The 288,358-nt window shown below is 39.5% G+C and overlaps 4 protein-coding genes across 14 annotated transcripts; 2 read left to right on the top strand and 2 right to left on the bottom strand.

Annotated features, from left to right (window-relative positions):
* Positions 1-49,422: 49,422 nt before the first annotated feature.
* On the top strand, positions 49,423-192,531 carry Lama4 (laminin subunit alpha 4). The gene is made up of 39 exons (XM_042670479.1): positions 49,423-49,509; positions 49,661-50,003; positions 84,284-84,385; positions 93,384-93,508; positions 98,335-98,415; positions 109,985-110,199; positions 112,243-112,338; positions 114,441-114,592; positions 116,447-116,557; positions 123,800-123,911; positions 126,547-126,714; positions 129,078-129,271; positions 135,448-135,564; positions 140,595-140,743; positions 148,544-148,685; positions 149,269-149,365; positions 155,892-156,008; positions 157,816-157,995; positions 158,935-159,074; positions 162,719-162,892; positions 163,528-163,673; positions 164,097-164,259; positions 165,172-165,305; positions 165,931-166,102; positions 167,197-167,328; positions 167,943-168,085; positions 169,747-169,885; positions 170,298-170,435; positions 172,102-172,235; positions 172,767-172,931; positions 173,941-174,076; positions 177,029-177,216; positions 178,741-178,930; positions 179,667-179,822; positions 181,885-182,044; positions 185,158-185,288; positions 186,340-186,433; positions 186,914-187,033; positions 192,078-192,531. Exons 2-39 carry the CDS (start codon positions 49,806-49,808, stop codon positions 192,221-192,223), a joined length of 5,457 nt encoding a protein of 1,818 aa, XP_042526413.1. The 5' UTR covers positions 49,423-49,509; positions 49,661-49,805; the 3' UTR covers positions 192,224-192,531.
* Positions 192,532-197,044: 4,513 nt separating this feature from the next.
* On the bottom strand, positions 197,045-207,344 carry Fam229b (family with sequence similarity 229 member B). Of its 7 annotated transcripts, none has more exons than XM_042699485.1 (5): positions 207,256-207,337; positions 200,886-200,917; positions 199,454-199,612; positions 198,347-198,490; positions 197,045-197,261 (listed from the first exon to the last, which is right to left on the bottom strand). In XM_042699485.1, the coding sequence occupies exons 4-5, from the start codon at positions 198,469-198,471 to the stop codon at positions 197,144-197,146; spliced, it is 243 nt and encodes an 80-aa protein (XP_042555419.1). In that variant the 5' UTR covers positions 198,472-198,490; positions 199,454-199,612; positions 200,886-200,917; positions 207,256-207,337; the 3' UTR covers positions 197,045-197,143. The 7 variants fall into 7 exon arrangements, with proteins under 7 accessions (XP_042555419.1, XP_042555160.1, XP_042555469.1 ...); XM_042699226.1 differs by having other exon boundaries at positions 198,347-198,485; XM_042699535.1 differs by having other exon boundaries at positions 198,347-198,485; positions 199,511-199,612.
* A 97-nt stretch (positions 207,345-207,441) lies between these two features.
* Positions 207,442-223,706, top strand: Tube1 (tubulin epsilon 1). Of its 5 annotated transcripts, XM_042672370.1 has the most exons (12): positions 207,442-207,524; positions 207,626-207,699; positions 208,535-208,587; positions 211,234-211,291; positions 214,680-214,795; positions 215,715-215,836; positions 218,572-218,759; positions 218,973-219,148; positions 220,155-220,295; positions 222,086-222,226; positions 222,835-223,009; positions 223,240-223,706. In XM_042672370.1, exons 1-12 carry the CDS (start codon positions 207,500-207,502, stop codon positions 223,396-223,398), a joined length of 1,428 nt encoding a protein of 475 aa, XP_042528304.1. In that variant the 5' UTR covers positions 207,442-207,499; the 3' UTR covers positions 223,399-223,706. The 5 variants fall into 5 exon arrangements, with proteins under 5 accessions (XP_042528304.1, XP_042528375.1, XP_042528522.1 ...); XM_042672441.1 differs by lacking the exons at positions 208,535-208,587; positions 211,234-211,291; XM_042672588.1 differs by lacking the exons at positions 207,626-207,699; positions 208,535-208,587 and having other exon boundaries at positions 207,480-207,524.
* Positions 223,707-224,798: 1,092 nt separating this feature from the next.
* Ccn6 (cellular communication network factor 6) lies at positions 224,799-236,996 on the bottom strand. Its single transcript, XM_042694031.1, has 6 exons — positions 236,826-236,996; positions 235,201-235,437; positions 231,696-231,990; positions 230,548-230,781; positions 226,512-226,705; positions 224,799-225,316 (listed from the first exon to the last, which is right to left on the bottom strand). Exons 1-6 carry the CDS (start codon positions 236,994-236,996, stop codon positions 225,035-225,037), a joined length of 1,413 nt encoding a protein of 470 aa, XP_042549965.1. The 3' UTR covers positions 224,799-225,034.
* Between the last annotated feature and the right edge of the window lie 51,362 nt (positions 236,997-288,358).

The raw sequence follows: 288,358 nt of genomic DNA, 5'->3' as shown, positions 1-288,358 counted from the left end.
CTTGCTGGACACAGGATGAATACTACGACATGAATCCAACCTTAGTGGACAGAGAAGGACTTCCTTTGAGAAGCTTTACCTACCCCAAGACATTCCACCATCAGCCATGGACAACTGCACTTGAACTAGCTTCCTGTGCCTTCAGAAGGTTGAACTGGAGATCATTTTAGCTAAACATTCATGCCAGGTTACAGAAAAGGCTCTTTACTACTGGCTAAGGTATTTGGTTCATCTGCAAAGAATAAACTAGGATCCTTTGCAAACATTTGTGCTAGAGGTACGTCTTAAATCTTCACTTTACTTAAATCTTCAAACCACTGAATGTCCACGCCATCCTTGGTTTTAATGGAGATAAGAAGGCTTGCCTGTGTGGAGACTATTTGGAGAAAGCTGGTGCAGGGCTCTATTCCAGAGGTCCATAAATGCCATGGGATTAGACAAAGACACTCTAGAGGGAAGTCAAGTGAAGGTGCAATGCATTACTCAGTAAATAAGCATTTATTTACTGAGAGAATGTGTGCTGACCACTGTGAGAAGTTGAACTTTCTTAACATAGCTTCTCCATGAGTCAAAGAAAGCCCTTCTTTCTACTTTATTGAAAGGCAACAGAGAGCTATAGTGAGTGATCTGGTCCATTCATGATGCCTTGTCCTTTGCTGTTATTGTACTGAGCCAGAAAGCTGAGGTCCAAGGCCTTCGTTTCTTTCCAGATGAGAAGTCTGTTTTCCTTTCTTGATCTAATTTATTCTGAGTAGGTACCACCAGGGAAATTCCTGTTTACTTCATTTAACAGAGTTGCCAAGTTCTCAAGTCAGTTCTCAAGTCCGATTTTTTTAAGAAAAGAAGAAAGGAGGGAAGAAGAAGGCTAAGGTTAATTCTAGCCTCTAGCTCTATAGTTTCAACCCATGACTACTTCTTGAAGTGGAAATAACATGCCACTCTCTGGATGCTCAATTATGTAGGAGAAGGAGCCCCAGAGAAATGTTCAAACATTACTGTTAGAAAGCTGCTGGTAAATATGATTGTGGTACAATAATCCATTCTCTCATTTTCATGCATATCCTCTTCCTCTGGAACTGAGGTGATCAGTAAATATGTAATGGATGGATGAAACAATAAATGACCAAAAGCAGTGTAAGAGCTTCATCTCCCTTCCATGAGAACTAATGACCCATGATATCTGGTCAAAGGAAACAAAAGACCCTATGAAGAGGTCTAGGGCACCCAGCAGGGAGGGAGGGTTGTATGTGCTAACCTAGATAAAATGCTGTGGCATTGGAAGACTTGGGGTATTAAAAACATAGCAGAAGCTTCTATTCAAAGAAGGTCTCTCGCATGACACAGAATTATGGAGATTGAACTTTTAATTTTTTTGTTGGTAATGGGGCTTGAACTCGGGGTCTACATGCTGTCCCTGAGTTATTTTGTTCTTCCATTTTGAGCCACAGCTCCATGTCTGTTTCTCAGGTTATTAATTGGAGATAAAAGTCTCACAGACTTCCTGCCCAGGGTTGGCTTTGAACATCAATGCTCAGGTCTCAGCCTCCTGAATAGCTAGGATTACAGGTGTGAGTCGCCAGCACCCAATTGAACTAACTTTTTTTTTTTGGTGGAATCTGCTGGGTGCTATTTGCCAAAGAAATCAAGTCATAAGTTGTCTTGCATTCTCATTTTTTAAATAACAATCAGGAAATAAGGAAGAGAAAGCAAGTAGTAGAGAAAGAAAAATTGAGAGAGAAAGAGCAAGAGAGAATAACTTTTTACTTTGGAGTCAACCTAGGACTGACATGAAATAAAGGCTATGCCTCTGGGAGAGATGGTATTATACACAAACAAATGTCACATATGAAAAGTCAATTTTCCTACTAATGCCAATGAGAAAAGATGAAGAACTTCCAGTGGTTTGAGGCAGCGTGGTTAGACTCAGAGCTTGTAGTCTTTTGGCCAAGTTTATTTCAGAAATGGAAAAAGTATGAAGTGCAACAACAAAATTTATGTTCCCCCTTAGTCCACAGCTGCAACAAGCTCTGGTGTGAGAGATTAATGGGATATCATCCCCTCAAGTGTTTTGTTTTCAAATCTGTGCTTGCCTGCCCCAGAGAACTGATATTGTAGGCAGCGTGACTGGGTATAATCCAACACATGGGCGTTGTTATGATATCTGGGTTTTGCTTTAAAATATTTTGGCATGGTATTGTACTAGTTTAAGTGGAGCCTTTATTATTTTCTGTCATACTAAGCAGGCATTCTCACAATATGGGTGGTTACTCAGCTAGTTAATTGGGAAGCCCATGCACCAAAGGCTGGCACAAGTCTTTAGTTATACCAGATGGTTGAGAAGGAAATTGAGCTGGGATAATTAGCATAGGGAAATTAGTAACATTCTGAATATATAAACAAATTAGTAAATTTGGATTCAGGATACCCCTAGCTCTAGAGAATGAATGTGATAAGGCCTACATCCTATATTTAAAGCTATAAGATCAGAGATTTCTGACCATCTGATACCAGCTTCTCAAGGTAACTAGATTCTTTCTTCAGGAAATCAGTCTGTCTCCAGTAAACAGAACTTTAGTGCAAGAGTAACTGAAGCATCTACAAATGAGGAGAGCCAGAGGCTGTGACAGAATTCAATGGTAGAACACTTGCTTAGTGTATGCAAGGCTCTGAGTTTGATTCCCCCATACTCAAAGAGCGAGAGAGAAACAGAGCAGAGAGAGAGAAAGAGGAAGAGGGGGAGAGAGAGAGAGAGAGAGAGAGCATGAAATATTTCCAGAGTAGGTAATTCACTTCAGTATAAAAATCACTTTGATAGGCATTCACATCCCATAACATCATTTTGTAAACCTAAAATAGATGCAATAAGAATTTTGAAACTTAGGGCTGGGAAGGTGGCTCAAGTGGTAGAGCGCTAGCCTTGAGCTGAAGAGCTGGGGGACAGCGCCCAGGCCCAGAGTTCAAGCCCCACGACCAGATTCCCCCCCCCAAAAAAAAGAATTTTGCAACTTTTACCTAAGCACCTGACATCATGATAACATGATATCAAAATGATAAAAGAGGAGCTAAATTAGACCTATATCAAAACAATTGAAATATTCTATTCACAATTAAAAATAACTCAAGAATTATACCTTTCCAAAGGAGCTTGGGTCAGTTGACAAAACCTAAATGCATACTTTAAACAGGCAGAGGGTTGCTGCTTTCCAACTAGCCTTTTGAGTGCTGAAAAATGCAGCTCAAAGGAGGGTTTTCCATGTCTGTGGCAGCATGGAAAGGAGGGCTGTCTGTGAAGGGTTTGAGTTGGGCTCCTAGTATGGAGGGGAAGTATTTCTGGATAAGAGGAGGCCCAACCTGGGAGATATTGGGGTGAAAGCATCATTTTACCTGACAACTTCAAAACAAGAACAATAGGCCTGAAGTCCTGTGTGGAGAAATCAAGCAAGCCTGGGGAGGACCCCATATGGTTATTGAGTCCTGTGAGCAGCAGATTCACCATGCCTACTACAGTACCATCAGACAAGGCTGCAAGGTGGTAGCACAAATCTGAACCTGGTCACTGACCTTATAGGACATGCCGTGGCTTTAGTGTCTCTTGCACTCATTGTTCAGTTGTCTGGGAGGCTCAACCTTCCTTCGTTCCAGTCTTATTTACACACCTCACTGACAGACTCCACCTCGACCAGATCAAATTCCAAACCAGCCAGGCAGTCGGAAGAAAATTGGTTTGGTGGCTGTTAGAATGAAGAACACAGAGGTCTGACATTGATTGTTAAGGGGTCCTGGTCATCTTTATTTAGACCTCAGGCTATTTGTGGCAGTAAATTTCCTCGCTCCAATTTATGTATCTGGCATTGTCCCAGTGATCCAATATGTCCACATTCTATACATCCTAAATTTACAACTTTAAATAATGAATCTTTACTATTTTAACCAATTTCAATGATAAATCCTTTTCCCTACATATATCATTTTTGTTCTATTAAACAGAGCAGTGTGAATGTAACTTAAAGTGTCTCTTGAACATCAGCTTCCAGAAGTCTGAACACTAAGTGACAGCTCTTGTTGCTGATTGCTGGGACTGTCATTGCTTTGGTCTATGACTGTGACCCATGAGGCTGCCTCACGTGACACTGGCCAGTAGGTTCCCAGCTGTGAACCTAGCTTTAACATTTCAACATCTGCTTTGGTTTCCTATCTTTCAGGGTTTATATGCCATATAATGCCACTGTACCAGTGTTCCAAAATATTAATGTAGAAGGTTAGTAAAATAAGGGAGATGAGTGTCTATTTTAGATAGAAAGGATTCCAGGGAAGTGAGTATTGACTTCTAGGTATGTCAACTATATAAGCTATGTTAAACACAAGTCATCAGTGCAGCTGTGTTCAGCAAACACACTTTCAACTGAGCCTGCATTGTAGTTTCAGAAGAAAAGTAACTTAAAGTCAAGAGCTGGAAGCTCACACTTGTAATCCTGGCTACTCAGGAGGCTGAGATCTGAGAATCATGGTTTGAAGCCAGCCCAACAGGAAAAGTCTGTGAGACTCTAATCTGCAATTAATCACAGTTTGACTCAGGGACAGTGCCCAGGCCCAGAGTTCAATCTCAGGACTGGCGAAGAAGAAAGAGGAGAAGGAGGAAGAAGAGGAGGAGGAGGAGGAAGTGGAGGAGGAGGAGGAGAAGGAGGAACTTAGACAAAGATATTTCAAAGCTTAAGAAATTTGATGATAGCAAAGTTGACTCATCGTAACTAATATATTAGAGCACTTTCATTAGAAATCTCAACATTTTTTACCAACCATTTTGTTTGTTCATTTTTATCACTCTGTTTTTTTTTGTCCAGTGGTGGGGCTTGAACCCAGGGCCTTGTACTCTTGCATGACTTTGTGCCTTTAGGCTGGCACTCTACCACTTGAGTCACATCTCCACACCTTGTATCTTCATTTCTAAAGCGTTTCTGTGCTCACTTGGCAGATAAGGAAACTGAAGAATCACAATCCTTGTGCCCATTCCTATAGTTGAATATGAAAAGGACACAGGTCAAGTGAAAATAGTGACTTGGTACATTATTTTATGAGAGGGTCTTGCTTCATAGGCCAGGGTAGCCTCAAACTTGCAATCATCTTGCCTGAGCCTCCTGAATGCTGGGATTACAGATATGTGCCACCACACTTGGCCTAAACCATACCTTTTTTCTGTAATCTTGACAATATTAAAGTACATATCTTTAAAAAATAAATGGTCTTAAAGGATTACAAAGAATAGCAGTGATGCATGAGCTCGGTGGGCTCTTGTTTTCTGGTAGCATACAAATAAACCCAGCAACAACAAACACAGTGTTTAAGGGTTTATTTAGTGAAGAGAAAGTCCACTCAGGTGAGTGGACAGCAGTACAGAAACCGGTTGCCCACTACCTGGTCAGGGACCAATTATGTTATATTGTCCCTCCCCCCTCCATCTTTTTCTCCTCCCTCTTGGCAATTTGTCAGTGGGTGACTGATTTATTTGAAGCAATCAAACACACCCCTGGGCGGTACCTTATAAGAGGGTTGGCCTGGGTTATGGCAAGACCCAAGACCCGCCCCTGGGGCGTGGCCATTGGTTGGGGGAGGAAGAGGAGAGCAAGCTGGCCTGAACCGATTGGCTGATGCTTTCCTCATCACCTCATCACATCAGTAATCTGCCCCGCTGTTGCCCTGCTCTCCAGTAGCACTACTTTTTTATTCTTTCAATTATTTCTCCTAATATTCATCTTCATGTTTTTAAACATTACACATTTTTAAACATTGCACACATGTTGCTATTCTTTGTTTATGAAACTTACACAGTAATCTATCCGTTTATAATAGTAGCGAGGAAACCATCTGGCCAATGTAACATGAAGCAGCCTCTTTCAGTGATCATGGGGATTTGGCTAAAAGTCAACAACACATAAAGTCCTTGTGTGACGGAAGTTGAGGATTCTCTTCATGAGTTCACAGACAAGATCAAGCTTACACACAATGTCAGAATGTGAAGAGAACAGAAGATTTGAGAAAAATACTTTGGAGGATTGATATTGTGACCCAGTATTATTTTCACTCCCTAAACATGGATGCAATGTCACTTTCTACTTCTTATGCCTCAAACCCTAGGTCAAATAAGGTTTATTATTTCCCCCAAGAGGGAGCAGGCACTTCTATATTTTAAAATGTGGCTTCTGGGATGATTTACTTTACAAGAATCACATAAGCAGGGATCAAAGAGGTACTGGAACCTAGTGATAAGAGATCTCCCCCTCCCCCACAACCCCTAACAAACTCAAAAAGTGATCTAAAAGTCCAGAAAACTATTTTCCTGGGCTGGAGGGTTCAAAGCCACCAAAGCTCTGGGAGAATTTCCTCTTCCCTGCGCAGTAGTATGTTAAGTAATATCTCTTTCAAAGGGTTAAAGTCTTAAGATGTTGGCCAATCTCAGTGTGTATTTACACCCACAATGACTGATTGATTTCAAGCTTCCAGTGGTATAAAAACTAGTCGATGGCAATTCTGGTATATAGCAATTGGATCTGGAGAGCTAGCACTCAACCGGGTACTGCAATCTCCACTTCCTTCACCCTGGAGAAATCAGTCAGCCCAAGGTGGGAGTGGGGGAGGAGGGAGACCACAGAATCCTGATCCTTCAGCTGGTCTTCCGTAGGAGGGAAATAAGAAAAGACTTCATTTCAAATGGAATTTGAAAAACTTAAGTGAGACAGCTTGGAATATTTCCATGTTTACGCTAAGGAAATGATATAAAACTTACTATTATACAAGACTGAGTGAGTGTCCAGATTCACACATGCACACTATCAATCTAATGATGAATTAACACTCTCTTCAGGTTTTTTTGTTTGTTTTCTACTACCTTTTGTTGTTGTTGGTGGTGGTAGTGATGGTGGTGATGCTTGTTTTGTGCCAATCCTGGAGCCTGAACTCAGAGCTTAAGTACTCTTTGTACTAGGTAGAAGTACTAGGTGCTAGAAGTACTAGGCACTTCTTTACTCAAGGCTAGTGCTCTACCAATTGAGCCATAGCCCCACGTCTGGCTTTTTAGTGGTTAATTGGAGATGAGTCCCATGGACTTTCCTATCTGGGCTGACTTCAAATAGCAATCCTTATATCTCAGCCTACTGAGTAGCCACTATCTTTTGGCTGATTTTTAACACTCCCCTTCTTTCTTATCGACTTCATGAGTGAGGTGTTTTGTATATTCTGAAGTTCTAAGCAGAAGCATGAACAGTTACCTAACTGGCTGAGGAAAGTCATTTTCTTAATGTAATTTTTTTTTTAGCATCAAAGTTCTGCCCTATGCCTCCCAAAGCCCCCATGTCAAGCAGCTTCTCCAAGGGGTCTGCAAGGAGGTGCACTGCTGTAAGTGATACCAGGGACAAGCCAGAGGGAAAGTATGAAACTCTAAAGCAGTGACAACATAGTGCCTTCACAGATCGAAATGGACCTGACAGCTAAGTGGGAAGAGACATGGGAGCTAAAGAGGAATCATTGCTTCAGGACTCTCACAGAGGAGAGAAATTTAAACCCTGTGTGAAGTTAGACCTCTGGGGTCAAGATGAATCTGTCTCATTCTTTCCACTCAGATGTTCTCAGTGAGTCATCTGAGAGCAGTTTGTGTGTTTGCTGTGCGTTACCCTCCTTTCAAGAACATTCTTCAAGGAATCAGGCCCTGAAATTTCCCTCTGTATGCTGAGTTTGGGCGTATCATTTAATTATCTGTTAAACAGCTATGTGAGTAGTATGTGCAGTTTTTCTTGGCCCATGTGATTACAGCACTTCTCAAACTGGTCTTGCCTCTTGATTCTGCACAAGTGAAACTCCAGCAAACAAACACTGTTTATAAAAGGGACTTTCAAAGTAGTAAGTCTTTGGAGTACTTATACTGTCCTAAAAATTTTGCATTATCCTGTTCTTCGATATCAGCCTTTAATTTTCCCTTCCATGAGAGAAGAGAAGCCATTAGAAGAAAACTTGCACAAGCTTCTACCAAAATATATATCATATTGATACCTCTTCCATACATAAAATTTCCATTTTCCTATCAGCTTTATCTATATATGCTAGACGATAAATTTTGTGCCTAATCTAAGATAATGTAATTCTCTCCTCTGTCTAATATTTTGCATTTGTCTGTTGGATTGTTCTATCAAATATGTTTCCATTCCTGACAAAGTCGTCAGTAATTTCCATTGCTACTGAAAGCAATGGTCAGTTCTCATTGGTTTTCTTAGTTGATCTGTCAGCTCTTCATGTGACAAGGTTAATCACTCACTCGTCCTTAATCCAATTTTTTATGTGCTTCCAAAGACAACACACTTGGCTTTTCCTTCCTATTCCCAGATCACTCCCTTATTTGGTTCTTCTTCTCCAAGACAACTTAATGTTGGAAAGCCCTAAGGTCCAGTCCTTGGCTACTTTTCTAACTCTAGTGATCTCATCAAGTCCCATAATCTTCTCTTTGTGTGTGTTTTTTAAATTTTTGTTGTTACTATTTTTACAGTGTTGAGGATTGAACTCAAGGCCTCCTGCTCACAAGGCAGGCAGTCTACCCCTGGAGCCATCCATCCGCTTTGTGCATTGGTTATTTTTATGGTAGAGTCTTGCTTTATGACTACATAGACCTGGGCTGCAGTCCTACTTGTCCTTCCCTGTGTTACTGGGGATAGCAGGTACCTGCCCCATGCTCAGCCATTGGTTGAGTCGAGTCTCAGGAACTTCCTTTTGCCTGGGCTGGTCTCTAACTCCAATTCTTTGACCTCCAACCTCTCTATAGGCTTGAGCTACCATACCTGGCCCTTACTCATCATTCACACACACACACACACACACACACACACACACACACACACACACACACGACTTCTAAATGTGTATCTTTGATGTAGACCTCTCCAGGCTCATATAGTCAACCACCTCCTCATTTGGATGCCTAGCCTTTCAACAGGTCAAAAACTGATCTTCTGATCTTTTCCCCAAACCACCTTAACCTATAACCTTCTTCACCTCAGCTGAGAGCAGCTTCATCATTCGAGTTGCTCAGATCAATAATTCCAATAGCCTTGGAGTTATCTGTTCTCCCTCTCTTTCCCATATAACCCACTCATCACCAATCAGGAGAAGTCCTTGGCTTTTCTCTCAAATACTACCTCACCTCCCTTCTCCCAGCATAGTTGCAGTCACTGCCCTCTCCCACTGGAGTTGCTATGGTAATAGCCTTCCATTCTTCTATTCTTGAGTTATCCCCTAGTGTCTTTCACAACACAGCAACAAGAATAATCCATACAAAACACTGGTCAGCTATTTCAGTTTAAAATCCTAAAGTATTCCAAATTCCCTGCTAGACAATTTCCTCAGAGGAAACCATTGTAGGTACTTCTGGCTAAGGGAGACTAGCTTCCCAGTTAGAAAAGAAAACTGTGCCTCCTGACAAAGTCAGTGGACTTGAGGCCTCAGTTTCTTCACCTACATTAGAGTTCACCTTTATATCCCCATTCCAATTTCCAGAGTCCAGTTCTTTCTAAGCAATAACATCAACAGAAGCGATCTTAAGATGTTCCAGGTTGTTGATATCAAGTAAGTTCCAATATGCAGTCGTTTTATCATCATTAGTTTTTCCATAGTTTGTAACTTTGACATCCTTGCTAAACCAAGAAATATTTGGAAGACTGCTTGAAATTTTTTAATGTGTATATATTTCTAAACGTTTTTATTCTTGTTGGTGTGGTATCCACTTTTGTTGAATTTTTAGTGTGTGTGGGGGGAGGAGGGGTGTTGTCCCTGAGCTTCTTTGGATCAAGGCCATGTGAGCCATAGTGCTACTTCTGGCCTTTTCTGAGTAATCTATAGGAGATGAGTCTCAAAGACTTTCCTGCCCAGGCTGGCTTTGAACCGAAATCCTCAGATCTCATACAGGTGTGAGCTACCGGTGTCCAGCTGGATATTAAATTTTGATGGAAGGAAAAGTTGACAAACTGATATTCTTTTTTTTTTTTTTTTTTTTTTTGGTTCCGGTCGTGGGGCCTAAACTCTGGTCCTGGGCGCTGTCCCTCAGCTCTTCAGCTCAAGGCTAGCGCTCTACCACTTGAGCCACAGTGCCACTTCTGGCTTTTTTCTTTTTGCTTATGTGGTGCTGAGGAATCAAACCCAGGGCCTCGAGCATGCAAGGCAAGCGCTCTACCACTGAGCCACCTTCCCAGCCCGACAAACTGATATTCTAAGATGGAATAGGTGCATCACAGTGATACCATTTGCCAGAGTCCTTATAGAACACAATCAAAAGCCAGACTTTTGGGACACAAGGATGGTTTAATTTTTGAAGCACTTCAACTCTTCCAGATGGAGCAGTTTCACAGTCAGTTGGAAGTTTATTCATATAACAGGATCAAGGCAGACAATATAGAGGAAAACATTGGAACTGACACCAAGAGGTTAGTTAAGATCACTCAGGGAGATTTGCAAAGCTGAAGAAAAGAGCATCAAATGCAGCTATAAATTTAGATAACATTTAAGATTTGACTGGAAAAAAAAGGCCAAGAAAAAAGACAGGAGAGGTAAAATATTCCTAGAGCTAAGAAGAGAACCAGATGTGAGTAATGTTTAGAAAGTGAATCTAGTAGAGTCCAAAGAATGTACTGCATTGATGCTATAGTCATAAAAGATGAAGATATTCTCAAGAACCAAAAGAGACAAGAGGTGACAAGACAAAAATGGTGACAAAGGTCACCTCTGCTCTTAAGAACGTGAAAATGGACAAAACCAAGAAATAAAATGTGATATCTTGAGGAGGTATTAGGAAAAACTACAAGTAATATTTTCTTGACTTCTGGCCTTATTAGCGTCAGGAAGAATGACAAGTGAAAGGTTTAGAGGTGGGAAATCTCACAGAAGTCTGATGGGTAGGCAAGGTCTCTGGCTCTTCAAGTTACCTTTATAACCACAAACACAAGAAGAGATAGTGTTGATAGTGAAAAAAATTGAAATTCTGATGAGTGATAGTGGAAAAAATGGAAATTCTGACTATGGGTAAAGTGAAGGAAGAGCTATCCAAAAGTCCTGAGACAGACTTCACAGACTACACATAGGCAAGTTTGCTTATGCAACACATTTAGTATTTGGGGTAACTATTGTCATAGACTATGAAAGCTACAGCTTTTTTTCGAGTCTGGGATTACTTTAGAAAGAAACCACAATAACAGAACTTTGTGCTTTTAATCCATGATATAATTTTCTCAGGCAACTTATAATTCTCCTAGGGTTTGAGAATATGCATACATTGTGTTTCCATGGGTTGTAGATATACAATAACCTTAAACAAGGATAGAATCCCACTCACACTATAAACATCTCAGCATCAAAAGAAAAAGCCACATTTCATGCCTTGTGGGAGAAATATTTTAGACTCGTCTAAACAAACATCTTCAACATATTTATTTATGCTATGTTATGTAGAAGAATGTATTGAAAACACAAACAATTCTGAACTGAAACATGGGCTGCTTGTTTATGAAATAGTTCTTTTAAAACATAATAACATCAGTCACAAAAGTTTGCTATTCCCTTTTGTAGCACAATCTGGAATTTCTTTTGATGTGGACAAAACATAATTGTAAGTAACACCAAAATTTTCTTTAAAAGTATTAAGAATAGTGGCTTAGATCAAATATTAGCTGAATCTAGATAGAAATTATACTATATGCTTTTTATTTTCTGTACTATACTATATTACATTGTCCTCCATGCTCATTATGATGTAAGCATATTCTGAAGAGAAGCTTCCATGAGATAGAATCTTGACTCCCAATCCTAGTTGTATTTCTAGGTGGCACATCTTTTTCCTTCTCTAGATTTTGGGTGGAATATACTTTACAGAGTTTTAATTTTTCAAACTCCTACATTTAAAACATATAGTTCTCCTCATCTCTGAGAAATAGAGATAAAAAAATTTTGGAGGAGCAAAAAAGAAGTTGTTGACTTGATGAAGAAAAAAAGCACACAGACATCTTGAAGAAACGAGCTGAAGCAGCAGCTCTTGGTTCATACCAGCCTACTACAGAGGTAAAGGCAGAAGCCCTGGAGTTAGACCGGTAAGTTCAAATCCAGCTTTTGTCACTTATTGCTGGAAACCTGGAATAAGTTATTTATCTTCAGTACCTTTATCCAAAAAAGTGGGTCTACAATAGATCTTCCTGCTCAGAGTTGTGAGATGGCATACATTAACATAAAGAAAACTCTTCTGACATGTAAAGACTCAAAACTATGTTAACTTTCTATATAATGTGCATCACTTTTCTAGAGCTTTGAATTTCTTATAGTTAAGAATAGATCAGTCAAATATGGCACTGAACTACTACTCAAAAAGTAACCTGAAGCCAGGCACTGGTGGCTCAGCACCAGCTTCAAGTAATGCCAGCTCTGCTCAGGAGCAGCTAGGAAAAGTCCATGAAACTTTTTTCCCAACTAACCAGCAAAATTTAGGAAGTGGAGCTATGGTTCAAGTGATACAGTGTCAGCGTTGAGTGAAAAGGCTCAGGGACAGTGCCTAGGCCCTGAGTTCAAACATCTGTATGAAAAAGAAAAAAAAAAGCCAGTGCCATGGCTCACACCTGTAATCCTAGCTACTCAGGAGGCTGAGATCTGAGGATCCAGGTTCAAAGTCAGTCTGGGCATGAATAAACCACCGGAAAGCTGGAAGTATGCTGAGGCTCAAGTGATAGAGCGCAAGCCTTGAGCTGAAGAGCTGTGGGACAGCGCCCATGCCCAGAGTTCAAGCCCCACGACTGACAAAAAAAAGAAAAAAAAATAAAGAAGGAAAAGTCAGTTGACCAGGAACATCCAGGTTTTAAATTATCTGAAAATTATACAATTTGGGAGGCCATTTTTAAGAACAAAAACATATGTATGCCTCAAGGGACCAAACCTGCCAAAACCCACGCTTGTGAAGGAGCTTAAGCATCTTGGAGGGTCCCCCAGCCTCCCTATCACAGTACAAAATGTAGCATGTCCCTGTGACTTGAAAGCTTTCTCCGAATCCTTTTCTGTAAAACCGGACTAATTGTAAGAAATACTCTACAAATTAGCTCAAGTATAATCCAAACTCCACTGAGGAATTCTTGGATCCTCTACGAACTCAGAGCCAAGAGACTCACAGAATGTTTAAAGTTGGAAAAGACCAACTTGGTGGTTTTACTATGAAAGCATGCTTTACGTGCAAGCCCAGAGGCCAGTTCTGTACCTGCTGAGTCCTGAGATCCAGAAGGAGCAGGCAGGAGTTGTGCCGGCTGCCAAAAGAGCAGGGCCCCCATGCAGTTTGCCTGTGGTGTGTGTGTGTGCAGAGAGCCAGCCCTCTGAGACAGTGCTGCAGGAGGGCTCAAGTTACCAAGCCTAAGAGAACTTTAACTGTTATTCATCCCAAAATAATATAGCCAAGGAGGGAAAGCTGAGAGGGGGTTAGGAGAGGGGGAGAGGCAGGGGAGTAAGGAAAGAAAGCAAGTATTTTCCTGTCTATCCTCTTGAAAAGCAATGAGACCTCTTCCCTGATGGCTTCCTTCTGACAGAGAAACACCCCTTGAGAATTTCAGGATTAGGTTATAAATGGAGACCCAGGGCCTGAGAACAGGAGAAATTTTTCCTTTCCCTTTTCTGTTTTCTTTTCCATATTTTTTTCCTTGAAAACCATCCAAACCCCCTGTAGTTGTCTTTATTTATCCACACGAAGCAAAATCTGTAATGTTCATGGAATCTTCTTGCTTTGAGGGGGACTCAGGGAGATTGTGCTGTAGAAGAAAAAGGAATGATAGCATTATCACTATAGCTCATCTGTAAAACTCCTGCTTGGTGATTTACACAGGTTTAGGTGCTGGGCCTGACTCCATCAGCTTTGTCTAGCAACATGCAGACAAAGCGCAAACCTTTCACAACTTCAGTTTCCTTGTATGCAAATGAGGGAGAAAGATGGCGCCCACCTCATTGGAGTGCTAAGAATGTTAAGGAGATAAAACAAAGTTTTAGCAAGGTGCCTAGTGACTATTCAGTGCCCAAAGAGCAGCTATTGCTATACCTCTTATGCATGACATGTGAAGGTCTTAATCCAACATATCGTTTGACTCATCAGAGAAGATACAGCCCAGTGTTTTCTGAAAGTAGCAACTACTAGCCTTTTCTTTTTGTTGTTTCTTATTCCTTATTGTTGATTTTGGTTTGGTTTGGTAAGGATTCATTGAAGTATAATATTATTAGAGAGAATTTTTTTAGACTCCTCCTATAAGATATTGGAGTTAAAGACTAAAAATAGTGCCTCTGAGCTGTATCTTTTATACTTTTTTAAGCTGGGAGAATACATATGGTCCTGTCAGTCTAGCACCTCATAGCCATTAGACCATGGTTTGAGGTAGGTCAGGTGGGTGCTTGAAGATCACACCTGTCATCCTAGCTATTCAGGAGGCTGTAATCTGAGAAACATGATTTGAAGTCAGTAAGAGCAGAAAAGTCCCTAAGACTCTTATCTCTGATTAACTAGCAAAAGGCCAAAGGAGAGCTAAGGCTCAAGTAGTAGAGTGCTAACCTTGAGCTAAAACACTAAGGAGAAGTACCCAGGCCCATAGTTCAAGACCCAGTACCAGCACCAAAAAAAAAAAAAAAAAGATTAGCATCTTTATTAACATCTTATTAAAGGAATACTAAATAATTATATTTCATCCATCTTAAAATCTGCCCTAGGAAGGACATCCAGACTTGTTGCAGAAATAAAAAATGCAATCTCAACCTGAGGCACATTTAATTTAATAGAGCAATTGGCTCAACAGAGAATCACATAATAAATAAATATGACAGAAAGCACATAATAAACATTTATACATAGCTGCGCACAGCTGCATGGGTTTACACAGGTGCAAAATAATACGTGAAGGAAGGAAAATTTAAGCAAGTGAGAGTTGTTACAGTGTTTGGGAACTAGAATACTGAGTAAATTTTAAAAGATTCACTGGTACTAAACAATGTTGAGACCAAAGTAGCCCAGAGATTAAATAGAAGAAAGCAGAAATTCCAAATCATAGGAAGAGCAGAAACAGTGCACTAGAAATGAGTGGCAGTAAACCATTGTTGACCACGAAGACCTGAGCCTTTCCCTGTGCCAAGAATTTAGCATTACAGGAATTACTTCTTTTAATTTTCCCAACGACAAAATGCAATAAGGTTGCATTGTCATTAATACATTTCACAGAAGTGAAAACTAAGGTCTACAAGAGCTAAGGGACTTGGTTAAAATAGGTGTCTACATGTCAACAAATGCTCATTATATGGTGTGTACCTAGGATGGTCTGACCCAAGCTTACCATGTTAAGCAATGGCACTCATTTCTAAGGCATTATTTCTGCTCTTATTATATAGTAACAGGTAAAAAAGTTGAAAGGAACAATTTGAAAAATATCCAGTGAGAAGAATGACTGTTGACTAAGCCCTCTTAGGTTCCAAATAAAAAATCATGAAAGCTCCAAATTGTGTGGAAGAAGCCAAGAGAGCAATGCACCAATGTTGCTCCTAAAGCATCACTGACAAGCTCTTCCTCTATCACTGAGCAAGTTACCTTGACCTAAACACCTTAACTCCCTAACAAACACCACAGAATTGCCACACCACACGAGAATACAGGTCATACAAAAATATGCACATAGTGAACCAGAATAGAGCACTATCCATTTGGTGACCTGGTCAGTTGGGAAATGAACTGTGAAAATGTCTTCTAATAATTGCTTTACTAAGCAAGCCTCTCTCAATGAGATCCAGGTAAAAAGCTTGCTCTCTTTACAATTAGTTTTGGAAGAAAGATGAGCTTGGACTTGAATCCAGGATCTAATATCTACTGACTTTGTGCCCTGGGACAAGCTCTTTAAGTGTTCTCGGCATGGCTTGTAATGTATGCATATTAATGCTATCCTTGCTTTACTAGAGGATAAAGAACTGAGATCACCCTCAAGAAACACTTAGTGCTTACCTCATTTATAAGTGTTCAAAGAGATTAGCTGCTGTTACTTAAAACTTTTTTTTTTAACTGTTTGAGCCACAGCACCACTTCTGGTTTTCTGGTGATTAACTGGAGAGAAGAGTCTCACAGTTTCCTACCTGGGGTGGCTTTGAACCATGATCCTCAGATCTCAGCCTCCTGAGTAGCTAGGATTACAGGCGTGAGCCACGGGTGCCCGGCTTACTTAAAACTTTATAAAGCAAGCAAAGCAACCTATCCGCTCTTCAAAGCAGTCAAAAGCATCACTGAGCTACTGAAATCAGCAATGTGATTCTTATATTGGAAAAACCAAACTCTGCTTAGAGCAGTTGGGTTAGTCAGATTTCTGGTGCCTATTTATGTGAAATGGCTATCGAGTGAAGTACAGGACAGGACACTAGAACTCTAGTAACCATATCTGGTAGCTGACGTTGTATAGGCTACCACCCTGCTCATCTGAACTTTACCCCTCAGGCTTCTTCTTTCTCTGGCTTCCTGGGCTGCTATCTTGGGTTCATTAGCCACCAGGTTTGCAGTGCGATTTAATGTGAGGCACATTGCACGAGGCTTTGTTTGGGTGTTACTCTGTCAAAATGACATGGAATAGGGCAACGAGTTCAATCCACTTCTGTGTTCATCATTACCCAGAGAAACCTCCCAATTAACCTTAGTATGCAATAAAGCCAATCAGTACAGGAAAACAAGAATGTCTCATTTACTGAAATGATAGTTAGCTGGTAATTGCTGTCTGGGAATGTTGAACTAAGAAGAAAACATTAAAGAAATTATTTTCCACCTCCCCACAAATACAAGTTCGTTGGTTACTGAAAAAAACCATGAGTATTATTAAGCAGTCTAGCTACTTTGTTCTGATTACAACATAAGCTTAGAAATCTATGTTGTCTTTCTTTTTTAAATTTTCTTTCCAGTATTAGGGCTTTGAACTCAAAGCCCTGGATCAGCTTTTATGGTCAGGGCTGATGCTCTATAATTTGAGTCACACCTCTGCATTCGGCTTTTTACTAGTTGATCAGAGAAAGTGTCTCAAGGATTTGTCTTCCTGAACTCACTCTGAACCACAAATCTCATATCTCATCTTCTTGAATAGCTAGGATTATAGGCAAGAGCCACCAAAGTGTGGTTCCATGTTGTCTTTTGATGTAAGTAAATATATATATATATATATATATATATATATATATATATATATATATATATATATATATATACTAAAACATAGCATAAAGTCTGAAATAAATTTATAAAGCACATAAATGTTTTCAGCAGTTTGTGTGGCTTAAAACTCTAGACATCAGGAATTAATTTGGAAAATTTATTTTTTGGTCTGTCATAGGGCTTGAACTCACAGCCTGTGCACTGTCCCTGAGCTCTTTTTGCTCAAGGCTAGCACTCTACCACTTTGAACCACATTCCTCTTGCAGCTGTTTTGGGGTTGTTTTTTTTTTGAGTGGTTAATTGGAGATAAGAGTCTCACTTGGAATTTTCTGCTTAGGCTGGCTTTAAACTGAGATCCTCAGACCTCAGCCTCCTGAAATCAGCTAGGATTACAGACATGAACCACTGGCACCAAGCACAAAAAATGTATTTTCTTTATGAACAATCCTGGATCTTTTAAAAGAAAGAAAATGCTGTATATGTATAAATAAAAGATTTACCACAAATCACCATAAAAATAGTAGGAAAATGTGTCAGTCTAACTCTACCATTTTTGAGGTCTTATTATTAACCCTATATCACTGTGCTAGACTGGATGGACAATTCAAGATTAAGGGGGACTAGAGGACCAACTTTTTTTAATTTGTGCCTAGCAAACCTTTAGAAGTTTGCTGAAATGAATTAACTAAATTGACTCCACTTAGGCCAACAATGAAACTTTGTCATGATACTTAAATCTCCAATAAATATATTATGTGTGAAATTTTGAAATTACAACTAATAAATAGCAACATGGAACTGCAATTTTTATCTTGAAATAATTATACATAAACAGGCAGTTGTAAATATACTACACAGAATCCCTAAGACTCTTATCTCCAATTAACCAGCCAAAATCTGGAAGTGGAGCTTTGGCTCAAGTGGTAGAACACCAGCCTTGAGTGGAAAAGCTGAGCAAAGGTGGAGGCCCTGAGTTCAAGTCCCAGTACTGAAATACAATAAAAGAATGTGATATGAATAGAGTCATATAGTATGTAGCCTTTTGAGAATAGTCTTTGCGGTGAGCATATTGGTCTTACAGTCCATCCAAATTATTGCATGAGCCAAACATCTGTTGTTTGTAGCTATTGCTAACTAGTATTCCATGATATATACATACCTGGGTTTGGTTTAACCATTCACTTGTTAAAAGACATTTAGATTGTTTCCAATTGGGGCCTATGAGAATTAAAGCTGTTATGACTACTCTCATATACAAGATTTTGTCATCATAAATTTTCAGTTTTCTGGGATAAATGCCCAGGAATGTAAATGCTGGGTCATATGATAATCATGTGGTTAGTTTCGCAAGAAACTGCTTTCCATTCCCACCAGCTATGTGTATGTGAGATCCCCATAATGTAACCATAAGTTTTTGTTCTATTCTAGGAGATGTGAAACAATATCTCTCTGTAGTTTTAAATTGCTTCTCACCAATACACAACTACAATTTACAAGAAGTCACAAGAGGCAAGCGCAGGTCACTCACACTTGCTATCCTAACTACTCAGGAGGATGAGATCTGAGAATAACAGTTCAAAATTAGCCCAAGCAGGAAAGTCCATGAGACTCTTATCTCCAATTAGCCACCAAAAAAGCTGGAAATGGAACTGTGACTTATGAAGTAGAGCACTAGCCTTGAATGGAAAAACTAAGAGACAGCTCAGGCTCTGAGTTTAAACCTTAGTACTACAGAGAGAGAAAGAGAGAGAGAGGTCTTGAGATGTAACTCATGGAAAAACAACATGAGTAAACTTCCTCTTCTGTTTTGATGCTTTTCAGTCTTTTTAAAAAATGTTTTTATTAAGTAGTTGTACAAAGGAGTTTCAACTCCAGAAGTCAGGCTATAAGTACAATGCATCTTGATCAATGTCACTCCTTTCATCGTTCTCCACCTTTCCTTCTCCCATCCCTATCCTTAAGTTATATAGTTCAATTTTTACATAATATATATTGAATATAATGACTGCATTTGCTCACCCTTCATTCTTGTGACCCCAGTTTTCAATCCTGATGTTACATTAGAATCACCTGTGAAACTTTAAAACCATCCCAAAGCCCAGACCCTATCTTTAGACCAATTAAATCTTGAATCTCTCAACATAGACTCAGGCATCGCTCCTCATTTGTTAAAATGTCTCTGATCATTCTAGCAGGTGGTCAAGGTTGAAGACCAGGGCTGAATGCAATTTCTACATAGACACTAAACATGTGAGCTAACCTAAAGTGCTTGGCTGATTCCCCATAACCTGTTCTGTAGCTAAACCCCAAGCTCATTGGCAGCGTCCACCAGATTGTGTGGCTTCTTTATTCCTTCTTCCTCACCTCCATCCATTTTCTGTCTCACTCGGAGGTAACCAGCTAATCGAAGTGTGCCTCATGTAAAAGTAACACCTGGGAATGTGGATTTTTATCAAAATTCTCCGAAGTGCAGTTAAAACTAGAGGAAATAATATGGCTCAGAGGAGGGTCCTGGAAGACAAGCAAAAGTGTGACAAATAGGTGATTAAGGACAGGGGCTCAGGGAACTCACAGGAGTGGAACTCCACTAAAAGTCGGAAACATGAAGATTGAGAAGAAATTAGCCAGATAAGGACAAGCAAGGGAAAGCATGGAGTTTTCCTAAGAGACAAAGACCGTGTTAAAAACTAGCAAAATGGCTAAAAACTAACATAATGGCTGGGTACGGGTGGCTCACACCTGTAATCCTAGCTACTCAGGAGCCTGAGATCTGAAGATCTCAGTTCAAAACTAGCCCGGGCAGGCAAGTCCATGAGACTCTTATCTCCAATAAACCACCAGAAAACTGGAAGTGGCGCTGTAGCTCAAGTAGTAGAGCACTCCTCTTGAGCTGAAGAGCTGAGAGACAGTGCTCAGGCCTAAAGTTCAAGTGCCTTAGCCAGGCACTGGTGGCTCAAGCCTGTATTCTACTCAGGAAGCTAAGATCTGAGAAGTTCAAAGCCAGCCTGAAAAAGAAAATCCTTGAGACTCTTTTTTTTTTTTTTTTTTAGCCATTGCTGTTTTTGTTTTCTTTTGCTCTTATCTTGTTTGTATTTGGAAGGGTAAGGAAAGGTGCAACAAGGATGAACAAATACAACGCTACTGACTAGACACTGTGGAAAATGAACTGGATATACTGTGGGTAGGGATGGGAGGAAAAGACTAGGAGAGAACAATGGAAGGGGAAATATGGTTCAAAAAGAATTATTGCAGGTAGCTTTAGTATGGTCTTGTTTGTGATCATTTGGGTAAATGCCCAAAAGTGGGATTGCTGGGTCATAGGAACCTCCATACTACTTTCCAAAGTGGTTGAACAAGTATACACTCCGACCAACAATGCAGTAGGGTTCCTTTCTGGCCACATCCCCACCAGCATCTGTTATTATTAGAGTTCTTGATTATAGCCATTCTAACTGGGATGAGGTGGTATCTCAGTGTTGTTCTGATTTGCATTTCTTTTATGGCTAGGGAGGTTCAGCATTTCTTCATGTGTCTATTGGCCATCCTTCTTTCCTCTTCAGAGAAGTTTCTCTTTAAGTCTTTAGCCCACTTCTTTATTGGGCAGTTGTTTCTTTGAGGATTTGTTGTTGGGGGATTTAATTTTTTCAGTTCCAGGTATATTTTAGATATAAGACCCTTGTCCGTTTTATGGCTAGTGAAGATTTTCTCCCAATCTGTGGGCTTTCTATTGATCTTGCTAGCTATATCCTTTGCCATGCAGAAGCTCTGCAACTTCTTTTTTTTTTTTTTTTAATTTAATTTTATTTTATTTGAGAACATATTTGAGAGGGGTTACAATTACATGGGCAGGAAAATGCATACATTTCTTACCAAGCATTGCAGCCTCCTCCTTTGTTTACCCTTCACCTCCCTTCCCAGCCTCCCCCCTCCCCCCCACCCAATCATACCCCCCCCCACCGACATTGTAAAGCTGGTTTTGACATGACAATTTGTACTTCTCATTGTTGCAACAGGTCCACCTGAATCCTTAAACGACTTGTTTGTCCCCATCTCCTCCACATGTTATACTGACATCAAATATAGTGAAAGCAGGGGTTACACTGTGGGGGAGGGACATACAAAGCAACAAAGAAATAATCTTATAAATGCGTTAGAAACACATGCATGAAAGAAACGAAAACATTAAAATACATATTTGAGGGTTCGTTTTCCTAACATCACATTCTCTGACTTTTTCCGCTTGACTCATACCTATACTAGATATTGCAAATAAGGGAAACCATGGGACCTATGTTTCTTTGGGCCTGGCTTACTTCACTTAATATAATTTTTTCCAAGTTTTTCCATTTCCTAACAAATGGGGCAATGTCATTCTTTCTGATGGAGGCATAGAATTCCATTGTGTATATATACCACATTTTCTTGATCCATTCATCTACTGAGGGGCATCTGGGTTGTTTCCATATCTTAGCTATGGTAAATAATGCTGCAATAAACATAGTTGTGCTGGTAGCTTTAGTGTGGCCTTGTTTGTGATCATTTGGGTAAATGCCCAAAAGTGGGATTGCTGGGTCATTGGGGAGCTCTATGTGGAGTCTTTTGAGGAACCTCCATACTGCTTTCCAAAGTGGTTGAACAAGTTTACATTCCCACCAACAATGAAGTAAGGTTCCTTTCTGTCCACATCCCCTCCAGCATCTGTTGTTGTTAGAGTTCTTGAGTTTTGCTGTTCTAACTGGAGTGAGGTGATATCTCAATGTTGTTTTGATTTGCATTTCTTTTATGGCTAGGGATGTTGAACATTTCTTCATGTGTCTATTGGCCATCCTTCTTTCTTCTTCAGAGAAGCTTCTCTTTAAGTCTTTCGCCCACTTACTTATTGGGCAGTTGTTTCTTTGAGGATTTGTTGTTGGGTGGTTTAATTTTTTGAGTTCCAAGTATATTTTAGATATGAGACCCTTGTCCGTTGTATGGCTAGTAAAGATCTTCTCCCAATCCGTGGGCTTTCTATTGATCTTGCTAGCTATGTCATTTGCCCTGCAGAAGCTCTGTAACCTTATACAATCCCATTTGTCCAACCTTTCTTTGATTTGTTGTGTTTCCAGGTCTCTATTCAGAAAATTTCGGCCTGAGCCGAGGAGACCCAGGGTTTCTCCTATTCCATCCTGTAATGTTTTCAGAGTGTCTGCTTTGAGTTCAAGTCTTTGATCCATTTGGAGTTGATTCTGGTGCAGGGTGATATATAAGGATCTAGCTTTAGTTTTCTACATGTAGTTAACCAGTTTTGCCAGCACCATTTACTGAAGAGGCTGTCTGTCTTCCATTCTATTGTTTTAGCTCCCTTATCGAAGATTAGATGGCTATAGGTCTGTAGGTTCATTTCTGGGTTTTCAATTCTATTCCATTGGTCCTGAGGTCTGTTCTTATGCCAGTACCAAGCTGTTTTGATTACTATGGCTTTATAGTAGAGTTTGAAATTTGGTATTGATATTCCTCCAGCAGTGTTCTTTCCGTTGAGGAGCGTTTTTGCTATTCGGGGTCTTTTATTGTTCCATATGAATTTTTGGATTGCCTCTTCTATTTCCTTGAAGAATGAGGGTGGAATTTTGATAGGTATTGCGTTGAATTTGTAGATAGCCTTGGGAAGTATTGCCATTTTCACGATGTTAATCTTTCCAATCCAGGAGCATGGGAGGTTTTGCCATTTTTTAAGTTCTGTGTTGATTTCCTTTTTCAAGATTTTAAAGTTTTCATCATAGAGGTCCTTCACTTCTTTAGTTAAGTTAATTCCTAGGTATTTTATTTTTTGTGGGGCTATCACAAATGGAGTTGCTTTCCTAAGTTCAGCCACACTTTTCTCATTGTTGGCATACAGAAAAGCCATGGATTTTTAGGGGTTAATTTTATAACCTGCTACTTTGCCAAAGTTTTGAATCAGCTTGAGTAATTTGGGAGTGGAGTCTATGGGATTCTTTAAATACAAGATCATGTCATCTGCAAAGAGGGAGAGTTTTATTTCTTCTTTCCCTATTTGGATCCCATTTATGTCTGTGTCTTGTCTTATTGCTGTAGCTAGGCATTCTAATACTAGATTGAAGAGAAGTGGAGAGAGTGGGCATCCTTGTCTTGTTCCTGAGTTAAGAGGAAATGGCTTTAGTTTTTCACCATTGAGTATAATGCTGGCTGTAGGTTTGTCATATACAGCCTTTATTGTATTGAGGAATGTTCCATGGATTCCTAATTTTTCCAAAACCTTCATCAGGAAGGGGTGTTGGATCTTGTCGAATGCTTTTTTTGCGTCTATTGAGATAACCATGTGGTTCTTATTCTTGCTCCTGTTGATGTGATGAATAATATTAATTGATTTGCGTATATTGAACCAGCTTTGCATCCCTGAAATAAATCCTGTTTGATCATGGTGTATGATTTTTTGGATGAATTGTTGAAGTCGGTTGGCCAAAATTTTGTTGAGAAGTTTTGCATCAATGTTCATCAAAGAAATGGGTGGATAGTTCTCTTTCTTTGATGAGTCCCTGCCTGGTTTTGGGATGAGGGTTATGATGGCTTCATAGAATGTGTTCGGTAGTGAGCTTTCTCTTTCAATTTCATTGAAGAGTTGGAGGAGAATTGGTGTGAGCTCTGCTTTGAAGGCCTTGTAAAATTCCGCTGTAAAACCATCTGGTCCTGGACTTTTCTTAGCTGGGAGGTCTCTTATTGCTGTTTCTATTTCAATGCTTGATATGGGCCTGTTAAGATAGTTTAACTCATCTTGGTTTAGTTTTGGCATGTCAATATTTGCTAGGAAGAGGTCCATTTCTGTCAAGTTCTCAAACTTATTAGCATAAAGTTTTGAGAAGTATTCCCTTATAATGTTCTGAATCTTGGTTGTTTCCGTGGTGATGTTTCCATTCTCATCTCTGAGTTTATTAATTTGGGTGTGTTCTCTTCTTTTTCTGATAAGATTTGCTAAGGATCTGTCAATTTTGTTAAGTTTTTCGAAGAACCAACTCTTTGTTTTGTTGATTCTTTCTATAGTTTTTTTGGATTCTAATTCATTTAATTCTGATTTAATTTTGATTATTTCTTTCCGTCTACTGGATTGGGGTTTATCTTGCTGCTCTTTTTCAAGGAGGTTTAGATGTGTCATTAAATTGCTAGTTTCAGATCTCTCCAATTTGTTGATGTAGGAGCTCAGAGCTATAAACTTGCCTCTGAGTACTGCCTTTGCTGTGTCCCAGAGGAGCTGGTATTTTGTGTGTTCATTTTTGTTGAATAGCATGAACATTTGAATTTCCTTTCTAATCTCTTCCATGACCCATTCATGATTCAGCAGTGTGTTGTTCAGCCTCCATGTGATACCGGACTTTCTTTGGTGGCTTTTGGTGTTGAGTTCTAATTTTATTCCCATGTGGTCAGAGAGAATGCAAGGTATAACTTCAATGTTTCTGAATTTAGACAAGTTTGCTTTGTGGCCTAAAATGTGGTCTATTTTAGAAAACATTCCATGTGCTGCTGAGAAAAACGTGTATTCTGATGCTGCTGGGTGAAATGTTCGGTAAATGTCTGTTAAGTCTAGTTGATCTATGCAGCTGTTTAGATCTGCGGTTTCTCTGTTGAGTTTTTGCCGAGTTGATCTATCTAGTGGGGAGAGTGGTGTGTTAAAATCCCCAACAATTAATGTCTTTGGATCTATATGGGATTTGAGGGAAAGTAGTGTTTCTTTGATAAATTTGGGTGCTCCATTGTTTGGTGAATAGATATTTAGAATTGTAATATCCTCCTGAAGGAGAGATCCTTTAATTAGTATGTAGCGACCTTCTTTATCTCTTCTCACGAATTTTAATTTGAAGTCTATTTTATCTGATATTAGGATTGCAACTCCCGCCTGTTTATGCGGTCCGTTTGCTTGGTAGATTTTGTTCCAGCCTTTAACATTGAAAATGTGTTTGTTTTTACGGGCAAGATGTGACTCCTGCAGGCAGCAGATAGAAGGGTCTTGTTTTTTAATCCAACTAGACAGTCTATGTCGCTTAATTGGAGAGTTCAGTCCGTTAACATTAAGAGATAGGACTGAGAGGTATTTGGGAGTTCCTGCCATGTTATCTACCTTCTTGGGGGCTGCGAAAACTGGGTTCTTCCTATGGTTCTTGGATTCTCAGTTTGGGTGCAGTTTCTTGGCCTTTATTGCGGTCTTGTTGGTTTTCTATGTGTAGGACATCTTTAAGAATCTTTTGTAGGGCTGGTTTGGTGGAGATGTATTGTTTCAATTTTTCTTTGCTATGGAAGGTTTTTATTTGGCCTTCAGTTATGAAGGAGAGTTTAGCTGGGTACAGTATTCTTGGTTGATAGTTGTTTGTTTTTAGGGCATGGCATACATCATTCCAGGCTCTTCTTGCTTTGATTGTCTCTGCTGAGAAATCTGAGGTGATTCTAATTGGTTTCCCTTTATAAGTGATTCCCCTTTTCTCTCTGACAGCTTTAAGGATCTTTTCCTTGTTCTGAGTTGATCCTGTGTGGATTATAATGTGGTGGTGAGATGTCCTATTCTGGTCTGGTCTATTTGGGGTTCTAAAGGCTTCTTGTATCTGGACAGGCCTATCTTTTTGCATGTTTGGGAAGTTCTCTGCTAGGATCCTGTTAAACAAATTTCCTAGACCATTAACTTCTGTTTCTAGGTGCTCCTCTATACCCATTATCCTTAGATTAGGCCTTCTGATGGTGTCTTCCAGGTGTTGGATAGATCTATCATATTTCTTGGACTTGTCTTGGATGGTTGTATGTTCTTTCTCTATAATATCTAGGCTGTCTTCAATCCCTGAGATTCGATCTTCTGCATGGTCTAACCTGCTGTCAAGACTCTCTACTTTGTTTTTTATCTCTTTTCCTTCTAGTTGGTCAGCTTTGATGGCTTCAAGTTCTTTGTTGAAGCTCTGTTTTAGGTCTTGTATGAATTTCTTTACTTCCTTAATTTGGTGTTCAGTGTTTGTCCTCAAATCACTTAGTTGATTGGTTATGGTTTCTTTGGGCTCCCATTCCTTCTGTTGGGTTCCATTCAGCATTCCCTTTGTGGTCTCCCTGACTTCCTTCAGCTCTTTGTTAATGGATTCCATGAATGCCTTTAGTGATCTTTGATTGTTCTCTACCTGGTCTCTCAATTCCTGTATTACTCTTTGATTAGCTTCCTCCCGTTCGTGGGATTCCTGCAGATCTCTTTGAGTGTTCTCAGCCTGCTCACGCCATTCCTCCCTTTCTCTTTGAGTATTCTCAAGTTGTTCACGCAAATCCTGTATCAGTTTTTGAGTAGCTTCCTCACGCTTATGATATTCCTGTATAAACTTCTGGGATGCCTCCTCTCTCTCCCTATCACGCTCATACAGAGTCCTTTGTACGTTGTCAAACTTTTCATTTATCATGTTTGCCAGCAGTGTTTGTAGAGCTGTTTGGGAACTCTCCTCTGGATTATTCATTATCTGTTCTAACCCCTGATTATCAGGATTGGGAATTGAGATACCCGAATTTGCCATTTTTCTTGTGTTTTTCCGGCTTACTCTGCCCATTTGAGATGAAGATAGCACCAGTTTTGTGCTAGAACACTATCTTAAGGCAACCATCAACCAAAGTTTGCATTTGTACAGTCAATAGCCTACAGATACAATCTAGTTCAACAGATACATCTATTCGACATCAAACAACTATATGTTAAAGGGCTTCGAACCGCAGAGAAGAATTTGGAAAACCAGAAATTATTAGGGTTAGGGAGAGATGTGGGTAAAAAATAGGAATAGATTGGTGTGGGGAGGCACAGGGAGAGTTAACTATGTCCTAATCACAATGCAGGAAATAGGTTGGGTAGGATGCAAGGAGAGAGAGAGAGAAAAAGAAGAAAGGGAAAGGGGAATGAAAAGAGACCAGAAAAAAAAATAGAAACGTAAAAATTAATGTTATTTTAGAGATTAAAAGACCATCTATTTATAGAGGAATATGAATATGTTGAGAGAAAGGGAGGGACATAGAGGAGATGTGAAAAACTTTAAAAAAATGCTTAAAATATTATATAGGTATAAAGAGGTAGTACTGCTATTAATGAATTTAAGTCTCAGAGGTTTTGAATTGAGTAATAAGTTTGTGGATTAAGTGTGTACACAATGGGGGATAGGGTCTACTGGTTAACTACGGGTTTATCTGAGGATGTGCAGGACAAGAGTTAAGTCACATAAAGAAGAACAAAGAGGAAAAGATGGAGAGGATAGGAAAGTGAGAAGAAAAGATCAGAAGTTCAGTAGAGCTAGACAAGAAACAAAAAGATAATTAAGAATGAAAGAAAAAGAGAAAGAAGACAAGAAAAGAAAGGAAAACACACATTCACGTATTCCTAAAATAAAAATTATAAGAGGAGAAAAGAAAAAAAAAAAGTTAATGAAAAACAATTATTTTTTCAGAAGAGGCAAAAATTAAAGATTAATAAAAGTTTTAGAAAAGCAAAAAAATTTTTTTATATATATAAGGTAACAAAAAATGAAAAAAAAACAAAACAATAAAAAGAAAAAAAGAAAAGAAGAAGAAGAAAAAAAAAGTTCTTTGATTTTTTTTGGCGGGGGAGGGGTGGGAAGAGTCCTGTATCTCCCTTTTGTCTGTAACCAGAGTCTGGTTGGAGTCTCTGGTCAGCTTGAGGTCCTGTGGCTTGATCGGTTTCTTAAGTCAGTTTGTTCGAACAGGCAGAAAAATGCTCTGCTTTACCCAAGATTTTGAGATCCCCCTCCCAGGTTAGTTTACTGGGAGGGTGATCTGCTTTGAGAATCACAAAAGAGGGGGATGCAGTGATGAGGCTAGGTTCTGGGTAGAGTTGAGGCCTTTCAACAAACAGTAGCTTTTCCCTGGGGCTATTTTGTGAAAAAAAACTCACAGCACCTAGCCTGGAGCCATTCTCAGGGTTTCTGTTTTTCAATTGATTGTGGTGGCTGCTAGAGGGAGGGGCAGCCTCTGGCTCTGGTTACCCGGTGAGGAGAGCCACTCCAATGGCTGGCGCCTGAGCTGGGTGACTTTTCCCTGGATGGAACTGAGTCTGTGAGGTCACTTCGCCGTTAAGTTCTTGTGACCTGCTAGATGACTAGTTTTATTCCAAGGCCTGAGCTGGAGCTAGCCGCTCCTCCGAGCTTTGTCGGTATCCAAGATGGAGATCACCGGTGCTGGGTGGGGGGAGGGGTGGCCTTCCCTCCTCTGCTCCCTGGGAAGGAGTGAGGAAGTGGGGCTTCTACTCACGCGGAGTCTTGGATCCCGGGTCGTCTCTGGTCTGCAAAGTGCAGGATGAAGTTGTCCGCTCCTTGTCGGTTCTTGCTGGTGTTGAGTAGAATCCGCTCGTCCACTGCGTCTGGCTCCTTCGTCCCGGACTGTGTCTCAGGTGTGTCCCCACGGCGGTGGTCGCTGCCGCAACCCTGCCGCCTTCGCAGCAGCTGCTGGCAGGAGCTCAGATGTGTCTGCTTGGCTTCCCCTCTCTTGACTAACTCTCTGTCCTGTGATGGCACACTTGGTGTGATTCTCTGGCTTGGGACTGTTCACTGGAACTCTGAAACTGTTTTCTATGCAAGAGCTTGTTCAGATTCCAGCTTCTCCTCCGCCATCTTCCCGGAACTCTCATCCTTGAGACTCTTAACTCCAATTACCCACCCAAAAAACTGGAAGTGGAACTGTGGTTCAAATGGTAGACTGCTAACCTTGAGCAAAAAAGCTAAGGAACAGCACCCAGGCCCTGAGTTCAAGCCTCAGTACCAGCACACTTGCGCCCGCGCGCGCACACACACACACACACACACACACACACACACACACACAGTGACATGGCTTGTCCAAAACATTTTAAGAACTTGAGTATACCTGTAGCAGGAAGGGAAAAGACTAAAAATATACATTCCTGATTTAGCTATATTACTGCAATATATCTAATAATATAATATCAATAAATAAGGATCAATGGCCACGATTGGGTAGTCATTGTTCTTAAACAGACAGAAAATGCTAATAATCTACAGCTTAGAATTGTTTTTGAAGACTCAGCAAGAAATAGCTCTCAGTTTACTAAACTCTATTAATGGCATATTTTTATTTAGCTTCTGATCCTGCCCAGGAGTGGTTTATAACCTCAACTTCAAGGTCAAGAGATTTGTTTCAGGCAAATTCTTAACTCTTATGGGAATTAAGTACTCTGGGCTAACCCGCATTTTCATCTCCAATGGGAGAAATTGCTCTATTCCCTGGATGACTAACACTTTTCAAATACATTCACAGCAGATGTCTTCCTGCTTTAGTTAGTCACTCTGAGAGGCTTCCTTCCGTGTGTGTGTGTGTGTGTGTGTGTGTGTGTGTGTGTGTGTGTGTAGGGGTAGCAGGGAAACAGAGGGGGTTGGCAAGGGATTAAAGTATAGGGTCCAAAGTTTAAAATTGTTCAATTTGCTATAGTATTTCATTGGAACAAAAACAGGTTGAATTTTTCAGACAAAGTGTTGAAATATGTTATCACAAATTTGAAAAGGAAAAGAAAATGAGTAACATTTCATTTTCAAAGATCTAACTGAAAGGAAAAGGCAAGTCTCATCTCACTGGGGAGGTTAGCTGTTCCAGAACAATTCTAAGTTCATTTAGGGATATTTTAGTGAGATTCATGTTTTGGCAAATTTTATGAACTAAAGATCATTTCCTGAAACTAAGACATTTGTACAGTTCCTGCCAGTTTCAGAATGTTTCATTTTGTCTAACAAAACTTTTCAGCATCACAATTTTTTAAAATGTAGTCCCCATAGGCTAGGAATGTGGCTTAGGGGTAGAGAGCTTGCTTAGCATGCATGAAGTCCTGGGTTCGAGTCCTCAGTACCACATAAACAGAAAATGCTGGAAGTGGTGCTGGAAGTGGTCTAGTGGTAGCCTTAAACAAAAAAGCTCAGGGAGGGATACAGGTGGACCCATTGCAACAATGAGATGTACAAGTCCTTATGTCGAAAACCAACTTTACAACTTTGGTGGGGGGGGGGGGGCGGGGAGGAGGGTAGGATGGGAAGGGGAATCAAAGGAGGAGGCTACAATGCTTGATAAGAAATGTACTCATTATCTTGTCCATGTAATTGTAACCCCTCTGTACAGTATTTTCACAATTAAAAAAAAAAAAAAAGCTCAGGGACAGGGCCCAAACCCTGAGTTCAAGCCCCCAGACTGGTAAAAAATAAATAAAATAAAATATAATTCCCAATGCTGTTCTACATTTCTGATTAGGGCTCCACAGAACAGTATGGGAAGATTTGACCAACTTGAGCATTTGGAGCTCCACAGAGCAGGTCCTAGGAAATCATGGATATCTTAAAATTTGTGTATGGTCATTGGACCTATCCTGGACTGACTTACAGCCTAAAGTATTTCTACATAGAAGATGAGGCAAAAATAATAATCCTTGAACATGTAAAAAAAGTTAAGAATATATGTTCTTAAGCTAGGTACCATTGACTCAAGCCTATAATATACTTGAGAGGCTGAGATCAAAAGGATCAAGATTGAAGGCCAGGCCAAGCATAAATTAAGAGATTGTATCTGCTGGTACAGAGAGAAGCTAGACATGTAATCCTAGCAATTACTAGAAGCCTAAAGTAGATGTATTATGGCTCCTGGAAGGAAGCAAGATACTGTCTCAAAAGTAACTGGTAAAAAAGAGAGCTGGAGGTGTGAGTGAAATGGTAGAGCTCCAGCCTAATAAGTCTGAAATCCTGAGTTCTAATCCCTAGTTTTATTTTACTAGTAGCAGTTTGCAAATCCTTTGAAGTCCCTGAACTCTTTAATAAAAGGGAACATTTAAAAAGGCCTGGCTGACTAGCTTCTCAAGTTACTCCCTCCTGCTTGTGAGTCTCTCCCAGAATTGTAACTAGGGAGAAGTAGAGAAATGTGCGTATGAATATGTATGTGCGTGTGTGTGTGTGTGTGTGTGTGTGTGTGTGTGTGTGCGCGCGCGCGCAGGCATTCATAGGGCGAGGTTAGAACTGGAATCAACAGTAGATTCTATCACATCTGGAGAGAGTCATTTCCCCCCCATTTTCCCTATCTGGAAGGTAATTCTGGAGAGCCCTAGAAATATCAATAATCTTGGTATTTCTCTGAAGACAGCTTGGGAGTAACAGGGTCTTTCTGTTGATAATAGACCACATTCACCCAACTTTGACCCTTTGTTTAATGGAGTAGTTGATGTAAGAATAACTAAAAATGCCTTCCAAAGACTACCAACACTTGGGCAACAGATCTTCCCCAAGTATACTGTACCATGTTTCTCCTTCACTCATCTCAAAACTTTATTAGGAAAGGCTAAGGGAGCAAAACATCTCAAACTACCTTTTACCCTCTTATCCACAATTCCTTGAGTGTCATTTGAACAGAAAATGGCTTGTTCTTATTTCCTTGTCATCCGGCAGGCAAAAATAGAGACTGTAATTTGAAGAAATAACAGCATATTATGGAAACACTTTATTGATTAAGAGATGACACCATATGGAATGTACACATTCATTCTCTAGACTGCAATGCCATTTTCAGAGCAAAGAGAGGATTTAGATCTGATTCCTCTGCTATTTTTCAAATTTCATATGTTGTGGAGAAAGACAAACTTGCCATTTTTCATTTTTAACATTTTATGAAGGCTGGGTTGTACTTTACCCTGTAATGTAACATGATTTTTTGAAAATTCTCTGTGAACTCTCACCAAGGTCTTAACATTAGAAAGTCCTCACAATCTCTACAAAGAAAGGCAAAACAGAGCTAATTAACAAGGGGACAGTATAGTACATTTTCAGAGTCTGGCTTGAAAAAGATAAGAAAAGTAATCGATCCTCGGTAATACATCACATTCAAGCCTTTAAACACCCTATCTTTCTGCAAGTGTAAGTTCTCATCCTAGCCAATATAGTAAACCCTAGCAACAATATGATTATTTCTTCACTGCATTTCCCTCCCTGTCCTTCTTACAGACCTACAGAATTAAGTTGCAGGACAGTAAAAGGAAATGATTTCATCAGGGTGGAGAAGGGAAAAGATATAACTTGAGTCCAAATACTGTAAGTCAAATGTGCTGCCTAAGACAAGCAACTAACCCCCCAGGCTGAGTCTCCTAAGTGTCAGAGTTTGCTCCTGGGGCCTCCCGTAAGGGATGGAAGTAGCGTAGGGTGGAGACAGAGAACAGGCCTCTAAGGCACACATCTTGCTTGCCTGTTCTAATTACCACTATTCCTTGGCCTTTTTCCCTTTTTATTTTAGCAGGGACATTTCTTTCTCCTCAGAACTTCTCTCCCTAGACCTTTTATGGATTCAATTATGGATTGAACAAGATGCTGTATTTCCTAGATTCTTACATGGTGTGCTAATTCTGAAAACAAGTCCAGAACGACATTTAAAAAAAAAATTTCTGCTGGGTGCCAGTAGCTCAGGTCTGCAATCCCCAGCTACTCAGGAGGCTGAGATCTGAGGATCGCGGTTCAAAGCCAGCCCGGGAACAAAAGTCTGTGAGACTCTTATTTCCAATTAACTCCCAGAAAACCAGAAGTGGTACTGTGGCTCAAAGTGGTAGAGCACTAGCTTTGAGATCTGAGGATTGATATTCGAAGCCAGCCTCATCAGTAAAGTCAGAGTGGCTCCTATCTTTAATTAACCAGCTAGAGCTATGGCTCTAGTGATAGGGCACTAGTTGTGTGCAAAAAGGCAGCAAGAGTGGGATGTCCTGAGTTCAAGTGCACCCCCATGAACACGGGGGCATGCACCCACACACACACACAGACACAGACACACACACACACACACACAGACACACAGACACACACACACACACACTCTCACACACACACACCACCTGTGTAAAGCCGGAAAACTAGTTAGTCCTCACAAAACAAAAATGTTGCAAGGTGTGTGCTAATGACACCGCCTCTTATGCATCCCATTTTGCTATGTGTTATCTCCAGCTTGCTACGCTGAAGAGGTCTGGAAAAGACATCAGAAGGGACACTGATGGGGAAATGGGCTAGCCAGCCCATCTTTTGGGGAGCTCATATTTGAGATTAACTTGAAGTAACTGATTTACACCACCACTTTCTTTTTCCCTGCTCTCTCCCGGAAGGCATCCCTGTAAGCTCATCTCTGTGTTCTCCTTCAGTGGGATAATAGTTCTCTTTGAAATCAACTTCAGGATACCTCAACTACAATTTACCAAAGTATCTTCCTTCCAAGGGCCTTTAGATGGAAAGAATCATAATCCTTTGTGGAGGGGAAGGGAAAAAACAAATCGTTTAACTAGGGATACAGGTGGATCCATTGCAACAATGAGATGTACAAGTCATTATGTGGAAAAACGAACTTTACAACTTTGGTGGTGGGGGGAGGAGGACTGGATGAGGGGAGTGGGGGAGAATAGGAAGGGATGGGAAGGGGAAACAAAGGAGGAGGCTACAATGCTTGATAAGCAATGTACTCATTATCTTGCCCATGTAATTGTAACCCCTCTGTACAGTATTTTCACAATAAAAAATAAATAACTAAATAAATAGAATCATAATCCTTATTGTTGGTGCATGTAGGCCCTGCTGTTTAACTAGATAACTAAGCTGCATATTTTAAATTATTTACTAAGCAGCAATGACTGCACACTCCCCTTTCCCCCAGCTTAGAAAACTGGAACTTTGGGAGAAACTTACATGTAATCTATATGCTTGCACTTCCATGTCTACCCACCCTACCTCCATAAATTAACAGGATTGTGAAGTCCAATATCATTCACAATCTTGCTTTTTTTTCTCTTGTCTTACTAAATCTATACACATATTACAATGTAATATTTATCTTTTTTGGCCTTAATTTTAAGAGAAAAAGAATACCAGTCTATAGGTATTGTTATAGGGCATTTTGTTTTTAACTTAATATGTTGCTAAAGCTAATCCATTCCTTTAGACTATATTCTTCCTTTGCCTTAGTATTGCAGTCTATTCTCCTTCTTCTATTGGTGGGGCATCTGGACTGTTTTGGCTTGTGTCTTGCAGGACAGTGCTCTTGTACATGTGTCCTGTTATGCAGCAACAGAGTGGTAATATTCATAGGAATCACTAGACCCTTGGTATAACTTGACAAGATGATGTTGAATATTCTTAGGCAAGTGTGATGATTCAAACCTAACCCCACAAGAAAATAGCTCTTCCAGAGAGATGTGGGGTGGGTGGCCAGTGTAGATTCTACTGGCTGTGAAAGAAGCCTGAGATGAGTTTTAGGCCACCCATGGTTCAAGGATTTGCTAATTTTGAAACAGAAAAGCTCAAGGTTAACATCAAAACTATGTGGGGAGAGGTTTGTGTTTTGTGGTATATTTTATGATTGCATCAGAAGTTCAATAAACTGTGTAAAGTTATTTCCAGAGTACAGACTAAGTCATTCTTGATAAACTCTTATTGCTTTATAAATCTCCAAATTAACAAGCTTCTCTGAGGGCTGCTTTGGAAACTTCTTTAACTAAAGAAATGAGATGGAGACAATGATGTACCTAGCAAAATTCTGATTTCTGAAGTGGACTATAAATTACATTATTCTATTTGCAGATAATGTTTTCTAGGCTCAAGTAAAAGCTTCACGAACCACAATTATACTAGCACCCCTCCATGACAGTTAGATAGAGAGAATTGCTTCCATTTTCAGAAAATATTCAAATGCTGTATTTTTAGCCCTTGAATTTAATTCTTAGGTTTTCTCTCTTTTCTTACCAGCTGCTACTTCACTTTCTCTTGACAGTGTGACTACTTTTCCCTTTAGAATACACTTCTAATCTACATTGGGCTTATGACAACACTACTACTTAGGCCAGTTAAATTGTGCATAACAAAAGGGAAAAGGATCCTGGGAGACAGTGGAAAGAGACATTCTTCCAAGAAAGTGGATTTCATGATTCAATTGGCTTTATATTACTTTCAAGAATTAAAGACTTCTTTTGCTTACTGCCTTGTTCTCTGTAATATTTTTAGTTTGTTAAATAGTCAACTTCCAACTGTAAAAATAGTTTAGCAGAAAGTCTAGACCACAATTCATTATTTGATATTTGACTGACATTTGATTGCTAAATGACAAAGTAGCAAAGAGTGTCATCTTTGCAAAGTGAGTCATCAATGTAACCACAATAAAGAAGTCACTTCTCTTTAGGTTCAAAAAATTTGACCAACTATTCTACATGGCTCTCACCAGACTAGCCACCTCTTATTGTTCACTTCTGGATCCATTTAGTGAGTTGATATATCCAAATGCTTAGATTACATAATGACACTTTTTCTGTGCATATACTTGCCAAAAAATATTCTATCACTTTCAGAGAAACTTAAATAGATTTCTTGTATTAAAGCAAGTGTCCTTTAGTCTAATAAGTGGAGAGATTTGCCTAGGAACTTCCTTTATAGAGATTCACAATGCAAAGTTCTGAGAAGTATGCCAGTCTTTAAAAAAAAACTTTAACACATTATTCTGTAAGATGCTGTTTTGTAAAATATTGCTTTACTAAAATCTATTGACTTGAAAATGACTGGGAAGTGAGGCTCAAAATAAATATAAATTATGTGAACAATTGAGGTAGATGACTAGGAAAATCAATAGAGAAAGGAAATATAAAGGAGATTTCATATGGGGAAAATGATACATTCCATTATCAGCACACTGAGAATGATGGAAAGCTCCTCCAAGAGGATGTAAAAGTCCAGCAATTGGAAATTCTTGAATAGAATGGGTTTTAGTAATACATAGAAGCAATAATGAAAGCCAGGACAGTAGGTTAGATCAAGAAGGAAATAATAAAGAGAGAGAAGAATATTACAGGCTCAATGTCTCCCTATATTTAGAGTCATCAGAAAGGAAAGAAAAGAACAAGAGGAGCATGATTTTGTAGAAGCCTGATAAAGAGAATTTGAAAATAAATAAATGCTCTCCAGAGATTAAGTAGACTAAGAGTTTATATAAGACTACTGAATGTAGTATTTTAGAAGCTTTGCACTATTGTGGTAAGGAAATTATGCCTTATGGAAAGGTTTAACAGCTGAGCATATGCAGAGGCAGTAACAGCAAGTCAGAGGTGAAAGAAGGGGAAAAGATCAGGAACTTAGGAGTCCCTTCTGTAGTCAAAGGAAGTGATTACAAATAGAAGTAAAAGGGCAAGGGCTGGCAGGGGCAGGTAGTTAATAAAGTTCCAGAGAGGATGAGGAGGAATGAGGTCAGTAGTCTGGTTGCCGTTGGTAAGAGATGTATTGAAACTACTTTTTAAGAGACTAATATAAAGATATCTATTAAAAATAAATATATTCATATGTATGTATAGATACACCCTTTGGACTGATAATTTTATTAATATGCTTCTGTCCCCCAGAAAACCTTGTATGTAAGAGTACTCATTAGAATACTAGTTGTAACACCATAACCCAGGAACATTAAGTGTCTTCCGTGATTAAATGTTGATACATTCTATAGAATACCATGAAGTATATTCTGAAATAAAATGAAGCTCAAAACATGTTTTTCAATGCATTGTAAATGCTAGAGTTGAATTTTAAATATTCTCCCAAAGATTTTATGTTGGAGGTTTGGTCTCAAGCCTAGAGAGACAGTAAAACATTTAGAAATCTAGGAGGAAGTTAGCTCCCTGGAAGTACATATATCCTTGAAAGAGATATTAGGATCACAGCTCCTTGTTTTTCCCTTTCTCTCTTCCTCCTCCTCCTCTTTTTTTTTTTTTTTTTTTGCCAGTCCTGGGGCTTGCATTCAGGGCATGGGCACTGTCCCTGTGCTTCTTTTGTTGAAGGTTAGCACTCTACCACTTGAGCCACAGCACCATTTCCAGCTGATGAATTGAACCCAGAGCTTCATGCGTGTTAGGCAAGCACTCTACCACTAAGCCACATTCACAGCCCATCCTTTCCTCCTCTTCTTCCTTTTCTTCTTCTTCCTCTTCTTTTCCCCCTCCTACTCCTCTCTTCTTTTTTCCTCTCTGTCTCTCCTTTCCCCCTCAGCCACCATAAGGAGGACACCACACCCTTCATGTCATGGTGTTTTGCCTTGCAAAAAAAAAAAAAAGAAAGAAAGAAAAGGCATCATTAGCCATCCCCAGATAGAAACTTCTGAAACCATGAACTGAAACAAAGCTTTCCTTCTTATCTCAAGTATTTTGTCACAGTGACAGAAAGCCAATGCATTAGCTACCACGGGGACAGGAAACATTCAACTACCTCACCTTAGAATTGTCATGTCCTAGTATAGACATTGAACCGTAATTAGGAAGTACTCAATAAATATTTATTATTGAATGGATAGAATACTGAGTTTTCAAAACAAGTTGCAAAACTAGATTTGTGTTTGTTATTACAATATATATATAGTAAATATACTTATAATGTGTTTTTTAATATTCATTCTGGTAGAAAACCTAGCAGGTTACAGTAGTTATCTTTGAAGGATAGGATTGGATGGAGGTAGAAGAACAGTATATTCCCTTTCATAATAGTTTCTTTGGTATTACTAAATTTTAACAAGTATGGCATTTTTTAATAATTTTTATATTTCAATGTAAGTCATAAATCACTGGAGAAAGAAAGTAACCAGGTTATCTTTTTGTTTGTTTGTTTTTGGTTTTTTTTTTGGGGGGGGGGTCCGGTTGTGGGGCCTGAACTCTGGGCCTGGGTGCTGTCGCTCCGCTCTTCAGCTCAAGGCTAGCGCTCTACCACTTGAGCCACAGTGCTACTTCTGGCTTTTTTCTTTTTGCTTATGTGGTGCTGAGGAATCGAACCCAGGGCCTCAGGCATGCAAGGCAAGCGCTCTACCACTGAGCCACCTTCCCAGCCCTGACCAGGTTATCTTTGACAAAGGTCAAACGCTGACTCCCTGAAAGACAGTAGTGAATGATAGAAAAGTTACAGAAAGGAAAACTAGACAAGGGAACCCAAACAGATGTCTCAACAAATCAGGAGCCATCATCTCTCGTGAGAGTGAGGACAATAAAGGACCAGCATTTCAGAAAGACTAAGCTCCAGAACCATTTCAGAGCTGGGAAGACCTTGAACCCCATTTACTCCATCACTCACTTTTAAATGAGATGTTGTTAAAACACTTCCTAAAGAACACAGAGTTTGTGAGTGACGATGACAGCCTGGAATGACACCCTCTAAAATTATAGAAATAACTCAAAGTAGACGCAGGCACTTTAAGAGAACCCTGATAAGATTTACAACTAATAAATTATGATAGAGCTCACACTTCCTGTGACTGTCTGTGGCAGTACCACACAGTGTGCAAAAGTATGGCAAAATGGGCAAAGAACAGACACAGCGAGATAGCAATGAATCCTAGATAGTGAGATATGCCTCATGGCAGTAAATGACAGAAGGAGAAACTGGAACTTGTTGGTTAATGAGAAAAGTTCTGGGCTTATGAAAATAACAACAAAATGAGAGTTTGGCTATTGCATTGGCTTTAAACTTTCTGACTGACTCCAATGAACAACAGACCACAGAGTTAGTTCACTTTCTCACAAAGTATCACAGCCACACTAATATTGTAAATAACTATCTGTAAAAACAGTATTTACTAGCCTAATAAATGTGAAATGAAAATGTCTGTTGGTTTCCAGAATTCTTGCGTTGGATTCACGGAGGCAGTGGCTGACTAAGAAACCCCAGGCTGGCAGCTGTTTCTGGAATAGTCTCGATCACCACACCAGCCTTTAGCAACCTAGAGGACACATAGTTGGTATTGTGCCTCCTGCCCAGATCCAGCTGGCTTTTGCCAGGCTGTTGCTGACATCCAGCCATGATGCAATAATGGAATTGCCAGGATGGAGAGTTGACCACAGCATATGGTATTATCCAACATTCCAAGAAAGGACCCAAGGCGACTGTTTAAGTTATTAAAAAGTGTGGGAGAGAGGAGACGGAAGGCACAGAGACAATGTTCTTCTGATCTCAGTGTGATTGCTTTGTGCTTCAATGTCCTGGATTTAGGGGGTTTTGTTTATTTTTATAAATTTCTTTGTGTGAATTGTCCCGATGACTATGTCACACACAGACTGGAAGGGTGGGATTTGCCTGTGTCCCACGTTGGCAATATGTGTGGCCCAAGGTTCTTAACAGCCTGGCTCACTTTGGAGGATTAAATAAGGGAGCATTTTCCATGAAAGGTTTAGTTTAAGTTAGTTTAAGTCATAGATTGTATAAAATCTGGACATAACCACAGAGTCCACAGCTAAAATCACTTGTGTACAGATTTCCTTTGTTCCTCAGCATTCTGCATACAGCAAGTGTTTCTGGTCTGCACAACTCAGCCAGGCTTTTGTGTACTCTTCACCTCGTACTTAAGGACCTCATGTACCACTTGTCATAGTCCACCATTAGCTTTTTACCATGTGTAACCACACATTCAGAGTCTTCACAAACAACAACAGTAAGATGATTCACAGCTAAGAAATGTCAAGACTAAACAAAAGACTATAGAATTTAACTACCCAGACATACTGTAACCCAACTCTTTTTGAACCTCATGGAAGATGAGAACAAGTCATCCAATTCTGGAAATTGTCATAACTTCCTGTTGAAGTATCCAGTGTCATTTGCTTTTTTTCCATCTGTACTACAAGATTTGATGGTCTATTGTTCTAGAAAGCGTCATCATAGAACCAGCAACTGGCCGGGTAATAGGTGAATTAGGGACAGGAGATATGCAAATTCTTTTCCTTTTGTGGTCTCATGCAGAGGTGTTTTTTTTCTGGTATACAATTCTGACTCCGTCAGTAGTTAAAGTTATAACTCATATTTCTTAGCTCTTTGTTGCATATATTTTTGTATGAACTGTTCAAAGGCTTATTTTCAGACACCTAAACTATCTGATACAAATGACCAGTCCCTGGGGTTAATTATCCCATAGGAGAGGATCCTAAACTATCTATCTTCTTCTGGTATAGCCAGAACCATACAAAGAGAAGAGATATGTTTTGTCCAGAATGGGACCTCAGGCTTATCTTACCTCACTTTTCATTTTCTAGAGTGGAAAGTAAGGGCCAAGTTGCTTCAGAGAGACTTGCTCAAGGTTATGACTAGGAAGGTTCGTGGTGCAATGAGAACATCAGGCCTCTAGCCCCTAGCTCCACATAAACCACCTCATCATTACTCATCTTAACATCAGCTTAGAAATCAGATCTTCTCCAGACACTATACAGCTGACTGAGACACAAAAGTGCCATGTGTCCATTTTCAAAAGCTGGATGTTAAAAACAAAAAAGCTATTTCAAGATCTTTGCTTTGGGATCTTATTCTTTTTTTTTTTTTGGGTCCGGTCATGGGGCCTGAACTCTGGGCCTGAGCTCTGTCCCTCAGCTCTTCAGCTCAAGGCTAGCGCTCTAACACTTGAGCCACAGCCCCACTTCCGGCTTTTCTTTTCTGCTTATGTAGTGCTGAGGAATCGAACCCAGGGCCTCATGCATGCAAGGCAAGCGCTCTATCACTGAGCCACCTTCCCAGCCCCTTTGGGATCTTATTCATACAAAAGATTTCTTCCCAACAAGACAACCCAAATGGCAAACTCAGTTCTCTGTGTTCAAATACTCCAATTAATAGAGATCAAAATATCTTTCATTTTTATTCCATGAAATGTATTTCCTTTCTAGTCATATATTCATTCTCTCTCAATCTCATCATCAATTTCTTGTCACTGGCATTTTTGTTTTCTAATGGTAATGAGTAGTTTAGCAAAACATAATAGACAAAAATACTGACTATTGTTCTCCATACCCTTGCTACTAAGCTATAACTTCATTTGGGTTGTAACGTTAAAGATGCCCAGTTGAGCACCATTGGCTCATGCCTATAATCCTAGCTAATTGGGAAAGTGAGATCCAGAATACTGAAATCCAAAAAATTAAGATTCAGAATATTGGTGTTTCAAGCCAGCCTGGGGAGAAAAGTTCATGAGACTCCATCCCCAAAATAAACATCAAAAAGCAAAACTGGAGGCATGGCTGAAGTGGTATGGTCTCAGCCATGAGCAATTAATCTAAGTGAGAATGAGGTCCTGAGATCAAACCCAAGAACCATAAAGGCCCAAGGGCTCTGTCTCTCACAGCTACAAGTTATTTGAAGATAATCACTTCATAGAGTTGTCAGTAGAGTAATTTGAGGCAAAGTAGGTGACAGCAGTCTATGTAGTCTAAGTGATGAAAATTTAGAACCAATGTTAAGTTCCACTCTAAAAACTTTTGTGAATTATTCTCTGAAGCTAAGTGCCTGAGAATACCAGACAGGAAACCGTCCCCTATAAAAAGGTCTATTCCCTTAGAAAATCTGTTCACTTCTAAGCATTTATTCCTAAGGAGTTTTACTACCCTAGTCTTCAAATGGACATTAACATTTTTAAATGAGTAAACTAAGGAGATAATTCATAGCAAAATCACTTCAAGTGGAAAGAACCAAGTTATTAAATCATAGTGCTAGAGCTTTGAATTGTCTGGGTGATGCTAAGAATTAAAAGATCCTAAAGGCAAGGGCTAAATATTATCGTAATGTGAAGAAAATCATGTGATAGCCTGATTAGCCTCTGCAAGAAACGTTAGCAAATATCAAATATTACATTGATAAAGCATCTATAATTGTTACATTATAGCTGAACCTTGAGCTTAAGACACTTTCCTGTCCAGGCTGGCTTCAAACCATGGTCCTCAGTTACCAGCCTCCTGAGTAGTTAAAATTACAGGTGTGAATAACTAGTATGACTTACCTGACTTACCTAGGCAATCTTAGTGATCTTTAATTCTGTTACCTTAGTGGTGTAGAAACTGAGGCTTAAGGAAGTGAGATACTGGGATCAACATATTACATAGGGACAGGAAGCCAGGTGTTTGGAATTCCCCTCCTGTGGCCACATTGTTATAACACATCCTGTTAAAAGTCTTTACCTTTCCCAGCCTCTGATCACCACTATTGTGCTTTCTGCTTCTAGGAGATCAACTTCTTTTAAATTCCAGAAATAACTTAGGTTATGTGATGTTTTGTCTTTTTGTGCCTGCACTGTGTCTATGTCTTTCTCTTGAGGTCTGTATTCTAATTTTCCTCAGAAGACGGTATGCATCAAATAACAGTAATAATACTAGTATGATAATGAAAGAAGCTAAAGTTTATGGAATATTCACCATAGAATAGGCATTATCCTGGGTGTTTATACATACTTTATTCTTACAAAACTCTATGAGACTGGTACACTCCAATTTGGAGTAAGTTCCATTTATGCAGACCTTGAGTAAGGCTCTGAAGTACATTAGTAAGGTACTAAAGATAAAGCTCAAGCTTTCAGAAAAAAATAAAGAACAGCTTCCCAAGATCTCATGTCTAATAGGTAGAAGAATGAAGAGCTATAAACACAGACTGTGACCTCATACATGGTGACAAATACATCTGATCTCTCTTAGTAAATGTCTACCATTGGTTCCAGTGGCTCATCCCTCTAATCCTAGCTACTTAAGAGGCTAAGATCTGAGGAGAGCCAGTCCTGGCAGGAAAGTCCAAGAGACTCTGATTAGCAAACAAAACACTGAAAGTGGAGCTGTGGCTCAACTGGTAAAACATCATCCTTGAGCTAAAACAACTAACAGTACCCAGGCTCTGAGTTCCAACCTACCCCTGCTCTCCTCTCTCTCTCTCTCTCTCTCTCTCTCTCTCTCTCTCTCTCTCTCTCTCTCTCTCTCTGTCTTTCTCTCTCTCTCTCTTTTTCTCTGTCTCTCTGTCTCTCTCTGTCTCTGTCTCACTCTCTCTCTCTCACACACACACATGTCTACAAAGTGATAAATTTGTGGAAAAGTCAACAAATATTCACTTGAGTTTTCATTAGCACCATGAGAGTCCCCAGAAACCACATATACAAATACAAATGTAGCTGCATTTAAAAGATTATATAATTATCTCAAAAGCCATGTATAATTGGCCTCACTTACCTGCCTGAATTTCTGACTTGATCTCCAGCCATCCTTCACCTCTATCATTTCATTTTAGCCCCTTTTTCAAAAGGCAAGCCCCCTCCTCCTTTCCAGTGCCTAACTTCTGTTCCTCCTTTCTGATATGCTCTTCTAGGTTGATGGATACCTGTCTGCTTTGCCCTTTCCATCCTTCCAGACTCTGCCCAAATCTTGTCAGTGAGCAGTCCTAATCCAGTTTAAAGTAGCTTTCTCTCACCTTCCTAACTTGTACACCCCATGTATACCCCCTCCCCTCCCCTGCCTTCTTCTCCAAAGTACTACTAAGCACTTGACATTCTAGACAATTCCCCTTATCTGACTCTCTCTCTCCCCCGACTCAATTGTGAGAGATCAAACCTGGATTTTCCTACCCTTGCTTCATCAGAATGGACATTTCATGAATTTTTACCTGACTTCTTTTTTGCTAGGAAAAATGCAGCTTGCAAAGTAGATATTTGAAAAATATTATTTGAATGGGTAGATGGTACAAATCAATCTTATTTAGAGTGTTAAATATCCAGAGATTAGAGATGCAGTAGATAGTGACTTGAAAACCTTTTGCCAAAGGTCTGAACCCGAACTTGCAAAAACAAATTGGTTCATCACTTGTGAGAAGAGCAGTGAAAGTTGACACATTGTTATAATTATGTATTCCTTATTTCTGATTTAGTTTTCTAAAATTGGTTGATTACCTAAAGTGAGCCTGACTGACATATGTGTTCTAGAGGATACACCAAGAGATGCAGAGTTACAAAGTTAAAAATCTCAGACTGGCTTCTCACACTGGACAGATTAGAACCACTTTAACCCTCCATCCTGCTTATACACCCATCATGATGAGAATAGTTCTTCTCTAGGTGGCCAATTCCTTTGTGTCACTAGGGGTGAGGTAAGTATGAGAATACAAAAAGCGTCTCTCAAGCCTCCTAGCTGAATGTTATCTATCTTAAGTCTATCATTTCATTACCAAGTCCCAGGAGCTTCTATTTTGTATTGATCTCATCACTGAGCTAATTGATGTTAACATTTGCCATTCTTCACTGGGTGCTTTACCAAGAGCAAGAATCACTTTCATTTAGCATTAGTGAAGTCATCCTATTCCCTGGAAGGGAAGGCCACCACAGGGGCAGGTCAATGACCTAGTTGGGACCACTCTCTAATATCTTTGTTTCATCCAGTAAGCGTGACTACTTTCTATCATCTTTTCAAAGGCTTTCGAAGTTCCCCTATCCATGTGTTCAATCCCTGCCCTCAGTTCCTTTCTGTATGAGAAGGAAGGGCTGCCTCAGCCTCCTAACTGGTCCCTGGTCTGGTTCTCCAGTGGAAGCTTCCTCCTCACCAGGTATTCAGCTAGAACTGCACATCCAAACATGGTAAGCTAGGCATCCTGTTGACAGGAAGAAAAAGTTTAAAATATTGTGCCTAGTTGGATATCTTTGTGTTCAAGAGTGGATGTGTTATATAAAATGATTATACATAAGATGAATAATATATACTGGAGTATACAAAACATAAAATAGTTCCCTTTTGTCCTCAGATTCAATGGCAGGGACTGTAGGCAGGGACTGCCCCAAGCTCAGAGAGGTATGAAATCACATGACTTCCTTGTTCTTCCCCTTCCTATTTTGTTCTTCCCCTTCCTATTCTGTTCTTCCCCTTCTCCATTAACTTAGCACTGTCTTCTTCTATAACCACCAGTTGTATCTGTGTAAAGGCTACTCTATTTGTTTTATTAGTAGCCTGAACTTCCTCTCTGAACTGCTGTTAATTACTTCACATTCCTCACAGGGTCTACTTCTGTAGGTCCCATCTGACTCCACTTGTCAGGAAGGATCATGCTTTGACCATTTTCCTCAGCATCTAAACCTGGTATACTGAGATGTTCAGTAAATGCTGATGATTTAATGAATACACAGATGGATGAAAGGAAGGATGTAAAAAATACAGAGAATATATGCTCAAAGCCATGACAGAAGGCCATGACAGAAAAAGGTAGATAGACATACTATCTAAAATAAATCTAATATGATCCACCCCCTTGAATAAATGCTGGAAACTAAAGGAAAGAACAACTATTTTTCATTTTCTTATATTGTATAAAAAGGTTTCACTGTGGTAATTTACATGTACGTGTCTTATAATTTAGCCAGATTAATGGCATCTATTACTCTCTCTTTCCCAGGACAACTTTTAAAAGACCTCATCCATCTGCTAGCGCTTTTTCAGACACTCCTCCTCATGTGACATGAATTTTCATTAGGGTTGTCCATGAGAAAAGATGAGTATTAGTAGAAAAAGAGGTATCATCTCACACTTTTTTCCCCTACCACAAGATTATCAGTTAAAGATCTCAACGTGAAGGGAGGGGAGAATTCAGCTCATACTTGGGTCTCTAACCAAAGTTATCATGAAATGATTGTCACTAGTACACAGTTCCCACAACAATCCTCTGTCTAGTTATGTTAAGATTAGCACCTACAAATCCAAAATAGCATCTGACACAACTTTCTATTTACAGAATGGCATATGGGCTATGTTAACAGCACTCTTACATCTTTAAATGCTGAGGACAGGCCCAACAGCTAAGTGCTAAAGAGACAAGCAGCCATGATATTTATCTGCTGATAACTGCACTGGAGTTTGGGGGACAGGGGGAGAAGGGACTTGTAAGGGAATTCCAGAACTTTCTTTGATAAAAATCTTTTAAAATGGCAGACCTGCTGCTGCCAGGACCAAAAATAACTTGGTCTACTTAGGAAAGCAATTGGCCTAGAAGTCGGAAGTTGTGGGGTCCTCATTTTGTACTAACTGATTTGGTGTGCTAAACAAGCTATTTAACCTCTTAGCTTCTCCAGATGCCCATGTTTTCTTCTCTGTCTTGGGCTGATGATCCACCAGGAAGATAGGAGTCCCAAAGAAGACAGTGGTTGCAAACTTTCTTGGTGAATCCTCAGCCCCACCCCCAGCAAAGGGACAGAAGGATGGTCATAATTTGAAAACAGTCATACTGAAAATGCTCCTCAGTTGTACTTTAGCAGGGATATAATCCTTCCATGCTCAGATCTTTGGTGGTCTGGGAGGTAATTGATGCCCTTTGCTCAGTGCTGCCTTCTAACTTGCTATAAAATACCCACCAATGCTCTCTCCTTGCCTGCCTGCCATATCAAACTATGATCTATGACAGCCTCATGCAGTGGTTAGTACAGGGTAGGGCCTAGGAGAAGTAAAAATGGGAATGACTATTTTCACCAAATAGGAGGTTACCCAAGCCACAGAATAAACAAGCATGGCTATTTTTCCTCTTCAGAAATAGTCATTCTTACAGCTACATAACTAAGTAGTATTTGCTGGTCATTTACTATATATGTGGTAATCTATGTTAATATTGTCCTTACCTTATTTTACTTATTACTCAGGCCTCAATGAGAGAAGCAACACTATCTTCATTTTACAGATGAAGAAATTGATGCTTAGAAAGATTCCATTTTCTACCAAGCTCTTGAACTATTAAACACACCCAAGATTCAGACAAAAATCTATGCTTCCACATATTGTGCCATTTGATGGCAAAATGATAATAACAACTGCAGAAAGATTAAAAAAAAGAATAGGAAGAATAGGTTTAATCAAACATAAGTCCATAGATCCTGGGTAAAGACGCTCTCCCCACGGCATAGACCTTCTTCAGACCTCTGCTTGCTGGACAGAGAACACAGCTGTGCAATTATGTGACAGGGAAACAAATATGAATATTTTTAGTGTGTTGCTGAAGTGGTCAATATTTAAGTCTCTCTCTCTACACACACACACACACACACACACACACACATACATATATGTATCTTTTGAAAGAAGAAAGGACAGAAAAAGAATGTCATTCTCCTTCAGAGTCTGATTACCTCATCTGCCAATAGAAATCTCTCGAAAGAATCAATCAAACCAAATGTGTGTGTATGTATGTGTGCATGTGTGTGTGCATTTTACTGGACTTGTGAGAGAGTGTGCAGTGCCTTGCATTCTCCCATGGCTTTTTCACTCAAGGCTGTTGCTCTGCCACTTGAGCCACATCTCCAGTTACTGGTTAATTGGAGATAAAATATTAACTTTTCTGACCATGCTAGCTTTGAACCCTGATCCTGCAGATCTTAGCTTCCTGAGTAGCTAGGATTACATGTGTGAGCCACCAACAATCAGCCCCAAATATATATTTTTAAACTCTTTTACTTTATTTTGTAGATTATGTGGAAGAAGGTGATAGAAATTCAGCTTAACAGTTCCTTACTTCAAATAAATTTTCAAATAAAACATTACAAATACTTTGGCATCTATAGAACCCTTTTACTTCTTCTGGCTTTGGCTCTTTGCATTATAGCATTTATACTTTAAAAGCAAAGACCTTGCTACTGCCAAGCAAAGGCTTGGTGGGCATAGAAGCCCTTACTATTGAATCGATTATTTGCTGAATGCAGACTGACAAGAAAACAGAAGGCATACTCAGGTCCACCTCTTGATCAGCAACCTAGTCTAAGGGGACATAGAAGGAAGAGTGGTAGGATAGTGTATGCTATCACTATGCTAGTGTAAGTGGAAATATAAATCACTGTGGTCCATCCCACAGCTGCTGGTAGCATTCCTCACTTCTCATCAAGGTCTGCCGGGCTCTGTTCTTGGTCCTCAAATTCTGTTTCTTAAAGCCTCGGGCTCTCAAGGTGATTTTAGACCAGGTTTTAGAAATCTGCACCTGTCTGGTGAAAAAATAGCCTTAATCATTTCAAGAAGAGATTTACCTGGGCTACAATAATGGTCACTGGCAAATGTGTATAACAATACTTACTTCCTAGGATGATCCTGTAATGAAATTAAGTGAGATCATCCCTACAAAAATTGGCATATGGGAAGTACCCCCCTCCACCAAAAAAATGAGGAGTATCTGTCTCTCCTACCTCTGAAGTTGTTAGGGTCTTTATTTTTGAGAATTTAGGGTGATATAGGTGTAAAGGGAAGCTTTGGGCTGATAAGACCCAATTCAAACTTCAACTCAGCTTTCTACCAGTTGGGTGGCCTTGAGGCAAATGTCCTGGCCTCTCTGAATTTCTCATTTTTCTCCATAAAGAGAAAATAATAGCCTTACTATGCAGGAATGTTGTGAAGTTTACAAATAACATATGCCAAGTATCTGACACATGATAGCTACACAATAAATGGTTGTTTTGTGTATTCTTTGATTAAAAAAAAAACTTGTTCTGTGGAATATAATCTGAGACTAGGTTTCATAAAGATGTTTTATTGCATGATTGTGATTTCAAACACCTAGAAAGTTACTTGCGTGTCACTTTATGGCTGCCTCATCCAGTAGTTTTTAAGCTACTTTTGAGCCTCCAGGAGCTACTTACATGTGTAAACAAAAGTACCTTCAGCCAGGCACTCATCCACAGGATTCACACTGGCATACTTGTTACCAACTTCTACCAAAGTCTTGGAAAGTTGTATGACTCAGACAGATGGAGTAGGCATGAGATTACAGGCCAACAGGAAGAGGTCGGGGCTGTGGGTGCTATATTTGACAGGCTCATACACTGTAAGCCTTGTTCCTGGTCCCTTACAAAGCACCTCTTTAGGGCGAAAACAAGATGTTCTTTGTAAATCAAAGTTCATGCATTTGAGCAATGCAGTCATTTTCCAATGGCCAGTGAAAGATATTCTTCTCCCCGAGCCCTCTGGGTGAGGACTGTAGGGAGGAAGAGGGTGGGCCATCTAGACTCCAGAGAAGAGCACTCAGTACAGAAGTCTATCTCTAGAAAAGGAGAAGCCTTGCTCCACAACTGGACACTGGATCATCTACCTCTGCTTCCCTCCCGCCCTTGGAATCTCATGTCCACCCACTTTCCTGCAAACTAGTAGGGCCACATGAAAATCTATATAAATAGATAAGACATCCGGCAGGGCATCTTAACTCAATAGATAAAAGAGAAGTGAGCAAGCAATTGCAAGCTCCAAATATTCATCTGGAGCCCCTGGAGGGGCTCCAAACTCGAGAAGGGGAGGGGGAAGGGAGGTGACCAGGAAAGCCTTGAGCAAGCGCCTCCAACTAGGAGTGGGAGGGCCTGGAAGTGGAAGGTGGGAAGGGAGTGGTGGGAGAGCCAGAGCTGGAGCTTGAGGGGAGGAAGCCCTAACAGCTCCGTCCTCAGTCCCTGCAGCTGGCTGGGAGGGCAGAAGAGGTGGCAGGCGCTCGTCCCGGATCCCAGCTGCCGTTGAATGCTGGCTGGATTCTGAACTTCATCTATCTGTAGGTTCCACAGCCTCAGGAGTAGAGGGCGGGGGCAAAGTGAGAGGGGGTGGGAGGAGGGAAGAGGGAGAGAGAAAGGGGAGGGGGAGAAAGAGGGGGAGAGCGCGCGCCTACGCTGCCTCTCCCTCTCCCTTTCCTTTTTTAACAACAGAAGTTAACACCGAGTTTCCTGCCCACATCTGGACACTGCTGACCCAGGAAAGATAACACCGGGCAGCACGGCCACCAGCCCGCGCGATCGGACCAAGACCAGCAGTGTCTGGACGCTCAGAGCCGGGTTGGATGCACGCGCCCAGATGGCTCTGAGCGCAGCCCGGTGGTGCTCCGTCCTGCCCCTGTGGCTCCTCTGGGGAGCTGCCTACTCCAGCGCTGCGTCGGGGGACGACAGCCCGTTCGCTTTTGACGTTGAAGGGAGCTCCCCCGTGGGCAGGCAAGACCTACCTGAGACCGGTGAACCCCACGTGACGTCCAGACGCCCACCGCCTGTGGTCCAGGTACAGACCCCCCTGCCTTTGCCACCCGTGCTGGGGCACCTGCGTCTGCCTGCCCTCTGTGTCTATGCGCCCCCCCTCCCCCCCGCCCCCCTTGGTAGTTAGTCTCATCTAGGCTTAAAGTCAGGTAGAAACTGGAAATAAAGTACTGCTTTGTAGGTTGGGCTTTGGCTACTGGGAGGTGAAAGTTGGGGCTTCAGGTGGTAGCTATTTAAGTTGGTTCAAATGCCTGGGTCTGTGTCTTCTGATCAGCTCACCTGGGAATGCTGAAGCCGGTCAGTGACATCCTGCTGTTTGCAGGGCTCAGTGGGCATCTTGGCAAGCCATGGCTCTTGTGTGTGATGGTCACTCACTGCCTTCCGGTTCCTCTGTGTTTTGGACAGGACCTCATCTTTGACTCCCATTAAACAAAAGATCTTCAGCAATAGGAGGATGAGGGGCTGAGTGGCAGGGAGGAGCCAGGAAATAGGCTCTTTGGAAACCACTGTGGAGATGCCTGAAGTAGGAGCGAAGCATTCTCTTCCAGCGGCAAGATTAAATCAAGGCCCGTCTGCCGTGTAAAAATGATCCCGATATTGATAGTGTGCTTATTCAGACAGCTGCTGGTTGACTGCCTTTCCAAAGCTTAGACGTTGAAAACTCAGTGTCGACATTTGGTGAAATAGGATGGATCCAGAGCAAGTGATTTACGAGTCCCCAGAGCCCAAGCAGACAATATCATGTCCAGTGAGTGGGAGATGCTAAGGAGGAGGAAAATGAAGTCACCTAAGTTCATGGGAAAGGAAAGAGCAACTGGCTCAACACACACACACACACACACACACACACACACACACACACACACACACACACACACACACACACACACACACACACACACACCCTACAGCTACATTTATACACCCATACAACTGAAACAGTTAGGTGGAATGACACCATTTCTAATACCTCTCAAGTATGGATTGTTGCTTTCATTTCTACTACTTATGAGGTTAAGGTAATTACTGTTGATTAAAATAAGGAGCATAAACATGGTCCTGAATCTGAGTGAGCTCCACCCTCCTTCCCCTAAAGAGAGAAGGGTAGGTAGAGCCAGAATGTATCCACTGCCAGTCCTGGTGTGATATATAACCTCTGTGAGAAAGAGTGGGCCTGACTCCCGGTCAACTGCACGTTCAGACACTGGAGACAGGCCAGACCAGGAAAGACTCCATACTACCCGTAGGCATCACTTCTCTGAAGTCTTGGAATGAACCTGAAGGAAGCATTATCTTCACCTGTCCCTTTGAGCGTGGAAAGTCCCCGAATGTAACGTTTGACTTAAGAGCAGGATTGGCAGGCAAAATATAGAGTGCTCGATTAAATTTGAATTACAAACACACCGTAAGTAAATTTTTGGTCGTGTCCCAAATGTTGCCTAAGACATACGTATGTTTAACATTTTTCACAGTTCATCTGAAATTTAAATTTATCTAGACAGCCTTCGTTTTGATCTGGCTCAATCAAGCACATACAACTTGAAGAAAATAATTCAGTATTAAGGAACCTTAAAACTTATTTCTGGGACTGAAACTCATGTTCAGTAAAGCACTAGGAAAGTGGCAGAGCAACGTGTTTTAGATGACAGCCTTTCAGACTGATAATATTACAGTCAAATTGCAAGCTTCTTGACCCAGGAAAAATTTCAGTTATCCAAACTGCAGATAATAAAACTGAGACTTATAAAGGTTATTGATACCTACTTTATATATCAATGGTGGTTAAATTATAGAGAGTGCTTCGCACAGCTTTATAAATGCTAACCATTATTATTGTTGTTGTTGTTGCAATTATTATAAATGGGTGATTAGGTTAAAACAAACCTCACTTTGGCAATAGTTCTCAGAATGTTATTTTTATGGTTCTATTTTACTTATTGTTGTTTACAAACACTATTATGTATCCATCCCTATCATACTCATAGAAAAGAATGTCCTATAGTCATTTAAGTGTGCAACACTGTCAGACTTTAATAGGTTCAAAATTCCATTTGAAGGCTTTAGGAAACAGAAAGAAGATACTAGTCGTTCCAGGAAGGTCAAAGTGTAGGGTGTACACAGGGTGGGATTGAGGTAATTATGTTCCCAGTGCATACTTTCACATAACACCGCAGTGAGCTGCAGTCCCAGGGTGATCCCAACGCCCCATCCTCTGGGCTTCTCATGCTTTTTATAGCAGATCTGAGGCGAAATACATTCCAGAGGTTTTAATAACATGGCATGACCACTTTATTGGACTGGATCAGAAGATTGTGTTTATAGAAAGAGGGAAGGAGGAAGGGAGGGGGAGGGTGTGGATATGTATGGGAGAAGTTGAAAATGTGGATGGGAAGGTATTCTAAAAGTACATTCACTTTGTTTGAACTGGATTTATATGAACAGTTGTTTCTCAAATTCTCTTGAAAGGGAAAGAAAACTACAAAGGCAAGCATAGGATGGTGGGAGGTGATTGGCTGTAGGCCCCTAAGGCCCTGCCCAGCTTCTCCACACCAGACATGTCCTGTCCATCCATCCCTGGGTCCCTGCGCCAAGGCATGAACTCTGTATCCCACTGTGGTATACTCTCTGTGAGATGGCACCAAATACATGAAAAATATCCAGACTGAAGGATTAGAGAATGTTGGACTAAGAAACAAGGAAAGTGGTCCTTCTTCTCTTTTCTTTCTTTTCCTTCTTTCTTTTCTTTCTTTCTTTTCTTTCTGTTTTTCTTTCTTTCTGTCTTTCTTTCCTTCCTTTCTTCCTTCCCTCCTCTTCCTCTTCCTCCTCCACTTCCTCTTCTTCCTCCTCCTTCTTTTCCTTTTTTTTTTTGTGCCTGTCTGGGGCTTGAGATCAGGGTCTGGTTGCTGTCCTTAACTTCCTTTTTTGCTCAAGGCTAGCATTCTACTACTTGAGCCAGAGCTCCACTTCTGGCTTTTTCTGAGTAATAAGAGTCTCATGGACTTTCCTGCCCAGGCTGGCTTCAAACCATGATCCTCAGACCTTAGCCTCCTGAGTAGATAGGATTACAGACATGAGTCACCAGTACCTGGCTTGTTTGTTTGTTTGTTTGTTTCTTTCTTTCTTCATCTTTTTGTTTTTTTTTCTGGTCCTAAGTCTTGAACTTGGCCTGGGTGCTGTCCCTGCATTTTTATGCTTAAACATAGCACATGAGCCACAGCTCCACTTCCAACTTTGTGTGTGTGTGTGTGTGTGTGTGTGTGTGTGATTAATTGTAAATAAGAGTCCCTCAACTCTTCTGCCCAGGCTGGTTTCAAACTGCAATCCTCAAGTCTCAGCCTCCTAAGTAGCTAGGACTAAGCAATTTATCAAGATCATTATTACTGAATATATGGTAGCAGCAGTGATTTTTCTGTTAGTGGGAACAGAAAAGACATCCAACATTCTATTATTTCACAGTTTTAAAAAATGACTATTTATTTCACCATACTGTCACTTGTGAACCTAAGCAAATATCATCTTGACTAAAAGAGGAATGCACTAGGAGCAGAGAGAATGCAGGAGCTGGGAAGGGGGCATCCTCAAGACACATGTGATTCTTGTCTGTGCAAAAGAAGCCAGAGTTAAGTAAGGTCAAGACCACTCGGTTAGAGGTTGCCACTGTCTGTGGGCTGGAAAGAAGCCACCCAGCATGCTGAGTAATACAGGGGCAAGGGCTCTGCTTGGAGGGCCAACTGGGATTGGGCGGAGGGTGCTGTTACTGGTCTTGACACATACATGAGAGAATAAGGGAAATAACTGACAACAATGAGCAAACTTCCCAAAGGAAAAGAGGATTTTACTTCCTAGTAAACCAACTGGGTCTTTTTTTTTTTTTTTTGGACAAAGCAATTCCATTGTTATTTCACCAAAGAAGATACACAATTGGCCAGTAAGCACATGGAAAGAGATTTCAACTTCATTCATTATTAAGGAAATACAAACAAAAACCATAGTGCGATGCCATTTATACCAGTAGGCTGGCTATGCTATTTTTTTTTTAAATAACAAGTTTCAGTGGTGTTTGGAAAATAGAAAATGTTTAGATATTATTGGTGAAAATGCTAGAGAAAACATTTTAGTGTTTTTTTTAGTGCTCACTTTTTTCCATATTTTATTTTATTTTTTTATTGTGAAAATACTGTACAGAGGGGTTACAATTACATGGGTAAGATAATGAGCACATTTCTTATCAAGCATTGTAGCCTCCTCCTTTGTTTCCCCTTCCCATCCCTTCGTATCCTCCCTACTGTCCCCCCCACCAAAGTTGTAAAGTTCGTTTTTGACATAACGACTTGTGCATCTCATTGTTGCAATGGGTCTTCCTGTACCCCTGCCTGTTTTCACGATTTGTTTTTTCCCTTCCCCTTACATATACCAACATCATATATAGTGAAAGCAGGGGTTATACCATGGGGGAGGGACATACAAAGCAACAAAGACATAATCTTATAAATATGATAGAAACAATCACATGAAAGGTCTCTCTCTCGATCTCTCTCTCTTTTTTTTTTGTCAGTCGTGGGGCTTGAGCTCTAGGCCTGGGAGCGGTCCCTGAGCAATTCAGCTCAAGGCTCATGCTCTACCACTTGAGCCACAGCGCCACTTCTAGTTTTCTGGTGTTTTTTTTTTTTTTTTTATTGTGATTAAGTGATTACATAATTTCCCAAATTTCACAGTATTGTGGGATAATGATGCTCATTTAGAGTCACAAACTCATTCTAATTTTCCTGGAGCAAATTCCTATCATTATTTTGTCACTTTTCCTCCAAAAAACATCAGTCTTCCATGAGACTCATGTGTACCATACCCCCTAGCCCAACTGACTTGCTTAATAGAAGCCCTAAAGAAGATTCATTCTGCCAGACTTTCCCTGTAAATTCTTTGCACTGTTGATCAGCAATCTCAGCACTAACACACACTGTTAGACTCCCTGCCATTGAAGGACTGCAGAATGATTATCCAAAGATGGTTATATTTCTTTCCCTAACTGCTTCCTTTCTCTTATCTTGGTCTTATTGCAACAATGAGATTTACAAGACGCTATGTTGAAAAACGAACTTTACAATTTAGGCAGGGGCGTGGAGGTGGGAGGAGGGGGGGGGAGTGTAGTTGAGGAGGTGGGAGGGAAGGGATGGTAGGGAAAAAACAAACGAGGAGGCAACAATGCCTGACAAGAAATGTACTCATTACCTTGCTCATGTAACTGTAACCCCTCTTTACAGTATTTTTACAATTAAAAATTTACTTAAAAAACATTTAAATAAATCAAATCCTTCCATATATATATATATATATAAATATATATATATATGTAAAAGAAATTCCAAAGGACTATAGTAATAGCCCCAGTGCTTGGCCATCATCCTAGACTATCATTCAAGCCATTAAATCAGGTAATTCAAACTCCAGCATGCATTTATTATTTCTCCATCTACTTAATTGCTCATAGAACAAATCAACTGAGAGACATATCCAGGTACAGAACAATTAAAACAGCACTAGGAAGGATGGAGAAGGCAGAGTCTCATTCCTACCCTCAAGGGTGAGCCATCTAAGACAGGAAAAAAAACCATATACATAAGGCTTGCACAAAGCAAAACGTGCTGATATTCTGTAAAGTTGGGTACATGCTAAGTGAAAAAAAAAATAACGTGAAAAAAAAAGAATTAATTGTGAGCTAGAGCAGTAGAACACAATAACCTACTCACCAAACAACTAAGGCATTGTAAAAGTTACTGTGGAAAGACTGCAATATAGCAGTGGTTGTATGAACTCACTGAGTACTTACACATCTTGGATACTCATCGAAACACTTCCTGTGAGTTAGTTCCTTTCACCCTAATGACTAATCAGCGGGCTGTCCAGTTGTCAACTCATTTTACAAACATGAAAACAGAGGCATAAAGCAGACAGCAGGCCCCTTGGATGGTAAGTAGTAGTAGCCCAGTTAGAAAGGAATTTATAAAAGCTGTGTGACTGTCCAGGAATATCTAAGAAGAGGAAGTAAGATAAATAGAAATACCTGCAGGGATCATTTTATCCAAGTTCAGGGAAATTCTTAAAATGGAGATATATAAAATGCCAGTTAATATTCAAAGATTTTATGCCACACTTAAGGGTAGCTTAAGTTGCATAAACTATTTGGACTAACAAAGATTTAAAATAACTTTTCTTTACTGACTTGTCTAATATTTATGGTTTATTTTTGGTACTTTGTAGGTTATGTGGGATTAAATCAAGAACTCATACATGCTAGGCAAGCTCTCTCCTACTGAGCTATACATTAGCCCCTATTTTTCAGTTATTCATATTTAAAAACAAAAAATCATTAATGCTTGTTGATTATTATCAGGTATAATGAAACTACATTTATTATTATCTTACTTAATACTCCAGAGTGGAAACTATACTTTTTGTGCAAGTGAGCAAGTTTATGTCAAAATCACAAGTATCTTGCCCAAGTATCAAGTTCCTATTCTTTGTTTGGATCTCCCTAATAGATTTCCCTTTGATTAACTGTAGCATTTTCTTGTGTTCTACTTTCCTTTTATACACATACTCTAATCTGTTTCCTTCACAACATGCTATGGTCTCCATTAGAAGCTTTTCATTTAGGCTAATAAATAATTCAGAACAGCAATACCTCCAGGAATACATGATCAGTATTATAGAATTTATAATGAAAAAATATACTAGAAGATGAAGACTTCCATTCCCTAACTTGGATCCGAGTTCTCTGACCTAACCAGAAGCCTTATTAATGTGATAAAACATTTATAGCATAAACATTACTATTTCAGCTATTTTATATGTACTATTCACATTCATACTGTTATGTTCACATTGCCACCCTCCATCTCCAGAATTCTTTCATCTTCCCAATTGAAACCCATGAAATAATCATATGCCAACCTAGCCTCTCAGTCCCTGGTAAGTACCATTCTGCTTTCTGCAGAATGTAGGTACTTCACATAAGTGGACACATGGAATATTTGACTTTTGTATTTGATTTATTTCATTTATCATAATGTTTTCAAATTTCATCCATGTTTTCCTATGTCCAAATTTCATTTTTAAAACCTGAGTTATTTATTTAATCTATCATCTTTTTTATATTTTTTGTGATGTACTGGGATTTGAACTTAGAACTTCATGTTTGTTCAGCTGGAATGCTACCACTTAAGCCATGCTTCCATCCCTGCTTTTTGCTGTTTATTTTGGAGATGGATTCTAGCAAACTATTCTTTCTTGGCTAGCTTCAAATCATAATCCTCTAGATCTCAGCCTTCTGATTAGCTACTATTACAGGCTTGAGCCACTATCACTAGCTTATACCATCTTTTGTTATCTATTACAATATCTACTCAACACAGTCAAATGTTTGTGTTACTTCTATCTTTTGGCTGTTATGAATGATGCTTCTTTGAAAACTAATGTACAAGTATGTTTGAGTCTCTGCATTCAGTTCTTCTGAGTATATATCCAAAATTGGAATTGCTGGATCTTGCCCAAAGTAATTTTTTAAGTTCAGATTCTTACAAAGGTCAAGGGAAAACCAAAAACAACAACAAATATCCAAGGACCTAACCTAGGTGGAGCCAAATGAAGGACACAGGGCCTGGCAGTGATAAACTCGGAATCACAGGCAGGCAAAGCATGTCACCCCTCAGTGGTGCCCTGTCTTCTGGGGTTTTCTCTGTTTGTTTTCTTTTTCCTAAATTTTCTGAGAAAACACAAAATTTCTTAAGAGAAATTGCTGACTCGATGTTTGTAATGCCCTGTAGGCTAAGTATATCTGAAGACCAGATTCAGTTGGAGAACTATTTATTTGTAGTCTGCCTTATAATATTTAAAATGACCTTTTATCAAAGGCAGTATGTAGACTTTGGCCAGACAAATAGAGGGTGTAAATCTAGCTCCAGGACTTTCTCACCAGTAGACGTTGAGCATATTCATTTATTTATTTTTAGAGACTCAGTTCTTCTAACTGTAAAATGAATCGAAATGTATTTATTTGCAAATCTGGCATGAAATTTAAGTGAAGTATTACATAGACGCTGGCACAAAGTTAGTCCTCAGTTTCTCATTCTGTTCCTTTTCCCACAATGTTTCTAGCTATACTGTATACAGGGAAAGCTAGGTAGTTCATATCTTAATAAAAGTCTTTTGCTATCTAAATCTTTACTTCTGTAAGTTTGATTACTTTCAACTTTTGCTTACTAATCTGCTGATTTTGCAACACTGGAGAAAAAGACTAATGTTCAGTTTTACAATTTTACTCTCTGTTGTTTTCTTTACGATCTTTCCTTACCAGTAGAACATTTGAGTAGTTCAGAGAAATCAATCTCTTGGTAAGCTAACCAAAAAGTGAAAGGCCTTTAATACAAGAAAAGTAGCTTTTAGTTCTCTGTAGTCTTTAAATCTAACGTTAAGGTTTTATAAAGTAAATAAGACCCCAAACACTCCTATCTTTGAGCAGTTTTCTGATAGCCAGACATAATTTTGAGAGCCTTCATTAGTTAGAAGCCATTCAAATCTCGTGGGCAGTATGTGCTTTGAGTTCTAAAATTGAGTGTTCCCAAACATTTATGTGTTTTTTAAGATAAGTAAACATGTGAGTTTGTTGAGGTATAGTGATCAGATAGCCAAAGATTTTAATATCCATTCTTATATTTGCAGAAGAGCAACATTCTCTTTCCATTTTTTTTTTTTTTGCTCCTGGTGTAGTAAAGTTAAATTCTGGGAAATGGTTTACTAAAGGGAAGTTTAGCCACAGATGTTTGTAATTCCAACTTAAGTTTCCCATCAAAGTCTTAATGAAACTCAGCTGCCAGGAGTTTGCCTCTGAGTCTGAATCTTTTTAAATTGAGAAACATGGGGAAGTAACATTCTGAAGTAAAATGGTAGTGGGAAACTTTCCATACTCAAGCCCAAAGCCTTTATGTAAAGGGGAAAAAAAGACACATAAAGAGATTCTTCATTAAGAACTAGGAAAGAAATAGATAGATGCACTTAGAATACTACGCAAAATAACCCTCTTCTCTTCCAGAACTTTCTTAGGTTTTATGTTGTTTTCTTTTGAATGCTAGAGAATTTGTGTTTATGTAAATGGAGTGAAAGATCTACATTTATGACTCCATGAGAACTAGTAAGTTGGAGAAATTCCATCACAAGCAGCTGCATTATTCCAAGTCTCTTGCAGATCAGAATAGTAATCCATTTGTACACTACAGCTAAAAGGGCCCTGATCATGGTGCAGACTTTGTGTGTTAATATTTTTGGAATTATACTCTCTATTAACTTAATTAGTGTATGATTACATAAAAGAAAATCAGGGACTCCAGGGGTCACCAATATCTTCAGTAAAACTTGCTTTGAGATTGTGATATTACATGAATTAATGCTGTCCAAATGTTACCATTTGCCATCTGGGACACAATATAGAGAACAAAAAAGCAGTTCCATGCCAAATGCCAAATCACTACATAAATAGACACATGCAGGAGGCAAGAGAAATGTCCAGTGGACCCTTAGACACTGGGACCCCAGAGCTATGGAACCACCAAGAATCTGATCATATATGAAACATCAAAATGGCTGCAGAATGGTACAAAAAGCAGAAAAACAGAAATCCTTTTCTAAATGTGTGATTATAGCATACTACAGCACAACTTCCAGGTCTAAAGCTTAAAATATGGCAAGCCTGTTTTATATCAAGTTAGTTGGCAATGCCTTTCAAGTTTCCTGATGTGTGTGCTTCCCCTCAATGAACAGTGATACACTTTGACAAGCCCAGTGTGCCCTAAATGTTACCTCTCTTGCTGCTGAGTCCTGGGAGCTGCAGGCTGTTTCCTGTCAATCCCCAGGTTACAGGAGGAGCGGCACACACGTCTGCTGTTTGAAGACTGAACAGAGGCTGAATATCTGAATATCGGCTGCTGTGTCATTGGAATGCACAAACAATTGCTTTTATTCTGGACTATTGCTGTCTGTCATGATCAATGTCAATAGACACCAAAAATTCCACTTAAAAGAGATGAGCTCTGAAGCCTCAGCAGCACACATAGTAAAAGAGACATGCTTCAAGTGTTTGAGAACCATTTTTGAGTCTATGGGAGGATTTTGTGGATTTTTTTTTTTTTTGGATACAGAACTCTGTTTTACCTTGAACCATAAACTCAAAGAAACCATCAGATGTTAGACCTAGAAAGGAAGTTTAGAGAACCAATTCTTTCATCTTGTGAGGGGAAACTGAATTGGGCCAGAGGAGTAGCTCAGCAGCAGGAGTTCAGAGAACTGTCTTATGACTCTGCCTTAGATTCTTCCCAGTCATTTTAATGGGCCTAAAATGATCATCCTTAACCTTTAAACTAAACATTACATGAATGTACCTTGATAGCCTTTCGTTTCTCGGTAATGGAGATGAACCTCAGGACCTTGTGCATGCTAGACAAGTACCCTACCACCCAGCTCTATCTACCCCAAGCCCTTTTATAGCTGATAAGGGAACATACCTGCTTCTATATTATCACCCACTTTATGCTTTATTATCTCAGTAAGAGATTCTCACAGAACTGAATAGAGCTGGATTGTTAGTCTGGACATATTCAGGTTCTTAGCTCCACCATTAATGGGCAGATTACCTATGCCAGATAAAGGAAACTGAGCAACTCCTTACACATTCTGTGGCCTGAGATTTTTTTAAGTCAAAAGAAAAAAAAGGTTACTTCTAGCAATAAAATTCTAGGTTAAAATATACATCAGTCAAAGAGAGCCAAGCTTAAGGAACAGAATCACACAAGCATAGCTGTTACCCCTTTTGAGCCCCAAGATTTAAGAGTCCAGAATCTATGGGAAATACAGGGATCAGCAGAGAGCATGAGCACAGGTATTTTATTTTATTTTTTATTCTTTTTTTGGGTCCGGTTGTGGGGCCTGAACTCTGGGCCTGGGCGCTGTCCCTCAGCTCTTCAGCTCAAGGCTAGCACTCTACCACTTGAGCCACAGTGCCACTTCTGGCTTTTTTCTTTTTGCTTATGTGGTGCTGAGGAATCGAACCCAGGCCCTCATGCATGCAAGGCAAGCGCTCTACCACTGAGCCACCTTCCCAGCCCCGAGCACAGGTATTTTAATGGAGCACTTTTCCCCTCTTTCTACTAACTATGAGTGTGGAGCTGGGCATGATCTACCAGACAGAACATTGGCCAGCCATTAGACATGAAGCTTTCCAAGGTGACTCACCAATGAGGCTTCCCAGACAGTATTAATGACTACAAAGTTTGTCCTGTGGAGGCCAACAAAACCCATGCCAGGGCTCTTAATATTACCAACTTCCCTATTCACTTTATAATGACTTTAAACATTAAGCTTCACATAAAGAGACAGCAAGTATAATAATGAAAAGGGCCATTGACATAGAGAACTACTAGGAGAGTCCCATGTCAATACCTAAGTGCCAGTTAAATAAATCAGGAACAGAAGTGCAAACTAGCAACAGGTTATTGATGTGTTATAAATACCAAATTACCAACAGTATTGCACATGGTATAGCTAGCTACTCAGTGAGTCCTAATAATACTGGAAAGGAATACTTGGAAGCTTAAATAATACTTGAAAGCTTGCTCAGATTTGATAGAATACAATATTTAAAAACAAATATGTACCAGGAACTTTCTAAAGTCAGAATTATTGGGCGTGAGGGAATGTACCCTTATGTATTCACTCACTGGTTGTTATGGCTAGCTGTGGGAAAGTGGAATTGAAAAGGTTGATAATGTGTGGTCCCAAAATGGTAGCAACAGTGTCACCAGACACGTGTCAGGAACACAGAACCCCAGAACCCCAGACTCTACCCTAGAATCAGAATCTGCCCTTCTCTCCATAAGCACAGTAAAATAACTGAAAGAAAGGAAGAAGGAAGGATTGAAGTCTTACCCAAGAGAAACACAGGATAACTCCTTTCCTAGAGATTGTCAAGCCCTGAATAAAACAAGTTGACTGAGAAGATGGAAAATTTAGGACCCTGAGGAGCAAGAGCCTCATACTCATCCACTGAGACACCAATGATTTGGTCTGACCTGTACCTCTGCAGGTCTTATCAGTCATTTGTGAAGTCTGTAACCTGGAAAGGGAAAACAGATAGGAATACTGGTCCCTAAACTTTTCATGCCCAAGCAATCTCTACTATTTCTCTTCCTCCTCTGATCTCACATTTTTCAATGTTTGTTTGACCTATTGTATTAAGCTCCAAGGTTCACCATAACAAGGCATTCCAGAATGGTGGCTTAAACAACAGTAATTTATTTATTTTTCCATTGTATTAAGGGCTAGAAGTTCAAGATCAAGGGGCTGTCAGGGCTGACTACGTTGGTTGTCTTCCTGGCTTCCTAGTAGGTGGAAACCTTCTCACATAACCTTTCTTTTGTGCATCGATAGAGAGAAAGAGGTCTGTGATGTTTCTTCTTCTTATAAAGACACAAGTTCTATCAGACTAAGACCCAGTCCATATGATCTCTTTGGACATTTATTACTTTTCTATGGATCCTATCTCCAAAATTTAGATTCATGTTTACTCATGAATTTGGAGGACACACAATTCAGCCCAAAACATATACCACACAAAATGTGAAGGAATATCTATCTCACTTACAAGCAAAGCATTTTATAGCTGCAAAAGGTGGTTTTGATAAAGGAAGATGGTATGATTGCTCTACTTATCTTTGGACAAAACTACAACATGGGCATTGCATGTCAGTTGTACATGTATATGGCTATGTCACAATTGGTTTTTTTAATTAGCTACTTTAAATAAGTTATAGGAAATAGTATTTAAATTCTGCATTGTCACCTTGTATTTCTTAGGTGTTCAAGGATACTTGCTCGATCAGCAATAATATCCCTATTCTTTTATTCAACAAAAAGCACCTGTAACTTTCAATTACCATGTACCCTGCAAAGATGAATGCAACATAGTCAAGGAAATGAAACAAGGACCCTAATAATATAATATGGCTCAGTTACTATGTTCTGAAAATTCAGAGAGTTAGCCTTAGTTTCTGATGGGAAAATTCCAAGTAACCACACAAGAGAAGTAGCTTTTCAATTAGCTCTTTAAAGTTGAGGGGGAAAATGGAAGATTAGTAAGTATGAATGTAGTCAGACATGGAGGAAAATCCATGCAGGAACCTTTAACATGGTGTTGCTTACTAGGAAGAAAAATAGACCCAGTTGGTTGGACTAGAAAACAAGGAGTCACTGAAGATTTCAAAGCAAAAGACAGACTCAATGAGAATTGTACTTTATCAACATTAATCTGGGCCAAGATGGATTGATTGAGCAGTATGCAACAGAGAGCCTGGAAGTAGGGAAACTTATGTTGTGCATTAGTAACTGTTTGGAGACGGGTGGTAGGGGCAGGTGATAGAAATGATCTGAATTTGTATGGTGGTGTTGTCTGAAAGGGAAAAGAACAGGTTGTCCAGTTGTTAGCAAGAAGACTTGTCCATGTTTACAGAGCAGAGATGGAGGAGAAGACAAAGGTATTGCTAACATATAAATGAAGGCAATCAATTTTGTGATTTTTTAGGGAGGACAAGAGTGGGTAGAAGATGAATGGAGCAAGGAACGGTGGGCAAATACAGTCATGTTCACTTGTTTTCAACTTTTATGAACTGCATACTTTGAGGATATGGATGGGTTTGGGGATGATAGGGGAAAACTATTGAAGGGGTGACCTTGTTCAAGATGCATTGTACTTATAATCTAACACATTGAATTGAAACCCTTATGTACAACAACTACTGTTCAACTATATATGTTATGTATATATATTATATATAATAAAAAAGGAAAACAAATACAATCACTCATGGAGGCAAATCTGTGCAGGAGCCTTTAAACATAAGACCTACTAAATCAGTGATTTTCAAGTGAGGAAACACAGTGGAAACACACTGGCTACAACTTGGAGTGATGTGGGGAATCTTAGCTTCTTTAACCATATCTGCTTCTTTTTCCTTATAGGATTTTTCCTTATAGGATTTCACTTTTTCAACTTATGAAATTGAGGTTTTTCTGCTCTCAAAAGGTTTAAAAATTCCAATATTGTGGTCTCCCAAAGAGATATTCCAACTCACCTCATCTGAAATGTTACCCAAAACCTCATTCCTAGGCAGATTCCTAAGAGGACACACATCTGCGTCTGGCCAGGATGTGTTGCTGGCTATACAGCATGGCTGATCCTCCAAGCACCGTAATGAGGCCTCCAAACGTGAACTGAGATGTTTAAACAATTGGTCCTCTCCCAAGAGATATTTTTATGCTTCCTGTTCCTTATGATTATTTTTGGCCCTTTCCTAGGAAATTCCACTTTTGTCTCAGTCATTACCTGGGAGCACTGAGGAAAACAACAAAGGAATTTTGGAGAGAGGATGTGGTGGCAGAGGGCAGATCAGTTAGCCACTGTCTTTTGATCCTCACAGGATGGCCAGATGTTTGTTCAGTTTTTATCTTCTTAGCCCAACTATTCCATCATAACTATTACCCTGCAGTAGAAATTCCATCGTGATATAAGACAAGTAATTTCTTACATCTACCCAGGATGTAAAAGTAACTCTCAGGCTTACTTGTTCTTCCTTCAATTTAGTATTATGCTCTATCTGTGATTCACAAGCTATTCCCACAATCTCCAAAGGCCAAAATGCTTCTGTTACAAGTGGAAATTTAAAAAAAGCAAAAACATACATCAAAATAGCTTGATGCCAGTGGCTCACACCTGTAATCCTAGGTTGTGGTAATCAAGGCTGAGGTTTGAGGATTGTGGTTCAAAGCTAGCTTGGGTAAGAAATTCCATGAGATTCTTATCACTAATTTAACCACTAAAATGCTAAAAGTGGAACTTAAGTGATAGAACACTGGCCTTGAGCATCAGAGCTTAAGGACAGTGCCCAGGCCTTGAGTTCAAGCCCCAAAACTGGCATTTAAAAAATCACTCTATTACCATCATTTCATTGTAGAGGGAGGGGATCTCTTTAACAAAAGCTTATTTATGTGTATAATACAATTTATATGTGAATGTATACAATTTATGTGTACATAATCGTCCCTCTACTATTTTTCTTCCTTCCCTTCTCCCAACATCAAAAATTTGAATGAAAAATTTGAATGAAACTTCACAACTACACAAGCATTTCACTATCATGAAAGAAAGCTGCAGCTTTTTAGCTTTATTTTATGATCTATATTCAGAACACCAAGCATGGATTAATCTTCTAATGAGTTGGGTAATCCTTCTGTATCAGTTTGAACTTCTAATTTGAAGAGTTCAGCCTTTAAAAGTTATTGAGATTGGACAAATTGACAACTACATTTCCAATAACTACTAACTCAGTTGAAAATATAATGTCAACAATTATAAAGTTTCCCTGAATTCACCAGGTGTTTTACTACGAATTTTCCCACCTTCAATCTTCACAACCATCTTACAACCCAGTCAAGCCAGGAATTCATGATCTCATTTAGAAAAACCTATAGCAGTGAAGTTATTAATCCAAAGGCTCATAGCATGTAACCTGATTTGAGTCAGCAGGAGGTTTCATGGAATTCTAGACTGTGAATCTGAGAACTGACTAGAAATCATTGTGCTGTTATGATCACTGAAGAGAAAGAAGTGTGTGTGAGAGGGGAAGGGGGAGGGATTTGAATCATTGTTCCCAAGGTCTCACTAAAAGTTCCTAGAACCAGAGCCACAGTTAAGTTTCCTTGCTTGTGGATAGTCTCACCCCACCCCACCCCCAGTGCATCATGGGACATGATGTTACTTCAGGAACAAAGCCTGGAGTGAGGAGAGCTTGTGAGAACAGTAAATTACCTCTGCCAGAGAAGAGCCCGGCCATATTTATCTTCTTATTACATTTTGTGTAGCCATCTGCATCTTATAACTAAATGATTTAATTACCAAACCATTAAAAATCCCCAAAGGCCCAAAGATCTTGGATCATTACATTCATATCAAACTTGAATTTAATTTATCATCCCAGCATTTATCCTTTTCCTTTGTTTGGTCTTTATCGATGTGTGTCCTGGCCTCCTACAGCAATCAACTGTTTAGACTTTGCTCTCTACATCTATACTTAGGAAGTTATTTATTCAAGGGCAATAGGACCTGAAAATTTCTGGCTCAAATGTTTTGGTGGTCACATAAAAATAACCACACTTCCTTGATCTTAAAAAGAAGAAAGATCAATTTCAAAAATGAACAATGGCCCCTTTTGTTTCAAAACTACTGGAGAACTAAGTTTTAAAATTCCCAGACTACCTCATGTCTGGTATTCCCCACATACAGCCATCAGTCAGGTTTCCACAGGACTTCAAGAAACCTTCCCCAGTATGTTGCAAAACAAATGAAACATGAGAAAGGAAAACACAATGCTTCATAGGGCTGAAGTGGTCTCTTCCAACATCTATCCCCCACAGTGACCTTCCTGAGCTGCTTTAGAGCAATTCCAGTTTTATTTAGCATCTCCAGTTTTATTTAGAGAGCTTTACCATTGTTGAATTTGAAGTAAAGTCATGCTAACCTTGTGGTGTGTGTGTGTGTGTGTGTGTGTGTGTGTGTGTGTGTGTGTGTGTGTGTGTGTGTGTGTGTGTGTGTGTGTGTGTGTGTGTGTGTGTGTGTGTGTGTGTATAAGGGCCTGAGCACTGTCCTTGAGCTTTTGCACTCAAGGCTGGCTCTCTACCAGTTGAACTATAGCCCCACTTCCCCCTCTCCCCCACACTCATCTTCTAATAGCAGTGCCAAATACGATGCCTGTTTTGCAAAAGAAAATATGTGACTTAAACAGTGGAAGTTCACAACTTTATGATACAATCCAGAGACTTCACATGTGAACAGCCTCTGATCAGATGTGTTTTGAGCTATGGAAAAGGATTTGAGATGTAGAAGACTTTTTCTGTGGTTTAGGGCAGCCCTGATCTGGTCAACAAATTGAGAAGATATTTGGGAGATAAGTCAGTTCTAATCTGCTGCTTACTCCAGGGTCCACTGCCTTGCTTTGTTCTCTCCCCAGACTTCAAGGCTAGGAAGACCTCAGGAGAGAAGGGTAACTATATTTAAGGTGATTCTGGTATCACAGAAAGGTTAAAGCAACTATTTTCATGAGACAAGGATAATACTCTGTGTAAGGTGCTTAAAACCTCTGGGTTTATTAAAGGGTTGGGCTCTCTCTAATCTAAAAAAAAGGATTTGTAGTTATTTTGGCAGATGAAACACATTTTTTCCTTTGCCTGTGTTCTTGGACATGGAGTATAACAAATATTCAGGGGAAATAACTATTTTGAAGAGTTTCCTCTGTGCCCTGACACCCCCACACACACCAGCATCATTTTATCTCTTCTTCCACTCAGTTATTCTGAAAGCTAAGTATAAGACTGATATTTTAGTTACAAATCCTATATTTCATCTCAGATTATTAAACAAGTTTTGCTTTTGTTTGATTACACTCTTTTTTTAATCTTTTAGGAGTAAGGCCACATTTATCTAGAAAATGTGTTTTTTTTTTTTTTTCTCAAAGGCATGAATCAGCATGTATTTCCTTTGAATTGAGTTCAAGTGATCAAGACATAAACTTCAAAGGAAGGAAAATAAAGAAAGACAAAATATAAATTGTACTCAATGTTTTAAATAAGAACTATTATTTGCTCCATTTCTGCTAGAAAAAGACTAGGTTATTGAAGGTGGTCATAGTGGCTCACACCTGTAATCCTAGCTACATAGGAGGCTAAAATCAGGAGGATTACAGTTCAAGGTCAGCCTAGACAAAAAGTTTCTGAGACTTCATCTCAACAGAGAAAGCTGTACACCATAGAATATACTTGTCATCTCAGCTATATTGCGAAGTGTAAATAGGATGATGATTGTCCAGGCAGGCCCAGACAGAAAACATGACCAAAGCAGCTAGGGCTGGAAACATGACCCAAGTGGTAGGGTACCTGCCTAACAATCCCCTGGCACTGAGTTTAAAACCCAGTACTTCCAAAATATAGAAAGAGTCTGAGTCAGAAAACTGAAAAAAAAAAAAAAAAAAACAGGTGCACCAGTTTCTTTTCTTAGTTCTCTTTTTTCTTAGAAAGGTTTTATGAAGTTTACAAACAATATTACATCCATATTTGCTTAGCTTATTTAAGCTGATCAACTGAAATGCTTCCAGTTACCAAAACTGATGTTTAAGTGAAGAAATGCAATGAATAGGCTTCCTTTTTTAAATTTTATTATTAAGTGGTTGTGCAAAGAGGTTGCAATGCCCTCAGTCAGGTTATGAGTACAAAGCATCCAGTGTTACCTCTTCCACCATTCTCCCCCATTTTTCTTCTCCCACTCCTACCCTCAACTTACATAGCTCATTTTTACATAACTTGCATTTGTTCACCTTTCTTCCCTCCTTTCATGATTACTACTTGATTAGTGAGGTTAATGAAAATAATCTTGTGATTCTCAGAGAACCACAAAACATTTCCCTATGTCTCTTACTCAGCTCAATTTGAACAGAATGAAAGAGGGTAAGAATGTAAACCATCTTATTATATAGTTGAATGTAATTGTCTCTAAGTTATAACTTGAAAACCCTTGTCACTTCTAAGGTTTCTGATTTTCAAGTTGTAAAAGAGTAACTCATGGGACCTAGTGGATACAAAGAATTAAGGAGACACTCGGGTGTGCCTAACAATTATTTCAGGAATTACGGATGCCTCCAAAATTATCTACAATGAGTAGAGAAAGGACAGAATGACCCTGGAAACATAAGCCAGAAAATTGCTTAATGCTTAGAATTAAACTCACTTTTGCAAAAAAAAAAAAATAATAAGTATCAGCAATTAGAAATGAGATTAAATCAATCTTTATTCAGGTAGATTACCAGAAGTGAAACATGTTGGCTTCCAGAACTCAAACAACAGTCAGAATTTAAGTTGGCAGTGAATAATGAAAAATTGCCCTACTAAAACTTGCCATTTTCCAAGAAGCCCTGTGCAAATATGATCTCCCCCAAAGGGGTGTGTGTGTGTGTGTGTGTGTGTGTGTGTGTGTGTGTGTGTGTGTGTGTGTGTGTGTGTGTGTGTGTGTGTGTGTGTGTGTGTGTGTGTGTGTGTGTGTGTGTGTGTGTGTGTGTGTGTGTGTGTGTGTGGTAGCATCAACTCAGGGCCTGGGCATTGTCCTTGAGCTTTTTCACTCAAGCCTGGTGATGAATTAGGAAAACAGTCTCACGAACTTTCCTGCCTGAGCTGGTTTCAAACCAGGATCCTCAGCTCTTAGCTACCTAGGGTTACAGGTGTGAGCCAAAGCACCCAGCCTCCAAAGGAGCTGTTCTTGATTCATGTTGGAACTAATCTCTATTTCCTCTCCACATGCCAGTATTTCTCTGTAGCTCTCAGTGTATTATGATTCTTACTACTTTCTTCCATATGTGCTAATAAGTCAACTCACTGAACTTCTACAGACTGCATGCATGTTACTCATCTTCTGATTCCCTAAATAGCCTGTTCAAGTGCCTTGGGTGCATTTGTTGTTCTCACTTATGCATTCCTTGGTTGCTTCTTGGATATCTGCTTTGTGCCAAGCCTTGAGCTGAGCTTGAGTAAACAATGGTACATGAAGCAGAGACAGCAAATGAATAAATGACCATCCCAAATGCCAAAGACAAAACAGACCCTAATTTTCTGTGGCACATGGACATTCTGATAAAATCCTGTCGTATAACTGAGAAAGAAATCAGCATGCTGCTTGACATCAAGAGTGAATAGTATCATGTCCCCAACTGCAGGCGAGAGAGCATGCCTTTTAAGCTGAAAGCTTTGTCTTTCCCACTGTATATGGAAAAATTGACCATGCACTTCCATGGAGAAGGTCTGCAAAGCAATGTTTATATTGGAACAAGCCCCATCTCTAAATCTGGGCTTGTTACTGAATGGTATTTTGTTTCCTTGGATCAAGGAAGGGGTCTGGAAACATCTGTAACTAAAGTATTGTTTTAAAATCAGCACAAATGTTCCCCTCACATGTCAGATAACAGAATTGCTTTAAATCCAACACTCTCAGCTTTCTCTGTCCATTTCCTCTCATAAACGGCAATGCCATTTGTAGCACTCAGCACTGCCTTTCCCTTCCCAAACTTTCTTCTTTCTTTAGTTTGTGTATTTTGCCTTTAGTTTTCTAAACAAGCTATCATAGAGTGGCTGCCAAAATTGCAACTGTTATTTGGGAGCAAAATTTCAAAGCTACAAGAATGTGATAGACTAGAAAGTGATTCTGAAACTATCCTAAATTTGTACTTTAAAAAAGCACATATTAATTACACCATTTGCAATTGTATCTTAAATGAAATAATAAAATTGTAACTAAATGTTAATTACCAAAAAAACCCTCTAAACCTTTTGATAGAGAAGTTGGCAAGAGGAAATCATAGGAAAAAATTCAAATAACATGAAAAGATGGAAAATCTATCATTTTTAATAGCATTCACTTTTTCAAAATAATAGAGGTAGCTTGATACTAGATACTCATGATATTAGAGTAAAATTTGTGTACATAAAGATTTTTCACTTCTTGAGAAATGTTTCTTTAGTTTTGTTTATCATTAGCTCCCCCAATTAAGGAAGCAGTATATAGGATGGTGACATGTTTTTCTTGCTTTCTGGAAGCAGTTGGTGCCTACTGTATACATTTATTTATAAACTATTTGTAAATGGTCCTATCACCAGAGATTCTAAACAAACAACCTCTGAAATCCTTGGGTCTTGTCCTGAAAATCTATTCCACTGTTCTGAGCTTTTAAAGGAAGTTGACAGATAGCAGATATGTAATATATTGGTTAAATGAATTGTTCTGCTAACATTTTACACATAAGTACACTGGAATGCAATCTCATGGTTACAAGTACCACAAAAATTCACCAATGGTAGACTAAGGGTTCACTCCACAGCCTGAAATTAGAAATCAGTCACAAACCCTCTGTGATATCTAACCTCCCTCAGCCTTGAACGACAAAGGTATTCTGTCAAAATTTCAGTGATGGTATTTTATTAGTGCAATTTATGGGCCATAGTTTTCCTGTTAGGTGCAGCCAGATATATGTCAAGCTGCCATATATTCTGGCTGGCCAGACATCTGCTTCTGATTCATGAGGGGAAACACCTGCACACATGCCGGTGTATGTTACACAAAGGGCATCCTTTCCCAGGACCCATTGTCAGATCCCTCAAACGGAACAAGAGAGGTGTCAGAACACAAGCAAATGTTATACAGACATCTGCCAACACAAAGTGACTTCTCTAATGAGGAATCTACATTATTTGCTTCAGAGTCAATATCAATCTACATACATAAAACAGTTAAAAACTGAAACAGTAGCTATAAAGCATTATATATAAGTTAATATTAAATGCTAAACTAGATGTCGAGTGAACAAGTTTTCCTATCTGGAGTCAGCTAGGAGGAAATTTGCATTTTTCCAAGATTGTTTGAGACACAACTTTTACCCATCACTTCCCCTAACTCAAGATGCTTAGGGAGTGGGTACCAACACCTGTTTATGATGGTGACCCTCCATTTAAAATAAGGAAGAAAGAAGCATAGAATATCATCTGTGAGACTCTTGATAAACATGAGTACATTTGACTTTCTTCCAAATTACCAATTGAGAGGCAGAGACGGGCACCGTAAGGATATTTCCAATCCCAGAGAACACATGAACTTTAGCAGTAGTTCCAATTTTCACTTTCTTCTCCAGTTGTCAAAAAGAAGTATAGCTTTTAATACGTCCTTTATTTCATTAAGTTTCAGTCTTTCCAAATTTAGAGTTAGAGGTTAGATAAGGAATAAGGAATGTCCTTGCCAACGGTGCCATTCGTTGATTCTGTAATGCCGATGCAAGTGATACCTTTGGTAAGTATTTATTAAGCCACTGAGGGTTCAGCCACAAATCTGGCAACTCAAACAAATTAGACTTCACATGCACAACATTAGCTGGTCCTCATCGCCACTCTACAAGGTAATATGGGGATCACTGTCATTTTCCAAAAAGGGAAACTGAGGCTGAGAGTTATATTACCTGGGCAAGGTCATCTAGTGGTAGAGTGGCTCATGATGTCCAGATGGTCTCGTACTTTTCCCCACTCCAGTTATCTCCAAAGGACACAACAACAGAGAATTGTTTCCACTGTAAGGAGGAGGTAGCATCAATACTCAGAGCATGAACTGAAGTATAAAAGCTGGAGATACCTTAAGTGCAAGAATATTTGCAGGGAAAAGTCATTCATTTTAAATTAATGAATGGCTGCCAGGAGCATGGTGGACAAATTGGCACTGGATACATAGGCAAGCATGTCTTAACATGACAAAGAGTGGATTTTCATCATATCCTCGCAGTTTGAGATGTAAGGAAGCATGCTACAGGGGAGAGGAGGGGGAAGGTGGGGGTATAGGAAGCATTTATAGAGTTTTTAGAGGACAAAAACTAAAGTACAAAGGGAAAGCAGTTTTCCTTTTGAACTTCCCTTGATTTATTCCATTTAACATTTAGATACTGTGACTATATTGAAAAAGCAAGCCTGCCAAAACTGATTGGTTGAAATGGAGCCCTTCTTTAAATACAAACAGTGGTCTCTTTTAAGTTTCTGCAACCAAGCAAGGAGAAAATGCTACTTTTCCTAGGTTATTGTAGACTATGATAGAAGCATTCATATATATGAAGTACAATATATATTTTAGACAGTGTAGTTTCAACTCTCAGATGGATAGAATTCAATTTACTACCTCTTTTTAGCCCTTACTAGTTTCTCCAGAAATATGGCTTTTAAGAAACATTTATAACCATGCCATTTCTGATGCCCCGCTGAGAGCACTTCAAGTTCAGATGCTTCAACCAAATTAGTGTTTGGAATAATTACCTTTGAGAATACCTTTCCACATCTACAAAGAACAATTATCTCCCTAGGGTTGATTTAACTTCTTATGAAATGCAAAGTTGAGTTCAGGACATTAAAGAAGATGATCGGGTTATTATGGTTTGGGCTATTCTTCTCAAGAAGACTGAGAAGCAAGTGGTGAAAACATGAAAGAAGCATTGCTATCTGTCAGTTAAAACAGTGAAGAATGGAGCTCTGATGAAGATATGATTAAAAAGAAGCTGGATATAAATTACCTTTCGTATTTGGCCTATTTCTAGGTTGGTCTACACAGCCACGGTGATTTCTGGAGCCATATTTAATAATTTTTCTAGCAAGAGCCTTTGTTTCTGGATTTCAAACCATCTTAGTTAATAAATAAACATTTTAGTAAGTCTTTGAAGTACTGGTAAAAGTAACTTAATACTTGAAAGAGTACTTGTCTGTTTACCTAGAAAGTCAAACAGATGTCACTTCACATATGCCAATTCATTCATTTCTGTCTCTCTTTTGCCTTCTCTCTCTCCCTCCCTCTCTCCCTCCCTCCCCCCCCTCTCTCCTGTCCTGGGGCTTGAACTTAGGGCCTGGATGCTTCCCCTGAGCCTCTTGGTGTTCGAAGAAAGGAAGAAAAAAGAAAGAGAGAAGGAAGGAAGGAAGGAAGGAAGGAAGGAAGGAAGGAAGGGAGGGAGGGAGGGAGGGAGGGAGGGAGGGAGGGAGGGAAGGAGGAAGGGAGGGAGGGAGGGTGGAAGGGGAGAGTGAGGGAGGGAGGGAAGGAGAGGGAAGCAGGGAGGAAGAGAACAGGAAGGAAGGAAAGAAGGAAGGAAGGAAGGAAGGAAGGAAGGAAGGAAGGAAGGAAGGAAGGAAGGAAGGAAGGAAGGAAGGAAGGAAGAAAGAAAGGCAGGAAGGAAGGAAGGAGGGAAGGAGGGAGGGAAGGAAGGAGGGAGGGAGGAAGGGAGGAAGGAAGGAAGGGAGGGAGGGAGGGATGGAGGGAGGGAGGGAAGGATGGAAAAATTAAACAGACTATGACAACATTATCTTAAATTTCCTAATTCATCTGTATTTGGTTCAGATTATTGCACAATGATTTTTGATACTGCTTCAGCTCCAGATCAGCAGTGAGGGCAACCTTTGGCCTAGCTTATGAGTCACTCTTTTTATGTTGTGCCAATCTAATGCCAAAATGTTTAGGGCTCCATTATTAGCTGTCTTGGCTCCTAAGGGAAAAAAGCACTTTCTGAATATGACTCAACACTCCTTTTGGAAAGAAAATTGATTTGTGAGTCCTTTTACTGGATTTTAGTTTTTCTATCAATTGGAAAATTAGAGTATTGTGCATTATTCTGAAACCCTTTTACCTCTACCACAAAAGCCCTTCAGATTACGCAGATAGCCTAGGAGAGATTACTTAACTCTTAAAATGTAATAATCAGTGGAAAGCAAATTAGCTTTCAGAATAATTTAAAAACTGATGAGTGCTTTTTCCTAAGACAGATATAAGACCTGTGCAAAGAAGGCACCGCATAGAAGAATAGTTGCTGGCCATAAAGTGAAATACAAAGGAGCAACAAATTAAGCAAGGAATGTTCTTATGACGTTTTTTAGCTGTGTGTCATGATAAGCTACATCAAGTGAATAGCCAGGAAATGAGGGGAATTCTCCACATGCACCTGAATCCATTGTCAAAACCACATTAGTCACTTCCTATGGATGATGGAGGACCTCACCAGTCTAGACATTAGAATTCAATATGCAGGCACACATAAGTAGCATCTTTTGTTTTATTCATTTGTTCTTTTACTTATTTTTCCTTTTTGTTTACCCGAAATGTTATATACTCTCCATATATCTTAATAAATAAAAATTCACTTATGTAGAACTCATAAATCATACTTCAGATTTTTTCTTTGTCTTTAACTTGGCTGATTTCTTAGATTCCCACACTTTTTTAATGATTTTTCTTTATATGTGTCATATAAAGATACCCTAGATAAAACATGCTTGGAATGTTTTAAACATGATGAAGATATCATACTTTTTCTCTTCTGAAGCTGAGTTTTCCCACAATATTATACTTATAAGACTCATTTATAATGGATCAAGATTTGCCAAATTATTTATTCTCCAATTTGCTCTTGCCTGACTCATTCTTTACAGATTCAAATAATTTTTTCCTATTATTATATTTTCAGCATTTACTTGCTATTATCCAATCATTATCTTAGGTAATAAGGCATAAAGATGAATAAGACACTGTCTCTGTACTTAGTGAGTTCACTGAGATGTCAGAGGATTGTAAATTAAAAAGTATAGTATTATGGAGCTTGGAAGGTGGCTCAGCGGTAGAGCGCTTGCCTTGCATGCATGAGGTCCTGGGTTTGATTCCTCAGTACCACATAAGCAGAAAAAGCTGGAAATGGCACTGTGGCTCAAGTGGTAGAGTGCTAGCCTTGAGCTGAAGAGCTGAGGGACAGTGCCCAAGCCCAGAGTTCAGGCCCCACCACTGACAACAAAACAAGACACTATGTTGAAAACCAAGTTCACAACTTTGGAGTGGGGGGAGGGAAATGTAGTTGTGGAGGTGGGAGGGAAGGGATGGTAGGGGAAAAACAAAAGAGGAGGCAACAATACTTGATAGGAAATGTACTCATTACCTTGCTTATGTAATTATAACCCCTCTGTACAGTATTTTTACCCCAAAAAAGTATAGTAATATGTTCCAATTGCTCTAATGAGGTATCTGCAAAGGGCCAGAGGAGTGGATGAGAATTCTCAGGGGAAACAAGGGGAGGGGAGGTGGAGAGGGGGAAGAGGGAGAAAGACATCCTTGACCTCCATGGCTATCTACTCAAAGTCAATGTGGGCATATATGAAAGGGAAGGCACAAAATGTGGCTTGATTAAGCCAAGAGCCAGTGGCTCATGACTGTAATTCTAGCTACTCTGGAGGCTGAGATCTGAGGATCATATTGAAACCAGCCCATTAGGAAAGTCTGTGAGAACCTAATCCCCAATTAACACCAAAAAGCCAAAAGTGGAGCTATGGTTTCAATGGTAGAGCAGTGGACTTGAGCACAAAAGCTCAAGGACAGCACCCAGGCCCCTAAATTCAAGCCCCACAATCATTACACACACACACACACACACACACACACACACACACACACACACACACACACACACACGTGTTAATTAAATTAGGAGCCAAGGTTGATTCTAAAAAGATGAGTTATGCCTATCTGTCTGTCTGTCTGTCTATCTATATAATTTGTATCTATCCAAGAAATTTTGTTTACTCATATAAACAATGAGTAAAGGGCTACTGGAGGCTTGAAGCAAAAAGTAATTAGGTAAGGAATTTAATAATTCTGCTAATAAAAAGTAAAATGGAAGAGAAAAGTAGTAAGGAAGAGAATAGAGGAAGGAGTAAGTGCAATAATCCAGGAGAGAGAAATAGTAAGAGCTGGAACTGAGCTGAGATGTTGGGAACAAGGAGGAAGAACCAACTTGGTAGTGGAACAAGTAGAAGGTAAACCTTAGGAGAGCACAATGTACAATGAGTAGCAGGAGATGGGTATAATCTAACCCAGGTCCAGGCAACAAGGGGTGTATTGTATGTAGAGAATTTAAAAAATTATTATAAAACCTATTAATGTTCAAACTGCTTTTTGGTATGAACACATGCCAGCAATTCTAAACAATGCAATGACAAAATGTTCCTCCCTAAAAATAAAATAAAAACATTTGTTGTCTAAGTTCTAAACAGTTGCTCTAGTGACAGTTGAGCTTTCATAGTGAAAGAGATATGTAAGCTTCAAATCAGCACATTCCAGTTACCCAACCATTTATAAACATTGTATTCAACACACAAATTAATTTGGAGAGCTTCTAATCCTACCGTTCATCTCAACATTCTGGGGATATAAAGTCACATCGTAGGCTTGTAATAGTTTAGATGGTACAAGATCATTTCTAACTTGAGATGGTATTCCCGTGGGACTTCGTATGCCTACATTGAAATAAAGACATGACACTGGTTGTAATTGTGAAAAGGAAGAGGCAGAACTTGAGTACAACAGTTGTGTCATTCTATGTGCTGCCATTTTCCAATCCTTGTTCACTCTTGGAGCACATGTAACTTGAAAATATTAATAAATCATTGTTTCTGTTCATGCCCCACAATCTTTATCACTAACAATGGTGATCTCAGTCATCTGCACTATGAGGAGAAAAATAGGTTTGTAAGAGGTATAAGGGTGGGAGACATGTTACATTTTACATACCTCTAGCACTGGAGGTGTGCATAAAAGAGCAAAGTCAGGAATATGTATTTAGATTTGGGGGGTTACCAGAATACAGATGGAGTACAAAAGTATAGGAAACAAAACTGTATAGCTAGAAAAGAAGGAATAGGAGGCACCCTGACACACAGAACCCTCCCTCACTGCTGCACCTCACCCCCCACAAAAAATAAAACTAAGAAATATATACAAGTGACAAAGACAAGAAAAGAGAGTTTTTCTGGAAACCAAGAGATGAGAGAACTTCAAGAGTGCATTCAACCATGTTAAGTTCTGTAGTATAATGAGAACAAGTAAGATGGAAAAGCAAAGCCACAGGCATCACTTGGTTTTCCTCTGGCAGGACAGTTAGCTACACTGAAGGCAGAAGCCACATGGTGAGTAGAGGCACACACTGGAAGGAAAGAACAAAAGAACAAGAGTAGTGCAGTTGAATTCACTTAAAAAAGAGAAAGATGATGGGCAAGGTGAGATTAGAGAAGGGGTGTTAGAGTCTGAGACCACTAGAAGATGTTAAGGCATATTCAATACAGCACCCATCTATACTCTAAGCCCCCCCCTCCTGGCTGACAAAAAGTGAATAGATTTCCTCCGTTTTCTGCCACATACTCTTGTCATGATATACAGTGTCACCACAGACTAAAAATAACAAGGCCAAGCAACTAGACCGAAATCTCTGAAACTCCTTAAAGGTTGATTTATCTCAAATATGTTGTTTGTTGTAATACTAAAAAGGTGATGAGCAGAGCTGGTGTAAGAGAGGAGGGTAAGCAGCAGGGTCTGAGGACACAGAAATCTTGACCTAAGAACATGAACAAAAGACTGGTCTTTCATTTTTCTTTTATTTTTACAGTGCTGAGCACTGAACTCAGAGGCTCATACTAGCCAGACAACTGTGCTGCCACTTGAGTACCACACATCTCCCAATCCAAAGGGGAAATGCTACCACTTATGGAATGGGCAAAAGTCCTAAGAATGAACCCAGACAAATGGGTAATTTTGAAAAGAAGAGAGCTTTGGTGAGATTCCATCCAGTGGCCTCTGTGCTATCATGTGAAGAGGTAGTATTATCTGCTGAGCAGAAGTAGATGTGATGGAAGTTTGGGATGCATTTCTTCTTCCTACTAGCTAAAAATAAGTTTCTTCAGTGATACATAGTAAGAAAGAATACAAGGAGAGAAAGATTTGTCCTAGTCACTTCCTGATTGGCCTCTTGGGTGACCCTGGGAGAGGGTAGCACCAAATCACTCTAAATAATAGGATCATTTACTAGCAGCAGAAACTGACAAGACTTCTCAGCAGTGAAAAGTATTGCTAGTTTCCCTGAGTTCACTGAAGGGAAGTCATTATCATTCATAGACATTTCAACTTCCAAACATCCTGTAAGAAGATATTTGCATGGGGCTGGGAAGGTGGCTCAGTGGTAGAGTGCTTGCCTCACACGCATAAGGCCCTGGGTTCAATTCCTCAGCACCACATAAACAGAAAAGACCAGAAGTGGCACTGTGGATCAAGTGGTAGAGTGCTAACCTTGAGCTGAAGAGCTGAGGGACAGCACCCAGGCCCAGAGTTCAAGCCCCATGATCAACAACAACAACAAAAGATATTTGCAAGGACCATAAAGTAGTAATGCACACACTGGTATCACCCATAAGAGACACTGCAGTCAGTCCTTGGTGTCTATCCATAAGTATTAGCTGTCATTATTCATCAAAACATACTTGAAGATGACAGAGATGTCTGTCATGCCACACCATTGATTTTTCTAAATGGTTAAGGAGTCATCAAAATCCCCTAAATACCTGCAGCCTTGGTCTTTTCTCCCTACTTATTTTTTTAGCTAGCCCAGTAGGCTACATCTCTTCCTTTCTTGGAAATGTTTCCACAGCATTTGCCCCAGTAAATTATATAAAAAATGAGTCCAAAATCCTGGCAGAAACTAGATTGTGTAATCATAGCTCAGAAGGCGAAGAGTGAAAAGAACAAGCCAGTTTCAGGAGGCCATGTGAGAATCCAGAACAGAAAACCAGATTTTTTTTTTTTTTTTGGTCCGGTCGTGGGACCTGGGCGCTGTCCCTCAGCTCTTCAGCTTAAGGCTAGCGCTCTACCACTTGAGCCACAGTGCCACTTCCAGCTTTTTTTTCTTTTTGCTTATGTGGTGCTAAGGAATCAAACCCAGGGCCTCATGCATGCAAGGCAAGCACTCTACCACTGAGCCACCTTCCCCGCCCAGAAAACCAGATATTTGCAGATCCATTTCTTAAAAAATTACCACTGGAGAATTCTTACACTATGCAAGCATTATGCTATGCAAGTGGTAATCACTGCTATAAATGAGTAACTTACAATATATTTTAAATAAATTTTCAGAGAGAAAATTTGTTCAGTTTTAGGGCCTGAACTCTAGGCCTGGACACCATCCCTCAGCTCTTCAGCTCAAGGCTAGTGCTCTATCACTTGAGCCATAGTACCACTTCTGGCTTTTTCTGCTTATGTGGTGCTGAAGGATCAAACCCAGGGCCTCATGCATGCAAGGCAAGCACTCTACCACTGAGCCACCTTCTCAGCCCCAATGTTCTCCTTTTTTTTTTTTTGCTTATGTGGTGCTGAGGAATCGAACCCAGGGCCTCATGCATGCAAGGCAAGCACTCTGCCACTGAGCCACCTTCCCAGCCCCATCAGCCCCAATGTTCATCAGTATTAATGAATGTCATTATCTTTACATCTACTGATTCATAGGGAAAATCTATATGACTTAATGGCCTGTGAACTTGATCCTTTCAATTTTGCAGATAAAAAGGAATATTTATTTGCAAGTGAAATATAACAGGCCCAGGTCTATTGGTACCTATCAGCCCAAATAAGTATTTGATGAACTTTGCTTGGAGACAGTTTTACTGCTGCTGCTGTTGCTGTTGTTGTTATTGTCATACTGGAGTTGAACTCAGGGCTTTGCACTTGCTAGGCAGGTTCTCTACTGCATACACCATGCCTCCAGCTCTGGTTATTTTGTAGATAACTTGCCTGGATCACAATCCTCCTATTTATGCTTCCTACCATAGTTGGGATGGAAAGCACATATCATCACACCCAGCTTTTGCTGTGTTGAAATGGGATCTCATGAACTTTTTTGTTCAGGATAGCCTGAAACTTCAACCCTTTTAATCTAAGCCTCCAATGTAGCAAAGGTGACAGGCACAGCTAGTGGTTGAGGTGGGAAGTCACGTGAACTTTTGGTTTAGACTGGCCTCAAGCTGCAATCCTCCTGACCTCTGTCTCTCCAATAGATAGGTTTAGAGGTATAAACCATTATGCCCAGCCTAGGGATAGTTGAGATCTGTGAAGGGAGCATGGGTTTCTACCTATGAAGGATAATTACATAAATGTGATGTAAATACCATGATAATGACCTTCCTACTCCTTACTAAATGAAAGAGCCTGGTTTAAGATTGATCAAAACAGCTCTGTGTTCCCCAAAATTCCTCAAGAGATGAGTCATTGTCCCCACATCATTAGCAATTAAATTGAGAGCTCCAGTGTCTTGTAAACTAGACAAGCTGTGGCAGCCACCTGCCCTGAGCAGTAAGCACAAAAGTAACTCTAGGAGCCAGTTAGGAGAAACCAATACTTCGTGGTCTATGTAAGTTTTTATCCTAGCTTTTTTCTGACATTCATAAGATAAAATGCTTTTGAACTGGATAAAATCTCAGAGGAATGCTGAAACAGCTTTCCTAATCAAGCTGTGATGAAATCACTGACAAAAGAGAAATCTAAAAATCAACTTATCCTATTAAAATGCAGGGAATTTCAAATACACAAACAAGAGTTTAGACATACTGAGGGGAGGCTACATGGGTAAGTCTCTCTAGATTCAAATAAAATCAACCAAGAGACCAAGTTCTTGTGTAACACATGGCATAGTGTATTTAGCTTATCATGGTGCTTTGGTTATACATTTCTATAGGGGAAATTGGTGTATGTTAAGTCCTGTAGAGGAAATTGGTACACCTTAAGCCCTACTCAAGCCAAAGTTATCTAGCATAATTTGGGGCTACTTTCCAACACAGATATTTTACCTTTCTTTTTTTTTTTCTTTTTTTGTCTTTTTGCCAATCCTGGGGCTTGAACCCAGGGCCTGGGCACTTTCTCTGAGCTTTTTTGCTCAAAGCTATCACTCTTTCAATTGAGCCAAAGCTCTACTTCCTCCTACCAGGGCTTCCACTTGCCTATCTGTTGCATTTTATATGAGTTTATAAAATGGTGCCTCACCTCTGCATAGAGGAATTGGAAAATAATTCTTTCAGGTAGACCTAATCCAGAAGGAAAAGAATTTGCTAGGTTCGCACCCTCCAGCCCTGCCCTCTCAGCAGAAGGCCCAATGTCTGCTCAATACAGCTCTTTCCCTGCCTCCTTTTTTCTTCTCTTCTCTCAGAACACCAGCTGTTATCCTTCACCCAAGGTCACAGCCTCAGCCTGAGCAGTAATAAGTGGATAATGACAGCCTATTAGAGTGAAGTCACCTCCTAAATTTGGCACAGCCTAAAGATTTTACCTGGTATTCAGACTAACCTAAATAGGGGCTATGGGACATTAGAGAAAGACGCGAGACCAATCCATCCAGCAGGGGATGTTTGCAAAAGCACACAGGGCTCAGATTGCTATCCTAGTTCAAACCATTCCAATCGCCACCTGTTAAGTGATCAGTGATCAGTTTCATGGTGGAGTGATCTTTCCAACCTTGGTCAAATATTGGATCATTTAGGCAAACTTCAAAAATATGCAAATTCTTCACACTCTTTTGAAAATCTAAGGTTATTTTAGCCTAAAAACGTTACCTATTGATAAATACAGGTCTTTTGGTTTCATACTCAGTAGTACTGGATCAGCAGTTCTGTGAATGGCTATAACATGGTCAAGGGAGCACTCAAAAGCCATTGTTTTGTAGGCTACTGGGATAACTACTCTTTTTTAGGTAAGGGCAGAGGTGACACTTGGGCTTGAACTCAGGGCCTGTGCTCTGTCCCTTAGCTTTTATACTGTTTCTGCCACTTGATCCACAGCTTCATTTCTGGCTTTTTGGTGGTTAAATAGAGATAAGAGTCTCACAGACTTGAGCTGGCTTTGAACTGCAATCCTTAGATCGCAGCTTCATTCCTCTAATAATTGAAACCATGAAAATTGTAAAGTGCAACATTATATATGGGTCAATAAATTGGTTTTGTGGGTCAGGACCATGACATTTTAAAATAAAGTAAAGAAATTTAAGGTATACTATACACTAAGTTTAGTTAGTGTCATATTCTATATTTGTGTGTGCATTTCCAGTTCAATATTAGCATCAGTTGAGATACATATATGAATACCAATCTTTGTAGTGAAAAACATTGAAACCACATGTTATAACTCATGATAAGAGACAAAAAAATATATATATCTAATTTGCAAGCTTCCTGCTGCAATTTTAATGGCTTCCCTTTCTCTTGTCTCCTACTTTGGCTTGGGAAACTGAAAAAAAGGTTATCATCCACCCTAAATTCCCCAATATAAATTAAAATTGGTCCCTTTCAGCCTTACCTGTTCTAAAGTAGAAAAGATGAAATTCCTTTTCCTGTTTTTCTCATGGGCAAATGCCATTATATTCTAGTAAACTTCCTTCAAGTAAACCTATTAAATTTTAGTTTTACAGTCCTTCAAAGGTTCATGTTAAGTTTTAGTCTTAGAGTTCAGACTGGTGGTGTTTTTATAGTGTGACTACTGTCTACGTTGTTTTTTACAGAGAAAAAAAGCAAGAGGAAATGGGTTTGCATAGCAGTCAGAGGGACTTCAGCCAGATATAATGAAAACTTTCCTGGTAACCAGGACAGTACAAAATTACAATGGGTCAATAGGAAAGGAGGGTAATGAGGAAATCTCCTCTTACAGAGCAAGTCTGTGGGAACAATCTAGATTCTTATCTGTCTGGAATTCTTTAGATGTAAACTTGTCTGAATGGCAAGTAATGAACCTCCAAGACTACAATGCAATATTTGCCCCTGAATCACTGAGACATGTAAAAACAATCAAATATATGCACATATCCCTAATAAGCTCATTCACATAAACAGGGAGAAATCTATTTCTCAACTAGAAGTACTGAGGACATTGGAAAGAGTCCTTCATTCCTGGGCAGGGAACTTGGTACATTTCAGGATGGCTTAACTTTCCATAGCTACTTAGCTTCTCTGGTTATCATGATCTAAGCACTAGAATGAAAGAAAATAATCTGTGATCAGCACCTAACAGGCCTGACAAGTGACAAAACATTAAGTTTCTTATCCTTTCTCCATGTAATATATTAGAATCTGAAGAAATAATGTTAAGAACCCATATTTATGAAAGATGCAGCTCAACTAAAAGTTGTTATCTCAAAGCCAATAGTTGCTAAAACCAGAAGTCTGTTTATAGGAAACCTAATGTAATTGCACACATTGGCTAAGGTTAGGGATGGGTTTGGATTGGATTGAATTGGGAGAAAACCATACAAATGTCTCACTGACCATACAAATGTCTCACTGTTGATAAGGTCTTATTCTTCCTTACAATGATGGAACAATGTTAAGAGTTTTCTTCTCTGCAAAGGGAAAGAAGAGGAAAAGAAATTAACCACCCCCCCCAAAAAAAAAGATTTAATCTACTGGCACTGGTGGTTCATACCTGTAATTCCAGCTACCCAGGAGGTTGAAGTCTGAGGCTTATGGTTTGAAGCCAGCCCAGGCAGAAAAGTTCCTAAGTCTCATCTCCAGGAAAAGCTAGAAATGAAGATGTAGCTCAAATGATAGAATGAAGACCCTGAGTTCAAGCCTCAGCACCAGTGCACAAAAAAGAGAGATCTGACCTATATATCAATTATCACTGAATATATAAGAATTACTTTTCATATGTTTTAATAGTAAAGCAGCAATTTAGTTTTCTATTCACCTACTACTTCTTTCAGGAATTACTGATTGCATTGACTCTTGTCAGTAATTAAAATGCTTTCTAATGTGTCTTTGCAGAGATGTAACACCGGCTTCTTCCGTGCCTCGTCAGGAGACTGTTTACCCTGTGACTGCAATGATAACTCCAACGAATGCTTGGATGGCTCCGGATTTTGTGTGGTGAGTTAGGAACCTGTAAGAACACAAACTCGTCATCAGGCCCCTTTCCAGTGCTTTAGTTTTTCCTGCAAAACACATCATGGAAATGTCTTCTCATCTTAAGGGCCACCAAGGCTTTTGCGCAAATGTACATATGTGCTCCAGGAGGATCCTGCCTCCCCACACTCAACAGCTGGTTTCCTGCTGTAGGCCAGCGGTGACAGGGTGAAAATAACACACAGAGGAAGGAACCGTGCATCCAGATTCCTCTGTAATAGTATAGTTTGCCATATGCTTGGCTTCATCCCACATAAACTAGGAGAATAAAACAGTTGTTGCCTAGCTTACTGTGGATTGTAAGATAAACAGGTCAATAGATAAAAATTAGTTCTAAAATATATTTGAGCCAAATAGCCAATAAAGATGTAACCACAAGGCTTCATCTTCAAGGCCCACAGAGAGTCACAGAGACCTTTTTTCCCTTAATTAAAATTCATTATCCAATGGACTGATCTTCCATGAAGCATGATGCAGAGAAGGCTTCGAACAGAAAAGCCTTTATTGCACAATACTTGACTCAGTGTACCACAGTGAGAGTGGACAAGAAAATACTGACTGCAAGTAGCTGCAATAGAAATCAAAGTTACCAGTTTTAAGTCCTTATGACCCAATACCATCATTTTCTTCATCAGCTATATGATGCAGCAAGAAAACTAATTTCTTCCAGTTTCTATACAATAAAAGAGCTTTTGTCAAACTACAGCTTTTCTTAAGCTACAGGAAGACTTATTTAAATACACTTGAAATTAGCATAACTGTCTCAATTAAAGAATTTTAATTCGAAGTAGCCTCTAAAGTACATGAAGGTGCTATTTTACTCACACTCCATGTGAGGATGCAAATTAGAACACTTCAATTTATTTTAAATCTAGAAGTTGTCATTTTTCTAGGGGCAGAAAATGAAGAGGCAAAATACGAAGTGTTGCTATCTCTTTGCAGTGCTTTTTAGCACTCATATCTGTTTTCCAGCTCCCCCTCCCCAACTTCTTAAATAACTATAACATTCAGGATGTGCTTCATAGCCGTGTAGGCATACCCAGCTGCCAAAGTCTACCCCTTTCTAATGCTTCCGCCTCCGGTTTCCTGTTATTTTAATCCCAGTGACATTTGGGGGGAAATTATCCCATGCATACCCTTGAACTAATAATGCATATCAAATAATGCATATCACTGATAAATTTGAACAATTAGAGGCTCTTTGTTATCTTGTTTATTAAACTATAGGAAAGTAGAGACCACCAAGCCTGTCACTAGCTGTTAACTGACAGAAGACTGAAATAAATTAAAAGGGGTAAAATGTCTTCTGCTAGACCCTGTCAAGAACAATGACTAAGGCACTCTATAAAAATGATGTTGTCAGTGCAGAAATGAGCCTGGTGTGGTCATTGATCTGGTCTTCGGCATCTGAGAAGATTCATTCCTTCCCTGTTTCTGGAGCACAGGGGAGTTCTAATCAATGTTTCAAGTGAGGCTTGGATGTTAAACATTCACGTGTGCACCCAGAGAAGTTACTGATCCTTCTACAATTACTTTGTTCCAAGACAAAATTTAAACAAAAAAGAAACAGCTATTCTCCTCATAATTGTGGTTCCTCCCTCTCACCGGGTCTAGAGAGAAATATCTGGTTTTCCTAATTCACTTAGTGTTTGTTCAGTTACTGTTTTTAGAGTTTAAATAGTATGTTTGAAATTCAAAGTATAAATCGCCAACAGTCCTGTCTTCCAAAGATACACATATTCATATTATTATGAATTTGATTTTGAAAAGAAAAAACACATCTCATTTGTATTGAATTAAATCTGAGTAAGGAAGCAGAAATGCCTTGCAAATACAGAAATGATAGATTGTCACATAATAGGCAAAAACATTAAACCTATGGAGTCATACTGGTATCAAACTCAATTGGTCCCTCTTGATTGTCCCTATTCCAGCCTAACGATGGACAAACCCAGTTTGCTAAATACCTGTGGTCCCAGCTCATTCGCCCATCTCAGGGAGCCCAAGAAATGGGCTCTAACACAAGCACTATATATCCGTGTTCACCAGTGTTCTGATCACCACTTACAAGTTGCTTGACTTCTTATCTCTTCCAGCCTCTATAGGCAATCAAAATAGAAAAGCTGCCTTTTATTTCATTTTGTCTTGTTCTGCTTTTATTTCAAAAGCTTATAGAGCATGTACGTACGTGTGTGTGTATATATATACATATATGTACACACATATATATGCCTATGTATTCCCAACTGCTTCTAATTCCTTCTCAATTCCAATGTCAACTTAACCTTAAAATTAACAGAGCTGGATGTCAGTAGCTCACACCTGTAATCCTAGCTAATCAGGAAGTTGAACTCTGGGGATCATGGTTCTTAGATTGGGCAGGAAAGCACCTGAGACACTAAGACTCCAGTTAACCATCAAAAAGCAGATGTGGAGCTAGGGCTCAGGTGGTAGAGTGACAGCCTTGAGCACAATATTCAAGAACAGCCCCCATGCCCTGAATTCAAGCCCCAAGACCAGCACACAAAAAATAATAATTAAAATTATAATTTTAAATTTAAAAAATGGACTGATTCTAATTAATCAATGAGCTAAGCCATTTAGCAATATAGAGTAAACAGAAGTACAACACCATTTTTGATGTCAGACAAGCAAAGAGACATTTTCACTGGTGAAACTCTTAATATTTTGTAGAAAGGTGGCTACATTAGAAAGTAGCTTAGACACCTAATATATACTGTGTCCTTCTAAGGTGCCACTCTCTATCTTATCAGAACCTTGAGCATGGCTTGCAACAGATCCAACCAAGTAGTGCCCCAAAGTCCAGTTAATATGCCAGACGTATAGAAGGGTTCCAGAAGGTGGCACAAGATAAGAGATGAAAGGAAGAGACAGATGAGAGCAGGCAAGTGACTGGCAGGAGTGCCTGGTTACAGATGCCCAGATTTTATTCCAGTTTTAGAGACTAGAGACAGAGAGCCAAGAGGGAACCTGACTGGGGACAATTAGCACCTACAAAACTCATGCTCAGTGATTCTGGGGTGGGGCGTGGAAACAGGAAAAGCCCAATACCTAAAGCTGGAGTGGATCCTAGCTTAAAGCTCAACGTTGGCACAGGGCTCCTTGGTTTCCTATTGAATACAAAATTGCTATTTTTTCTTTTCTTTTTCAAAAAATGTATTATTGTCATTATAAAGGTGATAAATAGAGAGGTTACAGTTACCTGAGTCAGGTAATGAGTACATGTCTTTTGGACAATTGATTTTTCTAAGCCAGATTCTGGTGGCTGAGGCCTGTAATTGTAGCTTCTCAGAAGACTGAGATTGGGACTTTTAACAATTTGAGGCCAGCCAGATAGAAAAGTAACTTGAACAAAGCAGGCTTGGAAGCGTGGATCAAATAGAAGAGTGTTGACCTAGCAAACACTTCTCCCTTTTTTTTTCCTTTGTTTTTGTCGGTCATGATTCTTGAACTCTAGGCCTGGGTGCGGACCCTAAGCTCTTCAGATCAAGGTTAGTGCTCTACCACTTGAACCACAGCACCACTTCCAGTTTTCTGGTGATTAATTGGAGATAAGAATCTCACGGCCTTTCCTGCCCAGGCTGGCTTTGAACCGCCATCCTCAGGTCTCAGCCTCCTGAGTAGCTAGGATTACAGGAGTGAGCCACCAGCACACAGCCACTTCTCCCCTTTCTACCCTGCTACTGTACTGCCTAGGCTCAACCCTTAGCACCTGTCTGCTGCCCAACCTCCCAGACATACAATGACTTCCTCTAATCTCTGGCAGCCATGGAGATGGCTTCCAAAAACAATCTAAGGAATCCTTTGTTCTAAAATCCTCCATGAGTATCTTCTTCATTTAGTTACAGCTCATTATCTATCATGGTATCAGCTTAATCCACATTTGTAAAGTGAATGAATGCATTTGTATCTGACGTAACAAGATAACCTAAATCCAAAACCTTTAATTTTGTAATATTTAACAGACTTGGGTCACTCTTTTACTTCAGTAAGCTATACTGCCTTATTCTAAAACCGTAGGCTCAGGTCCAACTCTCAGTAATTAAGCAAGTACTTGTTCTAATATTAGATATTTCTCTCTAGATCCTTATTTTCCTTACCTCTCAGAGTGTGGCCTACAACACCATTGGCAATATATAGACATTTGCTAGATATATAGATTCTTAGGTTCTACCCCCAAATGTCCTGAATCCAAACTTACTCTTCACCAGAACCTTACGATATTTGTGTGCACCCTAACATTTTTTAAAAAGCAAGATAAACAGTTCTCAAACTTAATAGTATCATGAATTCTTTATACATTTGAGATTGATTGATTGATTGACTGATTGGTTATACTGAAAAGCCTGCAGTGAGAAAAATAGAATAAGCAGTTGAAAGACAGACTTTGTTTATACTAAAGGAAGACGTATTATGGAGAAAGTTCTAAATTTTTTAAAGAGTTCTGTTTATGTGACTCACATTAGAAAAAAAAAAATTGAATTACAGCCAGGCACAAGTGGCCCAAGCCTGTAAACTTAGCTACTCAGGAGGCTGAGATCTGAGGATCATGATTCTAAGCCAGCCCAAGCATGAAAGTTTGTGAGATTCTTATCTCTAATGAAGTACTAAAACAGCCATAGTAAAGCTGTGACTTAAGTGGTAGAGCACTAACTCTGAGCAAAAGTGCTCAAGCATAAACTCAGGCCTGAGTTTAAGCATCAGGACCGGTACTAAATACCAAATATATGTATATGTGTGTGTGTGTGTGTGTGTACACATATGTGTATATGTATATATGTATACATATATGCATATACATCTAGATGTATATATGTATACATATATACATATATACATATAAACATATATACATATATATGTATACACATACACATATACATATACACATATACATGTATGTATATATGTAAATGTACATGTATACATATATGTGGCTTTCCGAATTTAAACTAAAAAGAATTTATAATATTTGTAGCAATAATAAACCTATTAACCTATGTAACGTATTTTTATAAAACTTGTACATATTGTAAACATGTTGAAGTCTGTGTCACTGAAGCCTCTGGGCTCTCATAGTTGACCAGAATTAGCAATATATTTTTTATTGAGAGTAGCTGGATACATTTACCTACTTCTGCTTCAACCTGGAGTCAAGTCTTGTGTTACATTGCTTCTAGGAAGGTGCATCTCATGCCCATGAGCAAATGAGATTACAAAAGACAGATAAATATTAGTATTATTTGAGAAACAGTTTTTACCTCCTGGCCCATATGTTGAGATCCACATGGATTTCATTCTGCAGGAAGCATGTTGACATTATGCAAAGAAGAACCTGATCCTTTGAGGTTCTCATCCTACATTATGCTGGTGTGGTGACCAAGTTGGCAAGAGACAGAATTTATGTGGAGAGGACCAAGTGTGTGTCCAAGGTCATTGCTAACACTTAGTCTGTAAATGACTAGCTGTCTGACTATGGGTTTATTAACCCCTGGCTAGTCATTCAGAATGCTTATTTTATTTTTAAGTGGGGTGAGTTCTATTAAAAAGTAAACTCTTCCTCAACAACATACGTATTTATTCTTGTCATTCTCGTTTTCTCTCTTTTAAATGGAAAAGCTTTGGAGGTAAAGGGGCATTGCGCAATCAATCACAGAGTAAAAGATGTTCAAGGAGAAAAGAAACTCTGGCAGGCTGTGTAGTCTCAATCTTCATTTTACAAACAGATAAGGAAATAGAGACTCTAGAAGGTAGAATTAGCTGGGACCTTTTTACCCTCCAGCAGATTCTCTACCACTCTCCCAGAATGGACATCAAGGCCTTCTAGGGGATTTCATAACAAGTCATTTAAAAGCAGAGAGATAAGGAGAGTCATGTGAACTCTCATCTTCTAGAGGTCAAGAAAGAGTTCATGACTTTGTCCTGGGGCAGAATTCCCCTTGTTACTGGGGCAGAATTAAAGCCCTAACAAGGAATACTTCAGCATAAAAGGGGATACAATGGGGAACGAACTTATTTTAACAGCATAAGAAGCACTTCATGCACAAGGAATGGTCTAACATCTGACCATGGGCTTATTTTCTTCTGCTCAGATAGTTTCATCTGTGCAACAAGGACGTAGACAAATTGGACCACAGTCTACAAAGCAGTCCTTCCAGGTTGCTTATGGCTTGGGTTCATGATAGTTCATGATATTTATCTAGGGCTCATTGGATTTCCCTGGGATGAAAAATTGCCACTAATTTTGAGCTTGACTGAGTGCATGTTAATTTCCTTTATTAGCTCCAGATACTAGCCCATTCATTCATCCTTTTCCATTCTCATGTATTTCCCCAACAAATAGATCCTAAAAGATGACTTAGCACACCACACAGTTTTAAGAACTGTGAAATACCCGGAGGGGGGGTGGGGATAGAGGGGGGAGAGGGGGCGGGCTTCCCTGGCTCATGGCAGAGAAGATCCCTGGATGGGTCTCATGTCCGTATTTTATTGAAGCCTGGACAGTTGCCAGGCAACACTGGCTTCGGACAAAGGAAGCATCCCAGATAAGCGGTGGCATGGAGTGACCTTGTGAGGACTCATGTGATGGCGATGCTGAGGACCATGGCACCCCTGTCCCTGCCCTGTCCAGTGTCTGTGTGGCTGCAGCCTCTGGGCTCTCATGGTTAGTTGATGGGAATTAGCAACATGCTTTTAAATGTGGGAAAAGTGAATGCCACTCTTAAAATAAGGACCATTATCAAAACAAAATGTATACTGTCTTAACTTGAACAATGAATTGTTTAAATGTTTTTTGTAGTCTTTGTATACAGAAATAGTGTTTCTTTGATTAAAAAAAGAACTGTGCCATAAATGTTAACACCCTCTTGCATATATATCATACACTATTTTTCAGAGTTCTAATTGCTCAAGCAATCTGAACTTTGTATGCAGAATTATAATCTAGCCTCATACCTAATAGCCATTAAGAGTGCTCAGTGGGGGCTAGGAAGGTGGCTTAGTGCTAGAGTTCTTGCCTAGTATGCATGAAGCCCTGGGATCGATTCTTCAGTAGCACATACACAGAAAAAGGCAGAAGTGGCACTGTGGCTCAAGGGATAGAGTGCTAACCTTGAGCAAAAAGAAGCTCAGGGACAGTGTCCAGGTCTTGAGTTCAAGCTGCAGGACTGGCAAAAAAAAAAAAGTGCTCAACAGAAATAGATTGTTGATCTCATTGATTCCTCCCTTTTGACTCTTGAAGCTCAAAACTGTCAGTCAAATAATCCAGTGCTTTCAATTGAAGTCCATCTATCTCTGGTTTGGAAACAGAGCCTTTTCTGTAGCAATACTGACCAAGCTGCATGTTTTATGAGCCTAGGCTGTGGAGCCAGATTTAGAATCTGAATCTCACTTTTGCTGCTTGCTCTGTGTGACACTGGGCATTCGGTTAACCTTCTGACATTGGACATGCAGCTCAGTGGCAGAGTGCTTGCCTAGCATGTGCAGAACTCTAGGCTGAATCCTCAGCACTGCAAACAAAAATAAAATAGCGCTTCTGAAATATGAGTATTGCAGTTCAAAGCCAACCAGGGCAGGAAAATCTATGTGACTCTTTTCTCCAATCAACCACCAAAAAAGCCACAAGTGAAGCTTCTCAAGGACTGAGTTTAAGGCAAGACCAGAACAAAAACAAAAACAAAAAGACCTTAGCTTTCCGTGCCTCTCTTTATGTTTAAAATGTCAAGGGCAAGGACCGGCCAAAGATGAGAACCTTCTTCAGCAGTTGTAATAATTAAATTAGTTGATCCATGTAAAATGTTTAGAGCTGGTTGTTTTATTCTGAATCGTAAATAGCATAAAGACAAAACTAGAGTCCAGAGTTCAGCTTAACTCTGCTCTAACTTGATCCTCCCCCACCTACCCCAACTCCCTCCACAGAGGGAGGTCCTGTAATAGCTCTTGTTCATAAGCATTACAAAATAATTACTCAATAAGAGAGTGCTTCTCCAATGGCATTCTAGTGTCAACAGTATAATTATTCACTAATTCCACATTTGTACACTGTGGTGAAGGTACTCTGATAATGGTGGGTGCTATTAGGTGTAGATTTGTAGAAGAAAGCTGTCTCTGTGGATCACTGCTTCTATGGAAAGTAATCCTGCTTCTAAGGATTTACCTACTCTGTGCACATTAGTGACAATACAGTGCTAAAAGACACAGCATACTAGAGAGGATGACTGAGTCTAGGAACAGATAATAATGTGATGTGGGTAGTGGAATTGGGTTGGAATCAGGAGTGGAGAATCAGAGAGAACTTTTTTCAGATATTGAAGCTGGTATAGATCTTGAATGCTGAGCAAGCATTCCACACAAAAGGATCAGCCTATTTTGTGTCTTTCTTCCTATTATCCTTCACCACAAATGGAAACATCATTCAAACCAACCCACTATTCCTGTGTGTCATTATCCAGAATACCATGCCATTAGCAAGATGCTCTTTATCTACTTCCTATTTCATTTGCACTACAGTCTAACATATTTGGTTCATCCATGCCATAAATCTTTATTGTTCTCCTTGTCTGGGTAACTACCTGGGACATATTATTGGTTTTATTTTTGTAATTTCATGTTCATTACTAGTCTGCAAGCTGATATTTCTAGAACATGCAGAGTGTCATCTTTCTGATTATTTTTCAGAACTGAAACAATAAGTGGTCTCCTCTGTACACAAACTCTAAAGGAAAGTCCCCCAGACTGCTCGTGCATACATGGAAATCCAGGATAAATTAATTTCTCTTCTGTCTATACTGAGGCAGCTGAGGCTCCTTTGAGCCTTCACACAGTATCTAACCTTCCAGGCATGATGTCTCTCGGTTTCAAGTGTTGCTTCCTTGTTGCATTTGCTGTCTGTAAAATTCCTTCTGCATCCGGGTCATTTTTTTTTCTATCTTGTGTCTCACAGCACTGCCAGAGGAACACAACAGGGGACCACTGTGAAAAATGCCTGGATGGGTATATTGGAGATTCCATCAGGGGTGTGCCTCGATTCTGCCAGGCCTGCCCCTGTCCCCTGCCCCACCTGGCCAAGTAAGTCTCAAAGAAAGATGGTTTCATTTTAATGCTCATCCTGAGTAGAGTTCTGAGGGTTTTCGTTCCCCATTGTCAACTCTGAACCTTGAGATGAAACTGAACAAGATATAAATAGGAAAGAACCCTAGTCTAAACATCCTCTAGGGCAAAGCTGAAGCACTTCCATGTGATGAACTCTGTTCCCAAAATATTTGAATGTGTTGTAAATTCAGTAAAGTTTTCCAAGTTTCATAAGCAAGTCTATGATGCTTCGGCTATCCCTTAACCTATGGGAAAAATGTCTAAACAGTCGCCACACACACACACACACACACACACACACACACACACACACACACACACACTTGCAGACTTATAAATACACATGTATTTATACTTACTGCTAGAAAAGATAAAAAGAAGGAAACAACCAGATTCTCCCTTAATTGTTTTCCTTCACTGAATATGAATATTGACTAACATTCATTCAATAGCTTGTGATGTGTTCAAATCCTACCACATGCCTGACAGTCAGTGAGCTCAGAACCTTCACAACCTTGTCTTTCTTAGAAACTATAAAATGACCTCGGATCTTGCTCTGTGATTTTTTTCATGTCTGATAGTATTAATAATGTGTTCAAGGTGGATGGTGTGAAAACACAAAAATTTAAATGTCCTGCTGCATCCACTTGAGAATGTCTTGATTTATGAGCACTTTTGCCTCATCTAGGTATAACCTTTAATTGGTCATTCATAATCTGCTTTCAAACATTAGTGCTAATGACATCTGATATTTATCATACCATTTTCTTACCATCGTACTTATTTTGTAAAATATATTTGCCTCTGACCTCCAAATAACCGGTTACATGCATTTATCCATATAAATGAAGCTGTCATTCAGCTTCATCATTTCAAAAGAGATTTTTGTAAGTTTTGAGCTGCAATTTCTTTAGGCAGTCACATGAATTAGAAAGACAATCTCAAGTGATTACTTCTCACTTTTGCACTTTTTGCCCCAGGCACATGAAAAATCTTTCCTATCCTGACAGTTATTTGACAGTAATGTCTTGAGATACAAGACTTTTGAAACATAGTTTCCTGTGGACTGAGACATCTTATCTACCTGCATCCGTGCAAAGATACACGACAATTACGTGGTAGTAGAAAAATGGTATTACTTTAAAAAGTATTTATTTGTGTTTTTAATAATAAAAAATAATGAATTTCATTATAACATTTTCATATAGATACATATGTACTTTGATCCTCTCTAGTCAGATCTTAGTCACTGACAGCACAACAAAAGCAAAGGTTTGTCTTTGTTAAGATAGTTGAAAATACAGCAATTTTTGGAGCTTCTATAGCAAGTCTTTTTACTGGCTAATCATTTTCTAATCATCTTTAAATATGCATGTTGTTCAATTCAACATGTTGACTTATATGTACAACATACTTTGATCATTGTTACCTCTTTCATCATTCCCCCCATACCAATCCCACCCCTCAAGGTTCCTAGATCCATTTTCACATGAGTGTAGTGAGTTTTCTGACTATCTTCACCCACAATTCCTCTCCCTATTTTTCTTTGCCCCTCCCCTTAATTCTACCCCCTTCCATAAAGGACATGTTTCAACGTCCTGGTATTCAGCAAGGGACTGTTCATCTTTTGACTCCATTATCCAGTATTCTGGTTGAGTAAGAAGTATTTCCCCAGGCCATTAGCCGTTTAATGAATGAGGCAGCACCCTTCCAACTGGTTGGTGAACCTCTGCCCTGAGAGGGGAAACAGTTTCCAAAGACGTCAAGATTCACCATTTCTACCCATGCTATGTGAAAACCTGGGAAGATCCAGAGTTCAAAATAGCTGTACAGGGAATTTGGAAAGGTGCTCCAAGGCATACATTGACAGATAATGGGAGGGGGGGCGGGGGGGGGGGGGAGTCTCTGTGGTACAGACTTGATGTTGTAGAACCTGGTGAAAATTAAAACATAAAGAGTGATTTGCCATTTGTAGGTAAACAACATTTGGTGGGCATGATCAAGCATGAGAAACCTTCTCTAAGCTTTTGCAGTTTTCTCTGTAGCATACTGGGTTACTATCCAGGAAAAACTGTCTTCAAAAGGACAGTGGGTGGGGGGAGGGAGCCTGTGATCACAGAGTAAACAATTTGTTTGGATCTCACAAAGATCCAGTCTTGGGCTGGGAAGGTGGCTCAGTGGTAGAGCGCTTGCCTTGCATGCATGAGGCCCTGGGTTCGATTCCTCAGTACCACATAAGCAAAAAGAAAATAGCCAGAAGTGGCGCTGTGGCTCAAGTGGTAGAGTGCTAGCCTTGAGCTGAAGAGCTGAAGGACAGCACCCAGGCCCTGAGTTCAGGCTCCATGACCGGACCCCCCCCCCCCCAAAAAAAAAAAAAAAAAACAAACAAAGATCCAGTCTTTAAACTAACTTTATTAGTGACTTAGCAAATATTAATCAGAGAGTTTTTCAAAAGTCAAACAGTCCATTTCCTTTTTCAGCTTTTAAAAAAATATTCCTTTTGAGAGTTTCTATAAAAATTAAAAGCTCTTCAGAGAAGTTATGGAAACTGAGGGCAGAATTTGGGTTTCCAGCTAACCATGGCCACATCAGAAAGCAAGGAAATCATGCTTGAGCAAATTACCCAAAACAGGACTGAGTCTTTTGCTTGAAGTTTTCCAAGAGAGGTGGTTTGTGCAGTTGTGAGCATGCACTGAGAAAAACATAGTGTTTTCATTTTCCTAGCCAATAATAGAGGGTTCCCTAAGAAAAACATGATTGCTAATGCTGATTTACAAAAACGAGAATGAGCATGGAAAGCTGGTATTCTACCTCTGTGTCTGTAGCTCCTAAAGCCAAAGGTCACAAGGATGCTCCTAGGGACCATTTTCAGAGCCCATTTATTTATTTTGTGTTGCTCAGACATCCTTCATGTCTACCAGTATTTATGGTAATCACTCCAATTAAGGAAAATGTCATCTGTTCAAAACAGTAGGACATCAGCAAAATGCGGACAAGACAGACACCCTGGCAGATGTTTCATCTTAGAGCTGTGAATGGACTGCTGAGGGGAAAACCTTCAAAGGGAGGTGTATGAGTATTTGTCATGTTCTGGATTCCATCGACAGTGTCTCTTTAAATCAGCTAAGGAATATGAGCAAGCAAAATAAAGGGAAAAAGGCCAAGGAAATGTAATTTCACCAGAATGTTTTTAACCAAACAGAGAGAGAAAATAAATTGTGGGTATTGCCTTTCACTGAGAAGCACACACTGTTTTCTAACTAGTTTTATAAATGTCTTCAAACAAAGCAAACACATCCATTTGCTTTTCTTCCAAGATCATTAGAGTAAAATTGCTGATACTTGCAAGAACATGAGAGCAGCAGGCCATGCTCCATTGATTTGCACAGTACTTAAGCCTAGATGAATTTAAAAGTCTTTAAAATTTTTCACACATTCACACACCCCAACACACTGATTCATGTGTCAGTGTGAAATTTTCCACATATGTGAAAAGTAATTCTCCATCTTTCCTGCCTGAGTAATTAGGGTAGCTATTTTTTCTGTTGGACCAAATTTTGAAATTAATTTTCTATCCTGTATCCTAATTTTTTATTACCAAAAGAGGAAAGGGAGATGGGAAGGAAGAAGAGGAGGAGGAGGAGAAGGAGGAGGGGGAAGACGAGGAAGAAGAAGAGGGAGAGGAGGAGGAGGGACAGAAAGAGGAGGTAGGAAAGGAGAAGGAGGGGGGAGGAGAAGAAGGAGGGAGGAAGGAGGAAAGAAGAGGAGGAGGAGGAAAGAGAAAAAGGAAGAGGGAAGAGAAGGACTGGAAAAAAAGGAAAAAGGAAGAGGAGAAAATGTGGGAAAAGGAAAAGTAGGAGGAGAGGGAGAAAAGGACAGGAAAAGGAAGAGAAAGGGAGGGGAAGGAGAAGAACAAGGAAAAGGAAATGGGTCTGTTTTTTGCTTCAGAGCTTACTTTAACACTCTTCAGATTTTAGCTAGTCCATTCAACTTAGTCCAGTCTTTACAGTACATAATGAAAGAAATTAAGGTTCTGTGGAAATTATAATTTATAACTGGTTCTTGAGCTTTTAAAAATCTGATTTAGTGGGGCTGGGAAGGTGGCTCAGTGGTAGAGCGCTTGCCTTGCATGCCTGAAGCCCTGGGTTCGATTCCTCAGCACCACATAAGCAAAAAAGAAAAAAGCTGGAAATAGTGCTGTGGCTCAAGTGGTAGAGCGCTAGCCTTGAGCTGGAGAGCTGAGAGACAGCACCCAGACCCAGAGTTCAGGTCACATAACCGGACTCAAAAAAAAAAAAAATCTGATTTAGTGCAAAAAAAGTGGGAAAAATTTAAATGAGAATTTTTATGAACATCTAAAATTACAGTCAAAATTATTTCTGGTTTTAGAATATGTATTTTAGACCTCTATATGAAATTTAAGTATGATATATACATTGTATGTGTGTGTGTGTGTGTGTGTGTGTGTGTGTGTGTGTGTGTATACACATACATACATGTGTATGGAACATCAAATGATATACTAGAAATTCCTACTGCTTCAAACAAAAATAATGAAATAGTTATATGAGGAAATAAATATACCTGGAAAATGGTACCACCAACTGGGTGGTGTCCTGGATGTTAGATGTCCTAGATGTTAGATGCCTGACTGGTAAGGATTTAACTTAAATGAATAAAATGAATGATCACACCCATTAAAGCATGGGAAGAACTGAGGTAGAAACTGACTAATCAAAAGTTAAGATAGTCTTTTCAATGACATATGGAACTGACTTTTTGACATTCATTTGCAATTCTAGTTTTGCAGAATCCTGCTATAGGAAAAATGGAGCTGTTCGGTGTATCTGTAAAGAAAACTATGCTGGACCTAACTGTGAAAGGTAAGTAAATAAATAAAATTCTCCACTTTCCTTGTGTCAAAAGAAGTTTTATGGGCTGGGATGTAGCTCAGTGGCAAAGTGCTTGCCTAGCAAGTGCTGTGTCCTGGATCTGAACCAAAAAAAAAAGAAAAAAAAATGAGAAGCTTTATGTTTCTTACACTCATCTACCCATTTCCCCTCAGTGGGTCTTCAGGAAGATGCTTAAGAGGAAGGGTGCAGGGACACATTTCAGGTGAGCATTCCCCAAATTCCATGTTTTGATGCAGCTCTAAGGATGTATTCTTTGGAGTCAAGGCCTCAGCCACAGTTCAGGATAAATGGATAGGGAAAGGCTAAGTTAAGTCTAAGTGTGTGCATGTGTGCATGCATGTATGTGTGTGCATGCACTCAGAAGATTGTCTAGGCAGTTTCACTACCTTCTCTCCATCACTGGAAAACAGTGTAACAATGCAATGTCCTCACAAGATACAGTGAGATTCCTGAGTAAATACACAGTGAATCCTCTATTGTCAATAGACAATATATCGAGAAAAAGATAATACTACCCTATTATTATTTCTTACACCTTCTTCTTTAGTGTAAACAACTAACATTCAGCAGATTTATATGGCTATCTATTTCAAACAAACCCTTATTTATAAGCAATCCTCCTCCAAAGAAAATAGGTTTAAAAAAAACTGTGAATTGTTAATGTGATTGATCATTAAACAGGCGAAATATAGACGTTTTTCCACTCAGAGACCATGGACTTTTTTTCTTTTCCTTGTCACTGTTATTACTGGAGGAAACATGAGAGCTGAGAACTCACATGAATTTTCTCCCCTGCAGGAGACTAACAAAAGTGATCTGATTACGGTGGGTTGACTGAGATTTGTGATATGATTATTCTGTAGTTCCTTAGTTAAAGACAAAGGAATCTGAGGCACAAGATTTGCTCATCTTCTGGCTCTAAGATATAGTCCCCTACTGAAGGGTCTAATATCTCAGCTAAGATTGGAGTTGTTTCTCTGAGATTAAACTCAGTGAATCTGATAAGGACTGGGCACTGTTGCTAATGGATATTTGATGTCTCTCCAGAGAGGAGTTAATGGTCCCTCACAGGACCCTGCTGAGCAAGTGCAAGCCCCAGCAAAAGAGAACTACCCTTGGCCTGCAGGGCATACCAGAGCCCACTGGTAGAGATAATTAATTCTGTCAGCCCCCTTGGCCCCTACCCTGACACAAGACAGCATGCCTACTAGACATAAGGTTGCAGATAACAGACTCCCTCCCCACTGCCCCCCCCCACCTCTTGGGAAGCTTGTGGGATCAGCCATTATCCACTGAGGGTGGGTCAGAGCTGAAGTGTATCCTAGACCTGAATTGACAGGATTTAGAAAGAACCCTAGTTTAGGAAGTGGACATAGAATATTAATGAGATTTAGCTTCAGACCGTATTTTAATTCACTCACTTGGTGATCTTCCTAGGTAAGTGACCTGATCTTAGAGCCAATCCCCACTTCTATAGAATGAGAAAGTGAAGGTAGCCACCACACGGGCCTGCCAGGAGGTCTGTCATCAGGGTTGTATGTGGGCACCTGGCACTTTGATTCACGCTCCGTGAACATGAATGGATAGTCGTGGTCACAGTCTAGAATGGATGCCGAGGATGAGTTGGTTTATTATATTCCTAAATCTCAGTTCCATGAATTACAAAGTGTGGCTTTGAGTAATAATTTCACTTATTAATTACCTCCCACATCCCCGTCCTCACCTGCTTTGCATTCCTCATCTGTCAGCCTCACAACTACCGTGAGAGGAGATCACATTTTGCCATCTTTCTGATGAGAAAACTGAGCCAAGAGAAGTCATGTCACTACCCAATGGGAACGCCAGGTTTAAGTACTTTGGTCAAAAGTTTAGATTCTTGCCCTGTCCCTACACCACTTTTCTTAAATGCTTTCCTGAGCACCGTCTGTTTTGAAGGGTCTGTGACAATCTTAGATAAGGTTCTGAGATGCGGGAAGCACCGCTCACCTGTGGCCAACCTGTGGGATTTCCTTTGACAGGGGGCTGCCTCCACCAAGGGGCTGAATGTCAGCTTCCTTTCTAGGACCTTTCATTTGCATGAGGAGGCTCAGGGTGAGCTGCTTCCTCAGCTCCTTCTGCCCTTTCCAGTCTGTCCACCCTCTTACCTTCATCCTTCCTCTGTCCCTCTTAAGAAGAAAGTACCAATGTATTTTACATAAAGATTGATCTCACAATCCAGGGTTAGAAGAATGCACACAGGAACTGCTACATGTAATGATCTCAAGCAATGCTGGTGATAGGGGAGGAGACAGTCCATAAAAGCACAAGACAGGAAAACATACATGCTTAAGCCAAGTGTAAAGGCATATGCCTAGAATCCAGCAGTATCATTTGAGCCCAGAAGTTTAGGGATATGTTGGTAACAGAATGAGACACTGTCTCTTAAATATATATCTATATATAAATAAATATAGATAGATATATTTGTGTGTATTTATATAAATGGAAGGATAAGTAACATCTACTTCAGAGTGTAGAATGTTTTCTTTTCCCAAGTAGGTGGCTGGTTCATCCCAAAGAACGTGGCCTCAGCTAGCCTTAGCTAGTCTGGATTTGTGTTTGACCCTGGAACTGAGTGGAGGGTCTCTGTTTTGAGTTTACAAGCCCAGTTCTTAAGTCGTCTGAGTTAAGCGTCAACCTACTCTATGTTTTCAATGTACTGGTGAACTTGGACCTCTGCATGAGAGCTTTTCAAAACATTCAGCAGATTTATATGGATATCTATTTCAAACAAAAGAAAAAAGTAATCCAATCCAAGAACACTCAGGGTCTTTCTGTACTTGGACCTGTTTTCATCAAATGGTAGTGGTTTAATCTATTTTCTGTTGTGATAACTGAATACCACAAACTGGGTCATGCATAGAGAAAGAAAGTTATTTCATTTCATTCTGGAGACTGAGACATCCAAGGTTGAGGAGCTGCATCTGGTGAGACCCTTCTTGCTAGGTGAGACGTTCCAAGATGTCACAGAGCATCAGATGGCAAAACAGAGCTAGCTAGCCAGAGAGAGCTCACATGATAGTCATCCATTCGTTGACTCATGAGTGGACTCATACAAATTACCTCTCAAGTATCATTAACATATGCCTTTAGGGATTAAATTTCTAACCCATGAAATTAAATTTCTAACCCATTCCATCTATGGCAGGTGGTTTTTCAGTTGACTCTTCTCAACTCCTCTCTACCACCCACTGAGAAGATTGTCCAAGAGTGAGGCCTGGCTTTCTGCTTGGTTCCCAGGCACAGAGTTCTCACTGTCTTGTGGAATATTTCAAGCCTCAAAATATCACAACAGTGTAGCAGAACAGTATTCTTCACAGCCTAAGAAACCCTAATATCCCCTGAAATATTCATGAAGGTCCATGGGTTCCCAAGGAATATTTTCTTAATTTTATATTTAACTGTTGTAACAATCATGAGAAAAAGAGTTTTATGGAATCATGTCCAGGGCTTTCTGTAAGTCTCCCTGCCTCATTATAACGAAGAAAATAGCAGGAGTGGCAGTGTGCTGTGACACTTTGCAGGAAAACTGCGGTGGAAGACACCTCTTGGCAAACAGAAGGGAGCCATCACAGAGCACGTGGCAGGATCTGCACACACCACTCAGACAACTCTCAACCACATATCTCCTCCCCAGGGGTCATTCCAATGCAATAAAAGCAACACCACCACTGCCTTAATTGAATTTAATTAGCTGGTCTTTCATTCATATATTATCTGAAGGTGTATTGGGGTTTTCAAGAAATATTTAAGCTATACACATATGAAGTTTCCATTTAGCTTAATATTTGCAGTATTTCTGGGTGTTTATTGCACGGTGTTTATTAAGAAAACAAGGTATATTCTTTTCAAAAAAGAGCCAAACTATGTAATAAAACATGTTTTGCTCACTCTGCCTCTTACTCTGTCATGTAGCATAGAACATTCGCACTACCCACTCTGACTTAAGTGCACGATTCTTACCTTCTTGAGTCCCTGCTCATCTTCTTCCTCTACAGCCTCCTACCTCCCACTTTAAACTCCACATATTGTATGTGCTGCTCCCAAAACTCATGCAGGCCCAACTAGTGAACTTCCACTAAGACTACAAGCACGATGATAAAATATGATGGAATATTATCTTTATCTTGAGACTCAGAAAGATTAAGCCACTTGCTCAAAATGGTACAATGTTGTGTGTGTGTGTGTGTGTGTGTGTGTGTGTGTGTGTGTGTGTTTGTGTTTGTGTTTGTGGTGCCAGTCCTGGGGTTTGAACTCAGTCTGGGCTCTGTCCCCTGGCTTTTTTGCTCAAGGCTAGTGCTCTACTATTTGAGCCACAATTCCACTTCCAGTTTTTTAGTGATTAATTGGAGATAAGACTATCACACAGGCTTTCCCACCTGGGCTGACTTTGAACCATGATCCTCACATCTCAGCCTCCTGAGTAGCTAGGATTACAGGTGTGAGCCAATGATGCCAAATTTTACAATGGCTTTTAAAAATGCTTATTGAACTACTTGACAAAATCAACACCTTATTTATATATACAGTCTTCCCCAAGCACAGTATCTGGCATGTATGCATACACATATACACCACCTTTTTGTACATTTTTAATTGTAAAAATGCTGTAAAGAGGGGTTACCGTTACATGAGCAAGGTAATGAGTACATCTCCTATTGAGCATTGTTGCCTCCTCCTCTGTTTTTCCTCTACCATCCTTTCTCTCCCACCTCCACAACTATCAACTATTGCCCCCCCCCCCCGCCCAGCCAAAGTTGTAAAGTTCATTTTCAATATAGTGTCTTGTATATCTCATTGTTACAATGGGTCAAGCTGTATCCCTATTTAAGCATTTTGTTTTTTCCCTTCCCTTCCCCAAATTATAGAAGTGTATATACAAGATGCAGGGCAAATACAGTGAAAACAGGGGTTATACCATGGGGGAAGTGCATACATAGAAACAACAAAATCACATGGTAAATTATAAATACGTTCGAAACAATAGCAAGAAAAAAATATTTGTGTTCCTATCTTGGGATTCATTAAAACAAACACTGTAAGCATTCATCCATATCCATACCCATACACATCACTAGAGTCAGTAATTTCTTACCTAGTTACACTCTCACCCCTCTACCCCATCCTAGAAAATTGGCAAAAGATGACCCATAATTAACCAAGTTGTCACTGGTCTCTAGCTGAAGGGAAAGGACAAATGGAAGTGGTCTGCCATTGTAGGTATTGGAAAATACACAAGCCTTATGGAAAGAGTTTTGAAATTCTGATTCTTCTCTCAGTGGCGTTGTCTGGTATTGAGTCTAATTCTGTCTGAAGGCATGGAGTCTCTTCAACCGGCTATCAGCTCTATTATTTGCACAGAGTCTCTGGACTCTTCTTGTCTTAACACCTTAAACAGGTTAATTACAGTGTTCTAGCCTTACTTCCCAGGCTTTCATAAAGAAGTGGATCATTTAAGTGATATCTATGTTATTACAGGTATGGGATTTTTTTCTTTCTTTTAAAATCTTCTTATTTGACCTCAAAGATAACCAACCACAGGGTAACCCCTCCCAGCAAAGTTCTGGTGCCATTTAGTCTGGGAGCTTGTACATTCTCAAATAAAAGCACTCAGTAATAGCTGTATGTTCCTAGGAAGAGAAACACAAGAGAAAAAGGAGAGGGGAAGAATGCCAGACTCTCCCAAAATAACAGCTATTGGTCAAAATCATCTACTGATAGGGCTGACATTAATTGGGATGCAATACACTCATAACTTGACAAGCTGAATTGACCCCTTAGTACAGTCACTTAAATATAAGTGTAAAAAGAATTTTTAAGCAAGGCAGTGGTGGCTCAGGCCGATAATCCCAGCTACTCGGGAGGCTGAGATCTGAGGATTGTGGTTGGAAGCCAACATGAGCAGAAAAGTCTGTGAGACTCTTATCTCCAATTAACCCTCAGAAAACCAGAAATGGTGCTGTGGCTCAAGTGGTAGAGCACTAGCCTTGAGCACAAAGAGGCTCAAGTTCAAGTCCCAGACCTGGCCAAAAAATAAATTAAGAGAAGGAAAAATTTCAAAAGAAAATAGGTATGAAAGGAGAAAAAATTATCTTCTCAATAATACATCTTTCAGTTCTCCATTTTTCTCAAATTAACTGAAATGACCAAGTTTGTATACTTTCACATACGCTGTGAGCTTATTTATTTTATTTTCTCTGACTAGATCAAAACATTAATAGAGAAATGAGATTGTGGGAAATGAACAACAGGCATATGCTGTTAGATTCCAGGGCTCCAAAACTGACTCTGAAGACAAGTATTGGCCCTTCTATATCTTTGTTCTTTTGAGGATAGCATTAGACACATAAATAGTATTTGTTCAACTGTTATAATCATTCATATATTAGTTAATATCACACTCATTTCGACATGAAGTCAAAATGCATTAAACCTGCAAATAAGTCATTTCATTTCTCAGGCTCTAGCTTATTTGTATATAAATGGAGAGGCATGGGGGCAATCAATAAGTAAACTTTTGCCTTGTCTGCAAAGCCTGTAGGGACAGGAGTTTAGACTGTAACTTCAGAATTGTCTCTGAACCTACCACCAAAAGATATTCTTGAAGCTCAGAGTAGCTAAGAGTAGACTGCGATTGCAGAATAGAGCTTTTTGGCTTGCCTCCTGTGGAAGACGAGAAGACAACATGTGGAGATCAAATGCAATGAAATCAAATGAAAAAAAAAAAAAAGAAACTGGCATCTGGCCTCTATGAGCTTGGGCAAGTCTTTTCTCCCCCTCCCAGATCTCTGAATTCCCAGCTACACACAGAGGTGGAAGATCTGTGTCCCATTTCAATGAGTCTAAGTCTGAGTCTGGTAATGCTTTTTTGGTGAACTGCAGCAAAGGCTAGAAAGTCAATGTGGACACATGTCCCATAGATGAATAATGTATGCTGGCCTGGGGACCAGAGGACCTGTAAGTCTGAGGTACAAAGACATGAGGAAGCATAAATAACAAGCTTATTGAACATTTCCTCTTAGGATATCTCTTTGTGGGGTTTATAAAACTTACATTCATCCTCATCTTTTCCGTAGACTTTGATTTCTAGAATTCACCATATTATGTTTAATTCATTTCCTGCTCTTTCAGAACACGGGCTGTGTGTTTTTCCTCTTCCTGTCTCCCTCTATGCCTTACAGAAAATAGACATGAATTGTCCCTCTGTTGGATGAATTTACATATTCAGTTATAGCAGCAGCAGTGTGGTCCAGGGTGGAGCCAAGGAAAGAACATGGGGGAGGTGGAAGATCTGGCACTGCACGGTGACTCAAGTATTTGACTCTGGAGAGTTGAAGTGGCATCTGAAGCTCAAAATGCCAGGCTTCTGTGGCCTTTCACATGCCAAGAATAATTAAAATCACACATGAGAGAAACAATGAGATAGAATACAAGTGAAGAGTGCAAAGACTGACCATGTAACACATTACAACTTTACCAGAAAACTGAGACATGGGAACAAAGACTGGGAGAAAACCACAACATGATGATGGTCATTTGCTTAGGGTCCTAGAATTATAGATATAATATTTTTGAATGTTTTCAATTATGGTTCTGTTACTTTAACAAAGAAAAATACATAGTATCTTATTATTATTATTATTATTGGCTGAAGTTTGTTGATTTCCTTGGAAAATCCTCCCTTTCTTTTTTTTTTTTAATTGTGAAAATACTGTACAGAACAGAGGGGTTACAATTACATGAGCAAGATAATGAGTAAATTTCTTATCAAACATTGTAACCTCCTCCTTTGTTTCCCTTTCCATCCCTTCCCATCCTCCTCCTGGTCCCCCCACCCAATCCTCCCCCCCACCCCCCACCCCCGCACCAAAATTGTAAAGTTCATTTTCAACATAACGACTTGTACATCTCCTGTTGTAATGGGTCCACCTGTATCCCTATTTAAACGATTTGTTTTTCCCCTTCCCCTCCACAAATTATCCCAACATCAAATACAGTGAAAGCAGGGGTTATACCGTAGGGGAGGGGCATACAAAGCAACAAAGAAATAATCTTATAAATGTGTTAGAAACAATCACATGAAAGAAAAAGAAAATATTTGAATACATATCTTAGGGTTCACTTCACTAACATCACCTTATCTGACCTTTTCTGCTTGACTCAGACATATACTAGATATTGCAAATAAGGGAAACCATGGGACCTATGATTCTTTGGTCCTGGCTTACTTCACTTAATATAATTTTTTCCAAGTCTTTCCATTTCCTAACAAATGGGACAATGTCATTCTTTCTGATGGAGGCATCGAATTCCATTGTGTATATATATCACATTTTCTTGATCTATTCATCTACTGAGGGGCATCTGGGTTGGTTCCATATCTTAGCTATAGTAAATAATGCTGCAATAAAGATATTTGTGCTGGTAGCTTTAGTGTAGTCTTGTTTGTAAACATTTGGGTAAATGCCCAAAAGTGGGATTGCTGGGTCATAGGGGAGCTCTATGTGGAGTCTTTTGAGGAACCTCCATACTGCTTTCCAAAGTAGTCGAACAACTTTACACTCCCACCAACAATAGTAGGGTTCCCTTCTGTACATCCCCTCCAGCATCTGTTGTTATTGGAGTTCTTGATTTTAGCCATTCTAACTGGGGTGAGGTGGTATCTCAATGTTGTTTTGATTTGCATTTCTTTTTTTTTGGGGGGGGGGGTCCGGTCATGGGGCCTGAACTCAGGGCCTGGGCGCTGTCCCTCAGCTCTTCAGCTCAAGGCTAGAGCACTACCACTTGAGCCACAGCGCCACTTCCGGCTTTTTTCTTTTTGCTTATGTGGTGCTGAGGAATCGAACCCAGGGCCTTGAGCATGCAAGGCAAGCGCTCTACCACTGAGCCACCTTCCCAGCCCCTGATTTGCATTTCTTTTATGGCTAGAGAGGTTGAGCATTTTTTCATGTGTCTATTGGCCATCCTTCTTTCCTCTTCAGAGAAGTTTCTCTTTAAGTCTTTACCCCACTTATTTATGGGGCAGTTGTTTCTTTGAAGATTTGTTGTTGGGGGATTTAAGTTTTTGAGTTCCAAGTATATTTTAGATATGAGACCCTTGTCCGTTGTATGGTTAGTGAAGATCTTCTCCCAATCCGTGGGCTTTCTATTGATCTTGCTAGCTATGTCCTTTGCCATGCAGAAGCTCTGCAATTTCATGCAATCCCATTTGTCCAACCTTTCTTTGATTTGTTGTGTTCCTGGGTCTCTATTAAGAAAATTTCGGCCTGTGCCAACAAGACCTAGAGTTTCTCTTATTCCATCCTGTAATGTTTTCAGAGTGTCTGCTTTGACTCCGAGGTCTTTGATCCATTTGAAGTTGATTCTGGTGCAGGGTGATATATAAGGATCTAGCATTAGTTTTTTACAAGTAGTTAACTCATTTTGCCAGCAACATTTACTGAAGAGGCTGTCTTTCTTCCATTCTATTTTTTAGCTCCCTTATCGAAGATTAGATGGCTATAGGTTTGTAGGTTCATTTCTGGGTTTTCAATTCTATTCCATTGGTCCTGAGGTCTGTTCTTGTGCCAGTACCAAGCTGTTTTGATTACTATGGCTTTATAGTAGAGTTTGAAATTTGGTATTGAAATTGGCAGTGTTCTTTCTGTTGAGAATCGTTTTTGCTATTCGGGGTCTTTTATTGTTCCATATGAATTTTTGGACTGCCTCTTCTATTTCCTTGAAGAATGATGTTGGAATTTTGATAGGTATCACATTGAATTTGTAGATAGCCTTGTCCTCCCTTCCTTTCTACTCCAAGGGCCCCAACTCAAGTCCACCACACCTTGTTCTCTCACTATCCCATTCTGGAGTCCATTCTGTACATTCAGGCAAACACTGGCGTCCTTTACCTCTACTTACTTTCATCATATTCTGAAACCTTCTCTGGTCTTTTTTGTTTTCCCTTGTCACAGAAGAACTAATGCTCCCACCTGACTGTCAGTCCCCTTGTAGATGACCCCATGTTCCTTCCTGCCATTCCCAAATGTCATCTGCTCCAATTAGCCCAAATTCTAGTTTGGGCTCCACAGCAAAGCATATTCACAGTCAGGAAGTAGAGTGGAGTAGACAGTAGAGCACAGTTGAATCAGCATTGCATAGTATGACCTCTGTAGCACTTTTCCAAAGTTTGAGCCAGACTTTTAAAGGGCACATAAAAATCCAAATCACATAAAAATACAAATTTCCATTTTTCTTCAAATAAACTAAGATCTGACAGCACAAGTCCTTTTTACACATATATGTATGTGTATATGGAGTCTATCATCTGGAAGTAATTGACTTACATCTGGCAGCAACCAACCCTTAGATGAGGCCTGAAGTCCCAGTTCTCAGAGAAAGGCCTCTGCTGTGGCACTTTGGGGGTAAGTTGAGGCAGAGGTAGTCCCACCCAGATTTCACATCTCAGCAAAGTGACTGGATAGATTTTGCAAGACTGGATAGATTGAAGTCTCTACTCTCCAAATTAGCTAGACTGTCTCATTAAAGGCCCAGAAAGTATGACCATAGACACTGGCTCTGTCCCCCCACTACTGGTAGATGCCTGGTGTCTGTAGGTTCACCTATTAAAATGTCCAGAAGAATGTCAATTTGATCTCAGCTTTATTCGTGGTAGTCTCAGCTCTGCTGTTTGCTTTGCCTCCAGAATCACTTCACTCCATTGTCAGATGGTAGCTCCTGCCCCTTTCTATGGCCTTCAAACAAGAGTCTGAGCTATCACCCAATCAACTCACTCCTAAGTTAAAACACTTTGCACTAGGAGAATGCTCAACACTGATTGTCTCAGGCTTAGTTACTTATACAGTTCATTGTGGTGAAGCGTGGTGATTTAGAAAAATGTTTCTCAGTAGAGGTTATTGAAATTTTGCTAGGATATGCCTCAGCTGTGAACTACTGATCTATCTCCTTACAATATATTTAGCAAATCTGGCTCCCCCACTATATGCCAGCTGTACAATCACTGGAATTACCAACAATGCATCATGCACTGATGTACTCCAATAACTCCTATAACTGGAGCCTGGTGGAATTAAATGGCCTACCACACAATGTGGTAGGATTCTTTCTTTAAAATAAAATCTGTGGCTGGAGGCATAGCTCAAGCAAAAGAGTGATGTCTAGCATAAGGTCTTGAGTTCAAACCCCAGTAATACAAACAAAAGAGAAAAAAGAATATAGAGCAAGGTGTAGTAGCAAACACTTATTATCTTGGTACTTGGAGAGGCTGAGCCAAGAAAATTGTGAGTGCAAAGCTAACCTCAGCACTGAGCTAAATAGTAAGGCCTTTGTCTCATGAAACTAACTAAATAAATTGATCATATTAGCAATGTATTCTGAGTGGACAGTCTACAAGTATCCACACTATGCTTTTCTTCTATGTAGGTAAAGAATGGCTTTTTTGTTGTTTAATGGGAATAACAACTGTGGATGCTAAATGTCTCACATGTTTAACACTTTTCAGATGTGCTCCTGGTTACTATGGAAACCCCTTACTCATTGGAAGCACCTGTAAGAAATGTGACTGCAGTGGAAATTCAGATCCCAACCTGATCTTTGAAGACTGTGATGAAGTCACTGGCCAGTGTAGGAACTGCTTACGTAACACCACAGGATTCAAGTGTGAACGCTGTGCCCCTGGCTACTTTGGGGATGCCAGGACAGCCAAAAACTGTGCAGGTACACAAGAAAGAATCTTCAGCCTGCTGTCTGGCTACTATGCCTTCTATTCATACTGAGTGTGGATAAGGAATGGAGATCAGGGAAATATTGCAAGAGTATCCTTGTCATTTTTCTAGTACAATGAACATCCTCAGGAATGTGTTTGCCAAATTCACTAGCATTGGAAATTTTGATCAAGACTACTAGTGTAAAATAGCTGACTGGTAGAATGAACCAAAAAGCAGTAACACAATGAATTTTTGTCTTATACTAATCTTTGCAATTGTGTTCAAAGAAATGAATCTGACCTTAATAAATTACCTATCATCGACCAGAGGCCTGAATTAACTTTTGCATTGTTCAAATCACTTTTCTTATTCTGGAAGCTACATCTCATCTTTCAGGTATATTTAGAAAAGTGGACATTTCAGGGAAGTAGATTAGCAAACCAAGAGTACAGTTTAATAATACTTCTCCCTTTAATTTCTGTCGATGGTTATAGTAAGTGTGCCAGGGATAATATAATTTCAGTTAAAATGAAATGTGCATTCTTAATTCAATTTTTTGTTCATCCATTTGCTACATAGAGTGGAACTTTTCCAAAATGAGGTTTAATGGCTTTTCTCTGGGAGTAGGAGGGCTGAGACAGAATGCTCCTTACTTTTAAGTGACTGAGAAAAAGAGGAAGAGAAATAGGAATTGTATTCAAACAGACTCATACTTGAAAAGATTTTAAGAGTTTAAAATTGAGAAGGGTGCTCACATGATCTGTGGAAGCTACCATTAAAAACAAAATGCCTACATGTATGGAGTGCACCCAGAGCTATGGTGCCAGGGATAATGACAGAAAGAAGAGTACACCATGTCTAGTCAGACTAGAGAAAGAGATCAGAAAGAACCTTACTTAGTAAGCTCAAAGCCTGAAAGGTTGATTTGCTTATTCTTAAAGCATCTACTAAGAGTCATTCTAAACAACAAAGATGCAGAACACTGTTGGAAGAGAAATTCAGAGGAGAAGCAATAAAGCATGATTTTCTTGAATGGTTTAATAAATTTGCATTTTATGGAACATTACAGAACTGACATGGAACAAATGGATATCCCTTTTAGAGCTAAGTTTTTATATAATTCTTCAGTTAAGACAGTTAAGAGGTTGGGGCAAAGAGTCATAACTCTATTGCAGCTCCCCTCTAGCAGATATTATTTAGGAATTCTTCTTTAAATACTATAAATTAATTTCCACACAAAAATTTAGTGAAGGGGCTGAGGTATATTGCTCAGTGGTAGCACATATGCTTAGCATGTGTGAGGTCCTGGGCTCAATCCCAAAAATTCCAACCCCAGGCCCCTTTCCAAAAAAAACAAAGGAAAGGAAAACTCAATGGAAAAAGAATGGTTTGATAAGAGGGGGTTTACTTATTTTTGTTTTTCAAAAGACATTATTGAAAATCATCAGTCGATGAACGATGGGCTCTCAGGTCTTTTGAATTCATGTAAAAATATTCCTCATTCTTTCCTTGGCACTATTCCTAGCTATCCCACTGATAGCACTGACTTGGAGGTTTGTTGTCTATTCTGCGAGAGGTCAAGCTCATGAGAGCCAAGAATTACTCCTAGGACTCCTCTCTCTCTCCTCTTGGGGCTGATCCTCCCTCACACCTGGAGTTGTTTTAAATTGCAGACTTCGTTTATGATGAAAGGATGGTCTCTCCTGTCAGATGGAATGCTGAGCTCTGTGACATTCAGTGCCCTGTGAAACTCACCCAGATCAATTTGGGAGCAAAGTAGTTGCATGGTCATGGCAGAATCCCCAATGGGATTCAAAGAGAATTCTAGAAAACTCACAATCCATGGTGGCTTATGAGTCACCTTTAAGACATGTCATTTGCCAGAGTTGAAGTGGGAGAGGAGTAAAATATATAGGATCTGTAGAACAGATGAATGTAATTCAACCTCATTGAAGAATTTTGCATAAGCCAACATTTTTAGAAACAATGAAAATATTGCCCTATTGTAAGCATGAAGAGTTGACTCCTAATCTCTTGTTTTGGTTTCCTACAGTGTGCAACTGTGGGGGTGGCCCATGTGACAGTGTAACCGGAGAATGCTTGGAAGAAGGTTTTGAACTCCCTACAGGCACGGACTGCCCAACCATAAGTAAAAATAACAGTTCATCATTGACTAACCCCACTTTCTCTAATGTGCTGCAGGTGTGGGATTAGGAAGGGCTATGAGAGTCTCCCTCCCTCCCTCTCTCTCCCTCCTCTCCCCCCACCCCTTGCTTCAGTCACATCCTTTTTAACTCTATCTGCACTTCAGTGACCAGGCAGTTTACATTTATGCAGCCTACTTTGGAAAACTTATTTATCAGCCTCTATGTTCATCATCCTGCCCCATGAATGAGGGCAAAGTTAGAGGTGCTGCTCCTGGTGGCATGGCTCCTGAGCTCATTTCTGCATTGGCTCTCCAGGTCCTCAGGCAATGCCCCACAACACCTGCCATTACTCAGATGCCAAGAGACTTCAATGGTGTTTCCTACATCAAATTTGAGACAGGACCAGAAAGAAATATTCAGGTGTTACCAAATGGAACTGTCTTCTTTCCTTCCTGAATTCTCTGCCAGTCCTTTTCATCAAATTAGGACCAGTTACACTGAAAACAAACTTTTTGATTTAAAGACTGTTTTAAAATTAGACATTCCCTCCTCCAAACAAAAGAATCTTAGTCCCAGCTGGGTGCCAGTGGCTCACACCTGTAATCCTAGCTACTCAGGAGGCTGAGATCTGAGGATCACGGTTCAAAGCCAGCCCAGGCAGGAAAAGCTGTGAAACTCTTCTCTCCAATAAACCACCAGAAAACTGGAAGTGGTGCCTTGGTTCAAGTAGTAGAGCGCTAGCCTTGAGCTAAAGAGCTGAGGGACAGCTCTCAGGCCCAGAGTTCAAGCCCCATGACCAACAACAAAAAACAAACAAACAAACAAAATATCTTAGTCCCACAATTCTTCTGGACACAAGAGATAAGAATTCTCAGGTTAACATCACATCTTAGAAGATGGCATGGATGTGAGGCACAAACCAAGCAAGGTCTGAGAAATAATCTCAAATAGATAGCTCTCCAGCCGAGTATATTCAAGCATATCAAGATGCCTGCCTGGCTTAAGCATCTTTTCCAGTGTGCTACCTGAGGACTCATTCCCTGACAGAGTTCATAAGTAGTACTGTATTAACAAATTAATGTATTAACTACCATTAACCCCTTAGTCTCCATTTACCAGCTTTTTAAAAGAGAGCACAGCCTGAGGAAAGGGGTCTTGGGAAGGGACAAATTACAAATGGGGGATAAAGACAAGGGTTCAAAGTGTGTAAGCCCTCCTTTGGAATGTTATCTAGACAGACTAGGGTCCCAAGAAAGAAACTGGACCCCGTTGGGTGCTGGTGGCTCAGGCCTGTAATCTTAGCTTCTCAGAAGGCTGAGATCTGAGGATAGAAATTCAAAGCTAGCTCAAGGAGAAAAGTCCATGAGACTTATCTCCAATTAAGTCCATGAGACTCTTATCTCCAATTCACCATTAGAAAACCAGAAGTGGAGTTGTGGCTCAAGTGGTAGAGTGCTAGTCTTGAGCAGAAAAGCTCAGGGACAGCTCCCTACCCTGGAGCTCAAGCCCCACAACCAACAAATAAACAAATTAGGCCCTTCCTCACCATATGATCCTTTTGGGCTGGAATTTTTGCACCCCTTTTTGGGCTCAGGGCATGGCATTCACAGTGATGCCTTATAGATACATTCCTGTGCTAGTATTCATCTGGACAGGTGGTAGACTTCAAAGAAGAGCTTGGAGAGGTGAAGGCAGGTATTAGAAACTGAATGGTGACTGAGAAAAGGTGCCAGCCAATAGCTATGACCTACCTATGATCAAGTAAGAGTGATCAAAGCCCTACAAGAAGAGCATCATCCCAGAGAGCTTTCCCACCATGAAGAGATCGAGGGAGGCATTCCTGCATGCGTCCTCAGCCGTTAGTGCTCTTGTTAACCTACTTTCCCTGTTGGCTGTGTTCTTCATTATGTTTTAAGTGGGACTAGTGCCTGACACACAGTTTGGCGTGTGTAAAAATTAGCTTTGTGGCCCAGAGCAACTACTCAGGAAACAGAAAGAAGCTTGGTATTAACCAAAGATCTGCACATTCATCATCTGCTTAAAGCAATATGCTTCAAGGCTGCCTTTTGGTTTACAAGAAATGACATCCCTGTTTTCCCTCTAGGCTGTGATAAGTGCATCTGGGACCTGACAGATGATCTGAGGTTAGCAGCACTCTCCATCGAAGAAAGCAAATCTGGGCTGCTGAGTGTGTCCTCAGGTGCTGCTGCACATAGGCACGTGAATGAAATGAACTCTACCATCTACCTCCTCAAAGTATGCAAGGATGGGTGTGGGTAGGGCTTTGCTTTCACTCTCTTTACAGAGTCACTTCTAATAACTTTTTCTATGCTCTTTTGCTCTCTGAGACCATAGTTATATGACAGATGGTTGGGCTTTGTAGGTCTAGTATACACAACACACAAAGTTGCATAGGAAATTGTGAAAACTTGATTGTAACCATAGGATCCAACTTTTCATGGTGTGTATGTGTGTACGTGTCTGTATTAGAGCTTGAACTCAAGACCTGGGTTCTGTCTTTAGCTTTTTCTATCAAGACTGGAGCTCTACCATTTGTGCCACAGCTCCACTTCTGTTTTTATGCTGATTAATTGAAGACAACAAGCTCAAAGACTTTCCTTTCTGGGTTGGCTTTGAACCTTAATCCTCAGCTATCGGCCTTCTGAGTAGCTAGGATTACAGACAAGAGCCACCAGTGCCCAGATTAGGATCAGTCTTAATCAAGAGCTGCCATCTCCAAAACAGGTTATATGAAAAGTGAACTAAAAGTCTATGTGTGAAATTGTCAAGGGAAAAGAAACACTCTTATTCTGTTTGTAAGGCCATATGTTAGTTATCTAAATAACTGTATCATTATAGCTTAACTTCAATTTGTAAGGTCGTGGGAGGTTCTGTAGGAACTTTTTTCTCTTTCTTTCTTCTACCTTTCCTTCCCTCTTTTACACATTCTCTCTCAGTTTTCCAAACTGTCACATATACATGTGTGCATACACACACACATAAAACAGAAAGATCCTCTGTTTCTCCTCACATTTCTGTCAAATCAATAACATGAAAACAGGCAATGTAAAAATTACAGACTATGAAACTCTCAATAGAACCTAAGATTTAAGAGACTTTGCTTTCCCTAGGTCATGGACTTCTGGTATAACCAATAGGTATTTTTAATTTCTGAAGGAACAAGAGAATACCACAGAGCTCTTTTAGTTTGTTAGCCAAGTTAACATATTGGTGAAGAGCATAAGCTTTAAAATCCAATTTATGGCTTCATATCCAGCTCTGAAACTTAACTGTGTTACCTTGGATAGTCTATTTAACTTCTTCGTTCTTCAGTTACCCCATCTGGAATGAAATTATTGTATGTATCTCACTGATCCTTGAATTCAGTGTGTTGAATTTGGCACAGTAACTACTCATTACTTCTTGGAGAGGTAGCAGCCAGCCAAAAATATGCAGTGTAAACCAAAACAAATACCACAAAACTGTAGTGCTAGATAGAGTCTTAGGGATCTTTATATTCCAAACTCAGAGCTGGCTCTCATCCAAATTTGTTTTCTTGCTTGGATACCTGAAGGCGGTAATTCTCAGAGAGCCCACAGGTCTAGCCATAGTGTTTCGCTCAAGGCATAACCCAAAATGGGTATCACTATGTCTGATAGAAAGTCTACCCCAGGATTGAAGGGCTTGATCCAAAGCAAGCCACACAGCTAAATGAAACCAAACCCCTTAAAAATAAGAGTCAACAAGGCAAGTGGGCTAAAAATAAAGATAATTGTTTTCTTCATACCAAAAGAAGTGGCCTGTGTTTCTCAAGTCCATTTTCATTGATCCTGGAGAGTTGATCAGTTCATCCAGATTGAATTTTGAGTCTTACAACAGCTAGGCATCACTACCACAGTTTATTATACCTTTATGCTAACTAAAAGTGCTTTTTCCCCATGGCTAACCTAAGCCCCACAGTAGGGTCTCTGAACTACAGAATGGAGCTTAGATTTTGAGACCCTCAGCCTCCAACATCTGCTGTGGGCCCACTATGGAATCCTCCTGAAATGTTTTATAACATGGTGTGTACGTATTTATTGATAATTTCCAAAACATGCTTTTCCACAGACAAAACTGTCAGAAAGAGAAAACCAGTATACTCTGAGGAAGATTCAAATCAACAATGCTGAGAACACAATGAAAAGCCTCTTGTCTGATCTGGAAGAATTAACTAGAAAGGTATGTGTTCTGTTTCTGCACCCTCCTTCAACGAAAGCCAATGTGGCTAGTCACAAATGACTGAGGTTAACATAGCCTAGAAAAAGCACAGTGATCCAATTTGCCTTAAAATAAATCATTAAGAAAGTTAACATATGCCATCACCATAGATTTCCCATTTGACAGGTTTTCTTGAAAAACATGCTTATGAGAAACTTCAGTATTTGCTGCTGGTTAAATATTGCCATTAAGATAGTCATTCAGCCGTTTGTCTTCACATTTTATAGGTAAGAGCTAGTGAGCATACAGAAATACATTTTATCATATAAAGTATACAAACAAAATGTTTAGTAAAGGATACACTCAGTGCTAAAAGGAAATAAAAGGTTTGTGTTGAGAAAGCAATTTTGCCAGTTGGCCAAAACAAAGTCACTTTTAACCTTCTCTTTTTCCAACAAACTAAAATAAATTTTAGAACAAGAATTGATTTTTAGCCACAAGAAAATAGTATTAACTGTGAATAGACTTAAAAAGAAAACAATGCACTTAAATACAGCATGAAGAAATACAATGAAAAAATGTGATAGATTTGAGAAGATAAAATTTCAAAATACCAATGAAACAATTAAATAAAACAAAAATTAAACAAAAAGTCAAATAGACTGAAACAATATTAAGGTAAACATGATTTGAAAAAAAAAAGTCATAGATGAATAAGAAAAGCATTGAAACATGAGCAGAGTCAAAAAGAGAGACCATTCAATATGCTCCCCAGAGGCCTAATAGAAAAACATTCATTTTTCTTCCATATTGTAGCCCAAATAAAAAACAATCTAAGTCACAAAGCACCTGAAAACAGGTAACACACCAGAAGAAGTTGAGGATTGAGAGTGTTCAACACAACCTGGGCTACATCATGAGATTTTTCTCAAAAGAAAAAAAAAATGTCTAATAATTTTTTTCCTCATAATTCTCTAGCTCCTGTTGCTGCTGCTTTAGCACCTAGGTGTTTGGATATCACAAACTGTCAAAGTTCTCTCCAAAACAGTTTTTATGTCCTATGAAAAATAGAGCTACAAGTGTAACTCAGTGGTAGAGCACTTATATGCAAGATGCTCTGAGTTCAGTCCTCAGCATTGAAAAAGAAAGAAGAAAAAGAAAAGAAAAGAAAGAGATGAAGGGAAGAAGGTAAGATAGGAAGGTAGGAAGGAAGGAGAGAAAGAGAGGAGAGAAAGAAAGAAAAATGAAGGAAAGAAAGAGAAAAAAAAGGAAGAAAGGAAGGCAGAAAGGAAGGAAGGAAGGCAGGAAGGAAGGAAGGAAGGAAGGAAGGAAGGAAGGAAGGAAGGAAGGAAGGAAAGAAAGAAAGAAAGGAAGGAAGGAAGAAGGAAAGGAAGGAAGAAGGAAAGGAAGGAAGGAGAGAAAGAAAAAGAAAGAAAGGAAGGAAGGAAGGAAGGAAAGGAAGGAAGGAAAGGAAAGGAAAACTTTATTGTCTGTTGGCCTTGTATTTCCTAAACTTTTAAAAGATAATGCTTCTAAACATGTAAATTACTCTAATTGCAGCCTGGGAAGATTTACCTACTAGGAGGATTGGGTGGGGGGGCGGGGGGAGGATGGGATGGGAAGGGGAAACAAAGGAGGAGGCTACAATGCTTGATAAGAATGTACTCATTATCTTGCTCTTGTAATTGTAACCCCTCTGTACAGTATTTTCACAATAAAAAATGCATGTTAAAATTGGCCCTAGCTTCCATAACCAACATACATTATATTAATCCAACCACTAGCCTAAAAGAACAGTGAAATTCTTAAGTATAAAAGAATTAACAAGAAGTCTTTGTCAAAATTGATTGTTAAACCAGGCACTAGTGGCTCATGCCTGTAATCCTAGCTACTCAGGAGGCTGAGATCTGAAGATCACAGTTCAAAGCCAGCCCAGGCAAGAAAAGTCCATGAGACGCTTATCTCTAATACACCACCAGAAAACCAGAAGTGGCACTGTGGCTCAAGTTCTAGAATGCTTGCCTTGAGCTGAAGAGCTGAGGGACAGCCCCCAGGCCCAGAGTTCAAGCCCCATGACTGACAAAAAAAAAAAAAAAGAAAAAAAGAAAAGAAAAGAAAAAGAAAAAGATTGTTAATTCATTTGGCCATCACGGGTAGGCCTTGTCAATTCTTTTTTTTTTTTTTTTTTTTGGGGGGGGGTGGGGGTCCGGTCGTGGGGCCTGAACTCTGGGCCTGGGTGCTGTCCCTCGTCTCTTCAGCTCAAGGCTAGCGCTCTACCACTTGAGCCACAGCACAGCACCACTTCCCACTTTTTTTCTTTTTGCTTCTGTGGTGCTGAGGAATCGAACCCAGGGCCTCATGCATGCAAGGCAAGTGCTCTACCACTGAGCCACCTTCCCAGCCCAGGCCTTGTCAATTCTTGAAGAATTGTTTTCACCTAGATTGGCTCCACCCACAGGTCAGAGTTACAGGTCCTTTTGTTGGAGTGTTTTTCTGCTTCTAATAGTTAAGTACAGGCAGGGAATAATGGAAGTTTGAAAGCAACCTCACACTGGTCTGGGCAACCAGAACAGAACACCAAAAAGAGACTAAAGATAAACTACAAAACTTTTCCTCTGTCCATTTTCAACAAATCGTATGGCAAAGTAACATCTGATTCTAACAGTCCTGGTGGCACAAGAGTCTGCAGAAACATTTGGAAACAAATACACAAGACTGAACATGATGTTTCTCTAGAATCCTTCAAACCCTTATACTTCAAAAGTCTATGATTGCTTCTTGGAAGAACTTAAGAAAAGCTTTGCGGTAGAAAGCCTTTTATCAAGAAAGTAACTAATATTTGGCTTTTTAATGAAAAATTGCATCGTATGGTTTCCACAGCACTAAAAATGAAGTTGTCTCTTGAACTTGACAAGACATATCTCTGTTGGCAAATTATCTATTACATGGGTTTCCTGTGGCCCAGATCTCACAAATCATATTCACCACAGTTATTAGTGTTGTGCTAATCTCCATATGCAAGTCCTTCACCCCTCATTGGAGAGGTTGTTGAGCTCTTTCCTCTCATCCACACATCTGTGCTCACAAACAGCCAGTGTCCAAAGAGCTTTCCTATTGCCATGGTCACACCTGTAATGAAAATACCAAAGACTATTCCAAAATTCTACTCTCCTATGTTCCCAAAGCCATTATGCTCAAGGTCAGAGTGCTGCTAAGCAACAAGCAGAGATGGAGATGAGGCTCTCTCCCAGTCCCAGTACTACTTTTCACTCTCTGAGTCTTAAAAGACTCACTGCAGAGCCCAGAGTCACTGAGTGACAGCACCAAGTGCTGTCCAATCAGCTTCTCCATCTCTGTTCTCCTCAAAAGTATGAGGTTCATCAGTGGTCCTGCCCCCCCCCCAAAAAAGAGTAAAATAAAAAGAAGTGGTCCATGTATGGTGGTGCTACCCTATAATCCCAGTTGAAGTAGAAAGATAGCAGCCTGAGTTCAGTCCTAGCCAAAATACTGGACCTTGTCTGAAAACTAAACAAAACAAAACTAAAAAGGGCTGAAGATGTGGCTCCATGGTACTAGTGGTTATCTAGCAAGCACAACATCCAAAAGTATTTCTGAACACCACCTGGCATGTAACACATTAGGTGCTGAGAGTACAGAAGTGTACAAGGCCCTACTGTCAAGCTGTTAGGAGTCTAATGATAGATAGATAGATAGATAGATAGATAGATAGATAGATAGATAGATAGATAGATAGATAGATAGATAGATAGAAGATAGATAGCTATGACATACCACATAGTAATGAAGGCCTGGAAGAGGCTAACGGGAAAGTCATGGAAAGAAATCCTGAACTCTTTCATTGGGAAAAGGTTTGTGTATTGAAAATGAGTCAGGTTTGTCAACGACTTCCACGCAAGGGAAAGTACTACAATGCCAAGCATGGGAAACAACATGCCCTGTTCTTGGTACCAGAAGATTTTTAACCTGGAAAAAAATTTATTGTAAGGACAACAGCAGGATGGAAAGCTTAAAAAGTTGTCAGGGGCTAGGATGTAGCTTTGCTAGGCAAAGTGTTTGCTAGGCAAAGTGTTTGCCTAGCAAGTGCAATGTCCTGGGTTCGATCCCCAGTACCAAAAGGAAAAGACAAAAATATACAGTTAAAAAGCAAACAAACTAGCAAAACACCATTTCAGATTGCTGGTAGCTCACACCAGTCATCCGAGCTACTCAGGAGGCTGAGATCTGAGAATCATATTTCAAAGCCAGTCCATGAGACTCTTATCTCCAATTAACAACCAGAAAATCAGAAGTGGAGTTGTAGCTCAAAGCGATAGAGTGCTAGCCTTGAGCAAAAGAGCTCAGGCACAGTACCCAGGATGTGAGTACAAGCCTCATGACAATAAAAAATTAAAATTAAAATTGTTGCCAGTGGCTGAATCATAAAGAACCTTGCCCACTATGGGTAGGAACATAGGAATTTCATCGTGTGGACTTCAAAAACCCACTGAAGTATTCACTAGAACAGCCAATCAGATTTGCAAAATATTCCCCTAACATATGGATGGCAGGCTGGTCAAGAAGATTCCAAGAGCTGGGACACAGTTGGAAGACTGCCACAGTAAACTCGACAAGAGCATGTCTGGTTAGGTCTTTGCCAGCGCTTGTGAAAGGACTTGCCGAGAACAGGGATGGACTGAGACTGGTGGATGTGGAGAAGAGGAAGAAAAGCCAGAATCACAAGTGGAAAAAAATGGGATGCCAACTGGAAGTGAGAAAAAGGAGGCATGTGATGGAGAGAAGTTATGTCTTCGAGAGATGATGGCTAAGACTAAAACTGCAGAATAGATTACTCTGAACACTTTGAAGAGTGAGAAATCTGTGGATGAGATTAGTCTGCACTCAGAAGATAAATCTGGGCCAAAAAGGCCTTTGGAAGTCATGAATGTTTAGGAGGAAAAGAAGCCCACATAAGTAGCCATTACTGTCCAGATTCTGAAATCACTCATCAATATTCCTACTATTGATTAATTTCTCTAGACTATCCTCATTCTGCATTCTGGAGTAATTACTAAAACTTTCCCCTTTCACCCATAAACCTATCCTAGTTTACACAATGAGAAATATGATCATCTTATATATTGGTTATCATCTTCACTAAATCTGGTTATTGGTTTTTGAATTAACATTCTAGGTATACTTTCCTTCAGGAACTGTATAACTGAAAACTCCTTGCCACTTTTTTATCAAATAAATACAAGGAAAATTCACCATTGAGGTGAGCAAGTAAAATTAATCCTTCCAAATGTAAACCATCAACCAATTTATAGTTGTGAGGCAATATTTTAACTTCAGCTTTTATGATATGTCTATGTCATTATTTTCTTCCCATGAATGAAGTTACAGGAAAAAAAAGATTTGAAGAAAATATCACTTCAATACTATATTGCATTAAGTAATTTAAAAGTAATTGGTGCCTGGTATAAGGGCTTATGCTTATCATCTTAGCTACTCAAGATACACTTATCTCTATTTAACTGGGAAAGAAAGCTGGAGCTAGAGTTATGGCTCAAGTGGCAGAAGTCCAGCTATGAGCAAAAGAGCTAATCAAAAATGAGAGTGGAAGGCCCTGAGTTCAAGATGAGCACTGGCATGCATACACACATGCATGCATACACACACACACACACACACACACACACACACACACACACACACACACACACACACACAGAGTGATGAATGTTCACTTTGCTACAAACTGGGTTTTATTATATGTATGCATCTGTGGAAGTCTAGCTGTTTATCTCTATATCTCACAGTGCCCTCTGGTGTTTAGCAGAAAGAATTTTTTAGGTGTGGCTTCTTCCAGCTATTTTTATCACTTAAATTCAGTTTTCATGTCAAAAATAAGTTTAATAACAATAAACCTTTCCCTCGAAGAATAAAGCTAGAGTAAAATGAGTTTTTGTAATTATAACTATTTAAACACCACCAAATATGTACATGTTCAAAGCTTTTTTAATGTATTAGATATTTATATCTATAGATTTTTTTTCAAGCAATGAAGATTACCAACAGTAATCATCATGCTTGTCTATGGTACCTAAGCCCTGGGTTTGAGTCCCTATGACCAAAAATACCAGAATAATTTTATTTTATGCATCATTTAATCCAGACCAACACTTTGCTACACAGCTGAGCCAAGAAAACACAAGGCTAAGACTAAAGAACTTCCCCTCCAGTTAAATATAGTTGGTCTTTCTAATGCCAAGAAGAAATTGTCCCCTGTGCTGTTCACATAAGTCTGAGTACTGGCCTTGAGCTATGTCTATATTCTTAGCTCATCTTCTGTCCTTGACAGAATCTCTCTGTCTCTCGGTCTTTCTGTCTCTCTGTCTGTCTCTCTGTCTGTCTCTGTGTCTCTCTGTCTGTCTGTCTCTCTCTCTCTCTCTCACACACACACACATACACACACACACAAACACACACACACAAACACACACACACACACACACACACACACACACACACACACACACACACACACACCTGCTTTCCTCAGAATCCACAACGGGATTGGGATTTAAAGTTTACAAACACTATATGGGAGCTCTGAAACAGAAGTGTCAGGGTTGAATGAATAAAATCAGCTCTGCTGAAAAGAGCTCCATTCAATGAGCCAAATCTGCCCTAGCAATTATTCGAACAAAAGTACCATCCACATCGATGGGAAATTGGAGCGAAGCTCTGAAATCTGCCTTTAGCCCAGTGAACATAATAATCCTTTAAGTCTCCATGGCAATTCAGTTTCAGCAGTGGTTTGGACCACCCAGGAGCCCCTGGACAGTGGGAACTTTTCAAGGTCTATTTATCTTTAGATAATTTTCTCTTCAAATCTTCAAGCTCTTCAATAGGTACAATGTCAACTTGATCAGCAGCCCTGGGTCATTTCCTAGCCTGGCATTGAGAGATACAGCGAAACTTCAAAGATAAATTACATGGGAAAGGTGGCTGCTTTAGATTGAAATATGACTTATGGCTTAGGAATAACATCTGATTTTATAGCATTTTTTGATTCTAAAAATCAGCACTCAGCCCTCAGGCATGACTTCTGGGGCTGTTCTACATGGGATAGAACTTTCACATCCCAGGAGAATTTATGTTCATAAAATGATGGCAATGTTTTCACCTACTCCACATGCACTTATCCAAGCATTCCGTTTCTCATAAATTTTATCTGCTGTTCACTTGGATTCTTTGTAGGGAAATCAAGCTTCAAGAAAGGGGCAACTTGTTCAGAAGGAGAGTATGGATACCATTGACCATGCCACTCAGCTTGTAGAGCAAGCCCACAATATGAGGGATAAAATCCAAGGTAAGTATATTCTCTTTCAACTCAAATTTAGTGTCAAGAAAATGTATAATGGGTTATTACAGTGAAAAAAGAAGCCTACCATCAGTGATTATTGTGTACTAGGAACTTAAGAGGGAGATAGATTTTAATTCACATAAGGTCTTCAATTCACGATTGTTTCTCTAGTATTTCTGAACCCTTGTTCCTACTGGTGGCATTCAAGGGAAAATGTCCAGAATAATTCCCCTTTCCAAGTATTTCACCAAGTTTATTACTAGGATACTTTTCTAGGAGAGAAAAATCACATGTTATGGTGTCCCTAAAATGCAAGCATTAAAAGCAGGAAACATAGAGTTTTTCTGTTATTTACAGACAAATAATTGCCTTAAAATGGCAGTAAAGAGATTCAGATCCTAAGGTGCTTCTGTGGTGCTCTTCTCCACTGAGTAGGTAGACAAGTTTCTCCAGTCCCCCACTCAGAAGAAAAGGGAGTGGGACCATGTGATATTTCTTTGCTTAAAACACTGTGACAGACTATCTTTCCCTTTGGAGATTTACTTATTTGTGCTCTAAACCTCTACTAAGTGCTGCCTGTATCTTGAAGATGATATTAATAGTACACTAAAAGCCACCTTCAGTTTCCTAACCAAAAGAGATTGGGGTTGTTCTGATATAAAGAGACTTTCCTTAGGTTAGATCTAGTGCTTGTGTTTCAATATATAATAGTACTTTATATAGTACTATATATAATAGTATAATAAATATCAAATACATCCCAGAGTACAAAGACAGTAAAGGATTCCACCGTGGGAGATTCGTATCTCTGTACAGATAGATCAGGGTATATTCCAAGCATAGAAATATAAAAAACCAAGGTGCATAATTTACATTTTCACTGCTGTCTATAATACTCAATATAAAGTTCCCCTTCTCACATCCTCAATTTCTCAGACTTTTACATTTACTGGTAAAATATTCTTTTCCTACAGCACTTTAGAGTTACTATTGATTTGTCCAAAACAGTAAGACGGAACCTAGAAGATTAGGTGACCCCATCCAATTAAGAAATGAATGCTTCTTTAGGCAACAAATAAAAGTAGATGCCTCATCAGCCATTTAAAGGCAATATATCACTTTTAGGGTTTTATAACCCACATTTGATTCTAAGGTGTTTCATTTGAAAAGAATCTAAATCTTCATATTGTACCCTTAGTCATGCTAAAGGATAAAGAAAAATGAATGGGACACAGTAACTTCTATCCATTTTTTTAGTCTCTTTAAAATAATGTGTGATTAGTCTCCAAAGACCAAAGGCAAAAATTTTACTGTCTATATTTCCTATAACCTATACCAGACGTAACTAAAACAAAACAGACCAAAACTCTCAACATACTATTTGCATCAAAATGCCAAAGAATTCAACATTTTAAGTACTAGAATTCAGAAAAATATCAATGTTTAGTTTGTTCCAAGGGATAATATTTTTAGGCATTATGTTTGAAAAGTGGATGTTTTAATCCTCTGATAACCTTTTTTTAAAAAAGCATATCTTGGTTTCCTAACATCTTCTAGGGAATGCTATAATTTTATAGCATTAAGAATTTTCTGCTCCCATTAATCTCTCTTCTGTCAGAATTCAGGAATGGTGTACAACACCAATAGTGTGTCATTCATCATTCTCGGCCACCTCTAAAATAGCTGCTGGTGACCTTCAAGCCATTATCCACATAAAATACAACCCCTTATCCTTGTGTGATTTATGTGACGCCAGTGTTTGTTTACCCATCTTGTCTGACCAACCACATAGATCATTGTAAACCACAGACACACAATTTCATTTATGCCAGGAAGATAAAATGCTTCCTCCCTGAGTTGCCATAGGACAAGATAGCAATTACATATGTTTCTTCTGATCATATAGAGTAGGGATGAGGGACTCAGCAATTTGGGCCAGCTCGGCATGAAGCTTAACATGCTATTGTATAGAAAAATTATTTAGTCCCACTGAGCCTCAATGGATCCTTTGGTTCTAAAATCCACCAATCTCCATATAGAACAAGGTGAAAAGACCCTGATCAAATAGCTTGATCTTCATAAACAGTCTTTGCAGAAGGCAAATAAAATTGATTAACAAGCTACCATTTTATAATCAGTCTAGAAAACAACAGGAAAGGTTCATTTGGATAGCTATCAGCATGCTCTTATTTTGCCTAGGCTTTGTTTTGTTAAATCCTTGGTTAAAATGCAATAAATACTTCCAATACCCCCCACCAATGATAGACAAGAGATACTTCTGAACATTTTTTCTGAGATAAGTATTTCTATAATAGGTTGATCTAAGGGCTCATTGCCCTTAAGTAAGAGTTTCTTGAATGGGTGTGGATGCGTGCAGGGCAGCTTTGTAGCAGCCTGTTTCCATTCTGAAGATGCCCCATGGGATGCAGCAGGGTTCCCTCTGGTTTTCTTCCTCTTCTGAACACATAATGAACTCCAGCGCCAGCACCATTGTTCACGGCATGATGTCAGTGCTGTCTTTGAAGGAACTTGTTCTTGCATTGCAGGATCGGCCTCATGCGTGCCTCCTGGCCTGCATTCCTCTGTGCTTGCATTAGCGTCCTCTCTCCTTGTCCCTGTTTCACCATGTTCCTTCTTTCAGAGATCAACAACAAGATGCTCTATTATGAGGAAGAGCAGGAACTTGGCCCTGAGGAAGTTGCTGAGAAGTTGGTGTTGGCTCGGAAGATGGTGGAGGAGATTCGAAGCTATCCATCATTCCTCACACAGAGAGAGCTTGTGGATGAGGAAGCTGATGAGGCCCAGGATTGTATGTGTCTTCAACATCTGGCTGACCCAGCACATGTCTGCTTTCTTTGTGGGTCCAGGAAAGGATCCCAAGCCACAGGGCAACATTTGGTGAAGAAGCAATGAATTCTCAATATTCAGAGTTATGTAGGGTTTCTTTGTGGGTTTAGGGAATCATTCAGGAAAACTTAATTATAAGAGCTAGATTTTAGATCCAGGCCCAACTTTACACCTGTGGGAAATAGCTGAAGCTACAGAATTTTTCCTGTAGAATTTTTAGAGATTTAGCACTTGTGAAAAATGTATAAAACAGGGGAAGGAAGGTTCAGAGCTACTAATTCCCAAGACTATATACAGTAAGGAAATTTATACTGAAAAGGCAGCAATACTACAATCCTAGCAACATTCATGTTCTGAGCCCTACAAGACATTTTATTAACTTTTACCTCCAACAGAAAATCAACATTTTTAATGATAAAGATGGGCATCAAATCATACAAGTATTATTGAATCCACTGATCATTGTATCACTGCATACCAATCCAACTCTTATGTATTCAATTAAAACATTTATTTGCTCATGATGTCATGAGTTAGAAATTTAGACTGGTCTCATCCTAGACAGCTCGTTTCTGCTGAGTGTGGCATGGGCTAAGCTTACTCATGTATATGGGCCTAGCTAGGAAGACCGGGTCTCTCCCTCTGTATGAGTTTTACTGTTAAGGAGGTAGCCTAGGCTCATCACATGGTGGGACATAGCTTTCCAAGAGGGTAAGACTAGAAAGTATGAGGTTTCTTGAGGCCTTGGAGTTCACCCATGTCCTATCCACTCTTATTGGTCAAAATTGCTCAAATTCAAAAAGTAGGAAGATGGGATCCATTCCTGATGGAAAGAATCACAAAGAATTTGTATTCCTTTTAATCTTACATGATTAACTAAAGAAATGTCAGGGCTGGGAATGTCACTTAGTGGTAGAGTGCTTGCCTACCATGCATGAAGCCCTAGGTTCGATTCTTCAGTACCATACACAGGAAAGGCCAGAAATGGTGCTGTTGCTAAAGTAGTAAAGTGCTAGCCTTGATCAGAAGAAGCTCAGTGACAGTGCTCAGGCCCTGAGGTGTTCAAGCCCCAGGACTGGCCAAAGAAAAGAAAAAGAAAGAAAGGAAAAAAAGAAATTTCAGCTTGCATACCATATTTTATTGCTACTGCTAATATCTCACAACACTATTTCAATTCATTAATAACAAAATTATGGTAGTTATTAGACCCATCTCCAGATCTTATTATTGAATGGATTAATAAAGTAATACATATACTGAAATAATTCTAATTTGGTCATTTAACATATTGATCACTCTCTAATATTATGTTATGCTTTTAAAGCACATTGTAGGAGGGGGTCTAAATGTTTCCATGAACTACAAAGACCAAAGGCAGTACATTTTTCCCACAATTGTTACTGTCAACCTCTGCTAGTAATTATTGTGGATACCATCGAAGAGCATTATTGGCATAAAGATTTATTGTGGAACAAATCTGTAAAGTCTTAGCAACAGAGAGAACCAAAGAAGAATCCCAGGCCCTGGATCTAAGTCAGGATGAGGCTCACAGCCAGGAAAGCTGGAACTCCAGTACCACATCCAGATGTTCCCAAGCCCCTGGCCTGCTGTAGCATTTAACCAGTCTGTCCTGGGGAAAGGGGACCAGTTGTTTCTCCTGATAGCCTCTCTCCATGTTATTAGCTCATACTTTCTTCACTCAGACAGGAACTTGTGTCTTCTCAATGATTAAAAACAATACAAACCTCAACAAGACAGACTGATAGGCCCTGAAGAAATACAGAAGTAAAGCATCGTCAACACACGTGCTTTTGAGGATACATACAAAGAGAATTCAAGAATACTGTATCACTATTAACCTTTATACCTGTTCAGATCATGGTAGAAGTTTGACCCCAGGAACTAACAGCTGCCTGGAAAAATAAAATTCAGAAAATAAATAGTTAGTTTTGTCATATTACTGACAATATAATTTGAGGAATTTTTGATAGTTAAAAAACCATTATGTATCCAAGTCTCATTTGCCAGGATAAAATGAATAATAATTGAGGTAACAATAAACAAGATATATTGCCATGGTTTCCACATAAAACTAAACTAACCCCTCTCAGCTCAGTCTTGCTGAGGGGCTCCTAAAGTGACCATTCCCCTTTCTCCCACATCCCATAACAGTTCAAATATAAAACATGGACTATTTTGTCAACAGTGGAATTAATCTCAATCACTACAGAAAAATGGCCTGAAAATTTTGCAATCCTGCTAAATGTTGGAAGAGTGGAAGGAAGCAGAAGTCCAGACTAAATCTCTGTCTCCATTTCTTCTCAGTGCTGAGCCACGTTGAGAACTGGCAGCGGCTGCACAATGATACCCGCTCATTGTTTCCTGTCATCTTGGAGCAGCTGGATGACTACAGAGCTAAGCTGTCAGACCTCCAGGAATCACTTGACCAAGCCCTTGACCATGTCAGGGATGCCGAAGACATGAACAGAGCCATCGCCTCCAGGCAACGGGACCATGAGGTATGGTGGGTAGTAACTGTTAATACATGTCAGGCATAGACATTTTGAAGTTACATCAAGGGACAACTAGGATATTTTTTTCACTATTAGTATATCCACTCGATTTTTTAATATAATGACTTTTTAGTACTGTGCTCATGTGAGTGTGTGTAGCTAAAAAATAAGGTTGACACTATCATTGTTTAGTTCTTGTTTTGATAGGTGCTAGGCCAAGGGTGGTAATATACACCTGTAATCTTAACTGCTAGAGAGGCAGATAAGTTAGTGAAACTCCATCTCAATAAACAAGCCGAAGCCTGTAATCCCAACCATAAGGGAGGCATTGTGATCTAAGGTATGTGAATCATGCCCAAGTCCAGCCAAGGCAAAAGGCCTACATCTGAAAAATAACCACAGCAAAATACCCTTCCTCCCTTTCCTCACATCCAGGCAGCCCCAGGACACACCTAGTTTCACTGTCTGAACGGTTTTTGGCTCTATTCTCTGTTTTATTTTCCTCTACACTTCCTTTAGTTCTGGTCTTTTTCTATTTCTCAACCCATAACCACTTCTCTCCTCCATTCTTGCTCCCTTCCATGCTGTCCTCCCTGCCCTTCCAGAATGGTCTATCTGATCTTCCCTCCTACAACGTACCCTCCCAGCAGATCTTATTTAACATTCCTGTCATTAAATTTTAATCTATATTGTACAAAAGAGCTTTACTGTGGTCTCTCTCTCTCTCTCCCTCTCTCTCTTTCTCTCTCTCTCTCTCTCTCTCTCTCTCTCTCTCTCACACACACACACACACACACACACACACACACACACACATATATATTATACTTTAATCAAATTAAAACTCTATTTCTCTGTCTTCCCTGGGCTCCCTAAATCATAATTACTGCACAGCTTTCAGTGAGTTTTGTTATGCCATCTTCATACATATAGACTTAGTGTTCCTCAGTATTATTTTTTCTCCATTATTCTCTTCTTTTTTTCCCCTTCCCTTGGCCCCTCAAACAATCCCACAATTACAATCATGCTTTGTTTCCTGCAACTCCAGGAAGACCAACCTCAATCCCATGTGCCTTCTGTGTAGCTCTGTTTCTGTATCGTGATCATGTGGGAACAGATCATCTTCTCCTCCAAATTCAAGTGGCTCCAAGATGCTAGTCAATTGTGCCTTCTTCATCTTTGGGTCCTAAAGCCTCTATTTTAATGCCTGACACAAAATAATTCAGGAAACATTTCTTGATTCCTTGATAATCATTAAGGGCTTTCTAATTGTGAGATTTCCTGAATTGTACCTGTTTATTTATTTATTTTTTGTGGGTCCAGTCGTGGGGCCTGAACTCTGGGCCTGGGCACTGTCCCTCAGCTCTTCAGCTCAAGGCTTGCGCTCTACCACTTGAGCCATAGCGCCACTTCCGGCTTTTTTCTTTTTGCTTATGTGGTGCTGAGGAATCGAACCCAGCCATCTCCCCAGCCCTGTACCTAAGTTTATTGAAAATCTATTTTCAGCCCTGAATAATAAGTGTTTCTTTCTTGCTGAGATTAAAAACTCATTCCTCTAGCCCATTGAATAGCACCGTTCTATTCTCAAGAAGAGATTCTGAGCATTTACCTAAGGAGTTCTATGTGAGAAATTGTACTTTGAACATATGTGATTGTCCCAGAAGGACATAGGTGAAGACCCCAAGCCATGATCAATACAGAGAACCCTGAAGAATTGGACCCCCCCAGTACAGTCCAACACCCAGCACCAGTCCCTGTCAGACAAGGACAGTTTAGTGGCATAGATAAGACCCCAGACATACTGCAACTGTCTCCATGGCAACAGGCAGTAAGGCTTCATTATGGAGACCAATTATTGCCAGAACTGGTGAGCTATATGCGATTCCCTTTTCAGATAGTGAACTGTCAATCTCATCTTTGTCTTCTAGACAGACGTATGCTAGAGAACAGGTGCATGTATACCATGTATTGCTATGTTTAGTCCTACATTGATTTGTTTTTAGGGCTGGATCCTTTCATCAAAAGTCTTTAGTAGAGTCCCTAACAGGAGAAGGACTTATGCACAATGAACCAAAGTAAATACATAGACACAAAGCAACTGATTTGCTAGCAGCCAGTCAATAACAATGTGTGCCTTGGTGGGGGGGCGGGGTCCACATAGGACTTGGTAAATGTAATAAGCAATAAGTGGACAATGGTACACATATGAAAAGACTTGAGTTCTAAAAGTGAATAAGTAAATAGATGCCAAAATAGCTTTTCATTAAACTTTGCCTTATGCAACATTTTTTTAATCTTATGCATGTGGATACCAGGAATTTGGCATTTTAGTGATTGAAACAGATGGTAGGCCTCATTTTAGCTCTGCTAAACAAACTATCTACTGAGCACAAATGAACAGCAGGAGCAAATTTTCAGGAAGAGAACATCATAGCATGAGGCATTTCAAAGCCCCTCTCATCTCTCCTTTTTCTCCCTCACCTCTATACTTGGCATCAGCCAAAGCCCACCCTTTTGTCCTTATCCCCTCCCTCTGTGATTTTACCCCATCTCACTGTTTCAGTCCTGGGAAGGGATTTGGAGGACTGCATCCTTACTCATAACTGAACCCATGGCACCCATGTAGGTGTCTGTGTACAGAAATACTCACATGGGTATGTCCTGCTATTAACCTGCTAAAAAAAATCAACCCATTCGAGAGATGGGTGACGGTGTTGTCAGATACTTTGTGCTCATGTGCTGTTTTGTAGAATGGGAACTTATTTGTACAACTACTTAAAGATAATAAAAAATAAAAAAAATAAAAAATCAACCCATTCCTATTGAGGCATCTTTTCTCCCTACCAAGTCCCCAGGCTCCTCATTTGAGGACCTTTTACTCCTTCCTTCCTTCCTTCTTTCCATCTTTCTTTCCTTCCTTCCTTCCTTCCTTCTTTCCTTCCTTTCTTCTCTGCTACTTTCTTTCCTTCCTTCCTCCTTCCCTTCCTTCCTTACTTCTGTCTTCCCTTCCTTCCTGTTTTCCTTCCTTCCCTCTCTCTCTCCTTCCTTCCTTCTTTCCTTCCTTCCTTCCTGCCTTCCTTCCTTCTTTCCTACTCTCCTGGCTTCTTTCCCTTTCAGAATCCCATCTCAAGAAATCCTTCTAACTCTGTAGACACAACAGATAAACATGCTTTGAAAGCCTTCTATGGCTTCCTATGAAAAGAAGATACATTTTCCAGTCATCGGTGATTCAAGCAAACATTCTTTAAAAACCCCAGCCACTAGTATACTACTTTATGGTATTCATTTCCTTTGCTCATTGTTCATTGCCTGTCCCTCTATGCCTAATTCTGTCTACTCTTTATGTTAGATTAAGTAGCTCTCTCTGCAGATGGAGGTACCTTAGTAAAGTACCTCAACTACTTAACTAAATTCAGTAGTTCCTACATTGTTACTGTCTTTTAACTCTGTGAATTCAGTGAAAACTAGAATATATACATACATATATACATACATCCCTATCATGAAAACCTTACTCATAAACATCAGAAGCAGACAAATTCAAGTAGACAATCCTAATGCCAAGTTTATAACCTGACCACCACAAGGTGTCTCTACCCATTCCACACTGATATTATCCATTCATAATGTCTAACTCCAACAGTGATCACCAAACTTCATCAGATGTGTCATAAATTCTTCTATGTTCTAATCCATGAGGCACCTAGATTAATTGCTGAGTGTGTAGCTTGTGTGTGTGTGTGTGTGTGTGTGTGTGTGTGTGTGTGTGTGTGTGTGTGTGTGTGTGCAGTGTAGATGTAGTCTACTACTAGACTGTAAGCATTCAAAGGGGGAACACCTTATTGACTTTGCACAAATCACCTTCCTAGCACCTAACAAAATATATCACATGTTTCATTAGCTTTACTGACAGACTGATAAAGACATGGAATATTCCCGTATAATTCAGATATGTTTTGAATATGCTGGTTATTTCTGGATTATAAATACTGTACTCTTTATATATTAACTTGGACCTCTAATTGACTAAATACTATCATTAACATTCTCTTGCCTGCTTTTGTATATTTAAGTATCATGAAACTTTCAGGGAATTTTAAAACCAACTTTTGGCTTTTACATTATTCCTATAACAAATTGATTTGGGTGGGTCTGATTTATCGGAATTTATTTCTATGCTTTAAAGAACAGTTTTAATTTCACAGTTTTCTATTAAACTTCCTACAACATGGTTCAGGAAGAAATAAACCAACATTTCAGTCTTTATGTCAAACTAAAAATACCCATAAACTGTAAGCACTTTGATTTGTGCAAAAAGTCTCCACACAACTAATAATTACATTATTTATTTTGTCATCCTTTTTTAATTTGAAAAGGTAATAAAATAATATAAAAATCACTTTCCAAATTTTAAAGAAAGTTAAATTTCCTTTAAAAAGATCTGCTTAGAGATTCTCATAAACCAACTCTCTGCTCTCCCAAGACTCTTCTAGATTTTTAGGATCAGGAAAAAAATTTCTTTTCTTTCACTTATGTGGAAAGGGTACCGAAGACTGTAGAATACTACTAATACTGTTACTTTCAAAATTATTGATGTTCAGAACCCTTTTCATTCAAGTTAGTCATCTTTCTGTGAGCTTGTTTCCAAGCTAATTTTGCTGCTAATGTTACATATTAAAAGTGGAGGGAAGACTTAAACTGGAAATATATCATTTTTCAACTACTACAAATAAGTTTATCATACAGTGCCCTTAGCACCCAGCTTTGAAGTTCAGTTCTGACTTGAGTGTTAGCAATGTTCTCTTAGAGTAACCTAAATACAAGAGCTCATAGAGGGGCTCATAACTCAGGCCCCATAAAAGGAAAACAGCCCAATTACAGCTAACTCACACTAACCCCTTCAGCCTCCCTCCCATACACACACATGTTTTACACTATTGTTTATGTAGCACTCTATAAGGACCTCTCCTTGTGAAGATATGAAGAATTGGCTCCAGATACTCATACTGCATTAGGCTGATGGATATTGGTAGAAGGATTTTTTAATGTCCTTGAATCAAGAGGAAGCACCAATGTGATTCTTTTCTGTCTCTGTGCCTATGTGAATCCCTGTAAAAATGTATTTGGAGAAGACAGCTTTCAGTCCTCATTCCATTGAATCAGAAAAAAACTGCCGAGAGTAAGAAAGGACATTAGGATGAAAGTCTTAAAGTATGTCCTTCTATAGGTAGGAGTCTAGAATTAATTTCATGCTATCCTACATTACACCTTAACATGTGTTTCACCTCTTATTTAACTGACTATTGGTAAAGCAAGTTCAACACACTTCTTACTCAAATTGTAAAATAGATCCTTTACTTTCTATCCTAAAGCTCATTTCATGTTGCCTTCATAGTCTGAACTCCTTTAAAGCTCCATGCCTCTTCACAGTCACAACAGCCCTGCCTCTGAGACCCCAAAGCAAAGGTAGAAATTCAAGCATTGACCTAAAAAATGGTTGTAATTTCCCTCCTCAAAAAATCTGAGCAGCTAACATAAATAACTTAGAGCAGCGTGAAGCAAGACCACAAGGTCATGCTTCAATAATAGAGACCTTTTTAATTTTTCAATGGACATTAGGATTGTATTTGCTTAAGTGTATTCTTAAATTACCTTCAGGTAGTTCTACAAGGGAGTTTCAACTTATATGTCCATTTATATGTGCCATACATCTTGATCAGAGTTACTCCTTCCATCATTCTCCCCCACTCTCCCTATATATGTAAATAGTTTGTTCCTGTCCAAATGAACTATCTCTTCCAGGACTAGAATTAGGACATGATACGTGTTTTTTAATTAAATCTTTTTCCAATCACTGCAAAAATACAGTCTGTACTCAACCTTGTGTTTATAGTCCCACTTTAACGTATGTAGAGATGATGTTCTTTCTAGGATACTAGTTCTTTGAGATCCTGATGTGAAAAGGGACTATCCTCAAATCTCCCTGAAATGCATATTTCTGTTATGTAAATGAATATCAGACAGGCAGTGTTCTTGAAAGGTGAATAGAAAATTCAATAATGAACCAGAGTTGTCCAAAGCTCAAAAACAGCAGGTTGGTATAAACCATTATCCCTGATGCTTTCACTAAAGACAGACTGTGTCTCTCTCCCTCACCCTTGTTTTGTTCTTCCTTCTTGCAGAAACAACACGAGAGAGTGCAGGAAAAGGTGGAACTGGTAAACATGTCTCTGAGTGCATCTGCTGAGTCTCTGTCAACCCCTCGGCTGACCCTTGTGGAACTTGATGATATAATAAAGGTAAGGACATACCTACATGTTCAGAGTTGTAGTGACAACACTATAGCAGTGGTCTAGGGACACAGGAGAAAGATCAAAATCAAATCTATCAAGTTAGCAGGTTTTAAACAGACCACGTGACAGGATTTTTCCAGTTTCTCACTATACTGTGGCTGGTAACTACATATGGCTACTTACAGTTAAATTACTTTAAATAAAATTAGAAAATTGATTCTTGGGTTGAATTAGTCACATTTCAAGCCCTCGTGTGGCCAGCAGCCGCTGTATTCTACCACACAGATATCACTGCAGAAAGTTCTGTTAGAAATATTGCTGGGTGTCAGTGGATCATGCTTGTAAATTCTCACCACATTAGGAGGCTGAGATCATGAGGATCACAGTTTGAAGCCAGTCCAGGTAGACAAATCTTTGAGAATCCACCTCCAGAATGGCCAGCGAAATAATCAGGTTGAGCCTGGCCCCAGTAGCTGATGCTTATAATTCTAACTACTCAGAAAACTAATATTCTGAGGATTGTAGTTTGAAGCCAGCCCAGGCAGAAAAGGCTTTGAGACTGTATCTCCAAAATAACTAGTCAGCCTGGAAGTGTCACTCAAGTGTAAAGTATCTGCAAACATGAGGCAGAGTTTATGGATCTAATTAATCAATTGATGATAATCAGTAAAGGAATCTGGATCTGCCTTATTCACTCTTTACTCAAAAAGCTGTATGCTAAATAAAGCAAATGTTTTTTTTTAAAACACACTTTTTAAAATACATTTTTTTCTTTTTTAAAAAATACTGTGAACATATTGTACAGAGGAGTTCCAATTACATGAGCAAGGTAATGAGTACATTTCTTATCAAACAGTTTTTATTGTAAAAATAGTGTACAGAGGGGTTACAGTAAAGTATGTAAGGTAAAAAAAAAAAAACTTTTTAGGAGGAAAAACTTTCCAAAGCTCATGGAAGAAAATGATTATAAAATTAGTTCATTTGGAAAGAATATCAGATTAAAGTGGCGTGATTGCCATCTCCTTTCTGTGGTAACCTCAGCACCACACACTCTGTTACCTCCAACTGCCATCACTTCCTTTAGTATCATCAACGTCTCTGTGGATAAGCCACCAACAGTCTGACCTCTAGCTCCATCCGCTTCTCTCTGGCAAGCTTTTCCTCCAGCCCTCTCTGTTCCCATTCTGTGACCTTGCCTAGCTCTAGTCAGCAATAGCAATTCCTCCTCCAAAATACTGCTTTCAAGCTCCTCTCTCCCTAAGCACAACCTCTCATCTCATTTACTCTAGAACGACCAGGCCAACTATTCCATGGTTACAACAAGTTCTCCTTGCCCCATTTCATCTCCTTTCCTCTCTCCTAAAACAACTAAAATTACTAATATACTCATTCTTTAAAAAAAAAAAAATACCTTTGAGCCAGGCACCAGTGGCTCACATCTGTAATCCTAGCTACTCAGGAGACTGAGATCTAAGTATCACGGTTGGAAGCCAGATTGGACAGGAAAGTCCATGAGACTCTTATCTCCAATTAACTAATCAGAAAAAGGCAGAAGTGGTGCTGGGGTTCAAGGAGTAGAGCTCTAGCCTTAAGAATAAAGAGGCTCGGGGCTGGGGAGGTGTCTCAGTGGTAGAGCTCTTGCCTTGCATGCATGAGGCCCTGGGTTCAATTCCTCAGCACCACATAAGCAGGGGGAAAAAAGCCTGAAGTGGCACTGTGGCTCAAGTGGTAGAGTGCTGGCCTTGAGCTGAAGAGCTGAGGGACAGTGCCCAGGCCCAGAGTTCAGGCCCCACGACCGGACCCAAAAATAAAAATAAAAAAGAACAATTCTAAAAAAAAAAAAAAAAAAAAAAAAAAAGAATAAAGAAGCTCAGCGGTAGCACCCAGGCCCAGAGTTCAAGCCCCAGGACCAATACACACACACACACACACACACACACACACACACCTTTAATTCTTTAATTTCCATATCTACCTGTTCCACAGTGTTGTCAAACTGGGAATCCTAACCCTGGATCATACACCCAAGCACCTGACCATACTGGTAGGAAACCTACCTCCACTTCTCTGAACTGGTTGTAATACTTCATGCTTGATTGAGAAATTAGAAACAACAAAGGACTTCCCCTCGTTTCTCCTCTCAATCTCTCTGCCCTGTAGCCACACTTCTGCATATAACACTTCTTGTTATATGTAAGTACGTTTCTCTGACTGTTTCTACAACACATTCTGAATCCCAGTCTTCCTCACCTTGAAAATAGGGTGACAGAGATCCACTCCTGAAGGTATGCCTCCATCTGCTCTACAATCATAAAATTGTTTTTAATTATATTCTATTACCTTTACGTAGTTTTACAAAGGAGTTACCATTCAACAAATCAATTTATGAGTACAATGTATCTTCATAAGTGTCACCCCTGCCCTGCTCACACCTATAATCCTAGCTATTCAGGAGGCTAAGATCTGAGGATCATGTTTCAAAGCCAGCCCAGGCAGGAAAGTCTAAAGACTTATCTCCAATTAACCACCAGAAAACCAGAAGTGGCACTGTGGCTCAAATGGTAGAGTATTCATCTTGAGCTGGAGCTCAGGGACAGTGCCCAGGCCCAGAGTACAGGATCCACAACCAACAATCAATCAATCAATCAGTCAATCAATTTCACCCTTTTATCATTTTTGCCCCATCCCTCCCAATCCAACTCTCTCCCGTCAATACATAGACTTATTCCGGTTCATCCTAGTTTTCAAATACAAGAGGAAAACAGTTGGAGAAAATCATTTAAAATACTGAGACAGAGAGAAAAAGAAAATAAGAGAGAGAAGAAATGAAGAGAAGAAGGAAAGAAGAAAAGAAATGAAAGAGAAATGAAAGAGACAATATGGAGGCTTGAAACTGTAGCTTAGTGGCAGAGTGCATGCTTAGCTTGCATGAGACCCTGGGTTCAATTTTTTGGCACCACATAAACAAAAAATAATAATTAAATAAATCATAGCTAAATCTTTTTTTAAAAGGAAAGAAGAAAGCTTATGTTCCCTGTAACTTCTGCCCCATTTCTCCACTCGCTTCATAGCAGAGTGTCTCAAGTCATTTGCAGATGCTCTTTCCACTGCCAGCACAGCCCACCATTGCTGTGGAACTCAGCCCATTCCACAAGGGATCCCATTGCTCTTCACTGATGCTATTCTCTCTGTTCTCTGTGTTGGAAATATATTTTAGGCCCTGCAGGCCATATTTAGCCTCTGTACCTTATTCTTCTCTGCTTTTTGTTTGTTTTTGCAACCCTCTGAAAATGTAAAATATATTATTAGCTCAGGGCTATGTGAAAACAGACTTTGAGCTGTATCTGGCAGTTGGTCTTACTGATACCAGCTCTAGATAATGAATGGCTGGGTAGGGCATGCTGAGCACTCTTTTCTACCTGTTCTTATTGCCTCGTGGCTTTACAGGATCACAAAGTGACAAGCTCACAATTTCCACCTCTAGCTACAACCAACCTCCACTGAGGTCCAAAATCACCTATCAAAATGCTTACATGACATTTTCAAGTCAAAATTCACTATTGTGGGTCACAAAAAAAACCTTGCCATTTATCTGTCATATATCAAACTTTAATTCTTTCTCAGTTGCAAACCCAACTGTGCAAATGCTATGAGGCTCCTGACTCATTTGCCTCTTTTCTTGCCCTCCAGATACTTTCCCAAATCAGTAGCAAAAAAACATCCTTTAAAAATAGAATCAGATTGCATTAGGTTTTCTACTATAGCCTCTAGGTGAGTTTTATAAGAAAACACATTTATTTCATCGTGGCTCATGAGGCTCTAAGCAACCTGGGCTTGCCACTTCTTTGACTTCATGCCCCATTCACTTCCTCTATCACTATGCTCCAGCCTTCCAAATTCCTCTCCTTTTTTTTCTATCACTATGCTCCAGCCTTCCAAATTCCTCTCCTTTTTTTTTAAGCATACTGTGCCTATTCTTACTGCAGAACCTTTGTACATGCTGTCCCATGTTTTCCTTGCACCATTACTCTCCATTCCATCCCAACTGTGGCATTTTATTCAAGGTATCTTTTACTTTCTGAAACTAACTTGTTCATTTATTTGATCAGCTACCTGCTTGTTATCTGTACCTTCCCATTAGATTATAGATTCTTTAAGGGTGGAGACTCTCTTCATAAGAATTCTATCCCCTAAAAGAAGATCTGGCACATAATAGGTAGATAGTAAATACTTGTTAAAGGAGGAGTAAAGGGGGAATGGCCATACTATATTTTTTGTATTTATATAATTCAAAGCAATTTTTTTCAAAGCGTTATTCTACAGATGATCAACAAAAAGATTAGAGGTTCAATATATCTCTAAAAATAAATCCTATGTGCTAAGAACTGTGCTACATTGTAGAAATGGAAAAATAAATTACAAGTACCTCATTGCTTATTAAGATTACTGTAATCTGGTAAATGAAATAATTCCCTGAAATGACTACCATAATGTGACACAAGGATACTAGGATTGTAGGTCTAGGGTTCAGATGAAAACCAAGGAAGGCCACTTCACAGCTGAATTTCAGCTAAGAAGTCAGCCAAATGTTTTGGCCCCTGTATTTTATAACTGGGTATCATTAAGTGAACTTCTCTGATTGGGAAGAAGCCAGACTGCAAAGGCTGGAATACAAGTTAAAAATAGAGACAGTAAATGTAAACAACCTTTTGGGAGATTTTGTTTTAATGAGAATAGAAAGAGGTAGTAGAATAAAAAGGAGATGGGCAGATAATGAGAGGGTTCTTTTTAGTCTTATTTTTAGAAAGAAAGTGTCAGAAATGTCTGAGTCATAAGGAAACAATCAGTAAAGAAGAAAGAGATGAAAATGCAGGAGAAATGGTTAAATGTCTACTTTTACAGTATTTTAAGCCTGAAATGTACTGAACTTCATGATATGAAAGAGTAGAGATTATTTTTATGTGTCTATTTCCTCGGGAAAATGTTCAAAGTTCCTCTAAGTTTGATTCACTTCATTTTAAATGCTTTTTCTTTAGAATGCATCAGGCATTTATGCAGAAATAGATGGAGCCAAAAATGAACTACAAAGAACATTATCTAACCTTAGCAACCTCAGTCATGATTTAGTCCAAGAAGCTATTGACCATGCCCGCAACCTTCAGGAAGAAGCTGATGAGTTGAGCAGGTAACATCTTTTTTATTGTCAAGGTGATGTAGAGAGGGGTTACAGTTACATAAGTAAGGTAATAAGTACATTTCTTGTCAAACTCGTTACCCCTTCCCTCATTTTTCTCCTACTTTCCCTCCCACCAAGCCCCCAAGTTGTACAGATCGTTTCCAACATATTGTCTTGTGTATCTCACTGTTGCATTGGTTCCCCCCTGTCCTTTGTGTCACCATTCTGTTGTCCTCCTTCCCTTCCCCAATTCTGATAAACGTATATACAGTACCAGGGTACCAAAATCAAATACAGAGGGGATATACCATAGGGGGAAGAACATACAAAAGAAACAAAAAAATCATATAGTACATTAAAAATAACAACAAACAAAAACCTATTGGAGTTCATTTCATTTAACATCATCTTATATGGTCATGTGTACATAGCTATTGAGCTATTCTGCTCATCTGTTAATATTACCCTAGACATATACTAATTAGGGAAACCATGGGAACTATGTTTCTTTGGATCTGGCTTACTTCACTTAATATGATTTTTTTCCAAGTCTTTCCATTTCCTTACAAATGGGGCAATGTCATTCTTTCTGATGGAGGCATAGAAATCATATATATATATATATGCCATATTTTCTTGATCCATTCACCTACTGAGGGGCACCTGGGTTAGTTCCATATCTTAGCTATGGTGAATAATGCTGCAATAAACATAGTTGTGCTGGTAGCTTTAGTGTGACCTGATTTGTGATCATTTGGATAAATGCCCAAAAGTGGGATTGCTGGGTCATAGGGGAGCTCTATCTGTCATCTTTTGAGGAACCTCACCTTCCAGAGTGGTTGAAAATTTATACTCCTATCAACAATGCAGTAGCATTCCCTTTTGGCCACATACCTTCCAGCATCTGTTGTTATTAGATTTCTTGATTATAGCCATTCTAACTGAGATGAGGTAGAGTCTCAATGTAATTTGATTTGCATTTCTTTTATGGCTAGAGAAGTTGAGCATTTTTTAATGTCTATTGGCCATTCTTATTTCCTCTTCAGAGAAGTCTCTCTTTAAGTCTTTAGCCCACTTATTAATGGTACTATTGTTTCTTTGAGGATTTGTTGTTGGGAGATTTAATTTTTTGAGTTCTAAGTATATTTTAGATATGAAGCCCTTGTCTGTTGTATGGCTAGTGAAGATCTTCCTCCTAATCCATGGACTTTCTATTGATCTTGCTAGCTTTGCCATGCAGAAGCTCTGCAGTTTAATGTAATCCCACTTGTCCAAGCTTTCTTTGTTTTGTTGTGTTTCTGGGTCTCTTTTTAAGAAAATTTCAGCCTGTACCAAGGAGCCCTAGAGTTTCTCCTGTTCCTTCCTGTAATGTTTCAGGGTGTCTGCTTTGACTTCGAGGTCTTTGATCTATTTGGAGTGGATTCTGGTGCAGGTTGATAGATAATGATCTAGCTTTAGTTTTCTATAGGTGTTAAATCAATTTTGCCAGCACGATTTACTGAAGAGACTGTCTTTCTTCCATTCTAATTTTTTGTTTCCTTTATAGAAGATTAGGTGGTTATATATCTGCAGGTTCATTTCTGGGTCTGCAGTTCTATTCCATTGGTCCTAACGTCTGTTCTTGTGCCAGTACCAAGCTGTTTTGATTACTATGGCTTGTAATAGAGTTTTGGTATTGATATTTCTTCAGCACTCTTCTTTCTGCTAAGGATTGTTTTTTCTATTTGGGGTCTTTTATTGTTCCATATGAATTTTTGGATTGCTTCTTCTATTTCATTAAAGAATGAGGTTTGGATATTAACGGGTATTGCATTGAATTTGTAGACAGATGTTGGCAGTATTGCCATTTTCATGATTGTAATCCTCCCAATCCAGGAGCATCGTGGGTTTTTCCACTTCCCCAGTTCTGCTTTAATTTCCTTTTTCAAGTTTTTAAAGTTTTGATCATAGAAGTCCTTCACTTCTTTCGTTAAGTTAATTCCTAGGTATTTTAGTTTTTGTGGGGCTGTTACAAAAGGAGTTGCTTTCCTGATTTCAGCCACACTCTTCTCATTATTAGCATACAGAACAGCCATTGATTTTTGAGGGTTAATTTTAGACTCTGCTACTTTGCCAAAGTTTCAGATCAGCTCGAGTCCATGGGGTTCTTTAAATACAAGATCATGTCATCTGCAAAGAGGGAGAGTTTTACTTCATCTTTCCCTATTTAGAACCCTTTTATGTTTGCATCTTGTCTTATTGCTGTAGCTAGGCATTCTAATACTAAATTGAAGAGAAGTGGAGAGAGTGGACATCCTTGTCTCATTCTGAGTTTAGAGGAAATGGCTTTAGTTTTTTGCCATTAAGTATAATACTGGCTGTAGGTCTGTCACATACAGCCTTTATTGTATTGAGGAATGTTCCATGGATTCCTAGTTTTTCCAGAGCCTTCATCATAAAGGGGTGTTGGATCTTGTCAAATGCTTTTTCTGCATCTATACAGATGACCATGTGGTTCTTATCCTTGCTCATGCTGATGTGATGAATTACATTAATTGACTTGCATATATTGAACCAGTTTGCATCCCTGAAATGAATCCTGTTTGATCACAGTGTATGATTTTTTTTTGATGAATTGTTGAAGTCGATTGGCCAGAATTGTGTTGAAAAGTTTTGCATCGATGTTAATCAAAGAAATGGGTCTATGGGGGCTGGAGGTTTAGCCCAGCGGAAGGGCACCCACCCAGCACGTGCAAGGCCCTGGGTTCAGTCCTCAGCCCTGGAAAAGAAAAAAAAAAGAAATGAGTTATAGTTTCTTTGATGAGTCACTGACTGTCTTGGGAAGAGGGTTATTATGGCTTCATAGAAAGAGTTTGGTGGTGAACTTTCACTTTCAATTTCATTGAAGAGTTGGGGGAGTATTGGTGTGAGTTCTGCTTTGAAGGCCTTGTAGAATTCAGCTGTGAATCCATCTGGTCTCTTTCTTGGATAGGAGTTCCCTTATTGCTGTTTCTATCTTGATGCTTGATATAGGTCTGTTTAGTTGGTTTAAGTCCTCTTGGTTTAGTTTTGTCATAACAATATTTGCTAGAAATTCTTCCATTTCTTCCAGATTCTCACATTTGTTTAAGTATTCCCTTATAAAGTTCTGAATCTTGGTTGTTTCTGTGGTGATGTTTCCATTCTCATCTCTGATTTTGTTCATTTGGGTGTATTCCTTTCTTTTTTGGTAAGATTTACTAAAGGGTCTGTCAATTTTATTAATTTTTTTCAAAGAACCAACTCTTTGCTTTGTTGATTCTTTCTATGTTTTCTGGGGACTCTAATTCATTTAACTCCAATTTAATTTTAATTATTTGTTTCTATCTACTGGATTAGGGTTTGGCTTGTTGCTCTTTTTCAAGGAGTTTCAGGTGCATCATTAAATGGCTGGTTTGAGATTTCTCCAATTTGTTGATGTAGGAACTGAGAGTACTACCTTTGCTGTGTCCCAGAGGACCTACTAATTTGTATGTTCATTTTTGTTAAATATCATGAACATTTGAATTTCCTTCCTAATCTCTTCTATGACCCACTGGTGGTTCAACACTGTGTTGTTCAGCCTCCATGTGTTACAGGATTTTCTTTGGTGGCTTTTGGTGTTGACTTCTAATTTTATTCCCTTGTGGTCTGAGAGAATGCAGGGAATAAATTCGGTGTTTCTGAATTTGACACATTTGCTCTGTGATCTAAAATGTGGTCTGTTTTGGAGAATGTTCCATGTGCTGCTGAGAAGAACATGTATTCTGATTCTGTTGGGTGAAATATTCTGTAGATGTCTGTTAAGTCTACTTGGTCTATGCAGTTGTTTAGATCTGAGCTTCTCTGTTGAGTATTTTCCAGGTTGATCTATCCAGCAGGAAAATTGTTGTGTTAAAGTCACCAACAATCAATGTCTTTGAATTTATATGTGATTTTAGGGAAAGTAGTATTTCTTGGATAAATTTGGGTGCTCCAGTATTTGGTAAATAGATATTTAGGACTGTTATATCCTCCTGTAGGAGAGATCCCTTTATTAGTATGTAATATCCTTTTTATCTCTTCTCACTAATTTTAATTTGAAGTCTATGTTATCTAATGTTAGGATTGCAACTCCCACCTGTGTATAGGGGCCATTTGCTTGGTAGGTTTTGTTCCAGCCTTTCACTTTAAGAATATGTTTGGGGGCTGGGAAGGTGACTTAGTGGAAGAGCACTTGCCTTGCATGCTTGAGACCCTGGGTTTGATTCCTCAGCACCACGTAAGCAAAAAGCCGGAAGTGGCGCTGTGGCTCAAGTTGTAGAATGCTAGCCTTGAGCTGAAGGACAACGCCCAGGCCCAGAGTTCAGGCCCCACGACTGGACCAAAAAAAAAAAAGAATATGTTTGTTTTTGTGGGCAAGGTGTGTCTCTTGAAGGCAGCAGATAGAAGGATCTTGCTATTTGATCCAACTAGACAATCTGTCATTTAATTGAAGAGTTAAATCCATTAATATTGAGAGCTAAGATTGAGCAGTGTTATCTACCTGCCATGATATCCACCTTCTTAGGGCCTGTGCCTACTGAGTTCTTCATGTGATTCTCTGATTCTCTGTTTATGAGCCATTTCTCTGCCTTTATCATGGCAGGTAACATCTTAATGTGAGGCATACAGATATCTACAAGGTTTAAGTTCCACATGCCAGAATTACTAGGATTCAGGTGGGCTGGGGTTGGGTTTACTTATTTTTTGGTTTCTTAACAATTCACTCAGAGAGCCAATCATCATTTATTGCAATTGTTTTGTAGAGAGAGATTTTGTATGGTTTTTTTAGTCTGTTGGGTTAGAGGCCTGTGCCTTTTGGAGAATGGTGCAGATGTCTGGGGCCAGGTCGGTCATTATTAATAGGGTGGCCTAAGGCAATTTGATGAGAGGCATTAAATGAGACCCTTCACGTGATACATTTCTACCATCATCACTGACTTATTTCATCTCCGACATGTGCTTTCCCCACCCAAGTATCTTAAGTTAATTGGAAGCTGTTAAATAACTGACTTCCAGTAAGTACTCTAGTCTTTCTGTGGTACCCCGTGGGAACTATTTGATTTCAACACCTATGAAGAAAAAAATCAATTGACAATTTTCCTCACAGTGTCTGGAAGAGAGTCCTGCACCCTGTGGGCACTTGAATTAATGTTAATTGAAATATACTGCAAAATTGGAATTGAATTCATGACCTTGAAATAATAGGTAAATAATAAGATCATTATAGAGGAAGACTACAGATTTGGCAGTGAGAAACAAGGACTCATGAAGACCATGAGTAAAATAAGAACCAATATTAACTTCTCAAAACCTTTTTATTCCTATCTGCCAAATTTTTCTAACACCCTTTGAAATCTCAGAGGCATGGCAGGAATGGGGGAAAAGAAGGACTTAAAATCTTAGTGTGTGAAATAGTTATATCTATCCCAATGTTATACCCCTACGAAATGTGGTTTGTGTGTGTGCACACACATGTGTGCACTTACATATGCATACATATACACACACACATGAACACATACCAGTTAGTACTGGGCTTGAACTGAGGTCTTGGGCTCTGTCCCTTAGTTTTTTCATTCAAGGTTTGTGCTCTACCTTGAACCACAGCTCTACCTTCCAGTTTTTTGGTGGTTAACTGGAAATAAGAATCTCACTGACTTCCCTGCCAAGGCTAGTTTCAAACCATGATCCTCAGTTCTCAGTCTCCTGAGGAGCTAGGAGCCACTGGTACCTGGATGGAAATGTGCTTTTGCTGAAGGCAACAAAATGGACTTAAATAAAATGCTGGTTTTGATAATATACTAGATAGATAGATAGATAGATAGATAGATAGATAGATAGATAGATAGATAGATAGATAGATGAGAATTAGTTTTAAGATACAGCCTATGGCCCTCTTGGTCATTCCTTCTTCATCACTCTAACTATGTCCCACTGACTAAGATCCCAAACATAGCTTCTCCCAAGTCACACTTTACAGAGTGTTCCAGAATGCTTCCAAGGACATACTACACATTGCACATAAAATATAACCAGAATTCAAAATCATCCTGAAGTCCTTTTATGCTTAGTGTATGTCTGATTGAAACTATTCATGAAAACACTCAAATTTATAGACATCTCCTTTTTAAAATGTTAATTTTTAGTGTGTTTGATAGACACAGTAATGTGCATGTTATCCTCCAACAAAGACAGATTTATTTCACTGAGAAGCTTCCATTTCCAAAGCACTTTTAAAATATTGATCCACTGTGTTTTGTGCCTGGCAATATCAATAAAGTAATAAAGTCTTTGTTTCCAGCTCTTTGCTACTTCTAATATCCTAGCCAGCAAAATCTTAAAACATATATTTATAAATATTTGTAATATTTTGTCCCTTTTCAGCTTTTTTCTTTTTATAAGTTTTTAATCTACCTTCTCAAGTTTTACTCTCTGAACCATTTCTAGGAAGCAGGGGAAATAAGGAGAAGAACTTGCAAGCATTTTGGATTAGAGCCACCTTTACAATGCAAGCTAGAATATGATTTTCATAAGCCATACCCACTTTTGCTTTGATTAGTCTTATTTTTCCTTAAAATAAATTTAAACTGCATTGGTAGAAAGACTAGCAGCAGCATTTTTATTATTCCTATTTATTTTCTTCTCATTTAAAAATGGAAGAGTAAACTTTTTTTGTTTTGATTAAAAAAAAAAACAATTTTCCTAATAGGTAAGTTAGTCCTGCCACCAGGGAGATAGAATGGTTGGCGAACTTGGAAAGAAGAGCATGAAATCACTGAGGAGATGTAGAGGAAGTCCCTCAGAGCCTAAAAGAGCAATCCAGGAGTGGACCAGTAAAGGAAGAGGTGCAGAAACAGTGGACTGAGATGATGGTTCAGGTGGTTTGAAAAGAAAAGTCTGCAGGAAATGTGCAATGTCATCTCCTGACTGGGTCACAGAGAAGCTTCGAAAGCTTATTGATGAATAAAATGATCATTGGCCTCAGTATTTACAACCAAAAGGAAAAAATCCCCAAGAACAGATAAGTTGAAGACTACATAAAATTGAGATGAAAGATAGAGGATGACCTGTGGAACTCAGAGTCATGTTTGTATTATAGAGGAATAAGATTAATTTGGCGATAAAATAAATTATGTAGACACACATAGAGTTTACAATTACAATTCAGGAAGCAGTTTATAATAATAAACCTGAAGCTTCCTGGATGTGCAGGATGGTAAGCATTTACAGACTTAATCACTGGTAGGCCTCATATCGATCATTTGAGGCCATACTGATCTTAGCCACCATATGTGAGAGTGCCCAGTGCATGGTGGGTGATCAGTTAATAATCAGTGAACTGTACACCTAAAAAGGGGAAGAGGAGGAGAACATGGAGAGGGAGGGCAGAGGTGAGGTCAGACTGAGGCAAATCTTCACAGAGCAACATGTGCCTTCTCTCTCAGCCGCATCTCTTATGGAGAGAGAGTAACAATGCTGATTCGGACAAGGGGCTGGTGAGGATGACCGCAGGTTCATGTCTTCACCTGACCGCCACCATATAAATACATGATTCTTTCCTTTTACAGCAGCTTTAGTTAGGCAGCAGCTGCCATATTCCCAAATGGGTGACATGTTGGAGGTAACATGGGCAAAGGAATGCTGACATGATGCGCCCCTAAGCAAGGGTGGCTCAGAAAAACCTTCCATAGACATTGAATAATCATCGGGAGGCATCTGTGATCCTTAAAGATAGCCCCATTTCCCCCAGGAGACCAGAGAACTAATGACAGATTGGTCTATTAACAGACGTTTGCACAGTTCGGATATGAACGGGCTGGTGCAGAAAGCCTTGGATGCATCGAATGTCTATGAAAATATTGCCAGTTATGTTGATGAAGCCAGTGAAAAGGCGGAATTTGCTTTGAATATCACTGAGAGAATTTATGATGTAAGTATTTCCCTTTTCTAAGATAGATCTATATGTTACCTTTTACCATTTTAATCATTTTATTTCCCAGTATCATCTCATGAGCTTCCAATGTAAAGTAAAAATGACAGAAAGGCAACTAAGAAAAGACCATTTTATGCCATGAAGATTTCAGTTTGAAAGTTTTCCAAACTATATGTATCTCAACCAGTGAATACTAGTTTCTTTAATTGCTTAGTAACCCAAGTTCCTGAAAAAATGTATTGAAGACTAGTTTTTAATGATAAAGGATATGCTTTATATGTGCATTCAGATTATTTCTTACTTGTATCATTTATTAAGTAGCTTGTATGCAACAAATACTCTGAGGGAGCCATAGATGGAGCACTGTTCTGGGTATGTGGAATTTTCCTGAGAAATCCAAATACTTATCCTGAAAATTCTAAGGGCTTTGTTTTTTTCATGTTAGTATTTGACCTTAATTTTAAACTATGAAAATTAAGCTTTGGCTCAGTGCCTAGCAGATACATTGTGTCATTTAAAACTATGGTAAGTTGATGTTTCTTCTATTGTCATTCTTTCTTTCTCCCCACTTCCCTTGTAGGCTGTGAGTGGGATTGATACTCAGATCATTTACCATAGAGATGAAAGTGACAACCTTCTCAACCAAGCCAGAGAACTCCAAGATCAAGCAGATATCAGTAAATATCTCACCGGTCTCTCCTCCTTCTGCCTCCTTCCTTCATACACCTAATTCAGAGATTTCTAAAATCTAGGCTTAAAAAGTAATTAATATTGCAACTGAATTATTCACCAATAGCTCCTGCTTTGATATCTTAAAGTAAATTATAATGAAAAATAGCCTGTATCTAGAAAAACTGCATGGAAACATATTAATCTATGCTGAATATTCTTACTCGTCAAATAGATTCATAGCCACTGATTAATAGACTCTTAACCAAGTACTAATTTTTAAATATGCACTTAACTGTAAAACTATTCTTATTCCTCCTTAAACAATTTGGAAGGCCCTTGAAATATTCTACTCTGTAGGAATGGATCATCCTTCTGAGAGTCGGTCAGGATGGCAAGGTGTCACAAAGCCGTCTGGTTACTTGGGCTTTCTTGCAGCTGGTGTTTCACAGTTGACTGCATAGAAATGTTGTAGCTGCTAACTAAACCAAACAAATTCAAGAATGAGATAGGGAAGGAAAATACAAATGAGCAAACACTATGGCTCAAGCTTCTAACCCTAATTACTTTGGAGGGAGAATTTAAGGATTGAGGTTCAAGGCTAGTCCTCTCCCCCCACACCCCAGGCCACAAAAAAAAACAACAACAAAAAAAAAAAAAAAACAAACAGTGAGACTCTTATCTCCAGTTACCCACCAGAAAACCAGAAGTGGCACTGTGGCTCAAGTGATAGAGTGCTCTAAGAGCTCAGGGACAGCACCCAGGCCCAGAGTTCAAGACCCATGACTGACAAAAAAAAAAAAAAAAGCTTGAAGACCACACCCTGCCCTGAGTTCAAGTTCCAGGACTATGCGCACGAGCGTGTATGCACGCGCGCGTGCGCGCACACACACGCACACACACACACACACACACACACTCCCATATTGTCTACCAAATCACTCTGTATCCATATCTTTGAATATTTTACAGATTTAGTCACTTATTTCATGATCTTTTTTGGTTAAAATCTCTTCATAAAAGAGACAGTGGAAAGGGACTCAGGACTATGTGGTTCAGGACTTCATAAGACTATCTCCTTTTGACAATAATCATGTTTGTGATATCAATTCAAGTTTTCATCTTAAACAATTATCATTTGCTGAGCAGCATTATAATTTTAGCTTACTATTTATTCATCCTTAAATGAATTTCAATCATGAGTAGACTTACTTTTCAACTTTTAAAAATTCATTATCTAGCTAGGCACCAGTGACTCACGCCTGTAATCCTAGCTACTCAAGAAGCTGAGATCTGAGGATAGCAGCTCAAGCCAGCCTGGCTAGGAAAGTCCGTGAGACTCTTACCTCCAATAAACTACTCACAAAAAGCTGGAAGTGGCACTGTGGCTTAAGTGGTAGGACTCTAGTCTTGAGCAAAAAGAAGCTCAGGGACAGTGCCCAGGTCCAGAGTTCAAGACCTGGGACTGGCAATTAATTAATTAATTAATTATCTATATCAAACAGTTAACAATGCACAATAAACTCAGGAAGCTGATATTTAAATGAACCTTGTATAGAAAATGTTTGTGTAAGACAGCAAATTCCAAAAGGACACACTTTTAACCAGACATTTCTTCTGATAAACATCCAACACAAAATATATTTTATCCTATTTTTACCATGAGTTCCAAAAAACAGTTAAGAATATTCTTACTCATTATTTCAAAGACTGTTATTTGCAGTAATAGGAACAAGTCTTTTTGTAAGAAAAAGATGACCAAAGCTGACCTACAAAGAACATAAGATCTAATAGAACTACATGTATACAAAAGCATAATAACTTTAATCAGCAAGTAAATTTTTCCCATGAAGAAATCTTCAGCCCCCACCCCCACCTGAATGACTTGAAACAATTAAATAATAAATAGCAACCTGAGCTGGGCTCCAGTGTCTATAATCCTAACTACTCAGGAGGCTGAGATCTGAGGATCAGGGTTCAAAGCCGGCTGGGATAGGAAAGTCTGTGAGACTCTTATCTCCAATTAAATCACAGAAAAATCTGGAAGTGGTGCTGTGGCTCAAGTGGTAGAGCATTAGCCTTAAGCAAAAGAAGCTCAAGGACAGTGCCCAAACCTGAGTTTAAACCTCAGGACTGGGAGAAAAACCAAAACCCACTGGTATACAATCCTTTCTGGGAAAAAGAGAAAGGATAAATCTCTCCATCTCATTTTATAAAGCCAACAAAATTTAAATATTACAACCTGAAAAAAATATATAAAAAAGAAAAACAATGCAAGCTGAATTATTGTAGAGTTACAAATCCTGTCGGTATTAACAAATCAAATGTAGCATATACAGATATGGTAACACATGATGACTAACTTGAATTTTCTTCAGAATTTCAAAGTTGATTTAACATTTAAAACTAATTCATCACTTTATGGAATTCATGAGAAAATTCATATGATCACCTCAATACAGGAAAACTATTTAATAAAGAAAAACCCATTCATGATTCATTATTTAAAGTCTTAGTAAACCAAGAATACAAGGATACTTTCATAATCTACTGAAGAATAAAAATATTCAGGAAACATATTAGCAATAAAATATTTAAAGCCTTTCTTTCCACAAAGACTTGAAACAAAACAAGGATATGCCCATTACAATTCAATGTGTAAAAATCCATTTTAATTTTATGTAAATCACTGGAAACTACTTTTTTAAATCACACTATTTGCAATGAAATCAAACTCATAAGGGGGAAAAACTAATGAAAAGGTGCTAGTATCTTGTACATCTACACAAAAACTATTATGTATTACTGAGAGAATAAGAACTCTAAAGAAAAGATGTTCTAAATAAGAGGTTAAAGTCTAAAGAAGAATATTTTAAGAGTATTTTAAAAAATTTAAGAGGGCCAAGAATGTGCCTTAGTGGTAGAGTGCTTGCCTAGCATGAATGAAGCCCTGGGTTCAATTCCTCTGTACTACATAAACAGAAAAAGCTGGAAGTGGTACTTTGGCACAAGTGTTAGAGTGTTAGCCTTAGGCAAAAGAAGCTCAGGGGCAGTACCCAGGCCTTGAGTTCAAGTGCCAGAAGTGGCAAAAAAGAAATTATAATAATTTTAGAATATTTAGCCATTAGATAATTTAGACTATTAGATGATATTTAGAATATTAGATAATTTAAGAATATTTTAAAAAACCATATTTATGGAGAAGACTCACTTGGCAAAAATAACTATTGATGCCAAAGTTAACTACAGATGAAATGTAATACTATACCAAGTAAACTATAAGGTGTGTGTGTCTGTGTGTCTGTGTGTCTGTGTGTCTGTGTATGCGAGTAGCATGATTCTAGAGTTTCCTTGAAAATAAGGAGGAAAGATATGGACACAAGAAGTCTGTCTTTATTGTGTTAAATGTACTATGTGATTTCTTTTTTGTTTGTTTCCTTTGCGTGTTTCTCTCCATGTAGCATATGCTCTGTTGTCACTGTACTTGATTTCGGTACCTTGCATTTTGTATATACATTTGTCTGATCTGGGGAGGAGAAGGGGTATAACAAAATGCTGAAACAAGGACAAAGGATGACCCATGGCAACAATTATACCCACAGGACAGAATATTGGAAACAAACTTTACAACTTTGGGAGTGGGGGTTAAGGGGTGAGGGGGGTGGGAAAGGGTGGGGAAGGAGTGTGGGAGGTGGGGGAGGGAAGGGATAGTGGGACAAAAACAAGGAAGGGGTAACAATGATCGACAAGTAATGTACTCATTGCCTTACTCATGTAACTTAACCCCTCTGTACAGCATCTTTAAATAAAAATGTAAAAAAAGAAAATAGGGAGGAATTTTTAATAGCCAAAAGAAATAATCTTGAAGAATGTAAGTTGGAAGACTTGAAACTATAAGGTATCAGAACTAATAACCTTAGAATGCTAAACAAAAATGAAAGATTACAGTACTTAATCATATCTTTTTATGCCCCAAGCCATCTTTTATTAAAGTATTTTTATCTTCAAGAAGTTGTACAAAGGATGCCATTCACCAAAGCAGTTTATAAATACAGTGCATCTTGATCAATGTCTCCTCTTTCAACATCCTCACCCACCCCTCCCAACCTATCTCCTCCCTCAATTTTCTTAATTTTAGGTTGAATCCTTTGCCATTTAGCAGAGCAGTTTATATATATAATGCATCTTTATCTGTGTCATCACTTCCACATCTTCATCCCAGTCCAACCTCCCTTTTCCCTTATATTTTTCAATTCTGTGGTATATACAGTGAACTTTTGCCTGCATTCTCTCCCCTTCCTCCTTTCATTTTTCTACACCACTCCCTTCCACCCCATCTTCCCATCTTGCAAGTACTCATTTCCTGGTGCTTATTTTGTTGGGCTTTGACAACAACTCTTTTTAAAGAATTACACTATGTGTGCTCTCCATAGTTAATTCATTTGTAACCCCTTGTTTATCATCTAGTGTGTTTATAGGCACATTTTAGCTACCACAAAAGAAGGAAAACATGCAACCTATGTTTCTCTGAGTCTGACTTAACTTCAATTAATGTAATTTTTTCCAAGTCTTTCCATTTCCTTATGAATGGTACAATATGATTCTTTCTGATGAGTAAGTAGAATTCCATTGAGGATATATACCACATTTCCTTAATCCATTCACCCATTGAGGGGTATCTGGGCTGACTCAATATCTTGGCTATGGTAAATAATGTTGCAATGAACATGGTTGTGCTGGTAGCAGTGTTGCCTTGTTTGTGCTCTATTGGAGCAATGCCCAGAATTGAAATTGCTAGGTCACAGGGAAGATCTATGTTTATTTTTTGAAGAATCTTCATACTGCTTTCCAGAGTGGTTGAACAAGCTTAAATTCCCAACAAACCCATAGACCTATAGCCATGTAATATTTGATAAGGAAGCCAAAAACATAGATTGGAAGAAAGACAGCCTTTGCAACAAATGGTGCTGACAAAATTGCTATCCACATGCAGAATACTGAAATGAGATCATTCTGTATTACCTTGCACAGAAACAATTTAAAATTAATCAAAGACCTTAATGTAAAGGGGTAGTAAACACTAGAGCTCCTAAGCACAGGTCAAAACTTTCTAAGTAAAGACCCAAAGTCACAACAAATTAAAGAAAGACTAGATAAATGAGATTTCATCAAACTTAAAAGTTTCTTCATGCAAAAGACATAACTAACAAGCTAAATAGAAAGCTCACAGAGTGGGAAAAGATTTTTACCAGTTATACATCAGACAAAGCTCTAATATACAAAATATATTCAAAGCTCAAAAAAATCAAACTCTAAAAAAATTAACCCTCAACAACAACCTAATTAATAAATGGGCTAATGACTTAAAGAGATATTTCTCAGAAGAAGAAGTAAAATGTATCAGTAAACACATAAATACTCAACACCTCTGGTCTTAGGAAATGCAAATCAAAACAACACTGGATTCTACCTAATCCCAGGTAGAGTGGCCAATAAAAAAAACTAACAATAACAAATGCTGGTGTGGATATGAACAAAAGGGAATTCTATTAATCGTATCTTGTTTTTCCATTGTGGGGCCTGAAATTGGGCCTGGGTGCTGTCCCTCAGCATTTCACCTCAAGGCTAGTGCTCTACCACTTGAGCCACAGTGCCACTTCTGGCTTTTTCTGCTTATGTGGTGCTGAGGAATCAAGCCCAGGGCCTCATGCATGCAAGGCAAGTACTCTACCACTGAGCCACCTTCCCATCAATCATATTTTTAATAGAATTTAAAACCAGACAACAGCAGAAAGAGATCAAACTCAGAATAATGGCCATCCTTGGGTAAGTGTAGACTCCCAAGAAGCATGGTGTATTCTAATAATGTTCTATTTTCATGACCTGAATGCTGTCTGTGCTCATCAAGCTAGGGATTTATAACATGTACCCTTTTCTAGTTATATGCTAGATTTTAATTAAAATGTTATTGAAGTGGCTCAGACCTGTAATCATAGCTATTCCAGAAGTTGAGATCTGAGGGCCTTGATTCAAAGCCAGCTGGGGCAGAAAAGTCCATGAGTCTCTTATCTCCAAAAAGCTGGGAGTGGGCTATAGCTCAAGTGGTACATGCTAGTCTTGAGCCAAAAAAAAAATGCCCAGGGACAGTCCCCGGGCACTGAGTACAAGCCAAAGATTCAGGATCCAAACCAATAAAAATAAAATAAAATAAAACATTTTTATATAATCACTCATCATCAAAGAGGTAAATTTCAGTTTTTTATTGATTGTGCTGTTGGATGCGATTCATCATATCTCTGGCTTTATTTCCCAAAGAAATTAGTATTATGGCATCTTAACTCACTCCCAACCGGTGTTACAAATTCTCTGCAATCCTGTACTTCTTACTGTAAATGGTGAAATGATATTCTATTTACAGAGTAGTCAGAATATTGTATATGAGTCTATTGTTGATCAGGATTTACACTGTTTCAATGGAGACTTTTTCTAGGCGTCTTCAACCCAGTGGTACATTTTGCTGTTGCTTCTCCATAGGCAATGAAGCAGCTGTAGCTGACACCAGCAGGCGTGTGAGTGGAGCTCTCTCAAGAAAGGATGTTCTTAAAAACATATTAAATGATGCTGTGAAGAGACTCCAAGCAGCAGAAAGAGGTAAAATTCACTTGAAAGTCTCAATTGTTTACTGGTATATAAAACTAATCTCTACAGGAGGATTAGGCAATTATCAATCTTAGTATATGTTTCTAAAAAGGACTTGTGAATATTTTTATGAATTAATATCCCTTTCTAGGGAGAAAATAACCAATATTCATTACCATGAAAAACTGTCCTAAAATACTAAAAAGAAGATAGAATGTATAAAAAGCTATAATCACCCTAAAGTGACTTTTATATCTGAGAGCATTTTCTTCCCATTTTCCTCTGTGCCTGAGCACATACTGAAGTGTTTTAATGGGTTCATGCTGTTCTACTTCTGGACAATCTGCTTTCTAGTGAACATCCGTCCTTGTTAACAAAATGCCCTAATTTGGCTGTTGACTTTCTCTGACCCCCACTTTAAACAGTTTCCCTCTGTTACATATCAAGTTATTCTTATCACCTAAGCAGGGAGATCAACAAGTCCAATGGAAAAAAGAGCAAACATTTTACCTAATCTGGACTTCAGGAGTATCTTAGAAAGCTGTGATTAGAAACAGATGTGCCTTCCTCCACAGAGTGAACATTAAGGCAGTGCTAGATGTGAATGTTTTGCTAAAAATGTGCACATCTTAGCCACAGGACTGTAGTCCAGCAAAGCTCTGCCCAGGGGAGTGGTGGTGAATGGAGAAACTTTGTTGTCAGCCATGCATCCAAACTACTGTTTATTGAGGCTTTGTGCAAGCTGAGTACAGAGTTAAGTGTTTTAGAGAACTTAGCTTGTGAGACATAAGTATCACTATTAACTCAAGGCTATAGGAGCCCTGGAGCTGGTGAAGGTTAGGGAACTTGTTCTAATTGGCATGAGTAGGAGGAAGCAGATCCAGAACCAATGATAGAATCCAGAGTGTGTGAGGTTGAATTGTTTCCTTGCTTTACAAATCTGAAGCTCTAACATCATTTAAGTCATCTAATTATTTTTATTATAGAACTAACACATGACCCTAATAGCAAAATAACAAATAAGAAAAACAAAGGACAAAAGTCACAGTCTCATCACTTAAACCAAAAATAATGTACATTGTTTTCATTTTCAGTATGTCATTTTATTTTGCCAGTCCTGTGCCTTGAACTCAGGGCCTCAGCACTGACCCTGAGCTTCTTTTGCTCAAGTCTAGCACTCTACAACTTGAGCCACAATGCCACTTCTGGCTTTTTTTTTCTGCTCATGTGGTGCTGAGGAATTGAACCCAGGGCTTCATGCATGCAAGGCAAGAGCTCTACCACTAAGCCACCTTCCCAGCCCCTGCCATAATTTTTTAAACAAAATGGGATCACACTATTGAAACTCTCTTATAAAATTTTTGCTAAGCCAGTCACTTTTTTAATTAATTTACTTCTGTAGTCAATGTAGCATCATTTTTATGGCCAAAGCATCCCAGGAGAATACTTTTCCATAAATGGAAGAGGTATTTGTGATGAATTTCAGACATAAGCCTAAGTTAAAAATCTCAAAATCTCATATGCATTTTCTCTGGGTCTCTCACTTGAGGAAATTTGTATCTCCCTTTTTTTTAAAGTTACCGCTTAATTTGAATACCTTTCAAGTCAATTCTTGGTTTTAATGAGACTGGAGTCTTGCAGATTCACTTATTAATACTCTGCATTTTTGTATACTTGGATTGTATTATAGTTAACATACATTTAAATATTCATTTCCCTTACTATTCCAAATCTTGAGGTCTAGTTTATCCCTGTGATTAACTGAGTATTGGTGTTCTCCAATAAACTCCAAAGTGAATGTCTTTGTGCTCTGTGGAAGGAGATGCTCAGCTGCGCCTTGGTCAGTCCAAGCTGGTCATCCAGGAGGCTAACAAGGCAATGATGGAGGTCCAACGGGTCACTGGCCCCATGGCTGGCAATCTCACAGACTGGTCACAGAATCTTCAAAGTTTTGACTCCTCAGTTTATAACACTGCTGTGGACTCTGCTAGAGATGCAGGTATGTCTTAGAGTTGACAGCTTAGATCCAAGTTGAACCACTAAAATCTACACACCTTTTGATGTAAAGCAGAAGCCAGGTGCTGGTGGCTCACAACTGTAATCCTAGCTACTCAGGAGGCTGAGATCTGAGGATCGAGGTTCAAAGTCAGCTAGGACAGGAAAGCCTGTGATACTCTTATCTCCAATAAACCACTCTGAAAAACAGAAGTAGCTCTGTGGTTCAAATGGTAGAGTGTTCACCTTGAGCTGAAGAGCAGAGTGAGAGACAACACCCAGGTCCAGAGTTCAAGCCCAATAACCAACAAAAAAAATGTAGAATGCTTCATTTAGAGTTTGGATTGGAATATTGTAGAAGTTAATTGAGAAAAAGAGAAAAATGTTACTCAGTCATCTATCTATATGCCAATATCTGTAGACATAAGAAATAAATGTGCATTTCATATAAATAGATGCTAGGTGTCTGTTGAAGTAAGTTTTTTCTTGGTGAAATAATAATAGTGGTTGTTTTCATCAGCGGAAGCTTTTGCTGAAACAGTAACAGCAGCAGAGTGATACCCACACAGGCTTCCTGGAAAACATTGCCCCTCTTCATTTTGTCCGGTGAATTCATGGGCACCTGTTAAGTCATTTATAGAGAAATCAAGTGGAATCTGTGCTTGGTGATTAAAGAGACATGTGTACATTTGTTATGGATCCCGCCCTTGAGCAATGTGCATTCTAAGTTAGCCTATTCTGCTTTCAACTTATACCAATAGGTAACCTAAATATCACAAAGTAGAAATGGATTATACCTTGGACTTTAAACTATTAATTTGATAGGATGAAAAATAACTTCTCACATTCTACTAAAAGTCATCATGTGCTTGTTGTCTTGTCACTTGATTCCCGAAATAGATGTAATATTCAGCTATTTACTCTAGCGACTTTTTTACTGCAGTAAGAAATCTGTCGGAAGTTGTCCCTCAGCTCCTGGATCAGCTTCGTACTGTTGAGCAGAAGCGGCCTGCAAGCAATGTTTCTGCCAGCATCCAGAGGATCCGGGAGCTCATCGCTCAGACCAGAAGTGTTGCCAACAAGGTAACTGCTGAGAGGTCTCATAGTCACTCAGTTATAATGAGAACACAAAGCTGAGCTCCAACTCCTTGGGAAGCTCCTGGGACCTGAAACCTCCCTTCTATATAATCCGACACACAGAGTTCTTAGAATCGCAGAAGGAATTTTGAAAAAAATGAAACAATGTCTGTGCCAGAGCGAGAACACACGCACACACACACACACACACCTATGCAAACATATATATGTATATGTACCTATGCATAAATGTGTGTATATACACACATGTACATATATACGTATACACATGTGTACGCATATGTATTTTTTGTGTGTGCCAGTATTAGGGCTTCAGTCAGAGCACTGCATTCTCTCTTAGCTTTTCCTGTTCAAGGCTGGAGCTCCATTACTTCAGCCATACCTCAACTTCTGCTTTTGGCTGGTTAATTGGAGATATGAGTCTCTCAGATTTGTTGTCTGCCAGAGCAGGCTTTAAACTGCAATCTTCTGAGTATCTAGGATTACAGACATGAGTTAACTAGTGCTCAGCCTCAAGATCGATATCTTTTTAAAGTTGCTAAAATATTGTAATGCGTAGCATGGATTCAGAACCACAAAGTTAATCTAGTCAGCAAAGCTCACATAACAAACAAAATCAAGTGCTAATGAAAAAGACTCAATTCAACATTATCATTTGCTACTTTAACAGCTGCACAATTCTAATCTTGCCCATCTGTCCTACCTCTTCAAGAAATTCTCTGGTCCACACATGGGTTATGTGAAGCTTTTATGGAGCACTCCATATGCTTAGCTGTCCTCATCCAAGTACCAGCTAATTGAAGAAACACAATAAGGACTCATTTCTGAGTTTCTTTTACAGGAACAACCTAGGAACAAAGACACTAGAGCCAGTGTTTATATAAACATCCTGACACAATAATCTAACACAGAGTTCTTAGAGTCACAGAAGAATTTTGAAAAAGATAAAACAATTTCTGCTCCCAACCTCAGAGCAAGAAGATCTCAACATACAAACACACATACACAACACACATACACACTGGTATATAAGCATATATACATACACACATCTATACATATATGTGTATATATATACCTATAAACCCACATGCATCTATATATACATACATATACACTACACTCATTACACACACACACACACACACACACACACACACACATATCTTTTTGTGTGTGCCAGTGTTAGGATTTAAAGTCAGAGCCTTGTATTCTCTCTTGGCTTTTTCTGTTCAAGACTGATGGTCTACCACTTCAGCTGTTCCTTAACTTCTGGATAATTATAGTTAATAATAATTATAATAATTAATGGGTTTTGGTGTGGCAATGTAGGGCCTGGTAACTCTTTTCAGTTTGATTTTTATTGATCTATGGGCTGGCCTCACCTTTTTTACCACCAAATTATACACTTTTCATTTTCACAATGAAGAACAGGGCACTGTAGAGAAAGAGTAAGAGCTTAACTATTTTATAATGATGGAGATTATTTTGCTAACTATATCCAACTTTTAAATGGTATGTGATAAATTGCCCTATATCACCTTATTTGGATAGCTCAGTGAATTTTTTTTTTTTTTTGGTCTGATCATGGGACCTGAACTCTGGGCCTGGGCACTGTCCCTCAGCCCTTCAGCTCAAGGCTAACACTCTACCACTTGAGCCACAGTGCCACTTCCAGCTTTCTTTTTCTGCTTATGTGGTGCTGAGGAATCAAACCCAGGGCCTCATGTACGCAAGGCAAGCACTCTACCACTGATCCACCTTCCCAGCCCAGCTCAGTGAATTTTTGAAAGAAGGTTTCTCTTAAGGTATATTAAAGAAATGTTATGTTAAAAGCTACATTTCCTGTTACTCAGCCATCTAAGTAGCAAACAATCACAGTTTAAAGTGAACTTGAGTAAACAAATCTAAAAGACTCTTATCTTTGGTTAATCAGCAAAAAGCCAGAACTGGAGGCATGGCTCAAGTGGTAGAGGACCAGCCATGAACAAAAAAAGCTCAAGGCCCTGAGTACTAGGGAAAAATACTAGGTTTCTATGGAGGCTTTCTTGTAATATCATTTATATGGAATTATAGCTTTGGGGACTTAGTCACCTAAAAGCATTTTCTAAAAAGAGTCTTAGCCTACAGTCATCTCCCCAAAGTGAGGTGCCTTTCCTACAAACATACTTTACAAACATACCTTCTCAGACTCTTGATTCTTACAAAAAAGCTTCACTCTCACATCCTGCTTGATTGTTTGTTCAGATGTATTGATATTTACTCAACTGGCAACATAGGACAGCTGGACTCTCATCACTTGGGAATAGAATCTTTAGCTTCCTGGCAATCAACATCAGCCAAATCAATATTAATTAGTGTAAACAAATCCAATTATTCAGAAAGATCTGTCTCTGAATACTCTAAAAATCCCCAATGGGTCAGATTAGCTCAGCATGTCAGAAATGTGCTGACATTGTGCTTTGTTGTAATGTCTTTCTGAAAACCATTGTAAGAAACCTCTTAAGGAATTTCTAATTATAATTATTACAATGATAGAGCCAAGACTTTAGAAACCCTTTATTGGTATTAGCTTGATTCGTTTTCCCAGAAATTGTTTGTTTGCATATTACAAATGAGGAAACAAAGCTAAGTGACTTGTTCATGGTTACCTAGTTACTGCATGGTAAAGTCACATTTCAAACCTACAAGCTGACCAGGTCCAGACTCATGTGGTGTGTGTGTGTGTGTGTGTGTGTGTGTGTGTGTGTGTGTGTGTGTGTGTGCAGACTCGTGTGTGTGTGTGTGTGTGTGTGTGTGTGTGTGTGTGTGTGTGTGCTGGTACCAGGGCTTGAACTAAAGGCCTTGATGTCTTCTTTAAGTTTTTCTCTCAAGGATGTTGCTCTACCACTTGAGTCACACCTCCACTTCTGACATTTTGCTGGTTAATTGAAGATGATAATTTCAAGGATTTTTATAACTAGGGTGGCTTTGAACCACAATCCTCAGATCTCAGTCTCCAAAGTAGCAAAAATTATAGTCATAAGCCACTGGTGCCCAACTAATGGTGTTGCCCAGGCTGGTCTCAAACTCATGATCTTCCTACTATATACTTCTTGTTGATTACCAGCATGTGCTACCACAGCTGGTTCAGACTTGACTGTACAAACATGGCTAAAGGTGATTCCAACACCTTACCCCATGATCCTTTAATAATGACCCTGTGGAGAAAAGTTCTATCTGCATTAATACTCAGGATTAATTATACTTAATTAGTTTTTGTACAGATATTAGGGGCATTGTGAATTGCATAATAGGTCAGATGTCCCTTCAGGCTGTTTGGTCCAACCCAACCCAAGTATATATAGTTCATTATGGAATTCTTATCTATCCTCATGCTTCAATCTATGATGTTCTTTTATTGTTCTTGCTTTATTTTATCTCAACTCAAGTGTAAACTACTGTATTGTAATCTGCCTTCAATTCTTTTTTTTTCCAATAATGGGAGAGTGTATAAAGTAAATAAATGAAGGCCAAAAGAGCTCTGATTTTCCCCTCAGGAAGGAAGGAAGACCACTGAGAACTGTTTGAATGCATGTGGTCCCCTTCTGCAGGGCATTTGTTAATGTAATGATTTTCTCTAATTCTAGATCCAAGTCTCCATGATGTTTGATGGCCAGTCAGCTGTTGAGGTGCACCCTAAAACCAGGATGGATGATTTAAAGGCCTTCACATCCCTCAATCTGTACATGAAGCCTCCTGTGAGACAGCCAGACGTGGCTGAGATTGCAGATCAGTTCGTTCTCTACCTTGGAAGCAAAAGCGTAAGCATATAAAAACTTTTTTTTCTTTTTTAGCATATAAGAACTTAAAAGAAGGGATAATACTAAAGGGAAAACTGCATTTCTCTTGCTGAAAACAAAGTTGCCTAGACAAACAGGCAAATTCACCTTCTGGTAGCTAAGAGATAGAAATCAATTTTGTGGCAAGATTGGAGGGCAAGGGATGCCTTCTCTATGTAGGATATTTCTGGGGTTGCTTCCTAGCAGTAGCCTATTATTATGTTTGATGAATCTGAACAGAGTACTTCGAAGACCTTTGGAATAACCGCAGCCTATTTATATTTGATCCTGCTTGAAGTTACTGCAGCAATTTACAGTGTCAGGATGCATGATATCCCTGGCTAGCCTGGTCATTTTTGCATACTCCCAGAATTGTGTGTCCTAACTTCCTAGCAACTTTGCACAAACTTTCAGTCAAGCTCCTTCCTACCAGGTTGAACTTGGAGTAAGCATAGGGACAGTAGAATAGACATAGTAGTCCAGAACAGGAAATATCAATGTCAAGTTTAATGTGAATTTTGGGTAACAATCCATGCCCAAAGTTGCTCATATAAACCATATATTTTGGACTGCTGATTGTGTTTTGATGATATTCATTTATATGCATTTTATTTCAGGCCAAAAGACAATACATGGGCCTTGCAATAAAAAATGATAACCTGGTATATGTCTATAACTTGGGGGCTAAGGATGTGGAGATTCCCCTGGATTCCAAGCCTGTCAGTTCCTGGCCTGCTTACTTTAGCATTGTCAAGATTGAAAGGTGAGGCAACTGCATAGTGCATGGTTTGTATGTACCTTGTGTGAGAAATTGATGGAGCACACATCTGTCTGTAGAGGTTATAAATATGTTCTTCCTTTTCTTCTTTCATTATTTCTATATTCCTTCTCAAACACCTTAGTGAAAAAGAACAGGTTATAAAAATTGTCATCATTTTTAAACAGTAACCTGTTTATTAGATTTATTTTACCTGGCTAATCCAAGAGTTAATTACAAAGTAGTGTGTTTTCTCTCTTCCCATTGACAGTCCATGTTCTATAAATGCTTATTAATAGGATCAAATCACCAATTTTGTAATGAAGAGAAATTATAATTTCAAATTAAGGAAGTATATATATATATATGTATATATATATATTGCAAACTATCAGATTAATAAAGTATGTCAATCCTTTCTCTTAATAGGATAGGGAAACATGGAAAGGTGTTTTTGACAGTTCCAAGTCTAAGTAGCACGGCAGAAGAAAAGTTTATTAAAAAGGGAACCTTTGCAGGAAACAATTCCTTATTGGACCTGAGTCCTGAGGACACGGTGTTTTATGTTGGTGGAGTGCCTTCAAACTTCAAGGTAAGCCATCCAGTTACATTTTGACTTATTACAAAGTGACAATGATTGTTTTCATAGTTTATAACCCTATAGGCATAGGGAGAACTATGATAAGGGATGACATTGATCAACATGTATTATACTCATAATCTGACTTGTGGAATTGTAACCTCTATACAAATACTAAACACTAAAAAATGTTGTAAACTCAGCTCAGTAAATAGACTTCTGTGCCAGAATATATAAATCCAATATATCTATTCTCTACTACCTGTTTTTTCATAGAGTCAAATGCTAGTCAAGCTAACACTTAAAAATCAATTAATTTTATTTTGATATATGCAAAGATAATCATTATGGTCCATCTGCTGCAAGAATGCCTTGCAATACACATGTTGGACCTAGTCTTAAGCATTGCACATGAGCAATTTCACACATGCCTATCTCAACTGATAGGTATGAAATAATACTGTCTGCAGAGAGAGTAGGACCTAGGGGAGACCATGAGACCTGATGAAGAGTGACAAAAGAAGCCTTAGAGGACGAGAAGTCAATCTAGCTGTTCCAGGAAGTCTGTTCCAGGACTCTTAGTGCTTGTGGGCACTATATTGAACTTCACTAAGAATCACCCTCTCTCACTTTGTAGGTGATCAGTAATCCCTGCCTCATAAAACTGATGTGAGGATTGCTTTTTGTCATGAATTCATTGTCTAGCACACAGAGTACACATGGCCCCACATTCTCTGCTAGGGTATGCATTAACAGACTGTTCTTTCAATGATTGGGCATCGAGTTGTTGCAAACTCTGATCTAGAAAGATGTTTATGTCTGTGAGTAGGTCCTCTTGACATACGCTCAGCTTTATGGCCTGTTCTGTGTGGTGTGGGGGAAACGTGACCAGAGGATAATGGATTTTATTTGTCTGTTGCACAGCTCCCTCCAAGCTTAAACCTGCCTGGCTTTGCTGGCTGCCTGGAGCTAGCGACGCTGAATAATGATGTGATCAGCTTGTACAACTTTAAGCACATCTATCACATGGATCCCTCCAAGTCAGTTCCCTGTGCCAGGTAAGACACAGTGAAGGGTACTAAAGACTGATAGACAGGCAGGAGTGGCCAGCAGGATGAGTGTATGTCAATATACAGATTTTCCAACTTGTGCTTTGAGGAAAATGGTTGTGAAATTATACAATATCATGCCTGCAAAAAAAAACTCTTCAGTTTTTCTCTACCCCAGATGAGCACAGACTGGAAGGGTTTCCTGGAGACTTAGTATATAGGGTAAAAAAGAAATTCATTAAAAATAAATCCGTTTACTTTGTGTGTAGAAGGAGGGCAGCACTGGGGCTTGAACTCAGGGCCTGAGCACTGTCCCTTAGCTTTTTCCCTCAACCACTCAAGCTACAGCTCTACTTCTGGCTCGTTAGTGGTTAACTGGAAATAAGAATCTCACAGAGTTTCCTTTCTGGGCTGGCTTCAAACCACAATGCTCAGATTTCAGCCACCTGAATACAAGGTAAGCCACCTTACCCAGCCCAGTTAACTTACTTATAAGTTCTTCATTTCTTCCACACAAACAACAAGATTTCACTTAAAAGTAGGGTCAATGGGAGACCAGAAAATGGGGTAAAGGATCTCTCTTGAAAAACATGACAGAAACAATAATGTTTATATGATCCTGTTTCTGTTTCAGAAATAAACTGGCCTTCACTCAGAGTCGAGCTGCCAGTTACTTCTTTGATGGCTCCAGTTATGCAGTGGTGAGGGACATCACAAGAAGAGGGAAATTTGGCCAAGTGACTCGCTTTGACATAGAAGTTCGAACCCCAGCTGATCATGGCCTTGTGCTCCTGATGGTCAATGGAGTGAGTAAATCAAAAAGTTCTACTTCTTTATTTCCCTTACTTTCTGCTGATTACATTTCCAGGTATCTTTCCAGACTGAGTGCATCATTCCGTGAAACTGAATTTCTAGTTTAGAAATCAAGATTGGACTGTTGTTTGCCCTTCAGAGAAGCTACAACTGCAGCAAATAAAAGCAGTACTGAAATGCATTTCCCCATTCTACATTTTTCAATGTTTGTTAAACACACCCTTTCATAGACTAGGAAAACCATGAAAAATCAGTACCAAGAGCAAAATGTATTGTCTCCCTACAGAAATTTCACACTGGTCTCCTTTCTAATTCATATATCCTAAGCAGTCAGGACCTGACCACTTTAGTGAGCACTGAGTGCTTTACAAGTATGTGTGTAAAAATGTATGAGGTTTATCTATCTTTGTAAATGATGTGCTATATGTAGACATAAGTACTCATGAAACATTCAAAAGTAGTCATAAAATCTATGCAAAGATAAAATATTGAATAATAATTAAGCATTTAAAAAATTCTCATAACACATGCAGAAACTTTTGCTCTCACTAAAATTTATTTTAATGTAAATGTTGGTGATGTTATCATTAAATATCCTAAATGTTTTTGAGAATCATGTTGAACTCTTCATGATGCAATTATTCAAAAGATATTCAGCAATGAATATCTTGTAACTGAATATGATATCTACCACAAGCAAGGAAAATTAAGTCACATATGAATAGCTGTGCTTACTAAATCACATACAGTTTTTCAATTTCTTATACCCTTGGCAAAGGTAAATCCTCAAATTTTGGCTATTAAATTTTCTCTGTCCTGATGTCAGTTCTTGCAAGCTAATAATAAACTTTAGACACAATAAACTTTAATAAAAAGAAGTTCGAAGCCATTGAAAAGAATCTTCATTTAGAGAAATTTCAAAGCCATGAGAAATCATTTTATTTCATAGTAAGAATTGCGTAGGACTTCCTTAGTCTTCCAAAGTAATTTTAATAATAACAAAATGTTAGTTCCCAGTTCAGCTAAATCTGACTCTACTTCCATAAAAGCAAATGCTCCCATCTTGACAACTTCCTTCTCTCCACAGAGTATGTTTTTCAGCCTGGAAATGCACAATGGTTACTTACATGTGTTCTATGACTTTGGATTCAGCAATGGCCCTGTGCATCTCGAAGACACGCTGAAGAAAGCCCAAATTAATGATGCAAAATACCATGAGGTAAAGCCATCATACTTTGGGTGGTTTGGGTTTTGGATTTTGAACTTAGATTTATCTAATGATTAAATCAGGCTTGGAAGAATAGTAATTAAACTGAACAGTTTCACATCTAAAGAGCAACTGAAGAGCCAGGTAATCATTGCTACTCAGGAGACTGAGATTGGAAGGATCATGATTTCATGCCAGCATGAGCATAAGGATAAAAATCTAGGTGAAGCTGTATGTGTCTATGATCAAAGTTCCAAGGGAAGCCTAAGTAAAAGGATTCCAGTTCAAAACAACCCTGGCAAAAAAAAATGGAGAACCCTATTCATTATGTGCAGTTCTTCATATGTCAATTTCACTTCAACAAAGAAGATGGCACCTGCTGTAGTTCCTTCTCAGATCTCCTCAGAAGGGACATGGAAAACCATAGGTCTCATTATTAGTCTCTAGCTGCCTCTTCTTCCCGAGGAAGTATAAACAGTAGTTATAAGAACAAGAGTTTTCATGTCTGTGAATAAGAAAGCAAAATCTGTTCCCTATTTTGTGAACACACAGACATGAAATAATTAAAATATATACAAGTCTTCAAACACTTTGAATCAAGATTTACTTCATATTATTTCTCACAGATCTCAATCATTTATCACAATGACAAGAAAATGATTTTAGTAGTTGACAGACGCCATGTCAAGAGTATGGATAATGAAAAGATGAAAATACCTTTCACAGATATATACATTGGAGGTGCTCCCCCCGAAATTTTACACTCCAGGTAAAGCTTTTGTGTTAAGTAGCTATTTATTCTTAGTGCTATACTAATGAATACTAAATAAGTGGAAACATTTAGGAACATGTTTAAGAAACCCCACTTGCTACTTCTATACATGTACATAGGGCAGGCACACACATGTACCCCCAGACCTTCTGCAGCCAGTTCTTATGATGTTCTTAAATTACTATCTCATTCATGTACTTCACAGATCTCTCTACTTACTGAATTCCTCTTAGAACATAGTCTAAAAGAAAAAAATGAACACAATCTAATGCAATATTTCTCTTCAACCAAAAAAGCAAAATATATGTATTTTGTTTGAGCCCTAGACTTATTTTTGAGTTATCTAGGGGGCTGTGGCTTCAATAATGAAACATTATTCTATCCTATTCAAAATGTCCACTCATATTATAGTCAAAGAACCACAGAGCCTTAAAATTGAAAGGCAACTTTTAACAACCCAGTCTACTGGTTTTGATAGAACAACCCAAAGAGCTTTATAAATGCTATTGCGTGTGACCACTTTCCAGAAATTCTACTATATGTTATAGTTAAAAACATAGTTAAAAAAAAATAAAAATTCCCCCAGTCAAGTGATTTTCTGTACAATCAAATTTGAGAATTTCTGATGAAATCCAGCCCTCAATCATTACAGAATGCCACTGTGTTTAAGTGAATTTATCATCTATACATGCTTATTCCAGAAAGCAAAAGATTCTCTATTTAATAACTTTAATTATAAAGCTTTTCTTTGTGTTGAGTCAAAACCAGCACCACACGATTATCATGTTTCAGTGTTTCATGTCTAAATACGTCTTCCCAACTTCCTTTCCAAACTGAGAAGCCTCGTCAGCCCTTCAGTCATGTCATATGGGAGCTTTAACCATTCATCACATTCACCTTTCTGTGCACCCTGGTGTGTCAAGTAGCATAATCTTCAGTGTGATCTGATCAGAGCAGAACACGGCAGGACTGTTAGGTTAGTCAGTGTTCATCACAGGTACACTGAAGTTATTGGAATATGCTCAAAATCAACTTCACATTCATTCAGTATGCAATGTGCTCTAGAGAATTTTCTATGTAGCATGTATAAGGAGTGCTAAGATGGCAGTATTGGACAAGATGCCATCTAATCTTAAGGATAAAGGATTTCTTACTTTTCTTGTTGGTCCAGCAGCAAAATATTCCTAATATATTCCCCATGTTATAGTGCATTGCAAATGGGATCACATACATTAGTGAAAGCTTACAAGTTTGACTTCAGTTCCTAATCTAACATTTGTAATATAAGAGAATAATTTATTTTCCAATTTTTATGGTATTACTAAGAATTGACTATTTTTTGCCTCTAGTTTAACCTAAAGACCATCTGTAAGAATAAAATAAGAGTATTTTCCTTCATCTCACTGAGTCATCCTAAAAATAATGTAATAACACAAGTTAAAAAATTTAAAAACTATATACAAGTTATCTTGACTTAAAGCACTATTACAGAGAAAGATTTGATATTGCTTATACTTTTAAAAAAGTATGGAAATATTAATTGTGATAAAGCCTTTATTAATAATTAGAAATAAGCACAAACTGTATGCCTTCCATGGTCAAGGTAACATCATCATCATCATGGCTGCCTCCATGAGAACTGATTATCTTTTTTCCAGGACCCTAAGAGCACACCTTCTCCTGGACATAAACTTCAGAGGATGCATGAAGGGTTTCCAGTTCCAAAAGAAAGATTTCAATTTACTGGAGCAGACAGAAACCTTGGGAGTTGGTTATGGATGCCCAGAAGACTCTCTTGTAAGTACTTTTAATAAATGACACAAAATGTTCATCAGCTGGAAAAGCCCTTTTTTCCTTTTCCTGAGATCCTATTCATATCTTAGGCTCTTTTGTAGCAGGAAGAAAACCATATCAAGCTGGAAAGGCTATGTGTTTCCTCTGATATGGATCAGTAGCTTTTTGTGAGTGTGGCAGGCATTCGAAGTCAGAGAGGCTACTTAAAAGTCATTGGTCACTTAGGTTAGAGGAAAGAGACAACTTAAAATCTCCTCTGATAGAAGAGTATAGTAGGAAGGCTGGCATGCTCAAAATTCAAAACATAAATTACTTCTCTAGAAACCATCAGGCAAGGCCTTTTTTATGAGTACTTGGCTTTATAACCATTTGATAATTACTAAAATCACACTGTACTTGCTTTCTTGTTGCACAGATATCTCGCAGAGCATATTTCAATGGGCAAAGCTTCATTTCTTCAGCTCAGAAAATATCCTTCTTTGATGGCTTCGAAGGAGGCTTTAGTTTCCGAACATTACAGCCAAATGGATTACTATTCTATTATGCTTCAGGGGTAAGTATTTGATTTTTTTCTCTGTGAAAACTTTTTGATAACTGTTTCATCTATTGAAAATAACTTTTGTTCAGTAACAAATGAGTTTAAGCTCAGATTTTGATTCTCATACAGTGTCTTATTTCAGGCACTATACAGTATTAGACATACCAGGAATTCTTAAAACATTTGATCTGTAGACTGTAGATATACTTCAGAGGTCATGGCTAGAAATCAAGGATTCTGTGACTTAGATAGGGAAAAGTATGTCTCTCTTTTCTGTAGCTTTAATTTATCATCTTCTTCGATGTTTTATGGCAACAAACCAGAGTAGTACATACGACTTTGTCATTTTAAAAGTGTACTAATGTTTTTTGTTTCACATTAAAATTTGTCACAGATATCTGAAAATACCATATCTTCTCATTTCTACTTTCATTTCTATTCGATCTGCTACTAGATCTTACTATTTAATGTCTGAATAAAGAAGTATAGGCCTGGTATCATGGTTCATGACTATAATCTCAGCACTCAAGGGCTGAAGCAGGAGAACAGAGAATTAGAGGCTACAGAGTGAGACTCTGTGTCAAAATATGTGTGTGTTTGTGTGTGTGTGTGTGTGTGTGTGTGTGTGTGCGTATATAACAGATTTATTGATTTAATATTTTGAAAACTGTATTTCAATCTACTTGGTTTCTTTCCTATTTGTGTATTTTTTGTCTTACACATTTTAAAATATTGTTTTATGAAGAAGTCCACAAAAAAATGTTAAAGGCCTCTATTTGCATATTGAACACAAATGCATGTGCGATTTAATGTATAAGATAAAGAGCTTACATATTCACCTTCTCCTACAGAACATTTAAGCTCACATTATGAAACTGTTATTTCAAGAGTAAAATAAGATCTGATGATGCTAAGAGCCAACCATTAGAAAACACTGAGGTCATCACCAATATAGACATAAAGAGATATTTTCTTTTTGTCCCCATTACCTGTATCTCACATTTACATCTGATTTCATTTAAATCAGTAGCATCTGTGAGAATATATGGAAAACATTTAGCAGGATTTTCTGCCCTTAAAACTGCCTTAAGATTAATCTGGTAAGTTAACTAATGCTTTTTTGTTCACAAAAAGTAGTCTGTTTTGGATAGAATTCAAGAGGAAATTGGAAAGAAAAGCAAGAGTATCATTTGCCAATATTTTAAGACAAGCAATGAACAAAATCAGAAAAAGAAATGACTTCTGACTTTTGAAATTTCTCTTCTGTAATTAAAGATGAAAAAAGAAGGAAGTATTTTAAAAGTCCAAACAAATTAACTCTTACATGGCCATATCTACACCCTCCAGGAGACACAAATATCATCCTTTATGGAGGATTAAATGAAACTAATGAATAGAAATGCTCAGGCTAGGAAAGTCATTGAAACTAGGACAACTCTCAGCATGACAAAACTGCCCAAACCTTTGCAGTTCAAATTGCAGGACTTTTTCTTTTCCCTTGGAACATGTCTACTATTATAAGTAATACCAATATAAGCAAAAGTGACTGTTTTGTTGTTATTCATAGCAATCATTTCACAAGCAAATTTCCCATAAAATATGTGTCTTCCTTAAAGCCAATCTTAGAGTCCATGTTTCAATCCCTGGACTCTCTTATTTAACCACCTGTGCTCGCTTTCAGTCTGATGTGTTTTCCATCTTACTGGACAATGGAACTGTCGTCATGGATGTGAAGGGAATCAAGGTCCAGTTGGCAGAAAAGCAACTGAATGATGGGCTTGCCCACTTCATCATCACTTCTATCTCACCCACAAGGTACAGCTCCTCACTTTGGGTCCTTCCCACCATATGTCTGTATTTGTAGGACAGTGATCCTGTCACACACTGCTATCAGAAACACACTCTCCTGTTGTTTTTCATGTCGTCAAAACAATAGCAGAAGGAACATTATGCTGTCTTCCCCTCCTCCTCCAAAAATGCTATTAATTTTCAAGATATGCCAAATAAATCACCATAAAGTTACTTAACGGAAATATAAAGAGTCTTTACACACAACCCAGCTACCATTTCTCCTTGAGTTCCTCTCTAGGTTGTTTTGTTTTTTTTATTTTTCAGCCAAAAAAAAAAACTCTACAAGATTAACTAGTCATGAACTTCTTTACTCTATGGGCTTCCAGTCTTGGTTAGAAGAGTCTTCTTGACATACAGAAATATTCAACCATTTTATCCTGAGCCTCATGAAGAGCCTGACAGAAGTCTTGGTCTTTTCATGAACCAGATCTTTTATTTCAGTTTCATGAGAAAATAGTGGCTGGGTTGTGTGTAAAGACACTGTTTATTTTGCAGATATGAACTGATAGTAGATCAAAACAGACTCGTGAATAAGAATCTTACCAAAGGGAAAGCAGAACAGCCTCCAGAAGGAGAAAAGAAGTTTTACTTTGGTGGCTCTCCCATCAGTCCCCAGTATGCTAATTTCACCGGCTGCATAAGTAATGCCTACTTTGCCAGGTATCATACTTTTATTATTAATGAATCTGCATGATTTAGAAGGGTCAAAACAGTAATAAAAATATTTACATTATTAAGATAGAGGATTATAAAGCTGGGCGCTGGTGGCTCACACTGTAATCTTAGCTACTCAGGAGGCTGAGATCTAAGGATCACAGTTTGAAGCCAGCCCAGGCAGGAAAGTCCATGAGACTCATCTCCAATAAACTACTCAGAAAAGGACAGAAATGGTACTGTGGCTCAAGTGGTAGAGCACTATCCTTGATCCAAAGAAGCTCAGAGATAGCACCCAAACCCTGAGTTCAAGCCCCAGGACCAACACACACACACACACACACACACACACACATACACACACACACACCAAACATAGAAGACTATGAAATTTATTGAAGGCAACAGGTAATAATTAAAAGCGTGTTTGTGCTTCAGCAACTGACATGCTTGGGTTCATGTTTAATTTTTTTCTGCCATTTAATTTCTGCATAACTGTGGCTGAGTAAACCCTCATTTTGTCACTTAAAAATGCAAATAAGAGTAGTGCCTGCTTAATGGACTCATCATAAGGGTCTAATAAGACAACACATATAAAGCATCTTGCATAGCACCTGGTCTATCACATACTATAAAATAGTAGATGTAATTGTTTTCATACTTATTTTTAAGGGTATACTATAGAGCACATACCAAAATCCCTGTTCAAAGGTTAAGTCTTGCTAATTTAGTGTATGAATATAAACCAAGCCATTATTCTAGGTCCTTAACACTGAGGCCTGGTGTTCCTTGAAAACAAGAAAAAGCACTGGAAAAATTGAATAGAGACTAAGAAACTGAGGCAGAGTCACAGTCATCAGTCACACTGTGTTTGGCCAGGCCCCTGGTTGTTTGTTAACTCTTTGGATAATAATTGCAGGGATTCTAGATTTATAGTGACAGTTCAGGACCCATTCTTGCACATAAATTGCCGGTGTTCTTTGACTACCCTCATTTTCCTCTGTTCTCAACACAGGTTGGATAGGGACGTGGAGGTGGAAGATTTCCAGCAGTACTCTGAAAAAGTCCACACTTCTCTGTACGAGTGTCCCGTGGAGACTTCACCATTATTTCTCCTTCACAAAAAAGAAAAAAATTCCTCAAAACCTAAGGCAAGTCAGAATGAAAAAGGTAAAAGGTAACACCCTGTGAATTACCTGATTCTTTCCTATGCCAAGAACAGAATTGCTTTATAGAACTTGTTCCCGTTTTCAACTGTCACAGTTGAAAGACAGGGCACTGGCAGTATTGAGAATGTCCAGTTCACCAGGTTGGTTGCATCCATTCTTTTTTTTGTATTTTTTTTATTGTGAGAATACCGCACAGAGGAGTTACAATCACATGGGCAAGATAACGAGTACATTTCTTATCAAGCATTGTTGCCTCCTCTTTGTTTCCCCTTCCCATCCCTTCCCATACTCCCCCCTCCCCCACCTGATCCTCCCCCAACCCCCCACCAAAGTTGTAAAGTTCGTTTTTCGACATAACAACTTGTACATCTCCGTGTTGCAATGGGTCCACCTGTATCCCTAGTTAAACGATTCGTTTTTTCCCTTCCCCCCCACAAATTATACCAACATCAAATACAGTGAAAGCAGGGATTATACCATGGGGGAGGGGCATACAAAGCAACATAGAAATCATCTTATAAATATGTTAGAAACAATTGCATGAAAGGAAAACAAAAACAAAAACATTTGAATACTTATCTTGGGGTTCATTCCCCTAACATCCACATTCTTGTTCCTGAGAAATACTATTTTTTGCTCCTGTCTGTCAACTTCTTATGTTATTATAAAGGTGATGGACACAGGGGTCACAGCTATGGAAGTCAGGTAATGAGTACAGTTCTTTTTTGTTGCATAGTGTTCATTCACTCTCTGAGAAACATTTTTAATCAGCTGTTTACTCCTATTTCCAAGTGCTTTCCGTTACAGTGGTTAAAAATACTCTGTTCTTAGCAATGCATTCATGTGCTTCCCATATATAAGTTAGCAGTCCAGCTCTCTAGGATCAGTTGCTTTCATGCAATAAGCTCAGACTTTTATCACCATCCTGGAAGTTATTAACATTTGCCATCTTATCTTTGTTCTCCCTCCTTCCGTGACCTTCATTTCAGCCACTCCAAGCACAGTTGTCTATGGTGTCAGCTGGGCTTGCTTCCGCCAAAAATAGTGTATCCTAAAATGATTCTCTGACTACTATTCTTTCCCACTTACTGACTCCCAGTGTGCATGTTATTGGGTTCTATCATAAAGGAAGCCCCTGATTGCCTCTCATTCTTTCAGTCTATTACTCTTGGCCCCAATTTGTGGTGAACTGTTAACACTCAGATGTCGGTATTACCACCCTAGCCCAAGTTATTACCGTATCTCATCTAAAGCCCTCTAATAGTCTCTAAAATATTTGGTGCTCTTTGACAGTCTCCTCACAACAAACATCCAAAGCAAAAACCCGAGTCTTTAATTCATGAGAGGGCTTGTGTGATCAACACTGCTTTCCTTCTCTGAGTCCTTCTCCTCCCACTTGCCCACATCACTCCCTTCTCTCCTTATCTCTCCCTACACCCATGCCTCTTAGCAATTTCAAGCCACATTCACTTTCTAACTTAAGATCTTCCTATAAAATTGTTATTGCCATATATTAGTTGTATAGAGGTGTTTATTGTGATCTTTCTATGCAAGCACACAATGTACCTTGATAAAAACTCACCCTTTCCATTACACTCTCTCATCCCCCTCCCGCTTCTTAAAATAATTCCGGCAGGTTTCATTGTTCAAGTTTGATACCTGTACATGAAGTACTTTAATTATAGTCACCACCCTGTTTGCTCTCTCCTCTCCTACTGACACCTGTCTCTCAACAGATCATATCTGTCTTTGGTGTATATAACATTTTCCCCATGGTATTTCACATATGCATTAGCTAGCTTAACCTCCTTGATTGCTCTCTTTTTATGTCCCCTCCACTCTCATATTCAACAGCTTTCTTTATTTGAGCTTTCCTTCATTCTCCACTCTTCTCCCAAATATTAGCATAGGAAACATCTACTATAATCACTCAACTTTCATCTACCCAATGAGACCTATGTTGACAGCCTGCTTAGATGTAGCTAGATATAGCTTAAATAGTTATCAAGAAATAGTGTAGGGGCTGGGAAGGTGGCTCAGTGGTAGAGCACTTGCCTTGCATGCATGAGGCCCTGGGTTTGATTCCTCAGCACCACATAAGAAAAAGCAAAAAGCCAGAAATGGTGCTGTGGTTAAAGTGGTAGAGCGCTAGCCTTGAGCTGAAGAGCTGAGGGACAGCGCCCAGGCCCAGAATTCAGGCCCCACCACCGGACCCCCCCACTCAAAAAAAAGAAAAAAAGAAATAGTGTAGCCTCTATTGAAACTTTTTTCAAGGTTGTCTTAATGGATTGAAATTATAATTTTCCTAATATTCCCTTTTATGCATTTATTGTCTCACTTAGCCAATACTTTCCATTGTTTCCTTTTCTCCTTTTTGTGTATAAATAATCATGCACATAATTGCTGAATAAATCACTAGAGTACATTCAAGAGGTAGGACTACTGGACCAAGTCAAATTATTTTCCAAAATAGTAAAAGTAGATATGACAGGAAGCAATGCCAGATGGAGGAAGGTATGGGCTGATAATATGTGTTTTGTTGACTAATTCTCTTGGTGTTGTTGTATTTCTGGTTTTTCTATTTTTTCATTATTATTTAAGATGTGTGCTCAATTTAAATGATAGGGTGGTTATCTGTCTTGTTTCATTTTAACTCTGCTTTATAATCACAGACTAGAATTTTAGGTTTATTAATATGGTTTGCTGTTGTCATGATTTTGTTATTACTGCTTCAGTTGCTGCTCTCATTTGCTTATCATAGCCAATATTTATTTATTTGGTGATGGACAGATGAGGAGTACCTACTATTTTATGAATGAAAAATACTCAATATCTATTTTGTTATTTTTATTATTATACATGGTGAAGATAGCACAAATCAATTTTCATTATATCACTTTTATCTCTTAATTTCATTTATTTCCTTTTTTATAGGGAGAGAAAAGTAAAGATGCACCTTCTTGGGATCCTGTTGGCCTGAAATTTCTAGAACAGAATGCCCCAAAAGACTCGCACTGCCACCTCTCCAACAGGCCAAGAGCAATAGAGCACGCCTATCAATATGGAGGGACAGCCAACAGCCGCCAAGAGTTTGAACACTTAAAAGGAGACTTTGGTGAAAAGTAAAGCACCACACTGCATTGCCAGAGACCAAATGCTGTGTGCCATCCTTGCTTGCCGCATGCCATCTTCTGTCCTATGGTCTTTCCTTCCTGTGCCTCCTCAATCCCATTTTCTTATCATCAAAATATATTAAATAATATAACCATCATTGCTTTCCAAGAAATTATGTTCTGACTTCTTCCCAAACATAAGACATACAAAAGTGCATTCTTCCAGGAGTTTACCATATTTAATCAAAAAGAAAAACTGCCCATGGAAAGGAAGGTAGCCCAAGTTTCCATGCTCATATCTGACCTTTTATATCACATGTCTTCCTCCAACAAATTGCTTTCAGATTGTAAGTGGAATGCAACCAAAATGCTAGTCAAGGAGCAACACTGAAATTACAAATGCACTTGTATGTCTGTGGCCCTCCTGCTGTCTTAGACTTCTCATTACTTCTCTGAACTTCACAAAACTGATTACTCAATAGCATGAATGGGCTTGGATGTAGCTCAGTGGCAAAGTATTTGCCTAGCAAGTGCAACGTCTTAGGTTTGGTCCCCAGTACCAAAAACAGCAAAGAAAAAAAGTACAACTTAAAAACTAACCAAAAATAGTATTAATGATCCATTTATAGTTTTGATACCCAAAAATTCACATATATAAGTCTTATGTACCTTTTTTATTTTTTTTTTTTTGGGTCCGGTCATGGGGCCTGAACTCTGGGCCTGGGCACTGTCCCTCAGCTCTTCAGCTCAAGGCTAGCGCTCTACCACTTGAGCCACAGCGCCACTTCTGGCTTTTTTCTTTTTGCTTATGTGGTGCTGAGGAATCGAACCCAGGGCCTCGATCATGCAAGGCAAGCGCTCTACCACTGAGCCACCTTCCCAGCCCCTGTACCTTTTTTAAACTTTCATGTAGAAAGTACCTCTAATGCCTTCAAATATGAAGGCCACTTAGGCAGAATTAGTACTTTGTGTTCTTCAGGAAGAGTTTAGAGGTAATCACACTAGAAATATACTTAACCATTTTTGGAGCCAAAGAAAGGAAGTTTTCTTCATATATCTATTTCTACCTTTTTGTGTGGATACTTTATTGTGATAATATTCATCAATTCATTTTTATTGGGAAAAAATTTAATATGTAATTTAGGTAATACACTTCTATTCAGATTTTTAAAACCATACTCACTAGTATATTGTCTACATAGTTAGGTATCTTAAACATGCAGAATCTTACTAACTAGCAGCCACATTTTTCCAAAGTGACACATGATAAAAATCCTTAACTAGGACAACACTCTTCCTTAATTGTGTAGATATGTAGAAAAGTTACATGTTTATCCAATATTCATTAATAATTCTAAGGCGTGATAAGAAGTAATTCTGCCGCAGGTTAGATAGAAAAGCTACTTATTTCTTGCTTATAACATCTATTGCTATTTACTATTTATTCATCCTTATCAATGTATTATTTGGAGAAATTAAGATAATCCTCAGTCTCATTTTACTTATGGTGATCTTTGTCTTCTCATTTACCAGAGCTCAATTTTCTATTCGTCTGAAAACTCGATCCTCCCATGGGATGATTTTCTACGTCTCAGATCAAGAAGAGAATGACTTCATGACACTCTTCTTGGCCCATGGTCGCTTGGTTTTCATGTTTAATGTTGGCCATAAGAAACTGAAGATCAGAAGCCAAGAGAAATACAATGATGGCTTGTGGCATGATGTAAGTTGAAGGCAGAAAATAGCTCACCATCACAATGTGGCAATAGAAATATCCATTTTAATATTCTGCTGCAGAGAAAATTTTGTCGTGAAAATCTTGAAAGACACTTTTTTAAAAGATGCTTGGTTTATATATAATCCTTTTAACCAAAGGATCATTAACCAAAGTAACTGAACATAAACTGAAGTTTGGATGCTAATGATTTTTACTCAACTTTTTCCAGTGCTTATAGCCTCTTAATTTTTCAGCAATTATTACTAAATATCTTGGGTTTATGCTGTGGGAGATACAAAGTGAGTAAATTAGTTCAAAAAATGGGCTGTTACAAAGGAAGCACTTCAATATTCCCTGGCAACAGGAAGAGCTTCAGAGAACCTGGCTAAATATAAGCTGAATTTAGAAATTACACTTGTAGCTTTAAATCATTCTTTCTAGAGGTCAGAAAATGTGTGGTGAAAATACAAAGTGAGCCAGAAAAACACACCAATGTCTAAAAAAAAGCAAGGTTGGCCTGGTGCTAATTTATAACAAAGGACAGGATTTCTGATGTTTCTGGCATTTCTTTGCCAGAGGTTTACTAGGCAGAAAAAGAGACACTGCCTCTGGCTTTCAGAAATGGAGCGCATTCGATGATTGCAACAGCATTGCAATCACATGATTGGGAGGAGAGAGAACATGACCTACTCCCCAAACTTGGAAGATACTAATATGTACTATTTTCCTTCTCTGCATCCAGGTGATATTTGTTCAAGAAAAGAGTAGTGGCCGTCTGGTCATAGATGGTCTGAGAGTCCTAGAAGAAAGTCTCCCACCCACTAGAGCTGCCTGGAAAATCAAGGGTCCTATTTATCTGGGAGGAGTGGCTCCCGGAAGAGCTGTGAAAAATGTGCAGGTAAACCAGGCATGACAAGGTGAAACCATCCAACTTTACAACTGAAAATCACTTAATCCAGGCCCATGTTTTACAGTTTAAGAAACTAGCAAAAGTAAAGTTGTAGTTTTACTAGATGAGACATCACAGTAAGTATTACCTGCAGGCTATCTGTCTGCCTGAGGCATTACTAAGTCAGTAGTTGTCTTTTGATTTTAATATAGAAGTAAAAGGAAAAAAATATTTCAGAAGCATAAATTATCATGAAAATTCATTGCTCTAGGGGCTTTTATTAGTTTTGCAAGTATCTATAATTTTAATTTAGGCAGATATCAACACTAGTAAACAAGTTATTCCAGAAGATTATTGAGTTAGAAATGTAATGTTTCAGGTCATTCCATAAATGCAATTTGATTTGTGTTTCTTTCACATATATATATATTACAGAGTACAATATATAAAGATGTGATTATTATAAATTGATAAATGATTCATATAAATGATTATTATAAATGTACAATTATAATGTACAATTACATAAGGATTGCAGGTACCCTGGGAAATAAATGAGAATGTAGTAAGAAAAGTCATTTTGTAATTTAAAAACTAAAATATATCAGCTTTTAAAAATATTTAGCAAGCTTTTTCTAGCTCTCTTCTCTTTCCTAGCTCTCTCTTTCCAAGCTCTCTCTTCTCTTTCCCAGCTCTCTCTCTTTTTCTAGCTCTCTTCTCTTTCCCAGCTCTCTCTTTCCCAGCTCTCTCTTCTCTTTCCCAGTTCTCTCTCTTTTTCTAGCTCTCTTCTCTTTCCCAGCTCTCTTCTCTTTCCTAGCTCTTTCCTACCTTTCCCAGACGCTCTCTTTTCTAGCTCTTTTCTCTCTTTTCTAGCTCTTTTTCTCTCTTTTCTAGCTCTTTTCTCTCTCTTTCCCAGCTCTTTCTCTTTCCTAGCTCTCTCTCTTTCCCAGCTCTCTCTCTCTCTTTCCTAGCTCTCTCTTTTCCAGCTCTCTCTTCTCTTTCCCAGCTCTCTCTCTCTTTTTCTAATTCTCTTCTCTTTCCCAGCTCTCTGTCTTTCCCAGCTCTCTTTCCCAGGCCTTTCCCATCCGCGTGGAGGGCCCCCTGGCCTGGTCCCAGCAGTTCTACTCAATAAACCTACCCCTTACCTGAAAAAAAAACATTAGCAAGAAAAGGAATGAATCCAAGGACTAAAGTTTTTTTAATGTGAACATGTTTGATTGTAATACAAAGGGCTAATAATACACTTCTAAAATCCATTAACATATATAAAGCAAAAAATAGTCATTCACATTATAATTCAAAAGAATTATGTTGAAATATAATTTTAAAAGATTTTCAAACAGAATGAAATCAGTTATCCAATATGGCCCAAGTTTTATGTCCTGAAGTATGATAAATTCTCAACTACAGTAACAACTAATAAGGCCAGAAACATAAGCTTTTAGTTAGGAATAACAGGTTTAAGGATTTTGCTAGCTCTCATCAATGTTAGTGATCTAGGGCCTTCCTAGTATTCTTTATTGTGTGTGTGCATGTGGGTCATGGGACTTAAATTTAGGACCTGAGTGCTGTCCCTGAGTTCAAGAGTAGTGCTCTACCCCTTTGAGCCACAATTCCACATCTGGTTTTTCTGGTGGTTTATTGGAGATAAGAGTCTCACAGACTTTCCTGCCTGAGTTGACTTTGAACCATGATACTCAGATCTCAGCTTCCTGAGTAGCTAGGAGTGATAGGCGTGGGCCAACAGTGCCTGGCTCTAGCTGTTATTCTTGAAGAAAAAAAACTATTTCTAATGCTCAGTTTGCCAACTGCAACTGCAATTTATTTTGTCACAGTATATGGAGATTTTTTTTTCATAGCTTAACTATACAAGCTGATGTTGTCAAATGCAAAGTTCCAGTTTCAAATGGCTATTTAAAAAGCAACCTCCTGGAAAAGTATTGATAACTCAAGAGAACTAAAATAAATTGATAAGGAATTGCTTGGTGTTCCTTCAGACCCAAACCCTCCCATTTTGCTTCTCCATGAGTGCTGAGAAAATGGGTTTTTAAGAAATGTTTTCTTCTTTCAGATTAACTCGGTGTACAGTTTCAGCGGCTGTCTCTGCAATCTCCAGCTAAACGGGGCCTCCATCACCTCTGCTTCTCAAACATTTAGTGTGACCCCGTGCTTTGAAGGTCCGATGGAAACCGGCACTTACTTTGCAACAGAAGGAGGATATGTGGTTCTAGGTAATGTGACTGCTGTGATTTCAATGTGGTTTGTTGCCATTTAAACTCAGGTTGAAAACTATTTCCCAATTTAACAGTAGTGAAAGGTGTTGGTTGGGCTCCTTAGTGGATGATGAAGCCATTAAGAAGGATTAATGCTTTTCTCACAGGAATGAATTCCCACTTTGCAGGGGGACCAGCTGGTGACTGCCAGAGTAGGGTGTTAGAAAGTCTGGCCCCTCCCCTCGTGTTCTCACTCTCTTGCCCACGTGTTCATTTGACCTTCTACAGCTGTACTACGACCCTCACTAGATGCAGGCACACCAGGCTCCTATCGTTTCCAGCCAATGGATCTGTGAGATAAATAAACCCTTTTTTCTTTATAAATCACTCAATCTTAGGTATTCTGTTACAACAACAGAAAATAGACTAAGATCAAGACTGGTGTTGAGTACATGAATGAAATGCTCTTGAGATGGTTTATATTGGGTTCCTACTGAAAACTTTAAAAAGCCCCACTCATTTTGATCAAATGACCTTCTTTCTAGAAGGATCGTTATTTCCAGCCTCTCTATTGCTCAGGGCAAACATGTGGTCCCCATCCCTGTAGGCTCTCCCTGACTAGAGCTTCCAGATGCAGACAATCATAGTTTCTTAGAACTTCCTATTCCTTAGCCGGTCACCAGTGGCTCAAGCTTGTAACCCTAGCTACTCAGGAAGCTGAGTTTTTGAGGATCCAGGTTCAAAGCCAACTTGGGCAGGAAAGTCGGTGAGACTCTTATCTCCAGAAAACCAGTTAACCACCAGAAAACCAGAAGTGGCGCTGTGGCTCAAATGGTAGAGTGCTAGCCATGAGCTGAAGAGCTCAGGGACAGGGTCCATTCCCAGAGTTCAAGCCCTACAACCAACCAAAAAAAAAAACAAAAACCTTTCTGTCCTGTTGTGTGGTCTAGCCTATGTTGGTTGGCTCTTGCCACCCCCTGTTCCTCTCATTCTTCCTGTACTCTCTTTTAGTATGACCTGTTGTCCCCACTAAAGGAAATATCTGCCACACAACCCTATCTGACAACACCATCCCTCAGAAGCTCTTAATTCTGGATTTTTATTGTCTTTAACTATTACTTACTCAATCAACAGTTTTGGGTTTTTTTTTGTGTGTGTGTGTTTTTTTTTTTTTTTTTTTTGGTCAGTTGTAGGGCTTGACCTCTGGGCTTGGGTGCTGTCCCTCAGCTCTTCAGCTCAAGGCTAGCACTCTACTACTTGAGCTACAGCGCCACTTCCGGTTTTCTGGTGGTTTATTGGAGATAAGAGTCTCATGGACTTTCCTGCCCAGGCTGACTTTGAACCATGATCCTCAGATCTCAGCCTCCTGAGTAGCTAGGATTACAGGCGTGAGCCACTGCTGCCCGGCTTTCAATCAACAGTTTTATTGTATGCCTCTGATAGGGTAATCCCTATGACAGATGATGGACTCTAATAGTTGTACAAACAAAATCCTAGCAGACTATAGACAACTACCATCTGATGCATTCCAACAAACATTCTATAGCACAACTATTAGAGGTGAGAAAAGCATCAGAATAGGCACTAGGAATGAGAAAAGGACGAGTATAAGAACACATGTTCCCTGATCCTTAGGTGCATCCCCAAATAAAGAAATTTCAATGTAGCTGTGCACTTTCTTAACCATTTGTGTCCAATTGAGTAGCCAGAGGTACTCTCCCTCTCTGTCTAGCTTATGACTTTGCTTTCCTCTTCTGCTCCACCTGTTTATTACTACTAAAACATCGATATACTCTTTTCTTATTTCATCTCTGAGATTTAGTAGTATGAATCTAACAGTTTGGGTAGCCTCAAATGCATAAGCATCTGTACAATTGATGTTCTATTACATGAACATTAACTAACAGCAGGAAAAATGGTAAGGTATACACACAACTAAGATACCCAGGTCAGCAGGGTGCTGGTTGTTCATACCTGTAATCTAGCCAATCAGGAGACTGAGATCTGAGGATCATGGTTCAAAGCCAGGCAGGGCAGGAAAGTCCATGAGACTCTATCTCCAAATAACCAGCACAAAAGCTGGAAGTAGAGCTGTGGCTGAAGTGGTAGAGTACTAGCCATGAGCAAAAAAATCTCAGAGGCAATGCTTAGGCCCTGGGTTGAAGCCCCAGGACTGGCAATAAACACACACATACACACACACACACACACACACACACACACACACACACACACACACACACACACACACACAGGTTTGCAATTAACCTCTTGGAACACCATGATTCCTCAAAAGCACTGTCTTTAATCACTGCAACAGCAGCAGCACTAGATGCTTTTGCTGCTATCAATTTTTTTTTATCTGAAATGGTTCAGCAGCACTGTCACTAGTAAGCTATCTGTTTAAGAATTCATTTACAAGCTGGGCACCAGTGACTCATGCCTGTAATCCTAGCTACTCAGGAGGCTGAGTAGCTGAGGATTGTGGAGGCTGAGGCTGAGGATTGTGGTTCAAAGCCAGCCCAGGCAGGAAAGTCCGTGAGACTCTTATCTCCAATAAACCACCAGAAAACCGAAAGAGGCGCTGTGGCTCAAGTGGTAGAGCACTCACCTGAGCTGAAAAGCTACAAATAAAGTCTAACTTCCATACGTGAGTACTGGAGCCCTTTCATTGTGGTTCCCCAACCGTCATGCTTGATTGTCACTATGTAGTACATCCAGACACACTGGCCTTCACCTGGCTGGCTCTCCAAGGGTTACAGCCTCCACACCAGGCTTCAAATGTTATCTTCTCTCCAGATTGCCCTGTCCTCCTTCTCATTCTCAGAATAGTAAAGGATGCTAGTTGGCACTCATTTCTCCTCCCCTGAAACCTCCAAGCACAGACAGTATTTTTAGCTGCTTGTCCCACCTCCCATCCCACAACAAGAAGAATGGGTTAGTTATCTTAGTCCCCCACAGAGCTTTCCATGCTGAGTTAGACATTGAAAATGGCACTTTCTACTTCCCCGCTGAGAAGTACATCAAATTTTTGAAACTAGATTCAAAAAAAAATATGTAATTACAAAATCACCCCATAGTTGCAAATTTTAGTTTGCTGTTCTCAAAGCATATGGTATTTCTCTCCACAGATGAATCCTTCAACATTGGCTTGAAGTTCGAAATTGCATTTGAAGTTCGTCCCAGAAGCAGTTCCGGCACCCTTGTCCATGGCCACAGTGTCAATGGGGAATACCTAAATATCCACATGAAAAATGGACAGGTCAGCCTTAAGAAAGAATTTATCAGGGTGTTTCATCAAACCTTAGCTTCTGCTCTAAAACTGATTTATCTCACAAAATTTTTTCATTAATCTTTCTAGCTGGAAAAAAATAGGAAAGCTGTAATATGAAATTTAAATGTGGGGAGTATTTGCATTCACATTCAAACACTGGAAGTTGTTTGATTAGAAGAATCTTGAAAATATGCCAATATTTTAAACAATAATAAATAAATAAAAAGAAAATATGCCAATATTACCAAGAAATGAAAATGAAAAAGATCGCCAATAACAGTCTTGTAAAAACTTGTAACAAAACTTTTTCAGCAATTGGAAGCAAAAAACTTTTAATTACCAAAATCAACAAATGCAAAAACATCTTTCTAACTAAAATGTATTTTTATCAAAGATACTTGTGCATAAATGTTATTTTCAATGATCAGAAATGTATAAATTTAGAATAACTTGAACATAACTTTCACACTAAAATATTACCAAAGAGTATTCATAGTACAATTAAATATATATTAAGGGAAATGTACATTTTCATTATATCTTAACATAAAGAAACCACGCCCAAAGCCCTCAAAAATAAACTAATAACAATAATAATAACTTATCTTTCCATGGTACTTAATGAATCAATTAAATTAGTCCTCCCAATATCTCTAGAACATAGGTAAGATTACCACTCTTAATTTTACAAATAAGACAACTGGAGCAGAAAGTGAGATAAATAGGAGCCCCAAAGCTTCTACTCATCACTATTTTAACCAGCTTTCTTTAATATACCCTGCCTTTAGAAATCAAAGGAGTTCCTCTGTTATATTTGTCATTCTTCTTCTCCCCAATATGATTATCTTCTCCAAGAAACATACCCAGAATAAACAATTTCTATCTCCTACTGAAGACTGCCCTCTTGTGTTCAAATTTGTAAAGTTAATAAGGTGTAGATACTTGTTTAAAGGATTATTTCTCTGTGGTAAACTATTTAAGAAAGTCATGATGCAGGCAAAGTTAAACTAAATTACATAGCATTCTCTGTCTTTGGCAGGTCATAGTAAAAGTCAACAATGGTGTCAGAGACTTTTCTACCTCAGTAACACCCAAACAGAGTCTCTGTGATGGTAGATGGCACAGAATTACAGGTAAGAGAATCCAACGTCCTGTTTCCTTTACAAAAATGAGTCTTATCACACACACCCCATCCCCTGGAGAGGGTGGTTAGGGACTAGCAGGACTTTATGACTTATATGGCAGATGATGAATGTCAGTTTAAAGGCATCCAAGAAAAGAAAACCAAATGTTAGTTTATTAAATACATATATTGAATCCATGTGTGAGTTGAAACTATGAATGCTGCCAAATAGTGCAGGGGAGTTGTTTGTGTAACGCATAACTTGTGAAGCTAGAAGGCAGCTCTAGAGTAGTCTACATATTCTCTCTTTCAAATAAAAATCTTCCAGTGTTTGCTCAGTTAGATGTGGCTGGACATTATGGATGTTTTGATGACACAGAAGTATGGAGGGTTATTGTAGAATTTATCATTATTGTGATAAATGAGTCACTTCCATGTGAAAATTGATGACACATTCGCCTCATGACCTGTCTTTTGCACTATATTTCAGTTATTAGAGATTCAAATGTGGTTCAATTGGATGTGGACTCTGAAGTGAACCATGTGGTTGGACCACTGAATCCGAAGTCAGCTGATCACAGGGAGCCTGTTTTTGTTGGAGGTGTACCAGGTAAGCCAAAAAAGCAATCAGTTCTTATGACTGTTATTGTGATATGAAGAACTGAGCCATTGGGCATTCCTAATTCACCTAATAACTCAAACTAGCCCCGCCAATATATAGATATGAAAAAGGATACCGAAAAACATGGCTCCTTATCCAAGCACCAAGCAAGTACTAGCATTCTAACCACCATTATTACTCCAGCTTGCCATTCTTGCCTGTTTTTCTCTCCATTCCTTTTAAATATCTTCCATACATATACTACAAAATACTTAGTGAAATGCATTTGTTAATACTGCTCTAGGATCTGAGGGCTAGGAGGATTAAAAGTTTGTTGATAATTGCTCCTTGCTCTTAACAGGAAAGAATACATAGCTCTCTGTCCAAATTAGTTTGAATTGTGAAAACAGCTGCATGTGGTTCTCATGTACTGCACAGTCCCTGAGAGGTTCCCAGCTGTGGTCCATAAACTTCATCAGCAATATCACTGCCTCATCTGCTGAGAATGCTGAATGCATGATCCAGGAGGGTGCTGAGCATGAGCACACTTACGGGCCCCATGTCAACTCCCGCACACATGCACGAGCTCTCATCTCTGTCTCTGTCTCTGTCTCTGTCTCTGTCTCTCTCTCTCTCTCTCTCTCTCTCCCACCTCTCTCTCTCTCTTCTCTCTCCATCTCTTTCTCCATAACCTTATGGGGAACAAAATTGTTTTTGTGTATTTCACTAACTTGGAAAAAAATAGAATACTCTTAACAAGGAGAAGGATATAAGAAAGATATCTGTATTTTTGTATCTGGAATTTTAATCATCTCCTCGCAAGATTTAGACTATTCTGCATAAAGGTAGTCGATGTTTCCAAGAGAAAGAAAAGACAGAGATAAAAGTAAGCACCTCACCTTGGGTCCTCTCAAAATAGTCCTTTCTAGTATTTTTTAATAACAGTATTGACGATGACAGTAATTTGGGATCAAAAGTAACATTTAAGATTCTTAAAAATAATTCTTCCTCTCTTTTACGTCCTCCTACTAACTCCTGTAGCTGCTCTGCTCTTTCCGCTTGCCTCTGGCTTTAGTTCTGAAAGAGATTCTAGCAAAAGCCACCACTGCATTTCATGAAGGTGCAGTATTTAAAAAGAAATGTTTTACATCAGTGCTTATGTTTCTATAAACTGCTTCCTTCCAGAAGCACATCATAGTTTAACATAGTTTTCAAAGGCCCAAGGATCCAATTCCACATAGTACTGAAGGCCCTTGATCATCTGTCCCTTCCATCCTTTTACCCCTGAGACCCCCCTATACATTCTGACACTTCCCTTAATATTCAATGATGCTTTCTTTGTTCCCAGACTTTTCACTCATGCTCCAGGCTTCAATTTCTGAAACAAAATATTTTTTCTTCTAGTACTTTTCAGGCAGCAACTTCTTCCAGTCTAAATTGCCCTTTAGAAGTCAGCTAAGATTTTTGCTTACACCCTTTCTCCCTCGGGTGTGTAAAGTAACAGTGCTGAAGTACTTATCACAGAATGTTGTTAAAGCTGAACAGAACAGTCCTTGCAGGCAGGGAATCTGCCTTCATTCACAACCCCAGCACTGTGCTAGGCTCCCGGTGGTGGGCAAAACAAGCATGGCCCTCTAGGGAGGGTACAGTTGTGGTTTCTCCCTTTGCAGCTCACATGCTCACCACATCATTCGAAGTGTTTCTCTTTGGGTTTTTTTTTTGGTCTGTTTCCACAATCAGCTTTTAGCACTATAGACTGATATCATTAAACTTACTATGTTAGCAAGATGTACCTAAAGCCAAACCCAGCCTATCAAAACCATATAGTGAATAGCAAACTTAGTTAATGACACATCCTGCAGGAACTGGCAGCTAAGGAACATTACTACCAGCCCAGTACACCACTGCAGCTTTAATGCCTTCTCAGAATCCTATCAGCAAGCCTACAACACACACAATTATATCTTAAGCTGAATGTAATTAATTATGTCATTCCGAACTGTTCGAGATTAATTCCATTAAAATCACATCAACAACAAGGGCTTTAAGAAAAATAAATAGCATAATAAAATTCCTGGAATAGTAGCCACTTGTCCCACTCAGAGCCCTAGTGACTTGTTATTTCTTTTTCTTATTTATTTATTTACTTATTTACTTATTATCCTTAAGTGGTTCTACAATGGGGTTTCAATTCAGCATGTCAGTTTGTGATACAGTGCATCTTTTTTTTTTTTTTTTTTTTTTTTTTTTGCCGGTCATGGGGCCTGAACTCTGGGCCTGGGCGCTGTCCCTCAGCTCTTCAGCTCAAGGCTAGTGCTCTACCACTAGAGCCACAGCACCATTTCCAGCTTTTTCTGCTTATGTGGTGCTGAGGAATCGAACCCAGGGCCTCAGGCATGCAAGGCAAGTGCTCTACCACTGAGCCACCTTCCCAGCCCCAGTACAGTGCATCTTGATCAATGTCACTACTTTCACGTCATTCTCTCCCATCTCTTCCAACCCCATCATTTTTTCTATCACTGAAAAGCCAATGCATAAAATTCATAGGACTATTACACCAACAGAAGGCAACTTTATTCCATGAAATTTAAAAGTCAAACTTTAAAGTTAAAAGATTTAACTTCATGAGCCCATACACAGGTTTAAGCAATTATTTCTCTACTAAAAATCCTACATTGTTTTATATGTAATCAAACTTTTAACCTAAGAAATATTCTCTTAATTGATTTTGTCAGTCAATTATGTATGTCCTGCATTTTTCTGTCATGTGGTGAATTATACAGACTATAATTGGTATACAAATTCTTTCCTCTGTGAGCAACAGGATGAACCAAAATCCATGTTCTAAATCTAGTCTATGATGTGGGCAAAAGCTTTAGATGTTCCTACTCCTTGTAATCTTCCCTATTCATTTTTTTAGTCATCCTAATTTAGGGAACTGAACTACTCAAGCCCCTTCTGCATTTAAATCTTTATGACCATCATTCTGAATATTAAATGCTATTTCCATGATTTATTTTTAAACTTCTGCATACTGACTCAACATTACTGAGAAAATTTATGACAGCTGCTTGATGATGTTTAATGTGCTGTCTTGTTTTATCTTTCTGAGTTACTGATTTCTGTTTTCCATCTTTTATCTGCTACTGCTCACAGAGCTGTTTGTATACAATAGCAGATTTGACTAAATGGATTTTAATTTCATGATATTTCTAAGCTCTCTAAATTGCTTTCAATTATATTACTGCTATCATCCTAACACATCTAATTGTATCTGCACAATTAATAAACATAAGGCTTCTTTGACCGGTCTAATTATAATAAGGGGAGAAAGTTCCCCTGGCATATTACAGGCCACCTGTGCTCACAAAAACATGATGCCAGTTATAAATTCCCTATTTGCAACTCTGAAGCCCTGAGCTCAGAAAATTAAATTTTAGTTTATTTGGATTCATTATTTTCTCATTCTATTCTATGATCTTGGCAGAAGTGTAGAGGCTGAAGGGTTATAATACTAATTAAATGGAAACTGAAATTTCTTTCCCCCTTCTCAGCAAAGCACAGGAAATAGGTGAGGCCTGTGTAAAATTAACTGTTGTGGCTTTACATGTAAATAGCAAATTTTAGTCCTAGAAGACAACTAAAACGATAGCTGATCATAGAAAACACTGTAAATCATTTAAATGATAGTGTACTCATATTACTTTGAAAGCAAATGATAGCCAGGCACGGATGGCTCGTGCCTATAATCCTAGCTACTCAGGAGGCTGAGCTCTGCGGATCCTGGTTTGAAGCCAATCTGGGCTTCAGGAAAAACAAAGGAAGGAAAGCAGATGATATTCCCGAGAGTCATTTACAACTATTTTCCTGCTGACATATGAAAACTTGTGAGCAATTATGTTTTTTGTTTTCTTTTGTTTTTGTTGGTTGTGGGGCTTGAACTCAGAGCCTGGTACTGTCCCTGAGCCTCTTTTATGTTCAAGGCTAGCACTTTACCACTTGAGCAACAGAGCCACTTCCAGTTTTTGAGTGGTTAATTGCAGATAAGAGTCTCAGGGGGACTTTTTTGCCCCAGCTGGCTTCAAACCGTGATCCTCAGATGTATTCTTTAGCTAGGAGCTAATATTTGGTATCAGAATGCCTCCATTACAAATTTTTTATTGTAAAGGTGTGATGTACCCTAGGGATTACAGTTACATAATCAAGTAATGAGTGCATTTCTTTCTGAACAGTGTCACCCCCTCCCTCATTTTCTTCCAGTTTTTTTCCTCATGACCCCCTCCAATTCCCCAAGTTATATAGTTCTTTCCAACATAGTGTCTAGTGAATATCACTGCTGAATTGATTGGTTCTTGTCCCACTGTTTCTGTGATTTCCCCTTCCCCTTCCCAAACCAGATAGATTTATATACAAGACAAAGGGTACACAAATAAAATATAGTGACAAAAGGGAATAACACAAAGGACAACAATGCAAACTGTACAATAAAAAAATCTATTGTTTCCATTTCTTGGAGAGCTTTCTTATGACCCAGGAATCCCATTCCTGGACATTTATCAAAATGACCACAAACCAGACCACACTAAAGCCCCCAATACAACCATATTCATTACAGTATTGGTTACCATAGCTAAGATATGGGATCAATCTAGATGCCCCTCAGTGGACAAATAGATCAAGAAAATGTGGATATATACACATGGCATTCTATGCTTCCATCAGAAAGAATATTGCCCCATTTGTAAAGAAATGGAAAGACTTGGAAAAATATTAAGTAAACTAGACCCAAAGAAACATAGGTTTCATGGTTTCCCTTATTTGTAATAATTAAAATGTAGCTATAAATCTACAAGAAAACCCAATGGACAGTAAAAGACAAGTTACATTTGGGCATGATTAATTAAACAGGACTCTAAATTATGCACACAGTGAGACCAAAAGAAGATACTCTTGAGAGGATCACAAGGACTTAATACCTATGTGCATATGATCATATAAAATGATGCTTATCAAAATGAACTCAATTCCAATTTTTATTTCTTTCTCTTTTCAGAGTCTCTTCTGACACCACACTTGACCCCAGACAAACCCTTCACAGGTTGCATCCGCCACTTCGTGATTGATGGACGCCCCGTGAGTTTCAGTAAAGCAGCCTTGGTTAGTGGTGCTGTGAGCATCAACTCTTGCCCTGCAGCCTGACATGACCAGGCCACAGCTGCCTAGAGTACAGAATTCTTTGGAGCACTGAAATAAACACAGAGACAGTCAGGAAGAACTCTTTTCCTCTCAGTAGTAGCTCTCATCATATTGAACAGGACTTAAATGACTTGTTGGGGTCTGGATGCTTCTTCTCATTTGGATTTATAACCTGGGGGGTCCAAAATGCTTGCAGTGGGAAACAAGAAAATTTGTATTGAGGGCATACATACTTCCTGCTGGCAAAATTACTGTTGCTGTCTCTAATAAAAATAAAATGGGTTCTAAACAAATACTGGTATACATTTTGTAATAGTGACCACATTCTCAAATTCACCTTTCAGGGAAGATAACTTTCAACTTACACAAAAATATTTTTGACAAAAACTACCTTTATCTTAGAAAGATTTACTCACATTTATGAAATCTAAAATTAGAGGATACATTTATCACTTTAACAAGAATAGGTTTATTACCTCAGCTGTCAAGATTTAATCGTTTCATTTGGCAAATAGTAGTATAGTTTATTTTTATCTAGATAAAGGGAATTTAACTGCTGTTTATAAGAAAGACATTAACATTCCCTGTGTTCTATAGGAATCACTAAGGAATTATAGAAAAGAGAAAAATCATAAAATTCAACTTAAAAACATAAAAGTTCTTTTCTGAAGGCTACCCCTTCAGAAAAGTGTAGCTCAGTAATAGAGCCTTGGGCAATTTGTCTTGACTTTGTTTTCTTTAAGGAGGGTTACATTTTTATTTGACAATTATGTTATCACCTTTATTTTCTTGTTTTATTTTTTTATCTGATATTCCTCAGCCTTAGGCTAGCTATTTACAATTCCTAATAGAGGCATAGTTTTTCTCAGTCTCTACTTAAAGCCCTATATGTTCAGCAAGGTCTTTCCTCTTTGATTGGAATTCTCGGGTCTATACAAGCTTTGAGTTTGTCATGTATTGACTCCCTCGAAGATTTTTGATTTTTCAACTAGTTCAGTACATGTATAAGCTAATATTTTTCTTTGTCTAAAAAGATATGTCAAATATTCAAAGAGGTTGATAATTGAGAGAACTGTATCTTTCCCCAAAGACAGTCTTTTGAAGAAGACAGTTTCATTGGATGAAGTTCCTGGGAGAACATATATAGAGCTGGTCTAAACTTCAAAAGTGATCCTAAAGTCTGAAATAAAAGGATTCATCTGAGATTTCTCAGTATCATTTGTAGACAGTTTCAAGATGACTGTTGGTGACTTCAGTCATGATTATAGAACATCATTTTTCTTGATGAAATAGGGATCCCCTTCCATATCCTTAACCTCATTACCAATAAATTTAGTCAATAAGCTGAGCTCCCATAGTAGCAGTTTTACAGGAGCTTTACACATTTAATCATGCACTAAAAATTTTCTTGGGTATTTTTTCCCAAATACACATGCTCCATTTCTTAACTGATACTATCAAAATTTATTAAGCCAGAAACTATCTTGGGGTATTCAATAAAAAGATTTCCACCAAGTGTCAACACAAATATAAACCATGGAATCTTTCTTAAAAACATTCAGCATTTAGAAAAGGCCCCACAGAAAATAGACTTGAATAAGTATGCACACATTAAAAAAATTCATACATGCTAAAGAAGCCAGGTTAGCAACAGTACCTAATTTTAGCATAATGAGAAAAGGTGCATTCAAGAGGGTAGGCAGGACAGTTTTACATAATTTATGTCACCCCTCTTGACCATAAGCATAGTAGCATAGAGAGATATACCATCATCTTTGGGGAGAGATACATAAGCAAGCATAAGACTTTGCCTCAGAAGTCATATGAGACTACCATAGTAAAACCTGGCACAAAATCACAAAGGCCCCAAACATAAGGCCACTACTTCATCTGTGGGTAGATCTAGATCTAATCCAGCCCTAGCAAGATGAGCTTGAATTCTGGCCTACATCACCACAGCAAATTATAGCCGCCTTTTATCCTGAATATACTCAGCAATGTGTCAGCCATCATGGCCAACAGACTAGTGTTGCACCAGCCTGACAGCAACAGGCTTTGAATGTAACCAACAGCCTTAGTAAATAAAGAATGCTTTCCAATAGTGGTCCTAAGCTTAGAGTACCCTTTTAGCACTGTAATGGTAAAAGTGGTCGCAAGATTCGGCACTGGGTCAGTCAACCTGCCCCAAATCCCTGTCTATAGGAAAATCCCAAGCACAGACAGACTGTGAAGATTGGATTCAACACGCACACACACACACATTCGTAATCATAAAAGCCAGAAAGCCAGGATCAACCAGAGAAACATGACATCACCAAATGGAAAAAGTAAGATACCAGTGGCTGATCTCAGAGAACTGTCTGAAAAAGAGAACTCCAAGTAAGCTGTTTAAGGAAGCTCAGGGAACTTCAATACAGAGAAACAATAACAACAGTGATAGAAATAATTTTAAAGAACTAGGTGGAATAGGAGAAATCCTAAGTCTCCTTGGAACAGACAAATGTTCTTAATAGAGACCCAGAAGCACAACAAATCAAAGAAAGGTTGGACAAATGGGATTGCATGAAATTGCAGAGCTTCTGCATGGCAAAGGACATAGCTAGCAAGACCAATAGAAAGCCCACAGATTGGGAGAAGATCTTCACTAGCCATATGACGGACAAGTGTCTCATATCTAAAATATACCTGGAACTCAAAAAATTAAATCCCCCAACAACATATCCTCAAAGAAACAACTGCCCCATAAATAAGTGGGCTAAAGACTTAAAGAGAAACTTCTCTGAAGATGAAAGAAGGATGGCCAAGAGACATGAAGAAATGCTCAACCTCTCTAGCCATAAAATAAATACAAATTAAAACAACATTGAGATTCCACCTCACCCTAGTTAGAATGGCTATAATCAAGAACTCTAATAACAACAGATGCTGGAGGGGATGTGGACAGAAGGGAACCCTACTGCATTGTTGGTGGGAATGTAAACTTGTTCAACCACTTTGGAAAGTAGTATGGAGGTTCCTCAAAAGACTCCACATTGAGCTCCCCTATGACCCAGCAATACCACCTTCTGGGCATTTACCCAAATGATCACAAACAAGACCATACTAAAGCTACCAGCACAACTATGTTTATTGCAGCATTATTTACCATAGCTAAGATATGGAACCAACCCAGATGCCCCTTAGTAGATGAATGGATCAAGAAAATGTGATAGATACACACACACACACACACACACACACACACACACACACACACACACACACACACACACACACACACAATGGAATTCTATGCCTCCATCAGAAAGAATGACATTGCCCCATTTGTTAGGAAATAGAAAGACTTGGAAAAAATTGTATTAAGTAAGCCAGGCTTACATAGGTCCTATGGTTTCCCTTATTTGCAATAACTAGTATATGTCTGGGACAAGCAGAAAAGCTCAAATAAGATGATAAGTGAAATGAACCCCAAGATAAGGACACAAGTGGTTTTTTCTTCCTTGCTATTGTTTCTAACATATTTATAAGGTACCATGTGATTTTTTTGTTGCTTTGTATGTCCCTCCCCCATGGTATAACCCGTTTTCATGGTATTGGATGTTGGTATAATTTGGGGATGGGAAGGGAAAAAACAAATTGTTTAAATAGGGATACAGATTGACTCATTGCAACAATGAGGTGTTCAAGACGCTATGTCGAAAACCCAACTTTACAATTTAGGCGGGGGAGTGGAGGGGCAGGGAGGGAGGTGTAGCTGAGCAGGTGGGAGGGAAGGGATGGTAGGGGAAAAACAAAGAAGAAGGCAACAATACTGGATAAGAAATGTACTCATTGCCTTGCTCACATAACTGTAACCCCTTTGTACAGTATTTTCACAATTAAAAAAACTTAATTTAAAAAAGAGAACTAGATACAGTAGTACATTGGTGACCTCAAGGTTAACATCTGAAAAAAAAAGACTTGTTTTCATGTCTTGGAGTTCATTTCAATCAGCATCATTTTGTATGGTCATATGTACATAGCTCCTGAGTTACGGTTCTCTGCCAAACTAGCTTAGGCATCTACTAATTATTACAAATGAGGGAACCATAGAGCCTATGTTTCTTTGAGTCTGGCTTACTTCACTTAATATGATTTTTTCCAAGTCTTTCCATTTTCTTACAAAAGGGGCGATTTCATTCTTTCTGATAAAAGCATAAAGTTCCATTGTGTCCATATACCACATTTTCTTGATCCATTCATCTACTGAGGGTATCTAGTTCTTTCTTATTCCATTTTTCTTTTTCAATTGGTTTAACCCTGGCAATCTCTGTCTTTGATTCTGGTACCCTCCATCTTGTATATACATTTATCTGATTTGGGGAAGGGAAGGGAAATAACAAAATGATGAAAGAAGTACAAAGGATGACACATTGCAACAGTGATACTCACAAGACACCATGTCAGAAATGAACTTTACAACTTTTGGCGGGGAGGGGGAGGACTGGGGGGGAGAGCAAAGGGATAGTGGGAGAACAACAATGGAGTGGGTAACAATGTTCAACAAGAAACATACCTTACTCATGTAAATGTAACCCCTCTGTATAGCATCTTTACCAAAAAAAATATTTTTTAAAAAAATGATTTAAAAAATCAAAAGTCCCACACCTGAAGGATAAACCTTATAAACTGGGCTTCATCTCAAATTCTTGGTTATTTATTATCTACTGTGGGCAAGATGCCTTTAAGATACGTTCTACTTATGAAACATTCTGTCTTCTCATTATGTAACTACATTTCTGTTGGGCTGTTTTTTCATAAAAAATTAAACAGTGCAACTTTGTCATCATCCAACAGTGCCGCCACTTTATTTGTTTACCAGATCATACTGGCCATTACCCTTGACCCTAGTCAACCCTTGACCGAAGACTTAATGACAGATGACTATTTCGGATGCATTTCCTTGCTGCTTTGTGCAGGTGGCTTCCGCATTGTTGCATAGACAGTGATGGGGACATCAGTTATTGTCAGGCAATGACTTCCTGGGCATCTTCGGAGTTGCCTGAGGAACAAATGACAGATAGAGCACTGAAGTTTCAGTATATATTCAATTGTTTAAAATCACTCTGAAATCTTTGCATATCACAAAATACATATAACACAGAATCGCTGATGAAGCAGACCTTCTAGACTTATATACTAAAGAAATTGTGGTCGTTGCCACACATTGAAGTATAAGAAGTTCCTAAATATAAAAGTAATTTTCCAAATGTTCATTCTGAAAGATATTCAGTGATTGCTAACAGGCAAAAAGACACATAGTTACAAACTATTGACACAGTGATAATACTGTGTCAATTTGTTCATATAGGCACTTTAATGTCACTTTGGGTGAGTGATTTTAAAATTAGAGTATTTGTGGAGAAAAAAAAATACATCAACCATCTGGTTTTCCTTTTCCACATTCCCACCAAATAGTCATCCAAGTTCTGACATTTCTAAAGAGAAGGAACTCATTACTTCCCTAAGTAGACTATTTTATTCTCGAATAACTCTGATTTCCAAGCCACTACCTTATTAAGCTCAAATCTGTCTCAAAATCTCTAAGCCAAGACAAGCCTAGTATTTACTGTTTTGCTACGATAAATGGCAGAAAATGTGAAATAAATCCTATTATAGTTTTCTTTTAATTTTTCAAAAATGATTTAATAGGTGCTTGATGCTCTGCATTAATCTCTTCCAAATAGAAATACAGTCAGTCAAAATTACACTAAACCTGAGGCTTAAATACTTCGTTATTCATGTTTGTAGACTTATGCCTAATACAATACACTCATAAAACAGCACTAAAGATTTTCTTGAATGTTGTCCAATCTTGAAACTATCAACAACAACAACAAATATTTCTAGCTAAAAATTTACTCCCCAAAACAGAGATAACAAATTGGTCCAGACTTACAGAGATACAAATACACATTACAGTTTTTAAAAAATAACAATGATCCTTGGAAACAATAATTTTATAACAGCAATATTTGAATTCCTGAGCCTTTTTGTGTATTGCCGAAGGCTGAATATCAGCTAAAGCTTATACTAATGATAACCAATACATATCTCCTCAATTGTCAGGAGGAAGTGAACTGTCACCTATTTGGCGACGTCTCCTTCCCATTACAGGCAGCACTGGAACTCAGGCCCGATTCTAGCCCGATTGAAGAGTCTCCTCCTTCCACAGGAAATCTCCTTGGCTGGGTCCCAAACCGAAAAGGCATAATTCACTGAAAACCTAAATTTGAAATGTAAAATCATGAAGAGGTTATCTTCAAAGAGTGACATGAAACTTTTAACATTATAGGCACCCACAAACATTCTGAAAAAGAACACCTTAAGATATCTAGAAAAAGTACAAAATAGTGTATTACACACTAAGTATGAGTTTGTGTTTCACTTTCTTAGAGAAGCCTTTCAAAAATTTTATTATCTAATTTGATAGCACCTTTTATTTCTGTTTTATAACGATTACTATCAGTCTAATTCAGTGTTTCTCTTCCATGGCACTAGTGACATTTGGGACAATACCCTTCTCCAACATAGAGAAGGGCAAACTGTCCTGTGCAGCACAACGTGTTCTGCAGTGTTCATACACTATATGCCATCATCGTAGCCCTCTCCCACAGCTGTGACAGTGCAAAACGTCTTATTAAGTGCCACACATCCCCCACTAGGAGAGAAAGACAAAATTTCTCCCCGGTAAGAAACACTGGCCTAATGTTTTCATCACCACTTCCTTTCTGTCTTTGTCACCACTAAATCCTTAATGCCTAGAAGAGCTTTTAGTATGCAGTAGATATTTAATAACTCTCCCTTGAATAATTGTCTAAGATAGACCAAAAGCATGAAACATGAAAAATGTCAACACTATCTCATATATTTAGTATATGCCTACTAAATAAATGTTTATTGGTGGCAATATTAAAACCAAATTATTAAGGTTTAACAATTTGAATAACGTGATTTTTAGATGATACATTAATCATCTAGGAAAAAAGATTTTGGAATGGAAGGTATTGATCATGATACATTTTACTCATAACTTGACATGTTGAATTGACTAGTATAACTACAGAAAACAATTTTTCAAAACGAAACATACATTTTGCTCAAAAATGATCTTTTAACATCAGAATAAACTATGGCTTATCTAATTGTGGAGGTACTGAGTCAGTTAATTTGATCAAGGAAACATGAACTTACCAAAATAGGCCGAGTCTGATTCCTGTAGAGATGAATAAATCAATTGCTTCTACTGACCTTCCATAGAAAGCTGGACTTGCCAAAGGGATGATGATAAAATGTTCCAGTGCTACCCAGAAATTGTGACATCAGAAGATTCTTTCCATGGCTTCCTACCTGCTAAAGAATCAAATGTCTCCAGTCATAACTAGCAACAAGATGAAACTTGGATAAAAATTTTCATCTCTAAGGCTGTTGTATCTTTTAAGAGCTTTATTCTGTGGCTACCGACTTATTTTCTAATATTAAGCATTTTCATCCATGAATGAATACATGTAGCCTCATCCATCTGCACAAAATTTCACTGGTAATTCTTTTCTTTATATTCCATCTTCCTCATCTCTTTATTTCCCACAACTTCCCTTAATAATTCAAATGAATCCACCCTATCTATGTCATCATCCAACTTCAATATCAACTTCAAACCAAATTTATTTTTTAATTGTGTTATAATTGATGTTATAAAAACACTTAAAAAGATAGTAGTATCCAGGAATGGAATTACACTCACAAGTGATAATAGCATGGATAATCAGTACAAATGACAGTGATGTTACCACTACAATGTAGTCTTAAGAAAAATTCACTTTTGAGCAAAACTTTAATTTGTAATGCTAAAATGTATCAAGGTACAAAGGATACACTTATACACACATCTTTCCCATAAATAAGTTTTATTTTTGTATAGGAATAATTATCGTAGCTTTATTTTTCTTATTTTAAATTTTATTGTGAAGGTGACGTACAGAGGGGTTACCGTTACATACGTCAGGTAATGAGCACATTTCTTTTTTAACAATGTCACCCCTCTCCCTCATTTTCTTGCAGTACCCCCACCCACCCACAAGTTGTATAGCTCATTTCCCACCTCGTATCTCGTGAGTATCAGTTTTTACAAGGGATATTTTATGCCCCAGACTACTTCTTCTAATGTCTGTACCACCTATTCTTTTCCTACTGCTTTAACACTGCTTTGAACTCCTAAATAACATTTGCAGGAAGGGAGACTATGTTTTGTACTGTCATTATTCTGATTTCTTACCCTTGAATTTCTTCTCTGTCAGTATCTCAGTTTTGCCTGGTTTTGATCTGCTGTCCTTCTTCCAGCAAGTTCTTGGCTTCTATATACATACCTTATACTATCATTCAGTACCTCCCCTACTTAAGAATTTTTCGATTTACCACATAAGCCAGAACATTGCTTTTTCAACTAGCCAGTTTTACAATCTTCAAAGCTAATGACTAAAGTACTAAATGTCAGTAAGCAGCTTTACCTTGATTAAATTATTTACTGCTACCTACATATTACACTAAGTTCCCACTGCTGTGTTTCACCATTTGTTATGAAAAAGTTGACATCCCATCTAAGAATTTATTTTACATAATATCTTACCTCTAGACCTTCTTTTTCTTACCAGGTGCTATCTGTGGATAACTTGATAAAAATTTTAGCTTAAAGAAATACAGGTTTCACTTACTGTGTCATAATAAGACAAATCACTGCTGCTCATTGTTGGCTAATGCATGATTAGGACATAAACAGTTGTTCCTTAAGATGGTTAAGAAATGTTTAATGGTTGGACGTGAAGCATCAGTGCAAAAATGATGTGGGGTCAACTTAGAATACAGTATAAATTTTGACACCATATTAGCAATGAAATTCTGAAAACAAATCATTAAAAGCTTTTCTAAAATGGTATTACAACTACAAAGTAAAAAATGTTAGAGATCTTGAAGAAAAATAATATGTGATTACTTTGAACTAGTTCATTTTGAATCAATTATGCCAAATTTCTTAGTGAGTGGTATAATGCAACCAAACAGTAGGCTTAATTATGAAAATTCATAGGATGAATAATATATTTGAAGACAAAATGAACTTGACTCCACAGTAGATTTGTACAAAGCAATGGTAAAGTTTAAATGATGGTTAGTGAGATCTCTAAATATGTTCCTTTAACTTATCATAAGCCCTGAAATAATTATCCTTCAATTGTCATATTAATTCATGAGGTGCAGAAAAGGAATAATATATAAACTAATCATATCCTAAGAAATATTCACAGACTTTATTCAACAAATATTAATTTTCTGGGAATTCATGTGCTAAGTGATATATAAAAGACTAAGCAAAAACAATTTTTGCCATAGTGGAGTTTAAAGGTTAGAGTAAGATTTTTTTTTACATGCAGATTGTTCTTTTAAGAACAAATTGATATTATCTGCTTATTTTTTTATTGTGAAAATACTGTACAGAGGGGTTACAATTACATGGGCAAGGTAATGAGTACATTTCTTATCAAGCATTGTAGCCTCCTCCTTTGTTTCCCCTTAGACTAAGATATTTTTAAGACTATGCTATCAAATCTAAATCTAAAGGATGATTAGGCACCAATGAGGTAAAACTTAGGGAGAAGCAAAGACATGCAAATAGATGGAATAATATATGCAAAGATTAAATGCCTATGGACAGGACAAAAAATAGACCTGGAAGGTCACCATCCCTACAGCTGGTCTAGGAGATAAGTACAATCCAAATTATGCAGGAAAATGAATCAAAGTTAAGCAGACTTTATCATATGAGCAAGGGAACCTGGAAAAGAACTTTGATTTCTCAAGACATATATTTAGGTTTTACAAATTTCTATTTATTAATTTTCCACTCCAATCTTTACTCTTTCCTTTTATCTGCTTACTTTGGGCTTGAATTGCTTTCCTTTTTCTAGCTTCTTAACAGGACACTTAGCTACCAATTTTCTTCTTTTCTAATCATTTAATTCAGTAAAATTCTGTCAAAGCACTACTTTCATTCCATAGATGTTGAAAACTTGTCTTTTAATATTTCTCAGCCAAAATTTTTCCTTTTAAAGAAGGCATATAAAATGTTCAACATGTTGTCATGTTTCTTTGACCAATGAAGCTATTCACAATCTTGTTTCATCTTCAAACATTTGGGAATACTCTTATTTTTCTTTTACTTATTCCTAGTTAGATTTTAGTCAGAGAGCATTCTTTGTATAATTTGAAAATTTTAAATTGAGACTTGTTTTATGCCTAGGATATGAACTACTTTAATAAATGTCCCATGTGTATTGGAAAAGTTGCAACTTATGATGTTAATTAATGAAGTGTTCTGTGTCAGTTACCAGAGTTGTTAGATGCTTTTATTTTCTTCATACTTGCTTATTATTGAAGTAGCCATGTTGAAATCTCCAACTATGAATATGAATTTATTTACTTTTCCTTTCTGTTCTGATAACTTTTGCTTAATATAGGTTCAAAGCTGTTATTTTATGCGTATTTCATATAGTGATATCTTCATGAATTGACACCCTTATTATTGTGAATTATCTTTGTGAATTATCTTTTATCATTGAGAATTATTCTTACCTTTGAAATATAAAACTTTTATAGCTACTTTGTATTGCTACAGTTGTGAACATATTTTTCCTATTATTTTACTTTTTGTGTATATGTGTTTGTATTTGTTTTTATACCCAAAGTGGGTCTCCTATAAATGTATGTAATTGAATCTGATTACTTTTGTCTTTTAAATTATAATGTTTTATCTGAATTGAAAGGTACGTTTGGATAGAAAACTTCCATCTTGCTATTTGTATTTTCTTTATGTCATAAATTCTTTCTTCTTTTTTCTTATTTTGTCCTTTGGGTCTGAATATATTTTATGAATCTTTTAAAATAAACTGGTTTCTGTGCTTCCTTGGACTTTTACATTTTATTTCTTCAGGGTAACTGCCTTCAAATAACATTACCACTTCAGTATACTAAAAGGACCTGACAGGAATATATTCATTTCCTTTCTCTTGCCATTCATGACTTTATTTTCACATATTTTACTTCTTCCTATACTAGAAGTGTCATTGGACAATTACAGGATGATTGTTGAAATGAGAAGTCTTTTATATTTACCTATATATTTATCATTTTCAGTACTTTGATCCCCTTGAATAGGTCCAGATTTTCATCCAACATCATTTGCCTTTTGCCTAAAACAAAACTGATCCGATAGTGATTAATTCATTCAGCTTTTATATTTTTTTGTTTTTGAACAATACAATATTTTCACTGTGAAGAGATCCTAAGTATTTTTCTAGGTTTTTAGTACTTTTTATGTTTTGCTCCATTGGCTGGTATTGTTTCCAATTAGAAGTCTGGTATCTTTCTATTTGCCTTTATCTGAAGTATTTTATCTACTGACTAACTTTAAGGTCAGTTCTTTATCAGTAATACTAAGCAACTTGATTATAATATAGCTGAGATAGTTTCCTTCTTATTTCTTGTGCCTAAGAGTCATCGAACTTTTTGGATCTGTGAGCTCATGTTTATCACATTTGCAAATTTCTCAGCTATTATTTCTTTAAGTACTTTTTCTTCCCTCTTGTAACTTAAATTACATGCTTATTAAAGTACTTCCATTTTTCCCAAGCTCAATGACTTTTTAAAAAATTTTTTGTTCTTCATTTTAGTTTCCATTACTGTATTTAAGTTCTTTACTCCATTTTGGCAGACCAGAGAGTCTTCTCTCAATTCCATCATTTCACATTAATCATTGTGCTTTTTGTCCCTAGAAGACCGATTTGAATATGTTGAATTTGTTTTTTCATTTCTTCATTTGTCCATGCTACCATCTGTTTTCTTGGACATATGATATATGTGTATAACAGCTGGGTGTTTGGGTTGAGATTTTTTGGGCCTTGTTTACTGACCTTTCATTTGTGCCATTTCTTGTTATTTGTGTATGTATGTGTGTGCGTTTTTGTGGGTTTTGTTTTGTTTTTGTCAGTTGTAGGGCTTGAACTCTGGGCCTGCAAGCTGTCTCTCAGCTCTTCAGTTCAAGGCAAGCACTCTACCACTTGAGCCACAGAGCCACTTCCGGTTTTCTCGTGGTTTATTGGACATAAGAGTCTCACAGCCTTTCGTGCCCAGGCTGGCTTTGAACCATGATCCTCAGATCTCAGCCTCCTGGGTAGCTAGGATTACAGGCATGAGCCACCAGTATCCAGCTCACTTGTTCTGTTTTTAGCTGACTGAATTTTCTCATTATTGGGTTCATCTTTGGATATCTGGAAATGTTTATTTGAATTTCAGACGCTATGAGATTTACATTGCTAACTAATTTTATTTTTAGTCTGTGAAAGTGCTAAATAAAATAAAAATTAATAAAAATGATTTTAATGTTAGCCCTCAAAACTACTCTTTTAAATATTAAATTTTTAAAATTTTACAAATAGATTTGTTCTTTGGAAATTTGGTTTTACTCTTTCTTAGTGTAGACCAACAGTAACCTTTATAAAGGGCTAACATATCTTCTACTTAAGCATTACCTTTCTGAGTACTCAGCTCAATGCTCTACAGATTACAAGAATTCTTCACCCAAGATATTGAGAAGGTAAATTAGACCCAGCCCTGTGTGAACCCTAGGAATATTTTGCCTGCTCCAGTTGGTCTTTCCTTAGTCTTAAGTATTTTCCACACATGCATACACCAATCAGTATTGACATCTTGAGGTTGGTAGTTACCACAGTATTACAAAGTTTATCCTGATTTGTACAGACTCAGGTCCAGACAGGGACATCCGTAAAAAAACCTAAAATAAAAGTCATTATCTTAGCAACAGTTAATAAGAAAACTTGTTGAAAACTAAAGGGATAATGATACATATTAATTCAGTGACAAACTATTGGGAGGAAAACTTTTTAAAAAACTGAAAATCTGCCAAGCCAATAAATTTACTAATACACTGGAGGAAGTTAGAAAACATAATGTAAATTACTGTCAAGTGACATAATAACTCATAACAAGCACTGTGCACGCAATAGTAAAAATTGATAGAGTATGTACAAATTCAAATTATATTTCAATGACAATTTGGAAAGTGACAGAAGTACATTTTATCTCTTTGCTGTTCTATTTCATGTGTACTTATTAATTTTACACTGAGCCTTCTTTATCTCCTGCCTTTATATTATCTTCTAATAACTTCTTTTATATTACTTTCTAATAACTTTAGTATTTTTATCTTTTGTCTCAACAGTCTCTATGATTATTACTTTGATTTTTTCATCACTGTAGTCTACTCCTTTGTGCTTTTAGAAATTATTTTTTGCCTGGACTAGCCTCAAACTATGATCCTCCTGATCTCTACCACACAAGTAACTAAGATTACAGATGTGAGCTACCACATCCAGCTTAGGACTTAAGTTCTTTCCCATGCATGATTTCTGCAATCTAATAACTGGGACAACAGGGTAGAGCTTTGAAAGGTAAGAATACCAGATGAACTGGCACCAAAATTCACTGACACAGACATATCATCACCTACAATTGTCCACATTTTATGAATTTCACAAGTCCCAGACTTTGGGACCTCATCCCAAGAACTGAAGTGTCTGACTGCAGCTCAAAGACTCCCAAGTTTATCAATACGCAGTTAAAGGTAAATCTAGCAACTAAAATTTTCTTGACTAAAACTGCCTAGCAATTCTCAACAAGCTCAAGCACTAATGTGAAAAACATCCAAACAGAATTATGGGGAAGCACCAAGAGCTAATAGCTCATGCCTATAATCCTAGCTACTCAGGAGGCTGAAATCTGAGGATGAAGGTTCAAAGCCAGCTGGAACAGTAAAGTCCATGAGACTTTTATCTCCAATTAACTTCTCAGAAAAAGCCAGAAGTGGTGGTGTGGCTCAAGTGGTAGAACAGTAGCCATGAGCCAAAAGAGGCTAAGGACAATGCTTAGGCCTTGAGTTTGAGCCCCAGGACTAGCAAGAGAGAGGAGAGAGAGAAAGAGAGAGAATATTATGGGGAAGCCTTAGTAACATAAACAGCCCATTGCAACTTCAAACTTACCAGTTACTAGAAAAAGTAATGATGAATATTGTTTGTCCTGATGGGAAATAATGTGTTCTAATAGTCTGAATTATTACGGTTCATATCATCACACATTAAAAGCATATACACCTTTTGTTAAACATATATTTCTTAGAGTATTTTTCCAAAGATTTGTGGGAAATAGTGACTTCATTAAAAAAGTATTTGAGCCTTAAAATCTGGTCTTATTTGTTCCATAAAAAAATAATTAAGGCTTTTTATGTAATTGACAATTATAAGACATTAGGTTTTCAGGAATGCCTGACTTTTCAAACTTTTCTTCCACTGTCCCTTCTAAACATTGTGTATGCAACATTTATGTTATAAATCCCTCTATTCATGAGACTTTTGTTTAGTAACCCCTGAATCCTATGGGACTAATTGTCACCACCACACAATATTTTAATCCACAGTCTTTATAGGTTAAGCTTGTTTTCGATTAGTTTGTTGGAGCTGGATCTAATCTTAATTTCTTTTGAATGTGACAGAGGAGAGAAATAAATTTGGGGGAGTATGTGGCCTTCAACAAACAATTGGGTTTCTGAACTTAGCTTTGCCATTTTTGTGAGAAGGCACCTAGTTTTCGGTGGCATCTTGGTAGTCTATTGGTCTGGGGTTTCTTTATGCTCATCGACATTTTGGGTTTTGCATCAGAACAAAGGATCCACACGTTCTGCGTTGCCTTTAGAACAAAGGCCTCGTTTCATAGGGACACTGGGGTGGGCCTGGGGTGACATGAGTAGAGGGAACCTGACCCACCGCCCAGAGGGTTGAGATGTGAACCAGGACTAAACGTCTGATAATCCAGGAACAGCTGCAAAGACACAAACTCAAAAAAAAAAAAAAAAAATCACTCCAAAGCCGAATTACCCGTCAGTTACCGCGGCCTCCAGAGCTGCCGTTGCTCAAAGATGAGTTCACAAGGCAACTCAGGTTTGTGCCTCCGGGGCCCGGTCGCTATGGTAACGGCAAGACGCAACTGCGCTTGCGCGTCCTCCCGACTAAGCACGGCAGCCCGGACCTGTCGAAGCGCTTGTAGACGGCAGCGATTTGCGGCAGTAGCGTGACTTACGGCCGCCCCCTTTGTGCTGCCCGGTACTGGCAGTCTGGCGGGATGACCCAGTCGGTAGTGGTCCAAGGTGAGCTTCGTCCCCAGGGCGCAGGGACACGATCGCGGCGCACCTTTGCTCTCTGTTTCCTATCTAATGTCAGGTTCTCGCTCTCTCTTCCCTGGTCGCAGTCGGCCAGTGCGGAAACCAGATCGGCTGCTGCTTCTGGGACCTGGCGCTGAGGGAGCACGCCTCGGTCAACCAGGTAGGCCGCCCGATGGTGGCCCGGCGAGCCCGAGCCTCCACCTGAGCCTTGGTCTGGCCGCTATACACTGTGTGGGATCTGCTCAGTAGAAAACGTCAGAGCCAGTGGGCACCGGTGATCCACGCCCGTGATTCTAGCCCTCGAGAGGCTGAGATCTTGGGATCATGGTTCGAAGTCAGCTCGGGCAGAGAAGTCCATGAGACTCTGATCTCCAGTTGACTATCAAAACAGCCAGAAATGGAACTGTGGCTCAGGTGTACAGCGTTTGTCTTGACCCCAAAAAAAAAAAAAAAAAGCCCAGGAACAACCTTAAGCCCCTGAGTTCAAGTTCCGGGACTGACACCAAAAGAGGAGAGAAAAGAAAAACGTAACTGATTTTTAACGTATGTTGCCCAAACACACACTGGACTGAAAGAACATTGACCAGAGACCTGAGTCTTAACAATTTTACTAATTCTCAGTAGTTCTCAGTAGTGTTCTTGTGAAAACCACAAAGGAGGAGTGTGTGAGAATACTCTTACAAAGTACCTGGCGAGTATGATCTTGTGTTCCTTATAGTCATTTTTAAAAAAAGGTCACTAGAATCCAGAGTAAACTAATTACACTTGTTTTACAATCCTTGAAATTTTCATCACCCTTCTGAACTTTAAGGCTTACGGTGTTTACTTTATTCTGAAGAGAAATTTCAAGACTCATTCCAAGCAATGTTCTGTTAACTTGCTTTTCGTTATAGACACATTAGCTATTTCAGTATTGTGCAATTGTTAAAAATGAAAAAAAAGAAAACTTTGGAAAATAAAATTTACATGATATAAATATTTTTCCTTCTTTTTAGAAAGGCATTTATGATGAGGCCATAAGCAGCTTCTTTAGGAATGTAGATACCAGGTAAGATGAGATTAAAGCCTATCAGAGAATACAATCATCCTTTCTCTTGTCCTCAGATTGGAGAGAATTCTTCAAAGGAAGGTAACAGTTGGTAGCTATGAAGATGTCTAGCCCTTTTGTTGTTCTCATTAAAAATATTTTGCATTATATCTTGTAGCAGAACAAGTTTTGGGTTTTTTTTTTCCCCAGATTTTATTAAAAGAAGTGTGACTTCTTTTACCTGGATAAAGTTTTACTAAAGGAAAGCTGAACTTTCCCTGAGATATCATGTGATTGCATCTAGTAATGGCTAGCTTTTATGACATTTCTCTGATCACACTACTTGCTGTGAGTATAGAATGTGCTCAAAAGGAGAAAACGGTAACTGCTTACAATAAAGATTACTTTGTATGCCTGTGTCCATACTAAGGCATGAACTGAAGGCCTAGGCACTATCTATAGCCTAGCCACTATCCTAGGCACTATTTCTCAAGGCTGGCATTCTACCAGTTCAGCCACAGCTTTACTGTTTCAGTATATATGTATCATAAGTCTTTTACCTCAAAGAGTAAATTGACATTCAGGGTATGCCCATGACTCTTAATGTGAAATGGTATACATTTCAAAATACTTTGTAAAAACTAATTATATAATCTTGCACTTAAAAATTGTACTGAAAAGTATAGGGACAAATCTAATTTGGTAGAAGTTCTAGTTAGAATTACTTGGCTGACTTGGCTGGGTGTTTGAGCTGTTATCCTCTGATTCATTTTCACTTGTTGATGAATTCCAGACCCTAATGCTCAGGCTTGCAAACTCATAAACCTGCTTTTCTTTTTTCCCTTTAAGAATGAATTAACGGGGGCTGGGAAGTTGGCTCAGTGGTAGAGCGCTTGCCTTGCATTCCTGAGGCCCTGGGTTCGATTCCTCAGCACCACATAAGCAAAAAGAAAAAAGCCGAAAGTGGCACTGTGGCTCAAGTGATAGAGCGCTAGCCTTGAGCTGAAGAGCTGAGGGACAGCACTCAGGCCCAGAGTTCAGGCCCCACGACTAGACCCCCCCCAAAAAAAAACAAAACAAAAAAAGAATGAATTAACGGGCTGGGAAGGTGGCTCAGTGATAGAGTGCTTGCCTTGCATGCATGAGGCCCTGGATTCGATTCCTCAGTACCACATAAGCAGAAAAAGCTGGAAATCGCCCTGTGGCTCAAGTGGTAGAACTCTAGCCTCGAGCTGAGGGACAGCGCCCAGGCCCAGAGTTCAGGCCCCACAACCAGCAAAAAAAAAAGAATGAGTTAACTTCAGCCAGGCATTGGTGGCTCAGATCTGTAATCCTAGCTACTTCAAAAGCTGAGATCTGAAATTGTATACAAAGCTGGCCAGGCAAGAAAATTTGAGACCTCTCCAATTGAAAAGCTAGAAGTGGAGCTGTGGCTCACAGTGGTAGAGCAGTGGCCTTGAGCTCAAAAGCTCAGGGATGACAGCATCCAGGCCCTGAGTTCAAGCCCCAGGACCAGCACAATTGACAAAAGAATGTGTCAGTTTCTCTTCAGATTCCAACTGGTCAGATTCAAAGATAGGGGAGATTGAAAACTAGAAAGGCAGTGTAGTACTGTAGGAACTATAACTCAGACCACATGTCCATACATTATAAGTACATTTTTTTTGGTAGGAAAATTTCCAAAGATAATCAAAAGGTTGCTTAGTGACTGGAATCAGAATAAAAGACGTTAGAAATATGTGTCATTTAATATATAGCATAAAGGAAATTTATCTATAGCAGGGATTAACAAATCTCCCACTAAGGACCAGATAGTAAATATATTAAGTTTTACAACTATAAAGGTCCCAAGTTATATCTACTAACCTGCTTTTGTAGCCTGTATACCATCATGGATAGTACATAAATGAATGAGCATGGCTGTATTTGAATAAACCAGCATAACAGCAGCTAGTTGTATTTGGCCTGAAGACTGAGGTTTATTGACCCATGGCCTATAGCATCTGATTTAGCTAAGCTTCCCAACTAATGTTAGCTTACCTTTTGAGATATCTTTGAGAACCCATGCATTGTGTTTGGCATCAGTTTCAGTAGTTAATATATTTTGAAGATAAAATTCAGGATAAGATTTCAAGGTAAGAACAGCCCCAGACACTCAATGGTATTTAACTGGTATATCCATTGATGTATGTTTATAACCTCATTAAAGGTAATTTAAGTAATAATGGTGTCTGTTTACTCAGAAATCTGGGAATCAGATGGTTAGATATTAGCACAGTTTTTCAGATACCTACATGTACTATATGTAATTTACCTATCCTTAGTACATTGCCTTTGTCTCATTTATTACTTCAGGACAGTCTCCAGGAATCATATCCATATCATTTTTAAGGCCGGGGAAAAAGAAGAAGGTTAACACTAATTTTGCATCTGGTCCTTTTTATCAGAAAAGCCTTTCTCCCCTTATCATTGGCTAAAGTCAGAATGCACGGTCAGCCTAACAACAAATCAGCTTGTTAAGACAGAGACAAGGAAGAAGTTAGGAATGACCTATCACATCTAACCTGTAACCACCTTTAATATGTAAATGTAAGTTAACATGTATACACTGAATATTAGAGATTTATAATAGATCTTAATGACCTTTTCTTACTTTTTATCTTTCAGAGTAGTTGGTGATGGTGGCAGTATATCCAGGGGAAAAATACGTTCTTTAAAAGCACGCGTAAGATATATATGTTTGGATTCTTACATTGGAAAAAGCTAGCATCCCACTTCAACATTTAGAGAAAAAGAGAACATCATTTCATAGACTACTCCTGATTTGAGCCTTTTTTCACCACCATATCTGGATGGGAGGTGAAGGAATTAGTTTTAGGAAATAATATATCAGTGTAGATTTTTCTCCTTAGTAGTTCTTAGTATTTTATGGGCTATGATCACTGAAGAGTCTGGGCTTCACAAGATTAGTTGCTGCTTGGTTTGCTCAACAAGCCAAAACTCAGAATTATGCAAATCCTATATTATGATTATGAAAAAGCCAGAAGCTGTTACCTTGTGGGTCTAGAAGAAAATACAAAGAACAGTTGTGACTCCAGACCTCACATACCTAAATGAGAAATGCAGAATACACTCTCAAAATATAATACTTGGAAAGGAAAAATAAACCAAGAACTTGATGTGATTAAGGAAGAATTGGAAAGATTGTATGCTATGTTAAGGTTTTAAAATGGACTAAATGATTCTGTCAAAAGAGGAGCGGTAAACCCTTGTAAGCTAGTCAGGGGGTAACATGTACTTTTTGTTTTCCATACAACATCTCTATTTTTTTCTTTTTTATATATGTAAATATATATATAATTTATTTATTATTTTATGTATTATTTATTTTGGGCCAGTCATGGAGCTTGAACTCGGGCCCTGTCCCTGAGCTCTTTTTTTTTTTAATAAGTTTTTTATTGTGAAAATATTGTACAGAGGGGTTACAATTACATGAGCAAGGTAATGAGTACATTTCTTATCAAGCATTGTTGCCTCCTCCTTTGTTTCCCCTTGCCATCCCTGCCCTCCCATCTTCCTCCCCTCCCCCACCAAAGTTGTAAAGTTTGTTTTTCGACATAGCATTTTGTACATCTCATTGTTGCAATGGGTCAACTTGTATCCCTATTTAAACAATTTGTTTTTTCCTTCCCCTCCCCAAATTATACCAACATCAAATACAGTGAAAACAGAGGTTATACCAGAGGGGAAGGACATACAAAGCAACAAAAACATCACGTGGTACCTTATAAATATGTTAGAAACAATAGCGAGAAAGAAAAAACCACTTGTGTCCTTATCTTGGGGTTCATTTCGCTTAACATCTGACCTTTTCTGCTTGTCTCAGACATATACTAGTTATTGCAAATAAGGGAAACCATGAGATCTATGTTTCTTTAGGCCTGGCTTACTTCACTTAATATAATTTTTTCCAAGTCTTCCCATTTCCTAACAAATGGGGCAATGCCATTCTTTCTGATGGAGGCATAGAATTCCATAGTATATGAGCTCTTTTGCTCAAGGCTAGCACTCTACCACTTTGAGCCACAGCACCACTTTCTGTTTTCTGGTAGTTAATTGGAAATAAGATTCTCACAAACTTTCCTGCCTGAACTGGCTTTGAACCACAATCCTCAGATCTGTCTCCTGAGTAGCTAGAATTATAGGCATGAGACACCAGCACCCAGCCTCATTTATAATCTTACACAACCTGTAGTAATCCATCTAGTTAAGTCCTTCTTATGGTTATATGTTAAAGACAGCTTTTAGGTAAATACTATATGCTCTTAGAAATATTCTGTGCAATCACTAAAGTTGCCAGTTTATAACTATATAGGCATATGTATGTAAACATAAAATGTATGTAAATGTTTACATATATAGCATATACATGTATATGTTTATATAAAGTAGCAGTATGTAAGAGACACAATTTGTTAAACATACATTTTTGTGACTTCTGTAATTATATAGTAAAGTAGCATAGCTAATTATACAAATTAATTCAACAGCATTTATATGTGTATAAATTGTAACTTTTACACAGTATTCTGAAATATCAAAATTTGTTTTCCTTTCAACTGAGCAGTCAGACATAGAGTTTAATGATTAAGAGTCTGCTACCAGGCTATTTGGATTTGAGTTCCCATTTGCCAACTGTGTTATCACAGCTGTTCAGGTCACTTTTGAGGCTTCAGGTTCCTCAGCTATAATATGAGGAGAATAACACCGATATTTAGAACATTAGCTTACAGTAATTGCCTCATGTTTTGTGGTCAGAACTAAAGCCCATAAAACAGGCACATTCAGTCTTAATTCACAGATAATTTACAGTATAGGCTGAGGTTCTTTCTTCTTTATAATTTTTTATTTTTTCAGCTTTTTGTTTTTGTACTGATGAAAAGGGCTTGAACCCAAGGCCTGGGTATTGTCCCTGAGCTTTTTTATTCAAGACATAGTTCTACTTCCAGCTATTTGCTGGTTAATGGAGATAAGAATCTCAGGGTCTTTTCTCCCCAAGCTGACTTTGAATCACAATCCTTAGATCTCAGCCTCCTGAGTACTTGCAGTTACAGGTGTGAGCCACCAGTCCCCAACCATTTTAGTTTAGTATATTATGTAATCTTATTATATAACACAGTCTCTATAGTTAATTTTATGTTCTCACTTTCTTCTTGGTAATACAAATTACCTCCCATGTCAAAGAAGTTGTGGTAACGAATTAGGTTATGAGTTACTTGGAACAAAGGAACCTATTGTCATCCTTGTCACCTAACTAGTTCCTTGATTTTGCATATAATAGTAAGTTGACTTTAAATGGACAATTTTTGGCTATATTCATGAAGAAAACAGCATGATGTTTGTAGTAAGCAAATGCATTAGTATAGTCTACATTTATTTTATTTTATTTTTGGGGTCTGGTCATGGGGCCTGAACTCTGGGCCTGGGCGCTGTCCCTCAGCTCTTCAGCTCAAGGCTAGCACTATACCACTTGAGCCACAGCACCACTTCCGGCTTTTTTCTTTTTGCTTATGTGGTGCTGAGGAATCAAACTCAGGGCCTCATGTATGCAAGACAAGCGCTATACCACTGAGCCACCTTCCCAGCCCCAGTCTACATTTATTGAGAAGCTTATCTAGATTTCTAAGACCTTGTTAGAGATTCAGTTAAGGGGATTATTGAGTTCTTATTCCCCCACATGTATAGTTACATACACTCATACATACATACATACACACACACACACACACACACACAGAGTAGGATGCAAGAGTTTAGAACCCATTTTTCAATTGGATTTCACCTTTTGATTGGAATAGAATAGAATCTATATAAATATTTTGATGAATTAAAGTATAAAAAGAACAGTACACTTTACAGTTCATAAATTCTTTCAAGATAGCATATGCCTGTAATCTAATGCTCAGGAAGCTGTGCCAAGAAGATTGAATTTGAGGTCAGTTTAGGCTATTTGCAAGATCCTATATCAAAAGAAAAAAAAAAGGAAACAATAGTTTTCATTTACAAAGTAAGCAATTTTAAAATACATGCATCAATTTTGTTTCCCTTTTCAGGCTGTCTTGATTGACATGGAAGAGGGGGTCGTGAATGAAATTCTCCAGGGACCGTTGAGAGATGTATTTGATAGCAAGCAGCTTATTACTGATATTTCTGGCTCAGGAAATAATTGGTGAGAATTTCCTGAACATAACTATTGAATGTCATTGAAAAAAATTGAAGCTCTTTTCTTATTCTGATAGGTCCTACTAACACAAAAGCAAGATGTGCCACAGCTGAACTGCCTGTTTTTCTTAATAAGTGATGGCATTTCACGGAGCTTGGAAGTAACTGTGTTTATTCTCACTCCTAGTTCCTTGTAATGGGTTTAAGAAAGAGATGGATAGTGAAATTTTTATTTTCTAAGTTCTTTGAAAATTGATTCTTATAGAACAGTAAATGGTATTGTCACTACTTGAACTGATTTTTCATATTGTTTAGCTCTCAACTAGGATTCAAATTCAAATAGAATTGACAGGTCTGAAATGAAACCAGTATCCTGTCTCTCAAACTAAGCCTGAGGCCATTTTGGCTCTTCCATAGTCTCTTCTCATTAATAATCACCCACAGGGATCATTTAAGAATTAACTGCAAAACAGTTTTTGCAGCTTCATCTTGTAATATTTGCAAATTTGAGCAGTCCCAAAAACTTGCACAGAATCTCATGAATATCAGTTGTGTAATATTTGCCATTTCATCTAGTAAGATGGTACCATACTTTCCTATTTGAAATAAGACTACATTTTTTTATTTCTTTGTCTTGATAAATGACCTTATCCTTTCACTGCAGTTCAGAGTTTACATGGAAACAAAGAATAAACTATGTAACTGAAAAAAATAGTTAAAACCCACTACTAATGAATTTTGTATCAACACAGTTGAAGATTATCTAGTACCTGTAGGATATCTGATTGAATGACATGAAACAAGTGTAGATTTTACTTGGCACAAGTACAAACAGTACCTGTTGAACTTTTTTCTATAATCATTAGGGGCATAAATAACTCAATAAGTAAAAAGTATTATTTTTTAATCTATGTTCTTTTTTTCAGGGCTGTTGGTCACAAAGTGTTTGGTAATCTTTACCAAGAACAGATTCTAGAGAAACTCAGAAAGTCAGCCGAGCACTGTGATTGCTTGCAATGTTTCTTTATAATACACTCCATGGGAGGAGGTAAGCTCATTGACTCATTTTCCAATGGCAGTGTTAAAATGCAAGTAGGAACTCATGCTTCATACCTATGTTTCCAGACCTCCTTACAGTCTGTCTATTGTTTAATGTTTGTATGTGCTAACTTTTGTCAAGAGAACTATATTGAAAATTTTGTTTCTTATTGCTTTATTTTCTTTTATGAAATTTTCAGCCCTATTTTCATATTTGCAACCTTTTGAAGAATGCTTACTATCTCCTCAGAGCTTGCTTATTCTGTCCCTACAGATGCACATTGGCCTGTTCTTAGGATGCTTGCCAAGAGTCTCAATACCTTTCTTTAACCATCTTCCAGCCTTTCTATCTCCAAAGAGCAGAAAAGAGTAAAAGAAATTCCTCCTTTAAGTCATTTCTTACATGGTAATTAATTGATCTGAGTATAAATGTATGAAATGTACTATTTTCTTTCCCCAGAGAAGCTGTAACTCAGAACTGAAGTATATTCTCTCTTGTTCTGTGAGATAAAAGGAATAAAATTTGCTAATTTTAAGATAGGTATCACAGGACTTAAAGGAATTGCCACACTTATTTTCTCTAAGCTGAATTTTAAGATTTTATATTTTAGCCAAACATGGTAGTTCACACCTGTAATCCCAGTTACCAAGGAGGCAGAATTTGGGAGATTGTGATTTGAGAACAACCCAGGCAAAAAGATAACAGGCCCCTAACTCAAGCATGGTTGTGCATGCCTGCTGGCTATGCAGTAAGCATAGATAGAATTCAGCCCAGAGCTGGCCTGAGCAAAAAGTGTAGTCTCTTATCTGAAAATAACAAAGCAAAAATGACTTGAGGTGCCATTCAAAAAACCTCAGTTTAAACCTCAGTACCACCCAAAAAAAAAAGAACCTTGTTCAACAGGTTGTTTGATCAGTTTTAAGAAATACCTTTTTTACTCAGTCATAACATTTTAAAATTAGTTATAATTACTGTGTAAAACATAATCTATTAATTAATGAAGCAAATTGTCATCTTACTAGTATAATTAGCCTGCAAGTTTTGAGAAGGCAATTTCATATACAATTGTTTATAAAAGCCCTTCATTTTCTAGTAACTCATAAAAATACACTTTATTTGTAAATTACTAAAAATGGGGAAGTAAGTAAAATTGTCCTATCTAGTCTATCTCGTTACAGACGACCAGGTTACAGGCTTGCTTTATTTTTTATTTTATTTTTGCTATTGTTCTTGCCAGTAGAGGAGTTTGAACTCAGGGCCTCATGTCCACACTTGGCTTTCTTCATGGCTCGTGCTCTACTATTTCAGTCATACTTCCAGTCGATCTTCGCTGGTTATTCTGGAGATGGAGTTTTTGAGATTTCTGCTCGGACTATCTTAAAACCTGGTCCTCCAAGTTAAGCTTCCTGGGTAACTAGTATTAAAGGCATGAGCCACTAACACCCAGCCTCTTGTTTATTCACAACATATATCCTTCCAGATATTTGCTATGTCTGTGAAAGTATGTGAGAAAGTAAATGAGGTCTTATATATTCTATAATTGTTTGGCTTTGTGTCTTTTTCAAGTGTTTCCACCTCAGCTCATTGACTTGAATTATATGTATTGTATCTATTGCAATTCCTGTTTAGTTATTACTAATTGCTGTCAGAGAGTATCTAGTACATATATATTTCACTTGTGCCACTATACTATAGGCAATATTCCTAGAAAGGAAGTTGGGATCAAAGAATATGCATGTTTTAAATAGTGGTTGATGTTATTAATATGTCTTCCTATGGTATTGCATTAATTCATAATTCATAGTATTAGTAACAGTACATACTCTTATCATCAGGAATTACCTGAATAGTCTCCCTCATTTTCATTATTTAGCTCCTCTTCCCATCATTACCACTGCCAATTCTAGGGATTAAATACAGGGCCTGGTGATTACTAGGTAAGCTCTACCACTTGAGCCTTGCCCAGCTCACCATCTTAGCCTTTTAATATTTATCTACATGAATTAGAGCATTGGCTTTAAATTTTTAAGCAAAATAACAAGGAATACATTTTATAGTACAATGCAGCATGCACTCATGCAGGAGTATACCCACACTGAAACTAGTGTAACACATTGATACTTTCTACTGTCTCATTTAAGAAAACACCAATCTGGTATGTTGGTAGCACACACACTTTTAGGATTCTAGTTAAGTCCTTATAGATTTCTGAATTTGCATAAACATAACTGAATCAGAAAGTTATCTTTAATGAGATCCCTAGTTTCTACTTTTAACTAAGAAACATTTCATATTTGAAAATTTTATAAATTCAAAGTAGACTTGCTAAATTTTAAACAATTTTAACTTTACATTAGTAATGACGTGTTTCATTTTATCATGAGGATTATTCGCAGAGTGCACAAAAGCTGTTCAAGATAGTGTTTTTTAAGTCAAATGAAAATTACTAAGACTGCATACTGTCTTAGTAGGATTTTTCACTATTGAGTCAGTTCTTTCAGCATCTAATGAACTAAATTTGGAAAAGAGTGAAATATAGAAAGTCATTCCAGAGAAGTCAGGACTTTCAGCCTGACTCTCCATGCCTTTCTCCTTTTTCTATCTAAAATTCCACTAATGTAAGTCACAGGAGTAAGTTGAAAATTATGCCTGCAAATAAAACATAAACTTTTAAGTTCTTCACAATTACATTCTGAATCATTTATCCTTCTTAATTGCTTTGTTTTTGAAATTTTATTCCTCAGGAACAGGATCAGGACTTGGCACATTTCTTTTAATGATGCTGAAAGATGAATTCCCAGAAGTATACAGATTTGTGACTTCCATTTATCCTTCAAGCGAGGATGATGTCATAACCTCACCATACAATAGCATGTTGGCAATGAAGGAACTGAATGAGCATGCAGACTGTGTGTTGCCCATTGACAATCAAGTAAGAAATGACCTTAGGGCTCAGGGATAAGTTTTAGATGCAATTAATTTTGTGTTGTGCATCTGTGTTTTTGTGACCTCTGTTCAATTTTTAGTCTTCATCTAAGAAAAAATAAGTTTAAATTGTTTTTCTTTCTCTTCTGTCCTTCCTAGGAAAATATCTCTAAGTACACTCTTCTTAAAAGATTCTTTCCCAATATTTTTCTCTCAAAAGTCTTTATTTGACATCATTAGCAAAATTGACCTCATGGTGAGTTCTGGAAAGCTGGGTACAATTGTGAAGCCAAAGAGTCTGATTACTTCAAATGCTGAGGCTTTAAAAAACAGACATAAGAAGCCCTTTGATGCAATGAACAACATTGTGGCAAATTTGCTACTCAACCTAACAAGGTAATTCTGCAGATGAAAAAATCACTTGGCTTTTGATGGTGTTTTAAATTTTTGTATAGTAGCATTATTTCTTCTTCTTAGTACTGGGTATTGAACCCAGAGTAGGCTAGATAAACTCTGAACTACCTTGTTAAACTGTAATGTAACCCGGTAGCACTTTTTATTCTGAGTTGTAGGAGCTTCTTTATACATTATTTTATCTCATATTTTTATCTGTTAGAGTAATAGATTAGAATTTTAATGCTTGTGACTACAAAGCAGCATTTTTCTAAGTATATTCCATGAAATTTATCAGTGTACAATGATAAAAAAAAAATGGTTTAGATGATTAACACTGGCTTTTCTGTAGAATATCTTTTTTTTTTTTCTGTCGGTTGTGGGATTTGAACTCTGGAGCTGAGCGCTGTCCCTGAACTCCTCAGCTCAAGGTGAGCGTTCTACCACTTGAGCCACAGCACTACTTCTGGTTTTCTGGTGGTTAATTGGAGATGAGTCTCATGGGCTTTCCTTCCCAGTTTGGCTTTGAACTGTGATCCTCAGATCTGAGCCTCCCGAGTAGCTGGGATTACAGGTGTGAGCCATCGGCGCCTGGCAGAATATCTTCCTTTTAAACCAATTAATCTATATTTTTTCATCCAAAAGATTTCTGTGACTTGAGTCTCAAATATTTCTTGGGCATTATTAACTTTAACATTAAAGTTTATACAATTATTGAATAATTATTGACCTCCGTTTAAATCAACATGAACTCTGTTTAAAATACCTTTATATATGAAAGTTTAGTAGTATGCTGGTTATATAAATACAAAAATAATAATTGTTACTTTGTATTATCCTGATATATAATTGTTTATGATAGTGTTTCAGTAATACAGAAAACAGTAACATTCCTCACTGAACATTGTACAATAGGATTAGAGAAAATGCCAACTGAATAAAGCAACTGGAATTCAAAGTATATAACTTGAAAGTTAATACCTTTCTCGTTTTCTTATTAATCTTGCAGCTCTGCAAGGTTTGAAGGGTCCCTTAATATGGACCTTAATGAAATCAGCATGAATTTAGTTCCTTTTCCTCAACTTCATTATCTTACATCAAGCCTGACCCCTCTGTATACACTGGCAGATGTCAACATTCCTCCTCGCAGGTAAGATGTAAATGAATTCTAATCTCTGAAGAACGTGAAGTTCTATTTTAAAGCACAATTTTTAACGTTTACGTTATCTGGTCAGTAATCATTTTGTTTGTGAGAAATATATAAAATGTAATTGATAACTGCTGTGTGTGTGTGTGTGTGTGTGTGTGTGTGTGTGTGTGTGTGTGTGTGTGTGTGTGTGTTTGTGTACAAATGTATGATAGCATTAAACTTGGAGCAAGTGACTTTTCATCTTTAGTTTTTCTTACCTGTAAAAGTGGAAGTGTGCTTTTCACATGTGCTTTTTAAATAACAGTGAGTTTTCGTATGATAGCTATTGTTCACCTAAACACCTGGTTCTGCAGCTTGTGTGTGTCGTCTTTAAGCCACTTTCTTTAACCCAAAAACAAAATGGTTTTAAAAGATGCTCTTGGCATACACAGTGATGATTAGCTTATCATCATTTACATGCACAGTTGAAAATGGAAATCAGAAAAATAGAAAAATGAAAGCTAGAGATTTCTTTTTATAAAGCTTCAACAAGGTGATAGATGTATGCTTTAGGAATATTACAAGTGATACTCCTGCAAGCAAGGTAGGACACCTTTCCCCATTGGATCATAATGATCACTATAATGAAAAAGTATACACAATGTAGAATACGTTATTCACTGTATTCACTCAGCATGCTAGTATTTTTAAGAAGAGTGAGCACTTTTAACCTGAACCCTAATTGTACTTTGATGGTAAACTAATTACTGTAAATATATGTAAAATTTATTCTTTATGTGTGTGTATGTTCTGGTCCTGGAGATTGAACTCAGCCTGGTCACTGTCTCTGAGCTTTTATGCTCAAGGCTAGTGCTCTTCCACTTGAACCACAGTATTGCCATCTCTGTGATGGCTAATAGGAGATAAGCGTCTTAAGGACTTTCCTGCCCAGGCTGGCTTGGAACCACTATCCTTAGATCCACCTCCTGAGTAGCTAGGATCACAGGCATGAGCCATAAGCATCCAACAGTAAAGTTAGTTCTTAAGAAAACAGTAAAGTTATTTCTTAAGCCTGGAAGATTCCATTTCCACAAAAGAAAGATAAATGTGCCGGCACACACTTGTGATTCCAGCCATGACAGGAAGCTTGACATAGATAGAATGTGACTCAGGAACATGCCCAGTCAGGATGCTAGACCCTATCCTAAAATAATGGCCAGTGAAAACCAAGACCAGAAGTGTGGTTCATTGCTACCATGCCAGTCTCACAAGCACAAACCCTCCCCCCCCCCAAAAAAAAGAGAAATGAACAAATGGAATTTTTGTAATTAAGTTTAACATAAAGAAAAATATGTTCTGACTTGGTTCTCCTATTTAAATATTTAAAAGTCAGTTGAATATACTTTACTTGGTTTACTTTGATAAAGATAATACTTTTATGTCAACACGTGCGTGCGTGCATGCTAGTCCTGGGCACTATCCCTGACCGTTTTTGCTCAAGGCTAGCACTCTTACCACTTTAGCCACAGCTCTACTTTTGGCTGTTTTGATACTCAATTGGAGATTAAACAGACTTTCCTGCCCAGGCTGGCTTAAAACTGCCATCCTCAGATCTCAGCCCCTTGAGGAGCTAGAATTACAGGTGTGAGTCACCAGTTCCTGGCAGCACTTTTCTAGTCATAGAAATCTATGGTGAAGATTTGTTTTGAATTATAATGTATCACCAAAAGATTATAAAACTCATTACCTTACTTATGTCACTGAAACTCATCTGTACAACAGCAGATCTTTTTTTCTATTTCCTGTTCTAGGTTGGATCAGATGTTTTCAGATGCCTTCAGCAAAGATCACCAGCTAATTCGAGGAGACCCCAGACACAGTCTATACCTTGCCTGTGCCCTCATGGTTAGAGGAAATGTACAGATTTCAGATCTTCGTCGAAATATTGAAAGGTTCGTTTTCTATTTTTCAAGGTAATTTATGTCTACTTGGGACAATGGAGCATAGTAAGGAAGACAGCCTCTCTTCAAACATAATAATGCCACTTCCTAAAGTGTGACCTTGGGAAGGCTTCTCTGCGACTTGTTTCTTTCAAGTATAAATAGAAATAATAGTATAATGTTATTTATGACTATTACATGGTATGTAAGTGATTTTATTTTCTGAGCATATCCAAAAGGAATTCCCACCACTGCTGCACAGCTTCTACATTTATTTTTACTATTTGGCAGAATGTTTTTAGAAAACTGTTCTATAGAATTAAAAAGAGAAAATTATGCCTTTATTTCCTTTCATTACCAGATTTCCAACTTTAAGTAACATGTTTCTAGGTTTTTAAATCCCTCCATAACCAATTTAATGTCCTTGAGTTACTATTAAATGACATTGTTACTTATCACATTGTTACATAAAGCTAATGTAAAATAAATCATTTAGATTATAAACTTAGTTAATAATTAGACTGATGCCATCACTAGTATCCTTTAACTAATGTGGGGTACCATAATATGGTAGACATTTTTAGTGACTTAGTTCTTACCTTTAAGTTTCTATGTCTCAGATTAAAACCTGCCCTGCAGTTTGTCTCCTGGAATCAAGAAGGCTGGAAGACCAGCCTGTGTTCAGTACCTCCTGTGGGCCACTCGCATTCATTATTAGCTTTAGCAAATAACACATGCGTGAAACCTACCTTCATGGAGCTGAGAGACAGGTTCATGAGGCTGTACAAGAAAAAGGTAACCACACACTTTTATAACTGTCTTGGCTCAGGTATGTGGTAACACAAGTCAGGATTGGCCTTGTCTACCATGTATTGCTATACTGATAGTAACTGAAGAAAAGAGACTTCCACTGACTTTAAATGGGAAGTTGCCTGAGGATTTCGATAGAATATTTTACTCAAGTTCTCATTTCCCGTTTATAAAGTTCCTGAGGCAGTAAATGTTATCGATGGGGTTATTTTCAGGCTCATCTCCATCACTATCTCCAAGTCGAAGGGATGGAGGAAAGCTGTTTCTCAGAGGCTGTGTTGTCTTTGTCAGCACTCATACAGGAGTATAACCAACTGGACACTACACGGAACATGCCAGTGCAGGACGTACCACGGCTAAGCGTAGCTGTGTGACAAAGAGCCAAAAACATACTGCCCTTCCTGTTTCCTAATTTCACAGTTTCCCTCCCCTTCCTGCTGCTGCATGCTTGTGATTCAGAAAGCCCAGTTGGTTTTTATATTAGCAGGAAGCACTTTTGTCTTGAAGAGGACTTCCTGTTGGATCACAGCTTGTTGATAATACTTGCATGTGAAATGGGTGGAAGCCTACCATCTTCACCCCAAATTGTGTCCAGAATTCAGAGAACAGATTTCCTGATCAATATGCTATATTGATAACCTTGTATTTAGATTTTTATACACGAATAATCTTGTCTTTTATTTTTAAAAAGTTTACAATTATATTTTTATATTTATTTATAACTTATTTTGTGATTCCACTAACTTTTCAGGGTTTTTTTTCCCTTTGTACTCAAAAGAGTCATAATTTAGATATTGTGTATTTGTACTAAATTATTTTTAAATAGCTTTCTTGTCAAAATCACTTGATTTTGTAATAAACAGTTTTAAAAGATTTTAAGCAATGCCACTTGTTACTACTGTTTTGAATGCCATCATTTATATAAATGAACAGAACACTACTAATCTTAATACCCTCTTTCAACTTTATCATGAAATTGTTCCAGTTAATATTTAGATACATTAGGTTAATTTACCTTATAAGGGAATAAGTTTTAGGAAAAAATAATTTTAAGTTTCTTTCCTTTGCAAAATAATGATACTGTTCTTGGTCTTTATCTTGGAAATTTAGTTTATTATTTGTTATTAAAAAAAAGTCCAGATCATAGATGTCAAGAGTAATCAAGAAGTCCATTCTTTCCTTCCCAGAAGAAATCTTAACTGATATTCAGGATATATACCATAGATAGATAGATAGATAGATAGATAGATAGATAGATAGATAGATAGGAATATATATAGAAATATAATTATATTTCTAGTTTAATCATATTTCTTTTCAAGGACAATCTAGAATCTTACTTGCACCTATACTGATTATCATCTGGTAAGAGCCTTGTCTACATTTTTAAGTATAGATTAATTTTTTTAATTTGATATAACTTTATGTACTATCAACATAGTATTCCACATTATTGTATAAAATAAAGTTTTCCTATAAATATTATCATTTGTATATCTTATGTGGAATGCTTTAACGGTGCCAAATAATCTGCATATTACCTAATTACAAGGATATATTTTAGAAATAACTTTTAAGTTTTCTTCCGTAAATTTTTTGTATATACATGTGTGGGACTTGAACCTCGGGGTCTGGGTGCTGTCTCTGCTTTTTTGCTCAAGGCTAACACTACACCACTTGAGCCACAGCTCCTGTTCTTTGGTCATTAATTGGAGATAAAAGTCTCATGGACTTTCCTGCCTGGGCTGGCTTCAAACCGTGATCCTCAGATCTCAGACTATTACTTAGTAGCTAGGATTTACAGGTATGAGCCATCAGCACCCAGACACTTTTTCTATACATTTTGGTAGAACTTTTCTTAGAAATGTCTCATCCTTCAATATGGTGATATGAGAATGAATGGATATTCTTAGTATTTTTGACTCATAAAGATTTCTCACCCTTTTCTACCCATTCTGTTTTTTTTATTATAGATGACACAATTGACTAATGTTAACTTTATCCCATATTTTATAGAATCTTGAGTTCTGAAAACATATCTCCAGGTTCTCTGCAGTTTCTCTGACATACACAAGATATTATCCACAACATCTTCCACTTCATTGACCCTTCATTAGGGCAATCAAACTGAATGGTAATCATTGTAGACTTATTAGGGATGCAGCATCTCCTATCCAAGCACATTCCACAAAACGTGGGTTTGTAACTCTGAGTACTTGAACATCCAGAAAAGACAAATTTTTCAGCTTTGGCAAGCTGGAAAGTAGGTTGGCATGCTTTCCCTTTGGGAATCTGAAAAAAACAAAAAAAAAAACAGCCGTTCTTTAAATTTAATACAATAGATTATACAGAACATTTCCTAGCACAACATGCAGATTAAATCACGTCTGGAGCATTAATAATAGTTACTGTGTCATGACTTCCAGCATCCTCTTTTCTGCCTCTAAAATTTCTTCTCCCCGGAGGCTCTCTGTATTCTTGGTCTCATATTTCTTGCTATCTGTCCTTAAATCAGTTCCATACAAGTGGAATATTACCTAAGACTTAGCACATTCCCTAATAATTTAAACTGTTTTGTGGCTAAGTAGATGAATAACTATCTTAATCCCTTTAAAATTGGGTTGTCAACTTCTAATATGACAGGTAATACCTTGAGAATGAGTAATATTTTTGAAAATTAATCTTTGAGACAGTTGCTTGGCCTCTTTGAAGAATGGGGCCAGGTCTAGACCTAGCTCCCCAAGTCTCAGGGAAAATATTTTATAATGGTCCTTTGACAAGTTTACTGTTGAGCACATACCATTTGGAAAATGATGTGATTCAGTCCAAGTTGGTGATTTGTATCTAACACCAGAACTCCTTTGCTTTGACCATCTTTTTTTTTTCTTTTTCTTTTTCTTTTTCTTTTTTTTTTTGTCGGTCGTGGGGGCTGAACTCTGGGCCTGGGTACTGTCCCTCAGCTCTTCAGCTCAAGGCTACTGCCCTACCACTTGAGCCACAGCATCACTTCCAGCTTTTTTCTGCTTATGTGGTGCTGAGGAATAGAACCCAGTCCCTCATGCACGCGAGGCAAGCACTCTACCACTGAGCCACCTTCCCAGCCCATGCTTTGAACATTTTAATGGCTGTTTTCATAACTGTGGTAAGCAACGAAGATTTTGCATTCATTACTTTGATTCCACTAATACAGAAATATGGCTATAGAGGGTTAGAATCTGAAAAGGATCTACTCTGTAAAGAATAATATTCTTGGAGGTTTACCCCCAACAAATCATTTTATTAAGCTGGTAGACTATCTAGAATCAGCAGATTAACAATACTTTTAGTAGGTAAAGTTCTCTACACAATGTGCAGTTAGATGAGTATCTGTTTTCTTTCCAGATAATTGGACTAAGAGTTCCAGTGAAGAATCAAACACTCTTACTCCCTCCAAAACATATTTCATTTTATAATGCTGAATTAAAATTAAGTTAAATACACACTTTACCTCTACAGTCTTTGATACATTACTGCTGCATGGCTGAATGTAGCATAGTCTTTTCTCATTTCTCATTTCACAGTTACTGTTTTCGTTGGTCACCCTGTTAGATATGCCCATTCCACATGTTCTAGAGCATGGAGTCCACTTTGTTGCTTGCACAAGACATTTTCTTTTCCAAATAAGTGGGAGATTCCTGTAGGCTAAAATAAATGGGGAAAAGTGCTCATGTATACATACATACATAAGTATATACATATATAGAAGTAGTTTTTTAATCATTAAGCTAACATTTAAGAGATCTGGATAAAAGATTGTTTGTGGGGCTGGGGAGGTAGCTCAGTGGTAGAATGCTTGCCTTGCATGCATGAGGCCCTGGGTTCAATTCCTCAGCACCACATATGCAGAAAAAGCCGCAAGTGGCGCTGTAGCTCAAGTAGTAGAGCACTAGCCTTGAGCTGAAGAGCTGAGGGACAGCACCCAGGCTCAGAGTTCAGGCCCCACAGCCGGCAAAAAAAAAAAAAAAAAAAAGATTGTGAATAAACGAAGCTTGTGGTCATTCTGTTTTCCTGATTGTCTAAATTGCCTTTCAGTCAAATGTGGCAGTCTAGTTTTTTGTGGGGTTTTTTTTTTTTTGGGGGGGGGGGGGAGGCAGTTCTTTGTTTTGGAAAACAGTGAATTTGCTATTTGCATCATTCTGCTTTACCCAATCTGAGTCTTAAGTTTATGTTCTCATTGATGTCTTTGTTATATGTGGTCTGCTGCATGTTTGTTATTGCTAACAGTCTTTGAAATAAAATTAGGGAATTTGAGATATTAATCAGAATAGTTGAAGGAGGAGGGGTAATTTGTTTTTTCCTTTAGACAGGATTTCAATACCAACCCAGGCTGGTCTGGAACTCTCAATCTTCCTACCTCAGTGATTTGCATCTGTATATACTGTGTATACTGCCACACCAGGTAGAATAACATAGTCTTAATGCTAAATATAAGTGTGCTGGTACTGGGCTTGGAACTGAAGATTGGGTGCTGTTCCTTAGTGTGTTTTGTTTTGTTTTGTTTCCTCTCAAGGCTTGCGCTCTACTACTTGGCCACAGTTCCACTTCTGCCTTCTGGGTGGTTAATTGGAGATAAAGGTCTCACAGACTTACCTTGTGGTTCAAAGCCAGCCCTGGCAAGGAGACTTTCACTGAGAGACTTTCACCTGCTATTAACCACTCAAAAGCCAGAAATGGAGCTGTGGCCCAAATGGTAGAGTGGAGGAAAAAAAGGCAACAGCACCCAAGCCCTGATTTTAAGCCCCAGTACCAGCACCGGGGAACAAAAAAAAAAAGAATTTGACATCTTAATAGAAAATATGAAACACTCTGAAGTATGTGTTTGCTTTGAATTAAATTATAGCATGACTGTTCTTAGCATTAATACAGTAGGCCTTGCGGCTGCATGGAAAATTGCAAGAGAAAAAGCAGAACCACGAGGACACCTGGGAAGGTTTGAAGAGCTCTATGCGGGAATAAGATTGGAAGCCTGGTACATTAGACTGTCTCATTACTATTATCCCTGCTGACAAGTAACCGAAACCCCTACAGTTCAGGAATTTAGCATTTGTTAAAAAAAAAAAAAAAAAAGGCAAGAAAACTACAAGAGATTTGTGAAATAGGTGCTTAGATTTTCATGAGCACTGAGAAAAGCTTGATAGCTGTATTTTACCACATGCTTCATACTGACCCAGCAAAAGCCAGATTCCAGCCGCAGTTGTAATCACATATATCTTAAAGTATGGTTTGTGGTAGAAGCTAATTGTGAAAGCCAAATTCCTTGTGGGTGATAAATACAACTTCATAGTTGAGCAGAGAAGGGACAGGTTGAACATACACTCTTTTTGGAACATATCGAGGCCTAAATCACATACCAGAGAGTACTTTGTGACATTTTCCGATTGTTCGTAGCGAGCACTGACTGCCAAAAATGACCATATGAGACCTCTCCAAACCAAGCTCCAAGTAAATCCACTGAAACCATTGAGCTGCACAGAAGAAACCAACTTGAACATGACCCAAAGGGAGAAGTACTGTGCTAAGGTAATTTCCTCCAGGGAGACTCGCATCTGGTTTGTAACAAGAGCCTTATTTTGAATCAGATCTCATGCAGAAAAAGCTGGGCACTGAATATAGCAAATATCAATGACAGAGTAGTACATACTTGACATGTGCAAAGCCTGGGGTTCAACTCCCAGCACCAAAATAATAAATTAACTATTTGCCTTATTTTAAGACTTTGTTGTTTTGCCAGTCCTGGGGCTTGCACTGTGAGCCTGTCCCTGAACTCCTTTTTCTCAAGGCAAGCACTCTGCCACTTGAGTCACAGTGCCACTTCTGGCTTTTTCTGTGACTAATTGGAGAAAAGGGTCTTGTGAACTTTCCTGCCCAGGATGACTTCAAACCACAATCCTGATATCTCAGCCTTCTGAGTAGCTAGGATTACAGGTATGAGCCACCAGCACATGGCTATTTTAAAGATTTTAAAGCATATGTAGTGTTGTATCATTGGCTACCTAATTATGTGTGGACAAATTCACCCAACCTAGTGAATATTTTTCAAATTAACTGACAGAGTCCCTGCTGATCTTCTTTTCATGATTAGTTTCTATATTTGCTTCTATTAATAAAGATGAGCTTTAAGGAGCTCTTAACATTCACAAATTTTCTACACCAACATGATACCTATCACTAAGCTCTAAAAAGAAATTCTTAGCTGGGCGCTGGTGGCTCACGCCTGTAATCCTAGCTACTCAGGAGGCTGAGATCTGAGGATCGCGGTTCAAAGCCAGCCCGGGCAGGAGAGACCATGACACTCCTATCTCCAATAAACCACCAGAAAACAGGAAGTGGCGCTGTAGCTCAAGTGGTAGAGTGCCCGCCTTGAGCTGAAGAGCTGAGGGACAGCGCCCAGGCCCAGAGTTCAAGCCCCACGACCGACAAAAAAATAAATAAATAAAAAATAAAAGAAATTCTTGATTTCTAGACGAGAAAGAGAGGTAAACAACCTGGCAACAATATTGCCCTGATGTGTGTTCTTCTCTTGGGCTTCATTTGCCTCAGTGGTAGATCCTTTTGTGCTATTTACTGTAGCACTTACATGAGATGTAAACTTAAACCAGTCCAGAGTGCCATTTGTATCATAAGTAGCCAGGTCTCAAAATAAGTAATATATCATTTCACTTCTTGCAGCATATATAAGTAACCTACTTTTAAAAGCCTATGTGTAGTGTCTGAACCACATGTATTTAGAGTCAGATTGGTAACCGTTGTTAGTTCTCAAATTGTTTTTAGTTCTATTCCTACTTGTTTGTTATATTTTTATTTAATTGTTTGTATATATTCTTATTTGATTTCAAATTTACTTTTTTTTTTGGCCAGTCTAGGGGCTTGAACTCAGGGCCTGTGCACTGTCCCTGAGCTTCTTTTGCTCAAGGTTAGCACTCTACCACTTGGGCCACAGAGCCACTTTGGGCTTTTTTTTTTTTTTCTGTTTATGTGGTACTGAGGAATCAAACCCAGGGCTTCATGTATGCTAAGCAAGCATTCTACCTCTAAGCCACATTTCCAGCCTAAATTTACTTTTTAAACCAGTAGCTCTCCGCTTGTGTTTATATAGAAAAGTTAACTGTGACAATTTTAGGACCTGGGTGATCAAAGCTTTTGCCCATAATAAAATGATATTAAAGTTTTCTTCCAAGGTATATATGAACAATCTTTGATCAACTTTCTTAAAAATAGGTTGAGAAGAAGCCAAAATGTACTACTTTTTCTGACCTAATAGAGCTTTGAAACACAGGAATGTTTTCCTGACAAAACCTAGAAAAGAAAGTTTTCTTTTCAGACCCTTAAAATGTAGCTGCCTGAAGCATAATGCTCAATAGGATAATACTAAATATTGCTCTGACCTCCAGTCCAAACACTCATGCTCAGTCCCTGTAGTGCACCAAAGGAACACAAGAAAACCACATAAGTCATACGTGCAAAACAGCTCTACGTGTGAGCACCTGGCATTGTTTTGTGGCTTTCTGGGAGCTGCCGTTGTGATGATCCCAGAACACAGTTTGACGTCTTTCCAATTTTGGCTCCGGAGCAGCGGCTGCCAGCCAGCTTGGGTATGAACAGAGGCATGCATCCAATGGCTCCACTCACACACAGGCAGCTAAACAGAGGGTTGGGCTGAAACACTTGGCCATTCTGATAATGAACTCTGTTGATCTCACATCCAACAGCTACCAGGTCTAAAATGGGAGAAAAGCAGCATTGCTTTAAAAAGAAAAATAGAATAACTTTCAGTGATACACCAGAAGAAAGCTATCTCTTCTATGAAGAATAGGTCTCAGTTTCTTAGGACACTTTAGAACTGCCTTCACAGAACTTCTCCAGAAATCAGCCAGGCACCAGTGGCTCATACCTATTGTCCAAAGAACTACGAGGGAGGAGAGGAGGATAATGGTTCAACTTCAATCTGGGCAAAAAGTAAGATGTCATCTCAATAAGAGCCTCCTACCCCCAACTACATGACACAATTTTTATTTTATTTATGTATTCATTTTTGTCTGTTGTGGGGCTTGAATTCTGGGACTCGGCACTGTCCCTCAGCTCTTCAGTTCAAGGTGAGCACTCTACCACTTGAGCCACAGCACCACTTCCCGTTTCCTGGTGGTTTATTGGAGATAAGAGTCTCAGACTTTCCTGTTCTGGTTCGCTTTGAACCGTGATCCTCAGATCTCAGCCTCCTGAGTAGCTAGGATTACAGGCATGAGCCACCAGCGTCTGGCCACAATTTTTAATGATAGAAAAAGGCTGAATTCAGGTTGTGGGCAGTATTAATAAAAGCTGTCATTTATGGTATTTTAAGAAGTCAACTCTATTGACATAACTTCTATTTTTCTATCACTTAAAAGCAATTACCTGAGAATTGCAAAATCCACTTCCATGTAAAGGAAATAATAGGCTCCTGAACATATGTATCTGCTCACTTCATGTGAAGCCAGTTCACTGGTGCACAAAAATTAGTCCACCTTGAATTGAGCCAAACTAAGTTAATCAAAGTTAACAATTCAAGAGTTGGGGGGGTGGGGGTTTGTGGGGGGCAGGGATGTCTGTCTAGACTCCGCCTTTGCCAAAGGTCCAGAAGCAAACAGACACTTACATGCACACACGCCGGTCTCAAACCGAGGCCTGTCTGCTGAGTAGTCACAGTACAACCCTTTATGTGGGTCACAGAGGTCAGCTTCATTGCAGAGGTCCCCTGGTTGCTTGGCACAGATTTTGCAGCATCCACAGCCATCCCTCACCAAGCTCACTCCAGGAGGGCAACTTGGCTTCTGTTGGGGGCATTTGCAGGGCCAGTGACAAACTTGTTTACGCTGATGCACTTCTGGAGTGTCTCTTGGTCCTCTAGGGGTCGTGTCTGGCAGCCCAGTGTCCTGTGCCCTGCAGCAGAACTTCATTTGGTAATAGAGGCAGTGTTACAAGTAGTTCTTCGGACTCATCATGGATCTTGGAGGAATAGATTTCCTCCAAAGAGGTAGATACATCTGGCTTCTAATATCTGTCAGCTTTTGACATGGCCATTCTGTCTTTCAGCGTTCTTCACACAGCTTCCAGCACATGGCTTTTTCTTACTCTTCCTTCCTCATCCCACCTTCTCAGTCTCCTTTGCTACTTTCTTCTCATCTTCCTGAGCCTAAACCTTGGAACCCCTTGGTTAAGACCTCAGCGTATCTCCGGCCTCCCATTGACTTCTCTTCTGACCTCAGACCCAGATGGCCTTAAGACCTCCACCTTAAACCAGGTATAGCGGCTCATGTCTAGAATCCTAACTACTCAGGAGGCTGAGGAGTTCAGGCCAGTTTGGAGCAACAGTACAACAGTACAAACATCTCAAAGTAATTATAGCAACTCTACTAGACAAAGCAAATTTAACATGACCAAGAGCAAACTTACAAATTTCCCCTCCAATCTATAGTTTTCCATACCCTTCCCAGTTTGAGCAAATGCCTGTTTCCTTTTTCTCTTGGAGTTAAATCATGATTGACACTTTCACATTTTATACGCAATTTTGTCCATAAATGTTGCTGGTCACACCTTTCAAATATACCCCCCTGGACCTCAATATCTCCCCTTCTACCATTGTGACCCAATTCACCCTTCTTTCTCACATGGATCATTACAGATTATTTTTAACCTGTTCTTAGGTCACACAGCAAGCAAGGTAGGAGAAGGGAGCTAAATCAAGCAGGTTCCAGAACCTAAGTGCATAGCCCTGCCCCTCCTTCCCCACTGCAGAGCCCACTGCAAGCCAGCTTTGATGCTGAGCAAACAGCTGAACATCTAACATGCATTCTGAATCCTGCAGGCTCTGTGAGCCTGCACTGACTTCCATGTAGATTTCATAATTAGTTGCTCATCTCTGCATGCTCTTTACAATCTCATCTGTCCTCTTGTCTTCAGCTTGTCCCTGTGCAACCCAGGCTGCAATCTAGAGTTCTTCACTGTAGACAAACTCATGTAAATGATTGCCTACTGGGCCAGCCCTGGGGGGGCGTGGAATTCAGGCTCAAACCTCAGAATCTTTCGTCCCAGACAGCATCTCCAAAGTTTGGAATCCAAAAGCTATCAATCACCTCAATCGTGACTAGCCTTGCTTATCCTATATTCTAGTATTGTCACTCTAGTCTAGTCTAGTCCTAGATCCCACTAAGTGGGACTGTGATAAGGTCCATGGGTCTTCCCCACTGAAGAATGAGAGGGACTCCCCCTGCGCCTCTCTTGCCTCACATCGCTGCTAGAGGGATGGATCTCTTTAAAGAGCTTATCAGCAACCCTCAGTCGCTGCTTCATCTCCAGTGAGCAGTCCAAACTTCTGAGCATGGTACCTAAAGTCTGCCTGTTCTTGTCCATCTGCGAAACTCCCTTTCTATGCCTTGTTACTTAGTTTCTTCTCCCTCCTCCTCCTGACTGTTGCTCCTTGGTGTACTAAGGTTTGCACTCAAGGCCTTGCACTTGCCAGGCTCTACCACCAAGCCATGCCTCCAGCCCCTTTCTGTGCTGGTTATTTTTGAGACACGGGCTCTTAACTGTCTTAAGTAAAACAGCTTGTTTTGTTTTGCTTTGGTTGCTTTCTTTGATCTGATTTGGTGCCAGTATTGAGGCTTAAACTCAGAGCCTCGCATTCTTGCTTTTTTTTTTTTTTTCTGCTCTACTCCTTGAGCCACACTTCCACTTCTATAACAGCTTTGTATGCTTGTGGAATGTTTTTTTCTGTACATATCTCTCTATGTTAATACACTTGATATTTAAGAATCTATAGCAAGTTGGGCATCTGTAATCCTAGCTATTCCAGAGACTGAAATCTGAGGATCAGTCAGACGCCAGCCAGGCAGGAGAGTCCATGAGACTCTTATCTCCAATGAACTTCAAAAAGTCAGAAGTCAAGGAGTGGAGTGCTAGCTTAGAGCACAAAAGCTCAGGGACAGTACGCAGGTCCTGAGTTCAAGCCACAGACCCAGCACCATAAAAAGAAAGGAAGGAAGTGAAGGAAGGTAGGAAGGAAGGATGGAAGGAAGGAAGAAAGGAAGGAAGGAAGAAAAAAAGAAAGAAAAGGAAGGAAGGAAGGAAGGAAAGAAAGAAAGAAAAAGAAAGAAAGAAAGGGAGAAAGGAAAAGACAAAGAATCTGTAGCAGCTCAGTCCCCAGTAATGACCAGCCTTTTTTCAGAATATGGAATAGGAGACATCCTGCCTCATGGCTGCTAGGGAAGCACATCCCCACGATATCAGCAGGAAGGACCTGAATCACTGCACTCCGGGCATGACCCCTTAGAAATCATCTATTTACTCTCTGTCGAGAGTAAAATTTTCAAATCCTTGGTTTCTGTGATGCATCCACTGCTCACTGACTGATGCAACCATAACTCACAGACACTCCATGTTTTCTAAGTCAACAGATTTCAGCAGTTCTGTCTCCTGTGCCAGCAAGCACCTCCACCGTGTAAATAAATCAGGGAACGACTCACCCTGGTTAAATTTTCTTATTAAAAAAAAGAAAATATGAAGGCAATAAATTGCTGATATTCAACTCCTTTTGGTCTGTCATTTGCAACATCTCAGTCTCCATGGACAGATCTTGTGCCCTCCATGGGAGACACGGGGATTGTGCCAAGACAGAAACAACAGAAAGTTGGAGAACTGCAGAGATTCATTCCAAAGGCCTCCTTGCCAACAAGAACAGGCTGAAAATCATCTCTCCCCTAATCCACATGCAGGGGCTCTCTGCAAATGACTGGCAGGCAGAGCCCCCGGCTGGTATCCACAGGAAGGGACAGTGTTTTGAATCCACAGTGGCAGCCAGTACTGCCTGGCCCCAGAGAGGCGGTGTGTGTTACAAACCGCTAAGATCTATAAATATAGGAAAGTCTGCGGCTGTTCAAATACAGCCACAGTTTACCTGCAAGAGAGAAGGGTCTCATGTGTGTCTCACGAAGCTGTGAACTCAACTTTATTTGGAGAGGAAAATGGCTTCCTGCTTCTCCTGAAATACTTTTTCACCAGTCATTTTCCCCCCACCTTCTTTTCCTTTTTTTTTTTTTTTTTAAATTTTGGTCCAAAGAATGAAGACCAGCCAAAGTCTCTGGAAAGAAACAAGAAAGACTTACCAGTGCTAGCCCGGTAAGGAGAAGGATGAGGATGAGGAGCTGCTGCATACCGCCGCCCGGAGGTGGGTGTGGAGGGCTGGCGAGGTGGCAGCTCCTCTTTGCTCGAGGCACACAAAGCCCCCCCTGTCTTCTCTGTACACGAGCTGTGTCTCCACCTCCCAGCTGGGCTACTGCTTCACAGGCTGTGCGTTCCGTGCCTAAGAATCCGTTTCTGTACCTGTTTGCTTTCGTGCGATTCTTCCAGAACAAGCTTCGCAGTTAGTGTGAAGGGGTTGGTGAGGGCTGGTGAAGGGGGTGGGAAGAAGTTAGGAATCTCCTCCTGGGAGGTCAGGGCCTACCCTTGGGCACAATGGTAGCATTAGGTACCTCTCCCTCGCTTGTCCTCGGCCTCTGTCTGGGATTTCCTTGCTCTACATTTTCCTTGTGATGCTTTCTTTCCCTCTTAGAACCTTAAGCTCACTGCTGACCCGATCTTTTCCCCTTCTGGTCCTATCCAGGGTGATCCTGGGGCTCTCAAGCCTTCACTGACCCCCCAAAGTGCCTTCTGTTCTAACATAGTTCTCAAACCTGATGGACTGTGTTTAGATAAATGTCTAGATGGACAGAGTGTACTCCTATTGTCCCTGGAGAAGCCCTTTCTGTAGTCACAATTCCATTACAGATGACAGGATAGGGAACCCCGATTTTTCTCCACCTAAGCTCAAATACTTGTAAATTATTAGGGAAACTAGGAAACAGTATCTTGGGTTTTTGTGGGTTTTTGTTTTGTTTCTTTGTACCAATCCTGGGACTTGAACTCGGAGCCTGGGCACTATTCTTCAGCTTCTTTTGCTCAAGGCTAGTACTCTGCCATTTGAGTCACAGCTCCACTTCTGATTTATTGGTAGTTTATTCAAGATGACAATCTCACAGACTTTCCTACCTGGGCTGGCCTAGAACCACAGTCCTCAGATCTCAGCCTTCTGAGTGGTTAGAATTACCGGCATAAACCACTGGGGCCTGGAAATTTTTGTGTTTTTTATGTGTCACTTTAATTTTTTTAAAACATCTAAAACCAAACTTACTAATGTGTACCCTGTTTCCTCCTTCTCAGCCCTCTTACGTAAGTGGCACCAGTCCATATCCTATATTGGTCCCATGTGACCTTGGCTTGTGTTAGTTACTCTTTGGTGTACAGATTTGTCTTCCTGTGGGCCCAGCAGGAAGTCTACCTTCCCTTGCCTTCCTACGGCCTATTCCTATTCCCCGTGGCCTTTTCCCTAACCTACCGACCAGCTGTTTATGTTCCTATGCCCTACTCCCTGATCACTTCTTTGAGCCTAGCTACACAAGACACAGGAGTGAAGCCTCACTAAGGCCCGAGACCATGGTCTTCCACCAAACACCGAGAATCTGGTGTCCTTGGAGAACTAGAGTCACCATAAGCATGCAAGCAACCCATAGGCCATTGCCAAGTATTGAGTTAAATTATAATGATATGTACATTGAGCAACGGGTGGGGTGGGGAAGCCAGCAGTAATACTGTTGATCAAAACCTGAAGACAGAGAAGGAAGGTGTCCTTCTGTCTTCTCAGTTTAGGCCTAGTTGGTCTTTGGTTTCCCAGCCACAGTGATTCCTGTCTCACCCTGGCTATTGGACTGGGAAAATTCTTGTTTCCTGGCTCGCCCATCAAAGGCGGAGGAGGTGCCGTGTGCTCCCCATCCTGTGTGCAATGCTGCTCAGAGCAGGGCAACGATGGGACTGAGGAGACTCCTGCTCCTTCCATTTGCTCCTCAGGAAAAGCTGAAGCAGCCATTTTTCTTTTTCTTCGGTCCCTCTGCGTTATCCCTTCTGTGGAGCAGGGAAGATGTCACGGTGGCCATTCTTGCCTCTTGGTAAGAAAGGAACATATTGCCCGAGAATTCAAATAGCAAAACTTCCCCGGATCCATCCACTCTGAGCCGACAGTCATTCATGTTTAGACATCTCCAGCCACGGCATTATGATTTCCCTCCTCTTGACATGAGAGGGTCAGTGAAAAGGGCAATGTGTGAGGTCAGGGCTACTGTCGACTTTTTTTTTTTTTTTTTTTTAAGCACTTTCCATTATCATCCAATGGAAATTCCTGTCTAGGAGCTCATTTCTCAAGCATTCAGCTTATGAGGTACATTCAAGCAGACATGGCGGTAGGCATAACTATTATTTTCATCGCATTTTATGATTTACAAGGAGGTTGCCCATGTATTATCGTTTCTAATTTCACAGCTCAGTGAGGTAGGCAAAAGCAGTATTACCATCCTCATTTAACAGATTAAAAAGTTGAAGCTAAGTCATTGTACTTGGTCAATAAAACACACTTAATCCCTGCCCTGCAGAGGTATGTAATCTGCTGGGAGAGCAGACCCTGAAGACATAAACACACCAAATATCCATCATTAAAAACTGAATAAAGACTAATCAAAGAGCGCAACCCTCATAAGAGAGAATGACAGATGGGAGCAAAGTTAGACTGGAGGCAGAGAGGACACTTCTGAGAAGTGAAGAGTTGAGAGCTGAAGACTGAGGAGAGGGCTCCTAGTCCAGTGCACATCTTTCATGGAAAGAGGCACATCTCTAATAATGTGCATACAAGTATTCTATCACTGTGTCCTGTTTGCTCTTGCTTTTTACTATACTCCTCATCTTTCTCCCATGTGTTCTTGTTAAGTGAATCCTACTCATTTACCAAGCAAGATCTCCACACAATTGGAATCATGAGAGTAGGTTGGTTCTCTTTTTCCTCTAACCTGTACTCAGCCTTGTTAACCAACACCTGTGCATTCCCTGAGAGCCTCGCTTGTTGCCAACACCCTCCTCCACCGGGAAGGCAGGGTGCAAGAGTTACTAAGTTCTGTTTGGCTTTTCGTGAACAAGGTCCAAAAACGAGAAATCTCTGACAACCACCAAATGCCCTGCCCTACCATCTGTGTGGATCTTGGATCAGATTCTCTTGAAAAGAAGCAGGTGCCCTCATTCCAAGGGCATAAAAAAAAAAGTTAGGCTGTGGCCCAAGAAAAACAAGGCCAAATACTTAAGACAGATATAATTCGCTTTGTCACTTGGTCCTGTTCATCTGGTTTGCAGAGAGTTCCTCATAGAAAAGAGGTCTGAGTTAATTAGATGCAGGCACTGAGGAGGGCCAGATGAAAAGGAGGAAGGGAGAGAGGAGGAAAGGAGGACAAAGTATTCTCAGTATTTCCAAGTGTGGGTGGAGCTAGTGTTCCAGTGAAGGGAAAGCACACATAATGTGGCGTGCTATTCCTGATTTCTAAAATAGTTGCACATGTGCACCGTAATCCACTTAGGTGGACCAGGCCCCCAGGCTTGCTGGGTTTGCAATCAGAAGACCCAATTCCCATCCAAGTCCCGGCCACTTTTATGAGGTCTCTGGCCTCCCACAGCCTGCTCTAGGTCTGTCTGCCTTCAGACTTGTTAATTCCTGCAATCCATCCCCAATGCTGTTATCTGATTTGTCTGTTTTTAAACTTGCATTTGGTCATGTTACTCTCCTACACAAAACCTCTTATTCACTCCTTCTTGTGTATGAGAGAAAACCCAGCTGGTAAGAGGCTAGCTTTTTTTTGTTGTTATTTTTTTCCCCTAATGGGACTGGATCACATAAAAGTAGAGACAGGATCTCAAGGGGGCATCACTTTGTGCCCTCCCCCGCTTCTTCTCCCCCCACTGCCCAGGCTCCCAGTTCAGCTGAGCAAAATAGGGAGCTCCCAGCCTTTGTCATGCTGTTCTCCCAAGAGAACCCCCTAGTGAGAAGATCCCATAAATGGTTTCTCCAAATCCCCTCAAGCAAGCCTGGCTCTGCCACCAACCCTTTCAAAAACCTGTGGGAGGGTTGCCAGGCTTGGCTAAGAAAAATCTGGTTATGATAGGATGTCCAGTTAAGTGTTTAGTGCCTATAGGAAGCACTTATATTTTTCTTTTTAAAAAATCTCCATTGTGAACTTGAAATTTAACTGGGCATCTATGATATGATTTTTTGTTTTGATTGGGACTAGGTCCTGTGGAAGTAAAGGCTAAGACTTCATAGCTTGATACAAAAGGACCGGCACAGCGCTTGATAAATCTGTATTCGTTGTACGCGACCGGCACTCGGTGTTCCTTGCCTTAAAATTAATCTGAAAGGCAAAAAAAAAAAAAAATACAGAAAACAAAAACCGCTCCATTTATTTTTTTCCTTTGTCTTTTCAAGCGAAATGGAAGGCTTTGTGCTACCCAGGCAGTTTCCGGATCTTCCAGTTGCAGCCTGCAGGGGACGCCGATGGACGCTAGATGGCGCAGCGGGGCAAGGTTGCGCCTCGGGGTTCCGGCTTTGCCGCAGCGCCCCTGCATTATTGATTGAGATGCTGCCGCAGAGAAGGGAGGAGCCGGCCGCCATCTCGGCCAGTCTCCTGCGGTATCCGCTCGTTCCGGGGGGGAGAGGCTTGTCCCTCCCTGGTGAAGCGGGGGAGTTGTTTCATTCGTGGGAAGAGCAGCCCTTTCCATCCTTAGAACCTCTTTGTTTTCTCATGGCATCAAAGGACAGCAGCTGGACCCTTTGCCTTTCACCACCTGCATCTATTTGGATCAATCAATTTGCACCTCAGTTCACACGCGCCGATCCCCGCGTCCCTCCAGCTTCGTAACCGGGCGGCCCGAGGGTGGGGTCCCCCACGTGATCCCCGCCTGGCACCTCGCGATTCCGACCAGCAGGGGGCGGCCTTCCAGCAAGGCCGGCCAGGGAATCTCACAAACAATACCTTCCAATAGGCCACACCGAGACCCAAAACGTGTGTGTAGCCCGCGGTGTTTTCCTGGGGTGAGTGCCCTGTTAGTACAGCTTTGTTGATGAGAATGCTGCATTGTCCCCTTTCTACACCAGCCTGAGTGTGGTGCTCCCCCCTTTGGATTTCTTCAGCAAAGTAAGCCTTTTAAGCCACTGCCAAACCTCCTGCCTCACCAATCATAAACATTCTGTATGTATACCCTTCAAATGACTTCTCTTCACTGAATCTTTTTAAAGCATGATGCTATTTTCACTGGAAATGTCCTCTCTTTCTCTGTGCACTTGTGGAGTACTGGCTCTTAACGTTTTTTTTCCCTCGTTTGTGCAGTTCATTGGAGTTTTAATTAAATGGAGTGAACAGCTCAGGAAAGAAGCAAGCAGCACACTGTGGACATGTAAAAGAGAGCCTCTGTCCTAGCAGCCCAAAGCTCTGGGCATCCACAACTATGAGTGTTTCAGAAAAGACGTGGAGAATCAATCTAGCCTGTCAGTTACTTTACAGATAGCTTGTACTTGGATTTAGAGGGGGGAAAAATTAATAAGAGATCCATTTTATTTTATTTTTTACAAGGGGGATTTCATTATTACCTTTCCACACATTTACAACATGTTCCAAACAATTGCACTCCTTCTGTTAGCCTCCTTTCCCCTCTTCTTCCATTCTCCAAATAATTTCAACTGGTCTTATTGCTCTGTTTTTTATAGTTGTATACAATCTATGTCGACCATATTCATCTAAGACTAATCATTTTTAAGGGACTAATAAAAATTGCAATTCTAGCTTGTTGCCAAATCCACATGTAATATAATTAAATCAAGTGCTGAGTCAAAATGGTTTCCTAACAGAGGCTTTGGCAGAACCAGACAGGGCTTACTGGCTTACTCTTACACTCAGTGGGACTGTCTATTGATGAGGCTCCTCTACAAAAAGACACCCCCATCCCACTCCAAGAATACGCATGCCAAAAGTTCAGAGTTTGAAAAGCTAGAGAGCCATCAGTGTCCCAGGCAAGTCACACGGACACTGCCCTTAGCTGGCCTCAGATTTTATGTCACCACTTTGTATATTCAACTGCAGCCACCAAGATGTTTAGCTCTTAAGCTCAGGTACACAGAAAATGTGATCTATTTTTAGAATCCTTTGAATCAAGCTCCATGTGACCAACGGCATCCTTCCTTTGAACTGGTAGGCTACTAGATCATGGTTATTTCTGCAGGACTCCTGGTTTAGGTCAGGGGTCCGGGCTACAGCCCCCATGGCCACATTGCCTTAGCTTCTCTGGTCCTCTTTAGGCCAGAAGACTGGGCCCATACTATACCTGTTTTAGGCATAAGAATATTTGGGGTGCTGGAATTTTCCACTGTTGACCACAATCTCTCTGATGAAGGTCACCTGTGGGGAGGTCTTGCTACCTCCCTTCACACTGCAAGGAGAGGTGAGCCGTTGTCACATTCACAAGAACTCTCACTAGTCTTGTGGGTTAGGGGAAGAAAGATCTCTTCCTCATCACCTAGCCACTTAGAAAATGTGACTTTTCCCTTCTCACTCTCCAACAGAATCTACTATAATGTGACAGCTGTGGTCCTTTCAGACTGGATCATGACCCACTTTCCTTCCCAACAGATCCAAGAGGCTGCAGAAACCAAATTTGTGGGTTGGCACTGCAGGGAAACAACTTCTGTTCATGGGGACAGAATCATCTTAAATATTTAAAGCAGCTTCTATCAAGAATATTCTGTCTTTTCTCAACAGTTATGAACAGAGAAGAAACAGGAAATGACCCCACCATGAAGACCATGAGAACATGGTTTGGGGAATCTTAAAGCACTTCTGTATCTAATCATTTTGTCCTGCTAATAGCATTTCCAGTCGGTATATTCCTTCAGTACCACTTCTCATTAAGCAAGTACATAAAATATTTTTTGTATCAGCAATACATGTCCTCTAGCCCAAGAAATTTCTATTATAGTTGTATAGCTTTTATAGGCTAACCAAGAAATAAGTCAAGTTTATATGATGCAACTACTGCTTGAGAAAATATGGGAACTAGTCAGGAAGTAATCCACAGGAAGCAGAGCTGTGGGAAAGAAAGCTGAGGCCTATAGCTCCTGGGAGCTGGAGGGTCATTCTAGGTCATCCAGCCACTTCCTCTGGGAAGCTTGTCATTTAGAGACACTTCATGCCATTGTTGGAACCTTCAGAGGCAGCACTGTACACAATCGTCAAATGGGGAAATAATCTAAAGCACTCTATAATATAGAACTATATTGTACTATTGAGCACAGAACTTATAGCTAGCATGATGAAGAAACAGAACTTGTCATTTTACTTAACTTCAAATAATTAAACAACAGTCATGTGTAGTGTGGCCACCATGTTAGCCAGTTTGGTAGTCTTCTTTTTCTTTTTTCTTCAACCTATGATTCATCTATCTACCTAAATATTCCAGGGTAACTCCTGTTTCCAAAGCACAGTCTGAAACAGGAAAAGAAGAAGAAAAGAAGAAGAAAGCTCAGTAACAGAGGAGAGAGCAACCTATATTCTCCGATGCATGGAATGTATTAGGCACTGTCTTTGGAAATGAAATTTATTTCTAATCTACTGTAAAGTAAGAAAGGGGAGGAAAAGTCATGCAGAAGGCAAAGTTGAAGTTTGTAGTTGACAATTGTCTGGCTCCAACAACCCTCCAACCCTGCCAATGGTTGCCCTGATGCTAAATTCCCTGCCCTCACCCTTGTCCTCTACTGGACCCAAAACCCAACTGGCCAACCATAACCCGTGCTGTGGGAGATGAGATTTGAACATGGGAAAGCATGATCCCTGCAGGCTTCCGATGGATGTCTTGTGTGAAGTTTGAGGTTAGTGGAACAGAAGGACAGGTGGCAGCAGTGTACACTGAGGCAGTAGAATGACATGTAGGGGAGGGCTCGGATCCATACCATGTCCCTCACTTGCTAGCTATGAGACATTTGGCCACATTCCTTAATTACTGTAGGCTTCTTCCTCCAAAAATGGAATCATTTCCATTCAGGTTTACCTAGAGTTGTTGTAAAAAGAAAATGCAATGAACCTAATTTCAAACAAAACAGAAACAATACCTTAGGACATAAAAAATTGCTCCGTAAATATCACCATTAACTATAGTCCCACCGTACTCAAATTTATGCATCTGAGTCCTTCTGTTCATTAGGATTTCATTAGACATACTTCTCCTCCATATTTGTTCTTCCCCAACCCCCAGTCCAGCTACATAATTGGTGAATTTTCATTCTTATAGATAAAACCTCCAATAGAGGTTTAACATGTCTGCCATTTTGTTCAGAAGTCTAACTTGTCCATTTCCCTACACAGAAGGCCAGGTAAACTGCAGGAGTTCTTAACCTTCCACCGATTCTTATCCCAGGCCAGGAGCATAGGATGGGGGAGTTTAGGCAAGCGGAGTCTTAAAAGGTACTAAAAGCTCCCAGACAATGCATCTTGCTGGAAGGAAGGCTTCTTACCCTCAGAGCTACAAGTTGTCAAATGATTCTTTCTTCCACACACACCCTCTCCCCTTCCAGGGAAGGCACAGTGTGGATACATGATCTCGGCTTCAATGACTGAATATTCTGGATTGGTACTTCGGAAGGAGCAACACAGACATGACTTGTGGTTGTCATGGTGATGACAGTGCTGCTGCCGAGAACACTGGAGCAGCAGCATCCATGGTAATGTGCTGGCCCCATTGCTCCTGAGACGTGACCCTCATGGGCTCCCCTGCCCAGCCTTTCTCAGTAGGTCATTTTCATGCTTATTTCTGCAACCTTTCTGTCAGTTCTGAGAGCTTCTCAATGAACTGCCAGTGAGTTTCATTTTTGCACACAGTAGCCAGGAAGGGGAGGGGGGGTGTGGTCTTTTGTGATGAAGAATCCAGCCTTCTCTTCCACCATTTTCAGTAAGAAACAAACACAAAAAGTTTGCTCTTACAACTCTAGCTGCATGGTCAACTTAATCTGCTCCTGTACCCAAGGTGGGCACCTTTCATCAATTCATGCACCATTTTATGGAGCATAGACTGTCATGTAACTACATCTAGCCTGGTTACTGTTCTGTGGCATAGTTACTGAGGCATAACTAGTGGAAAGGGTCAGAAGGACCAGTGCACATCACTTTCAAAGCTACCCATATCAAATTTGAGGCTGACATCATTTTCTGTGGAGGGAAAAATAACATTTTCAGAATTATTGGATTTATACACAGATCACATTGTTAATGTGATCTTCTTTAAATGAAATTTAAAATGGACGTGCCACTGCATCTCTAATAATGAGCTTCTGGTTTAGATTAAAAATTAGTCTTCTCTATGGAAGAAGTAATACATGACAGTCTCTTCTGTTAATACATAGTTATTTGTGAACACGTTCTGGTCTATAATGCATGCTGTATGCATTCTTCTCTGTGTTTTAGGTGAACAAGCATAGTGTTACCCCGGGCCTAGAACTGTTCCTAGAAAACAGTAGCTAATAAGCATCTATTGCGCTAGCAAACAAGAAGCTGGTTAGTGAGTTCACACACAGCACTAGGGTAGCGTGATGAGTGTGCAGCCAGGGGCACTGACAAGGTGCCTATTGTGTGAGCTTGAAGAATGGTAGGCAAATAAGACTGATAGCCTAACACATGTACTCATCATAGAAACACGAGGCCATTTGGTCTGCTTTTCATTACAAGGAAAGCTGGCAAGTAGATCTTCCTGCTAAGGTGACAGACTCATACAGTGATAGGTCTTTTCTGGGGGTGGGTGGAGATCCTGTGTGGTAGGGGAGCACACAGTCTTTCACAACTGGCCACAGAGGTCCTGACGTTCTGCTCAACTCCCCTCTCCTCACCCAGCCTTGCTTCCCAGTAGTGCCTGTTGTGGTAAACTCATCTATGTGAGTACCTCCCTGGTGTTCAATCTGCCTACTCCAGGACTTCCATCTTCCTTCCTGCCTACCTGCCTGCCTACCTTCCCTCCCTCCCTCCCTCCCTCCCTCCCTTCCTTCCTTCCTTCCTTCCTTCCCTCTCTCTCTCTCTCTCGCTCTCGCTCTCTCTCTCTCTCTCTCTCTTTCTCTCTCTATGAATGCACATGTGGGCACAGGTATGCATGCCAGTCCTGAGGCTTGAACTCAATCTGGTCACTGTTCCTGAGCATTTTTTTTTTGCTCAAAGCTAGTGTTCTATCACTTGAGCCACAGCTGCACTGCTAGATTTTTGGTGGGTAATTGGAGATAAGAAGTCACACAGACTTTCCTGCCCTGGCTGGATCTCAGCGTCCTGAGTAGCTAAGATTACCAGCATGAGCTCCCTGTGCCTGGCTCAGCACATCCACCTTTGATTGCTCCTCATCCTCTGTTAAATCCAAACCCAAGAAGGAACAGAATCTTTTCTGACACCATTTGGAATCTATGTAAATACAGCTACAGGTTTTTTTTTCCTGCTTCTCATCTTGCCAGAGGAAGAGTTAGATAGGTCTTTACTCATTTGGGTCCCAGTTTTAAATATTGACTAGCTGGCCTTAAAAAAAAAATTTCAGGCTGGGATGTAGCTCGGTGACAAAGTGCTTGCCTACCAAGTGCAGTCTCCTGGGTTTGATTCCCAGTACCAAAAAAAAAGAAAAGACAAAAGAAAAATACAGTTGGAAAAAAAAAAGCCCAAACAACAAAAAAATTTCAATTGTGGGAATCTTAGATGTTCCTTTAGAAGACAGGCAGCCACCCTTCAGGATAGCAGAGTGGTCCTGCTGCCGTAACTAAGGAGCCTTTGGTACGAGGGTGCTGTGAGAAGCAGCCACATAGTCAGAACCCAGCATGGCAGGTGAGATGCAGAGGAAAGTCTCTGCATAGGAAGGCACATAGTGCTTCTCACGCTACAGTGCTTACACCACCTGGTGCATGATGAGGAGCTGGCTGGACCTGGCTTTCAGTGTGTCAATGTTGGGATCCTTACATCCCAGCTGGAATGGGAGGCTTGGGTTCCAAGGTGCATAGCACCAACCATTATTTATGTAACTATTTCCTATAACAATTTCTGGCATGGCAAATCCATTGCACAAAGGAAACCTAGGAGCAGGGGCTATAGCTCAATGGAAGTGTTTGCACAGCATGCATGAGGCCTTGGTTGGCCAAAGGAACCATAAAATAAATAAATAAGATTAATGCAGCACTTCAAACTTTTCTAGATGTTTCTTACTGTTTTCAATCTACATTTTATGGCTTAATAGCTGAATGAGAGGCAGAAATTTATGAATTTAGTGTCTCGGTCACATAAGACCAGTGCAGAATAACTGCACTTAGCTGGGGAGTATTGTTGCGATGGAATAAAACTTTGTTTTTAAGAGGAATAAGAGAGGACCGTGTATGTCAGGGAGGCCTTCAGGGAGGAAGTAGCACTTTTCTTGAAGACTGAAGGATGAGAAGGATCGGATCATGCGGCGGCACAGAGGAAAAGGATGAAGGAATGATTAGACGTGAGGGGTCTGAGGTGGGAGGAGCAGTAAGTGGGTGAGACTGAACACCATATTGCTAGAAACACTCCGTGTATGCAAAATAAAGATGACCTTGTTCATATGAGAATTTTCAGCCTCCCTCCCCCCATTAAATATTCTTAAAAAAAAACACTTTCAGCTGGCTCTACAGACTCACGTCTATAATATTAACTACTCGGGAGGCTGAGAGCTGAGGATCCTGGTTAAAAGTCAGTCCAGACAGACAAAGCCAAGACGCTCTCAGCTCCAATTAATAAGCAAAAATCCAGATGTGGAGGTATGGCACATGGTAGTGCAGGTAGCCTTGAATGAGAAAGCTAAGTGAATTCAAGCCCCACAATCAGTAATGTTCAGAAAGACTATAAAGTTGCCTATTGCTGTACTTTTCTGATTTTTTTTTTTAAAAAGGATTACATTTAGAATTTTTAAAGTGAGGTCACACTTCCAGAAGTAATTACTAGCTTTTTAAGATTCCTACATTTTTTATTCTAACAGGTGAAAGCATTCAGTGATTTCAGTCTACTATTTACACCCCCCAAGCAGTGACCTTTTTGTTACAAATGAAGTAGTTGAGAAAAGGCACCAAACTCTGTCAAGCCTTAAATAGGAAGCACCTTTCTCTTGACTGGGAGATGATAGCGAGGCAGAAGTCAATACTCCTAATATCTTGGGTTTAAAAGGGAACTTTGTCAAGGTGACAGGAGTCAGGTCACCAGAGCCGAGAGAGACATTTAGAGAGAATGTCACTGCAGTTTTGGAGTGGAGAAGGTGCCTGATAAACATCATCCTAAGAAACTCTGCAGCTAAAGAAATATTAAAGATAGCTTCAGAGATGTATTTTGGAGAGAAGAAAGTCATATAACTGTTGCAATCAGATGCTGTAAAATCTTGTGCTATTGGGATGGCCCAGGAAAAGTAGAGGGCAGAGTGTACTGGAAAGCATTTCTAAATAAAACTTTATAACCTTGGAGGTACTCTGGGTGAGGGGAGCGAAGGAGAGCAAGGAATGAATTATACCAATAAGGGTTTGAAAAGAACATTTTAAATACGTAATTGAGGAATGGTTTCGTAACTATCTTGTAGGTACGCATTTCTAGTGATTGATTAAAAAAAAACAAAAACAAAAAAACCAAGATGTCACTAGGAGACCCAGTTTGGCCTTGAACTCACAATTCACCTGGCTCAGCCTCCAAAGTGCTAGAATTTTATAGCCACACACCACCATCCTTGGCTTTTTGTAGGATTTTTTTTAAGGTTTTATGTCACCTATGTAAAAGCCACAATGAGGTAGAGTACCTACTTTCACACGCACTGATCTGTTTCAACGTCTTTTTGCCAAAACTAAAATCAGACGTTTAGTTTTTATTGTTGTTGTTTTCCTGTTCTATTGATACTGATAGTACCATCAACACAACAACCACAAGGAGTCACTGCAGGAGCTTCATTGCCCTGTGCCACTCCCCTTGTGGTTAAGTTGCTTTCCTAAGGGTCAAAGGCATGATGCACAGGGATTTTATCTGTGAACCACAGGGCGGGCTCACATTTACTCCTCTGCTTTCTAGATGTGTTATTGATAGAGAGGGCAGTGTCACTGGATGGATGGTTGGTTGGGAGCGTGCTTGAGACTGAACATAGACATCCAGGTGACTCTGTGAGCCATACAAAAGCTCACACTCCAGTGCCACTCAGACTTCAGCACGCACACAGGTCATCTGGAGGAACTTGTGAAAATGCTGATTCTGGGGCTGGTGCTGGTGGTTCTGGGCTAGCGCTCAGAGGGAGAGTGCTTTCTTAGCATGAATTGGGGCCCTGGGTTCAATCTGGCAAGACACACACACGTAGTCTACTAAGCACCATGAAGCGAATGTCCAAGATAGAAGACCACAGTAGAATGGAAGGTCTTTCTACCAAGGGAGCTCTCAAAGGAACTGCACTATAGACCACTGAGCGGGCCACAGTGGATTCAGAAGAGCCAGGAAGCCTATGTGGATAGAGACTTCAGAGCAGGGAGACACAATCTCCAAGCTTCACTTTAGAAACCTTATGGTCAGGGTGTGGATGTTCTATTGACAGTGAAATTACAAGAGTCCAGTAAGACAGCAAAACAGCTGTCAGTCAGCTGCTTCTGGGCGGGGCCTGTGGAGGAGGAGCATCAATTCTGGCAAGAACGGGGACTGTTTTATCATGGAGAACTCCCTAATTATGCAGTTAAAGAGCTGTGTGTGGCACATACCAAAGCCTACACTGCTCTCATAAGGATTCCGCTGTTGATGTTTTTTAAAGAGAACTAGCAATGCAACTTTCTCAACTCCCACACCATCCACACATGGAATTTGTGTGCCAACTCTAAGCAGACCCACTGGAAATGAAAACAGAGCCAAAGCCAAGGCTTACACTGAAGCTTGTCAAGCCACAGATTTACAGGAGGACTTTTGTTTTCTTTCTTTCCTCTCAAAACAAAATTTTTTCTCTCTCTCTGCAAAATTTACATTTCAAAATTTACATCAAATATGTATTTGCTGAACACAAACCACTAGAACCCAAGTAGCTTATCACAGAGCACTTCACATAGAAGGATTGCCCTGCTCATTTGCATAGGCTTGCATCCTAGTAAGGCCTTTGCTGATAGGCTCAGACAGGACCAGAGTTGTTCCTTTGGTAACTAGCAGCAGACATGGGTGGGATGGTTAGGTCTGGAAGTCACTGGAGTACATGGACACCATGTAGTAATGAAACATCAAGTCTGGCCCCTAATCATTGGCCACTCCACCCAGCTCAGTCCTGGCAGAACATCCAACTATAAGGGAAGTCTCTTGGTTAGGACTGTCCAGAAGAAAAACACCATCGATCATATCACAACACACACACAGCCTTGAAGTAAAGTGCTGTGAAATCATAATGATATACACACCTCTGCTCTCAATCATAGTCTCTTCAAATACATCATGCAGACAATTCAATAACCTACATCTTTGTTTCAAGGTGTTTTTTGTTTTTAGGGTTTTTTATTAGTAAGTTTTTTTTATTGTGAAAATACTGTACAGAAGGGTTACATTTACATGAGCAAGGTAATGAGTACATTTCTTATCAAGCATTGTTGCCTCCTCCTTTGTTTTTTCCCTACCATCCCTGCCTTCCTATCTCCACAACTAGTCTCCCCCCACCACACATCTTGTACATTTCATTGTTGCAATGGGTGTTTTTTTTTTGGGGGGGGGGGGTCCGGTCATGGGGCCTGAACTCTGGGCCTGGGTGCTGTCCCTCAGCTCTTCAGCTCAAGGCAAGCACTCTACCACTGAGCCACCTTCCCAGCCCCATGCAATGGGTGTTTTTTTAACTATCAAAAAAAAAAGCACCAAAAAAATCCCCACATGGCAGCTTTTCTTTGAATTTGTAATATCTTAAGTTACTGTTTTAATAATTCTTTTGGCCTTCATCATCCTTTGTTCAGTTGTTGCTAATGGTCTTCTCTTTACCAATATGTTTTACTTTTTGTCTTTCAGAAAATGAATTTAGGGGCTAGGAAGGTGGCTCAGTGGTAGAGCGCTTGCCTTGCATGCATGAGGCCCTGGGTTTGATTCCTCAGCACCACATAAGCAAAAAGAAAAAAGCCGGAAGTGGTGCTGTGGCTCAAGTGGTAGAGTGCTAGCCTTGAGCTGAAGAGCTGAGGGACAGCGCCCAGGCCCAGAGTTCAGGCCCCACGACTGGACCCAAAAAAAAGAAAATGAATTTATTGGGAAGGCAATTAGTGCTGTGATTTCTGAGTGTCTTTAGGCAGGTTACATGGCCCCTCCAGGTCTCAGTTTCCTCATCTGTAAAATGATGAAGATAACAACACTACCGGGTAGGATGGTTGTGAGAGTTTTAATATATTAATACAAATAAGGCTCTTAAAATATTCCCAAGCACCCAGGAGAGAAAGGCACCTGTTACCAAGCTGCTGCCATGGCTCAAATCCTGTTCTCTGGAAGGAGGGGGTCACTGTAAAAAGCCCCAGCTTGATCTTGCTCCCCACTTCCCCCGCCATGCACTTCCCCATGCACTGACGCTAGACAGCCTCCTGCCCTGTCAGCTACCACTCTTGCTACGTGTCACCTGCATTTTTATGATCACTGGCAATACCATTGTAAGTGTCTGGATGTCTCTTCAACATTCCCCAGATACATTATTTAACAAATGATTTCTGAAGATATGGAGTCTATTTTGGATGTTACTTGATCACAAGGGATCATGATTAAAATAACTAACTTTAATTCTGCAATGTACTGCATTGGTATCATTCCCTTCAACAAGATGCTCCCATCTTCCAGGAGCCTGGAGTCACAGGTTGGTTAGAGAAGGAATAGAATCCTAAGAATAAAATGGATACTGTGGGTCAATTCTTTGTGAGGAAGGGGCGTGCATTTTGATGCTTGTATTTAGGGACATTTTTTTGGGTACTTGTATTTGGGGACTTTTTTTTTTGTCTGTTTTAGAAACACAGTGGATCAATTATGTTCTAGATAATTACTGTTACCAAACAAGGATATCCTGATGAGCGAAGCTTGTTATATTATGTTTTGGGGGCCTTTTATGAGTGTGCAGTGTCTCTTTACAATCTGATTTTAAGTGAAGTACTGACACTATATATATTTTTTCATTTCATTCACTTACAACAAAAAAATGTACCAAGCACCTGACATACTGGGCATTATGCCAGATGATGAAAATAATACCAACTCTGTTCACATGGGATTTTATTTTTATTATTATGTTTAAGTAGCCACATGAAGGGCTTTATGACCACGATGCATCTTGATCAGTGTCACCCCTTCCGTCATTCTCCCCCAATCTACCCCAGACCTACTCACCTCCTCAACTTACCTGGTTCTAGTACATGGGATTTTATAGCTGCCCAAATGCTTGTGGGTAAACTCTCTTGTTTATTCTTCTAAATGGCTCTGTAAAGCAGAATTTTTTAGATTCCCATTTGAGAAAGAGCAAACAGCTCTGTAAAGCGATTATTTTATTTGCAGACAAAAGCAAAGACAGAATGAGAAAGAGTACAGGGGAAAGACAGGCTTGACTATGACTTGACCCAAAGTCCTGGACATCCTGTGCACATGGATGTTTACAGAGGGACAGCACACCCAAAGGGTGCGGACCTTCCTATAAACTATCTGCTGTCTGCTCTGCCCAGAAGAGTGCAGAATGTCTCCAAAATACTTTGGAGGAAGATCATTGGGATGCTGGTGAGATCTGGGCCTTTGTTGAGAAAGAGCAGGAAGGAAAAAAAAAAGTAGAAGATTAAAGGAAAGTAACGAGGTTTATTTCCATCTGGGGACAGGGCAGGCTGACAGAAGGGACTGGTGAGGTTAGAACAGGAGGCCACAGAACACACACAGCAAGACTCAGAGCCAAGGAGAGTTTTCAGGATGTAATGAACTGGCCTGGAGAAAAATGAAACATGCTTGTTCGTGCTTTCATGAACAACTTCCAGCCAGCAAAAATGTTTCCATATTTCTGGCAGCTTTGAAAAATCAACTTCAGTCCCCCCCACCCCAAAATCAAAGCAGAACTGCCCTCAATTCTTTTGGCTCTCAAAATGTCCCTTTTCTGTTGTTCAAAATACTCTTTATCAATGATTTCCTAGCTGCTCTCAGAGAATGCTTCACAGATCCATCAATGAGCCAAACAGTTATCAGAGACCTACTGCATGCACCATACCACACAGCACCGTACAACACCAGCTGGTATGGCGATGAGGGGGAAAAGTGACATTACAAGTAGGAGACTGCCTGCTGAGGGACTGTTCCCTATGTCTTACTCAGCAAAAACAACTTGAGCCTGGCTTCTGGGGGAGTAATGATTAGATTGGTAGGGTAAGGCAGGATCACACACACACACACACACACACACACACACACACACACACACACACACACACACCTCTAAGGAACATGGAAATTAGGGAAGAAGACTTAAATTAAAATCTCACTGCCTAGTGTGTGCCTAACATCTATTTGTTGAATGCATGCATGCCTGATTTTAAATAGGCCTGTTCTCTGGAGGCCAGGAAACAGTCTTCTCCAAATCACTGAGTCCACTAGGTTTCATATTGTGTCAAATCATTATGATAGTGACATCTTCTTAGAATTATTCAGAGATAATAGATGGATAGAGACAGTGTCTTTGGACTCCTCAAACCCACTTGGTTACATAGAAGAGAAGAAGTTGGAAGAGAGTAGTGCCAAGGGCATACTGGATCCACCATGCTAATTACTAAATAACAGAGAGAGGGTGAGTGAGAGAGCAAAGAGCCACTGCTGTGGTCAAATTCTCCTCCTGCCTACAATCCTGCCTTCCAGAGGGAGGATCAGGACACTGAGGAAGCAGGTTTGCCCATAAGTCTCCTAACCAGGCCTCTTCTGTAAAGACAAGTTCACACTTCATTTTAAGTATTGTAATTCTCTGTGCTTTGCTAACCCTCAATTTTTTCCATTATGTCTTGTTTATCTTAATGATGTTAAGATTATATAGAGAAACCAAGTGCTGGGTGAGTTCATGATGGTTATCTAACTATTTGGAAGCTGAGATCTGAGGATTGCAGTTTGAAGCCAGCCAGAGCAGGGAAGTCTCCTTCTCCAATTAACCATTGAAAAAGTGAAGCCTAGGCTCATAGTGGTAAAGTACTAGGCTTATGCATCAAAGATCAGGGACAGCACCCAGGTAAAGGAATTCAAGTCCTACTATACATGCATGCATGTACGCACACACACACACACACACACACACACACACACACACATACAGAGAGAGTCAGAGACAGAGAGAATATATAGAATAGAACATATAAGACATTTGTAAAGTAAAAGTGAATTATCTGGTTTCTGAATCTAATAATCTGGTCTATGGAAGATCTTGCCAAACAAAGTCTTTATCAGAGAAAATCCCTTCACAAACCTTGCTGGATAGAAGTGTGGGTGCTTGTATTTCTCTCCTGTTACTGCTGCTGCCTTCTAACTACATAAACCATGCCACATCCTAAAGCAAATGCCCCTGTGTATATGTGTCTAATCTTAATTATTTGAACATAACTAGTATGACCCTCTGGGGACTAACCTTATTGCCTTAATGAACAAATAATCCACAAGTACCAGCAGGGGGAGTGGTCCAAAAGGGATACAGCAAATCAAGCTGGTTGCACAAAATGGCTTTAGAAGAATTCTTGTCATTGAGCTCTTCAAATTTCTTTCCATTAAATTTGTCTGATTGCTCTTAAGCTCAGAACCCTGAAGAAGAGCAAGGTATTTCTTAGACAGTTAGCTACACTCCCACACTGTAAGACTAGAGCAGGAAGAGGCCGTGCCTGTCAGGAAGGGCCAATGCTTTTGTGCCATTTCCCTGGGGAGATAGTTCTGCCGTGTCTCTTGATGTCACACATCTTACCTGTACCCACTGTTTTTGCAGTGGCCTATGTGAAGAAAGGATTTACCAATGGAGACACTCAGATATGCCCACTAAGTTTAAATGGGAAGCTTATACAGTTCCATTGACTTTAATGCCTAAATAGGTAATCAGTCTTGGTGAGTTGGAGGAGGGACTGGGGAAGAGCATAGGAAAGCGGAAGCAGGGTTCCCCTGCCCTTTCGGAAGACAGTGCCCACCCCCAGGAATTCCCAGCCGAGACACATAATAGTGAAAACTCCTTGAAGGGGCAACTTTAAAAAAGCTTTTACTGGGCCTGTGGATTAATTAAAAGCTAGACACCCAGTCCTTCCCCTCATCCTCCTCCCGTCCCCCCTCCCACAATTACATCCTGTCCTTTGATCTGAACTATTCTCTGCTACAGTCACTTCACAACCATGTTGGGCTTCCAGCAGAGCAGATTGACTCATAAGCATTTTTTGACTGGGGTCAAATTGCCCTTTAAACAGGCAAGGTCATCTCCTTACCTTGAAGAGAACAGCCAAAAGTGACAGAACCTCAGAACTTCAGAGACAACCACTGAGCTAATGGCATCTATTTTCTTTGTACACTCCAGTAGGACAATCTAAGCTCATCCTGAAGATTTCCAAACAATAGCAACAATGGGTCTCCTACTCAAGAGGCAATCGTAGATTGTTACCATGGCTAATCTTTTTTTTTTTTTTTTTTTTTTTTATCATTTTAGACTTACTTAACTGCTTTTGCAAGCACTTGGCTGCAAGTACCAATGCACAACAGGATGCGGTTAGGCAGTCAAAATTCAGAGAACTCGGTAGCCCTATAGGGCGAGATAAAACAGCTCATCTGAAAAATCCCCACCAAAAATATTCAGGGTTAATTGACAATATTAGAGCATGCAGTCTAATTCAACAGCGATTGCTTTCTTGCTTATTATGTACAAGACATTGTACTTGGCAATATGGAAGGTAAAACCACACGTGCTAGCAATGGGTATAATATGCTACAGACTCAGACTGTTTAAATAAGGCTTGTTTAAGCTCTGTCTTGGAAGGACTGTGGGTTTCCCACTTTGACCACTCCATCCAGGCATCGGGGAGGATTCTGAAATTAAGTATCCCTTGGGAACAGACTGAACCAACACACTGGGAAGAGCTTGATGCATATTACCACATAGCTCATGTACAAATCTCAACACATATAACTTCCAATGTTCTAAGAGACAATCCTATCTCCTGGTCTTTCTGGCACCAATGACAACCAGCTCATGACCAACTGGTCTGAGCTCTAGGGGCTCTGTTTTGTTTGTTTGTTTTTCCTGAGCTTGGTGGGATTGGCAGACCTTCCTCTACCCACAGATGTGTTCCTGCTTCTCTCCAAAGAGACTGCTTCTTTCTCCTTTGCAGACTGGCGCCTCTCATAAGGTAGAACTGTCCTCTGCACCACTAATATTCCGGTCCATCTGTACTTCAGGAACTTGATGAGAGAAAAGAATATGACTTGATAGAGCCATTTCTTCTAGTTGGAGACTGATATGAAGGTAGCTCCTGCCTGGAGAATAAGCAGGCTCCAGGTAGTCCCTGAGCAAACTGTTAAATATTGGTAGCATGTATTTCCTCTGCGCCTTAACACTGACCATTGCAAAGGCCAAGCAGAGGAGAAGCATGGGAGAGAGACAGTAGGTAGAAAATCCCTGCAGGAGGAGGGCATGGATAGCCATCTTGATTTTTTTCCCCACTCCACCTCTGTTAGCTCCCTTCATTGCTCAGAAGTAGAAAGATGGTTTAACTGCCATACAGATGTATCCACTGTACTTACTATTCAAGGTATGACACAGTATTCCAGACTTTTCATGAAATGTAACTGGTGCTTATCATATTAAAAGTTGATTCTTGGTCACCATCTTCCTTGTATTTTTTTTTATCTTGTCTACACACACACACACACACACACACACACACACACACACTGCTTCCCATTCCAGGCATACCACACTTTGTTTTAATTGTCCCTTGAGCTTCTAGAAATCAAACTTTATATCCAACATGGCCACACATGATTTCTGTACCTGCACAAGGCATTGATCAGTACTCACTGATTAATAATGAATAATGGTACAAGTAAGCCATTAGCTTTCTAGTCAGTCCCAGGATAGGGAGAAAGTCAGGCCCACTTACTCTCATCATTTAGTCTATAATGTCCCAATGTAAATTCTAAAAATCCCAGAGGGAAAAAAAATCATCAAAACTGTCAGAAATACCACTGAACAGTAGTAAATAAATTTTGTTATAAAAATTGTGGAACATCTGTCACAGTTCTGTTCTACAGTATTTCCTGTAGAAAAAGTAGGAAACACAGTACACTGTGAGGATGCTACCTGCAACTACCATAGCTAAGTACTTACTGCCCCATCTCACCCTTCACCACCTCCATTTCTACTATGGTCTGACCACACCTAGGATAGCACAAGATGTGATATCAACAGGGCAGAGCCAGGTTCCAATCATGACTCTGCTACTCACTCATTGGTGGGCTCCATCTCCAGTTTACCAGCAAAAAAAGCTAGCTGAAGGCATGCTTCAAGTGACAGTGCTAGGCGTAAGTGGTTAAGCTAGAGGATATTGAATTCAACCTTTAACCAGCAAATAACAAAGTCATGTTGGATGCTAGGCACTGGTGACTCATCCTGTAATCCTAGCTACTCAGGAGGCTAAGATCGGAGGATTTTGGTTTCAAAGCTAGCCCAGGAAGGAAAGTCCATAAGACTCATTTCCAATTAACCACCACAAAATCAGAAGTGGAACTGTGGCTCAAAGTGGTAGAGCACTAGCTTTGAGTGAAAAAGCTCAAGGATAGCGCTCAGGCCCTGACTTCAAGCCCTATGACTGACCAAAAGCAACCTCCCAGAATTGGAGTTTGGCCAGTCATTGTGTTATCACTACCTGATAATATTAGCTGCATTTATATGTAGCTTACCCAGTGCTAAGCACTAAGTACTTTATATGAGTAAACTCACTTAATTTTCACAAACTATGCTATGGGGGCTATTGCCCCTACTTGAAAAAGCAGCAAATGAAAGCACAGAGAGGTTAAGTGCCTTGCCAAGGTCATACAGCAAGTAAGTAGCCAAGTTATAACTCAAACCCAGATAGTCTTAGCAGTAGAGTCTGAACTTTCTTTTCCATGACTACCACGTTCAATCACATTTGATGAAGGCACAGCCAGAAAAGTTATATTGCTGGCTGGGACAAAAAACAGGTTTATGTGAGCTCTCTTCCTAACAGAAGAAACCAGACAATAGCTCAAGTACCAAAGAGGGCTTCCACTGAAAGAACAGAAACTTCGCGCATCCAGTTTTAAGCAAATGCTCTGAAAACCAGCATATTTAGGCCCACCTTTGGGTAATGATTCAGGATGGAACGTTGGAGGAGGATGTTCTGCTTCCCGTCTGAAGAAACCTAACAAGGAAGTTAGTGATTAAAGAGGTAGTCTACCAAAAGTACTCATGAAGGAGGGGAGAATTCAAAAGGAACAGGGGGACTGAGAGGGTGGAATAATATTCCCAGCTATAATTCACCTGCAGCCCAGGTGCTGGTAGAGTACAGAGGGACAGCATGTCTGCTGACCTGTACAACACACAAACCCCAAGGACTTGTTTCAGCTAGAAATGTTTCCTTGCATGAGATTCACAGGAGGCATGATGATTGTGTGACGGCCCTTCTAGTGTATAAGGCCACAGCGACCAACATGAAATACTGTGTGTACATGGTGTGGCCTTAGTGTCCACAGTCCTGTGCTGCCTTTATTACCTTCCGGCCTTGTCTCTCCAGTGTCAGTGCTGCTATGCTATAGTTGGGGAAAGAGAGAAGGGGAAAGAAAAATAAAATCCCTTGTGGAAATCTAGATAACACCTCCCTGCCCCCCACCACCAGCGAGGAACTTTAAAGAAAGCTTTGGAAGTTGAGCTTAGTAGTATATTCCTATAATCCAGGAGGCTGAGACAGGAGAATCCTGAATTCAAGCCTAGCCTGCTTGAGTTGGCAAAAAAGAAAGAAAGAAAAGAATGTTTTTCCGATATCTGATTCTTTTTAAATGCATCTAGTCTCTTAACAAAACTTGTTTAAAATTGTATCCAAAGAGTGGAAAGCCCTTGAAATGTGCACTCTGGGATTCATCAAAATGGAGCCCCGACTGCTCTACATTGAACTCACCACTCCAAAGGCCAGTCATTAACTGTGGATGCAGCCAACAAAATCTTCTGGCTAGGATGGACAAACCAAAGCCAGGGTCCACAGACTGAGCATAAAGTCCCTGGGGTGTTGTCTGCAGCTAATATCTGTGGGCTTGCCTGTTGCCATGGGGACAGAGGCCCTTTGCTGGAGAGAAGAGCTATCATTTCCAGCAGCTGGCTACAGTGCAGAGAAGCCTTTTTTTTTTTTTTTTTGCAAATAGTATCTATAATTTCTACCAACATATGCTATAATACCTATGCCCAAATGAGAAGAGAAAGGAATGAATGGATTTGTACATTGGCTCCTTTTCCTGGCACTTTTCCCTTTTAAGGAAATAATAAATTATGAAGTAAGAGAGTGGGTTTTTTTTTGTTGTTGTTGTTGTTTTTTTACCAGTTGTGAGATGCAAGCTAAGCTAACCTTCTATTTTATGTGCTGGATGTTGAGCTTGAACTAAGGGCCTAGCCTCTGTCCCTTAGCTTGTTTCCATTCAAGGCTACTGCTCTACCACTTGAGCCACAGCTCCACTTCTAGATTTTTGGATGATTAGTTGGAGACTCGAATCTCATGGGCTTTTCTGCCCCGCTAGATTTGAACCACACCCCTCAGATCTCAGCCTCCCGAGTAGCTAGGTTTGTGAGCCATCAGTGCCCCCCAACATTCTACTTTATATCACTGCCACTGAATGAAAGCTAGAAGCTCTTAACTGGGTGAGATCGAAGCTGCAGAAGAGCTTCTGGAGGGTCATGGAATGTCCTCAAGTGTTTCTAGATTCACCTCCCTGGAAACCTCAGAGCTGAGAAGCTTTTCATGCTTCCTGCAGATTGAGCTACTCCCAAGCAGTCTCTGTCTCCTCCAACATCACCATGCCACGCTGCCACCATCACCACCCCTTTCTGGAGTTGATTCCCTAAAAGACTTCTTTGACCATACACATACACTCTCATTTAAATTCCGATTCATACACCCACGGGCTGATCAACAGAGATGCAGCATGAATTGAATGATAAATAATACATACAGACAAGGACAACACCAGCCCTTATTTGCAGATGAAAGAACATTAGAAATTACTTCTGAGGGAAATATAAAAGTTTAAATTCAAGCAGAGAGTGGGAGAGGAAGTTTTTTCTTAAAACTCCTTAAGAAATAAGTTGATTGTTTCACTTTTGAAAAGACACTTTCTGTCTGGAATGGGGAATGCAGTGGGCACATGGAACTCTGGCTCCAAGGGCAGAGGCTGATCTGCCAAGAAGAAAAAAGAGAAGAAAGATGGTCGCTGGAGTGTAGGTTATCCTACCATCCATCTCTTCTACTGGTGATTTTTTTTTTGGGGGGGAGGATTAGTCATGTGGCTTGAACTCAGGACCTGGGCACTTTCTATGAGCTCTTTTGCTCAAGGCTAATGCTCTACCATTTTGAGCCATAGCACCACTTCCAGTTTTCTGGTAGTTAATTGGAGGTAAGAGTGTCAGGGACTTTCCTGCCCAGGCTGGCTTTGAACCACGATCCTCAGCTCTCAGCCTCCTGAGTAGGTAAGATTATAAGTGTGAACCACCAGCACCTGACTCTACTGGCAATATTCTAGTTTTAATTTCCCACCTCCTTTCTACTGTCACTTCCTGGAGCCAAATCCACCATGTATGACCTAAGTAAGAGCTTGTTGTATTCCACTCGGCATGGTGGATATAAACCAAATCATGAGATGTATTCTCTGTATTTCATTCCTCCTTGCCTGAAGTTGCTGGCAGTCAGCCTGGGGCTACTGGTGGGCCAGCAGGCTTGGGACAACCTGCCTAAGAACCTAACAAAAAGAAACGGAGAGCTACAGATTCTTAGTCATGTCATACAAGTGTTCCTGAAGTTAGACTGCCCTGGATATATCAGCTATGTGAGCTAATGAATCAAGAACTTCACTGTGTAGACCAGTGGTGACTGTCTAGAAACAGGTCTGAGTCTGGGTTGCAAGGAAGGGAGATGGGGGAGATTATCACCTTTCATCTAGGTTTTGTCAGGAAAACATTCCAGTGTTTCAAAGCTCTATTAGCTCAGAGGAGAAGACTGCTCACTTCTGCACCTCCTCTGGTTCCAGCTTCACTGCAGGGTGACAGAATTTTCAAGAGCACTGAGGAGAATTAGTATTGATAAAATTGAAAGGGTTAGGGGGCCCCAACTGAAGAGTCTTCATGGAGACTCATCTTAAATGTTCACAACCTAAAGAAGTCACTTGCATAAATAGATGTAATATACATAAACATGGACAGTTATGCCCGCATGTACTGTTTGTGGTTTACTAATACAAAGGCCATATCTTGTGGCTATTAGTAAAAAGGTTTTTGTTACTGACAGGCAAAATCTATCTAAGATAAACCCAGGCTTATCAATTGATAAACTAGGGAGGGGATAGTTATTTGTCAAGGATTACCTAGACCATCTGTGAAGAATTATGTGGCAGACAAGTTCTCACCTGAAATTGGGGAAAATGATTTTCCTGAGAGAATTATGGTCTACAAGGTACCTTAAAAGATGATGTCACTCCACAGAAAATGTAACTTTAAACATGAAAAAGTAACAAAGATGAACATCAAATCAAAGTCACAAACATTGTAAGAGTCTCCAACTCAGTAAATAAGTAAGAAAAGTGTTCTTATAAACGAAGCAGTTTATAAGCTGACTGTTCAGAGAGAAGAAAGAGGAAGCACTGACTAACTTAGGCCATGAAACCTTGGTATCCTCTGGGATAGATTTTTTTAAATCTCACACTGGAGGCCAGGACGTGCAGAGATTCTGGTCTATGGAGAAGAGCTGGTGCAGTTGCCCTGGTCCTCACACGCATGGTCTAGAAGTCAAGCTCAGCTAAGGAGTTCTTCCCATTCCTTCCACAGATCCAGATCAAGCCAGGCTGCCGTGGCATTCTAATTGCATAACCAATCTTCCTAATCTTTTTGGCTTTACCTTTACAATACCTAGAGACCCTAGCTCATTCTCACACTTCGGTCAAAGATAGCATCACGTGGAGGATGATAATATCTCCTGATTGATCTCCGCGTCCTCTATAAACTACTGCATGACCTTAAAAAAGACACATGTTGGATCATGGCACATCTCAGCTCAAAACCTCTCCATCTCTCTCAGGAAAAGGCATAGCTTTCCAAGGCCCTACAAAGCCCTCTTCTATCTTCCCCGTGATCCATTTCATCTCTGATTTCATCGGTTCCATATCGCCACCCTACCCTCTCACCCACAGTCTAATGGGCCTGATAGCACTTTCTGGAACTTCTTCCTGTGACTTGAAAATGCCAGGCCCAGAAGAATCACATGACCTGCTCACTCACCTTTCACTCGCCAGGAACATTCTTTTCAGGAATACCTTCAGGATAGATCCTTCACCTCAGAAGGGCTTTGCTCAAATGCCACTCACACTATTTATCATCACAAATTCCTTCACTTCTTCAACACTCCACCTGCATTCCTGGCTTCATTTCTCTCCATTGACCTTATCACCATTGACTATATGGGAAAGCCAAGTTCTTACAGCTTATTCTGAACACATGGCAGTGTTTTAGTCAACACTTTAATAGGGAGATAGGAAGAAGATAAATGCTGACTCCAAGAGCATCTAACTAAACAGATTAATAAATAGTTGGTCTGGGGAAAAGAGTATTGAAATAAGATTGCTAAGGTGGATAAAGGATAGTTAATTTTGTAAAGGGCAACTCAACTACATCCTTCAAAGTATCTTGTTTATAAGGACACACACAAAAAATAAAAAACATCATTACCTTTTATCAGTTTTCTGAGGGGTTTCTCCAAATTTACAAATTGTTAGTTACCTGGTTTTCTTGGGCCCTTATTAAGTGAAATTCTTTCTCCCTGACAATCAGAGGTCATGGGTATCAAAAATGCCCTAACATCCGATTAAAGAAAGTAACCATCACTTAGGCTTATTTCCAAGAATTGGATAAGCTATTAGTCAACACTTACTTGCTTATTTGCTTATTTTTAATTATGTGACTTACCCTACTAGAGTGCAAGTTGTGATTAGTTTGTTTTTTATGAGTCTATTACCTAGAATGGTGCAGGACCTACAGCAGGTACTTTTAAAAAGCATAGTTGAGTCAACTGATTGTCATATTTGATTTTTGTAATGCTACTACATGATTATCACTAATGGGCAAGAGTATTGTCTTACTTTTTTAAAAAAAATATATGATTTCAGCAGGGCGCCGGTGGTTCACATCTGTAATACTAGTTACTCAGGAGGCTGAGATCTGAGGATCATGGTTCAAAGCCAGCCCGGGCAGGCCAGCCTCAGCAGAAAAGTCTGTGAAACTCTAATCTCTAATAAAGCACCAGAAAACCTGAAGTGGTGTTGTAGCTCAAGTGATAGAGCACTAGCCTTGAGCTGAAGAGCTGAGGGACAGTGCTCAGGCCCAGATTTCAAGCCCCATGACTGACAAAAAAATAAATAAATATATATATATGATTTCACTCATTTTCATTTAATAGGCCTTAGTGATTGGGAGTCTTCCTGAATTTAATTATTACAGAAACATTTTGTAAAGTTAGCTGGATAGTTTTTCAAATAGTTTGAATCTGGACAAAAGTTAGATAAAGATGAGTCAAAGGCCTTTAGCTTGCTGTTTTAGATTGCCCAATCATCTTTGACATTCATTCTGAAAATTTAATTGTTTTGGAACTTTGGATTGAGAACAATCATTGTTAATCCTCTTAGCCTATTTGGGGGACATGGGACAAGTCTAATTATTTGTCTTTGATATCTCATGGAGCATCCATGTGTGACTTGTCTGAAGATTCACTGTTTTTTTCATACCTGGGCAGGAAGTGAAGGATCAGAAAAAAAAAAAATCCCATGGAATGACTATAACATGTTTAACTGGCCAAAGAAATGAGAACAAGGAGTAATATCTTTGCCTCTTTTCTCTCTAACTGAAGGTTCAGTTAAAAAAAAAAAAAAAGGGGGAAGTGGCGCTGTAGCTCAAGTGGTAGAGTGCTCGCCTTGAGCTGAAGAGCTGAGGGACAGCGCCCAGGCCCAGAGTTCAGACCCCACGACCGACAAAAAAAAAAAAAAAAAAAAAAAAGGGTTATGGGCTGGGAAGGTGGCTCAGTGGTAGAGCGCTTGCCTTGCATGCATGAGGCCCTGGGTTCGATTCCCCAGCACCACATAAGCAAAAAGAAAAAAAAGCCTGACGTGGCACTGTGGCTCAAGTGGTAGAGCGCTAGCCTTGAGCTGAAAGCTGAGGGACAGCGCCCAGGCTCAGAGTTCAGACCCCATGACCGGACCCCCCCAAAAAAAATTTTAAGAAAAGTTACAACTACATCATTATTCAAAGTACTATAAAAACAGAAGTAATCAAAACAGACTTGAAGCATTGTAGGGAAGACATACAGCAGGGTGAGTAGAAGCACAGAAGACATCTGGATTCATAAGCCAACTCTACTACTCAACTATGTAGGCAAACTACTTCATCTTGCCAGGTTTCAATGTTCTCATTTGTGAGTGTCTATTTTGGCAGATGATTATACAGATGAAATAAGATAATACGTATGATATGATATGCTTAGAGATTTGCCTAACTACATAGGAGTTCAATTCATGCTAACTATTCACAATTACCATTTGTAGGTGATAAAGAAAAAAGTCAGGCAATTTTGCTGTGAGCGAGTATCAACATTATTGCAATTATGTATAAAAAAGAAGAGGGCCCAGTCTAGGCCATCAGACATATTTGCACAATATACTGTTGATCTGTAATATACATAAAAATATTAAAAATTTCCTTTTTCTACTTTCTACTCATCTCTACACACATTACCCACGATAGCCAGAGTCGCCAGCTTTTCATCTCAGATACCACCCATTAATTCTCCAAGCTGGCTTCATCAGCTCCCAGCATGCATCCCTGATACTCATCCATAGGACTTAGCTGGTCCTTGTGGCTAGGTGAGGCAGATGTCACATTGTCTCCCCCATCCCTTGCCTTCTTTTCCTTTCCCAGTTAGAGAACCAAAATTTCTATGTATTAGATTAGCAAACATAGTGTGTGTGCGGGGAGAGGTAATAGGAAAGAAGGTAGTTATATATTGGAAGCAGTCAATCCCGTGTGACAGTTACAGAAGAATCCTTTCTTGAGCCCTTTCTCTGAATTTGAACTATACCTTAAGTGAAGACAATATAGAATTGATTCTTTTAGCTCTCCCAACAAACTGGAAGAAACCACTCTTCCATGTCTCATTCTCAAGCACATCATCCATATCCTTGCACATAATACCATCTCAATCATTTCTCTAAGTATGAATAAATTAGAGAAAAGTTCTCTTTAGGAAATTTAATATGTACTCAAAAGATGTGATCCTTATCAGAACAAAACATTTGGCATGAAGTATCAGGACCACAGAAAGATTGCTTAGAGGGCAGGGAAGATAATAAAACATATGAGTCATCAAAATTAGAGATTGTAAGGCAGGCATTGGTGGCTCACACCTGTAATCCTACTCAACTACTCAGGAGGCTCAGATCTGAGGATCGTGGTTTGAAGCCAACCCAGACAGGAAAGTCCATGAGACTCTTATCTCCAATTAACCACCAACAAACCAGAAATGAAGCTGTGGCCCAAAGTAGAAAGCATTAGCCTTGAGTGAAAAAGCTCAGGGACAGAACTGAGTTCAAATCCCATGAGCAACAAATTTTAAAAAGTTATGGACTGGGTCCCAATCAATAAAATGAGACACAATAATGAAAAACCAAGTGATCTCCATATGAGTAGATATCCAGTCAGCTGAAAATCATGATTGCTGGTCTGGCTAAAGCATGAGTTGTCCACCAACGTTTAGAAGCCCAAAAGGGGCCCTGCTGCAACTACAGACCAAGTGAGTTGGGCTAGGTACACAGATAACTCATTGGAAGGCCAAGAAGGCATGTATTTATTACTCTTTACTTGGCCTTCACTAAGTACAAATCTAGTGGGAAAACTAAACATATTCTTCTTCTAGCTCCAAATTTCAAAATCAATGCAATCTAATCAAAGAAGTTTCAGAGGAAAAATGAAAACTATTGAATTTTTGAAAAATAAGTCTTATGAGAAAATACTGTTAAGATGGCCTGCATTTGGTTTGTAAGAAAAGAGACGAAAGGGAGCCATAAGTCTCTCAGTGTATCTAGAGGACAAAAAAAAATAAGGCAAAGGGGACAAAAATGATTTATTCTCTCTATCCCTGGTGGAGAGTTAAAATAATTGAGGCATGGTGCCAACATTGCTTTGTAAGCACTGACGAATCTATAGAGCAGGCAATGAGAACAAGCGTTGGCACGGTCTTCTCCACCCTGGGTTAAGGCTGGCTTCCATCAATGTATTACTCAAATGCCTTGCTTTTTCCCCACCAGCATAAACAAAATCTACCACAGAAACCTTGGAAGAAAGAGCAATACCCCTCTCCTCATCAAAATATATTATCACAATAAAAATATTGTATTTTAAGACACAATATAGCCCTGTGCTGGTAATCCACATGCCGGTAATCTTAGCCACTCCAGAGACTGAAATCTTTTCTTAAAAATATATTTATTATAAAGGTGATGAACAGGAGGGTTACAGTTACATAAGCAAGATAATGAGTGCAATTCCTCTTAAACACTTCTTTTCTCCTGCTTTTCCCTCCCCACTCCTCTCCCCTCTAAGTTTTAAAGTTAATTACCAACTTAGTGTCTAGTGAATATCATTGTGGTATTAGTTCATCCTTTGTCCTATTGTTTCTGTGATTCCCTTTCCCTGCCACAGATCAGATAAACTTATAAACAAGACTAAATAGGATCATATATAATGAAGCTTATCAAAATGAACTCCAAGAATTGGAAACAAGAGACTGAGATCTGAAGATCAAAGCTCAAAGACAACTCAAGCAGAAAAATCCACAAGGCTCTTACCTCCAATTAACCAGCCCCAAACCAGAAGTAGAATTGTCATTCAATTGATAGAGTCTTGAGCAAAAAGCCAAGTGAGAGCATGAGGGCCTGAGTTCAAACCCTAGTACCAACACACCAAAAAGAAGAAGGAAAGAGGGAGGGAGGAAAAGAGGGAAGGACGGAGATAGGGAGGAAGCACATGTGCTGACCACAGAGATGATGGCAAAGATGGAAGGAGGGAAAGAGGGAGGGAGGGAAAAAAAAGGAAGGAAGGAAGGAAGGAAGGAAGGAAGGAAGGAAGGAGAGAGAAACAACATGATGTGGCTTTTGCTACCATGTTGGTTCCCTGTTGTGCTGAGTGAGTTGGTGAGATTGTAGAAGGCCATTATGAACTTTGTACACTTTAATTTAGCATATGAATCTGAATATAAGCATGGAACCCATGAAAGCTATAAACAAAAGAATCTTTAATGGTATTTCTGGGCAATATGGCCTTCTTCAGGACCCTCTCACAGTATCATATATTTCATGTGCAGTGCCATAAACACTCTACAAAATTCCTGGTGACTTTAGACAGCATCTTGATCCAGATCTAGAGATCCAGGCTCCTCCCTCATCCCAACCAAATCTCTTCTGTCCCATGCCTCCATTCTCTGACAATTTCTCATGCCTAGATTTCCAAGCACTCCTCCCAAAGCCTCCAGATTTGTGTTCCATGAGCAATCTCTGCTTGAGTCTCATTTCAGCCTTTATCTCAGTGTTTTCTTATGGATCTTCCTTGAATCAGCACTAGCACCCCTATCTCTCCTTAGGTCAGTCTCCTGAACCTCAGACTTGGTCATGGATCACAGAACCCCCCTCCAATGAGGTGATTTGGCTGTCTTGATCTGTGTGCTCCCTCACAATGTCGCAGGGGCCGGGCAGGGAGGGGAGGGGGGAGAGGGTCCTAATTATGTAAAAGGATTATTTTGGATGAAATTCAGAGTCTGCAGTTTTTCAGCTTGCCACTCTGTAAGACCATTGGAGAGGAGATTAAAGCCTTTTTTTTTTTTTCCCACAACCAGGAGAAGCAAGAAGCCCTGACTGTTCCTTACAGGTGTGGTCACAAACAATATACCACAAGAGGTCAGGCACGGACAAAGACTGGGATTTAGTCCCGTCTCATTGGTTGCAGCTGGTGGGTTGATAATAGACTACAACCTTCTCTGGCACTGTGACTGATGAACAACCTCTGCTGTGGGCATCAGACTGGAAGTGGACAAAGCTCAGCCATCTCTGTCCCAGCAGGCTAAGCAACTCTAATCAAATACCTGCCCTAAGAGGTAAGGAGATGGGAAACATCAGGAATAATTTCTGGCAAGGGCTGTCAGAATGTGGACATACCTGAGGCTGTCATGGAGTTGCTTGGTGATAGCTGGGTGGAGAAGCTCCCGGAGAACCTACAGAGCCCAGCAGCTCCTATGCCAGGAAGCACACAAACTGACACAGATGTGGTGGCAGGGCCACACTGCGCAAGCGTGCAAGTTACAGGGTCAGGGGTCTTGAGACTTCTTGGGCCATCAAAAGCTAAGAAGTAGGAAGCTACAGCAGAAACAAGAACAAAAATTTAGGAAGCTGGAAGAAAGAGTAGAGTGAGGGCATCAGTGGTGCTGGTTTTCAGATGTGCACAACCTGGAAATCAGAAACAAGGTAAGAAAACGTGGCTGTCACAGCCATAGCAAGTGAACCCTGGGAACCAGGTGAAGCAACAGTAGCAGCTAGCTTATGACTACTGGAAGGAAAAGGGGGAGTTAACTGCCACTGGATCTTAAGTAGCAAATAGGTGTCAGATATGCACACCTAATAGAACCCAGCTAGAGCTTGGTAGAGAAAAGCGGATTCTAAAATTACTTCAGGACCCAGCCTAGGGTGAGCTAGTTTCTGTGAGCTCAATATTCATTCTGAAGGATGTTTTCCAAACAGCTGCAGTGTGTCAGGAGCCAAGTGGTAACAAAGCACGTACTTGGGCCCCGGAGGAGTCTAAACAGACAGGCACAAATCTCCACAGTGAAGGCGCTGATTGCTGCAGTAAAGGAGAGCTCAGCGTGCTGCTGGAGCCCAGAGGCAGCAGGAACCACCGGTCACATCAGAAAACGGGTATGATTTGCTGAATGAAGGAGCCTGGGTAACAAAGATTTGCAGAATAGTGCCTGAGTGGGCCAGGCATTGCTATGGATGCTTTGCTCCCTCCAACTCACTTCACCCTCCAAGGCAGGCATTGTATTAGCACCATTAACAGATAAAGAAGCTGAGGTTCAGAGACATCTAACTTGATCAATGATCCACTGTTAGTAAATGGCAGAGGGCCACAGTTCAAACTTTTGTGGCCTGACAACAGAGCCTGTTTCTTGCTACTTTTTAAGGGAAGGTAATGAATTCGACCTACAAGGTCACTCCTAAGAGATGCCTGTGGCTAAAAAATCTATCATGGAAGTTACCAAGTCTAAGTGGCATGTGGGATGGAGACATAATGCCTTCAAAAATCTCAAATTCCAACACTGCTCTGAACCCTCTCAGAGGCAGACGCACCTCACTCTTTTCTTAAGGGAAAGACATTCCAGGAAAGTATCAATGGCTAGCCAATAAGATTAAAATTTAGTTTGGCACTAATGAAGACCAAGATCAGGAGACTGACTGGTCTCACCTCCATATAAAAAGTCAGAATTTCTTGCCCAAGTTCAAAATGTGATCCAGTTTGTGGATTTTTGTTATTAAATACATTTTTTATTGTAAAGATACTTACAGAGGGGTCACAGTTACATAGGTAAGGTTATGAGAACATTTCCTATGGAGCATTGTTACCCCCTCTTTTGTTTTTCCCCTACAATTCCCTCCCCACCCCCCGAAGTTGTAAAGTTCGTTTTCAACATAGTGTCTTATACATCTCTGAAAGAGAGACTGGATCCTGAGTAGAAGGGAGCTGCAACATCATAGAAAGTGTACCCAGCAATGATTTCTCCAATGTTTCCCGATGAGCCTTGTGGTAGCCATTTGCTACAGTCACATTAGGGAAAGGAAAATATACTAAAGCTTCTGAGCTCTGTTGAACACTTGAATCTGTAAGCAGACTCAAAACATCACCATGATCCTTCTGCTCCAATGAGGATACAAAGGACCCAGACAATAGAGGGTGATTTGGCCCAGGTCCGCCTCACAGTAGGCCCCCTAAATCCAAAGGTCCAACCTACAGTCACTTCCACAGATCCCAGGTATATAGCTGGATATGCATATTCCTATGATGATCTCTTGGGCTGTGGGTGCAGCCAAGTAGAAGCCTCTGAACTGCACCACCATTCTAGTCCAAAATAGTAAATTGAAAGCAATATAGCTTCTTAGATGAATAACTGAAATAGTCTGATCCCTTAAAAAAAATGCAGCATTAGTGATCCCACCTGATTTCCATTGAAACTTGCAAACACAAGCAGGGCAGGTCCCAAAGGGTGACAGTGGATAACTGCCATTCAACCAAGTCCAAATGTAAATGTAGTTGTTGTACTAGGTGTGTATCTTTGCAGAGCAGATTAACAAGGTGCTGGTGTATGGAATGCAATCACAGATGAGGCAAATGCATTCTTTTCCAACTTCGTGAGAACCACATAACACTGTATATTGAATAAAGGCTATGTTAACTCTCTTGACTGAGGACTATGCTGACTCTCATTTTTGTCATAATGTAAAATATAATAAAAATATAATAATATAATATAAAAAGAAAATATAATATAAAAAGAAAAATTGTACTATCCAGATGTCCACAGATTACCACACATGTTCATTTTGCAAATAACTTTTCTGTTATCTGAATTAGCTAAGCCAAAAATTAGTACATTACATTGTAGGTCTAGGTGAAACCATGTGCTCTAGAAAATTCCAGACAAAACCTGTGAAGATTTGAGACAAACTATGAAAATTCAGGAATTCAACACACCAGTAAAAATTTTATTGTCAACTGGTCCAAGGAATGTTAGCTCATCTCCAAAATAAAGAATAAGTCATTGCATCTTGCACACCTTACCAACAAAGAAGGCCAGCCATGCCTGGTACCAACAAAAGTACTGCCATCCATTCAAATCTCTGAGTACACTTGGGGATCAGCACCGAGTAGGCTTTAAATAGAAGTAACTACAAAATATCTAATGGAAGTGAATCTCTAATTCGTATCTCCATGTCAGACTCCCAAAAGGTTTAGGCCATTTTAATACCACCCAACACAAGAGAAAGAAGTCTGCCAAGTGAGCACTTTACAAGGGTCCATCCCAGGTCCTTGCAAGTGGTCTGTACAAGTGAAGCTACCTGGAGCTGAAGTGTCATTAGTTTCTAGGACAATTCACTCATGGCTAGGAGCCAAGAGAATAATGGGGATGTGGATGAGATTGGAGATAGGAAGTGAACAAAAGAGTTTATGTCTTAATGCATTACATTCAGGCTTCTTTTCTGTTCCTCTATAAACATTTTCACCCTGGGACAACTGCCCAGGACTTTTTAGTTGTTTACTTGATCGAACTAAGTTCCATCAAATGTGTAATGAGAAACAGTTAGTGACGTCTAGGTACTGGGAGAGGAGCCTACTCTTCATTCTCATCCAAAGAGAAAGTAAGTGAGACCTGGAGTCTGCCTCCTGAAGAGTTGCTCTGGGTGGGATGAGAATTATCTGGATTTTCTTGTCACAATAAAATTCCAGAGTTTCAGACCAAGGAATGGGAGCTTACTGCTTCACTTTTTCTCATCTGCAAATCAATGATATTTACTCGTCACCGACTGCTGGATAAATGGCATTATTGAACTGCAAAATATTCCCTTATTGCTTTTCCTCTTTGATCTCACGGGACCAGATAAATTTATGATATTGTAATTGTTTCCATGACAGCAAATCATATTGTCCCAAACAGGGAATTTCATGACTTCATGGCTGGATTGAGAGAAGGGAGAAATCAGATTGGGAGTGGGAATTTTGCTCAAGCATAAATATCTTCAACTACAGCAAGGGGAATAGGGCAAATTACAGACAGGCAAAATTGCTTTGGGTTTAAATGTTCTTTTCACAAGTTCATCCTGGTGAAAAGCCCCTTCTCCAGGCATGTAATTTGTGTAATGATGCCTCCTCCGTGCTTGAATTCACAGAAGGCTAATGTGTAGCTCATCTATTTCAGGAATGTGTCAGCAATGCTAATTCTAATTGTTTTGCAGCAGATATCTGGGTTTTGGCTTTAAAGCAATCTTATTTGGTTTTGCTGTTTCTGTGGGATGTGTGTGTTTACTTCCTCAAGGAATTACTTCCACAAATGTATTTGAAATCAACTGATATCCAGACAAAACTTAGGCTTTTGTCATCTGAGAAATCAGTCAAGAATTTGCTCCTCACTGGAAGCATCTACTTTATGGTAGTTAGGTTCCTATAGACTTTTATTCTCATATTTCCTAAAAGAAAGCAATTGTTTCTCTAATTTTAAACCCTCTTAATCCCTTCAGTGTCATTTAAACATAGACAACAAGTAACGACTTGAAATTTTTTGTTGCTGTTGTTTCATTTTATTTTTGTGTGCCTGTCCTGGGGTTTGAACTAAGGGCCTAGATACTGCCCCTGAGCTTTGGGGAGGAAAAGAGCTTAGAGGCTGACTGCAATTCAAGCACCTTGTTCAAACTCGCTGTTAGTGGGGAGACCAGGGATCCAGGGTTTTTGACTTTCCGCAGTATAACCTAGTGCCCAAGACATCATTCTGTCTCTGTACAGAATAGTGATGATATCATGAGCATAAAATGAGAAAGTTTCTTTATCTGTTCTGTGTTAGATAAGGTCTTGCTATGTGGCCCAGGCTGGTCCTGAAATTTCCGATCTTCCTGCCTCAGCCTCCTCAGTCCTGGAATTATAGATATGTGCTATTATGCCAAGCTCTAGATATTGTTTTGTTGGTAGACAAAAGTTAGAGAGAGGAGGATCTCAAGGTTGTGAAATGAGCACTTCTACTAGGAGAATGAAATGGACTGTAGAATGAAGTGAGCGCTGGAGGTCACATTATCTGACAGTGTCTCCCAATCTTCCTACATCTTAGCAGCAATTGACAATGCCAACAACTTCTCCAGATCTTCTCTGACACACTTCTTTCCTGCCTCCTTTCTGCTCCTCCTCTGGATGCCCCTTGTTCTAGCCAATCAGCATAAGTGTTTCAAGCAAAACTATCTGTGTCATCTTTTCTTCTCTTGTTTAAAACAGTCTGGCAATCCACACTGACTTTATGACCTTAACATTCATAAGGGGAAGTAAATGGCCTTCAATTGCTATTGCTATGTACAACTCTGGTCATGAGTTTTAGGTTCTCATGTTTAACTATAGACTGGAGTTGTTAACTACCCACCTGAAAAATCCCACTGTCACCTTGAATTTACAGTGGGTGAAACTAAACTCATAGCTTTCCCTCCCAGCTCTGGTTCTCAGCAATTTCTTGTCTTTTTTTTTTTTTTTGTCAGTCATGGGGCTTGAACTCTGGGCCTATGTGCTGTCCCTGTGCTCTTCAGCTCCAGTCAAGCACTCTACCACTTGAGCCACAGTGCCACTTCTGGTTTTCTGGTAGTTCATTGAAGATAAGAGTCTTACAGAGTTTCTGCCCAGGCTGGCTTTGAACTGCAAACTCAGATTTCAGTCTCCTGAGTAGCTAGGATTATAGGCGTGAGCCACCAGCACCTAGCAACTTGCTGTCTTTTAACTTGTCAATTAGACACTTGGGTTCAACATTTCAGCATCCCACTTGTTAATATGCTTAGTTATGTCCTTTCTACCTCTCAAACAGCTCCTTCATCTTTATGTGCTTGCCTTTCCTTCCCCATTGCCCTTATGTAGGCTGCAGTATTCTAGCTAAATGTGTATGCCTTGCTTTGCATTTCTCATCTATAACCCAATCTACAAATTAACATCCAGAAGCATAGATCTGATGTATTGTTTATCTGCTCAGTATTCTCACATCTCTTTCCAATCCTTTAAATGAAATAAAAATTCTCCGGCTTCTCTTTTCCACCTAATTCCCATTCTTCTCCCTCATGCATTCTAGACCCTATCTGCACTCAATAGTCTCCCTCTTCCCAGACATGAATGTCTTCTTGCATTCTATTCATCCATTCTATCCACCTGAAAGGCCTCCCCAAGATCTACACATCTGAATACTGACTTTCAAGGTCCATCTCAAATGTCCTATCTTCCCTGAACTCTTCTCTGATCCAAATGCAAATAATTTTTTTCCCAACTTCTGGATTCTCATGGATCCTAACATGTGATTCACTATCGTTCTACCTTAAATTATGCTCTCTATATATGTTTTACTTTTCAGGCTAGATTATAAACTCCATGAAAACAGAATAAGACTCATTATGCCAAGTCCTCCCTGCAAAGCACTTCACACTGTTTTTTGCAAATCTTAAGCAATAAACAAACATTTTCTAATTTAACAAATTATGGAAGAGGAAAATGTAGCCCTTGGTGCTGAATCCGAAAAAAAATTAAAGAAAGGAATGAAAATAGCTTGGATTTCAGCCTCCGTTGAGATAAAAAAAGTAACCTCGGTAGGGATAGTGACACCAACAGTGGAAGGTGTTTGGCGGGGCTGGGGGAAGGGTGGGGGGAGATGAGAAGGGATGGGAAGGGGAAACAAAGGAGGAAGTAACAATGCTTGATAAGAAATGTACTCATTATCTTGCTCATGTAATTGTAACCCCTCTATCCAGTATTTTCACAATAAAAAAAAAAAAAAAAAAAACACAGTGGAAGGTGATTTGCAAGTCTGAGATGACAATAAAGCAACTACATGGAAATGGCCACCAGGGATCTAAACATGAGATTGCAAAGAACATAGATGTGGAAGATAAAAGTCTGAAAATACAGATGACCCCCAATGAAAAAAAATTGTCTTAGTCAGCTTTCCACTACTAACAAAACACTGTAGATAATTTATAAGGAGAAAAGGCTTATTTCGATTCATACTTTCAGAGGTTTCAGTCCATAGTTAGTCACTCTGAGCCTGTGGCCAAGCAGTACATCATAGTAGTGTCCCGAACCGCAGGACGTCAACGAGGGCAGTGAACCTAAGCTAGAAGGAATGAAGGGACAAGAGACACGAAGAATGACAGCAAGACAGGGGTCCTGATCAAGCTGCTAAATTTTATTTTTCACACAGCTGTATTTATAAGGAAGCTTTTTCATTGGCCGTCATTGGCCGAAGCAGCTGTAGGATGTTTGCTTAAGGCAAGGTGAAAAAGGTGGTCGGTCTTTAGCAGCTGCAGGGTGTTTACTTAGGGCGTGGTGAAAAGGTGGGACTCTGTAAACTCAGCCTCAAGTTGTTCCAGTGAGATAGTTAAGCCTATTATGTTGAGAGACTCAACTTTTGGCTCCCAACATAGTAGGAGTACATGGAAGAATAAGCTGCTTCCCTCATGGTGGCCAGGAAACAAAGAGACATCTCCAAGGGTACAGCCCCAGTGACTTAATTTCCTTCCACAAGACTCTACTTCTTAATTCTCTTAAATGTTCTACATTTTTTTTGTCAGTCATAGGACTTGAATTCACAGCTCCACTTCCAGTTTTTTGGTAGTTAATTGGCAATAAGAGTCTCATGGACTTTCCTGCCCAGTCTAGCTTCAAACTATGATCCTCAGATCTCAGCCTCCTGAGTACTAGGATTATAGGAATGAGCCACTGGCACCCAGCTCTACTATTTTCTGTTAAGGGATAGGGACTAACACATGAACCTTTGGAGACATTAAAAATTCAAGCCATAGTAAAGTGGTAAGAATCTGAGCTTGAGAAAAAAAAAGGAAATAGAAAATAAAACTACATATGAGGGACAAGAATTAAGATGATAAAGACAGCATTTCCAGAAAGACATGTTGACAAGAATATGTATACTAATGTTAGGCACTGAATGTCTCCTACCTCCCACAGACTGAGGGCCAGGCATTCGATCTCCAGGTGTTGGCTGGAACAAACAGTAAATTCTTTAGATAGCCTTACATTTTCTAAGTCTATCTGAAGAATTTTCTGATGAGCCCAGCACTTTTAGGAGTTCTGAGGTTCCATATAGAACACAACAGAGTCCCTGAAGTGTGACAATACAGTAAGGAAGAACAGACATCAGACAACAAACATATATCAGATTGTGATGAAGCACAATAGAAGCAAGATAAAGTTGGGTAAAGGAAGGGGCTTGAGAGTGGAAGTGGAATGTTAGATAAGATGGCAGGAAAGGCCTCACCCTGGAGGTGACATTTGAGCAGAATGCCAGATGAAGTGAAGTAGTAAGCCATGTAATTATTTGGAGAAATCTGTTTCAAACTACAGACAGTATGGTTGTTTCTTTCTGGGGCCATCCTCCATTTAAGGAAGTCAGTGGTGAGAACGTGAGCTGAACAAGGAAAGGCATTTTGGAGAATGAGGAAGTTAAGAAGAAGATAAGAAGGTCAACCCTTCAACCAACCGTACCAGAATCATGTCATAATGAAAGGAGAAAGACCCTGTATCTAGCTGGCCATGAGAGAGTGAGGAGGTCTGGTTCCAGGACCCTGCTTTGCCCACTGTTTCTTTTGCTGTTTCTTTCACTTTAAAATAAACCTGCTCTGTCTGCTTTACTTTCTTTCTTTTTTGCTTATGTGGTACTGAGGAATCGAACCCAGGGCCTCATGCATGCAAGGCAAGCGCTCTACCACTGAGCCAACTTCCCAGCCCTGCTTTACTTTCTTATTCTTTACTTCTTTCATCAGTAAAGAAAACAAACCCGAACTCTAGATGGTATCATCATTTTTATTTTCCTTCTTATCCTTCTTCGGTTGGGATTCCAGTTTCATTCCAGGTCACTCAACTTAAAACCCAATATAGTGATGCTCTGTGTCAAAAAGCAAGGGGTTCTGCTTCTCTTCACCCCTTCTGTATCCCTCTAACATTCTAAATCTGCCCTCTGCTGAAAAGAAACCTATTGCCAAGCTATGCCCTGAGCTCTGCCCTGTCATCTTGGGAAACGGATCTGTTAAAGACCACAGACTCCAGGTCTGGTCGTGCAGTTTTCCCCATTGCCTTCATCTTCCTGCAGCAGTTAGGAATGCACACTCCCCAGTCACTTCCTGAACTGGATGTATAAATGTAGGCAGTACATGGCAAATTACGGAGTGAATGCTTTAGTTTGTCAACTCCAAGGATAGCCTCTATGTTGTTCTCCATTTCCTGTTGACTTTCCCAAGCAGAACTGGGATTGCATGTCTTTGTGATTGCCTATATCCCAAAGGACCCTTGTAGATATGTAAAAGGTATTGATGGCTCTAGATCCTCAAGAACAGGTTGCTATCTCATTCTTTTTACCTGCATTAGTCACTGTGGTAAATAGTGCCCAGTATGTGCTGAACTAGTACAGACTATTTATTGAAATGTACTATGAAAGATAAGCAAAGGCCAAGCCTGGTATCCAACCAGTAATCCCAGCTACTTGGGATGGAGAGCTAGGGAGATGTCAGTCCAAGGACAGCCTGAGTAAAGACAGCATGATGCTTTATCTATTGCAACAGGCAAAAGGTATGAGGATGTGGCTCAAGTGGTAGAGTACTTGCCTGGCAATCACAAAGCCCTGATTGCAATCTCGAGTACCACACAGAGGAAGATAAAACCAGACACTAAAATGGTAAAGGCATACATGAGGCATTAATAGTTACTACAATAGAATAAAAGGCTCTGCATAAACTGAAATCAACCTCAATTGTAAGAATTACTTGGAGTTTTAAAGGGAGAACGAAGGCAACATAGTGGGAAGGGTAAAGTCAGGGATGTGAAAAATTACATAATGCAAGAAGAGGGGTTGGTTCACATGAAACCCACATGGGCTTGCTAACTAGTACTTTCTGTAATTAGACTCCTACCTCCCACAGACTGAGGGCCAGGCACTCTATCTCCAGGTGTTGGCTGGAACAAACAGTAAATTCTTTAGATAGCCTTGAATTTTCTAAAGCAGGCGTGGGGGGTGGGGTAGTTAGCCTAAGTCCTGAGCTCTAAGAAACTATGTGTTTGTTCACATCTTTACAGGTCATTGTTCAAGCCTAGTCCAGAAAAGAGCTCAAAGGAGCCTGGCTAGAATGTGGCCAAGGTGAGAATCTTTGTGAATGCTTCAAGGGCTTAAAGGGTTATTGCCTCAAGAAACTGGGACAAGTCCAATTGAAGTTGGACACAGGGCATTCCGTGCAACATATTTCCCGTTTCTGACATTGAAATTTCATTATTCTCTTGAGAATGTCTCTGGAAGTTTGTGTCTCAATAGAGCAATTGGATTAGACCTGAGAATGAAGGCTTTGAGCAAATGGCCAGGCCCTCATCTAATCATGAGGAGAGGAAGGAGCACAGACAAAAACAGGGGCCGCCCAAGCACAAGTGTGCACTCATAGCTTAAAACCAGGAGCCAAACATGCAGCATTTCCATCTTGAGGCTTTGTTAAAGACAACAGCAGGCTGGGCTGCTTGCAGAAAAAACATAGTATGATTATATTGGAGCTAATTTATCGAAATTACAGGAAAACGTATCCCCCTTATTCCCCAACTCCCAAACGCCTGTTTTCATCACCAAACAGCAAGGTCACAGTCCAGGCACTGTGATTTTAGCCTCTCTCTCCTGGCTCCTGACAGAGCTGGAGGTCAGCCTCTGGCTCCATTCTTTACTGCAAATGAACACCATCAGTCCAAGCTACCCCTGGCTGGACATGGCCCTGGGGATACAAGTTCTGGCTTCAGGGGAGTGGAAGAGGAGGAGGCCAGAAGCAGAGAACAGGGAGGAGGGTGAGTACTCTTCCCAACTGATTACTGTGCCTTAGAAGAACTGAAATCAGGGGGAGAAAGTCTTCAATAGCCAACAGAAAGCCTCACACAGAAATAGAGAACTGGCCTCTCTAAGGAGTAGCTATCAAGGACTGAGAGTGTGAGCAGGAGCCCTGGCTGCCTCCACCACTCCCCCAGGCACCTCCCATGTAGCTTTTTGAGCTCCTCAAACACATCTCTCTCTCTCTCTCTCTCTCTCTCTCTCTCTCTCTCACACACACACACACACACACACACACACACACACACACACACACACACACACAAAGAGGTGGGGGAGGGGGAGACGGAGTTAATCAAGCCCAGCAGCACAGCTTTTAAAACCAGTACCAGCGATGAATTTGGGGGAAATCTGGAACGAAAAAGGCAAGGTTTTGAGTAACATATCCAGCGTTGTTAGAAGTGGTGCAAATGTGAAGAACTCTTTGGTGATGCTCCTGAGATTCTCTACCACAGAAAACAATGAAAAATACGTGTTTTCCCTTTGTTCGGTGGGATCTTGATGGGAATTCCCCATCTCTGCTATTTCCATTCCAAACGTCGAACCAAATGCAAAGTCTGAGCCATACGCTAGAGGTCACTGTTCATTACAACCAAACTGCAGCTCCCCAGATGAATGGGGGGAAACCTGGCCACTGCAGAGAGCAACCTGCAGCCTTCTGCAGGAGGAAAACCAGTTTGGATCCACCCAGGCCAGGTACCTCCTTCCTGCAAAAACATGGCTTTTTATCACACTGATGGAAGTATAAGATGGGCTCAAAGTAAATCATCAAAGGTGCTGAAAACTTAGTAGTTTTTTTATAGCACTGTGTAATTTGTGATTTCAGCATTTCCTCTATTCCTATGCCTTCCCTTCCCCCAACACTCAACTGCATCATTTCTTCCAGGCAACCAATCCAGGAATCAAAGGGATGTCCAATAAGAAGGACTTGAATAAAAGCCAAGGCTTAAATACAGACTATACCTGCAGCTAGCTACTACCACCAAACACCACTGGGTTTGTATCCTTTCCAGCTGGTGCTTCACCCGAAATACAGAACAACTAAGAAACAAAATAGGCAACAATACTGATAACACCATGAGCAACCATAGCCTCTTTCGTTTTTATTGGTAGTGTTGGGGGTGGGGTTGAACTCAGAGTCTTGCTCTTGCTAGGCAGGCACTCTACCACTAAGCCACACCTCCAGCACTGTATTGGGCTGGTTATTTTTAAGATAGGGTCTCGATTCCTGCCCAGGTACGTGCCTGGACCATGAGTCATCTATTATAGGTTTCCTGTAGAAGCTGGGATGACACGCACATGCTGCTGCATCCAGTCTCCCTCTGTAGAAATGGAGTCTCCTTCCCCTTAGGAAGGCTTGGGAGGATGCTCCTCCTCCCACAAAGTGGGAGCAACAGATATGCTCAACTATGCCCATCTGTGGCAGGGCTCTCATGAATTTTTCTGCTGTGGCTGGCTTGGAACCACAGTCTTCCCATTCCCAGCCTCTCAAGTAGGTAGGATTATAGATGTAATCCACCAGTGCCTGGCTACAGCCCCCCCCCCCAATGGTAAGATTCCTAAAGATGTTTCTTTAAAAAAAAAAAAAGCAATATTCCAATAGAAGGCCATTATCAATGAACCACAGCTTCTATTCTCCTAATTATGTTCATCTGGCCTTCCTTTAGTCCTAACGTTGAAAATTGTTCTCAGCACAGGCCAATCCCAGAGGCAATACAGAAGCCAAAGAGGACATAATAGTCATTGGTATTATTTCAAGGCGAGTCATCAAGTCCTTCCTTCTTCTCTGCTGTCTCCTCACTCCTGTCTTCCCGCCTCACTCTGAAGGAGATGCTCCATGGTGATGGCTCATGCAGTCACCACGTAAAACAAAGTGCGATTCAACGTGAAGGCAGTGGGAACGACTCCAAGTTTTACAGAAACTCCTGAAAGATAGAGCCCAAAGCACCAGTGTTCACTGGAGAAAGACTGTTGGTTAACAATGGAGACTTTGACTGTTTTCCCTGGAGGCAGCAAGCAGAGACCGGAAGCAGCTGAACAGGAGTGGGAATACAGAAGTGAACAATGGCTTCTGTTGGGGAAAATGGCCCGTTGGTAGCCAAGGGCCACCAAGCTGAGGTGCCATTGCTGAGCTGAATAGGAAAAATAAAACTTCTCAAGGTAGAGGTAGAGGGAAATAACACGTATAATTGTTCAGCTTTTAAACTACTGTAGTAAAATATGCGATTATGATCTGGGCAACACACATTGCCCACCCATTCCCCAAATTCATATGTTAGAACCTAATCCTGTGTTATAGTACTAAGAGGTAGGAATCTTTGGGGAAACAAGTCATGAAGGCAAAGCTCCATGACTGGAATTGCTGCTTCTAGAACATAGAAGGTCATCTATGAGGAACTGGCCCTCACCAGACACTGAATTTGGTGGTACCTTGATTTTGAACTTCTACTCTACATACAGACCTGATTCTATTGTTTATGAATGATTTGGTCTAAAGTATTTTGTTTTGGCAGGTCAAACTGACCAAGACCTGTATATTCATTTGACCATTTAAAATCTTTGTGTGTATGTGCTGGTAACTGGGGCTTGAACTCAGAGCCTGGGCACTATCCCTCAGCTCCTCAGGTCAAGGCGAGCATTTTGCCACTTGAGCCACAGCGCCACTTGCAGTTTTCTGGTTTATTGGAGATAAGAGTCTCACGGAGTTTCCTGCCTGGACTGACTTTGAACCACAATCCTCAGATCCCAGCCTCCTGAGTAGCTAGGATTACAGCCGTGAGCCACCAATGCCCAGCTGGCCCTTGGTTTTTTTAACTCAAAGCTAGCACTCTGTCTCTTGAGGCACAGTTCTACTTCCAGCTTTTTGCAAATTAACTGGTGTTAAGAGTCTTATTAACTTTCCTGCCTGGGCTGGCTTTGGACCAGGATCATTAAATCTCAGCCTCCTGGGTAGCTAGAATCACAGGAATGAGACACTAACTTTAAATAGTTTTTAATGTGCCATTCAATGAAATTAGTACATTCATATTTATGTATAATCATGGCCACTGTCCACTTCCAGAACTTTTCCATCATCCAAAATTCCATGAATATTAAACACCAGCTCTCCATTCTTCCCTTTCCTCTCACTAGCCTATTCCCCAGTGGATGCTCTGATTCTACGCGTTTTCCAACTATAAGTATCTCATTTAAATAGAATCATACAATATTTCTCCTTTTGTATCTGGCTTATTTCACTCAACATATTTTCATCCATATTGTAATATGTTAATCACTCATTTCTAAAGCTGAATGTTATTCTAATGTATATGTTCTATATTTTCTTTCCCTATCCATCTGTCAATGGACAGATTCACATCTTTTGGCTATTGTAAATAATGCTACTAAAATATTAGTGTTTAAGATCTGAGTCCTGCATTCAGATATATTCCTAGGAATAGCATTACTAGGTAATTACATGATAATTTTATGTTTAACATGGTGAGGACTATCTATCTGTTTCCACAGTTGCTGCTCCATTTTCCCTTCCTATCAGCAATGCACAAGAGTTCCAGTTATACTACATTGTTGACAATACTCATTATGTTCCTCTGTATGTGTGTATGTGTATGTGTGAAATTAGTAGCCATCTGAATGGATATGTTTTGATATCTCATGGTTGGATTGGACATTTTTCCTTAATGTCCAAGGATGCTGAGCACCTTTTCATGTATTTCTTCGGAGAATCTTCAAATCCTTTGCCCACATTGAATGACCACACACTTTGAAAACAGTCCTGGCTTCTGTCTTGGCTCAGCCACCTATAGTGGTGTGACCCTAATGGAGATAAATAATTTCTCAGAACCTTAATTCTTTTAGCTGTAAAACAAATCTAACAATGTCTACTGTATAGGATCCCATGTGAATTAAGTGACCTCTTATCTGTTGGCTCTACTTTCCATAGTGCCACAGTTGATACTCAATAACTCCCCAAGATGGCAGGGAAAAGGGAGGGCAGAGACTAGGGAAAGGGAAGCAGTCAGGAGACAGACTCCTACTATTTCTGTAGACAGGAATGGCCTCAGGGTTGTCGGTCCTAACCTCTTTGTAATACAGAAAGTGAAATAACAAAAAGACAAACTCAAGTGGTTAGTGGCAAGAGGAGACCTACAAACAACATCCTTAAATCTGAGTCCAGGACTTTTTCTACCACGCTTAATTTTTCCCTCTGCAGTACTTTGTTAATGGCCTAGTGTAATAAGACTTGAATGGCTTCCAGGCAACCTTGACAACATGTATTGGTACTACTAGTTACATGCAAAAGTCAGTTCTGAGGGTAGGAGGGGTAGCTGGTGTGAGAGGCAGTGGGGCCTTCAGACTCCAAGGTCCAGGCTCTCAATAGTGTCTAGTCTCTCCAGCATCCTGAATCCTAATGATCCATTCTACCTTCCCATCTTAGTTCTTATGTAGGTAAAGAGAAACCAAATAGAGTAGAAATTTAGGACTTCTGGACCCTCTGACCTAGAGAGATAATGCTGGAATGCCCCATTAAGCACCCCATTAAGCATTACGAGAGAATGCAGAGGTACCTCTCATTCTCTCAGGCTGTGTTTGTACTGATTGGAACTCTGTGTATCTTCATGTAACTCCAATAATTTGGTATCCTTTAGTAGGTATAATATCCCTAATCATCTCCCAGCCCGATCACTAGCAGGTGCCACAGAAGTAAGTAGATAAATGGATAGAAAATGAGCTGACGCTATACAATCCACTAAAGATTTCACAGCCACTCAGAAACAGAACACCTGGCCTAGCTGGCTGTTGAAATCAATATGCCTTGTTTCACAGTGCCTGCAGCTGAAGTTCATTTCCAATTTCCTAAGCCATTCTTTCTCTAGCAGCAGAATCCACTGCGATCAGCTTTATATAAACTTGGACATTGTACATCCACCTTAGATTCAGTGCATGTGATTTCTCCTGTGCACTGTGCTGAAGCAACCCACCATGCACTTCATTTCTGACTAAGCCTGGTCCCTTCTCAATTCACTCTGCTTTTCTGATGATTCACATCAAATTTCCTGTTTGGTTTCCTGTATAGATACGTGGCTCCTGCTGTTTCAATCCACCTCATGGTACATCCGGCCTAAGAACGCTTATCACCCTTGCCATTTCAAAAGCTATACTTCTGCACCAAGGCTATCTTAGGAGAAGACAGTTTCATATCTTTAAAATGTGCTAATGATTGTTTGTTCATTACGCATGTTCCCTTGTCTTCTCAAACTGCTAACAGAGGGCTCTTTGACCTTTATCCTACTTTTTACCACAGCCTATGAGAACTAAAGGGCTCTGTCTCTCACCAATACCTCCACCGAGGCAGAGGGAAGAGGCCAAGACAGCCACAGCACAAAGGGTGGCCCCCAGGTCTTCCATGGGAGGAAGATGAGAGGAAGAAGTTGGAGTTTAGGGGATGATCCAATGTAACAGAGGCACCTGGGGTATAAAGTAGTGATTTTCAAACATCAGATCAGGAAAGAGCCAGATCTTGAGGCCACTTTCCATGATTCAGCAGAAGCACTCTGAGTTTAGATTGTGTGTGTGTGTGTGTGTGTGTGTGTGTGTGTGTGTGTGTGTGTGTAAGAGAGAGAGAGAGAGAGAGAGTGTGTCCTAGGGATTGCATTCAAGGCCTGGGCCCTAACTTTGAGTTTTTTTGATCAATGGTAGTGCTCTATTACTTGAGTCACAGCTCCCTTTCCAACTCTTTGGTGGTTAAAAATTGGAGAGCGGCGTCTCATCAACTTTTGTGCTTGGGCTGGTTTCAAACCTTGATCCTAAAATCTCAGCCTCTTGAGTAGGATTACAGGCATGAGCCACCAGCACCTGACACGTTTAGACCTTTTGTTTTTGTCAGTCGTGGGGCTTGAACTCTGGGCCTGAGCTCTTTAGCTCAAGGCAAGCACTCTACCACTTGAGCTACAGCACCACTTCCAAGTTTAGACTTTTTAAATAAGCTTTTCTTTGGAAGAAGCAGCCCCAGCCATGCTCACTTCTTATGTACTAGAAAGGCCATTGTCTTAGGAGACAGGATATTAAGATTTAAACCTAACTCCATAGTCTTTGACAAGTCATGGGATTTTGCAGTTTTTCCCTGCCAGCCCTGAAACCATGAGAGAGGAGACAGCCAAGGCCCTTCCAGTCTGCTGATCTTCTCTTAAATATTCTTTGTATCCTTCAGGTGACCCTGTCAGTTTTGAGTCAGAAAGGCTTGGAGCTGAATTCTAACTCAGCTTCTCAGCTGTTACCTAGGGAAGGAGACTCTACCCTGAAGTGCAGTTCACCCTCATTTGAAATCCTGAGAACATCAGTGACTTTGCAATGTTGCTGTGAAGATTAAAAATAACAATACTTTTTTTTTCTTTGACCCACTATGCCAAATCGGGGCTAAGACTTGAAGTTGTAGGTGTAAAGTGTCAGCAACTTGTTCATACAAGGATATCCACAGTAACAAATTGCATCTATCCATCAGGAAGTGAATAAATTATCAATTATATGTTTCTGTGTATAAGCAGTCTTAAATCATGGCCTTGTCCTAACTACCTGTAGCAGTCAGTGCTCATTATATTTTTTCATCCTGTAGATGAAATCCTCTGAGCCAGTACTGGTCTAGTACCAGTCTAGGAGAGAAATGTTCAAGTAGGTTTGCCTGTCTCTCTTCTTACCTCTGAACAGCCCACGCGTGTACTTGCTGAATGTCATGCTACTTCCTCTAGCTTCAGAGCCTCATGTGACATCCTGTCACACCTGCTTTCTTCTGAAGTGTGCCAAGCACCACAGAACTTTTCCCAACGCACCCATCTTCTGCAGAGCCCCCATCCTTATACCAGTTCCAATTTTCCCCAATCTTTGGAGCTGCCTAGCTCCTGTAATTTATAATGTGACTGATCAATGGTCTGATAGCTTTCTCAGGAAAAGTAAAGGTTTTCACTGAGACCTTTTGTACAGACCTTTGCCTTACTGAGATTTCAAACCCCCTCTCTTTCTTCTTCTCTAACCCAGCAGGAATCCATGTCCATCTGCAACCTGTAATAGGAGGGCTCTGGTGGCTTGAGGTCCATGTGCAGGGGAAGGAAGCAGCCTCTTTCCCTTGGCTTTTCTCCTGTCATCCCACCTGCTTCAGTAGGTCTTCTGCCTGGTACTAGCCCACTTCACATACCGTCCCTCTGCAGGTGCTTAGGTATCTGGGCTGAAACCATAGGAACAGAGTTTAACCATAGGACACAGAATATGAATGTTCTCTGTGTAAGGGTAGGTGAATCCTGTGAGGAGATCCAGATTCATGGATCCCATCCATGAAATCATCACCGTAGCTTGTGCGAGATTCTTGCAATGGCTGGGGTCTACTTCTCACTCTACACCTCTGCCTCTGACTATGTTCTAGGTTGTCCCTGCAAGAACTCCCTCTCTGCCTTCTGGTTGTCCGGCAGCTCCTCTAGTCATCTTGTTTTATTCCTCTGAGATGTAGCCTCTTCCTAGACTCCATAAACTAGAGGTGGGGTTCCCAACATCACTGTTAAAAGATTTTTATTTATCCAAAGTAGGAGACAGTTGGGCCTATTCAGCTGCCAATAGAGCCACTCTGTCATTTGAGTAACGTTTTTATTTTATTACAGTTTCCCTTCCCTTTGGAAGTTGGCACACATCCTCTGGACCAAGAAATATAGTAGAATGCCGGCTGCACAAAATATCACCAAACACCCTGCTGGTAAGTCAGAGCTCAGCTTATTGCTCACAGCAGTAAACAAGAACACTACTCTTAGCCAGGGGTGCTGGCACACATCTATAATTTCAGCAATGGGAAGCTGAGGCTGAGGGATCTAGATCTCAAGTTCTAGGCTAGCTTGGATTACATAGCAATCCTCAGGCTTGCTTGAGCTATAGAGTGAGATGGGAGTGATAAGGAGGTATATTTATCAAGATTCTGAAGTCTAATTTAAAGGCAAGCATAATCATGTAAAGCATAGTAAAAATCATGAAAGTGTAACTTAGGGTTGATGGACAAAACAAAACAGAATTTTGAGGAGTTCCTAAGAGTTTTAAGGTGTAAATGTCCCCCCGACTCTCTTTATTAAAATTCATCGTTTCTACAATGATCAATAAAAATACTCACAACTTTTGTGTTCTTAGGAAAAGCTTCCTGGGATAACAATGTTCATAAAGATGGTAGTATAGTAAAGTCATATGTAGACAGTACAGCAGCCTCTGTAGGCCTACAGGGTTTAGCTCTCTTCTCTCAGCGTGAGTGGCTCCCTTCTCACCCTATTCACTGACTTGAAAGTAAAGAACTCTTATTATCATCCTCAGCTCAGCAACCCACTGTCTCTCCTTGAAGCTCATTAGTACTTCATGCAAACAGAATTCCTCCAGCCTTCTGGACAAGTCCTAACCTGTCAGCACCCACACAATAGGTAGGTAAGCCCTTTGACTTCCTTGCCCTTTGACTTCCAACAGATATTGCACAAGAAGCAAAAGGTAAAATGTGGTCACCATTTTTAAAGTAACACCAAGTTTTTAAATACCATGGGAAAGAACCCACATTTGTTACTTTGGTTACTAAAGGAAGTGAGACAGAGATAGCAGAGCTCTACCGGCATTTCCACACACTCTTTGACAGTGTAGCGTTCTTGCTGAAAATCTGCTGTTCAGTTAGGGACCACGTGTCACAGCTATGCTTGCCCCTAAGCAGCCATGTAACTGGTTCTCATTAGGGTATATGAGCAGAAGAATGACACCCGATTTATAAGGCAAGATTTGGTGTTTTCTTTCCTATTCTTCCAGCTTTATGTAGACAAGATGCTAAGGTCCAGGGGAGATCAGGTAGAGCATTATCAAAGGAGGAAATCACCTGGCCTATAGGAAATGAGGAGAAATAAGCCTTATTATGTTAACCATGAAAAAAATGCTGGGTTTATTTGTTAAAGCAACTAATAAAGGAAGTGAAATGATCAAATGCTCCCATGTGGAGTCAGAGAAAATGGTTTCTGGCATTGTGTGGAACTACAGAGCCACAATCCAGGCAAACCAGGCTCTGCCTTTGGGGGACTTTGATGAGAAACCTGGACAAATTAATTTGGCTTTCAGCATATTAACAAAGCAGTAAGTATTTATAGAATGACATTAGCTGATCATCCTCTGAGAACCAGTTTTCTTCTTGGGAAAGGTTTTGGCAGCTGTGAATAGATTGATAAGTTTTCATTATTTCCCTACATATAGTAATAAACTGGGATTATTCTGATTTATGTGCTTCAGATGGAATGAAAGATAGATGTAAATAAAGTCACACCTAGGGATGAGAAGGTGGCTCAGTGGTAGAGCACTTGCCTTGCATGCATGAGGCCCTGGGTTCGATTCCCCAGCTCTACATAAGCAAAAAGAAAAAAGCCAGAAGTGGTGCTGTGGCTCAAGTTGTAGAGCACTAGCCTTGAGCTGAAGAGCTGAGGGACAGTGCCCAGGCCCAGAGTTCAGGCCCCACGACCGGACCCAAAAAAAAGAAAGTCACATCTGAGCCAGAATTGTTTCACTACATAGACCATTTTCCCAATTTGTATTTGCTTTAGGTCAGAATAACCTCTCTAAAAATCCCTGCTAGATAGTAGCTAGAAGGATCAATGTTCTCACTACAGAGAACCCAAATTTTGTAATTTTGTAATTTTGCTTCTCACAGTGCAGGTGTTCTGGCTGAGAAAAAAGAAAAAAAGGAAGAAAGAAAAGAAAAAAGGAAGGAAGGAAAGAAAAAAAGAAAGGAAGGACAAGAAAAGAAAAGAAAAAAAGAAAGAACAGAAAAAAAATGCCCTTCAAAGGCTGGATGGGTTGGCCCAGCTACTCAGGAGGCAGAAGTAGGAGGATCAAGGTCCAAGTCTCATCAGGGCAAAAGTACTGATTGGAAAAACAAACTAAAGCAAAAACAACAACAACAACAACGAAACTGGGGGTGTGCCCCCCCCACATACACACACACATACACACACACACACACACACACACACACACACACACAAAGAAAATGCCCCAACAGGCAAGTGAAAGTTTATTTCTTCTTATGTTCCTAACAGAGGAAGGCATAGTGTTGATCCAGGTTCAAAACCCATGTTGAAGCCAGCGCTGGTGGCTCATGCCTGCAATCCAACTACTCAGGAGGCTGAGATCTGAGGATCAAGTTTCAAAGCCAGCACGAGCAGGAAAGTATGAGATACTTATTTGCAATTAACCAACGAACAGCCAGAAGTAGAGCTGTGGCTCAAGGGGTAGAGTGCCTGGCTTGAACAAAAAGGTAAGGGAGAGTGCCCAGGCCCTCAGTTCAAGCACTGGTACAGGCACCAAAAAATAACATAAAAGGTTAGATTTTCTAGGATAACATACTGATCTGGGGTAGG

This window comes from Dipodomys spectabilis, unplaced genomic scaffold, assembly GCF_019054845.1.
Source record: "Dipodomys spectabilis isolate Male_0828 unplaced genomic scaffold, ASM1905484v1 ptg000001l, whole genome shotgun sequence".
NCBI classification, from domain to species: Eukaryota; Metazoa; Chordata; class Mammalia; order Rodentia; family Heteromyidae; genus Dipodomys; species Dipodomys spectabilis.
Note: the sequence above shows the minus strand (reverse complement) of the source record. Positions and strands in the feature narration are given on the sequence as shown.

Bases quoted from the DNA above. Each gene is read 5' to 3' on its own strand.
- Lama4 (XM_042670479.1), top strand. From the start codon at position 49,806: ATGGCTCTGAGCGCAGCCCGGTGGTGCTCCGTCCTGCCCCTGTGGCTC. The intron at 116,558-123,799 runs GTATGTGTTCTG...GATTCTTTGTAG, and splicing joins TGGAAGAATTAACTAGAAAG to GGAAATCAAGCTTCAAGAAA. The intron at 177,217-178,740 runs GTAAAGCACCAC...CTCATTTACCAG, and splicing joins AAAGGAGACTTTGGTGAAAA to AGCTCAATTTTCTATTCGTC.
- Fam229b (XM_042699306.1), bottom strand. From the start codon at position 198,471: ATGCCTTTTCGGTTTGGGACCCAGCCAAGGAGATTTCCTGTGGAAGGA. The intron at 197,262-198,346 runs GTGACAGTTCAC...TTTGTTCCTCAG, and splicing joins AAGGAGACGTCGCCAAATAG to GCAACTCCGAAGATGCCCAG.
- Tube1 (XM_042672370.1), top strand. From the start codon at position 207,500: ATGACCCAGTCGGTAGTGGTCCAAG. The intron at 207,700-208,534 runs GTAGGCCGCCCG...CCTTCTTTTTAG, and splicing joins AGCACGCCTCGGTCAACCAG to AAAGGCATTTATGATGAGGC. The intron at 220,296-222,085 runs GTAAGATGTAAA...TTCCTGTTCTAG, and splicing joins GTCAACATTCCTCCTCGCAG to GTTGGATCAGATGTTTTCAG.
- Ccn6 (XM_042694031.1), bottom strand. From the start codon at position 236,996: ATGGCTGCTTCAGCTTTTCCTGAGGAGCAAATGGAAGGAGCAGGAGTC. The intron at 230,782-231,695 runs GTAAGTGTCTGT...CTCCCATTTTAG, and splicing joins TGAGACCGGCGTGTGTGCAT to ACCTGGTAGCTGTTGGATGT. The intron at 226,706-230,547 runs GTGCTCACACGT...CATTTATTTTAG, and splicing joins AAGCCACAAAACAATGCCAG to CCTACAGGAATCTCCCACTT.